At 39.0% G+C, this 288,358-nt stretch overlaps 1 protein-coding gene across 1 annotated transcript; it reads right to left on the bottom strand.

Moving 5' to 3' along the window:
- Positions 1–110,468: 110,468 nt before the first annotated feature.
- Positions 110,469–268,977, bottom strand: lingo2 (leucine rich repeat and Ig domain containing 2). Its single transcript, XM_041797875.1, has 2 exons — positions 268,889–268,977; positions 110,469–113,115 (listed from the first exon to the last, which is right to left on the bottom strand). Exon 2 carries the CDS (start codon positions 113,101–113,103, stop codon positions 111,265–111,267), a length of 1,839 nt encoding a protein of 612 aa, XP_041653809.1. The 5' UTR covers positions 113,104–113,115; positions 268,889–268,977; the 3' UTR covers positions 110,469–111,264.
- Between the last annotated feature and the right edge of the window lie 19,381 nt (positions 268,978–288,358).

The raw sequence follows: 288,358 nt of genomic DNA, 5'->3' as shown, positions 1-288,358 counted from the left end.
CGCTTTAATTACCGTACTGAAAAATACCAAACTATGACTTCAAAACCGAGGTACCAAACGGAAAACACTTTATACAGGGACTTTCAAGTTAAAGTGATGATACACAAATTGAAGTCATTAATCATGTAGAAAACATCCCACCCAGTAATATCTGTTGATTTAATCTACTGCCCTGCTTTAACTTGTTCTCAAAATAAGAATTAAAAAATTGAACAAGATGAAAAAACTGAAACAAGATAATTCAAGACTAATCTATATTGTGCTTTATGATAACTTTAAAACTATGAAAAGGTAAAAAAAAAAAAAAAAATACTCTGAACACAGCTGTGCAACCCCCCCCCCCCCAAAAAAAAACAAAAAACAAAAAACAAAAAAACAAAAAACAAAACTATTAACACATCTTAAATACAACTGTTGAATAGTTGTAAAATTTCCACTCAATTTATGTTTTCTCGCTTTTCATGAAGTAAAGTAATTTATGGCATCACTGTAGCAAATCTTCCTATAACTTTTCTGTTTATGCTCATGACTGGAAGTCCGCTCAGTCTCTCTTGTGCCATGGATGTGTTTATTTCGTGAAGTTGCTAAAAGCTCTGCTCTGCAGTTGCCACAGTCACAGGGAGAGGGATCTCATTTTCACTAAGGTATGTAAAGACCTCATATTTGCTTAAAAGCCAGTTCACCTCTGTCTACATTAGTGTCTCTGTATGTGAGTTTTTCTGCAAGAAGCTTGCACTGTTCCCCTCTTGCCGGTGCATCTAGCGGGCCAAAGTTATAAAGTACCCCAAAGTTAACTTTAATTTTCTCCTGTGACCAGAACCTAAATGCTGCAAGTCTACCACAACATTGAAAACAGACACTTCTAGTCCCTTCAGTGCATCATCTTGGGGCTCAGCCGTCGACTCCTAGGAAAACTGTTTTTGTGGTCGCAATCTCTTGTTCTTCAGCTCTGCTTCTGTGTCCATTTGCTCACATATCTCTTTTGCTGAGACCTATGCATCTTTGAAACCAGTTGTTTAAATGTTCTCTGCTTTTATGGATGAGGCCCACAGGAACATCAAGCTGCATGTTAGCTGATTGGAGGAGCGTATTTGTAGTGTGAATTTTGGTGAGGATGTTTCAGACCACACAACAAATTTGGAATCTAAATGACGACTGGGCCTCAACTTTCACTGTGGATGCAGAAGTGTTTGTTCTGACCTCTTAACAAAATGCTTCTAAGACTTTGCCTGATAGTGTAAAGGTCCAGAACTATTAACCTGGCTCTTTCTAGGTATTTCACTCCAGGATGTCAGTGTGTTGTTAACATATTTCCCTAAGAAGGTTCATCTTTGAGGAGAGAAAACCTCGCAATTTTACTCCACATTTGAAACCATTAGGTTTGAGGCATGGGCTCCACAGGGCACATAAAAGGCATGGATTTTGTGCCAACAGCCAAGATTGCATACCTTTATTTCTGCCCCACATATTTGCCCTCTTGTTGTATGATTGCCTCCTACTGTCCTGAAAAGGGATGTTCTGTTCTTCAAGCCTATTAGTTATTAGCTTGGACAAGTCTTCAGCAGTAGATTCAGGTGCCTCAAGGAACCCCAATAAATGCTCCTTTATTTCCTTTATTGGTGTTTTATCAAGACTGACAGTGCACACTACAGCAGTCATTTGTTCTTGGTGGCAAACATCTGGGGTGAAATCCAATATTATGGCATAATATTTAGAATCTTTGATTTCCTCTTAACCATTGTGTCAATTATTTTGCCGTTGTCACAGCTAATTAGCTCAATCTGGATTGTTTTCCCCAAGTATGTGGTATGCTGTGCGTCCCGTGTGATCTTTCAAGACAGGATCAAATTTGACAATCAGTTCAACTTCTTTTAGAAAATGTCCATTGTTGTCCTGATGTAAGGTATTAACAGATCCCAGAGTGCCATATTTCTTTCTACTAAGAACTAAATAATAATTAACAGTGTAAGAAAATCTGCCTTTGAAAGACGCAATGCTAAATCTTTCCATTTCACCATGTGGTTACAAAGATCGGGGCTGTTTTCTTGCTGCTGTGTGCACCTATTGACCCACTCATGCTGCCCTTCTGATACACCATTTGTGGACTTCTTGGAAAACAGAGAGCAGTGATGGGATTTTGCCCCTTTTTAGTGATCCGTATCATTTTGCTCAGCTCAGCAAGAATATAAATTCTTCTGGCTCCAAAACAGCTCTTCATTAAAACCATTTTGGCTTCATTTGACCTGCCATATATAGCAATGCTACAACATATGATTGTTAATTGTGCTTGTTTTTTTTACTAAAACTATGCTTATTTTTTGATTAATAAAAATGTCATAGCATTCTTATTATTTTTAATATACTGTCCTCACAAATTACCTTTATTGACAGGTGAGCTCTTCTCACTGGCTGGGCTGTCTGACCCCTGATATGAAACATTAGCATTTCACAACCAAGCATGAGTCCTTAAAGTGTGGTGTGCCTTTGGTTGAAGGATGCTGTGAAAAGATCATCCCTATTAATCAAATAACAAAATTTAAAAATAAAATAAATGGCTCTCAAACAGGATCCTCTTATTGTTCATATAAGGGAGTCAGCTCATCAAACCTGCTCGTTCATGATCACCACATCAATAGCAGAAACAGAAGATTGCATCTTTTCTTTACAAGTAAATAAGCAAGCTCCACTTGACTTTTTCCCCATTAATGAATTGTCTGTAGGCGTAGTGAAAGCTTTGACCATCATGCTTTTAGGTATTAAGAAGTTTTCCCTTACCTTCACTAGCCATCTACTCACCAGGTAAAGGGTCTCGTTTAAAAATGTTGTGTACGTACTAAACAAATGCTACAATACAAAGAGTGTGATTTATACAAAGCAGACCTGACAGTAAAATGTGCACACCTGTAAACTTAAACCAATGCATACGAACGTTTTGGAGGCAGAGGGAAATTGGTGACACGTTCAGTGAGGTGGTGAACCGACGCCAGATTGAATATGAATGCAAATAAAACTATTAATTTCCACAACCCACGACATCATAAGCAAACAGTTGTATTTTTACAAATGCCTAGAGAGCCAAATAATTTTTCAGAATATGAATAATCATTAATATATATTTTAAAACCTGCCATACATTTCATTATCAAAGTCTCACCTTCATTTGCCTTGATCATAGGTGACCAAACCTTAACTTCACTGTTTGATGTAGAAATCCAAACTTCAACTGTCAGTGTTATTTTTAGCTTGAATTAGTTTCACTGTGCTATGACGCACAGAGCAAATGGAAACACAGCATGTTTGCTCCATCTTTGACCTCTAGTCACTGAGCACACCTTTACACCTGCATGTATTCAATCATCTTATTGAGCAGAGCGTAAGTTAACTCTAGACAGCTCTCACACATCATAATAGATTATTATAATAAGTCATTGTTCAAACTGAGCTTGACAGAGGAAGTGAAAAAATGAATAAACGCCTTTGTACATTTTTTAAACTTTTCTTTAAAAATATTAGTGATCCATAAAAATTCTCTTTAATGATATCCTACAGTAGTAGACAGATATGACATTATCTGAATAAGTCAGCTTGGACCCTAACCTGACATGCCAACATGACTGTTTGGGAAAGGGCAGAGCCTTTGAAAAAAAAACTCGGAGGGTGATTGGATGAACGTTCTCTCTGTAAACTCCATAGAGAACTGCATAATGCGAACCATGACAACTGTAGACATGTCAGTACACGACTTTGTCATTTCTGAAAAGAAACCAACTCACAACTCTACTTTGCTCTTGCTTTTAATGATGAAATGTCGTCAAGTTCTGATAAAACAGACGCTATAGCAGCATCCATGCTAATCTCTTGCTAATGGCTTGTTACTTGCATTACTAAATCCTCCAACTACGTATAAAACGGGAGCAAGGAGAAAACAAATCAAGCACCCCTTATAATGCACGCTCACTCAACATTTACTGATTCAGGTGAGGAACACATTAGTGTGAGTCCATGAAGGAAAAGAAGAGGAAAATGGCAAAGTGGTCCAAATATGGACATCTTTAGACTATTTCTGTTAATTGATTTAAAAAATAGTTAATCACATCCCTATGCTGTGATTAATCATGACTAATCACAGCATTCCTTTAGTTTCAGTAATTTTTACATTTTTAAAGGTTCATAATATCATGTGTTTATTTTCTTTATTTTAACTTCATGTACAGCCCTTATGAAAGCACTTTTACTAAAAAATGTATTTTTTAATTGTTATTATTATAATTATTATTATTTATAAATTAACATTTAAAATACTATCATTTACTTGCATTTTTCTGTGAGATTAATTAGTACATGCATGGTGTTTAAATGAAGAAATATTAAACAAACTAGTGTTTTTAAACATATTTGTGTTTTTTAAATCAGAGTGTCTTAATTCACTGAGCAATAATATTTATAAACTGCAAATGAGCCCAAAGCCAAACACATCAGGTACGAAATAACTTCTGCTGTAAAGTAGCTTGGGCCAGTTGCTCCACTGTAGTTGCCTTTTTAGCTGTCACACAGTTCATTGATTCTTGTGACAGTAGTTCTCGTTGGTGTTCTGTGGTACAGGTCATCCGAGGCGACCTGGATGATATCTTGAAGCCCCTTGTCGTCAACAATGTCGGTGGTCTGCAGTCTCTAGCGACCCATTAGCGATCCCACTAGTCAGCTTAGATGTTGACATTTTGGGGACAAATCCAGGTCTGCTTGCCTGCGCCGGTGTAGCCGGTGTAGTCCTTCTGGATATATACATTAAAAGCAACACAATTTCCTGGTCTAAATGGGGAACTGGACTTCTCTCCTTTTTTGTTGCTCTCTTATTGTATCTCTTCTAGTTCTCAGTTAATTTAATAACTGCTTAGAAAGAACATTTCTGTGTCAATCCAGTATAAAGTGATACAGATTCTTAATTAAGATGTGTTTAATGTACTTAGACATCATTTAACTGATGCTTTACATCTTTTAACTGTGTAACCTTTGACTCTATCATGTGACTACTAGTAATCATGTTACCTGTTGAGAACCTTTAAAGGAAGCAGCTTGGCAGCCATTTTGTAACTGCCCTGATGAAGGCCTGTTAGGCTGAAACATGTTGGCATGTTTTGATGATTCTGTAGCCCTCATGGAATAAAGGCTTTTCATCAACAGTCCCTCTGAGTGCCTCAGATCTCCTCAAAACTTTAAGTTGGATCCCCACACTGAAGGTCACCAGAGAGACACTACATTTTTCACGCATTTTTAAACTTTTAAAATCCATGCAGCACTCCATGCAACTGTTTTTGACTGAGTACAAAATAAAGTATGTTACCAACCTCATTTTGTAATAAGTGGTCTTATTAGTTACTCTTGAAGTGAATTCTTTTTACTTTTACTTCAGAGCATATTTATTAAAGTTTGCTTCTACATAAATCAAATGCACATGCTCATATTGTTTATAATTTTATCTTTAGTATGCCAGAAAGCTGCTTAATGAGAAGTTGAGCATAATACATGAAGAAGACAGAGAATTCAAGAGCAATGCTGTCCATGTGAAAAGACCTGCAATAAAAGTAGAGAAGGGAAATTTAAAAACCCTTAAGAAAAAAAAAATCTCTGTTTAGGATGCAGATGGACAGGCATAATCACACGAGAAGCAGAGTGGCTGGTGGGTCGCCGGTCACAAGAAGTTCTCCCTTAGCTAATTATTTCTGTGGCTGATATTTTCCATCGAGTCCGCCTGGGGCTCAACGATGATGGAATCCACAATGATGTGAAATGCCTGGCACAGCAAATGGCTCGGCTGCACTGGTCTCCCCGTGTACAGACGCCTGCCAGGTCTCTTCACTGTAGCGATAGGACCTCTCCAATGAAAGCCTATCCCTCAATTACACTGGCAATAAAGAAGGAGCAGGGCCAAACATAAAAATTTCCACTCTCACACCATGAAAAGACAGAAAGACATCACAGAGGTACAAACTGGTGGGATGTATGGTTTGAGTTATTTAATTCATGGCAGATTTGTTCTTTTGTGATTTTAATCGTGTTGAACTTTATTGCACATAAAGCATCAATATCGTGAGTGTATTTTATAGTCGGCCTGGTGCAGCTTTTACCCACACTTCAGTAAAATGAAATAAAGCGAAGCAAAAAAGTGTCTTATCGAGGAGAAGGAGCTTTTCAGATGTCTAAAACTACAGTTTTTACTTCTGCATTCATTCATCTTCCAGAGAGTCACCTCTATAGAGGGGCTACACCACAATCAAAACATTGTGACTAAGATTAGGTGGTGAGAACACCTTGGAAGAACATGGCAGAAACCAGTGTGAATGTGGATATAGAGGAAAATGATCTTAATACTGAGTCAGATATTCAAGGCTCCATGTTGAGCCTGAATGCCATTGTTAGTTTTGTCAACTAAAATATTAATAAAAATGATCATTGACAACCTTTTACTCATGACAAAGACATGATGATGACAGGTTAAAAACAGACCTTGGATAATAAGAAAAGGCAAAAATGTGAATTAATTTCAGTGGTATAGGACCCATAACTGCAACATTACTGCAGAGGGTGAGGCAACACCAGCTGGTGAGGAGAGAAGGGGAAGCTCCAATCTGAGGTGGAGACAGCTGGTGATGCGACTGTGGTAACTGTGCATCTACTGTATGTAGTTTAAACATAGTTGTTATCCAAGCACTTTATCATTGTCTGACAAGGCCACATGTGGAAATCTGCTTTGTATTTACATTTAATCGCCCATAAGATGCACTGGTCATTACTGTCTAAGAGGGAGAAGCCAAAGCATGGCTTTGGACGACAACAAGCCCAGTGCATTCTGGTAGTATTTGTATCCTTTGGGTTGAAGGGAATTACACAGCCCCTTTTCTGCATTGTGAAATAGAACAAGTTAAAAGTCCTCAAAATATTTGATGAAACTGATTTTTTCATAGTATTTAATTCCTGGAAAGGATTTTTTTGAGAATGAATCAACTTTAAATATATAATTTACACTGTAATCCCCAATTAGTTGATACAACTCAAAATATTAAAAGCAACTGGTTACGTGCAAATTTTACTAAACTGGGTTTCGTCCAGGATTTTTAGAAACTGTGGGGGAGGGCCAGCGTTAGTTCGTTCATGCTTGTCGTCAGACTGACCCCCCACTCATAGACGGATACACAAACTATCTCTCCTCTCTGTCACACAGACACACACACACACCGCCAACTGCTCCTCTCGCCCTGTGACTGCAGCTCACCCTTTTCCTTCCACTCTCCTGTTTTAGTGAGGCAAATATCATGGATTAGATAAACGCCTGACAGTCCATCGCTATTGTTTTTATTCAGTCTTGTATGATAACAGAAACAGAACTAAAGTTCCGCCAGAGTTTTTACGACAACAAGCTATTTTTAGATTGCTAGTGTCTCATCTCAAACAACGCTGATTGAGTACTGTTTACTCAAAACTAAATAATGTGTTCTATCAACTCAGCTATTTTGGATTTTTAAGTTATGACTCAGTTTTTCTTTTCGGTCTTTCACTGACAGGTGCACTTTAAACCAGAAACTGCACTTGGATGGAGTTTGGTTCATTTTACTTTATGTGTTAAAGTTGCTTCCTGTGTGAGAAACTTCACTCATGTTACAGAAGTGTCTAATCCCCAAATGCATTCATGGAACACTGCAGATAAAGGGATGATTGTCAAAAATTTTAAGTATAATGACAAAAAACAATACTTAGAATTATTTTACAACCTTCACCTGTTCAGTCTTGCAGTGTAGAATATCTCAAGCTATGTATTCATGAAGAGCTTTTGGGATGCACTATCAGGCATGAGAAGATCACAGGACTGTAAAACAAGAATTCTATCATTTTGAATTTCAAAATACTATTATAATGCCTTTTGGTGGTTTAAATGTTAACTTAAGTATCTCATAAAAGTCTAAATTCCTAAACAACATAGCTATCTGAACTGGCGCTGAAGCCATTAAAACATGTGGGTACTGGAGGGAAAATTCACCGACATTTATCCATGCACCAAAGGAACACCAGCTGGACAAAGACCAGCTTTCCTGGACTGTTTCCTTTGGGCGACTCTATTTATTACAGGGAGAAGAGTCTGACAGCACATGTCCTGACCTTCAGCCTGAAAGTGCTACCATCACGAGATGCTTCCTTCCCTTTACAATTAGCCTCAGCTGTGCTCCCATTTCCCCCACTAAATCCAACACCTTTAAAAGTAATTATCACCCTCATCCCTGCATCTGCTGCCTGAGGACGCAGACCTCTGTGTAACTTTCTGAACTGAAGATTATATTTGTACTGCCACTAAGGACTCTGACTGCATGCTATGAAGCAAATTAGTATCAAAAGAATGTAAAAGTGTGTCCATAATGTGTAGGTAAGGAGTCTTTTGAAAATTTAATTTATATAACAGAATGATAGAAAAAATCTTTTGCAATGATTTTTCATCAGCACTTTATGTTCAGAGGCAGCAGAATAACACCGGGAGATATAAAAATATTAAAGAACAAAGCATATCAAGATTGAGGATGGATGCAGCAAGAACAATGCAGAACATTTTGTACCAGGATCTGGACCAATTTAAACAAACATACATAATGGAGGATTATAATGATATACTGTGGGTCTAAATCTAATCTAATGTGCTGTAAAAGAAAAGTGGAAAACTAAAGGATGGAAATGCAGCATGTCAGACTTGCTGAAGCCCTTTAGATCACTGGTTCCCAAAGTGGGGGTCGGGACCCATGGAGGAGTCGCAACACACTATGGAGGGGTTGTGGGATACTTTGAATTTGTATACCTGTACGCAAGAGGTGGCCGAAAAAACCTTAACCGAATTTTAAAATGAAAAATGAAAAATCTATCGTCATCTTCTTAAAGTGTGTGGAGTGCAATAAGAAGGTCATAACTCACCAACAACCAAACTCTCCACTCATAAAACTCTGAATCTAGCTGTCAAACTTGACTTTAGAGTGAATAAAACTTATATGTGTAGCTGTTAGCTACCTGCTACATCCAGTGTGGTAGCAAATCCAGTTCAGCTCCTGTATTTTTCAGTTCAAATCCAGTGTAGAAATCCACGGTGGAATTGACAAACTTGAAGTTAATTCGTGAACTTTAGAGCTGAAGATGGAAAATATGATCTGTCCAGGTACCCTCAGTAAATCAGACGACTGTATTCCATGTTATGATATGTTCAAATGTCACATAAAAATGGGAAAATTAAGTTTTTGATGAGAAACTTCAATAAATACAGTGTGAAAATGAGTTTATATTTGAGGAATATACAATAGATGTGACAGGCTGAATCATAGCTTTTTAACTCAGGCACTACTCAGCTAAGACCACCTCTACTTTCCACTACACTTGACTTACACTTACACCACACTTGACAATAACAACCTTTAAAAATCTAGAAACAAAATTATACTTAAGCTATTAAAAAAACTGTGATTAATCATGGTTAATCCAAGCATAGTGATATGATTAACTTGATTAATTTTTCTTATCGCGTAACAGCACTAATTTATATGTATACAGTTTATTAATATACCCTTATAGATAGACAGATAGATACAACTGCAAGAAAAAGTATGTGAACCCTTTGGGATTTCTTGGATTTCTCATAAATTGGTCATAAAATGTGTTCTGATCTATCTTCATCTAAGTCACAACAATAGACAAACACAGCCTGCTTAAACTAATACAAAAAAAGACAAAAAAAAAGACAAAAAAAAATATGTTTTCATGTTTTTATTGAACAAACATGTAAACATTCACAATGCAGGGTGGAAAAAGTATGTGAACCTTTGGATTTAATAACTGGTTGATCCTCCTTTGGCAGCAATAACCTCAACCAAACATTTCTCGTAGTTGCAGATCAGACCTGCACGGTCAGGAGGAATTTTGGACCATTCCTCTTTATAAAACTGTTTCAGTTCAGCAATATTCTTGGCATGTCTGGTGTGAATCGCTCTCTTGAGGTCATGCCACAGCATCTCAATCAGGTTGAGGTCAGGACTCTGACTGGGCCACTCCAGAAGGTGTATTTTCTTCTGTCGAAGCCATTCTGTTGTTGATTTACTTCTATGCTTTGGGTCGTTGTCCTGTTGCATCTGTTAAGCTTCAGTTGGCGGACAGACGGTCTTATGTTTTCCTGCAAAATGTCTTGATAAACTTGGGAATTCATTTTTCCATCAATGACAGCAATCCGTCCGTTCCCTGAGGCAGCAACCCAGCCCCAAACCATGATGGCCCCTCCACCATATTTCACAGTTGGAATGAGGTTTTGATGTCTGTGTGCTGTGCCTTTTTTTTTCTCCACACATAGCGTTGTGTGTTCCTTCCAAACAACTCAATTTTGGTTTCATCTGTCCACAGAATATTTTGCCAGTAGTGCTGTGGAACATCCAGATGCTCTTTTGCAAACTTCAAACATGCAGTAATGTATTTTTTGGACAACAGTGACTTCCTCCGTGGTGTCCTCCCATGAACTCCATTCTTGGTTAATGTTTTACTTATTGTAGATTTGTCAACACAAATATTGGCATGTGCCAGAGATTTCTGTAAGTCTTTAGCTGACACTCTAGGATTCTTCTTCACCTCATTGAGCATTCTGCGCTGTGCTCTTGCAGTCATCTTTACAGGACGACCACGCGAAGGGAGAGTAGCAACAGTGCTGAACTTTCTCCATTTGTAGACAGTTGTCTTACCGTGGACACATAAACATCAAGGCTTTTAGAGATACTTTTTTAACCCTTTCCAGCTTCATGCAAGTCAACAATTCTTGATCGTAGGTCTTCTGAGAGCTCTTCTGTGCAAGGCATGGTTCACATCAGGCAATGCTTCTTGAGAACAGCAAATTCAACACTGTTTTTTTATAGTGCAGGGCAGCTTTAACCAACACATCCAATCTCATCACATTGATTGGACTCCAGGTTGGCTGACTCCTGGCTCTAAATAGCTCTTAGAGAAATCATCAGCCTAGGGGTTCACATACTTTTTCCACCCTGCACTGTGAATGTTTACATGGTTTGTTTAATAAAAACATAAAAACATATCATTTTTTTGTGCAGTTTTAGTTTAAGCAGACTTTGTTTGTCTATTGTTGTGACTTAAATGAAGATCAGAACACATTTTATGACCAATTTATGAGAAATCCAAGAAATCCCAAAGGATTCACAATTTTTTTCTTGCAACTGTAGATAGATAGATAGATAGATAGATAGATAGATAGATAGATAGATAGATAGATAGATAGATTTTTTATATTTAACAGTCATCAGTCAACAGTCATCCCTTCATCAGCAGATTTTTCCCAGAATGCCTTTGGGTTCTAGACACTTTTGCACCAAAAGTTACTGTTACTTGTTACTTGTGAAGTTACTGACTCAGTTAGGGGAGTTCTGTGTGTGGATAACAAGCACAACACACAATGGATGGTATACTGAGCATGACAGAAGAGCATTTCCTGGGTCAGTGTGCACCCTTCAGTCACTGTCACTTGTAGTCAGATTTAGAACACAAAGTTCTATGGAGACTACCTAAACATGCTGGTTTGAGTTGGAACAGACAAAACTTTAAAGTGTAGGCAAGTTTCCACAGTGTAGTTAAACTAAATTAATCCAAGATATATGTACAAGTAATGATTACTGAAAAATGTATTTCCAAAATTAGAACTGAAAGTTAAGCTAATTCAGGAGATAAATTAACAGGTTAAGTTTAATTGCCAACTTGTAATTTTGCTGAAGTTTGTTGCCTCAAAATTTTTAATTCTCTCAACTTTTTTTTGTTTGTTTTTTTGTTGTGAGCGCCATATGTAGGCAATTTTATGTGGTGCTTCCCTAAATTTTGTAAACACACCTTGATTTCATCAGTTTTATTTTGCACTATCAACCTGAATGTGGAAAGAATAGCATATTTTTTCAGATGAGTGTCAAGTAAAAATTAGAACAGATCTGTTTCACTATTAAATATAGTAGAGCAAAAAAGTTGCAAAAAAATAAGGACTAAAGTACTGACATAACTATTTTTTCCTCAAATTTGTCTGCAATAATGCAGACAATGGCCTGTTTCTTCACTTTCACCACAGGAAGGGTTTTAAGAGCTATGCTGATGTGATCAGGCAGGTGCTGATCTGTGGGGGGCAGTTTAACATGTCAAACAATGATGATGGTGGTAATATGATAATAATGAGGAACCGCAGCACATTCCATTTAAATGTCTGCATTGTTGATTTGATAAATGATGCTCAGTGACATCAGAGGTGTACTGAATGTGTGTTTAGTAGCTGAGCACCCCTAAATTTTGATTCTAAAATCGTCCCTGGCTGTGCAAGATGGATTCACCTCATGACACTGACAAACAAATCTGTCCGATCATACTTTCTATGGTTAGATTAGTATCAGACTAATGTGATCATGTAAGCATACTCACAGGTTCCTTATATCCCTGTAAGAAAAAGTAACATATCCAAAGTGGTTTTAATGAACAAGAATATTTATTCTAATTCTCACAATGAAAGCTGAGGGGTCAGCAGTGTGTGTCTATTTGAGCAGATAGATACTTCTTATGCAAAGAAGAGATGTAATAATGTGAATATGCAGTGTGAATCCAGGCTTAGTGCAGTCTTTGTGTCCATGCTTGATGATTTCTTTTGATTTGTTGAGATACAATCCACTGACTCTGTTCATTGCTGACAAAGAATAGCTGCATTTTGTTCAGTGTATTCCGTTTCTTATTTTCACATCTAGCCTCTATGTGTGCTGTATTTGATTTTCTCATACAAGCACTTAATACAGTCTGCTGATGAGTATTTGAGTTTGATCTGAGAAGGACACCAGAGTGGAGTTACTTAATGAAGCAGAGAGAAACCTTATCACGACTCAGAGACCTACTGGTGTTGGCAGTTGCAATCGATTTCTGGTCCAAATTATCTCCATGTTTTCTCATTGGTCTGCGGTGAAATCCCTGCCAGACTGGCCAGATGTGTTTGTTTGCTTGAGTGCAGTCTGATGCTAACTTCCAGTTTTTCTTTTTTTCTGATGAGTTTACGCATGCCCACAGGGAAATTACAAGACAACAGGATCCTGAAACAGCAAACAGTTTAAAGGTCCTACAGACGCCTTTCTTTCTTTCTTTCTTTCTTTCTTTGATGCTGCTCTTTGTCTTTGTGTGCATGTTTTTGACAGGTAATTGTATTTTAATGTCCTTTTGAGATATTTTCTTCTCTTTGAAGTCATTTATGTTTAAGTGGTCATTTGACACCCTTTGAAGTTGCCCAGTGTCCTCCTTGGGTCATTTTGTGTCTTTTCTGTTGGGTTTACACCTTGTCAGGCTCACTTTAGGTCTCTGTAAGGTTGTCAGGAATCTCTTTGTGGTTGTTTTACTGAGCTTCAAAGTTGTTTGTGCACCTTTTTCTAGGATCTACTAGTTTTGGCTTCTCAGTCATTTTATGGTAATTTTCTACATTGTCTTTCTTGTCTTTCTTTGTAGTCTTAATTTATTTTGTAGTCATGTTTATTATTGTTTTTTTGTTTTTGTTTTGCCTTGCATCTTTTTGATATGACAGAACATATTGTCACTTGCTTTTAACTGCACATATGCTGTCATGTATCACGTAATTTTTTTCACAAACAAGAATAATTTAGGCAATGTAAGCCAATCTTCCAAAGTTTATCCATATGACTAAGCCTGACTTTGTTACCTTTACTCAGTTTCATTCTGTTTCAAATCTACAAAAAAACTACATTATCCATGAATAAATGCCCCATGTGATGCATTGTGGGTATTTCAGATGAGTGAAGAATGCTAACTGAAGACATGGTCATTATGGATGATAGATGAGACTGGTGGGAAACAAATCTGGGGATATGTAGGCAGAATTTTCCCATGATGCCCTGGGGCAAAGTGTTTATATGTGTTTAGATATGTTTAAATGTGATCAGAGTCCTGTACGATGAAGCTGGATTAACAAGCCCGGGATATCTCTCCACTAGCTGGATTAACTTATCAAGACATTCACAATCCAGATCAGCTGTATGACAAAGCTGGTTATCAACTTGGTAACTGCACCCAGGGTTTTCCAATCTGGATCAGTGCGCGCTCACATTAAAGGGGTGGTGTTTGCAGCATCTGACCAATCACAAACATGGAGAAACTCTGCAGAGCAGCGTATTTCTCAATGGAGGAACAGACCTTTTTTTTTTTTAAATATGAGGAGTTTAAAGCAATCATCCAGGCCAGAAGCAACACTGTTGCTGCAGCAAAAGCCAGGAAGGAATGCTGGCAGAAAATTGCGCACTTATTAATGCATAAATTCGTCAGATTATACAATATTAATTCATCGGACAATATAAACAGACAGCACTCTGATCACTCAGTTTCACTTTATTACGGCACAGATGTTTGGGCCAGAGCTTCCTCAGTGAATTTTGTGTTGTAATATCAATTCCTCACCGTGACGGCATGAGTAGTTGTGCATTCCATTCATCTATGTTTCTGCAGTTATGCCATGTGTGAACATTATTATTAACCCCATTATTTCAAATGCAACTCTAGTGGAGCAAAAAGGACTTGAGAACAAGTGAAGATCAAAGATTAAAAGGAATGGCCTTGATTAGTAACACAAAATACTGTTTATGAACACGATTAAAATATTAAATGTACAGTTGTCATACCGTGCTCAAGTTTCTGCGACAGTGCAGACTCCCTGAGGATCTGGGAGTGACATAATGATTATGATAAAAATTATGGAAATTGAGACAAGACATATTGATAATGAACTAACTGAATATGAAATGTTTGTGCATTGCAAATTTTTCTGCATTATGTGAACTACCTGAATGTTATTCACATAGTCCGCCTCATTTCCCCCCAGACTTCCACAGATGGGGATGTGGGTACAATCTATGGTGCTGATTACTCTAGGGAACCCTGTGAAAGGGGCGTGCTGCATTCAGCTCAGTAAGCCTACATCATAAGGTGTACATTATTTGTATTTTACATAGCCTATATTATCTTACCTGCTATCGCATTAAACCCCTCTTTGAATGAAAGTATGGGCAGGGGCCGGGGACAACCACAAATACATTAAGTAGCTCTGTCAGAGGCCTCACCACTTTGCGTATAGCAATGCAGCATGTGTCCTTGCTGAGGTTTTCAGCGTCGCCAACAGCGTGCATATAAGTACCTATGAATGAATGAATGAATGAATTTCATGTCTCCTCTTACGACCCATCCCACATGGGATTACAAGACACCATAGGCATATTTATAAGGAAAGTCTAAATGAGTACAACCACTTATGTTTTAAAATTTGCTTAATGAATTAAACTACCTGTGGCAAAAAGCTTCAGCGCAATGCACAAAGTCTGTTGTACGGTGAGCACCTGACTACGATGCCTTACATTTGTAACATATGGCTCCATCAGTTGACAAATGTAGCGCAGTCCATCTGATGATAATAATGGAAAGGACTGCATCTACCCCTAAATATTCTTTTTCTCTTAAGCGCTCTTCTCACGACCTGTGCACCAAGGTCTACAGGATCTTCTCAGAATGGGCAGGCCATTTTCCAAGAGAACAGATTGGTCAGGAGGTAGTGCTTTTATACTCGCTGATCTCATATCCAGAAGTTACTGCGGTGATTTATCCCAATAAGAAGTGAACCAGGGTCATCGTACAGAAAATCCAGGGTTAACCCTTTACTTACGGAGGGAGCGGGGATGATCTGTTTTATATGTCTGGAGTATTATTACCATAACTCTGTCAAAATTTATCTGATTTGAAAAATTCCAACGGTGTTGGAAAGCTGAGATATGTGGGCATGCGCACATATATGGTTCATTACGGCACTCACAACCATAAAACATGGGCATTCATAACAATACACCAGAAGTTTGGAGAGACAGCTACACGGATTCTCAACACCATAACTCCTCAAAAGTTTGCTCAATTAAAAAAATTCCAATGCTACCAGAGAGCTGAGAATCTGTGCTTTCCGGCAATATATGATATGTGGTATATATATTATAGTAATGTCGAACAGCACTGCGAAAAACGGCAGCTTTGACAGAAGATGAGTGAGAAGGGAGAGAGTAAAAGGAGAGCGAGCGAGAGTGGTGTTTTGTTTTCAAAAAATAGCGTTAGATAGCGGCATTTGTGCCTGTCTGTGTTTTATTACGCACATTTATAATGTCGGGGAAGACCGTCAAGAACGGTAAAACAGCCGCTACGGTTCATAGAGGAGGACAGGGATTTGGAGGATGCATCTTCTGAACTGAGGTATGTGAAGAACATATATAGTTCTCTTTTGTACACCCAAGAGTCCTAGACTCCAAAAATGACTGGTGATTGTTCTAAACATGTATAGGTTCACATCTCAAATGTCAAATCAAAACTTCATGACCAATAACAAAATTTCTTCCCATAAAAGCCATGAAAAACAAATCCATTTTTCTTGTTTTTCTTCTTTTAAACTGCTGATAATTCCATATAATAAGCAATAATCATTAACCAGATGTTGAAAAGTCAAGCTGAAGTACTCCTGGGAAAAGGGGCCAAAGCTCTCAGACTTAGGGCGTTTCCTGACTATTTTACAGCCATAACAACAAAATATGTCCAAATTGCCATTTTTAAACTCAGTAGGTAAAGGGTTAATCCTGAAATTATCTCATTAAGAGAAAATCCAGCTTTGTCGCACAGGCCTCAGGTGAGTTTAGATGTTGAATGTTGTACAGAGATCACTGCTGGGATTCCTTTGTTCATCTTTCTGATGGATTATTGTTGTTTTTGATGGTCAACCCTTTTGCACCATGAGTGAAAAGAGTACTTACTGAAAATAAGTTTGACTGCCTGACTTACATTTGTAGTTAAATATGTGCCCATTCTCTGTTTCTTTCAGTGATGAGGAAAAATCTAGAAGGTGTGGAAATAAAAGGCAGATACTTCGTTAGCAAGCATTGTTACAGGTATTTCTAATGAATACAGCCAATCAGAGGGAATCATAAAAAATATAAATTAATGTGTTAAACAGCATTGAAAGCATGAGTCATTTTTACAAACTGAGTTTAATTGAGATCACATGTAAAAGAGAAAATTAAGTTTAACAAAGTTTAGTCTTCTTGAATCTATTTGTCCACATGTGCCATGTTATCTCAGAGTGATCTGGTCATGGGTCACCATATGTTACGTCCTGTGACTTGTAAATGTGGAAAAAGTGTTTCCATTGCACTTTTGCAATATATTTCTATATGGAAATATCTGGAAAAACCTCCTCATTAGAGTGTAAAAACATTTTAGCGACATTTGAGAGGTTTTTCGAAATTCAGGTGTTTCCATAACCAGCTTTTTATTGCGCTGTCTAGATTTTATGTAATGGAAACACAGCTGTTGTTTTGCATGTAGCTGTGATCTTTTTCTGCCTTCTGTAAGTTTTTGGTCACAATACAACCATTTCAGTTTCATTGTGTTAATTTTACAAGTCATTATAGGCATTTTGCACATCTTTTTTGTTGTAGTTTTTTGTTTCTTTGCTCCATTACATTTTGTACAACTGTTAGAACACAGAGGCTACAGTGGAGCTGCTGGCCTCTCTGCTGCTGTGAGCTGTGGTGTTGCCAGTTTTATGCTGTGTTCAGGTATAAGCTGTACATTTCCCCGAAGTTAAATTACTTCTATTTCTTGCCAATTTTTTACAATGATCATGAACATTTGTATTCACTGAACAGTAAATAAAAGTGCGTTTTTGATTACCCATTTTGTGTTGTACTGCCACACCAGAGTTCATTCAGTACTTTATAAATAACATATCACATGTAGAATCAGTAGGATGTTTGCACACATATTTCATGACGTAGCAAATATCTTTACAAATGATGCCAAGGAGTTGGAAGTCCTCTCTCTTGGCAGACTGTTAGACTTTATCTCTCCCACATGCTGGGTGTCTTTTTGAGATCTTAATGGCCCAATTATCACAGCTCAGGTACAGGTCAATGGAGACCTGCCAGCCAGTGCTCCCTTCACAATGAGGGATGGGAAAGGTGTGACAAGATGCATGAAGAGCCTTTGAAGGAGGTGACAGATGCAGCCATTTCGCCAGAATTCTGCCTTTCTCCAAAAAGGTACAGCAGTGACAGGGAGCAGAATGTAAAATGGCAGCAGCGCTCTTTTATGTATGAGACACAATGGTTGTATACATGTACCGAGTCTCCTTTTGAATGGCAGTAAATAACTGTGTTTCCTTCTGTCAGTGAAGATACCCACAAGAGAGTTTATAATATCAAAACCCAGTGCCATGTGGATAAACTTGGTCTTTTTCCCTCTCTGTGTGGAATCAGATAAAAAGTTGTCACTTTGCTTGGTACAGAGGAGTTGCAGTGATTCACTCTGTCAAGGTCAGACAGAAAATACTGCAGTGATTTGTTGCCTTGTTCTTAAGAATACTGACATGATATTTTCACTGAAAAATCATTTTAAAACAAGAGAATGCTTTGGTGTGTCACACTATTTCAGTGCTCTCTGTGCTGGTATTTGTTTATGATTTTTCTTCTTCTGTATGCAGTGTGATGCGTATGTAATCCACATCATGACATGATCAAACAGCCAGGATAAAACTTGGTTGTATTGAACTCAACAATTTCTCATCAGTGCAGCTTCTCCTTGATCTAAATTGGAACAGACAGTCGTGTTTTAAGATGTAGCTCAGGGTCTTTGATCAACAGGATTTTTCTGTAGCACCACAAGGTTCACATCTGTGCTTTTAAATAAGATGTCTCAATTTCTGTTGGGTTTATTTCCATAAATGTGGTGCACACATTTAAGTCCTTCTCAGAGCAAATAAAGCATATTCCAAATTCCTAACAATTTACTGCCTCTGAGTAAATACTTTAATAGTTGTGCTCTGCCTTAAATGAAGACTGTAAATTTAAGCAGTCTGATCTGTTAAAATTATATTGTTTGATTTGACTAACTTCACAGCAGCATTTGGTTGTAAAAGAGTCTGTATAGAGAGAAAAAAGACAAGAAGAAGAGCAGGAGGAGCACTTCAATCCTGGAACCATACAATAGCCTTTATTTGTCTCCATAAAATAGGATCTGCATGCAAGTGTAGTTATTCATCTGCTCTTTGAAGTCCTTCATCTTCACTCTGTTTCTCACATCAATCATCAGACAGTAATCTTGCGATGTGCACTAATAGCCAATAAAAGCATTAAACATTGCCGCCCCTGCTAGTCCATTCAAAGAAGTATGAATATTTAAAATGTTGGCCCACATTGTAAGTCAGATTTTGTGCTCAAACTGTAACCCATTGTTCCACCACTTGTTCAGCTGAAGGCATAGACTGGCTGCAGCATAGCTTATGTGTCTTCTTCTGTGGCTCTTCTGCCTTGATGTAAATAAACAGAGCAGAGTATAGCTTCCAGTAGTAGCTAGTCGATATAATTTGGCTTCTTTTAAAAAATTGTTTACAACTTTAATGTCAAATTGAAAAGATTTCTAAAAAGTAATGCCAATTAAACAAAAATATGTAAAGTAAAATAAGTGACTACATAAATATTCACCCTTGTTAAAGTGAATGACCTAATTCAACAAAGGTCAAGGCAATTGGTGCTAATGTTCTCACAATTACTGAACTGGGATCACCTGACTACAGTGAATGTGTCTCAGGTGACTAGTATGAAGACACCTGCGTCTGTAAAGTCCAGTCACTGATTAATGAGTATTCTTGGCTACCATTACATCATAAAGACAAAAGAACACTCCAAACAACTCAGAGAAAAGGTTATTGAAAAGTATATATTGGGGATGGATAAAAACAACTTCCCAAGGCTCTTAACATACCATGGGTCTCAGTCAAATCCATTATCAGGAGATGGAAGGGATATGGCACATGTGCAAATCTGCCTAGATCAGGCCGTCCTTTACAAACTGAGTGACCGTGCAAGAAGGAGACTAGTGAGAGTTGCCACGAAGACATACCTATGACAACTCTGAAGGAGTTACAAGCTTCAGCAGCTGAGATGGGAGAGACTCTGCATACAACAACTGCTGGCTAGGTTCTTCACCAGTCAAAGCTTTATGGGAGAAAGCCACTGTTGAAGAAAACTCATATTAAAGCTCAACTTGAGGCACCAAAAAGGCATGTCTCCTATGCCTCCATGGGGTCATGTGGAAGAAAGTTATTTTGTCTGATGAGAACAAAATGGTATTTTTTGGCCATCAGTCAAGACGCTATGTTTGGCTGACACCGTACATTGCACATCACTACAAACACACCATCCCCACTGTGAAGCACAGTGGTGGCAGCATCATCCTGTAGGGATGCTTCCTGACAGCTGGCCCTAGAAAGCTTGTAAAGAGAGAGGTTAAAAGGCATGCAAATATATACAGGAAAATCTTGGAGGACAGTCTTATTCAGTCTACCAAAGAACTTAATCTGGGGAGAGCAAGACAATGACCCCAAGCATGCAGCGAAAGCTACGTGGAAGTGGTTTAAAGACAACAAGATGAATGTTCTGGAGTGGCTGAGTTAAAGCCCAGACTTCAATCCAGTAGAGAATTAGTGGCCCAACTTGTGAAGGGCTGTTCATGCCCAGTCCCTATGAAACCTGACAGAGCTTGAGGAGTTTTGCAAAGAAGAATGGAGTAAAATTGTAGTGTCCAGACGTGTAAGCCTGATTGAGACCTACCCATACACACTCAATGCTGTGATTGCAGCCAAAGGGGCATCTACTAAATACTGGCTTAAAGAGGGTGAGTATATGCAATCAATTATTCAACATTACATGTTTCAACTGACATTGCTATTAGATATTAGACATTACTTTGTAGAAATCTGTTTTCGCTTTGATATTAAAGATTTTCCTTTTTTGTCAAAACAAAATCCAAATTATATTGACCATGACTGATTTATAAAATGAATAAAGGGGTAAAACATAAAAGAAAATGAACACTTTTTTTGTAGGCACTGTATTATCAGCAGAGGTAGACCAATAGGTTCTGAGTTTGACCTCATACAAAGACATTTTCTTGTGAAAATATGTCAAATCCTTTTTCAGAGCATGTTGGTATGCTGAAGTCAGCATTTTGCTAAAAGTACAGGCTACACTCTATTGCAAATGTATGCTGTGTTGGTAACAACTTACTACGTACTGCTCAACCATTAGGTCTTTACACTCACTGATGATTGCATTAGGTACACCTGCTCAACTGCTCTCAAATATCTAATCAGCCAATCACATGGCAGCAGTCAATGTATTTAGGCTAGACATGCTGAAGAGGATCTGCTGAACTTCAAACTGAGCATTAGAGAGGTGATTAAGTTCACTTTGAACATGTTGGTGGTCTGGCAGGCTTTCATATTGTTTCATCTTGACTGTGTTTTTGAGCTTAAATGTGTTGGTTTTCAGCCATGTGATGCCCAGATTAAATATTCAACTTAATGAAGTGATCAGTGAATGTAAAGACTTTATAATTGAGCAGTAAGTAGAGGGTTGTTGAGCAGGTATACCTAATGAAGTGGACAGTAGGTGTAAGTCATTGCACATTGCATTCCCTGTGTTTCATGTATGATTAATGCACCTTTCGATTTTTAATGACTGAAAAGAAACAACTACCAAGCTCGAAAACGACATAAAAGCAGCCAAGTGTACACCTTCACTTCATTTCACCTTGAAGCTATTAGAGCAAACATGCAAACTACCCAGGCTTATCTTCCTGCTTTTTCTTCCTTTTCTTTTTCTGCTTTCATAAAGCTCTTTGTAAGCAGTACACTTCACAGTCATGCAGTTAGTACTAGCCTAAGGCCTTAGGTGTGCTCTGCACTTAGCACTGGGAAATCAATAATGTTCACTGTGAATCTTATACCTGAGAGCAGAGAGTCAGTCAGAAATGTGGATTGCCGCTTTACTGGAGCTTGGATCACACAGAGAAGACCTCTACCACAGCTTTCACCCACACTAAGATCCAGTCTTAAACACATCACTCTCATGATTGTACTGACCAGTATCATACATTTAAGTCGACTGATTAATATCATTGGAGTTGCTTAAATAAGTATTAAACTATAGTTTGATGCTACTCTCTCATAGTTTGTCTGGACGTGTGGTTTTCTCTCTCACAGAGTTTTGTTTTTCCAGAGGGATTATCCATCCCCATTAAAATGGAGCCCCTCTGCTCTTATTCCAAATTTAATGACCTGCTGACTAATGAAGGCTGTCATCACAGCTCGTCACCCATCATGACTCCCATCCACTACAGACCAACAAGTTTAACCCTTTCCTCTTCAGTTTTGCATGTTTAAATAGTGGGACAACAATGAGCAGACTCAAGGGTGTTTCTGAACCTTCAAAATGTGAAATAACAGCAATGCTCTGCTCACCTTTAAAAGAAACATCATGGGGAAAGAGTTCTCCAACAATTAAGCATTTCACTATAGAATAATCAGATTCATGATGAACACTTTTGTTAAAAAGTGTCAGAAACTGATGTGAGGAACTAGAGATACCACATTCAAAATAAATACATTTATCCCTCTTAAAACCTTTCAGGTAATAACACTTGATGTTTGATTGTTTGCTGATAAATTATGTTGAGGCTTGTAGCTGCTAGATCTGATAGGTATTCAAGATTTCTCTCATTATCAATAAACTTCTTTTTTTTTAAGCTTTAGTACGTAATCTTCCCATACAGCAAAGAAGGCCATTTATACACAGTAGGCCCACACTACAAAAGTCAAATTTCAAAACACAAACAAACAAACAAACAAATAAACTATATATATATGTGTATATAAATATATATATATACAGAGCTTAACAAATTTATTAGACCACCACCCAGAGTAAGGTTTATGCCACAGCTGCCCCAAATTAACAACATTGGTAATTACCAAAATCATTTTTATGTTTCTGCAAGGGTTAACACACCAATATGTAGAAGCTCTTTGACCAAAATTATATTTTTAATGCTAAAATATAATTCTTAGTGTTATCCATGAATTTTCAAATGTACTGATTTACAAAAAATGGAAAAATAGTAAAGCACATTATTATTTCTTGATTAATATGTCAAATGATAGTTATTTACTTGCATTCCTGAAGAGAAAAATTAGTTTTAGTGGTTGAATGTTATGCTTGATTAATTTCTGACTTCTCAGAGAAGCCCAGTGAGCTGGCTCAAATTTGGGTATAAAAATGTGAATTCAGTTTGAAATTCCTCTTTCCTGTTCAAAATGGTAAAATGTGGAGAACTCACTGAAAATGAAAGAGTCCGCATTAAAGCACTTCATGATGTTAGATGGTCTCCGAGACAATTAGGACAGGTGGTCTAATAAATTTGTTAAGCACTGTATATACCCATAACCAGGGGATCCACTAGACTTTTTTTGCCTCTGGCCAAAATGAACTGTTGTCCTAAAGAATTTTGGCCTTTAGAACAACTACCAGACATTTGCTTTAACATTGTTTTGCTTCATTTAACAGCAGCAGAACATGTAAATCAGAAACCCAGCTTCAAATCTGTGCTAAAGCTAAAGCTGTGGACACAATTTTCTTTTCAAACCTGAAACAGTAGAGACTAAGAAGACAGTAAACCTGACTAATTGCGACTGTTATTGCAGCCTGGTAGACCTGACCAGACTGCGGAATGACTGCAGAAAGACTTTTACTTATTCGTCTTATTATCCCTCCATATAATCCCTCCTATATAACCTCCAAGGAGGTTATGTGATCGGGTGGGTTTGTTTGTTTGTTTGTTAGCAACATAACTCAAAAAGTTCTGGACAGATTTTGATGAAATTTTCAGGAAATGTAAGAAATGGCATAAGGAAGAACTGATTAGATTTTGGGAGTGATCCGGGTCACAGTCTGGATCCAGGAATCTTTTTAAAGGATTCTTCACTATTAGGAGATAGGGCTGATGGTGGAGGTCTGTGATCTACTTTTCTGGTTTGTCTTTGTCTTTTACTTGCACACATACATTCAGCTATGTTTAACACATGACAGCTTCACATTTGCACTGTTGGCTTCAAGTTAGCCTATAACCACATTAGCTGCTACCATAACTTAGCAGCTGGCAACAGCCAATGAAAAACCTAACAAATATTCCCAACAAATAACTAACCAGTGCTCTGTTAACTAGACACCACCTTAAAAAGAAAAATAAGTCTTACCATCAGTTGTCCAATGTTAGTACATATGATGTAACCTCCACTCCGACACTGAATCCAACCACTGTGGTTTATTTGGAGTAGTCACAAATGAAGGTGAAGTGTCCACTCTTCTCACTGATGGCTCTTCCCACCAAGGTTGTTATAGTTAACTAAAACTAACTAAACAACAAAAACTTCAATTCAAAAATCATTTTAGTTTACTGAAACGAAATTTAAAAAAGCTTTACAAAAAAAAAAAAAAGAACTAACTGTGCTTATAAACTAACTAAAATAAAACAAAAATAGAGACAAAAAATACCCTTAGTTTTAGTCTTTGACACAAGCATACTGAAACGCACCTACACCCAAGTCTGGGGAGTGTAAAATGGCCTGAATTGATTGGTTAAGACTTAACACAGTGGTAGTTTTATGTCTGGAATTATATTCAAACATCACCTTTAGATAAATAAAATGATAGGTTAGAGTAGCAATAATAACTAAACTAAAACAAAGCATTTTTTCAAAAATTAAAACTAAACTACTAAACCAGCAGTAAAAATGAATTTAAACTAAACTGTAACTGAACACAGAAAGTGAAAAAAATTAAAAAATTAAAACAAATAAGAAATCCAAAGCTATTATAACCTTGCTTCCCATACTGCTGCTGCTACTTTGCCAGAACACCCCGCACATGAACACCCAGCCTTGGGGAAGTGAGACTGAGCCCTCGCCAAGTGGTCCATGCTTTTCTGCACAACGTGATTCTGTGTTGAATAAAGTTCAACTTTATCAGAGAACTGGTCAGAAGTAGATTTACACGATCATCAAAGTCAACTGTGCTGGGCATCGGCCTTTCCCCTCCCAGCTGCTGCACTGGTGCCTAAGCTGCTAGGCTATCTGCAGTTCCCTTTGCGTCAGCTACTTTATTACCTGCAGTGATGACTTATTCAAAATTCTTCCACAGTACTAATTTTATTTAACCTTAAAACCCTCAATGAAATTAAAGATATCTTACTCAAAATTCTCCTGCCCAAAATCTTTCTGCAGCTTTCAGAAGGTCTAAACTCCCCTGGAGAAAACCTTTGTTTGACATCATTCTTGTTGATCTCATGAATATTCACATTCCTAAATTAGCCACGTGCTTGCTGCCTGACTAGATAACAACCAGCACTGCACAAAAAGAAGGTCTTAGTAAAATTACTTTGGGTAAATATTGAAGGGGTTTCGCAACATATCGTCTAGCTAACACAATAAATAATATATATACCTATTCACTATTTTACTTACCTGGTATTTGGCACATTTTAACTGCTCATATTTTTATCTGCCAGAGTTTTGCACTTGAAACCAGCGAAACACCAGCAAATGTCTTTCAACAAAAACTCAGCCAAATATCAACTGGGAAGAGTTCTGGTTGTGCCAAACTTCTTCCATTTGAGAATTATGGAGGTCACTGTGCTCAAGGAAACTCCGTGCAACAGAATTTTATTTGCAGCTTTCTTTCCCCACATCTGTGCCTCACAACAATCCTGTCTCTGAGCTCTGCAGGCAGTTCTTTTGACCTCATTGCTTGGTTTATGCTCTGAAATGCATTATCAGCATTGAGGCCTTCTATAGAGGTGTGTGTCTTTCCAAATCATGTCCAATCAATTTAATTTACCACAGGTGGACTCCAATTAAGGTGTAGAAATATCTCAGCAAAGATCAAGAGAAATGGGAGGAACCTGAGCTAAATTTCAAGTGATTTTGCAAAGAATCTGAATACTTAAGTCAAAGATATATTTCACTTTTATTTTAATAAATTTTCAAAAATGTCTAAACTTTTGTTTTCACTTTGTCATGATGGGGCACTGAGTGTAATTTAGTGAGAAAAATGTCTTTTTTTTTTTTTTTTTTTTTTTTTTTTTTTTACTGTGGCATCAGGCTGCAAAATAACAGAATTGATGAAAGCTGAAAGGGGTCTGAATACTTTCTGAAAGTGCTGTATATCGGTGTGCCCCCTATTGCTCGGAATCATAAGACGACCAGTAGGTATTGAACAAATGTGCAGACTAGGGATGTGGATCGTTAATTTTTATTGATATTGATACCCTTATTGATACTTCTTATTGGTCCTGGTCCCTGTCAATACTTTTTTATAGTTTGCTGGAAAAACAAAATGGAGCCAAATATTTACATTCGAGTGGTCTTAGCTGAGTAGTGCTGGAGTTAAAAAGCTGTGATTCAGTCTGTCACATCTATTTTACATCCCTCAAATAAATAACCACATTCTTCATATTCACAACTGTATATATTAAGGTTCCTTGTCAAAAACTAAATCTTCCCATTTTATGTGACATTTGAACACTTCTAAACATATAGAATACAGTCATCTAATTTACCTGAGGTTACCTGAATGCATCAGCTTTTCAGTCTTTCAGCTTGGCTAGTTTACTAATTAACTTTAATTCTGTTGATTCCACCGGATTTCTACTCTGGATTAATATTTTTAACAAACAGGACTTGCTACAACGTTTTGGAACACTTTTTAGCATTTATCTGAGCAGCTGAAGAAGAAAACTGTTCTGAAGCTGCTGAAGAGAGGGATATAAGAGCCTGTTACTCCCAGCACAAGCGGATATGATTGCATGCAACTCAGAGGGAGAGGCTTTTTTCCTCAAGCCGACAGTTGAAGTTACCACATTCTGGTTTAATGTGATGCACAATATTAATGTTACTTTAGTTTATGTTCCCCTTGAAAGAACTGATGTATGTTTTTACACCAGTCTTATCTTAAAATGACGTTATGTCACAGAGCCTGTGAGACTGGATAGCAGTATCGCTTTGCTTAAATGTTAATTTTGGAGTATTCACAAAAACACAGAACCTCGTTTTGGTCCTCATCCCTAGTGCAGATTCATTGGTGTGTTAAGACATGCTAGATGGTATGAAAGCAAGTATAAACTTTATTGAAGGCACTGGATATCAAACACCTCATGAACCAAAATTTTTAGTTGAAAAGATGGAAGTATGTTCAATCACCTGTAAACAGAGTTTCTGAATTAAGTTCTGCCTCATAGTTTCTATAAAGCTTTGTCATAATTATAATTGTCTTTTCTTTGGGTTAGTTCAGTTCACTTTTAAAAGTAGCTATTCTTTATATGCAGTCAGACTTTCATCAGGTGTACTATGAGCAGGAATAATTATTCACACTGCACAAAAAGCAATGTTCCATAGTTGAAACCTTCACAGCCGTTTCATCCACTGCATCTTTAAGTGCCTCCAGAGCAACAATGAGCACACTGAAGCGAACAACCAGCTTTGCCCCCAAGCTGTGTCGGAGTCATTTCTCCCATAAGAAGGATGTTTCAGAGTCAAACATGAGCGAAATGTTTCCATTCTCTCAGCAAATACAGAATATTGCAGCTCTCTGGAGGCTCAAACACCAGTCTTAGATGGCTGATTATAACTACTCCAATTGGATTCTTAGTAAAGCATCAATCTGGTTTAGCTTTGCAATGATCTCATTCCCTTCAAACTACCACCAGAGACCCTCCAGGATTATAGCTTGAATCTGGAGATAACCACCTACTGTTTTCCTGGTTCTCCCTAAATGGAGGGATGTTGCAAATTAAAACATAATAAAAAACATTATTCATAATTATGTTCTGAACTTGGAGCATTTAGCAACACCCACAGTGACAGTTTGTGCTGCCTCACAGGCTTTGAAGGGGGTCAAGAGTGAGGATAGGAGAGCTAAATACGAATAAAGGCATTGCTAAATGTTGACTGTCCTCAATGCTAATATGGCCTCTGTGGCAGAAGAAAACAATGGGGTGAAAGTAATTTAACTGGCTGTCTTCAGCCAGAGGAGATGAGAAATAATGAGCAAATAGCAACAATAAAAGTGGAATAATACCGGGATTAGCAGTGGCCTCACAGGCTTCTGTCCAGCCTGGTTTGTTATTTACAAGTTGTGTGCTCTGAGGCCTGCAGCTGCAGATAATAATATTGTCTTCGGCAGCAAAAGCAATAAGGGTAAGCAGAAAACTTCAGGCACAGCCCACATCACTCTCCTTCTCCCTGGTGGAATATGTGCAGGAAAGAGCAGAGGATCATGGGTAGTCATTAGTGAGCTGGAGGTGATGCTTTTTATTGTTTATTGCTAATTCATCTCCTTTCTGTGGAAGCTGTATCCTGATGCGATCCTGTGGGGAGGAATTTAAGTGGAACTTCCCTGAACAGTTTGAAGGTAAAATAACTTTGTTATTTTCTGCACAACTGACGGAAATACGAAGTTCTTTTATTACCAACATTTAATTTCACTCCATAATGTTGTTTTGGAAAATATCCAAGCGAGACATGCCTCGAAAACTTTGTGTTGTTACTTCAAAAATGCACAATAATCCCTGTGAAGTTAGATAGCGCATGTTTGCTGCATCATCTATTGTTTTATACTTTACAGAACACTTTGGGCCCATCAATCAACCATCTGCTTTGTTCTTTGCAGTAATGCGCTCACAAATATTCCCCAGACAATGATCTGAATGTTTGAAAACCTTGAGATAGGCTGTTTTCTTCAAAAGCAGGACTGGATGAGTGAGTAGCATTGATTTCTGCTCCCTGAGATAGTTTTTGGCTCCATGTTGGAGTCTGGCACCTTCGCTCTCCAGAAGCCCATGAGTGTGGTGATTAGGAGCTGCTCTTCTTCTCCTTCTTCTTTGACTGAACTATTGTTCAAATCCCTTTGTGGTGGAGACTCTGCCTTCATGAGGAGTTCACTGGCTGGCCAGCCCTCGGGGGTCACGCGCACCTTGCCGGCTGCTGAGGGGATTGCTGCGGGGCAGAGGGATTGGGGAGAGATCACAGACAAAGTGGGACTTGCTGGTTGGCTTTCACAGCTCTGCGGTAAAATTAGCTTCATAGTGACCTCTTTCTTTCTGACTCCTTTAACTGTTAGGGGCCCTCAGAGTCTTCTTTGAAAGATAAAGAGATCAGAATAGAAACAGAACTTTATCATTACTATCAATATAATCATTATTATCATTGCATTAATGTACTGAATACTGATAGTGCACTTTAATCAACATCAATATAGTGTACAAATGATGGATTTAGTCCACCAGTTATTTCATCTCTAGTCCAAAGGCAAGTGATGGGAAAAAACATCAATAAATCTGAAAATCACATGCAAGTAAAGTGATCACTTATATGAACACTTCTTTGGTTTTGTTGCACAAAAAGACAAGAATGTGATGGTGAATTGCAAACTATGCAAAGGCAACGTCATGAAGCTAGTACGTTAAGACCCCAGAGCCAAGTTGAGGCTCATGATAACTGCATGAGGCTGGCAACTATTAAGCAACCAATCTGTAGTTTCAACAACAACAGGTGAGGTAAATAGTCTTGTGGCAGGCTGGAAGCAAATTGTGTATGGTGGAGGAAATGCTACTGCCAATGCTTGACTAATTTTTCAAAGAGGTGCTGTTGTGGTCTGATTTTTACAACTTTGCTTTCACCTTTTTTGTATTAAGGAGCAGAAATGAGAGATCTTGTATAAGCCCTCCTCATTAGCATAAGGATTGATTTATTTATTATTTTATTTAACCTTTATTTAACCAGGAGAAAACCTCACTGAGATTAAAAATCTCTTTTTCAAGACTGTCCTGTACATGTTATGTACGACTTTCTTTAGTTGACTTTATGAACATGACTTGACCGAATATCAGTGGCGATTGGTGCATTTTTCTTTGGGGGGGCTACAACAAATCCATATCAATTTGATATGTTATGTATTTAAGGTATAGTAAAAGATGTTACTACACAGTGAGTTATTGTTATATTAATATGCCTTTTATTTTACATCTGCATTTGTTTGGTTGGTGAACAAGTATGAAAATAAAATAGCTCTAATAAGGGCCATCAGCAGCCACAGGTAGCTAACTCTTATCATAGTCAACTTAAATTTTTAATTTATTACACATTTTCACAAATCGACTCAATACATGACAATATTGAGTAGTAGTAGTAGTAGTCACAGCTTCAACAATGACAGAATGTGTAAAAAATATATTTGCCCGACCTGAATGCAACAAAAAAATTAAAACACACAAAAACATTATTAATTGATTGATTTGCTTACTTATTATTAATAGTCTAATAAGCCATCGGTGTACTTTCTCCCTCTGTCACAGAGGGTTGCTTCATCCTGATATCAGGGAGGAAATGAGTGAACAGGAAGTAAAAGCAAAAGTATCGAATGCTTGTGATCCAATGACACATTTTAATCTCTTAATAAATCATATAAAGTGATGATAGAGTTTATCTATATTCATATAAATTTATTGATATTCAAAGCAAATGTTTAAAACATTTATCAAACTTCAAACCTGTCTCTCAACCTGTGCCCTAGCGCCCCTATTGACCAGCTGCCACCGCCGAACATGACAGTAACTTCTTGTGGAGCACATAAACACAAGTCCTGTCTTGTAACATGACTTCTTTGTTAACATCACCCACATATCCCTATGCCTTTTACTGCATGAAATAGTGCCATTACATTGTATTAAAAAAGTAACATAATTAGTAGTGTAACTAGTTACTTTAAGCCGTGAGTAATATTACTCATTACTCTTTTTAGAAAGTAACTAGTAATGTGTATGGATTATTTTTTGGAGTACCTCAGCACTGCTCAACACTTCAAACAGTGCATAATATATACACTTTGAGGGGAATGTCTTTAGGCTCCTACAGCACTTTTGCCAGAGAACAAGTCAACATATTAAATAATAAAGAGGTAAAACAGAGGAAAAATGCACCTTAAAGCTTCAGGGAACTAATCCTTGGCAATATTTCATTCATTAAGATGTAATAATAATAGCAATCATTATCAAATAGCCTATGACTTCCTTTTTATTGTAGTCACCTGGCAGCTGCTGGCATTCAGATTAAAATTACATGATTAGATTTTCTACCCATAGCTGATATTTTCAGTGTCTCTGACCAGGAGCAGGACTCTAGCAGGAGGCTAGTGCTAACATTGCTGATCCATGCTTGATTTATTAAATCAGGTCTAAGGAGGGCCATTGAATTAGGCCTATGAGGGGTCTGGTGAATTCTGTTTGCAGGTCTGAATATGCTTAAACAGCTACTTGGTCTTAAAAAAGTGGTATCAGTGCATCCCTACTTCAAGTAAGATAATAGGTCACAAATGTGTCACAATAAAAGCAACAAGCTAAGCTAATTATAGACAAAGAATCATCCTTGATTTTTGTTTTTCTTCTGTTGTCACGTTCTATCATGTGTCTGTGGAATCTATGAGATCATTTCTACAAACTGGAGATATGGTAGACTGGCTGAATCGTCTGGTGTGCATGTTCACAGGATTATAATATTATAATATCAAACTGTTCTACATACTAATGAGAATACAGTAATGAAAATCACAAGGTTTCCTGTTTAAGATTTGGTTTTTCAGGTTTCAGCTTGCTTGCTGTTGTGCCTTAATCCATAAGTTGAATGAATGAATTATTATTAGTAGTAGTTGTAGTGTGGGCGGTATTGAGTTGCTTTCCCAGCAGCTTAAAATCTATAATTTCAGCAGCAAAAGACTGGAGGTCAATACAAGTCAAGAGAGCAGAAACTGTGTTCAGTGAGTTTCCCTTAAGCCAGCATTACCCCGCCACCAACTAAAAGATGCAGAATTTTATGGTCTTTTCACTTTGTCATTAAAATCAGTATCTCTCAGCGTCACCATGTGCTGCAGACAGGTTCACACCAGAGAAAGCCTCCTGTGTCTCATGCAGACACTTAAGGGCAATTTTAGTGTCCATTTGAGACTCTGAGGCTGTGATAAAGAGTTTGTATTTGACAGCTTGGGAATGAAAATGGGCAGTTAATTCTTAAACTAAGGGGTTTAGCCAACATGCTTCAATAACAGTTTGGCTGCAGGTTTCCTCTGAATGTGTAATCAAAGCTTTCATATCACATGAATTACCTTTAATATTACATGTATAATTCTTCATGTTTTACAATGTTTTATCATTCTGTTTGATTACCACATGTGCAATGTTATTTTTAAACAATGGGCAATATTGTGCTCATTATTGTGTGCAGTATTATTTTCAATCATTGGGCTTTTTGCAATCTTTATCAGGTACAATGACACTTTCATACAGGAGAGACTGATATGGGTTTAACAATGATTTATTTTACAAGTTTGGAAATGTTTGACAATATTTTGGAATTGTGAAATATCTTTGGAGTATAAACTCCATCATGATTCTTTATGAATTTGAAGGGGTAGTGAGGCAGACAGCAGGATAGGATACCCCCTGGAGTCTAGACACTGGTGGTGGTGATGAGAGGAGTAAGATTAGATGAGTAAGAGACTTCTGAGGAGTAGATTTCAGAGGAGCTTGACTGAGACACTGATGAGATAATTGGAAGTGGCGTTGAAGGGATGCCGGATGCATGGAGGAGCTTGACCTGGACACCAGTGAGATGTAATGGAGGTGGCTGGGGAGGAGGAGGGTTGCAGCGATTGAATTGAAATGACAGACTGACCGTGAAGGAAAGAGAACAGATTTTGAAATATGACAGCTGCAGGATGACTGGATTGAGAGAGGTTGTGGCTGAAGGGATTGGCTCAAAGCTTAAGTTAGTAGATGATTGATGATTACTAGAGTAGGAATAGGTGTGGGAAAAGGGGAGACAGGTGAGTGTAGTGGTTACTAATCAATGAAAGGGTGAATTGAAATGAAACAGTCTTCCTACTTGAACTTATGTTAAGCTTCGTTTCAAAACATTGGGCTACTCCATGTTCATAATAATGTGCTTTATTTATCATCGGGATATACTATGTGTATCATGAGCAAACTTTCTTTTAAATGTTGGGCTATGTTATGTTTTTACCTTGTGCAATAATTAATTTCATTGTCAGGATATGTGCTGGTTTTATGATTTATCTGTTTTTTGCAGATAACCCCTTGTGTAATGTTTCACTGCATCTAAGCTATATCTCATGATAGCTTGCTTTTATCATACTTAAGCACTAAAAGTTTGCACTACTGCTTATGACCACTGCAAGTACATTTGTCAATAAGGCCATTCCTGCAAGAATGCTTCCAAAATTGAAGCCTCTCCTGAGAAATCCTGCATACAACTGACGTCCTAGACCTGATTTAACAGAGCACATTTAGTCACAGGCTGATTACACAGAGGTGAAGGACTGATTGTCACAGAGAGTCGTTTTTTCTTTGCTGCCATCAGACTGGATTGGGGTGGAGGGTGGATTTTTAAACATTCAATCCAGGGCTTTGAAAGAAGAAAACTTTGGCATTGTAGATATGCATATACATTTCTTAGATATCTGTTTTACAAACCATATTTCTGAAAAAGATGGGACATTGTGGAAATTTGTGAACAAAAACAGAATACAGTAGTCTGCAAGTCCTTTTCATCCTTTATTCATTTGAAAACAGCACAAAGACAAGATGTTAACTGTTTAAACTGATAAACTTTTTAAAAATATATATTTAAATTTGTAGATTTGTGATGCCAGAAACATGCTAAAAAAATGTTGGGACGGGGCAAGAACAGACTGGGAAAGCTCAAAAACACCTGGTACATTCCACTGGCAAGCAGTTGGATCAATAATAGGTGATAGTGCCATGAAAAAGGCTGAAAGGGTTAAATGGTTAACGGTCAATGATGGTGTAATGTTCATCACTTTTTGAAAGACTGTTGGTAAATTGTCAAACAGTTTATGAACAACATTCCCAAATGTGCAGTTGCACTGAAATGATAGATTTCACCATCACCAGTTCATAAAATAATAAAAAGATTCAGAGAATCTGGAGAAATCCCGGCACATGCATAAGGGACAGGGCTGAAAATCAACATTAAACGCCTGTGACCTTTGACCCCTCAGGTTGCACTGCATTACAAAAAAGCATGATTCTGTGTTGGATATGACAATGTAGACTCAGAAACATTTCCATCTGCAATTTACAACTCTTCTATACAAAGCTGATATCTATCAATAACATCCAGAAGTGTTGTCAACTTCTCTGGGCCCAAGCTCATCCGAAATTGACTGACCTAGAGTGGAAAAGTGTGCTGTGGTCCGATGAGTCCACATTTCAAACAGTTTTTGGAGATACTGGCCGTTTAGTCCTCTGGGCTAAAGAGGAAAAGGACCACCCAAACTTTCATCAATACAAAGTTTTACACAGCATCTGTAATAGTGCTGGGGTGTATTAGTGCCCATGGCATGGGTGACATGCACATCTGTGAAGGCACCATTAATGATGAGACGTACATACAGATTTTGGAGCAACATGCACCTGTCCAGATGATGTCTTATCCAGGGATGTCCCTGCTGATATCAGCAAGACAATGCCATTCTGCACAAGTTACAACAGCATGGCTTCACAGTAAAAGACTGCTAGCACTAGATTGACCTCTGTGCACATAAATGTATGGCACATTATGAAGCAAAAAATACTGCAACGAAAACCTCGCACTGTCAAGTGACTGAAAATGTACATCAAGAAAGAATGCTTCTAGTTGTAGTATTGTCAGAAGAATAGGTGATGTAACATGGTGATAAACATGTTCTTGCCTCAATTTTTCGGAACATATTGTAGGCATCAGATACTGAATGTGTGAGTTTCTCCAAAAATCAGCAAGTGAACACTGAATATCTTGTCTTTGTGCTGTGTTCAGGTGAATATAGAGTGAGAATTTGCAGATCACTGTATTCTGTTTTCATTCACATTTTTCATATTTTCCTAACTTTTTCAGAATTTGTGTTTTTATAAAACTTATAGAACATGTTAGTCTTTTTTTAACCTTACTTTGATGGTTTTGATTCTTGTTTTATGTGCCTTCATGTTTTAAACCCATTGTTTATGATTGAAATTAGGCTTTCAGTGTCTGTGATTACTGTCCTGTCTCTCACAACCGTCTTCTTTCTCAGTCATGGTGTGTTCCTCTTTACAATGGTGATCTATTGAGGGAAAGCAGACTGCTGCTATGCAGGCCCGGAATGGCTAATCTGGAGGCTCAGGAGAGTTCCTGGTGGGCTGGGCTGCTTTACAGCAGTGGCAAACAGGCTGCACTAGCTAGGATGGCCACAGACAGGAGCAATAATCGTTCGAGTTTTGTTTCCCCTTACAAAATACTCTCTCTCCATGTGGTTGGTCGAGTGGAGGGGACTGTCCATATCCATCTGACTAGAAATGCGTTACTGCCACCTTCTGCTCCGGAGTAAATCAACATGATGTAATTAAGCTCAACCTTAAAACAGGAATAAATGATGTAGAAACTACATGATATCATCTTGTAAATGTAGCAAACAGCTGGTTGTTTTCTTTCAGTGTAGCACTTAGATGAATGAACCTGTTACATCAATGTCAGAATTAGCTTCCTGTTTCTTTACCTCATCACCATGCCAAAAAATTACCACAGGACCATGAAAATAAGCGACACATTGGAGCTCAATACTTCACAGTTAGTATATGATGACTAAGATAAACAGCAGTATACATACTATATTATTATGAATTACTCTGGTGTACTTTCCACAAGGTCTTTTATTGTCTTGGGAATTGATATGATGTCATCTCTTTATCCTTCTTCCTTAAACAACTATGTAAAAAAGTTTTTTTTTATGTTTCATCTTATCCCAAATTTGATTCAGCATGTCTCAAAAGAACACACTGTTTTTTATCTCTCATCACAACTGACAGACAAAGTAAAACTGCATCGCACTGAAGCAATCCACTCTTGACTGGCTATGGCTCCCATGAGAGAACACACTCCCCACAACAATGAGCTACTTAGACTGCCAGAGGACACGATGCCTGTGCAAAGAAGACAGATAAAAAGACGAGTTAGATGTGGGGAGGAGAGAGGAGGGAGGAGAGAGGAGGTGAGTTATGGATTTAACAAAACAGATGCGAGGCATATTGTGCAGCAGAATGAATGAAGACATTGTCTGTAGCATCCAAATGTAGAATCAAAGTGCACTTGAAAGGAATTAAACCTCAATTAAAGAGATGAGCAGTTGTGTGCTACCTTATATAATGACACTAACATGGATCAGTGGGCCAATTTAAAGTGCAGGCAGGTAGACTGTGGAGATGTGATGACTCACTGTGGTGGTCATACAGAGGGAAAACAAAACGGTGCTAAGACCTGATGACAAAATTGCCAATTACAGTACATTAACAGATCCTTAAATGTTTTTGTGAAGTAAAGGAGCCGAGTACATTTACAGAAGGACTTGTCTTACTGAAAGGAGTTGTTATAATGAATACGCTGAGCTTATCTAACAAATAATCATAGATTTTAGAAGGTATGCTTCAAACTAAGAGCTAAAAATCATGGCTGGTGAGGTGTGGATGGCTAAAAATATCCTGGAAAAATTATAAACTCCAAACTGACCTATAAAAAGAACTGTGAGGCAGTTTCTAAAAAGGCACAGCAACATCTGTTCTATCTTTATAAAAGTCTTTTTTTTACATCATAAAACCCAGAGGTTTTTATAAAGCTCTTTTGAAAATCCATTCTCTGGTTTCATGATTTTGCAACTTATATCTTTTTAGAAGAAAAAGTGCTATCGACTAAAATGTGAAGTGAGTGAACAAGCCTATAGGTGATCATATCTTAACCTGTCCAATCTTTGTTCTATAGAGCTACAGCATAAAGAGAGCTCTAGTCATTATGACTGTTCTCATTCAGAAAATGTTCAATTTCAGCTTCTCTGCTCTGGCTATTAGTTTGTTGCTCCCAAACAGTGAAAAAATGCAACAGAAATAATTTTGTTCCTGCATTATGACTTCACAAAGTGAGCACAGAGAGCCAGCCCTAGGCCAGGGTTCATGAACTCCATTTTCATAAGGGCCTGCTTTTTCTAGACTGGCGCTGAGGGGGCTGGATATTAAAATAAACTGAAATAATAATGGATATTTTTACTAATTAAAATATTCTTGTGAAAACATGATTTCCCACCAAAATTAATGGCACTTTAAAGGGATATTTCTGGATTTTTGAAGTTGGGTCGTATGAGGTACTTGGCTAAAGTAGTGGCATTAGCCACAGTATACAGGTGAGCCAACATATTTTCTTGGCCCATTTTTACCTAAAACTTGATAAAGTACACTGGTAAAACGTTCCAATTTATAGCCACCATGCCCCGGATCTCTCTGAGCTCATAATAACCACAGGAGCTACTTTCACAGAAATCACTGGAGGCTAATGCCACTACTGTAGACAAGTACCTCATATGGCCCAACTTCAAAAATCCTGAAATATCCCTTTAAGTCTGTAACAGTGAGCTCAGTCCCTATCACCTTGACTGCAGCTGGTTCACAAGGGGATGATTGAGATATTTTTGCAACATATTTCTAGAACCCTACTGATGTCTGTCAGTGAGTTTGATGCTAATTTGCTGTGTTGTGATTGGCCAAAAATCACATGCAGGAAACAGATCTGTAAAGAATCTCAGAGGAGGGAGCTTGCTCTCAAAAAGCTGTATGTGGAAAACGAATGCAACTTTAATCAAGATAACAATAATAAGTAGGTGTTTACCATGCCAAGTTACAGAAATGCTAGTGTGCTTCTTGTCTGATAAGCTGCTAGGTTGAAGGTTTTCTTTAGACTTCAAGCATTAAAGTTAAACTATAGCATGCCATATTGTTGCCCTCTCACATGTCCTGAATTTAATAATCCTCTGGGGGCCAGATGGGAAGCTGTGGGAGGCCTGATGAGGCCCCCGGGCCTCCAGTTGATTATCACTACCCTAGGCTATTCAATTGGTGGCCTTTGGTCTGGGTCCACCTCTTCATATTATATCACAGGACAAAAATGAGCTTTTTCATGATATTCTATTTTTTTTTTTGAGATGCACCTGTACATGTGTACTTTAGTGGGAATTTAAAGAAGTGTGACTTGAATTATAATATTTTCTAAGTGCTGCGCCTGTACTTTTCCTTGGGAAGGATCTCAGGATATTTCTTTTACCTATAATCCAACTCTTTATATAAAAATACCCAGGAGTGAACTGAGTCATTTCAGGCAGAACGTAATGAGATCAGTGGTACGGAAATATCTGAATGAAACAGTAATCTTAAAGTAGAGCAAAGATGCAAAGTCAAACATTTTCCAGAGAGACATTAGACCTTTATCATTAAATATGATTCTCCACTGAGCCACACAGGGAGAGTGTCTCTGCTTGTCTGAACTGAAGATCTATAGTGACCTTGTGAAGGACTAAGCGAGCAGAGAGAATGAATACATCCACAGTGTTACACTTCAGGTGAGAGGTTGAATCAGCATTTTGTCACATTATATTGATGTAAATGTTTAATCCTCTTCAATGCCATATTTTCTCCCCACATCCCCAACCCGGACAACAATGGCAGCTCTAACCTCAGGCATGTCATGACGATTGAAAATATTTCATCATGTCCGTTAAAGAACTTCAATTACACCGTCATTTCAATGACCTTGACAGAGTGAGGCAAAAATCAATAGATGGCCCCTGTTTTCATTTTTCTCCTGATCCATACAGGTCCCTCTTCTCTCTTCTCCCTTAGCTTGAATTCTTTATTTAATAAAGGATTACTGAGCTTTATCATCTCACTGACAAAATAAAAAACACCAATAAAAGTAAAACAGATTTATTTATCTCTTCCTGGATAATTTGGCCCATACATCAACCTCTCTGTGCACCACAGCTTCATGTTACATGGACCTATTGACCAGAAGAAGGTTACTGTCAACTGTGCTTTCAGGCTGCAGAGAGGATCTTTGATTTTCTGTTGATCTTGGTGACTTCTTGGACAAAGTGATTTGTCGGCAAACAGAAGCGGATCTATTTGAAATGGTACCAGGCATTAAAAATGACTTTAAAGAAGAAGTCAGTTATAAAACTGACAGAGGTGGCTGGTCAGTAGAGGGTGCCTTAGGGACTGAGGGCAGATCCATTAAGATTTTTTACATTGGGCTAATAGCACCAAGTTTACTGATAGCTCACTGATAGCTCGTCTTTTGCACAGTATCCATTTAAAGGGTAATCCCATCTTTAACATTCGTTAAGACCCGACCATGACAAACTGGTCAGAGATATGGACACGACTGGCCTCCATTAGGATGAGAGGTTGTTGTGGAGTTGTGTGCAGATGATTAAGTCCTTCCGTGTTAAAATATTTGTAACATTTTCAAATGAAATGAAACAAAAGACACAGTTCTCTCTACATCTTTCTAGAAAAATCCTGCCATTTCGATCGGTTTCTCTCTTTAGTCTGCTGAGTATGCAGCTGCTCCCCGGTATTTGTCTGTGTGCTCTGCAGCACGTCCATTTAAAGTGTGCCTCATTCAAATCATTTATTGCACCTCTTATTAAGCTTCTACTTAACAGTGATTACCAATAGTTGAGAAAAGATGGGCAGAAATGTGTATTAGAGATATTTTCACTTGAAAATATTGCAAATCAGTACTTTCTTAAATTATCTAATGTTTTTGTCCCATTCCCGCTCTCCTTCATCTGCATTCATGCCGTGCTTTGGCCCAGCTCGTCCTTCTGTGCTGTGGCCAGGGAAACGTGCCACACCCAAGCACAGAAGAGCGCACTCACTCTGATAAACACAGGACCACCCACAGACTTGCCTAGGCCCCTGAAAAACCCAGTGAATGAGCCCTCCGCAGTTGTTTTCTGTTGACAATATCAATGCTTGTGTGCTGGATCAGTAAAAGTGTTGGAGCATCCTGGCTAATAATTGCCTCATTTTGGAGCTAAAAAGTGTCTCAAACTATCATTGAGTTCTGATGTTCAAATTAATCATTCATACCATTTATAACCCTTTTTTTTTGCCCGTTTTGTCACATTTGTTTCCATATAAAACCCATTTTTGCAACTTTTAGACGAGTTTTGACCTTCTAAATCTTTTCACAACTTGAGCCATCCATGTTGAACCTTTTTGCCACATTTAACTGGTTTTTGCCATTTTTAACTGCATTTCACAAATTTTACCACCAATTTTTACCACTTTCAAAACATTTTTTTGCAACTGTCAACCCATTTTAACCACTTTTCACTTTTTTTACCCCCAAGTTTTGCAACTTTTATTACATTTTCACCACTTTCAACCTATTTTTGCCCCTTTTTAAACACTGAGCAATTTTTTTTGCCATTTTTAATACATTTTTGCCACTTTCAATCCTTTCTAAACCCGTAGAAACCCGTAACCATGCTGCTTTATCCCTTTATAACCAATTTTTGCCACTTTTAAACATTTTTTTGCCACTTTTAGTCAAACTGGGGACACTTTAGGACATGTTTTGCCACTGTTAACCAATTCTTGCCTTTCTTTCGCAATTTTTTAAAGTCATTTTTTCCATTGAAGCTATCTCAAGCTGTCTTCTACTTAAATCTTTGGTATCTTGGCATTTGTGCACACTATGGTACATTACTCTCAAAATGGTTTAGTTCAGTGTGGCCATCCACATTGTCAACATTACCAAAAAAAAAAGTAAATCTGTTTTAAGAAAATAGGTTCGCATTTTGAAAAAGGCATATTTTTACTCAGCAGAACTTCTTTTTTTATGTTTGTTGCTTCGATAAGAGTGCTTATTATTCAGGTTAGCTATAACAGAAATTTATAATCCCCCCCCCCCCCCCCATTTAGCTGGGCCCCAGAAAGCTCTCCTCTTTATTCCTCCTTATGGACTGCCTTGGTCAAATGTACTGGGCTTTAGGCTCAAACTCACTCAGGCACAGTAGGAGTTGCCTAGTATGAGTGCCCTTAGACATGAGATATCCAGACCAAACTTACCAGGATATTAACATCTTCACTTCAGCAGTAAAAAAAAACCTGACATCTTTGAAAGGGTGTGTCTGTAACTTCCAAGGCTTTTGCAGGCAGCTTCAAGTGAACACTTGAGAAACTGGAGTTTCTTGCACTTCCGTATAAACTTATTTTCTTTAATACCAGAGGTTTTCGTTTGGTTAGCTTTGAGCTAATGAAGTAAGATGCACACCCTGGTCCATCTGTGATAAATTGCACATCTCCAGAGAATAATGCACCAGCTGCCACTGCAAGCTGATGCTCTTGTTTGCTTTGTAGGCCACAAAAAGAGCACCAGTATACAGTCCAGGAGAGTTTCATAAAATCTCCTCACAGGATATTTTAGCTGTTTCTCTGCTTATACCAACGCATGAAGCTCATTATTGTAGAAATATTTCCACCTACTATTTAATTTAGAAATAAACTCTTAATTCAAATTATCCCTCTCTAGGGGAAAGAAGTTTCAGAGTGAATTGATCCTGCTAAGTTTAAGTCAAGCAACCAGGATCCAACACCATGGAAACAAGCCTCATAAAGAGCACTCATCATCATCATCATCATCATCATCATCATCACAGCAGCAACAATCCAAAAGAATCTGTCTGCCAAACTAAACTGCTTTCATTAAAGAAATGCAAAATATGAGGCTTGGCCCCATTCAGCGGGACCAGTTTCTTCTCTCCGGTGAGCATGTGCCAATATTACGAGATTTGCATTTTCAGACTCATTATGGAAGTCATTACAGTGTCCCTAGGCAAACTAACAACACTGTGACAGAAAGTTACAGCTGCCAGAGCTCTGTCCAGTGTTGTTGATGGCTTCACCTCTGAGGAGTTATTACAGTTTTATGCCCATTATCTAGAAAATATCCGTCCACAGCAGAAAAACAGTGCTGGTTATTTGTAGAAATGCTAGAAAATGAGCTGTTTTCTGACAGATGACCCTGTGACCTCTTGTTATCATCCAAAAAATATCAGTCCTTGAATAGCAAAAGTTTCTGTGCATTTTGTAGAGGTGGACAGAAAAGGCTTATGGTTGTGAAACTTTTCCAGATTGTGTCCTTCATCCCACCAACAGCTGTGATATCTTTTCAAAAGGAATCAATCTTTTCTTGTCCTGTCACAACACAACACTGCAGCCTAAAATAACCTTCACCTGTTGGCTTTATTGCTGCTGTGAAACTTGAGTTAATTCCCATTTTTTATTCTGTCGTTAAGTTCATGAATCACAAAGAACAATCTTCTGTCTCTCAGAGCTTTTCAGTCTTTTTCATGGTAATTCATTCTGACATGATCTGACAGCTGTGTCTAGCAGAATAGCTCAAACAATCCCATTGTATTCTGTTTGGACTGTACTGAACTGCAGGCACTCATAATGAGCAACTGGCTGGTGACAAAAATAGTTTGGCTCCAAAATGTTTTAAACCTGGATTTTTATCGGTGCGCTTTGAGGTTGAAGCAAGGTAAGGAGTGTATGAGTCAACAGGTGTAACAAAATGAACAAATGAAAATTGTTGCACAGATCACATATGTGTAAGGAGATGACTGTTAAACCTTGAAATTGATTGTAAGGTAATTGTTTTGAGCCGGTTTAGAAACTTTTTTAGCCTGTTACTGGAATCTGGCTAGGAATCAGGGAATGGCCTCTGGTCTAGTTATTATATTCATACTTTACTGAAAAGTACTAAATCATTGGCTATCATTCCCACTCCAGACAGGGCGAATGTTTGCTTTGTGAGTGCTGCAGCACATGTCATCTCCAGCTTGTGGTGTCACGGCTTTTAATATCAGGTGTTTGTGTACTCCCTGCTGTCACAGTCCTGTCTTTCTTCATAAGTTTATCTCAGTCAATCAAGGGACTTGATTCATTGTACAGCAGAAGGGAGGTATGCTTCTTCACAGGAATGCTAAACTATGCTTTTACTTTGAAAAGCACAAACAGGAAGTGTAATCATGCTATGTTTATCTTGCCTGCTACCAATGTGGAAACAGAAAGATCCAGGGACACTTGTTGTTCAGAGAACAACTTTATTAGACTTTATGGCATTCATCAGAGTCACCCACGAACATACTACAATCATATTCAATTGATGTAGACACACATATTTGCTTAACCAAGGTACATATGGATCTCATTTTCCAGTCTATTTTGGCTAAGCAGCATGCACAGCTCACGTAAAAATAGGCCTGTCTTATCTTCTCTAGAATTTCCACACCTGAGACATGTGTTTCAGGTGCGTGGGATATGACACTGCAGTCTGAAAATCCCGAAATGTACGGCAAAAAGAAAGCCACGAAGCACCTGATGAGTAGACATACAGGAGAGCAATTATGAAAAAGTGAATTCAAAAAGTAAGTTTGATCTTGAAGTTGCAGATGTTCTAGTATGTCAGAAGGGCACTTTTTTTAGTATCATTCTTCAGTTAATTCACTGTGATTTAATTTCGATTTGAATGAATTTATCATCCCTTTACACAAAATTATAAGACATGGCCTCCAGATAAAAAGATAGAGTCCAAAGTAAACTAAAATTTTTCAGTTTGAAATCTGTTGATTGAATACAATCTTTGTTCCTCAAAGTTTCGTGTTCTATAGCAAACCACAGGACTGCATAATGGCGCAGGGGTTAGCGCTGTTGTCTCACAGTAAGAATGTTCTCCTGGTGCATGAGTAGGTTCTCTATGGGTCTGTCACTACATGTCAGCCCTGCAACTGACTCGAAACCAGTCTGCCTCTCACCCATTGACAGCTGGGATAGGCTTCAGCGACCTGTGACCCAAATGGGGTAAAGAAAAATGGGTGGGTGTTACTACATATACAAGTGGTAAAACGATGACTTTGAGCCAGGATGGCTGGAATGGTTTCTGGCTGTGAGCCAGGGTGGCTAGATGTCTTCCATAAACTCACAGTGGTCTCTAAGCGCTGTGTTGTGCCTGTATATTCATGTCTATATTAGTGACCATACAGTCAACATGCAACATTTAAATATCAGTGAGAACTTCTTTTTTCTGAGAGATAATAAAAGCAGAGATTCTGACTAGAGAAATCAGAACAACCTTTGGTCCTGCTCCAGCTTATTTGCTGTCTGATGATGAGCTGCATTGCGTCGAACTCTTTGAATAAAACCACAGAACAGACTCCCTGGGTCGTTGTCTCCGTTTAGAGTGTGGCCTCCACAGTTATGAAACAGACTCAAATCAATAATAATGCCTTTTATGAGCTACAAAAGCAAACCAGACTATCAGCAAGGCAAGTGATAATTTCTGTAGTTATTTTATATGCCTGTCAATGCTGCAGCTCAGTAGATGTCAGATGAGGTGGTTAACAATGCGCTGCAGAAACATTAAAACCTAAGATTCCTTTCCAGTAAGATTTTAGATGTTTATTGATGTTTATCTCTCTTATTCTCCTCTTTCTCCTCCATCCCCAGCTAATGCTGCTTTTCTCTCTCTTTCTGTTCATTATACAGTATCTGAATCAAAGGCATAAAAAAGTCCTGTATACTGATTTGTCTGCAAAATAGAGGATAGTGCTAACAATCAAGACACAAGTACATACTCTTAATAGTAGACATTTTTCAATAATTTTTCGGAGAGCTTATTTCAAGGATGGACTTGTGTGATTTGAGAAAAGCAGAAAAGATGAAGTAATGTGTCTTTGCGAGATAGCATGAACCCTCTGACATCTCTCCTGCTCTAAAACTGTCAAAAAGTGTTACTATAAAAACTTACAGAGTGCCTATTTGCACAGATCTGCACTGGTGCATGATGTGCTTTAACTGGAAAAAATAAGCACCTGTACTTCCCTTAATCACATGTTGTCAGCGTGTCACACAATCAGAACTATTCTGGACAAACAAAAAACTTATCTCACTGAATTTTTGAGCCGTACCGAAATACATAATAAATATGTGGATATTTTTATATCTACAAGGAAATAACAAACATACAGAGTCACTTTTAAGTCAAATCCAAATGGATCAAATGCCAAATGTCACACTGGCACTTTATATAACAGCCAGCTGAATGGTGTTGTTATGGAAACGGAAAATTACATTAGAAAAACTCTATGTTTGTGGGAGAAACATAAAACATGAAACAATAAAGCTCCTTTAATAAAATTAGAAAAATAAAATGCTATTTCCTGCGTTGAACTTAAAATTAGAAAACAAACAATTTTGTAGTCAATAAGTGTATAGTTTTTCCCTCCCCAACACAGTACAAAAAATCTATTGAATCAACTCAATAAATTTGAAGTAATAATTTACGCTCAGGTTAATTTAATAAATTGTAACCAATATTTGGTGTACATGGTACCTAAAAACAACAACTATCATATACTCAAATGAATTGGGTCCTTAAACTTCTGAACAGATTTTACAGTTTTTTTTTATAACTTAATAGAAATACTTACTGTTTTTTTTTGTTGTTTTGTTTTGTTTTTTTTTTACATGAGGGATCTTTCTTCTTTTTCTTACTCATTGGCTTTACACAATAATATTTTGTATGTCTTTTCCACTCAAATGAAGTGCAGCCATGATGTTGTGGTAGGTCTGAGTGGCCAGAACTCTGAAACAGGAAGTGCTCCTAAGTGGAGTCACTGAGTTGGTAATTTCACTCATGGTGCTAAAGTGTCCACCAAAAAAGTGACTCTAACACCATGAACATGTACAAAAAAATCTTCAGTGATCACTGCAAAACAGAAATCCAAACACATTTAAACAGTTTAGACCAAAGTGCAATATCCAAGGACATGCTGGAAAAAATCAGGTCTTTTTTTTTTTTTATCCAATGCAGTTCTTCTCATTGTAGTGACATCTACATTTGGGAAAACTGGTTGAATTAATTTCCATCTATTTTGATAAATCAACCACTTGTGTTATTTTTAAAGGGAGTTCAAGCATCCAGTGACAGGGAAGAGCTTCTGAAGTACTTTGAGTTATTCCCATTAACTGTACACATGCAGATGCAATGTCTTCAACATCACACAGAACTTCAGTCCTTCTATCTGCAGTCCACGACTAGAGATGAGGTGGCATCCCTTTACTCAACACAGATACTGTAGATACCAAGGACTACTTGGAAAATCTCCCTGAATTTTTGGTGTAAAACTCCTGAAAATATCCATGTATATTAAATGTACCCACTATAAAAAAGCTGTCATGCATTACACACATTAACAAGTTTGAAACAGTTTTGCAAGTAAATATCTCTTTAAGTTGCTGAATGCCAGTAGGGATGTCAGGATTACAGATTTTCTAGTTGCGATTATTGTCAGAGAAATAATTGCGATTTTACAATTATCATGATTATTTTTGCATTAATTTATTTCACACTACCATGAATAAGTAAAATCACATGAACACTTCTTATAGGTCTTGTATTTTAATTTATTTCCATCCTAGGATGCTCTCATAACTTAATAATATATCAACAATGTAAAGTAACCAATAATTACAAGGAAAATGATAATAATCCCATTTGGATGGACCACTCGAGTGGTCTTAGCTGAGTAGTGCTTGAGTTAAAAAGCTATAATTCAGTCACATCTATTTTATATGCCTCAAATATAAACACATTCTTTATATACACAACTGTATTTATTAAAGTTTCTCGTCAAAAATGAAATTTTCCCATTTTTATGTGGCATTTGAACACATCATAACATATATAATACAGTTGTCTAATTTACTGAGGTTACCTGAACGCATCAAATTTTCCATCTTCAGCTCTTGAAGTTCGCTAATTAACTTCAATTCTGCCGATTCCACCCCAGATTTCTACACTGGATTAATATTGTTGACAAACAGGACTGTCCTAAAGATTTGTTGTATTTACCAACATTTATCTGAGCAGCTGAAGAAGAAAATTGTCCTGAAGTAGCTGAAGTGAGGGATATGTTAGCCTGCCTGCCTCACATGCAGTGTCTTTTTTCCTCAAGCTGACAGTTTAAGGTACATTCTTATTAGATGTGATGCATGACACTTCTAGTTTATGTTCCCCTTGAAAGAACTGATGTATGTTTTTACACCAGTCTTATCTTAAAATGACGTTACATCACAGAGCCTATGAGACTTGATAGCAGTATCAATAAGCTAAAACGTTATTGATTCTGGGTATTTCAAAAACCATCTCCATCCCTAACATTGACATGACTTGACCCAGTTACTATTTACCTTTACTTTGGCGTACAACACCGGGTGGTTATCCTGCAGGTGCTGAAGTATTGCCTGATTTCACAGCAATTTTTTGTGGCATGTTTTACATTTAGGCTGGCCGTCTTCCACAATGACACCCTGGTCATTTTTTTTTTTTATCCCAAAAAATCTCACATGGCTGACTTCAACCGTTTATTCGGAGGAGGGAGACGGTGACATGTGGTTGTTGTGTAACTTTGTTTTCGTTCCAGGCGAGTTGCGCTGTCGTACCAATATGGTTCCCAGCATTATCTTTTCTGGAAATTGACGGTATTTAGGAAACTTTACGATTAACTAATCGTAAAGTTTAGTACCGCAATTAATTGTGAAAGTGGGTAATCGCGCCATCCCTAAATGCCAGGTGCTCGTTAGCTGGAAGCGCATTGCTGCCCTTGATACTATGGCCAATGATCTGCCCATTCATTTTGAATAACGTTATTGCTAATGAATGTTGTTATTGCTGACATCTTATTGGGCAGCAGTAACAGCAGGAACAGGTGCTGGTGGAGCCATACCACTCACATGGTACTGGACTGTCCAGGAGAGGTGTAGGCAAAGTTTTTACTTCACATTACCCTTAACACAGTGACTGGTGAGTTCACGTGAATTCGTATAAGACGAATGTCACACTGCACAAAGAAAAGTGCATCATGCACCACGGCAATGCATCTGCTTACATGCAATAATGAATCATAAAAGCTCTATGCTGAAGAGGGTAGGAGAGTATACACAACCAGGGTTCTTCCAAGAGCTGATGAAAGAAAAAAGTGACCAAGAACCCAACAGTCACTCTAATTGAGCTCCAGAGATCCTGTGTGCAGCCCTCCCCTGATCTGGGCTAAGCATGGATAGACAGAAGCCTCTACTCAGCAAAAACACATAAAATGCTACTTAAAGTTTGCAAAAACTTCATGTGAAAGCCAGATTAAGCACTTTCTCTGCACAGGGCAAAAGGGCAGGTGTTCAAACTTCTTTTTTGTCTGTTTACCTACCTGGCTGAGGTTTTCTTAGGTAGATAAAGGGTTGATTCTAGCGAGGGCTGGGTATCACAGACTTGAATATGCTAAATTCATGAAAAGTGATGAATAATTAGTATCTCTTCATTTTAATTATCATGTTAACTGAAGAGTCAAAGCCTTTTGCTTCTCTGCTGTGAAAAGTCATGATCAACAAGTGTTTTTTTTCTTTTCACTTACAAAATTAAAGCTCCATTTTCAGGTGATAATCCCAAAGTTTTCAACACATGACATTTGGTTATATAGATTTTGGGAAGTTCAGCTTTGATTTCCCTCTGCCTGCTCTAATTCAACAACGATGTACAGTAGTTTGTAGTTTTTGGTTTCTTGTTATCATTGTTTGTATGCTTTTGTAAACCATTACAGTTGTTCACATATAAACACTCCCTTTCAGAGTCTAAATTTCTTGGGACGCTTCTCTTGACTATTTAGTATTTCTGTGTCTGATGCTCCTTTCATTTGAATACTAGGTGGCAAGTGCAGTTCCCCTGTTCATGAATAACTCATGCTTTACTCAGGGGTTTTTGTCTAATCTTAGACATTTAAGGAGAACACAGAGATACAAATGGAATATGAGGGCTTTGTTGAATTTAAATGAGCAGACTTGTTGCTTTGTTTCAACAGTTTCAAGGGCAAATAACTATTAAAGTTTTTATCCACTAGCTTTCTTCCATGCAAAACCAGAACCAAGCACGGGCAACGTAGGATGTTTGTGTCCAACACAATAAGTCACCTCTCCTCTCCTCTCCCCTCTATTCTGCTTTTACACACTGTGCCCAAGCACACCTGCATTTGTACAGCCAATGCTATAGGTGGTATGCATGTAGCTGGTTGGCTAACACGTCAAGGAGAGTCATCACCTGGTTGATGTTTGTTTATGTTCCGTGCAGAGGAAAGAGTTAATCCTGCTACGATGGATGCTTTAATCATTTTCAAGAAATGACCGACAACCCTCTTCCTCCGTCCGCATCTTAGATGATCAAATGGGTCTATGCTGCGTGGATACAATGGCCTCATTTATCAGTATCTTCCTAAGGTTTTTCTTACATGTGTTCTTCAAGGTCACAAACTGTGCAAAATACACTTTTTTTAGGCTTTTCTAGCAAAAATATGTGACCTCGGCCTGTCCACAATCCCTGGAAGAATCAGAATCCTGATTCCTGAATCCTGAATCTCCCATATGTATACTGAACAAGAAAACTCCTTCAATAAACAACTCAAATTTACTCTGTCTACAAGTAAATTTCAGTTAATAAATCCACCTGGAGGCTGCCATATTTTGGTCCACACTGGTAGCAGGACGTCATTTGGCCACAGCATTCCTCAGTTGTGCCTAAACTATAACTGACCCTTTCAGACAGCATGTTGAAAGCATGCAGCATGTTTTGCTGCTTGTAGCTGCTGCAGATGTCTGCATCGGCATGCACTGTCACAGCTTTCATACCAGGCGCAAGTTTGCTGCGCGTTGGCATTGTCTTCGTGCCGTCAACTCTATGTGAACTCTGGTATGAGGCCCCCAACACTGTACGCTAAACTGGAGTCCACTGATGACCGACCTCTCAGATTATCAGGAATGCTTTTTCAGCATTTGGCTGATTATGTGTATCAGTGTTTATGTTACTGAATAATGAATGAAATAATTATTTTAAAAGAGTGCTACTTTGGCTCTACTGCAAGGCATGTCATTGTCACAACTGAACCAGGAAAAGGACCCACAAGCACGACAGAGTCACTAGAAACTGAATCAAAGTCCGTTTAATGAAGAGCAGAGGTCGGTACACAAGAGTTAGGATCAGGCAGAGGTATCCAAAAACGTTAGGCTGAGAACTAGATCTAATACGAAAAAACTGGTCAGAAACTAGGAAACACGAAGATAAGGGCTGGTACTCTTAACACAGGGTTGAAGACGAACTGGCACATGAGGAAGGGACTAGGGAGACTAAATACACTAGGGAGGGGGAAGGCAATGAGACGCAGGTGAAACACAATGGGTGATCACAGAGGCGGGAAACTCACACACGGGGGAAGGGCAGGAAACACACCTAAAACAGAGAGACAAAAGGTAAGTCACCAAAATAAAACAGGAAACAAGACCACACGAGGGAGTAAAATAAAACTACTATCCTGGAGCTGTGACAGTCATCTCCTCTGACTAAAAAATAAAAGATCGGTGCAGTCAATTTTGTGGTTTTAAACAGTTAGAACGGAGGGTACAGAAAAGATACCGAACATCCACATGTCCTCTGAACTATCTGCCATGTTGGACAACATGTCAGTGAGAAAAAAACGTTTCTGTAGCTGTATCTGCAACAGCTTTATTTCAGTAGCTTTAGCTACATTTCTACACCACACCAGACACAGGTTCAAGGAGCTCTTTATGTCTACAAACAGATAATTAAACATCAATGTGTGCATCCTTGACAGTAATCTCTTTAAAACAATAACTCTTCATAAAAAAATGTTCAAAATGAGGCACAGGGGAGGCCCTGAGGTTTGCCTGAGGCCATCAGACTGATAAATCCAGCTCTGATTTCAGCCAGATTACAAAAATACCAGAAGTTTCTTTTAAAAAAAACTCCAGGATTCTCAGTAGAAAGTGGTGTATACCTGCTTATTTGAGTAAGAATTTTTAGCAGGTGATCCATCAATGAGAGAATTTAGTCACTTAAAGCTCATTTGGTCACAGTTTATGTTTGATGAACATAAACTGTTTCTTTAACTTTGTATAGTAGCGCGTTTAAAAGGGATGTTCCTAGGGAGAGTTGGTACGTTTACACACAGAGCTATGGGTAAAGCTCACTTAGGGAATTTTAGTGGATATATAGTCCTGACTCAGAGTTCATTTACTAGCAAACTGATAGTATGATGAATGGTGGTAACATGGGCATGTTTACACCTCTGCTTATTTCCTAGGCAAGGCAAGTTTATTTGTATAGCACATTTCAGCAACAAGGCAATTCAAAGTGCTTCACACAGTTCATTAAAATACATTGACAAAGGAAAAAAGAAACACAGTGAAAACATTTTAAACGAAGCATGTAAAAGGTGATTAAAAACTGCAAATAAGACCCACACAAGATAGACACATCCCTAGTGTTATTTGTCTGAACTTTATATGTAAAACAGCAGATAAAATCCAAAAAAAGATAAAAACACACATAAAAAGTAAAAAAAAAGAACAATAAAGATAAAAACAGATAGTAAAGTAAAAGCTACAGTGCAGAGTTCAAGCAAAAATGGAAAATTTGAAAAGTAAAATGTTTTTTTTAGTCAAAGGCAGCAGTGAACAGGTGTGTCTTCAACCTTGATTTAAAAGAACTCAAACTCTCAGCAGACCTGATGTTTTCTGGGATTTTGTTCCAGATATATGGAGCATAGTAACTGAACGCTGATTCTCCATGTTTGGTTCTGACTTTAGGGACACAGAGCAGACCTGCACCAGATGACCTGAGCAGTCTGGCTGGTTCATACTGGACTAGAAGGTCTCTGATGTATTTTGGGCCTAAACCATACAGTGCTTTATAAGCTAACAGGAGGATCTTAAAGTCTATTCTCTGAGAAACAGGGAGCCAGTGTAGAGACCGCAGAACAGGAGTGATAAGGTCCACTCTCTTGGTCTTAGTGAGGACTCGAGCAGCAGCGTTCTGGATCAGCTGCAGCTGTCTGATGGACTTTTTAGGCAGACCAGTGAAGATACTGTTACAGTAGTCAACTCGACTGAAGATAAGTGCATGGACCAATTTTTCAAGGTCCTGCTGTGACATTAGTCCTTTAATCCTAGAAATATTCTTGAGGTGATAATATGCTGACTCTGTAATTATTTTTATTTGGTTTTTGAAATTTAGGTCTGAATCCATGACAATGCCCAGATTTCTGGCCTAGTCTGAGGTTTTTAACTGAAGTGACTGGAGCTGAATGCTGATTTTTAGAGATTCCTCCTTGGGTCCAAAAACAACTACCTCAGTTTTTTCTTTGTTTAACTGGAGAAAATTATGGCACATCCACTCAGTAATTTGTTCCATGCATTTACCCAGTGCTTGTAAGGGGCTATGGTCACCTGGGGACATTGAAATGTAGAGCTGTGTGTCATCTGCATAGTTATGGTAATTTATTTTGTTGTTTTCTATGATCTGAGCAAGTGGAAGCATGTAGATATTAAACAGAAGAGGCCCCAGGATGGAGCCTTGGGGGACTCCACATGTCATTTTGGTCTGCTCAGATTTAAAGTTACCTATTGACAAAAAATAATCCCTACCCTTTGAGTAGGATGCAAACCAATCAAGAACTGTTCCAGACAGTCCCACCGAATTTTCCAGTCGGTCAAGTAATATATTATGGTCGACTGTGTTTAAGCGAATGCAGCACTGAGGTCGAATAACACTAAGACTGAAGTTCTGCCATGATCTGTGTTTAAGCGAATGTCATTAAACACCTTGACCAGAGCAGTCTCAGTGCTGTGATGTGGTCTAAAACCTGACTGGAAGACATTAAAGCAGTTGTTCACTGTTAGAAAATAATGTAGCTGTTGAAACACGGCCTTTTCAATAATTTTACTTATAAAAGGAAGATTTGATATTGGCCTGTAGTTATTCATTAAGGTCTTCTCTAAATTGTTCTTTTTTAAGAGCGGCTTAATAACAGCTGTTTTCAGGGTCTGTGGGAAGACTCCTAAGATTAGAGACATGTTTACAGTCTGTAACAGATCTGATGTTATGACATGTGAAACCTTTTTGAAAAAATCTGTGGGTAAAACATCCAGACAGCAGTAGGAGGAGCTCAGTTGGTGTAAAATTTCCTCAAGAATTTTGTCATTGATTGTATTAAACTGTGTCATGTTGTTTAAGTTGTTTTTTTAGATGCATATAGCACAGATCCTGAACCTGGTGTGGATGGACTCACTGCCAGTCTGATATTCTGAACTTTCTCTCTAAAGAAAGAAGCAAAGTCATTGCAGGCCCTAGCTGAGTGAAGTTCAGGTGCTATTGACACAGGGGGGTTTGTTAATCTCTCAACACTAGAAAACAACACTCGAGTATTATTTTTGTTTCTGGTGATCATGTCTGACAAGAAAGACTGCCTTGCATTCCTCAGCTGCAGATTATAAGTGTGAAGTTTCTAAACTTTCCTATGTATTCTATGCAGTGTTGATAGCTTCTTCATGGTTTCCTCCCAGGTTTTCCCTCAGCATTCATGCTGTTAGTCTTCTGGATCAAAGTCCAACACAGGAATGTCCAGACCAGTATGGGTCTGACTGAGGTGAACACATCCAGTTGACCCACAGCTACATTATCTAGGTGTGTTAGTCTGATTTTATAAAATTTGATGAAGTCCAACTTTAGTTTGACTCACATGAAAATTTAAATTTTAAATTGCATTTAATCTCAGGATTTCTGTTTTCAGGTTTTGAAAATCCACTTTTTAGTATAAAACAGATTCTGTTTCATTTTGTATTTTTGTGAATTATCCTTTAGCTAAGGTTAATTGACCCTCTGTTTGGATGCAGACCTGCTTTTATTTTGAAAGGACATAAGGAACATCAGGTGGAATGAAGACAATTGCATGAACATATCGACAATGAATGGTGAAAAGCTTGATAACACTAGGGGCAGATGACTTCTAAACTGTCCACTGAGCTGTCTGTGACTTTGTATTAAAGTGAAATAAGACATTAAGGCACTTTGGTATTTTAAGTAGCTGTGGCTTAACCAAAGTGTACTGTGAGGAACAATAAAGCAAAGGATTAATGCTATTCAAACATTTATGCAATAATTACGGTCACTATTTACATAGTGATTAATGTGCTAATGCTGACAACCCTAGTTTACATGCATTTAATAATTCCAGTTCAAGCCAGTCGCCTTGTGGTGATGTCTGCGTGCTCATGTAAGGAGACTGCTGTCCTTGAAGCAGGTGGGTTCAGATCTTGTCTGTGGTTCCATTCCTGCATGTCATTATCACTCTCTTTCTCCCAGGTTCTCACATTAACCCCTGTCCTCCCTCTCCAATAAAGGCATAAAAACAGCCCAAAAATAAATCTTTTGAAAATGGCCAGCTTTGGTCGAACTTACACAAAATAATTGTATTCTACTTCTTAGAAATTTGCTGTGTTTTGTAGTAATTCAAACTAAAGAGACAAACAATCATTACTTTTTTTTCTTTTAAAAAATCTTTCTAAAATAATCAAGCATTGAAAAATTCTACAGGCAACTAATGGGCCCCTTTTTTGGAATAAGGAGACTAACTATGGTTGGTGGAGATTTGTTCAGTAACCCTTATTAGGTGAGTCTCAGAGCTGTGCAAGCCAAGGTTTATTTTGGCAGCTACATTCCCTGAAGTGCATGAAACTGCATATCAGTTTAAGGCACTTTAACCATTTTTACCCATAATAGTTTGGGTCTAGTTTAGTCGACCAAAATGCCATAAAACTGCATTTGATATCAATTTAATAAGATGTATTTTAAGGCTCTTTGCTTTTACTTTGGTAGGACAGCGGATGGAGTCATTTCCCCTAATTGTGATGTTTGGAGGCCATCAATTGCATAATGTTACCTTAACTTACCTCTTAAATTGGTTTAGATGCTACGGATGTCAACATGGATTTTAAAACTGAAAAGTTGCTGATTTTTCAACAGATAATTTGTTTATGAAACTTATCCTGATGAAACTGTTTTTCCTCTACTGGTCTTGACTTTTCTCAGTAAATATGAATATATTTTCAACTTCATTTGTTTTAGTTTCCTGCTGTGAGTCAATTTCTGACTGGAAGTTGAAAGAAAGCATGCATTATCACAAGAAAAGCTTTCTGCTTATCATGTGATAATGCAGGATACTTTCTATTTGTACAAGGGGAGCCAAAAACAAGCAGCACCAGCAGCATGATCCTGCCGGATGCTTCGTGACAGGATTTAGAAGTCACTGCACCTGAAAAGCACCAGGCTTGTTCTGTGCCCTTGGTGACTGTAAGGCTTACCTGTCGTCCCCGCAGCGGTCTCCTCTCTCTCTGCGACCATCTGTGCCTCTTCCTGCTTCGTCTCTCAGGTTAGGCAGGAGATATCCATGCATCAGAAGCTCCTCTGAGGCACCTCATGGCTGCGGCTGTGAGTCTTCCAAACGGGTGCAGCTGTCCTGGCAGGATGCCGGAGAGTTAAGCTCTGATCTGGCAACACAAGAGGCCTTCTCTCTCTGCAGTCGCTTCTTTAGGGTTCTGCTCACATGACACTGCACACTGCTGCTCACTGTCCGCGGGGAAATTCAGCCTGAGAAGATTCAAAAGATGTCAGAACAAGAAAGTGAATGTCATGCATATAATACTCTCAGATAAGCTGCACAGATGTGGCATTTGTGCATGTCTTGTATCATTTTATCTTAATTGTATATGTGAGCGTAAACAGCAAAAGACACAAAGTTTAATGAGTAGAGAGAGTTAGAAATAAATTTAGCAAAACCCTGCCTGTATAACAAGCTGCTTTCAAACTTGCACAAAACTCTTTAAAAACTGACAAAGTTTTAGGGCTGAGCTGGGATGAGAACAAACTTTGCCAGTTTTTTTCACTGCTGAGTTTCTACTGCCAGCCTCCTTCTATTTTTTTAAGTCCAAATATGCTGATTTAGAACGCAGCTGGATATCATCAGGAGAATCCACTGCAAAGAGTGAAAAGGGGGGTTGACTATTGTTCCCCGCCATCCGTGCACAACCGTAGACTATATATGTATATGTACATTAAAAAAATTTTGTTCTATAAGTATCTATAAATATCTTTGTCATTGCATTGTTTAGCAAGCTCTGCAGCTTCAGTTTCCATTGGGTCCCAAAGGTGTGCATGGAAATAAGGGGGGTGCAAAAAGTCTACAATGTACAGAAACACTAAGCAGACATACCACTACTTCTTTTTCTACATAGTTTTCCTGTAATGAGTAAATTTCTGTCATTTTCTCAAGATTTTACCTTATTTATCTCCTTTTCTTAGGATGACAAAGCTGGTTTTCCCGAGATAATGAGTCAATTCAGTTATCTTGGGGAAAAATGGAGTTAAAATAAAAGGTATGCACGTCATTCTGTAATCAAGCACTTTTCAAACATGTTTATTTTGACCTTCCAATTTGTAAAATCATCTTTTGTTCAATAAAGTCTCAACAATACAATTTTTAATTAAATAGATTTGTGTGGTTGAAATTTAGGTCACGATTTCTTAGAAGGAGGTGGGAAGGGGTCCTGATGCCTGACCAGTTGAGAACCAGTGCTTTAAAAGCATGCATATGGCACCATGAGGTGAAAAGCTGTTAAAGAGGCATCACCAGCCTTTCAGCTTGCAGCTAATTTGTGCCTGCATGGATACCTAGTCGTGGTAATGACCATTTCAGAGTGAGTGCGGGCTGGCTACCTATTGGCAGCATCATGGCTCAGTTTTCATTTTGCGGTGCATGTTAGCAAGTCAGACTGTCTGCACGAGCGCCACTTAAAAAAAGCTAGAGTATAGAGGGTTTGTCTGTTTTCAGACTGAGAAATTACTGCAAAAGGAAAATGATAATTAGAGAGCTATATTTACTTTGTTTTTGCAGATATGCACGTCCACATAGAAATGAGTTGGATTGCCCTGTTGAAGACCACAAGCTGAAAAATGACAGTCTAAACTTCAGCTGCTGCAGAAGCTTTCTGTTTGAACATCTCTGTTGGTACTAAGAGGCCCAAACTCTGCCAAAAAAAAAAAAGAAAAAAAAAAAAATCCCCCACACCATTACACCTCCACCACCACCAGCCTGAACTGTTGATACAAGGCAGGATGGATCCATGCTTTCATGTTGCTTACACCAAATTCTGACCCTACCTTTTGAATGTTGCAGCTGAAATCAAGACTTATCTGACCAGACAACGCTTTTCCAGTCTTCTATTGTCCAATTTGAATCCTGTTCTTAGCCAACAGGAGTGGCACCCGATGTGGTCTTCTGCTGCTGTAGCCCATCTGCTTTAAGGTCCAACTTGTGCGTTTCAGAGATGGTATTCTACATACCTTGGTTGTAATGAGTGGTTATTTGAGTTACTGTTGCCTTTCTATCACCTTGAACCAGTCATCACATTCTCCTCTGACCTCTGACATCAACAAGGCATTTTCATCCACACAGCTGTCGCTCACTGGATGTTTCCCCTTTTTTGGACCATTCTCTGTAAATCCTAGAGATGGTTGTGCGTGAAAATCCCAGTGGATCAGCCGTTTCTGAAACACTGAGACCAGTCCATGGCACCAACAACCATGCCACGTTCAAATTAACTTAAATCCCCATTTTTACCCATTCTGATGCTTGGCAGCAAGTTGTCTTGATCACGTCTACATGCCTAAATGCAAAGAGTTACTGCAATGTGATTGGCTAATTAGCTATTTGTGTTTACAAGCAGTTGAACAGGTGTACCTAATGAAGTGGCTGGTGAGTGTTTGGATGCCCAAAAGATAACTTTAATGCAAAATGTAAACAGGGTCTTCCACATTGTTCTTTTTACATCAAGGCCTTGTCCACATGGAGACAAAAATGATATATTTTCATTTCGTTTTAAAAAAGTTTTAAGACCACTGAAAACGACTGAAAACGCTGTAGTATATATTCCAAGCCTGTAAGTGGCGGTGTAACACTGCCACATAAATGCACCAAAAGAAGGAAGAAGACCACGGAAAACTGCCCAAAACCTTCTCCTGGTTGCCCTTCCAGTTGTTGGAAGGTTTTGTGGTGGATCTAAGAACATCTGTGTATACGGTTCTCCATGACCATTTGTTGTTTGCGGTGGTGGTAAAAGACCACCAAATTTTGCTGTAAAAGCCATAAGAAGCTCAGTAGCTTCTGCAGCTTGAACCCAACCATGTAATCCGCCATTGATGTTTTGGTTTGATCCACGCATGCAGCTAAAGTGGGCTATGCTGTGTATGATGTAATCATTTCAAGAAAGATGCTGTTGGCTGCCCACACGGAGGCAAAATGGTTAACGTTTACAGCACTGTTAATTTTGGCAGTTATTTTTAAGGTTTGTCTTAGTTTTAGTCTTTAAATGAGATGCAATTTAGTTTAGTCACATTTAAGACATTTCTGTCCTTTTTAGTTTTAGTCTAGTTTTAGTTGGCGAAAACTCAAAACATTTTAGACTAGTTTTAGTCAATAAAAGTTCTTGCATTTTAGTCTTTACTTTTAGTCCAAGCATTTATTTTCTTGCCTAAATCCTGTACCAAGTCATGGTAGTGTGTTCTCTGCACCCTGCCAAACCTGGGGTCCCTGCTCTCTGCAGCTGAGAGGCAGAATAGATACAGCTGCATTGTTTTTTGACAGATTTACCCACAGTGGAGAAATAAAACGGGTTTTGAATGTCCGACAAACAATACATCACATCACATTTTAGTATAGTTTTAGTCATCTTGACAAAAACTAAACTTAGTTATTGTCAGTTTAAGTCATTACAGATCTATTTTTGTCAGTTTTAGCCCAGTTTTTGTCATGGAAAAAAAAGGCTGTCGATGAACATTTTTAGTCATAGTTTTAGTCAACGGAATTAACACTGGTTTACAGATCTGATCACTATTTGACCCAGTTTCAAAAAAGTAGCGTTTACAGCCTCCCGACATGCCATTTCCATGTGGATGAAACGCCGACGTGACAAAAAACTTTCGTAAGCTGACACTACCTCCCATAGACACGATTTGGGAAAGGACAGAGCATTTGAAAAATAACTTGGAGGGTGACTGGATGATGGTTCTGTCTGTCACATCTTTACTGCCCCTCAACGCTGATTTGTCCTGTCACTTTCAAACCGGGCCCAAGCTGTTCAGATGAGAGCTTTGCAAGATGGATTTTCCAGTGAGAAACACGGAAACACATGGGCGAATCCATCTGCTTTGCAAGGTTAAAACTTTTGTGCATACTCTTGAATTTGTCTGCATGTGGACGGGGCGCCCAAGTCATGAGACCCCCGTTTAGAGTTCCACTGTGAGATGTGTATGGACTAGGAAGAAATTTAGCCCTGACACTTTTTAGCCCTTTACTACAGATTGAGCACAGCAAACCAATACAAGCACACTATTCATGGGTCCCATTTAATAGGTCGTTCCACCAAACCACAATGATGAAGGCCCTTCTGGGGAAAGGAGGACAGTCAACTGTCACTATACAGACAAAAAAAAACAACCAATAGGCTGCTGCCCTCTGCTTTGTGATAAACAGCAGAGAAAAATAATCAAACATAAATCAACCAGCCGTAAATTGTGTCATCCCACCAGGAAAAACTGCCGGATTACTAGTCCAGCCCTGGGATTGTGTAAGTGTAAACAGATATACCAAACTAAACAAGATTTAGCAATGACACCTTGGAGATGTGTAGCTTTGTGGACTCCTAAATTGGCTGTATTTGTCGGAGTCCTGGTTACATAGAGCAGCTTAAGAAGTCATATTTTCTCACTGGAACAATGTGTGCAAATATTTCCTCCTTTCTGTTATAAACAGAGTGACAGATAGTACTACCTCCACATGTGCAAGCCTGCTCCGGGATTTTAAAGCTTTCACAGTTTGAGGTAAAACAGCCATTTACTGTATTCTTCTCACAACCCGTATTCTTTTTTTCTCATTAAAGCAGTAGTGACATCCAAGGAAGAGTGCTCAGCTAAAACTCTGTTATAATTGCTTCACTTTTATTACACTAGGGGAAAAATGTGCATCTATGCTCTCTGCAGGCATTATTGAATGTGTAATGAGTGTAGAAGCAGATGTTGCATCAGAACATTTTAATCTCTGACATACCTGGATCTACTTTTCATCCTACGAATAAATCCAACAGCTGAACCCGTTTCATGTATTTGTTTGGCAGCCTTTTTTCCATTGCTTTCCTGAGTGCATGACTAATCCCAACATGAACAGGAGGATAGAAATCATTTAAATCTTCTTTTTACAGAAATTTGTCTTGTTAAGGAAACACATTTCTAACAAAACTATCAGGAGTTCTTCCTCTAATTCACACAGTGTGAACTCATTCAGTACAGATGACCTGCAGCGTCTCTGGCAGATAATAAAAAGGTGATAAATCTGCTTTTTGTTAGATTGTTATCATTACCTCCGAAAAGGTTTGACATTGAAAAACAGATCAAAGACAGAACTGACAAGGAAAAGATAAAACTGTTTGACATTTCAAGTATGTGAATAAACCTGACGATGACGCAGAAGAAAAGTTTTAGCTCACGAACTGACGATGGTGTAAAATCCTGCCTTGGATTGCACTTGAAACAGCAGTAAAACAAGCGCAGAAGTGACAGCTGTCAGATGATCTCTGGCACACAGATGGTTCAGTAAGGTAGAAAAGTACTCAAAGTCTCTTCAGACAGACGGGATGTGTCAAAATAAAGGTTTTTCTGGGAGATTTGGAAATGAATAAAGCATTGTTATTGAGAGCTGAGAACAAAAAAGTGCCATTACACAAACATTAAAATAGATGAAAGTATGTGCACATAGAATTTTGTATGAATCACTCAGTTTTCTTTCATAGAAAAGACTGAGTGTTTTGGCTACTCTTTCCAAGAGGAATTAAATTGAAAATGCTGAGATTCTGCATTTCCTGAACATCTAAAAAGATTAGAATATTGTGAAAAATGTCATGTTTTCCTGTGATTTTATTAAAAAGAATATTGTTGAAAAATCCAGTTTCTTGTACAGTATTTCTCTCATTCTGGTTAAGTACACACAACTACAATCATGAAGAAGACTGCTGACAGAGGACACCCCTAACCAGGAGGGTAAGCCACTAAAGGTCATTGGTGAAGGGCCAGGCTGTTTTCAGAGGCTGTATCAAAGAATATTCTTAGAAAGTCCACTGGAAGGGAATAGCATGGTAAGAAAAGGAGCACAAGCAACAGGGATGAGCTCAGCCCCCAGAGGATTGTCAAACAAAGCAGATTCAAGAACTTAAGGGAGCTTCAGAAGGAGTGGACTGAGGTTGGAGTAAGTGGATCAACCATCACACACATATGGGTCCAAGAAATGGACTAAATGTGTTGTGTTTCTGAGTGCTGAGTCTCAAACTGATCTCGTACCACAAACAATGATTTCAGCTTCTCACCTGAACTAAGGAGACAAAGAACTGGACAGTTGCTCAAGGGTTGAATTAAAGTTTTACTGTAAAAAATATAAAATTTGGTTCTAGTCTATTTGGGGTAAAATTCACTCTGCTTGCAGAGTGATGCTTTCAGAGTTGTTTTTACTCTAAAATGCTTATTTAACTCTTAATGAGGATTATGCACTTTATGGCGAACAAAATAAAAACAACTCTGTCAATTATACTAAATAGAGAGTAATGTAGAGCACAGTTTACTCATTATCAAGCTGTTTTTACTCATTACAGTGTTATATTGAGTCCTTTCAGAGCTGTTTATGTTCCTTATTGAAATGTTTCCTATTCATTATAGATCGATTTCTTCTCCACATAGAATTGGGTGACGCTTCTGTAGAGTTGTATCTTACTGTAAATAGAGTGATGTTCCTCTTTATATTAGGTATATTTTCCTCTAGATAATCCTGCTGCCTTTTTGTATAAATAGTATAAAAGTATAAATGGTGTAACAACAAAAGAGGATTTTTGTCTACATGTATAGGTATTTCAATCAGGACAGGCTTGTGCGAGTTTAACAATGATTCATTTTACAAGTCTGGCAATGTTTGGAATTGTGAAATGTCTTTGGTGTATATTCTCCATCGTGATCTCTTTATGAACTTGAAGAGGTAGGGAGCTGGACAGAAGAATAGGATACCCCCCCCCCCATAGACACTGGAGGTGGTGATGGAAGGAGTAAGATAAGATGAGAAGAGACTTCTGAGATGTAGATTTCAGAGGAGCTTGACCTGGACACCGATGAGATGCAATAGAGGTGGCTGGGGAGGAGGAGGGTTGCAGCGATCGCGTCGAAATGACTGTGAAGGAAAGAGAAGAGATTTTAAAATACAACAGCTACAGGATGACTGGATTGAGAGAGGTTGTGGCTGAAAGGGATTGGCTCAAAGCTTAAGTGAGTAGACGCCCATTGATGATTACTAGAGCAGGAACAGGTGTGGGAAAAGGGGCGACAGGTGAGTGAGTGGTTACTAATGAATGAAAGGGTGAACTGAAATGAAACAGTCTTTCTTCTTGAACTCACACTTAAGCATCATTAGACAAAGTGTTATAATATTACAGAAACAATTATGATGAACATATGACAAGAACCCAGGATCAGGGCGAGAGATGAGGTTGTAAGGTTTATCTGACAACAATCATGCAAATAATGATGCTCTAGAGTACTGGCTGGTTGGCAGAAGCATTGGCAGAGATGGAGATGCTGCAAAAATAGAGGGCCAAATGGAGTTAGACAAGGCAAAAAAAAAAAAAAAAAAAAGGTTACCTGAAGCTGTAGTACACTGGTGACTGAAGATTCATCAGCAGGTGAGGAGGTCTTGATGGGACACCTAACGAGTTGCAGCTGTGATGATGGCAGCAGAATTAAAACTTGAGTTAAAGTTTTACTCCAACAGAATTTCATATGTGTTTTTACTCCAACTCTGGTGATGGCTGGTAATAAATACACTCAAAAGAGTACATTTTACTATTTTGGAGGAAAATATTTTTAAACTCTGGAAAAATTACTCCCCTGATTTCCTGTGTATCAGGAGATTTTAGAGCACTTCATGCATCCATCTGTTGAGAAGCTTTATGGAGATGCTGATTTACTTTGGGACTTGGGACCTGTCCACAGAGAAGCCAACACTTTCAGAAACTGGTTTGCAGACCATGGTATCAGTGTGTTTGTGTTCATATCTTAACCCTGCGCCACTCTCTCATCATAGGCCTATCATATTGCGGCTCTCTTCTCCAAATATGGCTTTCTCCTTCACCAGTTCATTCATGACTTTGTTGCTTGTGACCTTTCAACTTCCTATCACTGCTACATCTTTGCAGTTTGATCCCTTTACTTTCCCACCAACCTCAGACAACATCAGCACCTCCACTGCCAGGAGGATAATTCAACCTAAAAAGATTCATTATTACATCTGTGTGAAATAAATATCTGTCTTTGATCAATTTACTCCTGATTGAATTGCATTTAAACAGCAAACTTCCCTGATTTTGGGGCGGTGGTAGATCAGTCTGCAAAAACTTGTGTTGGGAATCAGAGGGTTGCCTATAATGGACCAAGCCTGAAAATTGGTCTGTAAGCTGTGCAGGGTGCCAGTTTACTTCCTGAGTAATGCTGCAATGCCTTGTAGCAGGGCCACAATCCCTTAATTGCTCAGGCAGTGCTCCTATGTGGGCATCAGCCCCTCACCTTGGCTTCTCTCTGATGCATGTGCTTGTATTTCAGCCCGTGTGTGAAGAACGTTCAATAATAGAGTGTAAAAACTGATCTCCCTTTGAGGGATTAATAAATGATATCTTAATCTTAATTTTACAAAGGCTTTTTTACTCTTACATGATCTTTTTATCTCTTTGGAAATATAATGAGAAAAAGAAGGTTGAAGACAGCTAATTGGTGACTCATTGTTAAAGACATCGCCACCCTGGTTACATATTCGTCCAGTGCAAAGGTAATGAAAACATGGTGCTAAAGTCTGTGAGGGTTTTTTCTTAGCTGGTTATGAAACAGACATCAGGTTAAAATGGGACCTACTAGAGCAAAGGAGCATGAGCATCAAGACTGACACTTTTGTCATTTCTTCTAATGTCTGAAACCCCTGATGTACAATGACTCCTATGTTGTTGCCTTTTTAAAAGTCTACATCTTATCCACATTTGTCTGCACAGTGCTTCATCTGCACCACACTTGACAGAGCTAATTTTGGCCTCTCTAGTCAATCTTTTTGTTTCGTTCACTCTTCTTTGCTTAATAAGTGAACCAAGTCTATTTCTGACTGAGCCACAGCCAACACATGTCAACCTGAACAGAGCAGATCAACCAAAACAGGAAGTCAGACATGGGAACGGTCAGAGCATATGGTCAAGTAAAGCATAATGTAGAGACTGCTGATCATAGCAAACTAACATCCTTTTGTACGCTGTCCTCTTTATTCCTGCTAGGTTGGTTGGGTGAGGGTGTACAGTGTGTATGAAAAGTATTTGCCCCCTTGGATGTTTAATCCTTTTATCCATTTTATAAATCAATCATGGTCAATACAATTGTACTTTTTTTGACAAAAGAACATCCTTAATGTCAAAGTGAAAACTGATTTTTACAAAGTAATGTCAATAAAACAAAAATATGTAAGGAAAAATAAGTGATGCGTAAATATTCACCCCCTTCAAGTCAATATTTAGTAGATGCACCTCTGGCTGAAATCACAGCACTAAGTCTGTGTGGATAGGTCTCAATCAGGATTGCACATCTGGATACAGAATCTTCACTCCAGGGTCAGGTGTTAACACCACTTTTCAAGTCCAGCGACAAATTCATTCTTGGATTGAGGTCTTGGCTTTGACTCAGTCAATCCAGAACATTCACCGTCTTGTCTTGAAACCATTTCTCTGTAGCTTTGCTGGATACTTTGGGTTATTGTCATCAGATCATAACTTGACCATGGAGTCTCCCACATGTCTTTTGGTGAACTCTATGTTGTGTGGGTGTAATGGTAGGACTCAGGATGCGGAGACGATGGAGCAGATTTAACAGATTTATTGTGCAGGTAAGTGAAGAAGGGAGGGGGGATCTCAGGAGTCCAAGGGATAGTGAGAGTGTGCTGGAGCTGGCTGCGGTGATCAGGGTGGGAGGCACTGGAAAGAAGAGGGAGAGGCACGTTAACAACAGGAATCAAAACACAAGCACTGGAGATTACTCAGAAGGTTCTCAAAAAGAGCACTGGAAACTTCTCTGGGAGATCACGAGAGAAGGAGCCTGGAGCTGACGTTTACCGTGAGGTAAGGTTGGCGAGACTCAGGCGCTGAAGAGAGCTGCAGCAGGTCCTAAATAGTGATCCTTAATGAGTGATTCGCTGCAGGTGTGCACTCTCCACAGCACCGGGGGGGGGGGTGAATGCCTCAGGGAAAGCAAAGAAAGTTAACAGCCAGAAACAGCCTCCGGAACTGGAAGCTAACCAAAATAAGATAACACAGCGACAATAAACACCACAGTACCCCCCTCTCAACGGACGCCTCCTGGCGTCCTACCAGGCTTGTCCGGGTGGTCCCTGTAGAAATCTCGTAATAAGCTGTCGTCCAAAATCAGTCTCCTGGAGATCCAGGAACGTTCCTCCGGACCATACCCCTCCCAGTCCACCAGGAATTGGTAGCCCCGGCCTCGTGGTCGAACATCCAGGATCTTGGAGACATTCGGTCTGCAGGGGTAGGTCCTTAGATGAGAGCCAAACCTTCTGGCCCGGATGGTATTCGGGGGCAGACGTGCGGTGTACGTCAGCCAGTCTTCGGTTATGCTCCGTAGTGCGTGAGAGTGCCGCCTTGGCTGTCCGCCACACCTCTCTGACGCGTTGAAGATGCTGCTGCACTGATGGTAGGGACACGGAGACCTCTTGTTCAGGAAACAGGGGGGGCTGGTAACCTAGGCAACACATGAATGGAGACATGCCGGTAGCAGAGCAGGTGAGGGAGTTGTGAGCATATTCAATCCAGGGTAGGTGAGAGCTCCAGGAGGTGGGGTGATGAGCAGCAACACAACGAAGAGCAGCTTCAAGGCTCTGATTGGCTCTCTCCGACTGGCCGTTGCTCTGCGGGTGGTAACCAGACGAAAGACTGACCGTGGCACCCAGCTCACTGCAGAACTCCTTCCACACACGAGAAACAAACTGTGGTCCGCGGTCCGAAACAATGTCACAGGGAATGCCATGAAGTCTGAAGACATGAAGGACGAGAAGGTGAGCGGTCTCCAGGGCAGAAGGGAGCTTGGGGAGTGGGATGTAGTGTACGCCCTTGGAGAACCGATCCACAACAGTGAGGATGACAGTGTTCCCATCCGAGGGCGGTAGACCGGTGACGAAATCCAAGGCGATGTGGGACCAAGGACGACCAGGAGTGGAAAGGGGGCACAGCAAACCAGCTGGGGGTTGATGGGAAGATTTTCCTCGGGCACAGATGGAGCAAGCAGCCACGAACTCACGGGTGTCCTTCGTCATACCAGGCCACCAGAAGCTTTGCTGGAGGAAACTGAGGGTTCTCTGAAAACCTGGGTGGCATGTAAGTTTGGAGGTGTGGGCCCATTGGAGCACTGGAGAGCGAGCCGAGTCAGGAACGAAGAGGCGCTCTGGGGGTCCGGTACCGGGATCCGGCTGGAGTCTCTGGGCTTCCTTAACCGTCTGTATGATGTCCCAGGTGGCGGCTCCTACTATGCAGGACGGGGGAAGAATGAAGTCGTGCTCGATGTCCTCACGAGAGGGAGAGTCCACACGAGAAAGGGCATCCGGTTTCGTGTTCCGGGATCCTGGTCTGTAGGAGAGGGTGAAGTGGAAGCGGCTGAGGAAAAGGGCCCACCGAGCCTGACGAGGGTTCAGCCTGCACGCCGTGCGCAGGTAGGCGAGGTTCTTATGGTCCGTCCAAATGATGAACGGGTGTAGCGTGCCCTCCAGCCAGTGCCTCCACTCCTGAAGTGCCCACACCACAGCCAGCAACTCTCTATTTCCAACGTCATAGTTTCTCTCAGAAGGGGACAGTCGGCGAGAAAAGAAGGCACACGGGTGAAGTTTCTGGGTTTTAGGGTCTCTTTGAGAAAGCACCGCCCCAGCTCCGGTCTCAGAGGCGTCCACCTCAACCACAAACTGGAGGGATGAGTCAGGGTGTTTCAGGACGGGGGCTGAGGTGAACAGAGTCTTAAGGCGGGAGAAAGCCTCAGCAGCCTCAGGGGACCACCGATAGGGGGAGCTGGAGGAGGTGAGTCTAGTGAGGGGAGCAGCCACCCTACTATAATCCCTAATGAATCTCCTATAAAAATTAGCAAACCCTAGGAATCTCTGGAGTTCTTTGCGGTTGCTAGGGATGGGCCACTCAGTAACCGCTCTGATCTTAGCTGGGTCAGGCTGTAACTGTCCTTGGGTGATGATGAACCCTAGAAAGCTCACTGAAGGGGTGTGAAATTCACATTTCTCAGGCTTGACAAATAACTTATTCTCTAGTAGTCTCTGGAGTACTAGCCTGACATGTTGTTGGTGCTCCTGGAGAGAACGCGAGAAAATCAGGATATCGTCTAAATAGACAAACACGAACCGGTTTAACATGTCCCTGAGCACATCATTAATAAGAGCCTGAAAAACTGCGGGGGCGTTAGTGAGTCCAAAAGGCATGACAAGATACTCGAAGTGGCCGATGGGGGTCTTAAAGGCAGTTTTCCATTCGTCCCCCTCCTTAATCCTGATGAGGTGGTACGCGTTTCTCAGATCTAGTTTAGAGAACACTTGGGCGGAGCAGAGAGGCTCAAAGGAGGGGTCGATCAAAGGGAGAGAGTATTTATTTTTGACGGTGATGTCATTAAGGCCTCTGAAGTCAATACAAGGACGAAGAGTGGAGTCCTTCTTTTTAACAAAAAAGAATCCAGCCCTGAGTCGGGACGAGGAGGGGCGAATGAGACCTGTAGCCAGAGAATCATGAATATAAGTCTCCATGGCCGACTTCTCAGGGGCAGAGAGATTATAGAGGCGACTACTAGGCAGGGGTGCACCGGGGAGCAAATCGATCGCGCAGTCGTAAGGACGATGCGGAGGAAGAGAGACGGCTAACTCCTTGCTAAACACCTGCGCTAAGTCATGGTACTCAGGAGGAACATTGGACAGATCGGGGGGAACAGGAGCGACAGGGGGGCGACTAACTGAGGGGATAGCAGAACGGAGGCAGTGGGAGTGACAATGGACGCTCCAGTTGGTAATGGTAGTGGTTTTCCAATTGATTTGAGGGTTATGTAACTGAAGCCAGGGGAGACCTAAAACAATGGGAGCATGAGGAGAAGGGATAACAAAAAGTTGGATGTTTTCACGGTGATTACCGGAGATAATGAGGGTTATGGGGACAGGCCGGTGGGTAACTCTAGCAATGAGTCGGCCGTCTAAGGCGGTGACGTTCTTGGGAGCAGACAAGGGTTCTAAGGGGAGTTGGAGCTGTTGAACTAGGCTGTCCTGAATGAAATTATCATCTGCTCCTTAATCAACTAGTGCTTGTATGGGGACGGAATCGCGCCCCCAGAGGACACTGGAGGGAACAGCTATGCGCAGGGGAGGGCTAGAGGAAGAGGAGGTCTGGCTCACACGAGTGCCCTCGTTCACGGGTGAGCCCTCTCTTTTGGCGTCTGGGGACAACTGGCAAGAAAATGGCCCGCCTGACCACAATAAATGCATAACCTCAGACTAAAACGCCTTTGGCGTTCACTAGGGGTTAACCTGGCACGACCTAACTGCATGCACACTCTAGTTGAGAATGAATTTATTTTTTTTGCCACTCTCTCATAAAGCTTTGACTGGTGAAGAACCCAGGCAACAGTTGTACGCAGAGTCTCTCCCATCTCAGCTGCTGAAGCTTGTAACTCTTTCAGAGTTGTCATAGGTGTCTTGTTGGCCTTTCTCACTAGTCCCCTTCTTGTACAGAAACTCAGCTCGTGAGGATGGCCTGATCTAGGCTTTGAGGATGTTCAGTGTCTTGGAGTGTTCTTTTGTCTTCATGGTGTAATGGTAGCCAGAAACACTGATTAACCAGTGACTGGACCTTCCAGACAAGGTTGTCTTTATACTGTAATCACTTGAAAGACATTCACTTCACTCAGGTGGTCCCCATTTCACTGTTAGACCACTAGCACCAACTGGCTGGACCTCTGTTGAATATTTACGCAGTCACATATTTACTTTTCACGTTTTTGTTTGATTGGTATCGAAGATGGGCTTCATCAAAGAGGTTTTCTTGTCCATTTTTCTTGTGATTTTTCTTTTTGTTCAAAAAACACAAAATGAATCGCCCATTATTGATTAATAAAATCAATAAAAGAATAAAATATGCTAGGAGGTGAACTCTTTTTATTCCTGTGTAGTATAAAGCAAAGCAGTGGCGAGACTGAATGATGTGGACATAGACTTCAGTGAAACTGCAGGTAAAAGGTTTGATAAACTAGCAGAGGTTTAAATCTGCTGAATGGAGGGGAAATTGAGAGCAGCAGATACAAAGTAAATAGCAACAGATCTGATTTAAAAGCTAACAAACCTTTAGAGCTTATGTAAGTTGGTGGGTGTCACAGTACATCTTTTAAAGGGGGATTTACACAATACACCAAACATGAATTAATCATGAAATTACAGCAGAAAAGAACAGTGTAACATAAATAAAGCTTTCTGGACTAAGTTAGAGTAAATAAAAATGTTTGCATTTCCCTATAGTCAGAAAAAGAGGAAATATCTGACGCATTGTGTTTGCTAAAATGACATTTACATGTTACCAATGTGGATATAGTCCCTCTTTTCTCTTTGCATGGCTTTAACTGAGCTTGAATTCCTTCTTAAACAGATGCCCTGACACACAAACATAAAAGCGCACATTCACAGTGAGTTCAGTGAAAATCTCCTTGAGGTAGACACTAAGTGATTTGGATGTAGGTGCAGATTATGTAGAGCTTAGTTTAAATCTCTATACATCCCTGCAGACCTTCTGCTTCTTTAAAAAAAAAAAAAAAGTACATGTTGCCGTAAATTCTTGGGTCAAACCACTTCAATAAAAGTGTGGGGGAAACTCATTTGAAATGCATCTGATCTCATAATTCTTCCTCTTTAATGAATGAACTGTTGTGCTCTGATAAAAAGCCGGGGATAAGATCGGTTGGTTTTACAGCGCAGCGTGCGTAACTTGACATGGATGAATTTAACTGCTCCTCATAAATCAGGACAGAGTGCAGCAGTTATGCTGAATATTACAATGGAGAGCTCTGCCTGGGTGCTCAGCGCTTACAGATTGGGAGCAAACACAATAGTGCTGTTAAACATCAAGGCCTTTGAATTTAGTTAAGGAGGACGGTCATATAAATGTTTATCGTGGGACTATAAATTAAGCACTGCAAGCAGTTCCAAGAGGGATAGCTCACAGTGCATGTGCATGAGTGTTTGGGCTTTGCACAAATATGAGGAACTAAATGATGAGAATGTGGAATGTGGAGTTATGCTAGCTGGAATTTGTTGTTTATTCACAGCATTTTTGCACATTTAGAAGTCTTTAATCAAAAAGCTTGAAAGAAAGAAAAAAGTGAGTCTAGACCTTCAACACTGTGCAATAAAACACTGTCAGTGCTCCCTGGACAATTTATAACAGATTTGGCTTTGTATAAATGAAGTTGATCCACTCAGTTGGATATGAAAACGCCTTTGCAGAATAATTATTGACACAGCCAACACTGCATTCAGAATCATCTCATTCTGTTACATAATTAGAACTATTGTATAAAATTTCCCCCTAAACTCTGGGAAGCACAAAACACATCAAGTACTATGTAGCATGAAGGAAGTGGTTAGCACTGCTCCTGTTTGCATGTTCTCCCTTTGTGGATTCCCTATGGGTTTTTCCTTCTTCTGCCCGAAGACCAAAAACATGCTCATAAGGTTAACTGGTGACTTTAAATTGAATGTATAGGCAAAAGTAGGCAGCTGCCTGAGGCTTCTTGCTCCAGGTGGCCTCATAATTCTTGATTTGCATCAGATATAAGGTGTATGTTTAGAGTAGGGGGCCAAAAAGAAAAAAAGTAGATGTTTATTATCCAAAAAAGACCCTGGGGAAGACCACTGGTCCAAATAGCATGTCCAAACCCCAAATGTCTTCACAGCAAGCAAATTAGTTACAGTGATGCCTTAATGGTAGATGTCTACATATAGTTAATGGATTACAGTGTGGTAAAAGGAATAAAATAAATTTACAACATGCTTTGTAGAAGAACTGATTTTGCGCCAATAATTAGCATACATTTCCATTTTCATCAGATGGCCTAGAGACATGTTGAAATATTTAGACGAGGTAGGTTTGAGTTATGAAACTTGTCTCAGAACTCCAAGTACTGCTAAATGTTTAAGTATTTATATTTCAGAATGTGGTATCTTTTGTCATTCTCTTGCTTTGTAGACAGACACAAAGACACCACAAATATTTTATATAGGGGAGACTGGGGACAGTTGCAACAAGGGACGGCTGCAACAAGTCTTATTTCTCCAATCAGATGACACTCACACTGCACCACCAAGAAGGGAGAGGCCATATATTGAGCATCTGGTCCTGCTTGTATCAAGACAAAGTTGTTTTGGGGTGTGAAAGTAGCTTTTTTCACGAGCTGTATTTTTGTCATATTGTCCTGATCTTTTGTATGAATTAATCCAAACTTCCATCCAACCTAGTTTGAGTCATTGTTTTGTCAACTATTCAATGACATGGTTAGCATGTGTCAATGTCAGTGTGGCTAGCTAGCACATGATGTTTTGTCATGACTGATATCATGGGGATGGCTGCAACAGTCCCCATACTATTTAGGCTAGTCATATCAAAACAGACCACACAAACAGTATTTTTGAAGATTTTTGGTTCAAAATAGGCACAATTAATATATTTAATTACTCATGATGAACAGAACGGGCAATCATATTATAAGAGAATGAGAAACTTATGCTAATGATAAACAGAATAATTCCCAAAATAACTTGTTGAGCAAAAATGAGCAATTATTGTTGTATCTGTTGTGCTATGGGACAAACCAGCCACACAAATTTTCCTGTGAAAACAGGAGAAAAGTCAATATATTTGTTGTCATGTAGAGTTTTAAAATAATTTGAGTTTTGTTCACTAAAATTTGAATTTTGTTCACTAAAAACATAATTTTTTTTTGTATTGCAAGTTATTCCATTCTTTTTGTCCCACACTGAAATACTGAGTTTCTATAGCTTCAGTAACATCGGTATATTGACTCAAGGTAGGCCTATGTTTTACACACACACACAAAAAAAGGTTATTAAATAGGTTTGGGGCCAGTTGCAACATCTGAATTCCTCTAGTCAAATAAATATTGTGACTGATATGCCATATGTAGCTATCTTTAAATGGTATGGGTAATTAGCAGACACATGTAAGTTTAATATGTAAAGATTTGGTGTGCCTAGTCGAATAGTCTCTGAGTAACTGAGAGTAATGTAAAAAGTGTTGCAACTGTCCCCAGTCTCCCCTACTCTGTTTGATTACTTTTCGCTGAATGGAGAGGGGTCTCATATTGGTCTTTGCCTGGGGCCTCCAAACTGGCCCTGCCAGTAGCTGATAGTCCCGGGAATACCCCAAAGAGATGGGGTCAGCTCAAGACCCCCAAAGCCCTGGTTAGGATAAGTGGTCAAGATAATGGATGAAAGTAAGTGAAAACTTGCATTTTGTTCCCTTCAGCTTTCCTTCAACCCTGACCAGTCTCCCAGTTCCTGATGCTGAACAGCACCCCCACAGCATGATGCTGCCCTCACCATGCTTCACTGCTGGGGTGGTATTGTGAAGGTAAAGCAGTGCCTGGTTTCCTCCATACACAATGTGGCCACACGGTTCAATCTTGGTTTCATCAGACAGTCTGGGAGCCCTTCAGTTGTTTTTTTTTTTCTTTTTTTTTTTTTTTTTACAAACGTCAAGTGGGCTTTCATGGGTTTTGCAAAGATCAGATGCTTCCGTCTAGCTACTCTGTCATAAAGCCAAGATCAGCACAAGTTTTCTGAAAGGTGGGGGTGGGGTGTTCTGGTACTTAAGGACACTTCAGTGGACAGGCCAGGGGCACAAATTTTTGTTAGAAGAGCCTGAAAAAGTGATTTTTGCATAATATGTCCCCTTTAAAATAGGCCAAAATGGGTGGTTAGAACAGTGAGAAGTGGTTAAAAATTGCATAAACGAGGGAGAAAATGGTGAAAGTGGTTGAGAAATAGCAAATGTATCAAAAGTTGCAAAAATGGATGGTAAAAATGGTAAAAAGTGGTTAAAAAATCTCAAAACTGGGTTGAAAGTGGTAAAACTGTATTAAAGAATGGTGAAAAGTGGTTATAAGGTGATGAAAATCGTTAAAAGTAGCAAAAAGGTGAACATGGGCATCTGAAGTACCAGCAAACATTGGTTAAGAAAAGGAAATGTGACAAAAATGGGTAGTAAAAGATGAAAAGCAGTTAAATAGGGGCAAAAACGAGTTAAAAGTGGAAAAAAATGGCTTGGGGGGGGTGCTGACAAACCTTGAATTGGGCCATACAGCCCTGCTGAGTATAAGGGGGGCAAACCAGGCCCAGAATCAGGCCTAAAATCATTTAGCCAGGCTGACAGGTCTATGCCCTTGAGATGGTAAAAATGTTTTTTGTTCGTTTCTTTTTTGTTTTTTTCTCCCATTTTATGCAACCCAGCTGTCTACAAGTCTTGTACAATCTTAAGCACATATAATTGCTGAAACACAGATGACTGCCATTTACTTTTGTGCCTGTTTAAGGAGTAAGAAGCAGCAGCTTCCTTGCTAATGTCACTCTGAAGCTGTGTCCTCTGAGCAGACAAGCTGTCAGTTTTTAATGCTTGGGCATTTATCCAGATAAATGTGAACGACTATCATTGCTGGAGATTAACATTTCCATTTTACATTTCTGGTCATCCCTGCCTCTGTACAAGTTTTAAAAAGATAACTCCACTAAGACATGAAAAACAGTTTAGATGTCACAATAAATTAATCCCTGTAATGTCAGGGGCTTTTTAGTATCTCTGGTTGGAGATTACAAGAAAACACAAATCCTTTATTAAAGACTAGGGGCGTGTATTGATGAAACATTCTAATCTTAAGGTCAGGTTATTTGGCTGTTCTGAAGATATGGATCATATTATGTGAGCACAGAGAGTCTGATTTTTATAGTATAAGTGTTAGCGTTTACTGGACAGGGAAGGGCCAAACAATAAGAGGAAGACTGTCCTCCCAAGAAAAACAGACAGCATCAGTCATCCCAGAAAACGGCAAATAAAAACTTTATGTTCCAGGGACAAACAGCGCTTGTGGCTCTTTGAATTATGTCTCTTGTCTATGGGGAACAAAAGAGGAAATTGTGTGATGTTGTAAATAGAGACAGAAAGTCTTCAGAGAGAGGAGGGCTGAATGGATGGATGGCTGGATATAACACAGATATAAACACCCCCTAACATTCAAGTAAGAGGCCATTTTACCAAAACCATGATCTTCAAAGCCACACTACAGACACAGGATGTCTTGAGAAAGGCTGTGCTTGAGTTCTCAAATCTTCACACATGTCCATACTGATAAATCAGATCAGATTTTGCAAGACAATTGCTGTATAAAGCATTTTTAGTTCATTTGATTGGATGGAAAATTTGCTGTTTAATGCATTATGGTAGGGGCCAGGTTTCCCAGTTGTTTCATGCTGAAAAATCCACTTTGTTTGGTGCAGTTAAGGCTGACCTATGCAGGCATATGAGCCTATTATCTCCACCTTTTTGTGCACCAATTTTGATGGGGTTTTTTTTCTCAGGGTGATACTGATCCCTGGCTGCTTTGTTCCTTCAAACTCCATGCGATTGGTAAAGAGCAGTTCTAAGTAAAACAAAGTAAGGAAGATGGACCTTTTAAGTGTGTTTTAAAAAAAACTCAAATGCATCCACTGTGGATTTATCAGTGTCTGAACTCATTAATATAGATCATAGGTGTAAAGAAACAGCAGCAGCATGCTGTTAGATGTAGGTGCAGGGTTTCAACATACAACCTCAGGAAACATACATTAAATATTTGGCCCTTGGGAGACACATGGCTGAGAACATAAAACTCTTTGAAAGGTCTCCTTATTGCCTCATATTCAGAGGATCTGAAGCTAGGCAACAAAGGAACCTGGGAGGAGAGGGCCAAGGGAGCACAGATATATTCTTGTGAGTCTGTCAATTATTAAAGAAAAGAACTGAATTACTTAAATAGCGGTTTGTGTGATTTACTGGGTTGCTGCTGTGGTTTATACACCGCTTATTAAACTGTGAACACTGGCAACATAGAGTTTTATCTGACAGTGTTAATGACAGTAACACTCAGTAATGATGCTGATATTGGTGGTATCTGAGGTCAAACTTCATGAACTAGTCTTTATACATGTTATTATGAAAGCACAGGCCAGAACTTTAGTTTTTGCAAACATAAAAATGGTTGAAATCTTAAAAAGTAACTTCTTAAGTAATTTAGTGTGTTAAGACCATAAATATACAGTATAATTTCATAAATGTCATGATAAAATGTTAGCTAATACTGCATAAGTGAAGAGATGCATAACCTTAGCTCATGTCTATTGTTCAGTCACACTAAACACTTTTCCATAAAGCCAGGTCCACACTGGAAAAAATAGAAGAAATTTTAAAAAATGCTTGAAGTGGTAACACACAATTGAATGAAGTTTTCCCAATAACAAATAAGTTGTATTAACGCAGTTTTACTCACTCATTTCTGTTGGGCTACATTCATTTTTTAAAGTTAAACTTAAAAATTGTATTGGAATGTCAACTCAGAACAACTTGTACAGTTACTCTCCATTCAGCTACGTGGACTTCATCCACTGCAATTCTCCCTTATTTCTATCACATAAACGTAGGGATGTAACAGTATCAAAAGCTCACGGTATGGTATTTACCTCCGTGACAAGTCCATGGCACGCTATTTATTGTGGTTTATAAAAAAAAAACTCAGAACAACAGAATGACTTAGAAAAAAAAATGACATCGGCATTTGTCAAACAATAGTTGCACTTTAAGTATGACAATATGTGCAAAAAAGTGACGTGGGTGTCCATAGTCTTAAAAATGATTGAACATTTTAAAAGATCTATTAAAAAATAGAGGCTAAAGGAAATGGGGTGGAGTATGGGATATGGGAGACCAGTCCAGCTAGCAACAACGGATAAATATTTAAGCACGTCCACTTCATCAAGTAATGTTAGGCCCAAATCAGCTAAACTGAGAAAATATGATGACAGCTTTCTGAAGTTTGGTTTTATTGAGAACAGCAACAGAAGACCAAAATGTGATGTGTGTCTTCATGTGAAGCCATGAAACTGGCCAAGCTAAACCATCATCTGATAACAAAGCATGTAGATTTAAGGACAGACAAGATTTTTTTATGAGGAAAGGGTGAGGAACACATCTGCCAGAAAACACAAATAGTGAACCTGACCACAACCTCAGAAAAAGTGCAGAGGGCTTCTTATTTGGCTGCTCAGAGGATCACAGAAAGTAAAACGCCTCACAATTAGACAAGAGCTTGTATTAAGGTGGAAGAGTTTAAAATACAGCATCTTGGAGCACAAATGGCAGTTAACATATGTATTTAACACAACATAACATAATAGAGCGTGAGGGTAAAGTGGTGGTCTTGGAAATTTTTTTGCCCTGTAAGGGATCCCTAGCTCCCAAAACTTTGAGAACCCCTGCTCTAAAGTTTATAGTCAAAGAAAATAAAAACACCAGCCTATCATTGTTAAGACATCTGGTTAAATAATGAGCAAAGTTTTTGAACACATTCAACACACATTGTAAGAGACTCAGCATTAAATGTTGTCGGCTAATGTCCTATTAAATAATATTAATAAATGCCATCTTAAACAGATGAATGATGTTACATTACAGTCGGGAATCTTAAATTAATTCCTACTGCAGTGGTGCTACTGTAACTCTAAGAAACAACATTAGCTCTGGCACATTGTTACAAACCACAATGAGTTACATCAGGGGCTAAAGTTACCACCAAAACAAAGTCCACCATTTGGGGCATTTTCTGAGGTGTAACTGTGAAACTGGACAGGCTTGTCATTATGAAAACTGCATGGAGAATTGTGGTGTTTTTAGAACTTCAGTGTGGAGGATCGTAATGTTTTTAACTTCAGGAATAACCACTGTGTTTCTTTGTCAGAGTGACACAACGGAGACTCAGCTCTTCAGTCTGCTGTTATTCTGATTTGGACTGCTGTGTTGATTGGCTGAACTAATCAGCCTTAGCCAATCAGATACTGTTATGGGCGAACATGACTTGAGGTGGGAGGGAGAGCTTCCACTATTTTTTAATCATGAAAGGGTGTAAAAAAGGATTTTTCTATGACTGATGCAGGTGTTTAATATAAAACTTGTTTTAAATGTTTTCACATTTCTCCTTTTCCTCCTTGTTTTACTCAGGTAAATTAAGGACAATAACAAAAAACCCTACAGCCTGGCCTGATACCCCAGGAAAGGAAGTGCAGAATGGTGCTGAGACACAAAAGCATGTTATGACACTCATTCATGTGACAATATATAAAAATGAAAGGAATAACTAGATGAAAATGCTACACATTTAGCAGATAAAAAAACAGAAACACATTGACATAAAAAAGCAAAAGCATGATGACATTTTAAGGCTCCTATATGGCTGCACTGGATCTTCATGTTCTGCCAGTTCTGCTTCTTTTGCCTCCAGCTTCTACTATGGCGTCATCCTGACATTGGCCATGAAAGGGTTTATAAAATATCTATTTGATATTTTAATCATTGTCTGAACACTTATGCCGGTAGCACTCTGATTTAGTGGAAGCCTTTTATTTATGCTTAGAACTGTACTACTCAGATGGTTGGGAGTACGCCAGCTTGTTTGAATTGGTGCACAATGAGGCTGGGGATATGGTGGGCTGTGAAGGATACTCCAGATGTATCCTTTGTTGGCCGGTGAAAAGAGAATGCATTTGATGGCCACATTTGAGGGAGCCTTCAAAATAAGACAGCTTTCAATTCCCTACTTCATATACTCTGTCTTCAAATATGCCCTCTTAAGTATGCTGCCCCTGAAATAAGACAGCTTTCATGCAAACCTTTTGAAGGCTCCCCAGTACAGCACAGTAGCTCAAATACAAATGATCCTCATCTGAATAATGAGTCATGTCTCTGCCAGGTTACTGGAAAAAGAGAAAACATACCTGTGGGTGGGTTCAAGTCAGCTGGTGTCCAGGTCAATATCCTCCAGTCGTGCGATGAAGATGTTGGGAAAAATGGGTCTTATAAAAATCAATTACTACAATACTGCAGGTGAAGCTTAACTTTAATCCAGCTGTTCTTACCTGCTGAGAAACATTTTGTGAATATTTCTCCCTTGACGAGCTCATAATGAGTGGCACAGTTTGTTTTTAAACAGTTTTTCAGCCTTTCACGGTGTAATATTCAAACCAAGAAATCAAAGACAGCATGAGTACTGAATGAACTCGGCTTTGCTTTTCACACATTCGCCTCTTTGTAAAGTGTTTTTCATTCACTTTGAAAAGCACATTTCTACAGAGCGTTTACCTCAGATAACTCGGTATGCAAATGCTTTTCAGAATAAACTTTTAATGAAAAGCTCATATATTTCTTTCAACAACTTCTGCACTTATCATATGCACTCCCCTGTTTCTCTCTCCTTTGTTGCAGTTTTACCTTTCAACAAAGACATTTATATTAGCTGGCTATTTATCTCCTTTGGGATGCAACTGTCTTAAAACAATTTAACTTAAATGCTTGTTTACTTCTGATTTTACCATGCACTAAAACCTTTAGACCAGGCAGGAAGATTACACAGTATTTCTATTCTCCTCCTGTCCTGTTTCAAACCAAACCCTGCCCCAAATCTTCAGATTTATCTCATCTTTTGTCACACCGTACCTATTCTGAACAGCATTAAAATAGTTCTGTATTTGCAGCTTCATCAGATCAAACTTTGGCATACAAAATGTCTACACTCCCACAACTAAAGTCTTCAATTAGTCATTGTTTGAAAGTTTGCTCTAAAGGTTGAATAGCAGTGCTGAAATGTAAAACTCACATCTGAATAAATACTTCAGTGAGCTTGCAGCTCTTAATAGAAGATGTTTCTATTTTCAACATTAATAAAGTTGTCAGTGTGCAGCATTTTGTACTGTTCGGTTAGTCTTAATCAACATTATGTCTGAAATTTCTGTCAGTGTTCACAGGGATCATGCAAGCTAAAGTCTTGGAGAGAATTGGTTAACGTGGGGTCAAAAGGGGGTCCTAATTGACCCTACGCTAAGCACCGACCCCCTTGGTTACTGTTGCTAGGCCTGTCAAGCTGTCACATCTGTCATGCTGGATACCTAGTTTTCCACTGTGAAAGTATGGGGTATTCAGAAGGAAATACTATCAAATTTATACTTAAAAGTGTTCAAAAGAAGGATCAGAAAAGGAGACAGAACATTGTGTCTCCTCATTCAGTCCACCAGTGGGACTGTGGAGAGGGTTCAGCACTATGGCCTCACAAAAAGAAAGTTCTTGGTGTGAATCTATGTTGGGTAGGGCCTTTTGTTGGATCCTCTGGTTGCTTTAAAATAGCCTGTACATGTGAGTGTGCTTTGTTGTTTGTCTTTATATGATATATATATATATATACAGTATGATCTGTTCATGCCAATAAAGCAAATTGAAATTGAAATATATACCAGCCCTGTTACTGACAGGTAACCAGTTCACAGTGTACCCTTCCTCTTACCCAATGACAGCAGAGATCAACACCAGCCCCCCACAACCCAAAACGGGACTAGTAGTGTAACACTAGATGGATGAATAACTGCCCCCTTAGGAAAATTCTCATTAAATATCTAAGTGGAAATGGAAAAATCTGCTATTCCAGGGAAAGAAGAAAATCATACCTTTATCGTTACTTTATTGGATGCATGTGAGCCCTCACTTCAGCTGTGCTTCTCCTTCTTAAGAGAAAAATGTAGTTGTAACTGAAAAATGAATTATTTCTTTTGAATGTTGGCAAACATAAATGGGAAATCTTCATGAGTGCAAGACTTTGTTTTTTCTCTGGGGCAAAGACTGCTGCATGTAGGTTTATTTTTTGCAAATTTCAGTGTGGTAATGAGATATTTTGTGAAACCAGCACCATATTTTAAAATGCAAATAACTGCTGATGTGTGAACACACAGGAGAAATGTGTTCCAGCAGCAGCAGTGTGCAGGGTACAAATAGGATCAGGCAGCAGTTTGACACTGAAACAGCATAGGGATGAAGTGGGAGTGTGGAGGTAACAAAGGGCGGGCGGTGAGATACATTTACTTTTAACTACAGCCGCTCAGGTTAAATGTCAGTGTGAGGCGAGCACACGGTGGTTAGATCTGTCACCTCACAGCCGGCAGCTTGTTTCATGTTCCCTCCGTGTCTGTGTGGGTTTTCTCCCCCAGTCCAAAGACGAGCAGGTTAAGTGAAACGGAGCCTCGCAGATTGCCTTTAGGTGTGGTTGTGTTTGTGTCTGTGTGTGTTAAACCTGTGATGGAGCGGTGACACGTCCACGCTCAGACCTCACTCACATCATCAAACAGGAGGTTTAGAAAGCGGATAAATACATTTGGGTTTTGTTGCAGATCTGGCAAATTGCCTTAAGTGTTGTCACTGACCATAATGTCAGCAATCACTTTGAATTATGGGTAATGTAAGCAACAGGCTTTGACAATAAAGAAGACAGCTATAAAGAAAAATAACTTTAGTTCTGCTGCACCTATTTTGATCCTTGTTTACAGAGCTTACCATTAGGAACACCACCTTAGAGTGCTTACAAATACAATTGTGGGGTACCTGTACTATTAAAGTTCCTGTAGAGTGAAATCCAAACTTTGTGTCTTACAGTTTTTTTCCAATTGCTAAAACACAATTTTGCAAACTAGGCTGGATTTATCAAAATACTTAACACAACTCACAAAACCACACACCCAAACTGCAAAATACCTCATATATCCTGCAAAATGAAACACTACAACCAAAACTACATATAGCGTTATCAAAATCAAACTTTTGCACCAAATGGCACACACTTCATTCATATCACCAACTACACACTGCTGGGCATAATGAAAGCACTCTCATCTTTAGTATGCTTTGCCATAATACTAAGAAAATGTTCAAACTGTAGAAAAGTCTTCAGATTGTTCACATGCACAGAAATATTTGCAGACAAACACACATGCTGTTGAAACATTTACTTTTCTATTTTTCACCAAACAACTCCGTGCAACATATGCACAGCAGATATATTGACATTGAAGTGAACAAAAATATGCTCACAAAAAGCAGTAACTTGAAAAATAAATTGCAATAAAAATGTGCAGAAAAAATACATAGAAAAAAAAAGAGGCAAGAAAAATTGCACCCACATCAATTTCATCACATGCCTCTTCCATAGCCTGCACAAGCCAATTAAGGTTGCTCTGATTTCATTTGAAAGTTGTTGTCTTCTTTGGCCATGAACTCCTCTACCAGCTCTACCCCTACCTCTCACTCTTCCTCACCCTCCTTCCTCCTCTTCCTCTCCCTGCAACGTCTTCCATTGATGTAAAAAAAAAAAAAAAAAAAAAAAAAAGGTTCTCACCTGTGGTCTTTTTATAGTGCCCACTTCTCGATTGAAGTGCTAACAATTAACCATTTAGGTGTTCAGCCAGGTGACACATATATTGGCCAGTTAAGCTCGTGTAGTGTCATTTTCAATGGCAGTGTTTGGAAATGGCAAACATGTGACTTTATGTCAGATTGTTGTGTTCAGTGCATTTAAATATTGCCATTTTGAACACACATTTTGCAAAATGTGTGTAAAACAGAAAATGTGTTTAGCGTTTTGGAGACTTGAGGAGAGGTTTTGCTCTCTGTGTGCCAGTTTAAATAATTGTGCTATGCATGTCATTTTAGTGTATTAGCAATTGAAAAAAAATGTAACACACTAGAGAAGTTGGAATAAGGTTGCTGTAAACACGTGATAACCCTGAGGTCTATGTGTGACAGAATTTTTTATTTAGACATTTAGAAAGTTGATATTTACACCCCCCCAAAGCCCACGCATACTTATTTTCCTATGTGTATTTCACAACACAAATTGTGAGTCACTACTTTAATGTTTCTTAATTATTAGTTAGTATATTGAAATAAGACAGGCACATCCATAAGTGTGTGCTGGATCCACACCAAACAAGTGGGAGAACACAGCAGAATGTTGCATTTTCAAATAGTGCAAAACAAAAAGGAATAATAAAACGCTTGAAAATGTTTTGATATAGCCTATGCTAAGATTTGTAATGCTAGATTATAGTTATTGTAAAAAAAACAAACAAAAAAAAAACAAGAAAGAAACTATAATTGTATATTTAAATGAATACTAATTATTTTTATAAGTTGAAATCAGAATGCTAATATTATTCATATATTATTAGTATTGGTATTTACACAAATAGAAGGTGTGAAATTATACACTGACCCTCACAACCAGCAGTTATCAGTGTGTATGCATGATAATCTCAGACTTCTCTTTAAATCTATAACAGGATTTAATTAACAATGACGCATCAATTGTTATCAATGACTCTTAGTCAAACAAATATCTACTTCAAGACTTAACTACAACAAACTATTAACAAAGCTAAGCATGGCAAACGTGTGAGGGAGAGAAAATAGGATGGCCGTGGCTATAAAGATGGAACAAAATAGCTTGCAGCTACAAACTCAGTATGATCACTTCACCACACAGAAACCCAGTGGCCAGACTTTGATTCAATGGCAATCACACTAGTGTTTATGTGGGTGAAGGCACTGAACTGGACATAAATGAACACAGCAAAGTAAACAACAGAGACAACAAATGCACTTTTTACATGCATTGCTTTGTACAACTATTTCTATTTTCTTTTCTTTTTTCTTTTTTTTTCAAGATTTATTTTGGGTCTTTTCATGCCTTTATTAGATAGAGGAAGGACAGTGGATAGACCTGGAAACAGGGAAGGGAGTGGGGAGAGACATGCGACAGCTATTTCTACCCAAGCCACCTAAACCTCGAGGTACTCTGCGCTGTGCAGCACTTGCCCTTGGTAAAGACAAAACACTGCACAAGCGGACGGTGATGCAACCAGAGTATGTGGAAATTGCATGTTATCCTCCACATGGCTTGTGACCGGCCTTTCCAAACCAGCCATGTAGACTGATGGACAGCTGAAGCCTACATATCTCTGGGGTTATCAAGTGGGAACCTCTCTTTGTAGGTGTTTCATCAGATTGGCCATACAACACCTCAGGGAGGCCTGAAAAGCTATATACCATTACATAAATGAGAATGTAAATACAAGACTTTTCCTTAAAATGAAGTTAAATCCTGCACACCACTCTAACCATTCAAACTGAACCGCAGTATTTGCATATAAACTACTGAAGTATGCAGCATAGTGAGCTGCATGTTGATCTCTATGTGGTGTAAATACAATGTGTCCCAGTGTGAAGCTTTCCTTCTACGTTTATTATTTGCACATGTCGTTTTCTCTTTATAGTACTTGTCAATTAGAGCGGATTTTGATCCAGGATTGTTTGGGCACAAGTGGAGCATTTAAGCCAAGTTCAAAAAGCTCTTATACGCATATTATAGGTCTTCAGTTTAACTGCAAATCCTGTGCTGCAATACTGACCATGCAGAGACAATTCAGAGCAGCACAGGCCCAAGACACTAAAGGGCACCTTCATATAAAGCTTTAAGTTAACACTGAAAGTTTTACCTGCTGCTTTTTACGCATGGTCTACCTGAAAATAAAAAAAGGGACTCTTCCTGACAGGAGTGTTTTTGAGTGGCAGTCAGGAAAGTAACCATGACTTGGGAAGCTTGAGTACATAAGGGCCCATTGTTTTCACCGTTTGCTTGTTTTCACCAAAACAGGCAGCTTGAACCTCGCTTTCACAGATATTGTCTGTGCCCACATACAGGCGAGCTGCTCTGTGTTTCCAACTGCAAGAATAAAACTGATCACTGCAGATTACAGCAGGAAAGGGCTGGAAGGTTCACTGTTCACAAAATGCTTTTGTTGTTGGAACTTAAGGAGAAAAATGAGAAAAACTAAGCTGCTGATTATGCAAAACAAACTTTGAGGTAAAAGAACAATGGACGGTTAAACTGCTGTGCACAGTATATGTGCTCCTGATGAAAAATATTTTAAAATTCTGATTTATAATCACATTCTTTTTTAAAAAGGGAAACAGTTAAAATGATTACTAACTGCACAATACTGAGCAGCAAGTAGTTTTAAAATTCCTGACTACAATCCTCTAATGATTCATCTCTGTGCTATTTTTGAAAAAGGCCACATTACTTGACAAACTTTCTGGAAAGAGTTTATTCTTATTGGGTTTTGGCTGTTTGTTTACACAATAACAGCATTTCTGGAGCCTGAAGATAGGTTTATAAACGGGTTTCAGTGTGTAAACGCTGCAACTGTTTTTGTTGTAAACTGGCAGTAAAGAGTTCACTCCTAAAATGGAGACTTTGGCACATGCTGTCACAGTTGGTAGCTATGAGTGAGTAGGTGGACTGCAACACTAAAGCTGAACTCCTGAATTTCTATATGCTACTTACTCCCAGTCAACAAATTCTTGAAACTTACACTCGCTGTAGTGTAGGGTCACTTAGTATATCATCCCCACCTCATCATGCCTCCACACAAAGTCGGCATGTAGGCCATTTTTATATGTTTGTATATGTAAAGCACTTTTTAAACCCCTGCTTTTAAAGGGGCTAAACAAATAAAATAAAATTACTATTATTATGTTTGCACCTCATTGCTCTGTAGAATAAAGCCTATGCATGCATATGTTGTTTCATTATAAAGTTACACTGCCAACTACTGACCTGGCATGTATATTACAGTGTTTCTGCAGATCTGTGTATCAAGTGGTTGTGCACACAGATCTAAATGTCTAAAAGCAAAACTCTTTTGAAACAAATATTACAACAGTACACTGAAAAGATTACCTTTTAGTGGACAGGTGTCCGATAAAAGTGATGTAAATTCAGTTTCTGAGAATTTTTTCTCCCTTCATTTTATGTCTTTTTTTCTGCTTTTCTTACCCCATGTCCCAACAGCAGGCTACTTAATTCAAATGTTAAGCCCAGATCAGACCAAGCGGCAACCTCTGGTCCTGAAAAATGAAGCCAATGCGGAAGTGCAGAAAATTGCAATACAGCTGGTGTCCACTTAAGGCTGGCTTCAGGAACACCGGAAGTCACATTTAAACACCTGTTAAAAAGCATTTTTTGTACACTGGGAATAAACTGGTCCACAGCCTCATTCAAAAAAACAAATGTTTCTCATTGGCTAATGTCTTCATGTGCTCTCACTGTACAGGGGGTGATTTTTTTTGTGCAACAATCTTTCCAATTATATTTAGGAAAAACGGCACTGCGTACTGATTAGCACGTCTAATTTGATTGACAGCTTGACAGGCAGAAGCTATGTTTCTGTCCAGGATGCTAGCCAGCTAGCTGACAGGAAGTTGAGCTTAGTAGGTGGGCATTTAGGTTGATCCAAACTTTGGTTGTGATAGCAATTTCAATATGGAAGCTGTCGCAGATTGGCTTCAAAAGCAGTTTGAGTCCGCATATTGTAAGCAGACGGCTGACGTCACACAGACTTTGTCCAATTCTTTCTACAGTCTATGGTTCAGACCAAAGATTTACGATGAGGCAGGTTGAAACTTGCATCTACTTGTGACACTGCGACTTTCTGAAAGCTGACCAGTTCAGACCTCTGCGAATACATGAGACAATGCATCAATTCCAGAGCAACAACTGTCAATGGCACTCAATTTAAAGTGATCTAAGTGTTAAGTTATTGAAGAACAATACAATACTGTATATTAGGGACAATACTGTACATCAACTCTCATTTTCATATATTTTTGTTGTAACATTAAGCGTAACATTTATATCATATAAGGGTGCATGACAGAGATTCATTACTAAATACACCTTGACATCACTGTCATAGGGTGGCAGCACAATTTCCTGGTGCATATACAGTAAACACAAAAACGCGTTACTAGCTCAGTTTTTTAATAACAATGATACCTGCTGAGAATATGTAATTTTACACTCACAATTTAAGCTCCTTCAGCCTTTTATTTCTCATGTACAGTACCTATAAACAGATTTCTACAAAGTAATGTCAATTAAATAAAAATATGTAATGTTAAAAAAATGACTGCATAAGTCTTCACCCCCTTCAATTTAAAGGATGCACCTTTGGCTGCACATGCCATATTCTTTGCATGATGGATTTAACTGAACTCTGTGAGAAGTTCAGAGCCTTTACATTTTTGGAAATTGGAAATCTTTATGTATCCATCCCCTGACTTATACTTTTCTGTAACCTTTCTCTGAGTTTCTTGGAGTGTACTCATGTTCTTATGGTGTAATGGTAGCCAGGGACACGGATTAACCAGTGACTGAACGTTCCAGACAGGGTTGTCTTTATAGTACACTTGAGACACATTCACAGCACTCAGGAAATCTCCATTTCACCAATTGTGAGACTACTAGCACCAACTGGCTGGACCTCTGTTGAATTAAGGGAGTCACTTTAAAGGGTTGAATATTTATGCAGTCACTTATTTTATCTTGCATATCTTTATTTAATGTACATTAGCTTGCACAAATCCATTTTCACTGATATAAAATATATTTTTTGTCAAAAGCCAAATCAAATTGACCATGATTGGTTTATAAAAGCATTCACAGGGTGAAGACTTTTTTATAGGCCTTGTATTCGTTCCTTCAGTGATGCGCGTCCTGCTTACATGTGCTGCTGGATAAACAAGAGCCTTTTTCAAAAAGAGATTTCTCTTTCCCTTTTTCACATTTATCTGCTTGCAATATCCTGCAACTAGCTGTCAGAGACTTTATAGGCTTAATTGAAGGCAACATCAGACTGACTGATTTGAGCTGCAACAGCTCAATCAGACTGCTATGACTGTTGCAAGGGACGTTCTAAAACCGTCTCGGCGCTTCACAAATCTTTGGTCTGAACTTGGCTTAACAGACATGACAACCATAGTACCAAGGTTTTGTTGAATGGTGACCCATATTTCCCTTTGACATAAAGGACTTTTGTCTCCACAAGGATTAATTCTTTTATGATGTACAGTAATGTCGCAGACATACTAAAAAGGGGTGGAGATGATTGATATTTACAATCTGACTTTGAGGTTGTGATAGAAATGGCTCGTCACACATCATGTACCAACAGAAAAAAGAGCTGTAAAAAGAAATGCACAAGTACATGGCACTAATCCTCATTTTTTTTTTTTTTTCCTCTTCTTGCAGCGTGATGAATCCACGACTGAAAATAGGCAATGTTGTCAGGGACCTTGAGGACTGAGCCGCAGCCCTGGCGGTATGACGAGCCGTGAAGCAGGCCGTGTTGCTTGGTTTCAGCTCACAATGCTGCAACGACCAGCCCTGACGCATTAACAAATGAAGACGGATTGTGTATGATGACACGAGTCGAGTTTAATTCCCTCTTTGCCAGAAGGGGAGAAAGAGCTGAGGGAGAGAAATGCATCGAGAGCGTTGGAAGTTAACTCATCATGTAACAAAGCCCAGAGGTGTGGCTTTGATCTTCTGCCGCACACAGCTATGCCGTTCCCTTTCCTGAACTCAGGTGGCCTTTCACACAATACCCCTGGAAAATAACTATCTAACACACTAAATAAGCAACTCTATGAGTCCCTCTAGAATCTGGAAAAGGAGGAGGATGAAACAAGCAGATAAAACGGCATTAGTCCTCTCTGTTGTTCTCTTCGTTTTACATGAGAGAGGAGACGCGTGCTGCTGACTGAGGCCTGCGTGCATTGTAAATCTCTTATCTCTGCACAGCACAGGTGGGGTCAGCCCGTTTCCTCTGCAATCAATTCAGGATGTCAGCAGAAATTCTGCTTTATTTCCCTCAGTTGGAACATTCGGTCTCATTTATTTGTCAGTGGGCTGGATATATGTCGAGCTGGGATTCCTGTCGCCCTGCAAACCACACAAAAGCTTCCTCTTGCACAGCATGCTTCTGTCAACAAGCCTGAATTCTTCCTTTATATTGACCTCACTGAATGTTTCATAAGACCTATACCCCTCAGCAGCATAAACTGCAGTTATCTAAACATGTGGTGCATTTCCATCTGCTATTCTTCCCCCATCTGTATGCAACCCATGTCCTTCGGCTCTCTCGAGATGATAAATCTTCAAATGGTTTTGACACAATTTTTTTGCAGCCAGGAACACTCTCGTCATACATTTAACCATTTACAGCAGAATGGATATACAGTTGTACTTATCTGGCAGCGGTGTGGTGTTATGCAGCAGAGTCCAGTGAGAAGTACGTCATATTTAATGGACAATTGTCTTAGGAGAATGAGCTGTGATTGGCTGTGAGAGTCGGGAGATGATAATTGGAATCAGCTGGGCTTCAGCTGATTGAAGCTGAGTGTTTGACTTCCTACCGATAAGCTTCATTTTATATGAACTGATGGTATATTATACAATTCCCCGTTCCTCCAAAGTAGTTTTTACAGAGCATTCCAGAGTCAAATACGTTTTCTTGCATATTCTAGTTCAATTTTGTGTTTTCATACATGAGCTTGTGCATTGAAATATAGAGAAGAATTTACTATGGGTACAAGCACAGATTTGATCTAGATAAGAACAATGAAAACTGAACTTTATAGACTCAAAAGGAAAATCTGAAAAATAAATAAATATAAAGGTTCACAGCCCGCAATGCACCCTGCCTCTTTGCTCAACCCTGCAGGTGGAGGGCGGCTCCATGTAATTTCTTCATGCTAGGCCCAACCGGATCTCATGGAGATAAGCCTGGCCCCAGGTCTGGCTCCAGGGGGGTGCCCTAGTATCCCTCTTCTGGGCGAGGTGCCAACAATCCTTGAATGCTGCTCCATAAGGTTTTGTTGAATTGCTTTAAGTCTGATCCGTCCCCTGGACCAATATGACTTAGGAGAACTTACCAGGGGCTAGTGGACCCGACAACATAGCTCCTGGGTTCTCAGGGACACGCAAACCCTTCAACCACGCTAAGGTGGTGGTTCTCACACAGTTAGGGTAGAACGGACCGAAGATCGACTGGCAAATTGGTGCAGCATTGGCAGTATTGCAGTCGTACCATGCTGTACTGTTGTGGTGAAGAGGGAGCTGAGCTGGAAGGCAAAACTCAATTCACTGGTCGATCTTCATTCCAACCCTCATGAACTTTGGGTAATAACCGAAAGAATGAGATAGCAGGTTCAAGTGGTCGAAATGAAATCCCTCTGGAGGGGGGCTGGGCTCAGCCTTAGAGATAGGGTGAGGAGCTCAGACATCCAGAGGGAGCTCGACATAGAGCCGCTGCTCCTTGCTCTCGAATGGAGCGAGCTGAGATGCTTCAGGCATCTGATCAGGATGCCATCTGGTTGTCTGAAGAATTTGGATGGATGAATGTTCACAAATAGTTAAAATACATCAATGAGAAAACAAACAAACAACTGAGACAAACAAAACAGAAAAAAATCATGCTACTCAGTTGTAATAAAGACTTACCCCTTGTTCCCCCTATCTTACCCTTCAGCCCAACCCTTGGGCCACTTCTCACTCTTAATTATGTCACTAAATATTTCTGAAATACTAGTTTTCACAGTTGTGGGTTCTTAGAAGCAAGATAATATAAATTGTGGAAGTTTATCATTTAGAGTGTATCTTATCCTCTCAAAGTGGAGCATGTTAGTCAAATCATCCAGCCACATCATAGAGATAAAGGGTTATTACACTCCTCCATAGCATTTATATTAGCTTCTTTGCCATCATAAGGCAGTGAGAGAAAAGGCACTGCTGCACACTGCTTAATCTCTTAGAGGATTTAGATAAGTTAAGAATGATAAGCAGAGGTTCTAGCTTGAATTTACATCCTCAGATATAATGCAAAAAAACAAACAAAAAAAAAAATCAGACTAGAAACTGTGAAGAAGATTTGCTGTTGAGGTTTGACATTATTATATATAGCTTATGTGTGGCCTGTGTATAATTCTTAACTGGACAAAGCGGTGCCTTGCATTATTTGACCAGGCATGCATTTTGCCCTTCTTCCACAGGCTTACTGTTATTGTAATACCAAATTCTTCCTCCCACTTGGCCTTATAAGCATTAGAGGAAGGGGAACAAAGTATAGTTCTATTGATACAGGGTAATAACTTTCTTTCATCTGGAGGTGATATAAACATCATTCAAGTGTTTCTGTAATCCCTAAGTGGTACAGATCAGAAGAAACTATTGTTCCTTTATCTACATATCTCCAACAGAATGCATGCCTACATCACCTGAAGCAGAGACGATTCTATCCCAGTCAGAGGGGGTAAAAGTAGGGCTTCGTGCAATAGTGCTAAGGATGTAGAATTAAGATTAAAGCTTGATTAAATTTGCTTCCAGGTTGGTTGTGTATCATAGGGTTGTTGTTATATATTTGCTTATTAAACCCAGTTGGGGCAAGTAAGATTGCACCTATGGAGTCCAGGTGGCAATCCTCTTGCTTCATGTTAAGCCAGCTAGGCAGAGGTGATGAGGCCTTCAGCCAAAAAATGAAAGTTTTATTACAGAGAGACAGTAATAGAGCATGGTAGGCGGGGCTAACCCACCTTCATATTTTGACCTGTAAAGATATTTTTTACCTTTTCTATGTTTTTTTTTTTTTTTTTTTGTCTCAAAAGAAAGGGAACTATTAAAGAATCTTAGTGTTTAAAAATGACTTTTTAATCAAAATCAGGATATTTATAAACAAGTATAGCATCTGCAGAGAGGATATTATTTTTATAGCACTAATCCTTCCAATTAAAGAGATTTGAAGAGTCTCCAAGAATGATAATTTAGCTTGCAGTTTTTCTGTTAGAGGGGGAGAATTTGCTTAAAAAGAGAGATGAGTAGTTTTGTGACTGTTATTCCTAAATATGTGAATAATACAGGAGAAATTTTAAATGGAAATGTGTTAAGGTCCATTGAACTGTTTGTATGAATAGATGTAAAAATACTTTCTGTCCAATTAATTTGGTTCTCTGAAAAGGTGACGTAAATTTTACTTAAAAGAACAGAGATAATGGTTTGTGGCTGGGTTACACAGAAGGATATCTTCTGTGTATAAATAAATTCTGTTATTTGTTTCTTTGGTGCTGAAACATGGTACCTGAGGGTCTAGTCTGTACCTATTTTTGATATCTATCTATCTATCTATCTATCTATCTATCTATGTTTCATGAGATACTAGCTAGATATTTGAAGATTAAACAAATTTTAAATTTTGACACTTTTTTGGACAACAGATTGCACCATTTTGGTAGAATGTCCCACATACACCTTTATTCAAATACCTAGACAAAGCTGCACAAGGTGTTTTCTCCCTCGATCCCATTCATCGATCTTTCTGCTCTTGACAGTGAAATATGCTCTGGAAATGTCTGCCATATAGATAAAATTCAGTGTAGACTAATTTGTACCACATGTACCGCATTTGTACTTACTTTTATTTGTAAGCTGTTAGTATCTTCCTAAATCTGCCCAAGTTATATCCCCTTATATTTACACCAATAAAAAGTCCCAGTGTCCTCATGAGTACTTCCTGTTTAGTAGTACTGTAGCTTGTTACTGTTGATAAAACTCAAATTTTAATGCCAAATTAAACTACAAATGTTACCATGCATAAATACACACGTTTCAAACATAAAATCTGAAGATAACCTTGACCGTTTTTTTTTTGTAATGACTGGCTGTAGAGCACTTTGATTTGAATGGTGGCCATCTTGAATGGACAATGATAATTGTAATGTGCTTTTGTGATCACAAGATGGTAGATAAAGTGTCCACAAAAGAGGATTGCAGGTCTACGTTCAGCAAAATTAAAAGTAATAGTGCAGGAACCCAAAAAGTAATGTCCTTATATGAAGATGCTAGGAATAATCAAAAAGCGAAATTTGTCACCTAGATCAAATCTGCAGGGGACTTCAGACAAATAATACTACTCCATGTGGTTAAACGCCTTTTCAACATCAAGAGAGAATACCAGATCATTGTTAATTCCTCTCTCTGTGTAAGTAATATCAAAAAGTTGTCTAAGGTTGAATGTTGAACTCCTATTTGATATGAAACCTGCTTGATTGACATGGACTGTCTCATCCAGCTAGAGGGTAGCCCGTCGACCAGGATTTTGGCAAAAAGGTTTCTGTCAACTTTGAGAAGTGAGCTGGGACGGGAGGTAATTCTTGTGGGTCCTTCCCTCTTTTGTGCATTACTGTGATTATGGCCTCAATCAAGATGGGTGGTAGACTGCCACTCCTATGCGCATGTTCGTAACTCCAAGTCGATAAGGGAAAAGGTTGTGGGAAATTTTTTTATGCCAATGACCATAACTCCACAGGTATTCCATCAGGACCAGATATTTTGGTGTTTATCAAAGAAGCAATCTCTCTGGACCTCTGCAACACTAATTTCAGGGCTCAAAGTTTTCTTCCTGGTACTTCTGCTTGGTATGAAGAATGTAATTTTTTTTATATTCATATTCTACTGCTGCTATTTAACTGTGCAGAGTGGTTGGGTGGGTTTGGGGACTGAGCATTTCCTTTATCTAATAATTTAATTTGGTTTTCTTCTTATTTTAATTTTACCCTATTTTCTCTTCATCTCAAGGCTTCAAATTAAATATTTATACTGTACCATCAAGCATGAGTCCTTGGTGCATGCTTTGCCTGTGGTAGAGCAGCATGGAGATGAGATCATCCCTGTCCTGTCAATCAAATAACAACACTCGAAAACAGGATCCAGATTCAATGGTTCACATAAAACAAGTCACTCTTTGAACTGGCTCATTCCTAATGACACATTAGCATAGTGCTCCTTACTTATGATGGTTATTCTTTGCTGTTGGATGCATGTTCTATCACCCAAGCACTCCCCTAGTAATACGCCTGAACAGTCAAGCTTTACACAAAAGAGGCCTACAGTAGACCGCATCCTGGCACTTTGGTTCCTCACTGAGCGCTTTAGGGAATTTAATAGAGGGTTGCTTGCAGTCTATGTTAACTTCAGGAGGCGTTCGACTTGGTGAGAAGAGATGCCCTCTACAGGATTCTGGAGCTCCGTGGGATCCCACATCGAGCTGATGTCTGCCCTATACTTTGGGCAGTGTGAGTCTTTCCATACTTGGTCCTTCTGGTCTTACTGTACTCTTGTGAGGCCTTGACGTTGATTGATGGGCAGAGGGCTGAACTCCTTTGTGACAACTTCTCTTCGGTATCAACGGCAAGACTGTGTCTACTGCAGAGAGCAAAGATGAGAAAGGTCAGATGCCTGATATGGGAATGGCAGCTGCATTTTCTGCGCTGACACACTTCCCTTGGACAGATCCAGATCTCTGCACACTGGGTGCCAAAGACCCTGTGGGGTCCTGATGCCAGGGGCGACCACTAGAGGGGGCAGCTGAAAGGATGCCTGGAAAGATGGGGCATGACCCTGGCACATGCCTAGAGGAGGCCAGAGCAGTACAGGACCAAGGTGGACATGGGGAAGTGCTGAACCGGCATATGCTCCCATACCTGACCGGACACTCTTGGAGGAAAACTTTACTCTGTTTGGTGTATTTACTTAATACAAAAACCACCGTATTCATTTCATGGGTGAATTTTATGTATTGAGGGTGAAAAACTGTTAAAAGTGGCCTTCCTTGTTAACACTGCAAACTACTCACAAAGCAGTGCACACCAGGAAGGCGACTTACAACTACTTTTCTACCTCATTATGTGAAATTCATCCATGAAACCAAAGCAGCAGTTATACTTCCAGGAGTTCAGTTTTTTACTGGCCAGAGTTCCTAATTCACATCTTTGTGAGTTTTTTATTGTCTTGCTGCCTGTAAGTACAAAATGGAAGTTAGTCTCCTCTATGTAGCTGTGCACTCAAAACTCCTTTAGCCACTTACTTTAGCAGACTCTATGTGTGTTTGTGTTTAGATGTGAGTGTTAATGCATATGTGTGTGTTTTTGAGGCAGGGAGATGAACACTGGTTCTCTCGATGATGCTACCTGTTTTTGTGTGCACATTAAACAGCCTTAGGTTATTATCCATACTCCATAGTTACAACTGCTCGATCACAATGACTCCCACTTGATGGTGAGCTGTTTTTGTTATTTTCTCTTTTCTTTGTAAAGAAAATAATAAGATAGCACAGCATCCGTCCTGCTAGAACCATCAGTTGCAGGTTTTCAAATAACAAGCTGCTGTACAACTCAGAACAGTGCTTTCTTTCCACTCAAACTAACACCACTGAACGTTTTTTCTTTTAAATCAATGTCTTTGAAGAGCTTGTTCAATCTCATTCAATTTCAAATGCTGCAAAAACAATCAATATAATCATCCGTCACTGTGCATGACAAACACACAAATGTGTTTGTGAACATAGTACTTTTATCAGACTCCAATTTCTTTCAGTCCAGATAGCTCTCATTCACGTTGTACATTAGAAAAACACTTTTTTTGAACTACTTGCGAGCAAAGCTGCACTTTTCTACATAGAGTTGGAGTGTTGGATGTCAGGGGTTCAAGAAGGAACTTGAAAGAAAACAGAAAGACGTTCACAGTTTGAGATGAGGATATCTAGGCCCCTGACTGCCAACAGTACCCATTGATGGTCTTTGTACTGTCAGGGCTCATTCTAGATGTGTGGCCTCTTAGAACTATTTACAGGTCAAAATTTCAAAAAAAATGTTGTTTGCATACTCACCCAAAGATCACAAAACAGAATTTGTTGGATTACTAAAAAGTGTCAATTTTTAATATATGAAAAAGAACAGTCTCATGTTGCAAACAAACATACTTGTCAGTGAGGTGGGAACTCACTTGCTACAAACTTTGATTTTTGGGGACGACCAGTGAGGCTTTTGAGCCAATTGGGAGAATTTGCTTTATCTCAATTTGGGATACTGGTGGGGACAATTATTCCCTCTTAAGTCCAGTTGTGATATCTGCTAAAAACTATATTTTTTCATAGCTACTACAACTTTAATTTCTCATGTACTGCCTCACATACACCGTGTTCCACATTATTATGCAAATTATGTTTTTCTCTGATTTTCCTAAATATTAATGCAAATGGCAGTCAGAATATTTTTCAAGTCATCAGCCATTAAAGCATAATTCAAATGTTTTTGAACAAACTTCATAATGACAAAAAATATTAAAAAAAAAAAAAAAAAACCTCAAAATGAACTGTTCCACATTATTAAGCACAACAGCTTTTTGAAACATTTTATAGGTTGTAAAGAACTGAAAATGGTCATTTGTAGAAACTGCAGCATCAGGGGGTCATATTTACTGAAATCAAAGCTATTTCAATCAAAAACATCTTAACTTAATTTTTCCTGAAATATCGAATGTTTTCATTCCTTGTCCAAGGCATTACACTATTTGACATTTTTCAGCAGCAGAGAGATCCTTTTTCTTTCCCATATTGCTGAAACCTGTGGCCTGCTTAATAATATGGAACATGTGGAAAAGTGCATTTTGAGGTTTTTATTTTAAAAAAAAAAAATAGTTATCATTATGAAGTTTGTTCAAAAATGTTTGAATTATACTCTAACTGTTGATGACTTGAAAAATATTATGACTGTCATTTGCATTGATATTTAGAAAATCAGAGAAAAACGTCGTTTGCATAATAATGTGGAACGCGGTGTAGTGCTGCATGTCCTGCTTACATGCACAGCTGATTGAAGGGGGGAACAAGACAGCTGTAATTATTTCCAAAATTCACAATGTGACTTTATGTTACAAAACATTCTACTTTCAAGATTTATTTGTAGTCATGTATAGTCTTTCAAAACAAGATTTCCATTCACATTTTCTATTAACCAACTTGCAATGACCAGAAACCAAATCAACATCATCAGATGGCCTAATATGGGCTGAATAGATCCTACACCATTTCCATGGAGAGTCACAGTTCTCTCAGTTTTATGGCTGTAGTTCACACATCAGCTTTCAGCTAAAAGAAGCCAGCTGGCCCATCTTGATACTGTTTGACACAATAGCTGAGGCTCAGAGAAAGAAGAGGGCATTGACGGATGAGGCTGAGAAGAGAAAAGGAGAGTGACCACCGAATACCTGGACAATACAATAACATTAGGCTGCATCCTTATCCGTGTTATGTTGTCTTATGTTTAGCAGCTTTTCTGGGAGTTATGAAAGCATGCAAACCAATCTCAAATACCATATCAAAATTATCTTCTCCAATGTGACTATTTTTCATCCAGAGGGAGCTAAGAGTAGAGCATCGAAAGGAGCCAGTTGAGGTGGTTCAGGGATCTGATTAGAGCCCCTCCTTGGCAACTGCCTTTGGTGGTCTTCCGGGCATGTCCAGCTGGTAGGAGACCTCAGGGATGACCCAGAATTCACTGGAGGGATCATAAATTGTGTCTGGACTGATGATTCATGCATTTCAAACGATGGCTTTCTTTCCTATTGGTCTTCCTGCTATCTCTCTCTTTCTCAATCTGGGCCTATATAAAAAGTTGCTGAAGTACAATCAGCCGAGCTCTTATTTTTAGGAATGCTTGGAATAACAATTAAAAAATCTTTCTTTTTTTCATGCCAACAATGAGGAGCATCTATGTCTTCTAGGTGCAAAGCAATAAAGCTGCACAAGAAACAACTTAAAAAAGCAAAATGCATACAGGCTTTTGCAACACAAATGTGCTGGAGTTGTCAACAATATCATAGTCTACATGAGTCAACAGGAAGACCTGTTGCAACTGCATGTACTGATAATGCATAGATAAATGACAGCTATGCACAATAACTCTGATAACTTCATTTAAAATACAAACAGCAGCTCTGTACCCTAAGAGCATCTCTCAACTCCCAAACATGCCCGACTGCAGGATATAATTCTAATTTTATCACCTATTCACAGGTGAAATAAAGCCTACCTTTAGACGTTCACTCGGTGACCTCACAGAGCATCTTTTCAGTTTTCTGAGCCAGTTATTCCTCTGTACGGTTCATTGGAAGTCCGTTAAACCGCTTCTGTCCCATTAAACTGCTGAGATGGTGGTTTTTAAATCACTCTGAAAGATGAAAATGGCACTCTTTAGAAACTGTCATTATATTGCTGTGGCAGCCGTTTAGGGGTCAAAAATCGGGGTTTTCATGCAGTGTTTCATTTTGTGAGATCAACACTTGTTACTGGACTTGATGGTGCTTTCATGGAGAGGTTAGCTTCTGATCCAGTGATATTGCTTCTCATTGAGTTTAGGAGGAGAGTGATCTTCTGTTAGTCTGTGAACATGATGATGAGATAGACAGTGGCACCTGCCCGGTGGCTAGCTAGCACCTGCTGCCGCGTCTTGAACCATCAGGATTTCCATCTACATTCACTGTAAAATAAATCTCAATCACTTCAGAAGTCCTCCCTCCCTTATTGATGTCCTTTTTGTGCTCACAAGCAGCTAAATTTGGTCGTTTGGGCATGCTGCTGTATCAGCTAACATTGTAAACAAACTACCGGTGTCAGTAGGCCGGCTGTCATTGGCTCATGAGGGCTGAGGTGGGGATTTGATGAGGCCGTAAGTTCTGGTTGATTGGAAGATCTGCCACCTACTCATTGTGCTTAGACAGACTGTACCAAACAGGCAGTGCTGCAATTGGTTACTATGTATAATTTCACACGTCTATTATGCCCATGCAGTGGCCAAATGCGGGTGTGCCATCATTGCATACATCCCTTATCTTAAAGAATGTGAGGCCAGGATGGGGCCCTTGGACTGCGGGACCCCCCCCCCCCGCCCCGGCAACCCCTGTGGTGCAGAGGCATACTTTACGGCCCAGTGTATCTTGTCAGTCAACATGTTGCCAGCTTCATCATTCTTAATTTATCAACACTAGCACATTTTCCAAGAGACAGGGGTAACAGCACTATAAATGTGTGACAAAGACCTTTGGTGGACACCAAACCAATTTTCTCTATATTTGTTTTAATGAGTGTTCAACCTCTCCAACTTCTTCTGCACTAATTTTCATCTCTTCGCGCCACACTGTTGAAGTTTGTATCCAGTTCAAGACTGTGCTGCTGGCCCAGAGGGCTCTGAAGCCTGCTGCTCCTTCCCACAATCCCCTGGAGCCACAGTCAGACCCTCCACTCCGGCTCCTCCATCGTGCTCTTATGCCTCATCTGTTCTGGCCCCTCAGCGGTTTAATGAACTCCCAGATGAAGTCAGAACAGCAGAGTCACTGCCCATCTCTGGCTGCAGGCTGAACACTACCTTTTCAGAAACAACACCTACACACCATGCAGGCTCTCAGCATTATCTTATTTTCTTACAAACTGACACATTTTGGTCTTCTTTCCGTCGATGCAATCCATTGTGGACAAGAGTGTAATCGAAACAAATGGATTTTTAATGATAGATGGCAAAGTGAATTTGGATGTATGGTTAAATGTTAAACAGATCTTATATATACTATTAAATAGTGATCTGTAATAATTCTGTGTTGAAAAAAGTTGCTAAACAAGTTTGCTGACATTATATACTGGTGAGTTTTATCTTTAATGATCCTAGGGCTTTTACGAAGGCCTACTGATGGTTTCAAAACACCAGGATCCACTTTAGCAGATAAGGTGCAAAGCAGTAAGCAGCAATTTAAAGCAACCCAATGCATTTATTAGAAGTAAGCGTTGGAGAAAAGTGCTAAAGGGAGGGGGTAACCAAATTTCACTGCATCACGGAGGACTCAGTGTGTGTGGGAAGGGGACAGAGTGCAAAGAGAAGGTGTTGATGACTGTTTGGTAGGCAGAGTTCATTTGAGGATATCTGGAAATAAACACGACTTCTTGCAGGTCTGTTTGCTTTGTCTGTTTGTTTTGTTGCACATTGTTAGTGCAGTCTTCAAGGGCAGAGACAGTTTATGATCTCAGTCACATCTGCTCAGTGAGGATGAAGAAAATACCAGACAAGGGAAGCGGCACAGGGGAGAGTGGGGACTTGAATGGACAGAGAATGGCAGAGAATGAGTGAAAGGGTTTAGGGAGGAGAATAAAGACTGAGAGGAAAATATAGGCAGAGAAATGTGAGTTCAGATTGGGGCTTTGATTCAACCCCTGATGATTGTTGTATAGTTCAGACTGAGGTGTTTTCACACACATTTTCTGTGATGTGTTATGAGTGCATGACTTCTTTGCAGCGTGTTATTTCAGACCAGTGCTGCATATATACATGTCAAATGAAGCTGGCTAGCTGTGGAGTATATCATAAAGGATTTGGTTTCACAAAGCCTTAGCATAAAGTAGATTTCGCTCATTGTAAAATCACCAAATATGGGCGTGGTGTCATCTTTGAGCATCTCATGATTTGAGTACAAATCAGGGAGCCACATTTAGATTCAGAATCAACTTTAGAGTCAAATAAACACATTCCTATTTATAATGTTTTTATTTTAGGATCTGTTCTGCTCTGCTGCAAAGTAGAAAAGAAAGTAAAAAGTATTCAAGATAATGCAGCTTTTAGCCTGTATTTGTAGTCTTCACATCAGCTGACAACGCTATTATAAAAACAGAGGCTAAACCAACAAAAAGATAACATTTACCTGCACTTAAACTACAAACAATTCAGCAAATAATTAATACAAATACAATTTGTGAGCTTAAACCGGCTACCTAGATATGCAGGATAGCATAATTCTATAGGAAAAGGGGTTGGATTTTTCAGATTCTTGGGGGGGTTGTGGACAGGCCAGGGGTACATAGTTTTGCTAGAAAAACCTGAAAACGTGTATTTTGCATAATATGTGACCTTTAACAAACTTAACATACACATTAATTCAGGCTTTTCCTTATTCAGACTGTAGAATCAACACTGCATCTGCTATGGTATCAAAATTTCCCAGTGTTTGGTACCACCATTGGTGAAAATGGCTCTGCTTCAGTCAAAGTTGGTTTGAGGTGCCATGTCATCTGCTGCTGTTGGTCCACTTTGAGAAACTGGTTTGCTGACCATGGTGTTACTGTGTTGGATTGGTCAACCAACCACTATGACTTGAACCACATGAATCTCTGGGAAAATTTCAAGAGGAAGATGAGATACAGCAGACTCAACAATCCAGACCAGCTGAAGGCTGCCAATAAAGCAACCTGGGCTTTATAACACCCAGCAGTGCCACGGAATGATTGATTCCATGCCAAGTTGTATTGATGCAGAAATTAAATTGAAGGCAGCCCTGACCAAGCACAGAGTGCATAAATAAATTAATATTTTATGAATGTATACATTTTTGTATGATTAACCCCTCTTTGATTGGTGTGTTGTGGTATTCTAATAATCTAATTTAGTGGATTTATGATGTTCATGATCTGTAACCATAATCATCAAGAAAGTCTTGAAATATTTCACTTTGAATGTGATAAATATACGGATATTTTGAATTAAATCACAGGAAAAAATGAACTTTTACATGATATTTGTAAATTTTTGAGTTGCACCTATAGTATATGTAGCAAAATAGTGAGATGTCTAGGTTTGTATGTATTTGTGAAAATTCAACATTTTGTACCATAAATATCTTGATCTTAAAAAAGTTCTTTATTTAATTGATTTAATGAGATAGTTTTTTAGGTTAATTTCTACAGCTCAGTTTCCTAGATTCCCTCTTTTTTCCTTGTAGTTTTTTTTTTTTTTAGTTTTTCTTTTCCAGACCCAGCATCTCTGAGACCGCAGACTATCAGCTTATGTGATATCATGGAACGTGAACACATACTTTTTAAGGCCACTTTTTTAATTACTGTGTTCCACTGAGGATATCTAGCTGAATCCATATTCTAATTAAATCAACGTGCAGGTGTTGAAAGTGTGATACGCCTCTCAGCTGTAGCACACAGCTAAAGCCGCACCAATTATCTACAGTGTACCTTCATCTGGAAACCTCCGTGGAATAATACTTGTGTGACATTTCAGCATTTATGAAGGCCGAAGCCTCTGCAGGGTTCAAATCACACTTAAATTCAGGATATGAGGACGACATCTCTAACTATGATCTCATCTGCTCTGCTTCATATTGTTGAATAAATCACCTAAATTAACAGCTGCTAATAAAATACGCCATCTAGAATGCTTACTTAGGGAGGATGGTGCTGCTTCAAAAGGACAAATTATTTTTTTTCACAGAGAGGACATATAGCTTTCTCTCCGGGAGGGGGAGGAATGTTAAACTTTCAATCCCTTTGCTACAATTTATGGCTCCATTCGTCATTAAACAATTACATAGGCAAAGAATTCAATTTCCACCCACTCATTTCTTCTTTCAAGACCGCGTTTCCCAGAAAGGGCAAAAACATAATTACAGAATGCAGCAACACGCTAACAAAGAAATATCGACTGTTGGCTTAGAGGAGAACATTTAGTGTGAAATGTGAAGGGGTTTTTGTGGCTAATAATGTTTTCCCCTCCATTATTTTGGAGATGCTTTCCACGGCTGCCTCCCAGTGTGAGAGAGGTTATATTTAAAAAGAGGGAATAACTCTTTTTCAGTCTCATAAATCTACCTTTGTTTTGTTTGGAAAGACAAAAGAAGCCATCTTAACTTGCAGACAAACAATGAGGCAGTCTGCAGGAGGCAGTGTGTGGATACCATTTAAAATGTGCCAAAGAATTAGAGCATTGTCTTGTCTCTCTGCAGAAGCATGCGTTTGATTTTATGTTAATGAATGTCTCTGTGTGCAGAGGATGCACAACAGCACACGCATGTCTTCCTCTTCTACAGCCAGCCGCAATTTTCGGACGTCGGGTTGGAACCGGAGTCGGCTCACATGGGAGCTCATTTGGCAGAGCAGCCTGTCACCGGGGAGCGAATGAAAGCTAAACCTAATGAAAGCGCATGCGGCCAAAACCTGCCGGCTAACATCTGCCCCAGACTGCGGCTACAACCAGCACCAGTCTCTATTACAAAGCAAAACCACACAGCTCTCGTTTACCACGCTCTCTCTGTCTCACTCGAGGTTCAGGTCCACATCGTCTTTCATGTGTGGCGGGGCCGTGTGGCCTGTGGGGCTTGGAAATACATCAAAAAGGTGGTGTGTAATTTCAAAACTACAGGGATCCTTTTAGAAATTTTGGATTTTTTCATCTTTGTGAGTTGTTTTTCAGATGTGTTTTCATACAGATAAACAGAAGCTTTCCTCATCCATAGCTGACGTTTTTTAATGAGACAGTGTATTCATCCATTCACTATAGGCATTGATTTGTACTGGTGGGTGAGTGTGGAGGTTCTCTTTGTTGTGTAACCTTGCTGAGTCTTAATAGATTCTTTTGAGATACTGACGGAAGCTGCTCTGAGTGTTTCACAAGATGTATTCTTCTACACAAATGCTTCACCGTGGAGCTCTGGGCATAGCTCATCTTTTGTATTCCATCGTGTGTGTAGTTGAGAGTCAGATAAGTCAACAGGAATGAGATGGACAGGTCCAAAACTATGCACAGCTGTTTTAAACTGTAGATTTTAAAATTAAAGTTATTAAATACTGAATGGCTCAGGCCAAAACTGCAGTGCTTATTAAAAGTATTCACCCTCTCAGATGTTTTACCCTTTAATTGATTTTATAAATCAGTCCTGGTCAGCGTAATTTGGCTTTTTGACAAAATTCTAAAAAAAGAATTTAATGCAAAAGTGAAAACAATGAACCGCCTTTTTCAAGTCAGCCACAAATTCTCTACTGGCTTGAGGTCGGGACTTTGACTCTGCCAAAAACATTCCCTCTGTTGTCTTTAAACCAGTGTTTTCCTATATTTTGTCACATTCATTTTCCTTCTACTTTTACAAGCCTTCCAGGACTGGCCTCCGAGAAGCATCCCCACAGCATGATGCTGCCACTGCTGTGCTTCACAGTGGAGATGGTGTGTTTGTGATGATGTGCAGTGGTTGGTGTCCGCCCAAACATTGTCCTGTCTGTTGGGCAAAAAGCACCATTTTTGTCTCATCAGACCAAAAAACTTTCTTCCACTTAACCATGGAGTCTCCCACATACCTTCTGGTGATTTAATATGAGATTTCTTCAGCAGTGGCTTTCTCTTTGCCACTCTCCCAAAAAGCATTGACTGCAGAAGAACCAGGGCAACAGTTGTTGTATGCAGGGTCTCTTCCATCTCAGCTGCTGTAGCTTTTAACTCCTTCAGAGTAGTCATCGCTGTATTGGTGGCCTCTCTCTCTAGTCTCCTTGCATGGTCACTCAGTTTATGAGGACAGCCTGATCTGGGCAGATTTACACATGGGCCATATTCTTTCCATTTCTTGATGATGGTTTAACTGAACTCCTTGGGGAGGTTCAGTGCCTATTAAATTTATTCGATTCATCCCCCTGCTTATCCTTTTCAATAACCATTTCTCTGAGTTTCTTGGAGTGTTCTTTTGTCTCCATGGTGTAATGGTAGCCAGGAATACTGATTAACCAGTGACTGGACACAGGTGTCTTTATACTACAATTACTTGAAACACATTCAGTATACTCAGGTGTTCCAAGTTTCAGTAACTTTGAGACAACCAGCACCAATTGGCTGGATCGTTGTTCAATTAGGTCAGTCACTTTGGCATAAAAGAGGTTTTTTTTTAAATCTTTGTCGTCAGAAAGGCCAAAGCATATTGATTATGAATGATTAATTCAACTAATACAAGTGTAAAATATCCAAGGTCAGTGTTTTTTTTTATAGGAATTGTATATAATTATATATAATTATAGTCCATGTCTGTGTGAACCTGTGATGTGAAGTTGAAAAAGTGCTGCTGCTGTTAACACTCATGAGTGTAAAATTAACCTGAACATTTATATATATATTAATGAACTGATTTAATAATGATTTACACAGCACAAAGTATAATGTCATAAAGAATGACTTTTCTCCACTATGACTGACTGATGACGGACTTCCAAATTTTCTGTTGTCTGATAATCATGTGTTTTCTCTAAAACTGTTACAACAGCTGTGGCACCAGTGTTGGTCACTGTCTTCTTCTTTGTCATCCATTCTCTGAGTCACACATAATAATTTAACACAGGGGGTTCTAAACTGGTAGTTTGGGACCCAAAACTGGGTTGCGGAGCTGGATTTAAAAAAAAAAAGAAAAAAAAAGTCCATGAGTTATGGCAGCTTTAAGAGGACATGTATTGGGGTATTTTATTTTACTTGGTGTGATAATGAGTCATTCTTGGTCATTTTATTAAGAATTCAATGCTTGACTTGATGAGAACCACTGATCCAATGTGATGACACGTGTTCATGTCACTGCATGTCTGTGCACAAACTTTTAGTTCTTGGTTCACTGTCATTGCAGTGTCAGTGATCTAAATACATAGCCACCGATGTTCTATTTGGCTTTTGACACAACACACAGGCAAAAATCTGCTACCAAGCTTTGTTGCTGCGCCACCTAGACTATATTTTATATTGTTTGCTTGATATTCAGTAATATCAATTCAATATGAAATATGTCTGTAGTATGGTTTTTGATTACCTGTTTTGTTGTTTGATTTCATGTTTAGTTCTTGTATTTGTATAAAACAATCTGGACTGCAGGTCATAGTGTTCATCAAATACTTTGATCGAAAAGTGAAAAAAACCTTCATATATTTTCTACTGTATGTGAGCCAGCTGTAATATATAGGAAAAAAAAATCATTTTTTCCACCAGTGTCCTATACAAATCCATCTATGGGGTGCTGACTACACTTTACACAGCAAATAAAATCCTGGAACATTGTGACTCACTGCTCTGATGAGTTACCAGGAAACAGAAATCATAAAGAAGTCTGATACAAAAGTTATGAAATATCTGACCTTTAACAACATTTTTCTTCATTTTTGAACTTTAATCACTGAAGTACAAATGATCTGTTCGATTTCCTATAGAGTTTTAGAAGTGTCATGTCAGTCTTTAAACACTTTCTTGTCCAGTCTGTGCCAAGATCTGTTTTTTTTTTTTTGTTTGTTTGTTTGTTTGTTTTTTTTCAATAGAAATTGTATTAGTTATGTTTGCATGAGGTACTTTCATCTGTTTATCACATGATCCCCACAAATTAGCCCGAGAATTAGAGTGGTCAGATCAGTCGATTATGGTTAAGAGGCGGGCAAATGGCTACAAAGTGTTCAGATGCCATTTCAAAAGCATCAGTCTATTCAAAATGCAATCAATTATTTCAAAGAGGCTGCATAAAACAAAACACTTATCCTGAATCTCACCATGGAAACAGAACTCAAAAGTCTGACAGCTTTTCACACACCTCTGTGTCTAGTTTAATTTAAGTGAGTTGGATTGCTTTTCAACATGTAAGTGTTAATGTATGCCTGTGATGACTTTGTTACTGGAAATAGCTGTATCTGTTCTTAGCAAGAAGTGCATTTAAAGGGACACATTCAGAAACTTTTGGGCATAGAAAAACTAATTTGGCTTTTTAGACAAAGGAAAAAAAATACAAAATAAGCTCTTTAATGTCAAAGTGGAAACGGGTTTCTACAAAGTAGTGTCAATTAAATGAAAAAATATGTAATGCAAGATAAGTGACTGCATAAATATACACCCCTTCAACTCGGTGCTTAGTAGACTGCAGCAACTTTGACTGCAATCAAAGCTCTGAGTCTTTGTGGATAGGTCTCAATCCGGGTTGGACATCTGAACATTGCAATTTTACTCCATTCTTCTTTGCAAAACTGCTCAAGCTCAGGTTGCACAGGGATCAGGTGTGAACAGCCCTTTCCAAGTCCATCAACAAGTTCTCTTCTGGATAGAGGTCTGGGCTTTTACTTGAGCACTCCAGAACATTCACTTTGCATCCCCCACGGCATGATGCTGTCACCACCGTGCTTCACAGTGAGTATGGTGTGTTGGTGGTGATGTGCAGTGGTTAGTGTCCACCCATTTAGCGTCTTGTCTTATGGCCAAAAAGCACTATTTTGGTCTCATCAGGGGTGAATCATTTTTACCTTGCTGTATTCATTTTGTCATAAAGGCGCTATGACACAATATATCCTTACTATTTTGGTTGTCAGTTTGTTCACCATTTCTGTTGTCACAATCTAATAAAAAAGGTATGTCAATGAATTATCCTTGTCAAAATGTTTGTCTACAGAATTAAGACAGCAGTGTTGAAACCTTGAAGTACAATGCAATCATACCCAAGCTTCATGCTCTAATGCAGGACATTTTTAAATTTATTTTTATTATTGCAGCAGGCTGATTAAAGATGGACCACAGGCTGTAGTCGGTCCCTGGGTTGTAGTTTGGACGGCCCTGCTTTACAAAAAACAGTTTCTTTACATTGTGTTAAATGTTTATGTAGTCTTTGTGTTGCATGTACAGTAATGTACCCTATATACTGTTTATTAATACACAAGAGGAGAGAAGAGTTTGTGCTGTAGGGGCCTCATTTGTAAAGAAATGCATGGTTGGTCTGACTGGTGCAGCGAGGAAAACATTTTTCATGGTATTTGTTGACATGTGTGCTGTGGACATGGGCATTGCTGACCTACAAAGATAACCCTGTTTCTTTTGTATTTTTGGAGGAACTGTAGCATTTGGTGCTCTGATTTCTGATGCAGCTCAGGGGACTGCAGGCTCAGAAACAAGAGAAACGCTGTGGCTCTTAACAAGACTGCACAAATGAGGGGCAGCACAAGGGATACATGCTTCAGAAATAAGGGAAGAAGAAGTGAAAGAAAAGTCAATGTTTTCTGATATCTTGTACAAGCAGATTGTAGTGGAAATGTCTGCACAAAGTACTAAATGTTTTTTTTTTTTCACTGCACTGCAGTCTCTGTGCATCTGCTCTGTTTGTTTTAAACCACATATGTGAATCGTAACATGTTTACTGATACTTAAAGAAGGGCAGATTATAGGAGGTATGGCTATTAAAAAAAAGACTAATGTTATAATACAGTTTTTCTGAACATAAACATTTTCCAGTGTCTTTCTCCTTCAGTATACTCTCCTTCAACACCAACACACCGCTGCATTCAGGTCTTCCACAGATAAAAGCAGTGCAGTACGTCTTCTTCAGTAAGTTGTCTCAGAACCTCTGTCGTTCTTTTCTTAACGTCTGACACGGACTCAAAACCTTTGAGCACAGATTTGATCTTAGGAAAAAGTCACACAGTGCTGGATCAGGTGAATAGGGAGGGTGATTAAGCAATGAGATCTGCTTTTGGGCTGGAAACTGCTTTACCGAGAGCACAGTGTGCATCAACCCATTTTCCACAGTTGTGGTCTCTTTCTTTAGACTCTTCCCTCTCAGTTTTTCTAGAGCCTGTTTGTAATAGTGTTGATTCAACATTTACCCCTCTGGAATCCACTCCTCCAAAATGATACCCTTAGTGTCCAAGAAAACAATCAACATGGCCTTGAATTAGGACTTGTTTTGTTGTGCTGTTTTTGCTGTGACAGTGGTGTTTTCTAATGCACTGACTTGTGTTTTGTTTCAGGATCATATTGGAAGGTCCAAATTTCATCCCATGTAATTACTCCTTCTAAAAATATATGGCTTTCCTTCTATTTGTTCCAAAAATGTCTCCACATATTTGCTTGTGTTTTTGCTTTTGATCAGGAGCCAGAATTATTGGGACAACTTTGGCACACACTTTTTTCATGTTCAAATTTTCATGTAAAATTTGCCAAACTCTCTCTTTATCAATGGAGAACATTTCTGATGTGTTGAATTAGAAGTTTTTGATGTGCATTGGCACCCAGAACGTTCATCATCCTCAACATCTTCTCTGCCTTCAGAGAATCTTTTTTGCCATTCAAACACACATGCCCGTGACATTCAGTGTTCCACATATACCTCAGGTAATGGACAAGTTAATTTAGCTGCTGTTTCGTTCAATTTCACCCAAAATTTCAAGTTGTCCTCCTGCATATTTTCTATGTTCAGCAAAGACCACAATGTGTGGCATCTGTGCAGCAGTGAAGCACTTTAAGTAAATCTGTGTATCATTTGTTCATTTAATATTTGATTGATAATTGAATAACAAATAAATGAAAAATGGCTCATTGTTCACTTTTCTGTTTTAAAAACCAAATCAAATAGGAAATGATGGGTCTTTCTGACTTTTGCTATTTATGTTGGGATCAAAGAATGTAAAATGAAAGACAGCTGTAAGCAGTCAATTTGACTGCAGTATTGATTTGCGTAACCTGTTGCAGGTGTTGTGCTCAGAAAGGCATCCTGAGAATAACATGCCCATCACTGAGGAGTTCACGCTTCATGGAATAATATACAGGAACACAAACGCCAGCACCAAGTTAGGGCGCACTCAAACTCGGCAATCAGTACTGTGCCTTGGTATGTTTGAGCCTAAAAGTCCAGTACATTTGACCAGCATGAGTACACTCTTCCGTGCATGCTTTCCTGGCTCCAGCATGAAAGGACAAGGTGGACCAAAGCATGGCATGAATGCAAATGAAGGAGCACAAGTGTGGCAATGTGACTTAACTTGGTGCCAGTGGTTGTGTTCCGTACGTCATTCCAGGAAGCGTGAACTCCTCAGCGATGGGCATGTGATTCTCAAGATGCTTTTCTGCACAGCACAACACCTGCACCAGTAATGCAAATTAATATTAAAATCATACTAACTTCTTAGGCCCGTTTTTTCATGTTACATTCTCTGATCCCAACATTAATAGCAAAAGTCAAATAGACGCATCATTTCTTGATTATTTGATTTCATTTCAGAAATTAAAACAAAAAAAAGAAACATTTTTTCATATTTGTTATTCAATTGTCAGTCACATATGAACTGAATGAATGATACACGGATTTCAGTACCATTTTTTTCCACCTTAGAAGTTTGCATTCCTGCTAGCTAGTATGATAGATTCAGCCTTCAACCTACCACAGCGTTTGTGATGTACAGACCTACCTGTGGGCTACAACGCCCATCTCCGCTCATCACCAATTGTCTTGAACTGAGTCTTTTCAATCAACAAAGCACTCCACAAGGTTTATATAGTATAGGTATAGTATAGGTTTATACAGTATACCAAAGTTTCCTTTTACTGTAGGTGGGATAATGACTAAATGAGGCAGAAAAGCTGTTTAAGTTCCAGTTGCTTGCATTAGATATGTGTGATAGTGATGACTGCGCTTGTAGACAAAATGTCATGTGTCATGTGTCAGTGTTATTGTTTTATTGCAAGTATTATTACTAGCTGTATAGAATTTGACCACAGCCCATTTTTTATCATGAAAATAACTATCTATCTTTTGCATCTAATGCACTGAATTTGATTGTAATAAGGAATAACTTAGGGAAACTAATTCAAACCAATTTCATGTGAGACTTTCAGAGAAATGGTAAACGGAGCTGGGAATCAAAAACACAACCCTCCAATTACAAGACAACCAACTCTACAAACAAATAAAATTAGTTAAGATTCTGGTCTAATTAATGTTTTTTTTTTTTTTGTTAAATATAATGCGTAATATTTTCCATATTCTTTAAACTATTTTAGCCTTTAGTGAGATTAGTCCAGATTATAATCCTTACATATTCTGCAGCCAGCCACAAGGGGGTGAATGATATATTTAAGACCTATATTCTGGGGTTGTCATACTGTCCATATCTGGGTTTAAAATACTGTGTTGTGATTGGTGAAAAACACATACAGGAACCCAGTCTTTTGTTCGGATACTCAGGCAGGGAGAATTCAACTCTTAAAACATCCTGAAGCAGAAAGTTGATGCAGAAATTGCAGCTTTAGTTAAGAAAAGACTGATGAGTTGCTGTTTAGCATGCATCACACTGTATTTGCTTATTATTGGCTGAGAGGTGAACTTAAAAAAATGGATCCAATGTTAAAGTCATTCCTGATTAAACTGTTTAAATCTGATTTTTAGGGGTTGTTTAAAAAGCTGTAAAGATAAAAATAATAATAACAATAATAAATCAAATACACAACATGTGTTTTCCTCTGCATGTTTTCTGAATTTCATAATCTTCTGGGGACCGTGAAGCTGTGGGGGGCCTAATGTGGCCCCCGGGCTGCTAGTTGATGATCACTGCTGTAGATATGAAGTCGCTTTAGAGGCAGGTATTTAGTCAGACACGGTGGTACAAATACATATTCATTTATTTCACATACATTTTTTTTTTACTTTTACTTTGAAGTTTTCACAATCTAAATGATTCAACAACAAAATGAGGAACTACCACAACAAAGTCCAAATTTCCTACTGGGGAAAAAATATGCAAATGTCACTGTAATAAAATTGACACATGTAATTTGCCAACCAGCAAAGGTACAGTTAAAGTAATAAAAAAAGGACAAAAATAGGACAAAAAGATGGTTCATGTAGGTACTTGATCAATACTGGACCATCTTTATGATGATTCAGGTGTTATTTTAGATCCTGAACAGTGTTTGAGGACTGATTTTTGTATGCTCAACATGTTTTCATAAATAAAATCTTTTTTCTTTTATTTTCATCAATAAATAATATATATTTATTAATATCTAGGAGTCAATTTGGGGGAGCAGGGACAGATAATCAACCATAGAAGCCCTTCCTGGATCCATGAAAATGTTGAGAGTCTGAGAAATGTTCTTGCTGAACATATGGGGTGTATCAATTTTGGCTAATGCATCCCATGAATATTGCTATGAATAGTTTTTGAATGAATATGTACATACATGTACATAATGAAGCATTAGGTACACATATGCAAAGTACTGAACAAAGGAAAAAATGGACTGTTTCATTGATCTTTTTTCTTGGAATAAGCATGGCGCAAGACTAAACAAAGTAGGTTAATAGCTTAGATACAAATTTGTACTGTACATGGTTCAGCTGAGTCTGTAGATCCAACCCCAACTGAAATGTTCTTTTAGGGCATATAAATTTCAAAAAGCTGATAAATGACACCTATTCCCATCAGGTCCCAGTGGTGGCAAATTTTACTCCTTATCCACTTTGAAGAAGTTGCCCGCTGGCAATTATGTAAGAGAATGTCCCACCATGATTTCTGGTATTTGAAACACAGTATTCAAGCACTTGATCCACTCCCAGTGATTTTAGGTACTGCTCTTCTTATTATGATGCCCTGAAACTTCCCCTTCACTTCACTACTGCTCTCCCCAAAACAATGGAAAGTTCAGTAGTCCTATGTTCAAAAAATACATTGTACTTTGGGCATTTTCACAATCCAGAATTTTGGATTTAAAAATAAGTCACATCATTTTCATGTTAAAACGTCGGGGACCAGCTTGTCCCTCTGCCGAGTCAACATTAGTGCCATTAGACTTTGACCGAGGCACATATTCAACATCTATGTTGTTTTTATGTTTCCCCTTTCCTCTGCTCCAAACGAAAAGGAGCAGGAAACAAAACAAGACCACTCCCAGGAAGGTGAAACAACCCATAGCCGTCGACACTAAAATAGTCTTGAGGTCTAAACCGAGGGTCACACTGGTTGTTCCATTGGCAGTGGTATTACTGGGATCTGTGTAGTACTGGGTCCTGTTGGCATACAGCGATCCCAGACTTTTCACCGCCAATGACGTCATCAGGGTGTCATTCCCAGCAGTGTTGGAGGCAAGACAAAGGTACACCCCGCTATCTTGTACCTCTGCGGACTTGATCTCCAGTGTGCCGTTGTTGTGGACAGTAACACGGCCATGGCTCCTACTTGTCAGGACTCGTCGTCGTGGTGACAACCAGGACACAATGGGCCTCGGTGTCCCCTCAGCACTGCAACGCAACAACGCTTGGTGGCCCTCATCCACAGTGATGGTTTGGGTTTTATTCTCACGTATTTTTGGCTTTGTGCACGTGACATAATAAGACAGGAGGGCCTCTTTGAATTCCTTGAAAGGTCTGCCACGTATACCCTCAGGTGTGTTGCATTCCGGCTGTGAATCCCCAAAGATAGAATGCCTTTTCTGTAAGATCCACATGAGACGACAGTCACACACAAGGGGGTTGTTGTCAATCAGAAGAACCTCCAGTGCTTCAGGGGACTGAAACACACCTTTCTCAAGAGTATCCAGTCGGTTATGAGAGACATTTAGGACTCTGAGTCCCCGAAGGCCCTGGAAGGCATACGGTTCAATAGCAGTGAGTTGGGCTCCAATCAGATGGAGCTCTTGTAGCCGGACTAGTTCCATTAACATACCTCCTTCAATATGCTTGATGCGATTGTAGGATAGGTTGAGGTGTGTCAGGTAGGGCAGATGCTTGAGAGCTTGGTAAGGGAAGGACGACAAGTTAGTGTGGGTTATGGACAAGGTGGTCAGGTTGAGGCCATGCAGAGTATTGGCTGGCACATGGTCAAGGGAAGGCCAATTATCGATCTCTAAGTGCCGCAGCCGGAACAGCTTTTTGAACGAGTAGGGATGCAATGTGCTGATGCTGAGGTATCGTAGATGGAGGCTGACCAGGTTGTGCAAGTGGGAAAGGGCCTCAGTGGGTACAACTGTAAGGTTGCACCTCTCCAAAGTAAGTATCTCCAGGCTTAATAGTCCACTGAATGCACGGTGAGAAAGATAAACCAGATCATTGTCTCCCACCTCCAAAAACTTGAGATTGTGCAGGTCCTGAAACATGTAATCCAGGAGGATGACAATCTTGTTGTCACTTATATCCAGCCGAGTAAGATTTGTCAAGCCTGTGAAGACGCCCAGAGGAATGAGCTTGATGCGATTGCTCTTCAGACTGAGCGAGTGCATGTTGTACAAAGCATTGAAAGCTCCAGGCTCAACATAACTGATTATATTTCCACTGAGGTCAAGTTCCTCAAGCCCGGGAAAGTTAATAAAGTCATCAGGGTTGATCATTGTCAGCTTGTTCTTACTCAGGTCAAGGATCCTGGTTTCTGTTGGGATACCATCCGGGATGCTTGGCATGCGCTTGCGATGACAGACGACTGCCTTGGTTTGCGCCGAACACTCGCATCGGGAGGGACATCCCAGGGTAGAACCCACGAAGATGGCCACGAGAGCCAGTCCCAGGAATGGCTGCCAGCATGAGACGACCGTGTGCAGCATGACTTTGCTCATACAGTCGACCATTCTGTCACGGTTCTGAAAGACAGAGAAAGAGAAAATTACTCACTTACTTGTCTCAGATCAGCAACAACTGAATACAGTACAAAACCAAACAAACTAGAAGCATAATAATCTGCCTCAATTATAAGCATTGACAACAGATTAGGCAGATCTTTGTTAACACTTATGTGCCTCACCATCCAGCCCACTGCTGTCTACCAAGTCATTAGAATAGGCAAGTTTCACTCCTTATCTCCCACCTATTTTATTTATGACTGATTTTAGTAACTCTCACATTTTCTATCGACTGAAAAAATCAGTGGTCTTTGTTTTTCTGTCTCCAAAGTAAAAAAAAAATCAAGCTCCAAAAGTGCTGGTTAAAATGGTCACTGTTGAGAATTTTGCATCTAATTTGATTTCCTGCACATTAACTTTGGAATATAAATAAATAAATAGCTGCTTTTGTAGTCAATTGAATCACTTGCCTTTCTGCTTTTTCATTTTTAAAAAACAGGTTAGAATGACCTTGACCATGAAAAACAACAAGCAGGCTAGAACGGCAGAATGAAAAAAAAAAAAATCACCATGAAAAATAAACCTGCTCTGCAATAAGTGCAATTCATAAAGTGGCAAATGGATCAAGGGTATCGAGAAGATTTTGTTTTTAATTTCTTTCCAACAGTGCTGGGAAGTTTTAAATCAATATTCTGTAAATTATGTCATCTTCATTCACTTAAACAATATACCACAGTTATAAATCTACTGCATCAACTACGGACTGAATGACAGGTTGCAGAGATTTCTGAGCATTTCTGCCTCATTTCATATGTCATGGGCTTGGCTTCTTCTAAATTTAGAAAAGATCCTCAGGCTTTCTTCAAATTAACATATTATAATGCAAAAGTAGTATGGTGTCATTGCATACCAGTGTTAAACAGAACTGTATATTATGACACGTGTACTTTGCGAGATTAGTGTCTATGCATGCTTTACAGAGAAATGCATATTTCACACGCAGGTGTTCAATGCACTCTGGGAAGTGATGTCAAGTGGCTACATTTTTCTTCTCCCACATCTTTCCAAAATTACTCATCTTGATCTACATTACAGGAACTTCTTCTTTATTGTCCTCTTAACTAAAACTGCACTCAGGTTCAAACTAAAAGACTTTAGGGATGACACTCCAAAGGAAAAGATGTGGGAAGAAGAACAAAACACATTTGATCTCACTACACAGAGTGCTATGAAAAATAATAGCATCCTACTAATTCATTTTTATACTTTCTCAAAAGGGGTTCTTTTTACAACTGTTGGAAAAACTGTTTATTTTGCTTTTAAATTGTGCCACATTTGTAAGGAACATGCATTTGTGAGATGAGCAGCAGAGCTGAGTATGTGGGTCGCACCCATGAAAAAATGAAAAGTCTTCTTTGCCAATGCCAAACAGCTTATTCTGCTATTGACTCTTGTTTGGTGGATTGGATGATTGAAGAAACAAGAAATAATGGCAGTTCAACTATTTATTCATTTAACAAACAGGAGCCTCAGTGGTGTGTGGAAGAACCATACACAGCCACTTTGACTCTGGACTCATCGCTGAACATAACGGTCCTCAGATTCCAGTGCACATGTTGCAGACATTGGTGCAAACAGGCCTGACAGTGAAGAGCAACATGGCAGGCCTCCTGATGCCTGATTGTCTCCAACCAATTACTTAGTGCGTAAATGAGCATACGTTTCTAGAAGGGCAACAATTTTTGTATTATAAATTATTATTATTATTATTATTTTTTTGTGATTTTTATTTTCATGAACTGTAAGCCATAATTGTCAACACTTAAACCAAAAAGGTCTTGAAATATTTCACTTTGTAGAAAATATTTTTTGACTATATGGAAGTTTCGCTTCTTGCATTTATTCACATGAAAAATAAAACATTTTTCATGATATTCTAATTTTTGGAGATGCAACTGTATACTATAGTTCATTTGTTAATCAAACAATTGCTGACATTGTTTATTCTTACTTTTGTCTAGCTTTATTTTTACCTGCCCTTGTTTGCCATAGAGGTTTGTTATCGTTGGTAGGCACCATATGGCTGCCTCTCCATTGCTCTGGAAACACTTTCAAAGTGAAATTGTACTTAGTCAAAATCTAAGAAATATCGCTTTTAGTTTGTGAAAAACTGTAATGAAAATCCAGTTACAGAGACCACATCAACTTCATCATCGTATGATTGAACTCACTATACACACAACTGAGGACACAACAACACAGAGACCACATCAACTTCATCATCGTATGATTGAACTCACTATACACACAACTGAGGACACAACAACACAGAGACCACATCAACTTCATCACCGTATGATTAAATGGCTTACTAAGAGGGTGTCTAATCAGCATAATGAGTGGATATCTTTGTAACTGTGTGTAATCAGAGGAAGACCGAGTGTTTGATATGACCCTCTCACCTGGATACTTCTCTGTGCATCGACTGTCATACAAGTGCATTACCACCTGATGACGTGTCTCATGCTGCTAAGAATAAGAAACATGGCCAGGGGTAATGATTATTTGTAGGTTTTTTGTGCATTTCAAAAGTAAAGGTACAATATTGTGCATTCTGTGACCTGTGGTATTCAAATCATGATGGAATTAAGATGAAACAAGCTGCTTTTACCTCCTCTTTGAGCCTTGAAGGAGGAACTTAGAGGAGTGAGGTAGCGGGGCATGATTTTCAGATATTCTGATTGTCATTCATTGATAAAAATCTCAGTGTTAAACTGACTTCTTAAAATTGCAGTATTATTTATCAATGCCTGGTTGTAATGTGGTACTGTTTGAATGAATGAATGAATGCATGAATGAATGATTTTATTTACGTGTGTTCATTACATGACCCATCCCACATGGAGTAAACATTCTGGAATCTGGCCAGCATCAAAGAGTACAGTACAATATCAACAAATGAGTTTGGTCCATCTCCACTGTTCAAACACTCTGGGAAATAATGTTAAACAAATGTACAGACAAAAGCCCATAAACACGTGGCACAGTTTCAAACATGGCAAAATAAATCAACCTTATCACTTCTAAGAGGAGTACACCGATACATTTCATAATAAATAGTCTGATAAATTTAACTGTTGCAACTCTTCTTCTCCTTTCCCACACTTTAAAGAGATTCTCAGACAAAGCAAACATGTTATCAACATGCTTTATCATTAAAGATGTGGTGCTGAATGCAGGGTGTTGGGACTCCTCAGGGGGGCCATAAGCCTTCCAAAACATAAAGAATTTTTCAAAATTATTTCAAATAGTATATTTTACCAATTTTTATTATAACAATAGAAATATGTACACAGTTAGTTAAATGTAAAATAAAGTAAGAACATGTTTATTTGGTGAGATTTATGCTGAATTCAAGTAATGTTTAAAGAGTCCTTAAGATCTAAGTCTGTAAAACTATTCTTGAATGTCCATGGCTGTGCTCAACTATGCTTCAACCATCTTCAGGTACAGTGGGGGTTCTTGGTCTCTTGCCCCTTTATTTTGAGGGTTGTGAGCAGAAAAGTTTGAGAACCCTGCGTTTAAGAATCAAATCAAGACCATGATCCTTAACTTTTCTAAACAAGATCCAACCTCAGAACAAGGCCTTTTTTGAAATACAAGGCATCATCATCATTATTATTATAATTTTTCATATTACCTGTAATTATATACATTATTAAAAAAATACAGTTTCTCCCTTTAAAATTCTGATACTGCTAAACCCCCACTTAAATTATATTCTCACAGCTTTGCCACTCACTTATCTTTAAATAAATCCCTATTCCCCATCCCAGCAAACGATGATGCACACATGCTTGTGTGTGCATCATTGTGCATGTTTGTAGCCTTATTTAAAACAATTTTGATACGAATAGCTCATTTTTTATTGGCACAAACTGTACAAATGGAACATTTTTTTTAAACTTGTACATTTAACTATAAGAAGGTTACGACTTATTCATAATAAGGCACATGGCTGATCTGACTGATGTCCACTTGCATTATTATCTGCCATGGTAAGTGAACCAGAGCATGTACAATGCTTTTCTAGTCGTCTGACTACTCAAAGCACTTTTTCACTGCTTGTCACGTCTACTCATTCACAGTCTTTCACTCCATTCACTCCACATTCACACACTGATGGCAGGATCCCATTCATACACATTCAAACATAGTTATACACCACCAACGAAGTAACAAATTGGGTGTTAAGTGTCTTGCCCAAGGACACATCGACATGTGACTAGGAGCTGGGGATCGAACCCACGGCCTTCCAATTTCAGGACAACCAACCTACCGATCCACAGTCTCGAGGCCTGCCTGACCAAACGTTAGTCTCAGACAACATTTCTAATATGGTAGACACCAAGGTCAAAGGTCTGCTTATGTGATGTGAATGTGATTATGTCTTTACACATGTAAATGGAGGGGGGACAACTGAAGCATTACAGACCTAAGAGCTGAACTTTGCACTGTCATGTAAATGATCAACTATATTATTATTTTTTACTCACGATTGTAAAAAAATAGACTGTTTCTTAAATTAAATTACATGAATCCAACGGTAAATCTCTAAGTGTGTTAACAGCTATTTCTATTATGTGTTAGCATAAAGCTAACAAACTATTATGTTGATTCTGGTCAATCTTTGAGAGATTGAATTAAATTTTAATGTAGATGATTGCAAGCAACTTTCAAATGTTTTTTATATAACATTCCTCGTATTTATCAAATAAATTTGGATAACCGGCCAGTGGAGACGATATGACAACAAGTAATGAAGTTTAATAGAGAAAGTAATCTTTACCATGAAATGGGGAAGATTAATTTGAGCCAAAGTTTTCCATTTATGTTTCAAAATAACACTGGAAACCAAAATCTCTCAATAATACATGGCAATTATGATGAGAAATCCTGTATTTTAGTCAGATTAAGCCTGCAAGAGTTTGGGAAGTCTTGCAGAACTCTCTCCAAGAGCACAATGAAACAAAAACAGTGACACTATGGTAGCTTTAGGTAATTCATGTTTACTTCCCGCCTTTTTCCCCGATATTTCCATTTTATCTTTCTGTGGCATTCAGTCTTGTGACAGCTGAATTCCTGCCGTGCACTATGAGATAAGACTGAACTGTGAAGGTGCAGCTATAATGTGGCCCATGACCCACATTAGTGCAGGGTTGGATCCTGAGAGGCGGAGGATAACAGCTAATGGTGTCTGACTCAGCATAAATCAGTGAACTGCTATTTCGCAGGGGTGAGGTTGTTCGCACAAAGCCATCATCCTGAACCGTATGTACACAAGAGGCCTGATGTGAATCCTGAACTTACACAACGCTGCAGACAATTAAATTACAATTTACTCATCCAGTCAGACAAATATATGACAAACATAACTGCCTTTACTCATTTCTAATACGCAAACAGATTTCTCTTCCCGTCACAAACTCATTTCCATATGAATCGCTCCAAACACGCAGGGCTCCTCCATCCCATGATGCCGCTGTTTATTTCACAGCCCTGGGGCTAACTAGTAAGAGGATGAGTAGGGGTGACGTGTGTCAATAGCAGAGTGGAAAGAAAAAAAAAAAAAAAAAAAAAAACAGCCCTCAATGCACTGCTCTTCTGACTCCACAAACATGTCTTCCTCAATTATCTGAATGCTCTCTATGTCAAAGAAAGGGCTCATATTACTTTAATTAGGACCTTGATCTCATACATATTCACGCTCTATGTAATTACAGTCTTGAAGACTAATGCGACTTTGTTTAGCTGTGACCTCTGCACTCACTGTGACTCTATGTCGTGATGACTGAGTACAACAAGACGATTATCAGATAAAATCAAGAGGTGAAAGTGGAGCCACTGTAAACAGGAGATCGTAATCTCACTACAGGCAGGTGACCGATACATTACCAGGGTCATTGCTGTATTTATGTCTCAGTATCTTTCCTTCACACTGCTTCACTTTGATTCTCTTCATTTTGCCCTTTTTTTAGCTTCTTGTACTGTATGTTCACCTCTTCTCACTGATATATACTTTTTTTTGTCATATAAAAAGTATTATTCCCTTGGATGTTTACCATTTTATTGATTTCTTAAATCAATCATGATCAATATAATATGGCTTTTTACCAGAAAAAAACAGATTTCTATAAAGTAATGTACCACAAAAACATGTAAGGTAAAAGAAGTCATTGCATAAATGTTCATCCCCTTCAAAGTGACCGACCTAATTTAACAGATCAACAGTTGGCGCTAATAGTTTACTTTTACTGAAATGGAAATCACCTGAGTGCAGTGAATGTGTCTCAAGTGACTGTAGTAAAAAGACACCTGTGTCTGGAAGTCCAGTGACTGGTTAATCAGTACTCTAGGCTACCATTACATCATGAAGACAAAAGAACATGCCAAAAAACTTAGAGAGAAGGTGGGAAGGAATATGGCACATGTGTAACTTGCCTAGATCAGGCTGTCCTCACAAACTGAGTGACTGTGCGAAAATAATATTAGTGAGAGAGGCCATCAAAACAGCGATGACTACTCTGAAGGAGTTACAGGTTTCAGCAGCTGAGATAGGAGAGACTCTGCATACAACTGTTGCCCGGGTTCTTCACCAGTCGAAGCTTTATGGGAGAGTGGCAAAGAGAAAGACACTGTTGAGGAAAACTCACATTGAATCTGGACTGGAGTTCGCCAGAAGGCAAGTGGGAGACTCCATGGTCAAGTGGAAGAAAGTTCTTTGCTTTGATGAGCACCAAAATGGTGCTTTTTGGCCACCAGAAAAGACGGTATGTTTGGCAGACACCAACCACACCACATCACCACAAACACACCATCTCGACTGTGCGGCACGGTGGTGGTAGCATCATGCCGTGGGGATGCCTCTCGACAGCTGGCCATGGAAGGCTTGTAAAGGTAGAGGGTAAAAAAAAAAATGTAGCAAGATATAGTAAAGTCCTGGGGGACAATCTTAATTAGTCAGCAAGAGAACTAAGGCTTGGAAGCAAGATTTATTTTCCAGCAAAACAATGACCATGAGCATACAGGGAAACCAACACAAAAATTGTTTAAAGACGTTAGCGTGTCCAATCTTATTTTACATGGTGGAGAAGGCTCTGTTAAAAACATGCTCCCTGAGTTAGTCATGCTGCATGCTTTGACCTCTAGGAATGACTAGAAACCCCACATTATGACGCAGTGTGCTTAATACAGTAACATTAGTTCAAAGCAATTAATCCATATTAGCACAAATCTGAATGAGGATGCAACACGTTTTATGCTATAAAGGGGGAGGCTTGGGTGGAGGAGGTTAAAGTTTGCCAGTAGCAGCAGCAGCATGGTGCATCAGCATTGATGCAAGCAGAAATTAGTGAGAAGTATGTCATATTAAAATACATCACTGTGTTGAGAGAAAGAGCTGTGATTGGCTGCGAGAGCTGAGAGGTGATAATTGGAATCAGCTGACCGTCAGCTGATCGTGGCTGGGTGTATGACTTCCATGTCCGGCATGAACTAACGCTGAGCTTCACCAGCTGAAGGCCTATATTCAATGACAGATAAAGTGAAAATATAAAAATAAATTGTTGATATTTGCATGAACCAAACTTTGCACTGAAACTAGATAAAAGCATGAATAGTCAGAGTGATAATTGTGTCTGCTAGTCAATGATTTTTAATTGTAGTTTTGACATTCTGAGTCAATGTTGTGACAATGCAGTGCATAAATAAACTGCTAAAACTGCAGTCAGGATGTGAAAGTTGTTCAATCTATTTGAAGAGGTTAATTTCAAAAGGAAACAGATCATTTGCTATTCATGATTCTCTTTTATGGGAAAAATAATCAAGATCCTGTGGGATCCTTTTGCTTGGCAATAGAAAACATGAATTCCTCAAGAGGGAATGACATCAGTGCAGATGAATGTATACTTTTGTATACACTGGGGTGAGATGACGTATATTACCGTATATTACACGAGTCGAAATTGCAAGACTTAGTAGATTTTCAAACTTTTTTTTTTAAATATATATAAAACTGTGCTGTTGTGTAAAAACAGCCATGGCTGTGTCTGAAACCACACACTCATCCCTACTCCCTAACCACTGTATAGTGAGCAGCATATAGTGGACTATAGTGGACTCAACTGCAAAACAAAAATGATTTTGGACACTACTCCAGCCACGGGAAATTATGTCATCGCCGTCTCACAGTTAAAAGGTTTAGCCACAACAGCTGAGGATCGAAATTAACGGTAGAAATTCCCTGAAAAATGATACTAAACGTAACGTATTTTAACAAAAAATAAAATACCTATCAATAGATAAAACAATGTGTCTTTAGTAGTAAAATAGCATACATTTTTGCGTGTATTATCACTTACTTTTGCATAAAGATGACGGTCTCATGTCTTGTAATCCTCATAGGGGGAAAAGTTACTCCGTTTTGAATCCTTAACATTTTCTTACAGATTAAATACTTTGGTTAAAACCAACAAACAAAAAAAAAAGGCTTTAAAAAGTTTTGTTATGTGTTCCTGTGCTCCTGTTTTTCATCCGTCATGTTTGAGAGCAGAAACTGTCATCATTCCCCCACCATAGAGGTCTGCTGCTGAACGCCCCATCATAGACGTCTATTTGAGGTCTGCAGCTAGATGCCTCTCGAATACAAGCATAGTCTGACTTACAGTGGCCAAGATCTCCACAGAAACACGTCAGCTTATTTAGTTTTAATTGGAGCAAATTGAATCAGGCAATCACGGGTCAGTTTTCTCATCAACGTCTCTCCCCCTGATGGGAGGAGTGGACACCCACTATGCATGTTTGATTTCAAATTATTTAACAACTAATTAGCCCAACAGCTCCACTATGGAGTGGATTTAATTATGCAAAACGATAAATTAAACCCCTCAATAGTGGTCCTCTGTGTGCAGGAGGCTTCCCTCTTTGACAGCAACAAGATCTCGGCAGTGGAGGATTTACTTTGACATAATATGATCTGACTCAAACATATAGAGTGCATCTTGAAAAATAAATTTGTGCACTGTAGATACTTATGAAAAAATGGTGTGTTTTGAATCTATTTGAATGCAGCTTTAGAGGCATGAAACCTGTTCATGCGTTATAAGATTATATAAGCCGTCAGTTTGAGTGAAAACATGAAAATCAAAGTTGGCATAATGCGGTTTTCACGCACTAGCAATGACACTGTTTGTCACTGGCCGACTTTGTAACCTCTGCATTCTGTTTACACTTAGTTTCTTAAGCTGTAATCCTGGCAAACTATTGGTTGTAAACATTTTGCTTCGGCTTTCATCTGAGGGGTAAGTTTGCACACCCTGAATGCTCACAAGGCACTTCTTATTTTGCCCAAGTAGTTTGAGGATTTAGATAACAACTTGGCCTCTGTGCAATCAACCAATAAAAAGCCACTTGTGCAATTGGCCTGCCTCTATCTCCCCTGGAAAGGTTTTCAGACTGTGTTTGATGTGGCCCCCAGGCGCTGATCATTGCACATAATGTGATTCCTCTTCACACAGAAAAAGCCTCCCTGCGTTTATGGTGGATGGTAAGAGACAGTTGCTTGCTTTACCCGGCAATTATCAACACCCCTTAAAAAGCATAATCAAAGCGTCAAGTTTTTGATATTTTGACTCAGAAGATGGCTCTGCTGGAGGAAGAGACACTTTGAAAAGATGGAGAGAAGGAGCAAAAATTAACTCTCAGAGCTCAAGCAAAAAGCCACAGAGACATGGGGACTGTGTGAGGAATAAAGGCATAATGAAAGCAGCATTATATGTAATCATGCAGGAAGAGAGAGTGCTTTACCGGGTGCAGCAGCCAGCTCTCTTTTACATTAGCATCTGACATGGCTGCCCTTGCATCAATACCAAATTATTGAAATCTTACTGAATATAAGGATAATGAATAAGGGGATTATTTCAGAAAGCAGGGTTCAAAAATAAACCTGAAAATATATTTCTCCTCAACATATGAAGTAAGAGGTACAACCATTCAACACTTTGACAAATGCACAGCTTGATAGTGTTCGCACTATATAAATTACTGTTATTCCCACTGGGCAATTCAAGCTCCTGCGGTTAAAAGATGGTTAATTCTTCCTCTGGAAACAGCAGAGGTAATGCATAAGGACAGTGTTTGATGTCTTAATTTCCACGATAACTAGAAAATAGCACTACATCCTCACAAGGGTCATTGCAAGGCAAAGTTATTAAATCATCATTTTATTTTAATGAGGCTTATATCTTATAATGATGTTACCCTGAAGGAAAGATGTTATTAACTTACAGGTTAGTACGCAGTCAGAGTGTGCAATTAACCCCTTTTTTTTCAAGAGAGCATCAGCGAGTAATCAAATGGGATCATAATAAGAGGAAAGAGACTCTGATGCTCTTTGCCTTATCCATTATTGAAAGGTTCTTTGTAAAGGGCAGCCAGGCTTTAAGGTGAGCCTGCCAACATGCAAAATGACACTGCACTCCTTTAATAAACCACTGTCAATCTGACTTTTCATGCAACAGAATGCCTCCACAGGATCCGGATTAACAAACTCCCCCTGCATGCATGTTTCCAAAAACAAATAATAAACATGTGAATGCGGGGGGGGGGGGGGGGGGGTTGTAAATTTGCGTTTCATACAACTACCCAATAAGCAAAATATTCCAGGAGAAGCATCCCCCTGGATCGTCCATATAATCAGAAAAACATAAGAAAAACAGCAGCAAACATTGATTATCCCTCACACACAGATGGCACTAATGCTAATTGTCTCATTTTTACAACAGATTTCACAAATTGGATTCAGTGTTGCAAATGATATAATTCATGAACACACACTGTGCATGAGAAACATGATCAGTCATATGGCCGAGGGGCTTGGGACCTAGAGCCCTTAACAGTGAGGATCAGCCCAGGGGCAATAAAAGGCTTCCATGCACAAACTGCCCTTCTGCTTGGCTTGCAGAGCGAAGTCAAAAGCTCAATTAATCCGTGTTAATTAGAGATAAACTTGCTAGATTGAGTCAGTTGCTCTTTTAGGTGTCTGATAACCCTTTGGTTTGGAAAAAAGTCAAAACAGCTGCATCAAACAGACGGGTCTCGATTCCTCCCACAAGAAAACACTCCCGGAGAAAACAATTAATCTTCTTTTTAACAGAGCTGGAAAAAAATCTAACTTAAAACATGATAAGACAGTTAAATAAAAGGTCAAAAGGAACTTAAAATAAAATTAAATAGGTCCTTATAAAAAGTACAACACTGAAAGTATGACTTTAGTTATATCAGTACATTTATAGAGCAGGAAAAGAGAGTGTCATTTCATTAGAGAGTGATGTGTATTAAGACTTTTATTGCATTGTATTTAATTGAGCTGAAATGACACCCACTCCCTCCTCCATCTGATGTATACACTATAAGCACTAATGTACCTTTAGATTGATACTGAGGTGATGCAATTATACTTTATGCTACAACATTAGCAGGTCAGAATGATCTCCAGAGAGAAATCTGTTTTCTTTCTCCATGACTCAACAAGAAGGACAGATTCTTGATCTCACAGAGACACACGGATAGTCTGGATGTTAATGGCCTTAAGGAGGCAACACATTTTCACCCCTTTTTTTTGTCAGATGTGGCACATTAGAATGCTTATTTCCTTTGTTAAAGAGAATCTTTTCTTTTGTTTTTTGCCTTTCTTTCCTTCTTTCTGTTTTTTATTTGTGTTTTCTTAGACATAACTGCAAATTTCATTGGTATATGAGTGATTCAAGGATAAATCTCATTTATTTTATATTTCTCAAAACTGAAAACTGAAAATGCAGGCCATTAGATGTGTTTACGACTAAAGAAAAACTGAAAAAGCAGTTCAACAAAAGACTGTAAAGCCTTTAAAGTCAGTTTCCATTATCTTTTAGAATCAAGCTAACAAATTCACGTATTCATACATATTGAGCCCTGTGTGACATAGAATTTTCTTTGCATAATGACCAGTGGCTACCACCAGGGCACGTAAATAAAAGTAGCATAATGGAGGGATTTTGTAACCACAAACTCAGTATTGTATAAGTAGCTAGCTGGTAAATCGTTTCACTTTTCTTAAGTCCAAAATATTAAAGCAAGGCCTGAATTCCGGCATGAAATTGCTGGAATCAGGCATAAAATATTTAATTATTGCAGTTTTGACACTCTAACCTTGGAAAGCAAGTTTCTTTGTTTCTCACTGGTGAATCGATCGCAGCTACGCCATGTGTTTTGTTGCTCTGATTGGCCCGTAAAGATGTGACAGAATGTTAATCCAATCACACTCCAAGTTTTATTCAAATCCTCTGCCCTTTCCCAAACACTTAGTATTGAAGGTTTTCCAGATGGATGTGTGAAACAAATCCATCTGATGTTTCAGGTTGCTGACACTCATTATGTTAGAAAATGCAGCATGAATTTCCAGTGCTCCAAAAATGTCATGCAGCAAACGTTTGCACAGTTGAGTACAGGACAAAATGGTTGAAGAAATGGTTTAAATGAGGGACAACACTCAACACTGATTGGATAACTTTCTAATATGAGCTTAGAACAACAAACTCATCATGTTACCTCTCAGTAGAGGCTTAATTGCAGTTAAATCTGAATCTTTATGACCTGGCTGCAAGACTAAAACCAGCTTTAAAACCAATATGAAGACAGGGTGCATTTCCAGTATTTTAATAAATTGTTGGAGCGTTTCTATTTATTAAACAGTCCATAATTTGAATACAAAAATATTTGATCTTTATACTATCATCTCATTATGCTGCTTGTTGAAATGAAGTGGCTGGTAGACTTTTGAATCCACACACCAGATAGACTATTTCATATGATCTACTGCATGGATATAATTCACATTCATCTGGGAAAACTTCCATAGAAAGCATTTCTGAAGGGCAGAAGTTTTCAAAAAATTGTGGGGAGGTGATTGGAGGAACGCTCTGTCTGTTACATTCATGATGCTGTAGTTGTGAAAGGTAGAGCACCACAGTGAATAAAATTGAAGCCAAAGGCCGGAAAGGAGCATGTAAAGACATCTTCTCTGCCAAGACAAGCTTTCAGTGTGACTCTTAGTACGTTTTAAAAAAAGAAAATATGGTCCAGTTCTGATTAAACTGCCACTTTCCTACAGCTACATCCAGGCTAATGGCTACCACGGCAGCAGCCATTGGATACACTGGATAAACCCTACCCTTAATCGCCAACTCATGCCGAAGTTGACCCAGGGAAGAGTGAAAACATCTTTTCCATCATGAAAAGCTCTCAGTGCAGCTCTTTGCTCTTATTCTAATAAATAAAAGTTGTGCGTCTCTGACCTGACAAAAGCACTGCTGTGGCCACATCCAAGCTACTCACTCCACTAGGAATCATTGTATATACTCGCACAACTAACCATCACCCCAAAATATTGCTGTATTTTTCTTTTTTCCCTTAAATTCCTACAGATACTTAGGTTACTCCAAAAAAGCAAGATTGATACATTTTTTAATGATTAGCTAAATATTTGATGAGTTTGACAAAACCATTATTAGCCACTATACATGACAAACACATTCTCATAAGTCCATTTTTGATTGGAGCAGCAGATTTCTCCATGAATTAAACAATTCAGAGGGGTTGAGAGTACATTTTTTCACAGCTTGAGAATCAAAACAAAAGAGCTGTTTCTGTGTGAGTGTTTTTCACCAATCATGATGCAGCTTATTCACATAAAACTACATGGCAGTACCAGAAATATGTGGCTTAAGTATCTCAATCGCCCCCTTGTGGCTGGCTTCAGTATAGGTAATAGGGTAGGTTGTAGGTAATTCCTCTGAACTTTGAAATTAAAGAAAATCATCACACAAACTTCAGTTCTTAATAATGTGTCAAGAAAGTGTTATATTCTATCTAAAATGTTGCAGGTGATGCAATCATTTGTCACTGAATAGTAATGGTATGAACCCTAAAATATCCCTCCACATGCCAGACCCAAATTAACCTTGAGAGAACTATTATATGCTCAAAAGGATCACTCAAATGCAAGTGTAGTCCCTTGCTTGACATTGTTCCTGATATCCACCTCTATCATCTGTAACACAGAAAAGCAGCTGTTGTTTTAAATCCCCTGATCAGTTTAATATTTCACTCCAGTAATGACAGCAGAACAACACGCTCATTAATAATAACAGCAATATTCTTAGGTAATGGAAACAGATCCCTCATGGTGTGCACCCTTAACAGCACTTAGGCTGATAATGTATACTTCATGTACCATAGATGCTATAACACTACCACTAAATATAACATGTAGCTCACTGGGATACTCCATCTGCATGGAGTGAAAAATCAATGAACGACTCATAACCAGAGTCCTTGTCATCCAAACACTTGAGTAGAGTTATATACATGCATGAATGCAAGTGTATTATTGATTGATTTTGATGATAAATCACCAGTGAATAAGACTATAAGATATGTGCTGTACAGGTAACACAAAGCGTGTTTCTGGTTTGACATTTTTCATTTCACATTTGAGGCGTTGCAGCAGTGTGAGGCAGTGACGCCTAGAGGGATTTTCTTTTTCCACCTGCTGCCTCCACAGAGAGATTAGCCAAAAACAGCACCCCTGAAGCTGCACTAGAAGCTGTGTTTTGCTCATGGGTTTCGACCAGCAGCCTGTGTGTACACATGCCAACAGAGAGCCTTGAACCTGTGTGCTCCAGGTGTTAGAGAACTGCTCCCTGAATAATGCACGACTGCTGCCAGAAACAGGTAAAGTGAGGATAAGAGTCAGACATAAAGTGAAGAAAGAAGCTGCTTTTGCCTCCTTTTCCCTTAATCTTCTCTTTCATTTAATGACTTTGTCATAAACTTGCACAAGCAGCAAGACTGTCTCAAATTTTTGTCACTGATCTCTTATAGTTTCACTGACCTAGACAGTATTTTAAATCAGCTACACGTCTGAGGAGCATTTTTTAAAATGGGTAAGCAGATCCTGGAGTGAATTTCCTCCCTCTCTGGCTTTGAACTGAGGAGCCTCATGAGATAAATTGTGTGCACTGATTAAAATGCACATGTAGCATTCGTTAACACGTTGTGTGGGCTCCTGAGAGCTCTTGAGGTTTTACTTCATGCCCCCCAGTCCTCCCCGTGTGAGCAGCCTACACCAGGTCTGAGTCAGGTAGTGTTTCATCGGTGCTGTGACTCAACCACAGGGACGGTTAAAGGTGGTTGCAAACCCCTTTACCCCTCTTCCACACACCTCAATCAAGCCTATATTTGCACCTTTTTATAAAATCTAAGAATAAATGTATAAAATCAGACCCAAAGGTAGAGTGCTGTGTGGTAGAAAACAAGACAAAGCAGCCATAGCAACATTCAGCCATAATAAAGGAAGATGTGAACTGCTGACTCCATAAATGCCTGTAGCAAAAAAAGGAAAAACTGAAAACAACAAACAGTATTACTGCAGCATAATGAAAGTGTCACACGTCCTACTGCCAAAAGTGCATCAGCTTGGACCAGTAATCAGTTAGGAGGATGCTTTATGAGCATAAAAGAAGCTTCTGCAGAACATCTTGTAGTTGAAAACTATTCTCTTAGAGTTTTTCTAAAACATCTAGTTTTACGAATAAATCAAGAAGCAACATTGCCATGCATGCACTCACCAGCATTCTGCAAACACAGTCCTCAGCACCCCCATGAGGACACTGGGAAATTCCCAGTAAGGCACACACATGCAAAGATAAACATTTAAACATTTTTTTCTGCAAATGATAGAAATTCTTCATAGAATTAGCTTTAAGGAACAAACGCAGCTCCGACATACCCATGCATCTCCATGATGTCCCAACAGTGTTTCCACAAACTTGGCAGGAAATCTTGTGCAAATATCTGCAAGACATCGCTCCATCTCTTCCCTCTACATCAAAATGGATTCACAACTTCTTTTTTTACGTCTCATTCTCTCAAAACCTTTTCTTCTCTCTGCCTCTGTGATATTGGTTCCTGTCTGTCTCACCTCTTTGTCTCCCTCCACCCTCACCCTCCTTTTTGTTGCGTTCTCTCTCCTCTCACCCAATCACCAGATCTGGCCTCTGACCTCGCAGCTCAATGCCATTAAACTCCTTTCAATTCTGCAGCTTGTAGCACCTTAGAAAAGACAATGTAGCCATTCGCAGTCTTTAATAACAAACCTCACATGTATTTCCACTAAGAACACAGAGGCATTAAAGCAGTGGTTTTCACCTGGTGGCTTTGGACCCAAAAGCAGGCTTTGGAGCTGTTTTTATGTGCCTGCAGAAAAAGAAGTAAGAAACGATGCACAGATGCCCTAGATGCCCTAGATCAGTGGTTCTCAAGTAGTGGGCCGGGACCCAAAAGTGGGTCGCGAAGCTTTTTTCAGTGGGTCGCAGATGTGTGCCTGGGAAAAAAATTGCCAAGTTGTCTCTGAGACTCCATTAAAAATTCATGTTTTGTCCTGTTTCATTGTTTTGTTACACCTTTTGTATTGTCTTAGGCCCGAGCTCTATTATTTTTTACTAAACACATCTGATTTACCAAAAAAAAAAAAAAAAAATCTCCAAAATATGGGTCGCAATTCTACTTGAGGAGTCCTGTGACCCACCAGTTGAGAACCACTACCCTAGATGGACACATCATTTTGAAATAAAAATGCTGTTATGCTGTAATAACAGGGGGCTGTTTCCATGAGCTCTTTACTTCTTTATCTTGTTCTCCTGGGATAACAAAGCTGGTTTTTCCATGATAATGTGTTAGGTTCTTGAGACTTTTAGAAAACAGCTAAAAATGTCAATCATTAGGGGAAAAAGAGTAAAATTAAATCTAAGAGTGTTCGATCCCGTTTCTTGCTCCATCTCATCCAATAATCTGCAAACTTTGGGAAATGTGGGCTGCCATGTCTCAGTGAGGAGGTGGTGGGGAGTCCTCAGGCAAAGGCAGTTGAGAACCACCGCTCTAAAGAATGTCTGCATTTGTCTCCACTCTGCTATTTGAAACAGTGGGGAGAAAGGTAATGGTTTATTGATTGACTCCAGTAAGTTTATGGCTAGTTCACACATATAATTGACATCAGATTCTTAAACATCAGCAAAGGTTCAAAGGATGACAGATTTTTAATGATGGTAAAAATGTCGTTTCTAAAGCATTAGGTAAAGTTTCTTTATATTTCCAGATTTTATTTTTTCTTCTTCTATTATTGCCACAGCTTCTGCATACTATTTCATGTTTTGTTTGTCTTGTACAGTCAATCATTTATTTCTTGTATGATTGTATTTTCCCCATGCAAGATTTTGTTTTGCTTTTAAGCTTGTGGAGATGTGAGAATAAGAGGTGCTGTACTGCACGTTGTGCATGTGATTCTGACTTTGATTGAATTTACAATCATTTCAGAGCAGTTGTCAAAAACATCCCAGTAGTTCAAGAACAAAACATTTGCTTTATATTTTTCATTCTTGGTGTTATGATTTGCCAGTTGGTCTTTAATCAAAACTCCAGTGAGGAACTTTCATTTCATGTTGATTTTGGGAACCCCTGCGGACAAAGTAGTACCCCGGTAGGCAGCATCAAAATTACTTGTTGGTTAAACATATCAAATATGTTAATCTATATATTTATATGGGATGGCCATCAGTGTGAGTCAGATATTGTGTGCTAGGTGTCACCTGTCACCAGCAGAGGCTGTGTGACTGGGCCTGCACCCCATACTACCTGGATGCAAAGAAACTCCAGGAAGGAGAAGGAGGGCTGGTGGAGCTAGCACAGCTGATTTTAACCACACTTGGCAAACTGAGATTGAAACAAATACTGGGGCTATACAAATAAGAACTAATAAGACGACCTTAGGTCCTACAGAGATAGAATGCATTGAAGATCTGCCAAAGCTGAGAGATCAGAGAATCTCTTTCTAGTTGTACATATCCACATTCTCTAACCCCCTCCCCCTCTGCTTTGACAAAGCAGGGATTTATGGCTGAAAATGAAGCTGAAACTTTAGATTTGGTCCGCTAACCTGCCAGTGCTTCAGCGTTTTTCAAACCATTACGGTACACTTATTTTTCACAATCTGAACAAAGTTTGCAAACTTTCTTAAGATACAGCATCCTGGGAGTCAAACAGGTGACGGACCAGACACACTGGAGTCAGCAGTGCAGTCTTCATTACATGACTATGTATAGCAGAGACTGTGGCAGAGGCAGATCTAGTTTTAACTGTTACAGCCATTTTTATTCTGCACTTTCAGTTATTAACTAGCATGTACCTCTCCACACAAGGCTTAACCTGTGGAGATAATGGAAATACAAGTTAAATGTACTGGTCTTTTTCTCCAGAGTGAGGCAGTGATGTCTGTGAGGTACAGACTTCGATTGTTATTAGAAGTGTTTTAGATCAGTGGTTCTCAACTGGTTCAGCCAAAGGACCCACCATCACCTCTGTCATGTGAACTGCAACCCAGATTTCTCATATTTTTAAAATTAATATGATGAAAAACGTTGCAGTTTGGACCTTGGATGAAGCAAAACATGTGACTGAACATAGAGACAGGCCACAACTTTGGACTGACAATCATGTAAACATTTCCTTTCAGTCTGGTTTGCTTTTATGATTTAAATTATGTTGGATTTTTCTAAAGGTCTGAAGAAACTGAGAAATTATTAGAGGAAAAACCACTTTCTTGATGGATATGGACACATGTCAGTCCAGGACTTCAATTTTTTGCTATAATTTTTTTCCAGGAACCAGTTTGCTACCCACTGAGAACTGCCCGGCGACCCACTTTTGGGTCCCGACCCACCAGTTAAGAACCATTGTTTTAGATTGTACATTCATGTATGCCCATACGTTTTATTTGCCACTCAGAGTGATCTGAGTCTGCAGCTCTCTGTCTCTCATTCAGTGTGCAGCAGGCAGTGTGTGACACTGACTGCCCCCTTTAAGAATAAAAATTATGATTTTATGAAAATAATATAAGGCCACTTCTTCACTTCATGACCAGGTATCACATATTTGGGGTAATGTTTAAATGAGTTAATTTTGTTTTTCTTACTGGTCTATAATAAAAAGCTAATGTAACTCTATCATATACTCTTGCATATGAACAGTACAAAGCTACAGCTGTGTGAAGTCTGCTGTAGTCCAGGTTTTGAAATAATCATAACTGTGAAAAAATGTGCCTGATGAATATTAAACTGGATTTAAAAACACAAAACAGGACACAACAAAACTGTAATTTTGTTTTGGTAAATGCAGGAAGGCAAAACCTATTTGGGAGACCTCCAGATGCCTTTACCTGGTAGTGCCAACAATAAAATGGCAAGTATTTAACATTTCATGCAGAAGACTCGGTGGAAAAATTAATAAAAAAAATAAACAATCTAGAGCTTACTTTTAAACAGTATTTTTGGAAATAAGTTTTTGACTGTAATTAAAAAAATAGCCTAAAAAATCAGGGTGTGAAAAAAGAATTGCACTAAAATTGAAATTGTGATCCAGCTGTTATAAACTGTGATATCATTTTTTCCCAAACTCCTCGACTCTTAGGATTGATTAATAAAGACTGACTGAAACCACTGTTTACCTTCAGAAAATTTTCAATGCTGTGTCCTAGACTGGTGGATCAATCTGAATTTGAATTCATGAGTAATCAACTTGCCCAAAAACATCCCTAATTCTGCAGTTTATCACTTCATCTGACACCATCCCCATGATGGTGGTTACAGCATCACAGGTGATAACGAGGCATCAATATCTGTTCACAACCATGCAGCGACTCCTCACAGCAGCTTTTATTATGTACGTTGTTTTCCAGTATATGAAGCCAATTATCCACCTTTACAAGAGTCATCTAAAGAGGTTGAAAACTGTGGATGAAAAGGCACACAACACTATATATCTGCAGAAAGACGGCTGAGTTTCTAATGTTAATATGCAATAATAAATACTGGAAACTAAGAAGTAAACAGTCCACAGTCTGTTTCCATAAGACCTCTCTGCTCTGATGTTTCTGCTTAAGTACATAAATTCGTTTCAGGTCAAATAACAAGGCAGCTGTAAATTTGTTATGATAGGTTCTAGATGATACCACAGTATGAGCACTGCTAATGTTAATGTTATTGCTGCAGGAAACACGCCAGTGCATACCATAACTTTCAGAACAAATCTAGCTCACAGAATTAGTCAAGATAGAAAAATACAACACTGCTGATGATTCAAGTTAACAGTGCATCCACAGAGCATTGTCTTAAGACCTCACTGTATAATCACTACCCAGGAGGATTCACACTACATGGCTAATCTGCCTGTGTTGTGGCTGAAGATAGAGGGTTTACAAAGGGTTAATGAAGTGTCAGGGGACAGCTCAAAATAGACGTTTGAGTGATTTGGCCGTTTTTATAGCCTGCTGTTATCAGCCGTCCAGTATGCCTCTCCCATGGGGTTATGGTCCATACAAGGATCACAAAGCCTTATTGGATATTGATCAGGTCTCACGTGATTCTGCTGTTGTAGAACAACGGCAGCAAAATGAAATAAAGAATACAGCAGGTGGCTAAAGATAATGTCCAAAATGACCGCCCTGCTGATTCTTGTCTCAAATGGCTCAGTCAATATTGCATTTATGGCGCTTCATGCTGTTTGTGTTCCCTTCAAACACTGTGGGAAAGGAGTCCTAAAGCTTGCTTGATGTTCAGGATATCACTGGAGTCGTTTGTCATAACCTCCTCCTCCAGTCCTGGTTTCTCCTGAGCCCACAGACAGGACCAAAGCATCTTTTTTTAAATTGGACATTCTCTTTCAGATACTGACAGAGTTTTACTATAAAGTAAAGTGAAATGTATTCTAAATTACAGTTATTTTTGTACACATACATGGCCTGACACTATTGTAAGGATGCAGTTTGCTGTCATAACTCATTATCACTTTGACATGGATCAAAAGACTGAAAGAAAAACAAGCATGCTTTTGCCTCCCACACATACTGTATGTTATCTCTATGGTGACCAGTCACATGAAGTAAACAGATGGACTCATTTCTTTGTTCAATGGAAAGAATGGGGAACAATGTTTTCAAGCAATGGATCTTTTTCGAGAGAAGTTCTTTGTAAAAGTTGCACAAACATAACCTGAAACACCAGATAGACTGTTTCATATATCAATAGCATGCATATATTACACATCTATCAGGGAAACCTCCCATAGAAAGCGTTTGGGAAGGGGAGGACTTTCATCAAAATGATTGGACAAACGTTCTTTCTGCCACATTCAAGACGGGTGGATCGGATTGACAAGACAGGACTAAGCTGTATGCATGTTCAGCTGCATTATTAAAGTCAGCTTGACAAGCAAATTCTGCCGCAGCGCACAAACAATGGAGAATGATGTGGATAAAACTCAGGTCAGGTATGAGGGCATATGCCGGTTTGGCACTTTGCCACATTGACCGTGGTCCCATACTGCTCTGGCCTCCTGATGGCCATCATCCAGGCCTGGGCCTTGGCCCATGCCCCATTTCTCTACGTGGTTACCTCAGTCATCTGGCACAGCCCAGTGGGTCCTGGACGTCCAGTATGTGGTGAGCTGGATCAGGCCTGGGGAAGCATGCCAGGTGCCTGTAAAACGCGCAACTGCTGTTCCATATCCGGGAGCTGACGCTTCCCATCCCCACTCTCCTGAGTTTGTCAGCATTAGACATATGGTTTTGCTAATTATATCCAAAAATATGCTGGAGAAGTTGTCACAGAGCAGTCCAGTCATTCCTCTAGCCATCAGTCAACATCCAGGCCTCACAAGAGTATAGTAAGACCAGGGGGACCAAGGACAGAAAGATTCCGACTTTTTGCCTGCATGCTCAGATACTGGCATTACCTCACTGTCTTGCTTGGCAAACCCATCTCCCCATGCGTGAGTCCAAGTCTGCATTGTTGTCAGTGGATCTGTGGATTATGCTGCCAAGGTGAACTGCTCTACAACTTGCCAACCATGCATTCATCATTCACGGAGACAGATTCAATGGCAGGACTCAATGCATCCCCAAATGCCTGGATCTTTGTTTTGACCCCAGGACGTGCATTTCCAACATTTCCAGCTTCTCACTCAGCAAGTTAACAGCTCCTACAAGAACATCTACAGGCTCTGCAAGGATCACAGCATCATCAGCAAAGTCAAATGACACTCTACAGTTTGCAGCCCCTGTTACCCACCCAAGATACTAAACAGCAGAGGCTAAGACACACCCCTGCCTCACCCCAAAATCAACTGGGAAGAAGTCAGAGGTGTTTCAATGGAGAAATGTGGTCAAATTATGATAAAACTGCCACTGTAGCTACATCTGAGCTAATTGCTACAAACCAGCGACAGCCATTGCTATGAGCTTTCAATACAGCTAAATCCCACCTGTAGCTACTGCCTTGTTCTGAATTGCCAGATGATAGACCAACAAATCCATCTGCATAGCAAGGTTAAAACAAACATGTATGTATGCATGTATGAATCCACATGTATATATACATTTGTTTATATGAATATTTTTGTTTATATGTACTTTTATTAGTATTCCTTTTTTTTAAGTTTTGGTTTTTTTTTGTTTAATTCGCTTTCATTGCAGATCCAAGGACTGCTGGGGTGGGATGGGGAGGGTCTCCTTTCTTCACAGTAACTTTTTGTCATCATATACTTTATTACTGATACACTTAAATGTGTAAAACCCAATAAAATTGTCTGAGCAAAAGAAAAACCAACAAAACAAACAAACAAAAACTACCTAAAACCAAGGATGCACAGTATTTTTATTGGCACAATATGAGTATCAGCAGATTTTAGCTCAATCATCCACACAGGCAGATATGACAATTTTTGCTGGTATCTACAACTCATGGTGATAAGTGTTGGGTCTTTATAATAATACATCAAAGAGTGCGGTTTAGACCTGCCCTCTTTGGGAAGTGTCTTGAGATAGGTTCAGTTAATGATTGGCACTAAAGATTGGTTAATTGATTGATATATCAGCTGGTTTGTGGAGTTTTAAGCAGGACCAACAGATCTAAGCTTTGTTCATGCTTAACTTTAAAGTGTCTTTTAAGGACTTAAGTTTCTGAACTACATTTGAATATTTGAATCAATATTGATAAAATCAATTTGTTAATGTTGTTATATGATATTGGAAAAAATATCCAATATTGTGCTACCATAAAGCTGTTTAAAACAACTAACTACCAACTGCTCTTAGGTTATCCAAAGTAGCAGCATTTCATCACTGACAAAGAATCATATTACATAATTCGATGATGAAATTGACCTAATAGTAGAATCATTTAACCTGACATGCCTTCAATACCTTCAATACTAAGTGTTTGGGAAAGGGCAGAGGATTTGAAAAAACTTGGAATGTGATTGGATGAATGTACTATCACATCTCTACAGGCCAATCAGAGCAACAAAACTCGTGATGTAGCTGCTATCAAGGTGTGCGTGTGCAGCTACCAAGGAATAACACGAACCATGGCGGCTGTAGACATGTCAGTACATGACTTTTGTCATTTTTGAAAAGAAATCAACTCACTGCTGTTCGTTGTTCTTCTTTTATCGAAGAAATGTCGTCAAGTTCTGATAAAACTGGTGCTTAGCAGGATCCACGCTAAGCTCTTCCACCATAATTGCACTGGCCTCTTGTTGCTGCTTGTTTACATCACGACTCCGCCCCACCTGAGAGTACTGTACTTTCTAACTGGGCCAAAATGGTCCAGACGGGAGCTTTGCAAGATGGATTTGCCAGTGAAAAATAAAGAAACGGGCGTATCCATCTGCTTTGCAAGGTTAATAATTATTATTTTTATATCCTGCTATGCTGATGTGAAACTGTGCAGGTGGTTATCCAAGATTGACAGGCAATACAAGATCCAATGTTAAGCAGTCTTTTTAATCAAGCCATCATTCCGCAGGGTTGATTTACTTCACAGTACACCGCTGTGTTCTTAAAGCAGTTTTCTACAGTTTTCTAAATGCAGGATTATGATCTAATGAGGGAGAAAAGTTGTTATAAAGTGTTGCTGCCAGTCCAGTTTGCATCACCATGTACCCCCAGTGTGCTTTGAGCACTGAAGCGTCTGCTTCCAATGAATGGTTATGAATTTTCAATGGTTGCATGCAATGTGTGACTGTGGAGCTACCCTTGCAGTTATCATGGTTCATAACCAAGCATTTTAAACTGGAGTACTGGTCACACTGGAGTTTGACACAGCTATTTTTTTTCCAAAGATGATTAAATAGGGCAGCAAGAGGGAAAAAAAAATACAAGAAGCTGAAGGGAGAGAGAACATGCACCAAACACCAAACCTGCAGCCAGTGCATCACCGGTAACCTTTGCCCCTTGGGCTGTAAGAAGGCAGTTAAAAAAATGTGTTAACTTAAAGATACAAAAAAGCTATTTCAGTTAGATTTTTCTGAATTAATTGAACACATTTTTAGTTTTAAGGAAACAGGACTCATTTACTTTATATCATTTTACTCAAAATAATAGACAGTTATACCTTAATCTGTGGAGTTTTCCCAGAATGACGGGGCATTTGACATTTTTGCACCATGAGTGAAGTTATTGACTCAGTTGGTGAGGTCCTAACTGTGGAGACCATCCTTAAAGATAATAATGAAACCAATCAGTCTTTGACTATGAGACTGAATATTTACAATGAACTTCAATTTCAACAAAAATTTTGATCATGTTTAAATTGATTGTACAGGTACCAACTGAGGTAAGTCAGTGATACAAATTCAGAGCTGCATGTATACAAGAGATGTTGAGATAAACATTTTATAGCTCCAGAAGGGCAGATAAAGTACTTGCAGTATATTCCAATACCACTGATGTTGAAAAATATTGTCAGTAAAAAAAAACACTTTATTCAGCTCAGAGAAACTGCCATGGAAAATTTTCACTATTAAAAAAAAAGGGCAAAAATCAATGAATAAACACACTAATTAAATCAAGAAAGTAGCAAAACTCTAACTTAAACACATTTTGACGTTCTCTTGCTTTTAGATCATCCACACTGGATCAATTAATGTATTTCAGCTGGATCATAACTGTTGTCACGGTAACCTTTTTTTTTTTTCTCTATGTATTTGTTGTGTACATATTCACACTCACTCTTTGCTGTTGCAATGTAATGCTTTTAGAGAACAGAGCTGTATGAATCATTATAGCCCAGGGCAAATATTTCCCTTCAGGAAAATAAAGTTATATCTTATCTTAACCAGCTTTTGCAAATGATTATGTGCATCAAGACAAAGGATGCTATTACACTTAAATATTAAAGGGGGAAAATAAACTCCAGTTTAATATCAAAACATATCTGTCAAAAACTGGCAAAGTCTATCTTTGTAATTATTCATGAGATGCATCTCTACCATCTCTGATCTGCTTTACTATTAATACATGTTTATGTGCATCTCAACAAGCTGCTTTAAGACATAGCAGACATGCTGTAGGATGTATGTCATGTCTCAAAGTCTACTGAACACTCTCTACGGATCAGTAATGAGTGACACCGTTTATTTTTTCACAGCTCTGATGTAAGCTCCATGTATTGCCTCAAGAAAGAAGCTGTACTTGAACAACAAAACAAATCCTTCATCTATATTTAGTTGTATGATTAATTTTCCTACCATGATGCTTTCACATCTTACAGCCCTGAATAATTCAAAAGGAGAGGGCCTGGGTGGTCTCCATGTATCTTTCACACACCTCTCATTTGGCATCATATTTGAGAGCCAAGTAGTGGGAGTAAAATAAAATAAAAATAAAAATAAAAAAACTTAAAAAAGGGGAGTTTTGAATTTGAATACTCATCTGTCAGAGCCGCTTGTCAAAGGCAATAGCCACAGGCTGCGTTCAGTCAAACGTGAGGGAGCAGGATTGTGTTTGCATTGCTGGAGGGTTGCTCAGGTAATGTCACTGCTTCAACAATGTAGACTTGTGAGAACACAACATTACAAAACAATGTAGCCAGAATTTAATCAAATAAACATGTTCAACTTTAATTAAATTGCATTCTCTGTTGCAAATTGCCTCCAGTACAAACAGTGGAATAAGATTACCAGACACAGCTCAAGAAACTTTGGAAATACTTAAATTGGAGAAGTTTGAAAAAGTCAAATACAGTAGAGAAGAGAAAGAGATGTTCTGAATTTCTTTTGTTTCAAGTGTTTGAGCTCAGGTTGGATACAAATAATCTTTCTCAGGTGGCTGTCTTCGCTGTGGTAAACTGAAACACATTTCCTGCTCTGTTGGCTCCCTCGGGTGTTGGGTGAAAGAGGCGGGGAACACCCTTGGTACTAATCACTGAACCACACTCAGTCCCTCTGGGGTCTCAGAGTGTTATTGTGATTACAGCACCCAACCTGTTTGCTATTTCTGCAGTCTTCTTCAATGAAAATAACATCTTGTTTTCATATCAAATTAGAAAAAAAAGTTTCCTTAAGAATGAACTCTTATTTTGTTCTTTTCTGCTAAAATTCTGAGAACTAACATCATCATCATAAATCTGAGTCTCAAAAATCATTGAGGCTGCCTCAGGTACAACAATGCTGAGATACAAAATTGCACAATCACACCAAAAAAACAGCATGTGAAAAGAATTGCAAATTAAGGTGAGGTAATTCAAGATAATTGACTCAATTTACCCAACAGAAAGGACCCCTAATTCCGTCATAACCCCTAATTTTGACAAAGTTGGTCTGCACAGCTTTCAGTCTGGGCTATGCAATCTAGAGCAAATCCCTCCCTTTCTGGTCAGTCTCTTGGTTTCCACCTGATTTGCGAAGTAGATGTATTGGCCAGATTCAATTGCAGGTAAACATGCAGATTTACCTAGCAAAGCTTAAAGCTTAATGTTTGACTGGACCAAATCATTGCCATCTATGAATACCAAGGCAGCAGCTTAGTTATGCTGGTTGTCCTGCAAGCCTGCAAACACTGGCTGCCAGCCAAGACATGGGCATGTATGCAGCTATGTCAGCAGTTAAATCAGAACTGGACAACAATTCTTGTTTAAAAGAAAATAAAGAACCCTTGGTGAATGGTGTTGTTTACAAAATCTCAGGAACCACAAGCCACACCTCTAGGGGGTAAATTTTGATCACAAGCTAAACTTTTTTTTGCCAATCTTTGGATGGCTTCTTGTGCTTTTGTTCCTTCCAGGACATTTTTAATCCAGGCGCAAAGAGCAGTGTTTATTCAGAGCTTTGATACTACAAATCCATGTAGCTAAATCCATGATAATGTGACTATCTATAATGCTTTTTGTGATGAAAAAGGGCCAGCTAAAGATCAAAAAGAGACAAAGTAGTTATCTGCCAGTTAAAAAAGTAAAAGAAGTCATTTTATATGGCCCTTATGATTAAAAAGAGGACATATGAGCTCCTAAAATTGGATTAATGAGCATTTAATGCATTGGAATACCAAGTGCACACAAAATGTGAAGTGGTTAAATGGAGATAATGGTAGTTATAGTTTCTTTTGTGTTTGTAAGAAAGTTTTTCTTTTTGTCCTGATAGACAAGACTTGTTGGAGCTAAATGCATACCTGAAAATGCTTTTTTTTGTCGATCTGGGTGCAATTTGTATAAGATTAAATGTCCACTTCCTTCTTGTACTTGATCTTTCTGGCCTTATATCTTTTGAATCATGCATCTGACATCCTTGAAGCACACACAGTCTAGCAGTCCAGGTTGTCCTAACAACATAGATGTCTAAACTGGATTATTTAAAAGGGTTGATATTTTACAACCATTTTTTTGAAGAAAAACATAGGCAGACCAAGAATTGTAAAAACTGGCTTGAGGTTTCAAGGTTAAAGGAGAGAAAAAAGCAAACTGAAGGCTTTCCTAGGTTGAAAAGATGCTTTTGTTCTTCTCACAAGCCTGCTATGTCATGTTTGTTGCACTGATTAGCGCTTAATTAATCTGAAAGCTAGAAAGTTCATCCAATCACCCTCCAAGGTTGTGTAAAAGGTTCTGAACTTCCCAGATGATGGGTGTGAAATGTGTAACATCCTATCTGGTGTCTCAGGATAGATATGCGCAGCAGTGCTGTGATTTGTCACTGGCAGGTGCCAGAAGCACCACTCTGCTTTGCTCCATCTAAGATGAAAATAATTTTTTGTAGATCTGCTGCAAACTCACACTACTCTTCACAGAGCAGATCGACACAGACTTTAAGACACATGGGAACGCACGGAGAGTCCAGTCAACACCGAAATAAAACATCAGGTAGCCTACAGATTTTCAATCATTCGTCCATTACATCGAAACAAGAAGCAAATGAGCAGCAAATCAACCCCAAACAGGCAAAGAAAAATGCTGTTTTGAATGTTTTTCTGCATGAACTTGTGATCCTGTGATCCAGCAGCTCTGAGCTGAGCTGGGCTGCACTGTGCTCTGCTTTGGTAATGGATATAGTGGGCGAGGATACATGTCGTCAGTCAGAGCAAAACCATGCTGTGGACAGAGCTCTGCAGACATGGGCCCTGTGGAAATTGTGGGTGAGAGTCTGTTGTAAATAATTCCACATGTTTGGAGCAGAACAGCTACAGGCAAATGTTCCAAGTTTCCTCAAAACACACATGAAATGAAGCATTAGACAGAGAAGGTATGGTAGATTCAATCAGTCTAGTACAACACAAGTGCTACGAACGTCCAAATAGGGATTTAAAAATAGAAACAAGGGATTATCATCTTCAATTACCAAAGTAGTCCAACAAACTTTATAATGGATCTCTGGTTATGACTCTAAGAGCAGAGTGATAAACAACTTCTTGAGACTTAACTGTGGAGGCACATGGATGTTATATGTGGAAAATAAACACAAAAATAAACCTGCACTGTAAGGAGCTAGAGAAAACCATGGCATGTTAGTGATAACGAGCCTTATGTTGTCTCTCCATTCTCTTTACCACGTTGCTTTAGAGAAGAAACAGTCTGAAACAGCTGAGGGACAGGCAGGGAGTGCAATTATCTACAAATGCATTTAAATCCAGATGTAAAAGACTCATTATATACATAAACATCCACCAGGTAACATCAGCAAATGAGATGGAGCCTTTGGGACTGTGTACTTCACACTGAAAATTGGAAAGTATAATGCACTCTAATGCAATCCTTTCACTGAAGCAATTTTCACATATGCACTCCTGAAGATTTCTAGGAGGGGGTCCAAGGAGGATAGACACTCCTAAGCAGCTTAGACATGTTACTATACATTGCTATAATGAGAATATTTTTCTTTATATAAATGTTACTTTGAGTTCAACATATTTATGCTATTAACAAAAGAGCAGAGAACACACTGATGAAGAGGAAACAGAAGGACGTTTCGTAACGTGCACAGAGATCCAACTACTCATCAGTCCATGTACATCAACCCCTCCTGTTTGCTAGAACAGACATTTCTAGAATATATCCTGCTGCGTTCTCATATGCTCACCCCGACTTCACATGAAGATTTTACTGGGAGCTGGTGGGAACAAAATCTGGGTAGATATTGAGTGAAGGATATGTATTGAGATTAACCTTGAGATTTCAGTAAGCTTTCTCAAGTTTTGTGCATGTGTGGAAAGGGCAAGGTTAGGGTTAGCAATACACCACTGTAAAACTCAACAATATGTGAATATGGGTATTAAAAAAGCAAGACAAGCAATAAGGTATATAATCTTCTCACATGTTTTGAATATATCTAAACTTCTTGCCTTTCTAAACTTTTTAGTAGTCAAACCCCACACCAGTTACACAAGCTTTCTGCCGGGGTCACACAGAAGGAAGGCCAGTTTGTGTCAGAAGTGTGCAGTAACACATGGTGGCATTTTTGACAGAACAGTGTCTGAGTCTATTTTGCATAACGATCTTCAATCTGCATTGGAAGCAACAAACTTGGCATTTTATGTTTGGTTTGGTCTTTAGAACAAAGCACAAATGCATGCACCCTTTGCCATTTGCTTCAAACTTTTTGTAAAGGTAGTTGTTTTTATCTGTACAGGTACAAATGTCAACTTTGAAGAAGCTGAAGGACAAAAATGCCAAACTAGGAATGCAATTCCAAGTGTCATTACATTATTTGTCCAATAAGAAGCACTTACGATCCCATTCATCCAACTAAAAAAACATCTTAATTTGTTGAAGCCTTGGTCATGAATCTTGTTTAACTTTTTGTATTATTTGTTATTATTTTATCTATTATTTTATTACTTTTATCCCAACACAGATGCATAAGTTTTACATTATCCAATTTGTAAATACTTATAAAATAAAGTGAAGGGAAAAAGAAAAAAAAGAAAAGGAAAAAAGGAGAACTGTATATGTTTCACATCATGTTCCTTTTATTATGCATGGGTTCTTTTTAAAAGTTTATATTATTTATAAAGTTACAATATTTAAGTAAAAGACACATTCCGGGTCTTATGATTTTTTAATTCTCATAATTATTAATAACTGTAGTTAAGGTTCGGCAGGCTACATTCTTGATGTTTTTCAAACTTAAATGATTCACTGTAAGACTGAACAATTGACGGTTGTTAAAAAAACAAACAAAATGAATCCTTTTATTAACTTAAAATCCCCCCAAAAACCTATTTCAGCAATCAAGGTTAGCTTCCTAACAATTCCTAGGATGCTATTTAGTTTTAACCATTCCTTAATCTGCAATTTTGCAGAGCTTTCCCAGAATGCCTTTGGGCATACACTTTTGTTTGCATCATGAGTGAAGTTACTGACTTAGAGAAACAACAAGGAGCATGTTTTAGTTTCACATGCTCCTTCTTTTTTTCACTTTATTTCTTTTATTATTAGTGGATTATTTAAATAGTTTATATTATTATCATTCAGGTTGTTATATTAAGTAAAGGACACTTTCCTTCACTAAGATTTTAAAATTCTCATCATTTTTTCATAATTGTACTTAAGAGTCGGCAGGCTACATTCTTGACATTTTTCAAATTTAAATGATTTTAAAAACGTGGGCGACCACACACTTCCTCTGTAATCATTTCACTGTGATTCCAGGGACACAAGATCTTAGAGAACCTTGTGGGATCAAGCATGATTTCAGTAAAACAAATACACCATATTGCCAAAAGTATTCACTCACCCATCCAAATAATTGAAATCAGGTGTTCCAATCACTTCCATGGCCACAGGTGTATAAAATCAAGCACCTAGGCCTCTCCACTGCATTGTGCCAAGTGAAAAGTTTGGTGGAGGGGGGATTATGGTGTGGGGTTGTTTTTCAGGAGCTGGGCTTGGCCCCTTAGTTCCAGAGAAAGGAACTCTGAATGCTTCAGCATACCAAGAGATTTTGGACAATTCCATGCTCCAAACTTTGTGGGAACAGTTTGGGGATGGCCCTTCCTGTTCCAACATGACTGTGCACCAGTGCACAAAGCACGGTCCATAAAGACAAGGATGATAGAGTTTGGTGTGGATGAACTTGACTGGCCTGCACAGAGTCCTGACCTCAACTCGATAGAACACCTTTGGGATGAATTAGAGCGGAGACTGAGAGCCAGGTCTTCTCGTCCACAGTACAGTTGCGATCATGTTCATTCCCATGTTTGTGAGCTGTAAAAGGATGCAACATCTAGTTGGTGATGCTCTTTGCTCTGCTTGCTCTCATTGAACATTCCAGGTCTTCTGTCAGAGACAAATGGAGCTGGCAGCTTCTTCTTTTCCCAACTTAACAAAATTAATCTTCTCACTAACAAGGTCAAAAATCTATCATAGGTTGTTGGAGAGCATCTTAGCAACTAGCCTACTTATTTCCTGTTTAGAAAAACTAAAACTGTCCTTAAGGAAAAAAAATAAAACAATATTAGTGTTTCTATTTTTTGTTTGAGCTGTCACACCTCACCAGAATATCTGCTAAATTGAGGAAGACTGATTATCTTCCCAATTTTGCCGGACAAGATTGCAAGGCAAACAGTTTAACAAGCACTTATCTACAGAGTGATTCTTTGTGATTTCTTTTGACTTCCCACAACCACTCCTTCACATTAAAAGTTTGTTGCCACCTGGAGACCTGGGGTGGATTTCATCACAGGTCTGTTTGCTGAAGATAAGGCCCGGCTCAAGCTCGGCTGCAAACAGAACCTTTGCAAAGAAATTATTAACACGGCCATTTCTCATGGCACTCCAACAATTTCTCCCATCATTTTCAGCGTCCTGCACACTGTCAGTGTCTACTTAACTTAATGACTTTCCTGACTGCTTCCAGGTAAGTGATTGGGAAGTGTATAATCTTTTAAGAGGGTGGAAAGGTAACGCTGAGAGACGGGAACAGCTAATAATGTTTTATTATGAAAACAGATTAAATTAATCTTTGGATTAATCAGTTGCTTGGTGGACTTCCCCTCGAAAATCTTATTATCCTCCTCTCACAACACTGCAACATTACCAAGACTCCCTTTGAGTCCACAATCTTTAAATCCTGGTTATTTCTCTCTCTTTCACTTTTTAAATTTCAAGATTTGCATGTAATGCTTTCTGTTTTGGTTTAGGATCATTTATGCCAACTGATTGTGTGCATCAGAATTCAAAGGATGCTATTTTTGAGGCACAATGCAGCTCAGGAAGGATGAGGACCCAGAGTTCAGAGCTTATTGGCCATGGCAGCTGTTTTATAAAGGCTGCCACACCTCCCCACCTCCGTCTGGCCAACCCTTTCTACATCTCACACTCCACCTGCCCGCCACCGTCTGCTGACAATAAAAGTCTTCCCCCAACGCTCACGCTTTACACGCTTGTTTATTCCCATGGCATAAATAGAATCTGAAGTAAGAGAGACACACAGACGGATTCTCACTGGAGATATTCAGCTCATTTCTTACAACCTAGCAACATTTGGATTGCCAGAAACTTCAATCATTGACCTCTGCACAAATCCACAGAGCCTCCAAACGGCTCAGGAATATGTCAGCGACCCAACATAGTGATGAATTTGGCCTCTCTTTGCACTGTGATTTAAGGGCCAAGTGCTGAGGGCAAATGTTCCTGAGATGAAGAAAAGTACTCTCTCTCTCGCTGTGTGCCTGTTTCTCTCCCACAAGACAGTGCAGTCCTATTTTTTTGGCAACTTTTACTCTAAAATTCCCTTAAATCTGAAACCTAGGCCATTTAATTCACCTAAAAATATACCAAAACACTAAAAAATATACCTGGAAGAAATGCAACACTGTTATTCAGACAGTGTACTGGTAAAGGAAGAAAATAGTTAATTTAAAAAAGCTTGTGCAGGAAATTAAATACTGAAAGGAGCCCTTTTGCTAATGAGTCACTAGTCCAGTGAAAGCTTGGTCAACCTTTGTTTTTAAGCAACAATGTAGAGCAGTCTAGTGACCTTAATTAGCTCACCCAAGGGGACATTAAGGAGTTAAAAGGTCACCACTGGAACCAGGGATAATGATTTATTTTTGTAATTAGATTTTAAATAGCCTTCAAGATAACTGAAAACCAGTCAAGAAAACACAATTGGGGCAATGTGGGAAAATTAGTCAGTGGCTCAGCTGTCAAAGTCGGTTTAATTAAGGATTTGTCAGATGTCAAGGAGTTGTTTACTTTAACATCTGCTGGGTAAGATCTGTGACTGAAGTAGAGCCTGTGGGGTTGCAGACAACTGAACAGCAGAAAGGGACTGTAGTAAGATCCATTCAGGGAGGCTGTTTTCACATGACCACTGTTAGAATTAACAGAACATTTCAGGGGGAAGCCCCTGATTTACTTCAGAAAAATATATTTCTATACATCCTAGATTCATCTCAAACAACCAGCCCAGTTGTCATTCGATCAGCGTTGGATCTCAAACAAAGTGAAACATTTCAAGACTTCTTTTGTGTTAATCTTGATGATTACAGCTGTCTCACCTGTCTCAACCTATCTCACAGTGTGATGTAGGACCACCGATATAGAGCCAAAACCAAAGATATTGCCCCAACTGGTCTGGGATGGCCCAGAATCCCACACTGTATAGTAGACTTTAAAGGACCTTTACAAGGAATGGTCCGAGGCTGGAGTCAGTTGATCAAGAGCCACTACAGGAAATGGGCTACAAATGTAGTGTAGCTAGTATCAAGCCACTCCTGGTCCACAGACAATGTCATCAGCGTCTCAGCTTGGCTACGGTGAAAAAGAACTGGGCTGTTGCTCAGTGGTCCAAGGTCCATTTCTCAGATGAAAGTAAAGTTTGCATTACATTTGGATCCAGTGTTAAGAGTTTGGAGGAAGATCGCAGAGGCACAGAATCTAAGGTGTTTGAAGTCCAGTGTTCTCAGTTTCTACAGTCACTGATGCTTTAGGGTGCCATGTCATCAGTGGATGTTGTCCACTCTGCTTTATCAAGTCCAATGTCAACGCTGTCATCTACCAGGAGATTTTAGAGATCATTATGCTTCCATCTGCTGAGATGCTTTATGGAATTTCTGATTTCTGCCCACAGGGAAGCCAGAACTATCAGAAACTGGTTTGCTGACCATGGTATTACTGTTTTAGATTGGCCAGCCAACTGGTCTGACCTGAACCCATAGAGAATCTCTGGGGAAATGTCAAGAGGAAGATGAGAGACACCAGACTCAACAATATAGATGAGCTAAAGACTGATATCAGAGCAATCTGGGCTTCATAAAACCCTGTAGTGCCACAATCTGTCACATAGATGCAGTAATTCGTGCAAAAGGTGCTCCAACCAATTACTGAGTGCAAATGAGCATCATTTTCCAGCAGGTCAACATGTCTGTATGATGTTTTGTGATATTCTAATATTTTGAGATTGTGGATTTTTTATTTATTCATTTATTTTTTTGAGCTGTAAGCTGCATCATCAAGTCTTCAACAAAAAAAGTCTTGCAATATTTACTTTGTATGAGATAAATGTAGAATATATGGATGTTTCACTTCTTTACTTAAATCACAGGAGAAAAAAGGTTAAAAGGTTACCAATGCAGCTATTAAAACAATAAACATTCGATGAGGGCTATGTAGAATGAACTCTACTCCCCCTCCCTTCCTGTTCTTCTCCCTGTTTGAGCTCTCCTCTTCTCACATACCTCCTCGCGGATGTACATGTCCACTAAATCAAATACTGACGGTGGCAAAGCTCTCGTGAAGTGATTTTGCTCTGCTTTTCTACTGAAATCAATGGCTGGATTACAGGCAAGACAACACTTCATCTCAGCATTAAAAAATTCTTCATAGGACCACCGTAGCTCTGCCATTGTATTGAGCTGAGAGGCGGAAGCGCACCTACTACAACGGCCAATAGGAATGCACCCTCTGACCTGAGCCTTGATTGGCTGTGAGTGCTAGCCTCCTCATTGGCTGGAGCATTGTTCCTTACTGGTTTTCCTCAAGTGAGAGTGCAGCACGAGGAGGCGTTGCAGAAGTATGTTATTCTGTTAGATGGCTTTAATAACAAGACACTGACGGGTTGTGTTGTTTTTGTGGGCATACAATACTAAAAATATATCGCTTACTACAGCTTTAATATGATTTTCTATAGCCTTCGCGTTGGTTGGCAATTAAGAAAATCAAAATAGGACTATGTGGGAAAAAATGATTGCTGTCAGAATTAGTCTTATTAAGAAACCTCAGTTATTTGTTATTAGAAGGTGAAGATTTATACAGTATGCCTCTTTATAATCAGTAAACATACATTAAACACTTTTAGGATGCAGAATTGGTCTTGAGTGCCTTTTGGTTTCATTACTGAGCCATTTCCAACTGTCTTCATCCAACTCTCAGCGTGATTGGCAACAAAAACTCTTGCCAAAGACAGCACTTGTTCCAAGGTGCCCCTCATGGTTGCTTCTGAGGACACAGTGTCGGGACGGTGGAAAGGTTCAGGGGAAAAGGTTTTTGCTTCCAATCTGGCAGGGGGGGAAAGGAAGCATGATGACTCTAAGCTAGAGGGCACTACTGTGGCCTAATTATAGTCCAGATGGTCTGAATAGGTAGGACTTCCAACAATTAATTACTGCATGTCCATGTGCCACACATGGCCAGTATCTCTCCAAAACAAAAGCAAACTTCTTATTAGCTTAAATTCTTAAGACATTGTATTTGTGTATAAAAACTAACTTAGTAAAGGAGGCAGTGTTCATACACAGGACCTCTGTGTTTAGTGGATAAAACACAGATTCTGCTGTATTTGGGCTGTTTTCCCTGACTTTGTTTGACCTTGTTAATAAAAATGTAATGTCTACTTGATATAGAAACCTGTTCTCATAATCTCCTCTCTTGATCGTTACCTAAGTGTACCTCATTCAAAGAGCACATGGCTAAGTAATAGGATGCCAACGCTTGCTTTTCCAGCCAACAAAATTAAAGTGCCTTCAGGATACATTTCTAAGGACATGGATGTGATTTAAAAACCTGGGTCACTTTGAATTTCTGGCATCCTATTTACAAAAACAAGGTGGCACAGACGGGAAGAGAAAAAAGAGCTAATGCTTTTACCGACAGACGCCTGACTGGTCAGATGACTAGAAGGTTTATCCTTCACTTCAGACAGAGTTGGACATCTTCCTCTTCCAGCAATACGGGGATGATGTGTGGGTTTGTCTTGGCCACTGGCCACCACTTTATTCTGTGTGACAATTAATTTGATATATATCATGTATGACAAAGCCCATGGGCCCCATTAAAGTATCCAAGATATCCAATGGGTCTTGAGAAGACACTTCAAACCTATCTTCCACCGACAGCTACAGTACACTCTGTCCTGCTTTAATAAGAGAAAGGAGCTGCATGTGCTGTTTTATATGGTCCTCTATTCTATATTAAATAGGAGAGTATATGGGATCCGCTTCTAAATGGGTGAAGAGTTCAATGGAGGACAAAGGGAGGGGGGGCATTATGGAAATTAGTTGTAATTAAAGAGGAGAGAGTCAAAACAGCACAACAAGGCACAATCAAGGGTGTTTGTGTGATCACAGAGTCAGAGGTACGAGTGGGACAACAGTTTGTAGTCAACAAAGGGGAAACACAAAGGCTTTTTTCTGACAGCGGTGAGAGGAACTTGCTTTGATGTGGTGCATTTTGTTCACAGGGTGTGTTCGAGCTATGATAATGACTCTTTGGAGGTACAAAGAACTGTTAACGAACGTCTCCTGATGTTGTATACCAAAGTGAGGGGAGGATTTTTGGTCTGGTGCAGCTCCGATTATTTCATTTCCCCAACAAAGCTTCTTCAAAGGGATGCATAATCCGATTAGATTAATTAGATTTTTGCCGTTATCCAATGGTGATATGGTGATATTTACAAATTAATTTTAGCCGATACTGATAAGGATACTGAGATACAGTATAAATGTAGTTCAGACAAGTGTTGCATGGTATACCGGAATTATGGTACTTTTTAATTCAAAACAAGTGGACCCCAATTTTTTCATGCACGAATTATGAAATCTTATTTTTCCCATGTTTGCCGTTGTTCTTAAGGTATGAATAAACAGATTTTTTTTTTTTTCAATCCAATTTTTCTAAGGAAATTTTCACATATAGAATAAACATACATTTTTGTTATGAACTAAAGAGATACTGTATTAATATTACAGTGATGACATAATTTAAATGATATATAATTATGTGAAAACTGTAAAATGCATAGAACTTTTTTATATACCTTCAACAATTGCAAGCACAATCAACAAGTATTATTTCACTCTTGTTAATCTCTCTCTCTCTCTCTTTCTCTCTCTCGCTCTCTCTCTCTCTCTCTCTCTCTCTCTCTCTCTCTATATATATATATATATATATATACAGTGCTTAACAAATTTATTAGACCACCTGTCATATTTGTCTCAAAGACCATCCAGCATCATGAAGTTCTTGAATGTGGACTCTTTCATTTTTAATGAGCTCTCAGTGTTTTACCATTTTGAACAGGAATGAGGAATTTAAAACTGAATCCACCCAAATTTGAGCCGGCTCACTGGGCTTCTCTGAGAAGTCAGAAATGAATCAAGCATAACATTCAACCACTAAAACTAATTTTTTCTGTTCAGGAATGCAAGTAAATAACTATAATTTGACATATTAATCAAGAAATGATTATGTGCTTTACTATTTTTTCAGTTTTGTTGCAAATCAGTAAATTTGAAAATTCATGGATAACAGTATTAATTATATTTTAGCATTAAAAATATCATTTGGGTTAAAGAGCTTCTACATATTGGTTTATTAACCACTGCAGAAACAAAACAAATGATTTAGGTAATTACCAATGCTGTTAATTTAGTGCAGCTGTGGCATAAACCTTACTTTGGTTAGGGTTAGGGTGGTCTAATAAATTTGTTAAGCACTGTGTGTATATATATATATATATATATATATATATATATATATACTCGTCCAAAAAATAGTCATCACCTGGATATACCTAAGCAAATAGGTAAGAGCCTCCCATTGGATAATTATAATTACTATATGAATGATTATGTTTCAGCTGACAACAAGTTATTTAACCCTAACCCTCGGTCCCTACTATGTCCGTTTTGAAGACATTCATAATTTTTATTATCGTTTTTTTTTTTTAGTTAATAGTCACATTTTTATAGATTGAGGCATCAAATTTGGCCAAAGTTATTATTTTTCTTCATATCAAAAAAAAAAAAATGTAAAAAATGAAAACAGTGTCACCCACAGAATGCCCATGATGCGAAATAGCTACATCCAGCCTTGTTTGTCCGAAATCGGACACATGGACTTCCATTAAAAACACGTTTTTTGACTGTGTGTCTAGGGCACCAAAACAACTTTTAGCACCCATTTTTTTGCAGTCAGTCAATCACCAGGGATCTAAATTTCACCATTAAACAGTGATCCAGCGGATAGTGCAGCGCACCATTTTAACCCTTTCCTTCCATGCGCTCAGAGTGTTTGGAGCGCTATTTCACCCGCTAAACATCATCAGAATTAAATGAACCGATTCATGCCACTAGATATGGATGTCTGAGAGTGGGCTAGATCTGTAAGGAAAAGTTTGTGGGCTCCTACGTGTGTAATCAGGTGCGAATCTGTATGTGTTTACAAGCAGACATGCCATAAGTAAAGTGTTTACATTAGGATATGTTACCTGTGGATGCTGCAGCCTGAGACTAAGAAAGAGGGACATATGGACAATTTCAACTTTGCCCTCACTTCATAGCAAGTATATTTACAAGCATGAGGATGCACAGATCCTTTCGATCAATAGGTAAGAATATATCATAGCTCAAAGATGCAGTACACTTATATCTGTGCGTAATTGGCATATTTGTGGTCACATTTTAGTTAGAGGTGGAAATGTGTGTGTTTGTGGTTCATATCCTACATATATCCTCTGATTCTTTATGCCTGTACATAAAATAAACCTAACATGAACAAATGCATTCACTCGCATTAGATTTGGTAGAGGAGGAGGCTCGCGAAAAGGAGGGTAAAACTGGTGTGTTAGCATGGACGAATCCATGTCATAGGCATAGTGTACAATAAGTGGCATAAAAAGGGTGTACCACTGAATTTATTTTTTTTTTCAGTAGTCAGAGTTGAAGTTGTTGAAGAGATCTGAAGCAGTGAAAGTTTAAAAAAAAAAAGTTGAAACATGAGTATTTTATTAACACCTTTCTGCATGTCCGTTCGACAAACAAGGACAGATGTAGCTAAAATATGGCATTCGGCACTACAGAAAAAATTTCAATGCATCAAAATCAATTTTACTACTCATCATTGGCATGGCCCAGACTCTATTTATTGAAAAAAGGATTTTTTTTCTAGATCATTTTAAATGGGAATTATGGTGTTTTTGTGTTTTTTACCATAAAAAATAGCAGTGACGTAGTGTACAATAACTGGCATAAAACGGGTGTAACATTGAATTTTATTTATTTATTTATTATTTTGTGGTCAGGGTTGAAGTTGTTGAAGAGATTTGAAGCAGTGAAAGTAAAAAATGTTGAAAAATGATTATTTTATTAGCACCTTTCTGCCTGTCCGTTTTCAGGACAAACAAGGACAGATGTAGATAAAAATTAAAGGGACCGAGGGCTAACTGATAAGTGTTCATTTTGACTGCTACTTTTAATCTGTCTTAGTCTTAGTCTTCTGATTATATGTCTTTAGTCTCTGGTTTTAGTCACATTCTAGTCATTTCTATCCTTTTTAGTTTTAGTCTAGCTTTAGTCGATGAAAACTAAAAACATTTTAGTCTAGTTTCAGTCCATAAAAAGTCCCATTGTCTGATGTTGCTCTTCTAACTAAAAGTTGTGAGAGATGATAAGCATTGGAGGCTTTCATTGTGACAGACTTTACAGAAATGGAACATAGATACTTCACTAATCTTTAGAATCACAACACTAACAGGCATATTGATTGAACTGTGGCTGCTTTGTGAGATACAAAGCCACAGTCTGCTTCTTTTATTCATCCAGGACTAAAGACAAGTGAAATATGGATTTAAACACACCTTCACCAGTTAGATGTTTGTTCCTGCAGCAATTAGCCTGCCCCCTGTCCTTAAGGTGAACTCTGATCAGAGCACAGCTGCCTGGCTCTGTGGCAGAGCAGAGAGACAGAAGTTGGGGATTAAATTTACTCTGTTACGATACTTTTAATGACCTGTAGGCCACCATGGCTGATGGATTTAGGAAATTTACCTCAAATGAGAAAAAACACAGCATGTAGCAGGCTGTAAAATTTCAGTGAAGGCAGTGACATCAGTTCACAACAAACTGTACTGAGATGAACTGCTTGTGATTTTATATCGTTATAGCATCACAGGGGTGGGGTAATTACCCCTAGCAACCAGTATGTGGTGGTCTAAATCAAAAATTCAGTCACACATAGATCTCAGTGTTTTCCCATGTTTATAGCAACCTTATTCCATCACATCTAGCATGTTAAGACACAAATTTTGGATTTCACTTTACAGGGACTTTAAGTATAATTTAGTGGTCAACAAACACAACAGCATAGAGAAATGTGGGATTAACACTGAAGACTCAAAAATGTCTACTACTTGTTTCAGAAAGTGCAAAAATTCAAAGAGAAAGTCCACAAATTTTTGCACTATATGAAGATTATCCTTGTGTCAGTTTGTTTCAGTGTTTAGAAGAGGTTGCTTTATTATAAACTCTTCTTTTAGATGCAACATGTAATACTCTTAACAATTACTGTCTATGGTAGGAGTGTTTCAGGAGTACAACTATTTTAGAAACTCAAACCCCATGACATTATTGTAGGATCAAGCTCCTTTTTCTCTCTTAATGCATATGAAAGCAATAATTTAAATGAACAAACTTAAGGACCCCTGATGTCTAATGCATTCCAGTTTGCTCACACCCCACGGCCTTCACTTTTGTGTTTCCTCACTGATGCTGTGATAATTCACTTTCACCGTAAGAGCTCCTCTTTTCGCTCCGTCACTCAAACAAAAGGCTCGACTTGACTCATCAAATTCTCAAGGTGCAGCCGAAAGCAATTACAGAGCCTCTGGGTAGAAGAGCTACAGCCAAGGCCTTTTTCTTACCCTGCTCCTAATAAAGGCTCGCCTTACAAACAAGATGAATCATGCTCCTCTTTTCCTTAAGCCTCAGCACTTTACAGAAACCTCTCAGACGAGCACTGTGTGCTCATTACAGGTACACATCAATGCTGAAAACAATAATGGCTCAGATATCTGAACATTTTAGAAGGAATAAGATTAAGCCTAAAGTGCGGCTCTGGCAGAAGCAGCATGCGTAAGATGCCCCTTCAAGGCTCTGTGTCTCTTTTATTTTTTCCTTTTGTCCCATTGTTCCTTCAAGTTCAAAAGAAACAAGGCTGATTTTGACACATGAAAATAACACAAGATTGCAGGTTAAAAGGAATTTGTTCTTGGTTTAAGTGGGGATTCAGGTAGGGAAGAGGCATTCATTACCCACTGTTCCATGCTGCAATGTCCGATTACTCACAAGCTCACGTGGCGCAGATGAGTAATAGGACAATGGGCTGGGAAGTATACACAAAAGTTCTGCTCTAAGATGGATGCAGTTCAGCCAGGCAACTCAAGCTGTTCCAAATTTCCACAAAGGGCATCTGGCGTCACGATGTTTCTGTAAAGTTTGGTGGCACTGGCGCTGGTTTTATGGGATGACATGGATTTAGTCCCATCTGTGTGGGAGTCAAAAATAATCATTTGTCTGAAGACAGACGCAATCTCAGCAAGGCGCGCGATGATTATCTCAGGCAGCAAGGGGAACATTTCAAAATCCCACTAAGTATTACAGATTATGAAAGCTTTATTACATATCTTTGATGTCATAGAAAACATGGAGACGCTGGGAACTGTTCTTCATCAAGGTAAGTCTATAGGATGCTTCTGAAGGATGACAACACACTCTGATAATGAGAATAAGATAAATAAATAAAACTTAATTAATTCAGAAGGATTACACAAAAATGAGTGCAGCTATGACTCCATCTGTTTCCCCTTTCCCCCTCTCCAGTTGGATATAGTCAGTCCAAAAATTAATCCACTAAAGGTATTGTGCTTGTGTGAGTAATGCTGCAGCTTCGATTTCAAATTGAAAGACAGTGCTTATAGAAATTAACTCCAGTGACCCAGAAGGATGAGCGAGAGAGGAACATCTCATGTCAGAAGTACAGAGTTGAATGAAAAGTCATCTTACCGCACTCATTCAGACAGAAATACAGCTGTTCTGCAGCAAAAGCAAACCAAGCCAAGAACAGATCCATTAAAAGGCAGAGTCCGCATCGTCATCCTGTCTTTTTCTCATTCTTGGAGAAGTAATCTCTCCATTGTATCACAGCTGCAGGAATTTAAAGCACAACCAGCTGGACATTCTTCAAGCACAAACAAAACAGAGCTCTTCTTGTTATCTTAAATTTGCCAGACTAAAACTCTGTGAACACCGTCTAATCCGAGCAAAACACAGACAAAGAAGATTCAATGGGTCTGTTTGTCTGCTAATGCAATGTGCGGCTGTAGCTAGTTACCTAGTCTGGTTAATTAACCCCTGGAGGTTTTCAGGGAGTAGAGGCTGCTATCTGGATAGGCCTACTGGGCTCAATCAAGACCACAAACTGAACATTGTATATGGCATAAAAGTGTTGTAGTAAACATATTCTCTTCTCTCTGCAGAGCCCTGGGGAGCTCTTAATCAAACCACAGCACACACACAACAGTGCTTTCACACAGAATGAAGAGGAGAAAGGAGGGAAAAGACAGAAAAGTGAGTGAACTTGCAGGCCCCTGCCCTTTTATCTGATCCCCTCTGTGACATTTGAGCTCCCATGCTCTCTGCAGTGACTGTTTACCAAACAGTGGGAAGAAATCACAATAAACTGTTAGGAATTATTCTTTGTTTCAAATTGTGTGCTTCACCTTGCATGGGTTTGTGTCTCACTGAGAAGTGAGTTAGCATAATGCAATCAGGGTAATTTAACTGATCTATGTTTTGTCATTCTACACAGAATGTGATCATTAGCAATCTGTTGTAATGTACCGGCTCTCCCATTCACTCTAATGTTACAGACGTTATGAGACTAATCGGTCCAAACTCTGTTTTTCTTTTCCTATGATGAGCAGTAGTTGCTGGAAAAGTGCATGGCTTTTCCTGTTTATTTCGCAGTATCATCAATGGAAGATTCACTTTATTATTCACACATTGTTTTCAGGGAATACAGGAACACTTTATGACTGTCTACCAGTAATACCAGTACCAGTAATACTGATATGAAAGGAACAAATCTCATAATAATACCCTATATTTATTTGTTTTGGAGTGGCATGATTGTACTGCCTGCATGTGCAAGGAAAGGTTTAGAGCCATGCTATTGCCATTCATTAAATCATTTTAAAAACATGGGTTCAGCTTTCAGTCACATGACAAGCACAGAGACCTAAACACTGTGAAACCTAATTAGTGAGCCTTACCTAAAAAATCATGCAAACCCATTGCCTTAAAGAACTAAGTACAATAACTTTTTTTTACCATAGTAAAGTAAACTAGATATTGTGTGTTGCATTTACAAAAGTTTGAGTTGAGTTTAAGTAGCTTGAGATACTGTACTTTGTAAAATACTTGATGAATGAAGAACGATGTACAAATGACAATATGAGGAGAACAATAAATAGTCATTTCATACTGGTAGGCAATGTCAAGTAAAATAGTCCCTTATGTCCATCATTGACTTTATTTTTTAACATTTGTGCCACTCAAGGTTTGAGTGCCCCTTGGAGGAAGGTGCACAGTGAACCAGGAAGTCTTCCATTATACCCAGAATACCATCTACTGTGATTGCTCTCAACAAGTGGGACTTGTCTGACTGAGTCAGTAACTTCAGTCACGGTGCAAAAGTGTCCAATGCCGCAAGGCGTTCTGGGAAAACTGCAGATTAAGGGATGGTTGTCAAATAATTTGAGTGCAATTAAAAAATAACACTTAACACTTAAAATACACAGAAAATCAAGCTGAAATAGCTATTTTGGGTTTTTAGGCTCACACAACTCATTTTCTGAGAGCCTTCAAATGTTCAGTCTTGCAGTGCAGGACAGCTGTGTGGTTTCTTGAGTACACGTGAATGGAGGGTCGAAAAAGCTTAGGATGTGGCACCCAACACTGAACACTTTATAGTGCTGCAGCACCATACATTTTATTTTCCATCTCCTCAAAATGATACATGTTTATATGACCTGATAACCACAGAAAAACTGAGATATTATCTAATCTGTCACTCCATGTCAGTAAATCATTAAGATCAGAAACGTCAGAGCCAAAATGTTGCCCCAGTGATGTTTACATATCAGTGTATCTACAGAAGTAGAGATCCCTTCCCCTAAAGCTGTTACTAGGATAAAAGTCTACAAAAGTACAGAACATTTTATGCAACTCCTATATGTTTGTGTCAGTCACGCATAGTCAAGCACCATCGCACCCCCTCAATCCCCTCTTTTCATCAATAGGAACCAAGCACCGAACCCGAGGGGACAGAGCCTTCTCCACAGCTGCCCCCTCCCTCTGGAACTCACTCCCTAAACATTTCCAAGAATGTACGGACTCATCCACATTCAAATCACTGCTGAAAACTCACCTTTTTAAACTGGCTTTTAATGTTTGATTCTGTTGTTGTCTTGTCACTTTGATTGCTTTCTTGTTTGTGCTCTATGTTTGATTGTGATATTGTCCAGTTTTGGCCTTTTCTTTTTCGTTTAATGTACTAATTATTATTATTGTACAGAGTCTTTGAGTTTTTGAAAAGTGCTCTATAAATAAAATGTATTATTATCATTATTATCATTATTATTATTTTTAAATCTGTGTATGAATCTACAGTATCTGTGCGTCCATTCATCAGTCCATCCATCCATCCATCCATCCATCCAAATCCTTGACAGCAGCTTAAAGTTGGGGTACCTGGAACCTTACTGGTGAAAACTTGAAATGTTTGCCTAAACCTTAAGAGGCTAGCAGCTATTTTTACACTTCCGAGTTACTACATTGGTGAAATATAAATTCTCTCACTATTAAACAAGCAGACATGATAGAGCAAAAAAATATTTTTTTCAGTGTTGAAGTACAACTCTGGCTTCACAAGAGTCAGGAGGTAATAAAGAAAACCAAAATAAATTTTCTCTGGTAACTTGTCGTGAAGTTGAAAAGAACAGGCAGCTGAAGGAGGACAGTAAAAGTCCAATCATATCAGCGGAGCAGAACATTTATCACCCGTCCACGCCCTTCTTGTAAACCACCACAAGGTCTTGCCCTCAAATTAATCCGGACACAGCCAGAAAATAAATAATTAAAAGCCCTTTTTTTTTTGTTGTTGTGAGGTTCCTGAATGATAAATGATGAAGGCCGGGTGTGCAACACTGGGAGCAAAGTTCTCAAGACCTCCAACATTTATTGGAGGGAGGTGAGGGGACTGGGTGATGGTGGTGAGTACAGTAGAAAGGAAGCTGACTGAGGGTTAGACAGTCTCTACCCATACATGGAAATAATAGTAAATATTTGAGTAAATCTTTGTGATTTTTTATGAATGAATATTTTATATACATATATGCATTTAAAATCCAGCCACAAGGCAAAATAAATTCAAACTGCTTCTGAAATGAATACAAATGTCTGCTACCAATATGAAAACTTTTTGTGATGATGCCCATTTTTCATCAACATTTGGCGAGACTTAAATATGATAATGTCATAGGGTGAAGAGAACAACAAGATTAGTGTTGACAGTACAACTTCTTTAAAGCTGTAGTAAGTGATTTATTTTTAATGTCCTATGCCCACAGAAACAACACAACCCGTCAGGGTCTTGTTATTGAAGCCATCTAACAGAATAACACACTTCTGCACCGCTTCCTTGGGCTGCACTCTCACTTGAGGAAAACCAGCGAGGGACGATGCTCCAGCCAATGAAGGGGCTAGTACTCAGCCAATCAAGGCTCAGGTCAGAGGGAGCGTTCCTATTGGCCGGTGTAGTAGGTGTGCTTCTGTCTCTCGGCTTAGTGAGAAGGTGATACAATTGCAGAGTTACCAGCGGTGTTCGGTTCTATGTAGAATTTGTTCATGCTGAGATGAAGTGTTTTCTTGTCTGTGATTTCAGTGAAAAAGCAGAGCAAAATCACTCCACGAGAGCTTTGCCACTGTCAGTATTCGATTCAGCGGACATGCACATTTGCAAGGAGGTATGTAAGAAGAGGGGCGGAGCGAAGGAGCTCAAACAGGGAGAAGAACAGGAAGGGAGGGGGAGTAGAGTTGATTCTACATAGTTCTCATCGAATGTTACCTACTCAAGCTTTAAGTTACGGGAACTTTTGTAGTCTTACCCACAATTTCCACATAGGACAACTGCGCCATTCACTGAAGCGCCACGGGTTTGGTCTGACTGATGGCGAGCGACCTTGCTCACTGGAACAGGTCTAGAAAGCTGCGCCGTGGCACACAGCCCTGATCAGTGGGCAGAGATCACAGGAGAACTGCGAGTTTACGCAGGAATAGTATGTCAACAGCAGACTATTTTACCTTTTGGGGTTAATTTATCATCCTTTCCAGTTTAAGTCCATGATATTATTGCTTCTGCTATTAGGTGAGTACATCAGGAAGTTCAAAAGTTAATGTTTGCTTAAAGGACCTGTGGTTTTATGTAAATTTTTTTGGCTAAAAGGCCTCAAAAGTTAACTTTTTCTTGTCAATGGCGCTGTTGTACCTCTGTGACCCACTGACCTCTCAGAGACCCTTTGCTCTCGCTGCAGGATGAGACGTAATGTTGATGTAGTGAGGATTTGTTACCTAGAGTCCGTGCATTGTGGTGTATTTTAAAAGAACCAGATATTCTACACTTGTTACTTTTTTGGAGCTTTCTGGTTGACAGGTATTGACAGGGTTTGGGAGTGGCTGGTGCTGAAAATAGACCTGCAGCCTATCTCTGGTGAAGTGGCGCTCCAGGGACGAAAATTGCTTTGGAAATACTCTGATAGACTTAGAGAGGGAGCGCAGTAAAATTCGCCGGCAGATCGTGGTGCGGTCGCTGTATGTGGAAATTTGGAGGTTAGAGGAATTTCCTCTTAAATGTATTGGTGCTAGTTGTCTCACAAATAGTGAAATGGTGTTCACCTGAGTGCAGTGAATATAAAGACACCTGTGTCTGGATAGTTAAGGCACTGCTGAATCAGTATTCCTGGTTACCATGATATCATGAGGACAAAAGAACACTCAAGCAAGCAAGCAACCAAGCAACTCAGGATATTATTATTATTACAGGTTATTGAAAAGTATAAATCAAGCAATGGACACAAAAAGATTTCCAAGGCAGTGGACATCCTCCAGAGTTCAGTCAGATCCATTATCAACAAATGGAAAGAATATGTTGCATGTGTAAATATGCATAGATCAGACCATCCTCACAAACTGAGTGACAGTGCAAGAAGGAGACTAGTGAGAGAGGCCACCAAGACACCTATGACTACTCTGAAGGAGTTAACAGCTTCAGCAGCTGAGATGGGAGAGACTCTGCAGATAACAACTGTTGCCCAGGTTCTGCACCAGTCAAAGCTTTATGAGAGAGTGAAGAGAATGTCACTGTTGAGGAAAACTCAAATTAAATCTAGACTAGAGTTCACCAAAAGGCATGTGGAAGACTCTGTGGTTGAGTGGATAAAAGTTCCTTTGTCTGAGAGTGAGAATAAAACGGGGCATTTTTGGCATCAGACAAGATGCTATGTTTGGCGGGCACCAAACACTGCACATCACCATTAACACACCATCCCTACTGTGAAGCACAGTGGTGGCAGCATCATGCTGTTGGGATGCCTCTTAGCTGCCGGCTCCGAAAGGCTTGTAAAGGTAGAGGGTAAAAGGAATGCAGCAAAGTATAGGAAAATCCTGTAGGACAAACTAAGTCAGTCTGCAAGATAACTACGACTTGGGAGAAGATTTATTTTCAAGCAATTTCCAGCAAGAAAATGACCCGAAGCATCAGCGATGAAAGCTATACAAAAAGTTCTAAAGACAAAAAGGTGAATGTTCAGGAGTGGCCGAGTCAAAGCCCAGATCTCAATCCTGTAGAGAATTTGTGGCTGGACTTGAAAAGAGCTGTTCACGCCTGATCCCTGTGCAACCTGACAGAGCTTGAAGAGTATTTATAAAGAAAAATGGTGTCAGATTTCAGTGTCCAGATGTTCAAGCCTGAATGAGACTTATACAGACAGACTCAGTGCTGTGATTGTGGCCAAAGGTGCATCTTCTAAATACTAGTACTTACCCTAATAGGATGAATATTTATGCGGTCACTTATTTTACACTAATATTATTTATATAATCGACGCTACTTTGTAGAAATCTGTTTTCACTTGACATTAAAGAGGCTTTAGGATGTGGACCTATTGAAAAGAGTTGGTGGTGCTAGCAGCTGAAATTTATTTCACATTATAAACCCACTGTAGTCTCATGTTAAATAAATGGTGCTCAATTTAAGTTTTCTGTTTGTTTTCTTACTTTTGCAAATCATCTAAACCATCAAAAATTTGAAATTTGTGTCATTAGAACATCCCTAGTTTAATAGGAGTGTAAATAAACAACAATCAACACTGTTAATTGCTCACAAAAGCAAGATAGCACATTTAAATCATAGGGGATTTTGCAATATGTAAAGGAGAAACTATCCCAATTTGGAGGCTGGCTTTGGATCCCATATTTGTGCCTTACATGTTCCTTTTCTATGATATTTTCTGGATAATTTCCAAAACATTTTCATATATTCATGACATCTCCAAAGTAAATCAATAATGCACTCTTTTGTTGATATCACACTGTTACAAAATTTTTAAGACGTCTACTATTTTTATGGTTCCCTTGTTAGACATTAAGATTTAGACACAGAGAGATACACTAACAGGTACATTACCCAAACAGGCCACTATCTAAAATACAAATGCATTGTTGTCATATCTGTAAGCTTCAGCAGACTGTTTATCAGACATGTTTGATAGTCCTCACTGAAAATCACATCAGATAATAGATTAGTCATCTTTTTTTTTTGAGGGCAAAGGCAACTACGTCTGCTTTTTATCTCTCAAGTGCTGCCCAGGAAATTACTCGCCTATTTCACATCTGAAAAAAGATAAGGATTGAACTATCCAGAGTTCAGGTTGCTGGTTAGATCCTTGTGTGTACAAAGACTTGGTTAATCTGCAGACAAGATTTACAACAGCAACAATGTGAACCGTCTGCAGGCAGCAGAGATGATTGCGGAGGGTGTTTTTGCAAAATAATAATAAAAAAAAGCACAATCAATCTTATGTTAGAGAAAAACAACAACAATCCTACCTGCTGATGAGGAAATAACCTATGTGCAATTATATATTCCTGTTGAGTCCTTGCATGGTACCATTTTCAGCCATTATAGCTAATTACACCCACACTGACTGACAAAAACATAGTGCTAAAATAGAAAGCAGAAAATCATAAGGACAACAAAACAAGGAATGTAATTAAAACTGCTCCAGGTTACCTGGAATCCCTCATCCGGGGCCAACACTCCTCGCCCACGACGCTCAGCCAGTGAAAGGCGCCTGGTACTTCCATCACATCATGGCCCTAAGTCACTAGCTCGACTCTGACACTATGCACTCAGCTAGACTCTCCGCTGTTAACCCCCGTCGTAGAATGAGTCTGCCAAAATGCTGACTCACACTGTCCTGCTCTACGTCTGGGGTTTGCACCCAGCTCTTTGTGAGTGGCCCAGCTCTTGGTACTTTGTCATTATTTGTTGATGAAGAGAATGATGATGATGATGAGAGGTCTGGCCCTGCATGGCAACACCTTCATCTGATTGGACTTGAATCACTGTGTGACTCTTACCAATGTTGTTTTATCCTTTCTCTTTGCTTGTGTTGTTCTTACTCTAGGATCTACATTGCTTTGGACAAAAGCGTCTGCTAAGTGACATTGTAACACTGGTCCTCTGTGGCCCTTCAATGCCATCAAACAGGTCTCTAGCAGCTTTGGTGATCTTTCCACCCTCATCAAGCCCCAGGCTAAGAGTCTTGGAGTGACATTTGACTCTGCATTCACATTTGAAAGCCAAGTAAAGTCTGCAGTTAAAACCAGTTTCTTTCAGCTAAAAAACATTCACCAAATTAAAACAGTTGTCATTTTTTGACATGGAAATCATACTTTCACCTCATAATGGTTGGACTACAGTAATTCATTATATTCTGGAATAAGCCAAAAATACCTCTCCAGACTGCAGGTGGAAAAAATGTGACAACAAGGCTTCTCACTGGCTCTCATAAGAGTGATCATATCACCCCTGTGTTAACCTCTCTTCACTGTCTTCCCATATGCTTCAGGATTGATTTTAAGGTTGCTCTCTTTGTGTGTAACCTCCTGAGACCTGCACTTTTGTTTGGAATGCATTTTAAGTTCTTCCACTTATTTGGGATCAGTAGAACCTGATAAGTATAAAAGCCCAGACTTATCCTTGAACAGGCAGTAGTTTTCACCAAAACTGATGTCTGCATATGAGGATAACAGGCTTATCTTACTGGGCAACACACAATAAATATTGATTTTTTTCTTTGAATGTATACATTTTAAGTGTATCGGTCAGTTGGTAGGGGCCAATAAGTCAGTAGGAAATAGAGTCAGTCATTCAGAGATGTACACTGTAGTCCTGTACCTGATGGTGGACCAAAAGAATGTGATAAGGTCAGGTAGTATGAACTAACTTTCTACTACAAGTCCTGGAGATCCTGGAAAATTTCCTAGAAAAATCAGATATTCCCAAAACATAAAAATACACAGAAATCCCTTAAACTTTAAACACATTACCAAGCATTTCTGTGAAAATGCTTCAAATATCCCTCAAAGGTTTCAGTAAGCTTTTCTGAAAAAGCTTGATTTTACATAAAATTTTCACCAAAAATTCCATGAAAGAAAGAAAGAAATTTCTCAAAGAATCCATGGAAAAATATGGAAAATTTCCCACCCAAGTCAAAGTCAAGTCAAATCCCCCAAAATTACACAAAAAAATCCTTAAATTCCCATAAAAGCACCAAAAGAGTTTTTAAGCACACTACTACACACCACCCCCACCCACCCAAAACAAAGAAACTTAAAATCAAACTCTCAAAATTAAAACAAAAGCAAACAAAAAAATTCCCACTAATTTCCAAGAAAATTCCTGAAAATTTCAAAGGGAATTCAAAAGATAGTCCAAGCAAATTAGTGTCACTTTTTTGGAAATTCTGGACATCCATCCATCCATTTTCTATACCGCTTATCCCGTTGAGGGTCGTGAGGGGGGCTGAAGCCTAACCCAGCTGTTACTGGGTGAGAGGGTACACCCTGGACTGGTCGGCAGTCAATCGCAGGGCTGCCATATAGAGACTAACAACCAGCACATTCACACTCACACCTACAGCCAACTAACATATCTTTGGTGGTGGGAGGAACCCGGAGTACCCGGAGAGAATCCACACATGCACGGGGAAAACATGCAAACTCTGCACAGAAAGGCCCTGACCGGGACGTGAACCAGGGACCTTTTTGCTGTGAGGCAACAGCGCTAACCCCGGCACCGCTGTGCGGCCCAAAATTCTGGACAACTATTCTAAAATTCTAATAGCAGGATTGATTGTTATGTTGTAGGAAAGCCAAAATATAACACTGTCCTCATTTGTACATACAGGGTCTCAGGAGGTTAAAGCTGTAAATGGCCTGGCACCTACTTATCCAGCCTCCTCAGCCCCTACACTACCTCCAGGACACATCACAGTTTGACATAATCAGTCCCAGTGTAAAAGCAGCCTTAGTATTGAACATGGTTCCACTGACTTTTTTTTTATTGTTTTCATCACTGTTACTTGTCCTCACTGCCTTTTGTTTAATCTGAGTGTCACTCTTGACTTTTCTCTGAGGCTTTCTGTCCTGTACAGCACTTTGGGCAGTTGTTTCCGTTTCTTAATGTGCTTTATGAATAAATTTGATTTGATTTGATTTGAATGTTAAAGTTAATTAACAACATAAATGAGCATCAGAAAAAACATCTGAAAATTAAACCCTAAAAAGGTAAAACCTCTAAAACTGATCCAGGTACATTTTAAATTGTTTTCTCAGATCCTCTGAGAAGCATCGGTGTCTGGTCTGCATTTTGGCACCGCTTAAAGGCGACTCCCAGAAGACCTGTGGACTGGTGGTTTCAAAGAAATAATTTTTACCCCTTTTGAATTTCACCTTCAAATGAAGCTTTTTGTATTTCATCAGTGGATCTTCATCAACCAGCCAAAGAGTTTTTAGAATTTCAGAGGTTTGTCATACTTGTGCCAGTTGTAATTGAAAAGCCAAATATTAAAACAAATGTATTATTCAGTGTCCAATTCATGCTGCAAGAGTTCCCCATCCAGAGAAATTGCAGAGGAATAATTTTGATTATTTTAATAAGTGGCTGACAACACCTTCATTTTCCAAAGTCTGAAAGCTGTCTGCCTTCCTCAGCGGTATTATCTTAACAAAATCCAGAGATTTCTAGGATTTTGATGTTTATTTCAGAAACTTTATGTCTAGGTGGGATAAGCTATACTGAAGAACAGACCAACGTGGAGTAATAAAATCCTCCATTACAAAGCCTGCTAATGGAATTTGTACAAGGATTAGCAGCTCCCCAAAGCGGGGTGAGGCAGGGTTCACTGCAGATTTTATAGACCCCAGAAGTTATTGGAGAAAAATCATGTTTTCATCTCCATCATGGGCAACATTGACAACATAATAAAAGATGCCAAAATCGCCTTGATATACAGTACTGGAGGATGCTTGCACGCCCAGACAGCTTGGTTTATGAGATTTTAGGCAAACCATGCTTCAGGGTTCAGTTTTTAGCCTCCTCCCATTCTCTCTCTGCAGTGCTGTGGCTTAGTTATTATGTCTCACACAGGCAGGTCCAAAAACACATCTCTGCACGCCTGGCTGACATTTCCAAGTGGATGTTTCCCACAAGCTCGAGTCCAAAATGACTTTCTTCCTCCCCCTTGAAAGCCTACCTCCTATAAGATGAAGCTACAGCAACACTTCGTCTATCTGCAGAGACCCCTGTGTGATCTTTGACAGCCCACAGTCTTAAAAGACGGTGGAGAGAATTCAAGACATGAAATCTGTTCTCACCACCATGCATCGGATCACACCCAGCGTCAAAACGAAGCAGCTCCTCTCTGTTGCTGTTGTCATGCCCAGGCTAGACTGCTGTGGATCTTATAATTGGCCTTTATACGTTCACTTTCTGGCTATTGCAGAGCATCCCGAATGCTGCAGTTTATTCTGAAATCTTTCCCTTTTTTAGCATGCAAGAAAGTTCTCTTTCCAGTGCACTTAAGACAGAAATATCTTTACATTTGTCAAGGAGAAAGAAGAAATGTGAGCAATCACATCATCCAAGTTGGTTTAAATTTGGTTAAATCTTGAATGCCTTCATAACCTCAAAAATATTGCACTAAAGAGGCAACAAAAATGGATTTCAACACTCATAAACACTATAGTCGGCTTCATCAGGCATGCGTGGGTGCACCTTTATCATATTTGCCTGACTCAGATTCTGATTCAAGTACTGAGTGTGTAACATCACATTTTCAAACCAGTGATGAAAGCAACAACTCACCAAAGGCAGACATCTATTTTGAAATAAAAGATTTTAAAAAATCCCAATTACTTGCAAATTATTTCAGTGGAACACGTTTTATTTATCACTCATACAAATGTCTCCTTTTTTCATTTTTAAACCCTTAATTAGCCTTAAAGTTTAAGCCGACCACCACTCAAGGCATACAATTCTTTTCTTACTGACACCTTTGAGATCAGAACATATTTTAATGTAAATTAAAATAAAATGAATCTCAATTTTGGGAGCCCTGCAGTATGTGATCCCATCAGCTGTGGCACAGAACACTGAGCCAAATTCATTCCTAAGAGATGAGATTATGGCGCCACTGAAATATGTACTCATCAATGCACACCCTTTCTCAATATGTCACTGAGTCTGGAAAACAAGAGAGGAGTTTTCTGTTCCTGCATTGCAGGGAACTGCATAAAGACTTGGTAAAGTGGTTTCCATTGATTGAGAGAATGGTCGGCCTATACTTTTAAGCTTCTGCATGAATCGCCAAGAGCATTGTCTACTACTTAAAGTCAAACACCCATGTGCACAGACACGCTCCTTAACTAGATAATCAACTTTTAGATAGATTATCACTGCTGCAAGTACTTAAGGTGGAAGATAAATGCTTAAAATCTAGATGCCAGAGCTGAAGAGTAGCTATGGTTAAATAAATATTGAATAGTACTTAATCTCTCTGATCCGGCACAAAGTCAGAAAAATATTCAACTTGTGAAAACATTTTTCTATGGAATAAAGATATGAAGTGTGACAAATAAAGCAATAATTTCAGATGTGGTTCAGTTCCAATTATAGACATTTAGTACTGGTTAAAGGTCATGAGAACACACAGGAAACAGTCAAAATTGAGCGCTGCCTCTTTAAGATGGAGACAGTGGACAGAATGTAGCTGACGATAGCAGTGTTAGCACCACCTGCATTTGATTGTTCATACAGGTAAACATCCACATTCCTGTGCTGAATGTCCTCACTCTTTTACATGACACGTTACATGACAGCATAACACAGCTCACACACCTTTTTTATTTCTGTTTTCTAGACAAAACAGTGTGAAGATTTACTAATTCTCTTTGAAATCAGAACTCTGTTGTTTACATTTGTATTATAAAGCATTATAGCATCATGGCAGTAGCCATTGAGTGAAGCTACAGCAACAAGGCAAGTGATTGCATTACAGTTGAGGCAGTCTTTTTTAATGATTTTTTGGGGGCTTTTAGCCTTTATTGGGACAGACAGCTAAAGAGAAACAGGGAAACCTGGGCAGGGAAAGTGGGGGAAGACATGCACCAAACAGCACTGAGACCCACGATCAGGGCATTGAGGCAGCGTTGATTTCAGCAACTAAAACTATAACCAAAACTATTAGTTGACTATTTTTTCCATGAGGCGGGCTAGCTCAAATAAAAACATCCTTTGTGATAAAAACTCTATGAAGACTATAGTCAATTAATTTTTTTTTAATTCTAATCTGTCTACACTCGGTGCCCAAGCACGACAAAGTAAAATAGAACTTTAATTTTTTTTTGCAAATTTATTAAGAATAAAAAATGGGAATATCACAGTGACATAAGTATTCAGACCCTTTGCAACTACACTTGTAATGTATCTACCCACTTCTCTGGATCCTTTAATGAGATGTTTCCACACCTTAATTGGAAGCCTGCTTGGAGGTCTTGCAAATTCCAAGGGGGCTCTCATGCAGTTTGTGCTGAGGAGATTCTTCCAAATTTCTTTGATTTGAGAAATATGGTTGCCACTGTGTCCTTGGGAACCTTTGCTTCGATTTGTAACCTTTTCCTTATTTGTGTCTTGCAACAATCCTGTCTCCGAGTTCTGCAGGGAGTTCCTTAAACCTCATGGCCTGGTTTTTGCTCTGATATGCATTGTCAGCTGTAAGTCCTTCTACAGAGATTGGGTGCCTCTCAAAGTCATGCCCAATCAATTTAATTTACCATAGGTGGACTTCAGTCAAGGTGTAGAAACAATCTGAAGATCCAGGGAAGTGGGAGGCACCTAGGCTCAATACCGAGTGTATTTGCACAGAATACTTATGTTAATGTGATATATAAGTTTTTCTCCTGTATGCATTTTTTAATATTCTGTTTTTACTTTGTCATGATGGGGTACTGAGTGTAGATTAATCAGAATAAACATTTTTTTTTTTTACTGTAGCATTAGGCTGCAACAACCCCATACTGAAAAAAGAAGGGGGTCTGAGTTCTTTCTGAATGCACTGTTCAAGTGTCATTTGGCACCAGATTAGGGCAAAGAGAAAAATGTTTTGACTAATCACTTTTTATGGAGTAAAACAGGGCTAAAGTGTTTTTGAGTTTCTTTGACTTAAATTAGTCTTAAACTTTAAAGAGTAGAGAAGGCTGAAATGTCACTAAAATGAGAGTTGAATATCTCATCTTTAAAATTAAGACTAAAACCAAAAATATCTGCCAAAACTAACATGCATTGAGGACTACAGCCCCCCTTCTTCACCAAATGAGCTTAACTGGCACCTAAGGCAGAGTTTTTCACAAGGACTGTAGGTCTGAACTAATTAAGAATATGAGGTATAAGGTTGACTGCCTAGTAATTCCGGTACCTTCCACAGAAAGACCAGGCATTTAATCACTTAGCTGGCTAATCTCGGGCATACCTCGCTATGACTCTCAGTTTTCACGAGTTTCCTTTGCTCTTTTTGTTTCCATCATGCCTTTTAGGATCCTGCTTCTCCTCAATTAAAATTAAAGCTAGATGAAAAAATAAAAGCTAGAGTTAAACCTCTATAAGGCATCTGTTTGCCTGGATGGTGGCTGATTGCTGAGGATTATTTTGACTGGATCAGAATGTTGGACATTATATCCCCACTTCTGTCCAGTATAAAATGAATGGATATGGAGTTTGATTGTAAAGTATGGATTGTATGTAATAGTCCTCAAAATGCACATAACCTGTCTTAATATAAATAAGAAGTTACTTAGGCTTGAATGCTTTCAGCTGCATCTATAGTAGGTGTATTGTATTGCACATTGCTGCTGCTGTAAGGACAATAAACTGCCAAATAAATGAAATGTGTACTATTTTCAGCCCAGTTCCCAGTGGTAATAATGCAACATCCAAAATGAAAAGTTTAAGTGTTACACTTCTTATATTTGATATGTGCACAAGGGAGTCATCAGAAAGTTTTGCTCTAAAAGAAAAGACATTAAGCTAACTTAACGGCAATAGGCAGTCCATAGTCAACAGTATGGTATGATATTCTTACTGAAGAGTTTATATCACATAAGGTGTAGAAAAAGCCACTGATTGCTGATAATCAGGGAAAGGTATGAAAAATACTGGAAAAATACAGCCATCAGGGGTGAATTGAGTTATCCATAATATTGTGTATTTTCCTTTCTCATTAAAACAACAAGTCTGCTTGATTGCATGTTTTATGATTGATTGTGGAAGCAGAACAAAACAACAGAATGTAACCAGCTGAGATAACGAAATATTATAGAAACACCCTGTTCAGGTGCTGTTAGCGTTCACTGGCATTTATGTGATTAGTAGACGTTGAAATTATCAGCTCTGCCCGCTGCCTCAGAGCCGTGCCCTGCCTTAAAGATCTTTCCCGTTCAATTTAACGGCATGTTGCACCCGTCCTCTTTAACTGTTTGCCTGTGCCGTTCCAAGGCAGTGCATCGCTTCTGCTTTCTCATTGGACAGGACGCTCCACAATCCAAGCCGAAGATGGTCGACTGTTGCCTCCCACCCAACTCTGCCGCATCACTTAGCTCAGATTTAATTAAGTCCAACCAGCCTCACTCCAGGAGTGACGGCTGCAGTGGACTGCCCATTGGGGGTTTCTGATCATGTAGTGGACAGGAATACAAACGAGGACCTCAAGCTGAAGGAAAAGCGAATCACAAGCTGGTGATCGTGATGCTACGGCTGGTGAAATACATAGAAAACAGCAGGATTTTACTCGATGCTGTGGGCCAGGGCTTTTTTCATGCTCATTCCTTTATTCTGCCAGTATCCCTAAACTCCCTCCTCCTTGCTTCCTCTCTGATTTCTCACTCCTGTGCCTAATTAGGCCCTACAGTTAAACAATGCTCACAGCTTCCGAGGGTCTTACTTTACAAAGGGAAGACGGAGCGTACAGAGGGGGAGATTCATATTCAACTCACATAAAACTATTAAAAAACTCTGCTGACACGCCATAATTCACCCCTGGCTCTCTTGCTCCACTTGCACTAGAAACAAAAACACATTCGTGCACACACACAGCCTGATAACAGTATGTTCCATGTGCCTCAACATTGCAGGGGGGGTCCAATGCTCTATTTTCAGGCACGTGAGAGTGGCATCTCCATTTAAAATAACTCCCTCCGTCTGTTCTGGCCTACCTTCTTCCTGGATACCAAGTGATCCATGAGGACTCCTCCACAACAGTGTCAGCAGCCTGACAAATGTGCTACGCCTGCAAAAAGCTTGTACAAGCACAAAGATATCTGGACTATTTATCTTCCTGCTGGAAAAAAAATTATCAGAATATGAAAGCATATCAACTGCATCCATTCTGTTTGGAATCAAATCTGACAATAATGGAGTGACATTGGGCAGATGACTGATGGCGAAATGTAGAGGAAAACAGAAAATAGCAATTTCACACTGAAATTATTTCATGTTCAATATCCGGGTGGTTTCCTTCCAGCTATTCGCATTTCAGTTGTGAAGCAGCAATTCAAAAGTTTGATGTGCCTTGAAATAACTGTGGTCACAGATACATCACTGACTCAAAATCAGTAATAAAATGTTTTTCTAGACCTCAAATTTAACAGTTCGACCATTCAAGCACATGTACTTTTCTTATTCACTGACCTGTTAGAACAAATGATTTTTACCCGACCTTTATTTTACTTGCCCTCTGATAACACAGCAAGTGCTGGGAAATATGCATAGATTTAAAGGGTTTGCACCCACCTGGTCTGCTTTTACATTAATAACATTGTCCCATGCCCAAGCACAATTGTGTATATGTATACACAGTCCAATACAATAGGTGGTGGTAGGCATATAAACGTTGCAATAAAAATTAAGAAAACTTGTGTTTGGTAGGTTATTTCTTTGTTGTAATACTGCTTCTTGGCAATAAATCTTATACTGTAGGAAACCCTGTTTATTTTCCTTTTAAATGGTGCGACGTGCAAGTATGTGGGTTGCGCCCCTGAGAAATTTTCCAAATCTCTGCCAATGCCAAACAGCTTATTCTTAACCTTGCAAAGCAGATGGATACGCCTGTTTCCTTGTTTTTGACTGGTGAATCCATCTTGCAAAGCTCCAGTCAGTTGGGTCTGGTTAGACAGTGACAGGACCAATCAGCAAAGAGGGGCAGTACTTTCAGGTGCGGCAGAATCGTGACATAAGCAAGCAGCAGCAAGAGGCCGGTGCAATTATGGCGGAGGAGCTTAGCGTGTATGCTGCTAAAGCGCCAGTTTTATCAGAACTTGATGACATTTCTTTGTTAAAAGAAGAACAAAGAACAGCAGTGAGTTGTTTTCTTTTCAAAAATGACAAAAGTCAAGTACTTACATGTCTATAGTCGCCATGTTTTGCGTTATTCCTTGGTAGGTGTGCACGCGCAGCTCAATAGCTGCTACGTCACGTTTTGTTACTCTGATTGGCCCGTAGAGATGTGACAGACAGAACATTCATCCAATCACACTCCGAGTTTTTATCAATGCCTCTGCCCTTTCCCAAATGTTTCCTATTGAAGCTTGGATGTGTGAAACAAATCCATCTTGCGTGTCAGGTTAGCTTATTCTGCCATTGATGTTGTGGATTGGATAATTGGAGTCTGTGGAGGTGAGTGTTGTCTTCTTGGAGGACAGAGTTTTCGTCCCAGACAATGGAGCTATGGGATTGCCACTAATTGCAGAATCTCATCTTTATATCTCTCTCATTTTTTCAGTATGGCAGATGCCGCCCTACATCATCACACTGCCTCCACCAAAAGATGTTACTCTATCAGTGCTGCAATCAGCACAGCGTTCTCCGTGTCATCTCCACGATTTGACCCTACAATCCAACTGCCGTAGTCAGAATCTGGACTCATTGCTGAACATAACATTCCTCCACATGTTCAGGTTCAACTGCACATGCTGCCAACACCAGCGCAAATGGGCCTGATGGTGAAGGGCAGTCATGGCAGGCCTTCTGGCAGCCCTGTTAGAGCTTTCTGGATTGTCTGGGTAGAGAGTTGGCCATAAACCTTGACTTCAAATCTGTGGAAGACAGCCTACAGTTCCTCAGTCCTGACAGGGTGAGAAAATAGTCTACCTGGGCTGCCCACTTCATGGCCTCTCTCTGACATCCCCCATTATATGGAACTTGGCCTTCAGTTTGGATCCAGATCAGTAAAACGTGGCATGCCGAATCTTTGAGCAGAGACCTGTAGCAGGGCCCATGCTCACAGGTGCTGCCAATCGATTGCCCATCAGGCACCTGAATATCTGCACCTGGGGGTACCAGAAGATTATAGCAAGAGTCAGTAGCAACAGCGAAATAAGCTGTTTGGCATTGGCAGAGAAGATTTAGCAAATTTTTCATGGGTGCAACCCACACACTCAGCTCTGCTGCTCATCCTACAAATGCATGTTCCTTACAAATGTGGCACCATTTAAAAGGGAAATAAACAGGCTTTCCAGTGGAATAGGATTCATTGCCGAGGAGAATTGTTACTATAAAGAAATTATCTACCAGACAGCAGTTTCCTTATTTTTTTGTGCAAAGTTTAGGTGATTTGCAAATCTGTCAAGCAGAAGAAAGAAGAAGAAGCAACAATGGCTTCAGGCCCACAGTGACATCTGTTAAAGCAATGGAAACACAAACACAAACACAAACAACAACCCTCTTCCTACTTACATATCCACTAAGCACCTGGAGGATGAAATTGTCTCATGCTGTATGGATACAATTGTTTCTCGAAAGACCAGAGACTTTAAGAGTTGACTTTACATCTTTACTTGCTGATGAGTACCATGTATATGGGCAGAGTGGCATTCACATCTCATGCAAAATTTGCTCAAGCACACATTCTTAAAACAGCCTCTTCCAGCAGACCTGCTTGAGAATGGAGTGCCCGGTCTAGGTTAGGTCAAAGTACCTAATATGAAACCACCATAAGACCTTTGAGAGGTCAAACTGAGTATGGAGTAGTGGAAAAGTAAGTTAGAGCCTGGCATTTTAGACAGATTGTTCACAAAAGACCAAAATGGCCATAAACTGCCATCTGTTTCTTCTTTCATCTGTTCTTAATCAAAAATTAAGGCCTAATGATTGTCAAACTTATCTTCAAAAATGTTCTCTTTTTTATTTACTGCCACAGTTCTCAAGAGTATACAGATGGAGATATGATAACAGAAGAATTAAAAAAATATATATGCACAGAAATAATTCAGTTTTATGACAAAAACAGTTAGGGATTTAGTCATTCCTGTCAAATCAAAACATGTCAATATATTTCTGCTCAGCTAAACCAACATTTGTGTACTAAATGTTAGATTAAAGGCTGATTTATGAAATTTGCTGAAATACCAGTGGGAAAACTTGGCATAGGACTGGTCCTTTGTGAAAAGTTGAATTGATTTCCTGTATATAAGTCATATTTCCTTCAGGAAGAGGAGACAAATAACACAAAGTTGGCAAAAACAGGAGACACCGATCATGAGAGCAATTCGGTGATGACAAAGACATTGAGATTGTGGAGTTTCATACAACAGCTGCTGTGAACTTGACATGAACTGCACCATAAAATGACTAAACAACCCTTGTTTTACATGTGCAGTCTTTCTTCAATCTGATTAAAACACTCTGATTGGGTGCTCCTAATGCACTGCTTACATGGACACTTATTAAAGATCTGATTAAGATGTAAACATGCATACATCTATACATGCATCAAGCATGTAACCAGAATAAAAGCAAGTAGACATGCAGAGCTGTGCTGTCTGTTAAATCTTTCAAAAACAGCAGAAGAAGAAGCTGCTCCTTCTTAAGAAATAAATAGAGTTGTGCAGAAATTGCCCCTGTTTATTATGAGCTCATCAATGGTTATTATAAGTAAATAATACAGTGTGATATAAATAAAGTATGATTAAAGTTTGTGTTTCTGCTTATGTGTCAGCAGAGTTTTTCTCTGTGGTGAGATTCAGTTTGATCAGAGCTGGTGCCCTGTTGTGTATTTATATCTCCTTTATCATTTTCAGTCTAGTTTTTGGTAAGCATGTTAGAGCCACTGACTCTGCCTGTCTTGTAAACAAACACCCGCTGTACACACCTCCTCAGCTCCCCTTGCTGTGCGACATTCTCTTCTCTCCCATCCTTGAATTTAGATATCTGCAATTTTTTTCTCTATTTCAAAATAAACCGATGCCATGTACTGCAAGTGATTCTTTTCTGCAGTCTTCCCAAATTAAACTGCAGTATAGACTTCTGCAGCTGTCAATAAACATGGGGGCAACACAGGTCTGCTGGAGGACCTTAAATCAAAGTTGCAGAAGGGCAGGCATGTGCAGGAAGATTTGTTCAACACTGACCAGGAAGATGCCTTCAGAATAATATTAGCTTTGGTTTCAAACAGAAAAGAGGTGGTGGCATGATGTGCTTCAGCTCACATTAGTAACTTTGCACATGCACATGTGACTATTGCACATGTGAACATTGCATTCATGATTAGCAGCCCTACTTTGGAGTGATCTAAATTGTCTGTTTCCTTGTATATTCAACCTGACTGCTATATGTAACTTAGAAATTGAACATATTTATGTAAGTGTACTATCAATCTTTTATCATGTAAGCAAAAAAGGTACTCTCAAAAGTTTTGAGACATTCTTCAAGAGTTGACAGTAATTTGCTGTTTTTTGGGGGTTTGTGCTTTATAAATTTCTGTTCCATACTGTATTTTACATGCAATGGTTTGTCAGCCAGCATGACATAACATTGGAAATGAATGTGGGCCATTTTTGACCCACATCAAAGGGTTAAAATAAAATCAGATCAAACTCCAATGGCTTAAAATAGTCAGATTAAACTAATGTTTAAAATTAGGGTCAGGGTTAAGGTAATGGTTGGGATACTAAAAGTGAGACCCTATTTACATGACATAGTTTTCAAGTGAAAACTGAAAACTTTTGTTGCGTTTTGGCTGTTTGTCTTGATGATAATTGCCTTTTGGTTGCCTGAATACTGAAAATATAACTTTCTGAAAATGCACATGCGTTCAAGAGTTGCAGTCAACTGCCATGCAGTAGTAGGGTTTTTGAACATGCACAGGTGGGTAGACCATAACAGTAGGAAAGGGTTCTATGCATGTGTGTGATTTTGTTCATTTCAAATCACATCACAAACTACTGGCCCTGTATGTTTACTACGGTGCTTTTGGTGTTTCCTGTGGTCTTGTGTTAACAGAGATTGTTTTCATAACATTTCCACATTTATAATGTGGAACTATTTGAAAACTGAAATAGAATATGAGGCAGAAAGTTGCTGTGTAGGCAGGGATTTAAAAGTTAAAAACCTGACCTACAAAATGTGATTAAAAGATGTTAAACAAAACTGAGTAGCAGTTCTGCTTACAGGAAAAAGCTTGTCCTCCATTAATACATTCTAACACAGACAACATAGCTTATTTAGCTCCGGCAGCTGCCTGAGCTACGTAGATAACATAGCTATGTAAATAACATAGCTAAAGCAAAGTGGATACATAAGCTAACGTAGATATGTTCCCTACATAGCTATGTTAGCTTTAGTTCTGTTGCTAAACCTCCCACTGCTAAAGCTAACATAGCCACACTGGCTGATGTATGTACATCAATGGGCTCTATGCACGAACTGCTTCCGCATTTGGCATTAGACGGCTCCCACAAGAGAATGGCATTTGATGGCAAATTTGTTGTGGTTTACTCGCTGTTTGCATGAGTTGCCTGAGCTGACTGTCAATGAGAGTTAAATTTAGCTGAAGATGTACACTGCAGCACGTACCAACGATGTCCAGAAGTACTTTTAACCTGTTTTTGAAACGTCATTTTAGCATGTTTGGATGCCAAGCAATGATGGTAGAGTTGACACAAACAACAATCAAAACAAACAAAAAAACAACAACAATGAAACGGACAAATCAAGGCAGCACAGGACGGTTTAGACTCCGTTTTGGCTTAGTATGTATCATTGGGCGGAAGTTGTGAAGGGGCTTTATTTTCCATCGGAAATACGCCACCCCCTGGCATGCATAGAGTCCATTACGTAGCTAGTGTAGCTATGTCAGCTTAAGCTGAAGCTACTGAAGCTAAAGTGGGCCACTGTTGATGGAAGTACTTCTAAAATGAGTCTTATATGAGACTGCTGATCTTTTCTCTGTTTTATTTTTGAAACATTGCTCAGCCTGTTATGCTTGCAATGTGGTTATTTACAATAAAGTTGAATTAGAATTAAAATCTGATGTTACACTGGCAAATTACGCTCCTCCATTCTGAAAAAGACAGCGTCTTAGATGAACAGTTTATGAGGGTCTGTAGCCAGACTGTCTTAGAGACTTTGGGTATGTGACACATCAAACTGATCTGATTTCATGGACAAAAATGAAAGAAAATGTTAGCACTGATGGAGTCTTACACAGAAGAAGTAGGAAAGAAAAACATTGGTGACATTTGTACCCACAACTAAATTGCTTTTTTAAACTTAAGTAGCAGCATCAGCTCTGATTTTTGCAATTGGTGCATTTCTAGTCTTTTATAATGAAAGCCTGCCCAGAAGTTGCAAATTCCTCTGGATGCATACAGAACCCAATGTTAGAGAAATGTGACAAACTTTGTGAGTTAGTTCAGGCAGTAATGTTGAGCACTATGATTATCACCTGACATCCATCTAATCAAATCACATGTCACAAATCACTCCCTCTGTTCTCAATCGCCTGCTGCCCTGGTTTGGCACTGTGCTCTCGCTTCAACCCACCTCCACCCCAGCATCCCCCTGGTGGCTCCAGCTGGGGGGGTTTAAGATGTTATCTCATCACTCCTCAATTCTGCATGTAAGATAAATCGGCAAGGAGTGATTAAGTCAGAGCCTGACGCCAAACAATGCCATGCTATGCCACCATAATAAATGCTTGAAAAACTGCAAACATAAAATGACTGACTGAAATAGTTTAATGGTCAACATGACAGATGGAGATTGGACAGAGTTATAATTATGCCCTTTTGTGACCTAATATTTCACTTTGTCACTTTCAACACCTTCTATTCCCCTGACTTGAGTAGAATGAGCAGGTAGCAATTACTGGACTTGATTAATATGTTTCATTACTTCACAGTTCTGCACATTATATTTAATCTCACCTTGCCACACACTGGGGTTACCCCTTTGCCCTGGACACAGATCTCATTCCTGAATGACAAAGGAAACGGGATTCCTACCCAGGCTGCTTTAACATTCACCGTAACTGTATTAGTGTACTGTACAGAGTCACGGCACATTTTTCACTCTTCTGCTCTCGGTGAGCAGCTTGAAGCCTTGCTGAGCACATTAATCCTCTGGGATGGGGCCCTTTAGAATCATTTATTCACAGCTGGGGGTAAAGCGCGGAAGAGTCAAAGGTCAGATCTTGGCCATTCATATCACCATAACCCTGGGGCCATTCCATCAATGCACGTTCTCCATCTGGGTGTGAGAATACAAAGGTCAAGGCATGCGGTGTTAGGAGTAGCACTTTCTGCAATTTTCTGGTCACTGGTATCTCAAGCGGAGTGTCACAGCATATGCCATATGGTGCATATTTTCATCTAAATCTGCTTACAGTAATGTGGAATCACACCTTAGCATCAGTGGTCATTTAAGCAATTGAAAAGTTCCTTTATCAAATGTTAAGGGTTAAAAATTGAATAATCTGCTTTTATTATACACCAAACATGACTAAGATGGTGAAAACTAAAAATGGAAAGACCGAAACATACTTAGAGGAAGTGAATTAAATGATGGAAGGAAATCTACATGACTCAACAGCATATGCGTGACTCGTTATAGTAAACAGCAATAGCTGTAAGCCAAAGCCATATACCATAGGCATGCAATATAATTTCTTCTACAGGTCAAGCACTGAAGTACACAATAACTCTGAGGCTAAACACTCATTGGGTATTCATTGCCAGGAAGCTGCCTATTCATAAACAGGGAAGCAATAATGGTATGACACAGCAGCTGAATTTTTAAATAGCCTGAAGAACAACTCACATGATTTCACATAATTACTTCCCATGGATGTCTTTCCAATACAGAAGCAAGCAAAATAACTGCTGCTGGCAGAACATGAAAGGGAAATTAAAAGTTGAGTTTTCCTCTTTATATAGACTATATTTTTTGGCACAAGTGCTTTTGCACAATGGAGGCAATAACTACAATATGCATTTTCCCCACTTTTGTTTGCAAGTTTGTGATAATAGCGATGTGTTGTTAAGTATTTATAGGTGCCAATAACAAAGGTAGGTCATGCTGTTTATTCCTGCCAACTGCTGCAAACTGATCCAAAGTCTTCTCTTTGTAAAACTCCTTAAAGGTCCCAATGGAGAGATTGATGGTGAGGGAGAGAGACTGGCTCAATGCTTAGAGGAACTAGTTAGGCTCTCAGCCATTTTGCGGTCTCACATTTTAAAGTACTTTCAATGCGATTTGAGATTCACTCCGCAACACTCCTGTCAAAAGCAACAACATCAGCGAGGCTGCTTTTGGGAATTTCGTCCTCTTTTCAGCCACCTCTGTGGTGCATCTTGACATTGGCACTGCTGTCTCATTCCATGTTTTATCTTTGGCACTGATTGTGCTTTCATGAAAACAACTCGTTGTCATGTGCTCTTTGGAAATGATGGATGGCTATGGGACCGTAAAGCAGAAACAATGATGGAAAATTATGGGAATGGACTAATGATCATGGCTTGGATTCTGTTTTGGTCCAGAACATTGTGCACTACGGCATATACACTCACAAGCCACTTTATTAGGTATACCTTGCTAGTACCGGGTTGGGCCTCTTTTGCCTTCAGAGCTATCTCAATTCTTTGTGGCATGGTTCCAACAAGGTGTTGGAAACATTCCTCAGAGATTTTGATCCATATTGAAATAATAGTATCACACAGTTGCTGCAGATTTGTTAGTGCCACTGGAGTACAGTGAACTCACTGACATGTTCAGGCAACCAGTTTGAGATTATTTGAGCTTTGTGACATGGTGCATTATCCTGCTGGCAGTAAAAATCAGAAGATGTGTACACTGTGGTCAAAAAGGGATGGGCATGGTCAGCAACAATACTCAGGTAGACTGTGGCATTTAAACGATGCTCAGTTGGTACTAAAGACTCAAACAAAAATCAAGACTCATCAAACCAAGCAATGTTTTCCAATCTTCTATTGTCCAGTAATGCTGAGCCTGTGTGAATTGTAGTTTCAGTTTCCTGTTCTTAGCTGACAGGAGTGGCACCTGATGTGATCGTCTTCAATGTGTTGTGCATTCAGAGATGGTTTTTCTGCATACTTTGGTTGTAACAAGTGGCCATTTGAGTTACTGTTGTCTTTCTATTATTTCGAACCAATCTGCCCATTCTCCTTTGACCTCTGGCATCAACAAGGTGTGAAAATCCCAGTAGATCAGCAGTTCCTGAAACACTTAGACCAGCCCCTCTGGCATCAACAAACATTCCACATTCAAAGCCACTTAAATCCCCTTTCTTCCCTATTTTGATACTCAGTTTGAACTTAAGCAGGTTATCTTGACAATGTCTACACGCCTAAATGTAGTGAGTTGCTGCCATGTGATTGGCTGATTAGTAGGGGTGTGACGAGACACTTATCTCACGAGACAAGACGAGACGAGATTTGGGCTCACAAGACAGGAGATGAGATTTTACACTTTTTTTCAATTTTGGAAAAAAAATACATGGGTGGATAATATGTCCTTTATACAACTTAAAGTCATAATTGCAATGCATTCAGGTCTATTAAAAAATGTTTGAACTAAGTACTGAATAGGCTATCAATGCTTCCAGAGAGTATGTTTTGTCTAACTTTGACTCAAACTGTACAATTTAATGCTCTTCAAATCAAACCTTTCATTTTAACAGTCTACAAAATCTTTAATTTACTACACTATGCACTCATCCCTACAATTACAATAATTGTTTTTAATAATATTAAAAACAGTATAATATTATTACACTGAATTACAAATAATTAAAAAAAATTAAAAAAAAAGTCACAAACAGCGGCACTACGAGTGTGTCTGCGTGCATACATGAGCTAAATAAACGTTATATTATCCTCATGGAGAAGGCATAGGCTTTCACCCGCAGCATTTTATCAATTCACACAGTTATGATGAGTGGCTCAAGTAGCGCACATGCGAGGGGTGTGGGAGGTTGGATACCGGATCAGCTCCGTTTCTTCATTAGCTCTCTCACCAACAGTTTAAAGTGTCCAGGGCATCTTTGTGATCTTTTATAACTTCCAGTTTGGTATCGTCTTCTGTAAGGAGAGCTGCTGCTCCAAGTGTCTGCACAACATTGATCTCGCGAGATTGATTTTTCCGTGACGAGAAATCTCGTCGTGTTTTGATCTTGTCACACCCCTACTGATTAGCTATTTGTGTTAACAAGCAACTGGACGGGTGTACCTAATAAATTGGCCGGTGAGTAACAGGACATGTTTCATCCTTGAAAGCACTTCTAACTGAAGCTGTGATTTTCCAATCATCTCTCATATTAAATGCACATAACTTGTTTAATACATTGCTAACAGTTTATTTATGGTTTCTTTTTTTATTTCTTTTTTTCTTTAGAAGGGAGAGACATTTGACATGGGAGGATGAAGAATTAGACTGACAGCCTGAACCCATCTGAACAGCCAAGGCTTTATGTTTCTTCACAATATTGGCTATGCCATCCGAAGAGAAGTCAGCAGAAGCAGCAAGCTGTGGAATGAGGTCAGTCTTTATGTCACATATCCACAGGTACTTTGCCCACATACTTTACCCAGCTACTGGCTGGTGAAAAACAAGCTATGTGCCACTTTTGCTCTCAAGATCAGTGCTTTAACGGTAAGTCTTTTCTTTAGATATCAGAGGAGAAGAAGCATAGAAAACTATTTTTACCATCTGATTCAGCTGAGATTTTGCAGGAACAAAGGCAGAAAATATAGGGCAGTTGAAAGGTCCTTTCATCAACAAACCCAGTGCGATGTTACATAAAATGAAATGACACTATACCAGTGGTGAGGAAAAAAATGGTGCACTTATAGTACTTAAATCTGACTGTACAGTTTAAGTGGTTGAGGTTCTTAAGTGCCATGATGAGCCTTACATTTCCAACACCTGACCCTGTGATGCAACATAAAAAGGTCTCTCTGGAGGTGTAATGCACTTGAATTGCGCCCTCAACTTTAGAACTAATGCTTTATAAAACACTTCTTATGGGGGTCAAGACTCTGGTGAATGCAGACTTTCTCAGAAAAGTTTTTTTTTTTTTGGCACTTTTTTTTTCCAGGTGTAAATGCAGCCACATCCCTGCCATTGCATTAAACCTCAGGCAACTACCTTGCTCTCTAGCTCCACGTGAGTGCAGCGGAAAACCTAAGTGCCAGGGGAGTATTTGGAAAGCTTAAAAGCAGCAATGCTTGCCTTTGTCTCTGTGTCACTCACTTTCCCCGTTATACAACCATAGAACGTTTTTTCCTCTGCTGAAAGGAAAAAAAAAGTTTTAACTCACTCCAGAATGTCATCACAAATGTTCAGATGGGTATGACTTTTTCCTGTATTATGAAGAACAAAAGGTTGATATTTTACCATGTGCAACAAAAAGGGGGGCGTGTGGCAAAGAGGAATGTACTCAGTTTACCGCCCCACCGTTCAATCCTGTGGAAGTGTCCTCGCATGTGTAGCCACTCTTGAAGGGTACGCTTGTCTGAGTTCTGAGGCTATGCACCGAAGGAACCGGCAGTCAGTAGACAATCACAGAGGAGCTCAGTGCGTCCATTAAGGCTGTCAGTTAGCAACGGCCTTGATTAATTGCATGCTGCATAGTGGCAAATTAAGGCTGGTCTCAAGCCCCCCCTCCCTCAATAATTAGTTAAGAATAGATTGCCAGGGAAGAGGACTGTGGGTGCCTGGCGTCACTCAGGCGGTCGTACATGTAATAAAAGGTCTCACACTGTGTAAGCATGGGCAATAACAGTGTGTGTGGGTGAGGAGTGTATTTGCATGCATAACTGTGGCTGGTGTGAATGACTGAGGAAGTAATGATGTTGCTGATGGTGCATACATTTATATCTGCCCTCTGTGACTCTTGCTTGTACGCTGCATAGTGAAAGGTGTGTGCAGAGAATGAATACAATGTTCTGCTGTAGACTTTGATTGCTTCTGCACATGTATATTTTATACAGTGTGTTTGAAAAGAGCAATGCAAATACCGCAGTAAATCACAGGTGACAGTTTCCCACATTCATTCCTGCAACCAAAACTGCCTTATGCTGGATCTTAACCAACCTCTGCCTTTCTGTGTAACATCACTGCAGCCATGGTTACACGGGTCTTTTCAGTGTGAATGTCATCATCAAATCATGCCTGGGTGCATTATGTGAAAGGTCTAACTGCTACTGGAGAGTATTTGAAATCCAATGAGCCAAATCACATCCTGAATTCCACTAACAGCTAACTCTCAGGAGGGTTGAACACACTTTCAGAACAATCTAGACATATCTCTGGCAACAGTAATACCATAACCCTTTGGCCAGTCTTAACACATTGATACAATTCCACATAGGTGACTCGTTCCAAACAGCTATGAACTTAACTCAGACCCCCACTGTCCTCTGGAACAGCAATGTTCCTCTCAGCAATCCTCTGGTGGAGTTTAAATAATTTATTCCTAAATGGTTGCTCACCTCAACACTCTACATGTCACATGTCTGCTTCACACTTTTATTTCCTGCCCATCTAATGGAACTAATGTGCTTCTGTGTCAATCAAAGCTGTCTAAAGTGGGCTTTTAATGACTTATGCTTCACTTGCATCTATGGGATTCCAACACCAAATAATGAATGTGGGTTTCACAACACCATTGAAATTTATAGGCTGCAAGGAGGAAAAGGGAATCCTGCAAGTTTAGTTTTAATTTGAAACTATCAGATTTTTAGGTTTTTAAGTCAGGAGGTTTGACTTACAGAATATTGTATTAAGAGTTTTTCATAAATGCAGCATTGCTACCTTTCCTTGCAGGGATGAAAAAACAGCAACTTTATTCCCAAGGCTGAACTAAAATCAAGCCAAACTCTCAGCATGCCATATCCATATCCATGGAAAATAGAGACTTTAAAATACGGTACAATTTCATTAGTTTATACAGTACTGTGCAGAAGTTTTAGGCATGTTCAGACTGAAGTAAAGCGTGTGATGGCGAGTAAACCCACGTGAAGGCCCCATCAGGTGGGAAGGAGGATTGACACAACCCAGGTCATGCTCTGGATGTCTTTGTACATTACCAAGAGCATGGGAAAATAATCTGATGAAAACAAAACAAAAACCACAGCTGTAGGGCAGAGTTGTGGGTAGATGTGGCACTTAAACAAAGCCTAGGGTACTGTTAGGGCGGGTAGGAGGGTTGCCACCAGCACCTGAAAACTGTTGGTGGTTGCTGGGCATATTACCAGGGGTGCAAAGGCCTGGACAAAAGAAATGCTGTTAAGCCCAACCTTGGCTGCTGAGTGACACATGTACATGTCAAATGTGTCGACACTGACTCTGGCCACCCTCCCTCCTCTCTTCAGCCCAGGGTTGTGGAACATCAGGACCTGTGAAGAACCGTTAGTGCTCTACATGCCTAAAACTAGCGAGACTCAACAGATGAAAGGAGACTACTCTGGGATATAATGGGAAAATAAACGACAGTGTAAATGCCACACTATAACGGAGGGAGGTATGGAGGGAGGTACAGAATGACTGATAAATACACAGCCTTTCCAGAAGCATATACTGTATATCTGACAATGGTAACAATCAAGGATAATAGTAACCACATAGTAACCTATGTGTGCCTTTGAAACTGTAGATAAACATACAGCAGAATGAGAGGCATGATTTATTACCATTCAGATGTATACAGCACTCAACAGGCAATGCTTTGAGTAAGCAAGGACTGCTACAGTAAACAGACAGCAATGTTGGAACTACAGTATAAGGACTGGCCAGTGGAGCTTACAAATTATTTCACAGAGAAATGGCCAGAAAATGATTTACATGTGGTTCATGTGATGAGAAATTAAATATGAATATATAGGATTATCATCTTTGGAAAAAATGCCCTCTGTGGAGTACAGTAGAAAAACTTCTCCCATTTCTCTTTAAAACTACCCACTGTAACCAAAGGTTGAATTATCAATTTGCTCTAGCAATAAAAGAAGTGAAAATACAAAAAAATCCAACAACAACAAACAGCTTCATAAATGGAATGAGTGTAAATTGTTGTGAAAAACAATGGTCTGAAAGGGATGACGTGCTTTATAACCCCTATTTTGTTCCTGTGAATCTCAGAAGAGCAGCAGTAATCACAATGATCAAATAAACACCCTCAAGTTCTCATTTACTCGCCTTTCCTTTCTTCATAATTTTCTACCTGCCCACATGCCTTTAGTGACTTGTAATCTAAAGCAATCAAAGACAAAGTGGATCCATATTTCAACTCTAGTTCTTTCTTTGGTTTATTTAACCTCTGTAGTTGTTCAACTCCACGGTTAAGTCATTTGACACTAACCAGGTTCTTCTAGTATAAGGAAATTGGAACATACAGTGAAAGTTTCAGAAGATGAATGGTGAACGGTAAAGTGCAATAAATATTCGGCAAAAATCGAGCCTTTAGCTTTAGTTCAGGCAGACCAAAAAGTTGAGCGCTGCCTTATATTTGGATCTCACACAAGCCCTAATCAGCTGAGGCCAGCTGATTGGCTTTAAGCATGCTAACTGCTGCCATATTTAGACTGCTCTTGCCAGGATTTGCTTTGCTGCTTTTGCAACCCTCCTCCACCCCAGCTCCTCCTCTATGCTCCTCCTCTGACTTAATAAATGTCATTATGGTGTCACGCCTGCCTGCTCTTCTGCTCTTTTTTGCTCATGCCTACTCTGTTCTGGGTTTATTGCTGCTTCTCTCCCTGCCTCAGGCTTTCCTTGTAGGCACAAGAAGAGTAGGAACATGTGCTGTTCCTGCTTGATGCTTTCCACATAGGCTTGTGGAAAGGCAGGAAGATCTCAGAACAGCCACACCGCCAAATATATAACAGCAATGTTAACAAATCTGCAAATCATGTGTGTTTCTTCATAAAGTGGTGCTGACTGAACTGTAATGTTATGGCAACATGGAGACAGAAGACTAGCACAGAGAGAAGCTGATTTCTCATCAAGCACCTGGTTTGTGATCAGTGCTTGTAAAGTACAAAGCTACAGATGTGAGGGGCAGATTTTGGACCAGCCATCTCCACCAATCTCACTGTCATCCTCCATGAGAAATTCTAATGGGAAAAATGCTTTGTAAACACCCTGCCCTGACATGGCTAAGAGGTGACGAGGCCTGTGTCAAAGCCTGACAGTCCAGGGACAAAGGCGCACAGAGCTCTAATAGTTGTCTGTTTGGATGAAGGGCTGTAGATGAGTGGATGGGGTCAGTGCTACTCTGTTATAAGAGTAACTTACTGAAGTACTGAGGAGCTCATTCTGATTTGTCCCAAGGCTTATTTCTAGTGTAAAAGATGCTATGAGGATGAGTGAAGCAATGCTTCATTAAATGAAAGAGGCTATTGATTTCTCAAAGCTCAAAGACATAGTTGAAAGGTCCAGTGTTTAAATGAGGGAATGATAGTCACTGCAAGGTTTTAATTAGTGCAGAAATGCCTGAAAATAAGAACTATTTCACTTTAAACTCTTTACACTTGGCTCTCTATATCCAAGGAGTGAATAAATCTTTACTGGAGAGGCTGCCATTGCAACCCCATTTTCTACTGTAGCCAACAATAGACGCAACAAGCACTGGCTCTAAAGGGGGCTTTTCAGGTTCCTAAAATCTTCTGAAAGGGAGGATGACAATCTTAAACCTCACCTTGACTTAATGCCTCTAATTCCTACAAAGTTCTCTAAAGTATTTATATCATTATCTTTCCAGCAAAGCGCTTAGACTGTCAGAATTTTAAAAAAGCACAGATCCCAACATTTTACTTCAATGGTGTAAAGCATGTTGTATGCACTAGCATGTAAAGATGTACATATTCTTCACTTGGCTGTAGCCAATGGACATTAAAGGATGTTTACATTGATGTTTCTTTCATGTTTGTATTCTTCATCATTTTAAATATGCATTCCTGCGATTTAGGATCAATCTGCCCTGAAATGCTTGTCATGATTTTTAAGATATGCACAAATGTTAGTAGTTAAAATTGATTAAATCTGTCTGACTTCAAAAGACAGAGACCTGAATAATTAAGACCCGCAGTAAAATTTGTCCTTGAATCATATCTGTGATATGATATTTGGTATTCATATCTAGGGATTAGGACTGAAAACCAGTTCTGTAAGAACACAGCTCTGCATTTATCCATGACATTTAAGCATGACTTTTCCAGCCTAAAATAGTAGTTTCAAAGTCGATTTGATGGCAAAATGACTTACAAAAAGCAGAATGACATCCTTCCTTTACCACGAGGTGCCCTGTTCCCTGCTTTCTGCACTATATCATTTTGTCATGAGAAGTGCAAAAAACTTTATTTACTGTAACAGCCTTTAACTTCAGCAGTTTAATACAACGGCTGAGGCTAAGAGACAGATGAATATGGTTTCACTATTATCTTTGGTCACAGCTAGTCTGACAGCAGAATGTATACCCCTGCAGATCTTATTCATTAAAGACAACAGCATAAAGTGAGGCTGCATCATTCTTAGTGTCATGGTTGTTCTATGAGTGCAGATAGTCATCTAACTCATATGTCTCAGGTCAAGTGGAAGAATGTTCTTTTGCCTGATGAGGCTATAATGGTGCTTTTGACCATCTTACAAGATGACACCAAACAATGCACATCACCAAAAACACACCATCCTCATAGTGGAGCACGGTGGTTGTAACATCATGCTGTGGGGATGCTTCTCAGCAACTGACCCAGGGGGGCTTGTAAAGGTAGAGGGTAAGGTGAATGCAGCAAAATATAGGACAATCCTGGAGGAAAATCTTATCAGTCTGCAAGAGAACCACACTTTGGGAGAAGATTTATTTTCCAGCAAGACAATGACCCAAAGCATAGAGTGAAAGCTACACAGAAATGGTTTAAAGACAAAAAAGAGAATTGTCTGAGGTGAGTAAGTTGAAGCCCAGACCAGAGTTCAGATGTGCAAGCCAGATTGAGACCTATCCATACAGACTCAATTTCTGTGATTGCAGCCAAAGGGGCATATACTAAATACTGACTTGAAGGGGGTGAATATTTATTCTATTATTTTACATGACATATTTTTGCTTAATTGACATTATTTTGTAGAAATCTGTTTTCACTTTGGCATCAAAGATGTTTTTTTGATAGATTTTTTTTTGTCCAAGAAGTCAGATTATATTGGCCATGACTGATTTATAAAGTCAATAAAAGGGTAAAACATTCAAGGGGGTGAATACATTTCAGAGGCCCTGTACACCTGCTCCACACATGAACGGTTTTCTAACAACAGGCTGGAGATGCTAGCAAGGACATATTTGCACAAAATCTTTAAATTTATGGTTCTTTTATTTCTCCAAATGTCCTTGAGGGCTCCACCACCCTCCTTTTGTTGGTTATGTGGGGTGGGCTGTAGGAATTTCGTAAGTGTGGTTGCACTCATTTTTTTTGCTGCAGTCGAGCTATGTTATTTTAATCAAACCACTGGCAAACAAATACTCATCAGTTGTAATATTAAACCTTCCAATAAAATTGTACTACCAGCAAACACACACATCAGGATTGTGAATCAAATTAATCAACATGAAAATCCTCTTCTCAAAGCAGCCGTGGCAAGTGCACCCAAACTTTGAAGCAAGTCCCGTTAAAGATGGTAATCAGATGTTGAAATCCTTGTTGAATTTAACAGGATAAAAGCTAAATAGTTTACTAAATCAGCTTGGATTAGATCAAAAGTATCATCACAGTGTGTTCTGAATTAACATCAAGATAATGAATATTTAGAGTTTGGAGAGAAACTTGAATGAATATTTGTTTGGAGGAGATATTTGATTTTAGTATTAAATAGTTCTGTTAAAATGCATCTCTTGTCTGTTCACCAGTAATGGTAAAGTATCAATATAAAATATCCCTCAATGCACATTAGATACATTGAAACCTTTAAAAAGAGAGGATTTCCCTGCAGCTGCATGGAAGAATGTGTACTACACAGCTGTGGAGCATCTTTTACAGTAGCCATCTGGCTTTGTATCAGATATTCAGTACAGTGACAACCTCTAAGAACCCTACTGATAAGAATCAGATCTGCAGCATGGTATGGGTTATTGAATTGGGACTGCCTGCGTCACTCTCCCATGTCTTTTTCACTTTCTCATAAAACAACAAGCTATTTGCCACGCAGCCGGAGCGTAAATATCATTGTCAACACATCTCCGCATGTGTCTTTCAAATACTGATCAAATGGCTTTCGAGATGTGGATTCCCCAGGAAGTATTCATTGTTTTTTTGTTATCCAATTTAAGCAGTGGGTATAATACACCTCAGTGCAAAATTTGAATTATCATTGTGAAAAAAAGGACCTCATATTGTGCTGTATAGTGTTTAGAGGGGAGTAGGCTGAAAGTGATGTAGTGTGACAAAACAAATACAGAAGATATGCCACAAGGGAGCACTATATTAAAGGAACAGTGGAGGAGAGGGGGAGAATGTGGTTAGGTTGAATGTACTACAGTGAGGCGGCTGTGTTTATGTGTGAACGTGATTTTGTGCTTGCTTGGTTGAGCTGTGTGTGTGTGTTGTGAAGATGCAGTCTGAATTCTTGTTGCTTGATCAAAGTCCCAGGAGTAATCTCTCATAAGAACAGAGCACGGACAGGCCACAGGATGCCCATTTCATTCTAGAGTGTATTAAATCCCTGCAGTCACAAACCAGTACACTCCCAGTGTGACTATGTAATTCTAAAAGGGGATGTGGGCACAACAAGCAGAGAAAAAGGGGAAAATAAGAAAGTTTTCATGAGGCAGGAGCTGACGTTAAAGCAAGATTGGAATAAAGAATAAAGGATGGCAACACGCCTCAGTGATTGGCCAGTCGAGGAACTCCCCTGTGTCCAAGCAGATATGTCTTTCCTTCTCATCATGGCGGGGCAATTTTGTCCCGGTTATGGCTCCTCTATCTTCTTCCGAGACACTCCGTATTTCAGTATTTCAATTTCCTCCCTGGTGCAAGCGTTGAGTGCTAACCTACTTCAGATTTTCTCTCAGACGAAAAGGAAACAGAAAAATCAAGAAAGAGAGAGAGAGAGAGAGGGGAATGGAGAAGGGAAACTGCTGAGCTGCTCTGTGCAGTCCTGCTTCTAGATTTCCCACAGTGGGAGGATGCAGATTCAAAGGGAAAAATATGCCCGAAGATGATGCTGAGGGTTAGACCCCTGCCTCATGAACCACATGTAAACTATTTTGGTTAAGGACCACATACTGAGACAACTTGCCCTCCTGTGACTTCCAACACCATTTTAAGGCATTTCCAGCTAAATTTCACCCTAATAAAGCAGTAGCATGAGAGGCTGGGCACTACCATGTTTAATCAAAATTTCTATTATATATCTCTTGAACTCTTGCCAAGGGGGATCTTGCATAATGGCACCCATGTGTCATCCATGGTGATATCAATTTATGTTTGAGAAGAACTGCAGTCTCTCTAATTATTAGACCATGCATCAGTTGCACCTCTCCAAAAAGATAAAGCTCTCCAAACTCCCTTTGCAGATCATTAACTCAATTAAAACCAATTGGCTGTCAGCATAATTGAGCTTGTTGACATCTGCAATATTCTTCTACTGCCGTCTGCAACTGTGCTGTCCTTACATCACATAACAGAACCACAGAGGAAATATCCTTGACGTAGATACAGTGCAGCACAAGGAAACTTTTCTTTTCCCCCAGTCTTTATACCCCTAAGTGTTAGTGTGCACATTAGTCATTCTTCTTTTCATTCATCTCCCTTTGCACAATATGCTTGTCATTGTTGCTATAATCCCTGCCTTTCCACCTTTTTTTGGTTTCATCTTTCATAGTTCCCTTTTCAATACACCCCCCCCCCCCCCCGCACACACTGCCTCTGCGTCATTCTCCATTTCCATTTCTCCCTGACTGTTTGCAATGCATCATATCTTCTCTCACCTCATCTCCTTCACCCGCCCAGTGCCTTCTCTTCCACTTCGACACCCAGGAAAATCTTTTTCCCTGTCGTGTGACAGCAATGAAACATTTATCCACTTTTGAGACATCTTCCTCTACTGAGGTACCCCTGAAATTGTTCTTCAAAAGAGTCCAGCACAAGTGCTCTGTGTGGCCTTACGTGTCTCCTAAATGACAACAAGTTACTTAACAGACAGAGGAGAAGAAAGAGAAAGACACGATCTAAATCTGATTAGTGGAGGGAATGGTGGCAGTGAAGACCAAACCCTTTGCTATTGATGCTTTTATTCACATTTAAAATCAAGGTGAAAATCCAAATTTTTACAGCTGATATGGTCTAACTTTAATTTCAAGGGCAAAGAAGAACAGAGCTATTTGTCTTTAGGTTTTCAGAACATTAACTGCCTATAAAAAGTAGTCAGCCCCTTGGATTTATTACATTGTTATTTATATTATAAATCAATCATGGTCAGTAAAATTTGACTTCACTGGCAAACACCCTTTAATATGACGGTGGAAATAGAATTCTACAAAGTAATGTCACATGTGGACACTGCAATGTTACTCAATACTCCTCTGCAAAGCTGCTAAAGCTCTGTCAGGTTGCACGGGGATCCAGCATGAACAGCCCGTTTCAAGTCCAGCCACAAATTCTCTATTGGATTGCCTTTTGCTGTATGTTTCAGGTTCATCTTGCTGGAAAATAAATCTTCTCCCAAGGTGCAGTTTCTTGCAGAAAAAAACAAGATTATCCTACCATATTTATTTTGCCCTCTACCTTTACAAGCTTTCCAGGGCTGTCTGCCAAGAAGCTTCCCCACAGCATGATGCTGCCACCACTGTGCTTCACAGTGGGGATGGTGTGTTTGTGGTGATGTGCAGTATTTGGTGTCTGCCAAACATAATATCTTGTCTTATTGAGAAAAAGCACCATTCTGGTCTCATCAGACCCAAGAACATTCTCCTGCTTGACTAGGGAGTCTCCCACAAGCCTTTTGGCGAACTCTAGTCAAGATTAATATGAGCTTTTATTTAACAGCAACGTTTTCTTTGCCACTCTGCCCTAAAGCATTGAAGAACCAGGGCAACAGTTGTTGTATGCAGGGTCTCTCCCATCTCAGCTGCTGAAGCTTGTAACGCCTTCAGAGTAGTCATAGGTGTCTTGGTGGCCTCTCTCACTAGTCTTCTTTCATGGTCACTCAGTTTATAAGGACAGCCTGATCCAGGCAGACTGACACATGTGCCATATTCCTTCCCGGTATAAGTGATGGATTTAACTGAACTCCAGGGGATGTTCAATGCCCTGACAATTTTTTTGTATCCCCTGACTTATACTTTTCAATAACCTTTTCTCTGAGTTGGTTGGAGTATTCTTTTGTTTCATGGTGTAATGGTAGCCAGGAAGACTGATCAACCATTAACTAGACCTTCCATACACAGGTGTCTATATACTACAATCGCTTGAGACACAGTCACTGCACTCAGGTAATCCTCATTTCACTAACTATGAGACAACCAGCACCAAGTGGCTTAACCTCAAATGAATTAGCTCAGTCACTTTAAATGGGGGAATATTCATACAATAACTCATTTTACATTATTTATTTTAAAAAATCGACATCACTTTGTGGAGTTCAGTTTTCACTTTGACATTTAACAGGTTTTTTTTTTTTTTTTTTTTTGGATTTTGGTTAGTTTAAAAAAGTCTTTATTTTGACCATGATTGATTTATAAAATCAATAAAAGGGTAAAACACACACACACACACACAAAAAAAACAAATCCAGTGAATTATTGTGCTCACCAAACTGCTTGAGAATATGCAATGACAGGTGTTTGTTTCTGTAAATTAAACCTTTCTTCTCTTGAGGAATTTGGACAAATTGAGCAACCATTCAACAGTTAAAATTAGAACAACATTCATTACTGAAAGATCAACCCCCTTTACTGTTTAATTCAAAATATATGCAAATCATGATCTAAGCCACACACACTCAGTCATTAAGTATAAAGATCAACATGTTTGTGCATGCACTCTACCTTGTTTTGGTGCATTACTGCAACAGTAACACAATGCAGAGTGTGTTCCAACACCTTGCATAGTGGACTGAATTCCCACTGGACCCAACCCCTGCCCTCCATCACTTCAGAAGTGTGATGCATGAGACAGGAGGAAGTAAGATGGAGGCCACTTCTCCGCATTCACAAAACCATTTGGGACCGTCAATGTCCCCATACCTGCTGTCAGAGCCTCCAAGTGGTGCCCGGAAAGGATGTGAAGGTACTCTCCCCCTTTTCTGAAAGTGGGACATTGCTTTTCCCCAGAGAGTTTAAGCTCCCAGCAAGTGGCTGCTTCTTTTTCCTGAGCAGTAGTGCCTCTCAAAGTCTGCCCGACATTTAAAGGATTTGGGCCTTCAACAATCAAAGGGTGGCATTGCTGGGACTGTGGGAGAGCCGTAGCTTCAGTCCTAAGTTTGATCTAGCCTGGGGCAGTACGGGTCAGCCTCCCAGATTAGGTCTGCTTTGGGAAGACATTGCTACTGATAAACCCTGAGAAACTCAGGTGTACCAAATAAGTCCTTCTAGCAGTTTCTCGGCCTAGATAGACAGCGTAAGGGCAAGGGTCTGAATTCATTACTGGTGAACAGATGCTTTCTCCTTGTGCTGTGGGTGTAAGCACTGATTCCAAAACTTTAAACTGGATCTCCATCATTCATTTGTCTTGAATACAATCTGTAACTAAAAGCCATCCCTGCTTACTATAAGTAATCTTAGCTGTTTCTCTCAAATTGCAGATAACAGCAGTCTTTTGATGAAGAAGATTGAATTACTGAAAATCTTGGCTGTAGAAAATACTCTTGTGTCGCCTTCTTGGTAAATCCTAACATACTGAATATGAGAGAAAACTAAAGCTGAAAAAAATGAATGGGATGGGAGGAAAGGCATGCTTATCTATACTTGAAAAGCCTGGTCTCAACCTTGGCTTACAGAACAACACAAGAACAACTCCAACATCCACCTTCCTCCCTAGAACAGAGTGGAACACGCTCCCAGGGCAAACTGCTCAGAATCCTAATGACCTCTCTGAGCCGTACTAGTCTAAATCCTGCTGAAACTACACTACAGCACTCATCTAAGTTACAACTGAGTAAACCTGCTCCTTAAACTCTGATCTCCTCACTATCCTCATCTTTGAGGAGAACAGTATCTTTACACCCCATCAAACAGATTCATAGAAGTTTAAAGGAAGTGCATGTGTCTCTGTGTGGATTGTGTATCCACTCTGACACTAATGAAGGATTTTCACTTCAATGGACACGAGCATGCCAAAGGAATAAAATCACTATTTATGCCAACAGTAATCACAATCACATGAGACTAGACCCATGCCTACTGTTAACCCTCCCACCCCTTTGAATTATTAAGTTGTTAATTAACCTACTCTTCGAGAAAACAGCAGTGCATCAGAGTTGTTGTTGAAATTTAAACACTGACGGCTGCTGCACTTGGAACAAATACAACAGTCTCCATGGCAACAGAGGACCAAGTTGTTTCTTCCTTGACTGCCAAACAGCAGTGAGCCCTGGAAGAAGCATGGAGGATAAAGTTCTTTCATTAAGGTTTAACTCAGATGTTATTGACGTCTAATGCACATAATCACATAATAAAAACCAACGGCAGTAAGACAAACATGCAGAAATGTAAGGATAAAGAGATCTGTTGTTCATCTGTGCACATGCACAAGAAACTTGTTGATTTGTAAGGCAGGAAATTAATGATTCTGAAAAGACTTTCTGTGTAAAAAGATGCAAATGAGAGGAGACCTGCAGGCCTAACTGTACAAAAGACAGGTATGTATCAGCTATAATACATCTCAATGCAAAGTCATAAAGTCCTGACATTTTAGGATTATTGACCTGTGCATCAAGTCACCAAAGTCCAAAAATGACATTAATACAACCTCCATAATCATGCTCCTACAGAATACCAGGAAGATATTTTTCTTTTGCAAACATAGCCATTCATTTTCCAAAGCTGGCCTAAAGTAACCTCGCAAAGCAGATGGTTTTGTCAGACTCCATCTCTGTCATCAGGCAAATCCATCCTGAAAAGCTCTAATCCACAACGTCTGAGCTGAACCGAACACTGTCTGGACCAATCAGCATCGTTAGAGGAGACAGAGGTGGTAGCTACGGAGCTATGGAGTGGTGATTAGCTTGGATGTAACTATAGGATAGTGTCAGTTTTACCAGAACTGAACCATGTTTCTGTATGAAATATAAAGTAAAAAAACAACACTAAAAGCTTTTCATGATAGGAAAATATGTTTTTGCTCTTCTGCCAACCTGCTTCGGTTTGTGAGAGTTACAGGGGGAAGGGTTTAGATGTAGTGTGAGTGGGTATATACAATGGCTGCTGGTGGAGTGATTAGCTCAGATGTAGCCACACTTGCAGTTTTGTCAGAACTGGACATTTCCTTCTTAAAACGAGAGCAAAGAGTCACACTGAAAGCTCTTTATGAAGGAAAAGACATTTTCGCTCTTCACCCAGTCTGCTTCAGCATGAGTTTGCAATCATTACAGGTGGGGTTTGCAGTAGTATTCACTGGCTTCTGTCATGGTAGCTATTAGCTTGAATGTAGCGAAAGGAATATGGCAGTTTAATACGAACTGGTCCACATTTATTTTTAAAAACTAAAGCAAAGAGCCACACCAAAAGCTTTTCTTGGCAAGAAGATATTTTTGCCTGTCTCTATGTCACTATTCACAAACTATTACTACCTGTAGCCTGTCTGCTCAGGAGAAGAGTGTGTGTACAACATCATTTTGTCCAGTCGTTCTGTTTGGCCCGTCATGAATGCAACAGACAGAAAGTTCTTTCAATCGTCTTCAGAATATTTTTTAGACATCTTGCCCTTTACAAACACTATGTGAGCTTTACCAGATGAATGTGAGATACTATATCTATGCAGTGGATATTTGAAACGGCCTGTCTGGTGTGTCAGGTTAGGCCTAAGTTAGGATTTTTAATGTGAAAATAAAATGTCTATCTCACAATGGGTTATATTCCTAAATATTATTAATCCTGACTTGGTTGATAGTTACTTAATTGTTCCTATTTCACTCATTGCTTTTTTCTCTTGATAAGAGCATCAGTTCTGTTTTATCAGCATTAGGTACCAGACAAACATCAGAAATATATCTTGTAGATTGCTCAAAGACTGTTTTAACTAGTTACAGTGTCAGCAAGACAAAAGAGCACAGTGTCATCAGTATAAATATGTACATGACAGTTAAGCTAAAACATGAAAATCATGTTAAAATAAATAGCAAATTAAGCTGGCCTTCTACTTGAAATTCTGTGGAACACCTTTTGTTAAATAAAATAAATTAAATAAGTAGCTTTTCATTTTAATACCCTTGTAGACACGTGATGTTTCAAACTGTGTATTTTTATTGGAGCAGAGCAAAGGGAAGTGGGAAGTGCAGTTACAATCACGCTTTGCCTGCCCATAATCCTTTGTGCTCCACTTGCTGCCTTGATCTAACAGTGCAAAAATGATGGATACTACAAGTGTGAGGGAGAACCAGGTGACCAAGTTTCTGAGATCGTGGAGGCTCCAGTGACAGGTGGAAGCATTTTAGTTTCCCAGTGTCAAGACATGAGAAAGGAGGAAAGGTGACAGACAAACATAAACAGTATGCAGACACTGCTGAATTACAGTGACACACTTGATGGGGAATATTAGTAACATGAGGAGCCACTCGGCAAAATATCACCTCAGAAAAGGTTTGCAAAAATGGGAGCAGCAGAATCTAGTCAAGCCAAAAGACTCTTAAGGAAGCGTTCACAGAAAGCATTCTTTTTTGCAAATACTGCAATATTTTAAGTGCAATTTTCTTTCTTTTTTTTTTTTTTTTTTTTTTTTGCAAATAAATGCCAGGTCTTCAATTGTTGCAATAGATACAGTACTGTGGACTTGTTACTGAGGTATTACCGTATCGTGAGATGTCAATACTGTTACTACTGTCTTCTTATAAACAGCTTGAAGAACAAAGGATGGACACTAAGCTGTTTTGGTTAGCTGAAGTTGTAGTACTATATCACAACCAACATGCACTGGACTCACAAAGAGTTAAAAATTCTACACACACACACACACACAAACTATACTACACATAACTCCCCATAAAACAACTCATGGAAAAAAATATTTTCCAACTCTTACATAAAAGAGCTATATGAATAAATGTATAAAAAGCACTCGCTTTGTCTTTGTTTAAAAGTCCTTACTATAATGATGCTTATTTTTTTCCTTTGTTCTCTGAGTTAAATAGGACCTTGACCAAAAACTGCTTCTCTGAAAAGTTTTCCATTAAAAGTTATCTGAAGCACTGAAGTTGTCCAAGTTTCTCAGTATAATTTTGAAGGTATGCTTCTTCTTTGAAGAAAGTGATGTAGGTGAAATGGTATAAAGTACTTAAGTATAAGTAACAGGGAAAAAATCCACTTACCTACAAAAAGGGCAGCAGAAAGAAAGAAAAGAGAGAAAATGATGTTAGTAACTCCAGGGGAAATATCAAAAACATAACTAGGATATATTTACCTTTAGTCAGTGTTATTCTCACTTTCTAATTTAAGCTATAGCACCAGAGGGAACATGAACAACAGCATTTTGGCAACACTAAATACACACAAAATGGGAGTGAGAGCTCCCAGTATAACTGTGAGATAACACCTCATGGAACAGTACAAATAGACATCAATATGACACACATCGTTATATGAGCACATTGCACCTCAATTTTGTAGTTTAAATAGCAAAGCTTTGCACACTTCCTCACAAACACCTTGCACATTTCTGTAAATATGTGATAGATTCTCTTATACAAAGGCATGCTTTAATTTCATATCACATAACTGCACACTTATATTCTAACTCAGGTTTCTTATGAATGCAGGACTGTTGTTTCACTGCAGTTAGGGCTTTCTGTTTATTATGTAAGACACCATTACAGCTGAGGCAGTGTCTTTTTTGTGTATAACTATTTGGGAATAAACTGATTCATAAAACAGTAAGAGTGTGTTAATAGTAAGTTTTAAGAGGTGGAAAAAGTACAAGATTGTTGCACTCAAGTAAAAGTGCAGTTACTTTGGTTACGAATTACTGCTTCATAAATCTACTCAAGGAAAAGTAGTACTAAGTACTAGGTAGCTACTGGGGTGGCTAAAATATGGTCTTTCCTGTTCAGGTAAAGTCATACCTCTATAACAAATGAAAATACACAGCTAAACGGAAACCGTTAATTTGTGTCATACAAAGTTATGTTTAGCACTTTAAATGCACATATATTAGTCCACATTACCAATACACTACTAGCCAACCTCAAAGCAAGGCAACGCATACTTCAATGGAATACTCTGTTACTTTTAGGAAAACCTGAAGTCAAACTGTAACTCAGCATAACTTTACTCATGGTGTAAATGTGTCTCAAATCAGAAACGACAAAAATCCACATGAGCAAAAGAACCCCAGTAGGGATCACTGTAAAACAGGAAACATCCAAACACAACTAAACATATAAAGAACACATCTAAACTCTGCCCAAGAGCATGGTGGGTAATTACACCCACACATCCCCCCAGACTTGAAATCACAGTGGGCAGAGCTTTGATAAATGGCTCTTTACAGAGTGATGGATCAGTACTGTTAAATAACTTCAAAAATGAAGACTATTTCACTCAAAATGGAGTTAGAATTGCACTTTGGGAGTTAAAACCAAACTGAATATATCAACACTCCAGCTGTTGTTGTGTACAACAGCTGGAGTGTTAGATGTCTCTCTATGTGCTACTGTGGGGTCAGCAGAGGTGAATAAAGGACAAGAGTAGTACCAAAAAAAAAAGAAAAAAAAAAAAAAAAAAACTACTCAGTTGAAGTAATTTGAACAAATGTTATTAGTTACTTTCCTACCCCTGGAAATGTCCTAAAAATTATGGGAGAACAACTCACTTTTATTTAGTGAGCCAAACAAACAAGTTAGCTGGGAATTATCATGCAACTTATATAGAAAAACTTTCATCTGATTTCTAATAAATTACTTTATAAAATGCCATCCAATTAACAGAGAATTGCCACAATACTTGAGTAATTACGTTTTTTGTAATACATTATCACTAGGTAAAAACTTAATTGATATTACCATATTTCCTGCTTATTACTTGGTAACATTCAAAGTTATTACTAGGCAATTACCATCTTTTTTTTTTTTTTTTGAGAAATCACTAGATGATTATACTTATTTCTTTTAAACTACTACTTGGTAATTAGGACCCTCTAAAATAAAGTGTTGCCAAAATATCTTAAGAGACACATTTAAGCTCATATCTAGAGAACAAAAACTACAACTTCACACCATTGTTTAAAGTTTAGGCCCTCAAAGAAGTTAACTATGGATTTTTAAGGCGCCCTACTGTGTGACAGCAGTGGATCAGTATAGTGCTCTTCTTAAAAGGCTCTGTCCAGCAGGGGACAAACACATCATGAGGATTTACGCCCTCCCATTAAAAATATAGACGCTGGAGATCACATTTTACAGCTTGATAGGATTCACTGGTCAGCTCAGCCCCAGCTAGACAACGTGAACGGATAGTGTGAAAAATGACATCGGCATACCCATTCACTCCCATACATCATTCAGAGGGCAGTATTTCGATGGAGTGTGAAAAGAAGGAATGGAGACATTGAAGGAAGGAGGTGTGAAGGTGTGAGGTGGTGGATCGGTGAGGTTCGGCACAGAGCCGTATGAGCCCTATGCTGATATTCATTCTTCCTGGATGGGACTTGATTACCATTCATTATTGGCGGTGCTGAATTTTCTTAGCTGCTTTTCCCTAGAAGTGGGAGCCAGGCAGCACAGAACATTATATTAAAAGGTCATAATGATAAGCTTGAGTAATTATTTTGTGGGTTTATGGGTGATAAGCACCTTGCATGTGACTCAAGAACCAAATTCAATCAAAGCAATCATTGACAATAATATAACAATTAATCAAAAGATTAATTTGTACGAGTATGTGCCAGCAAACACTAATTGTGTGCAGGTCTTGCATCTTAATTAGGCCCAACAGTACTGAGGCTAATTGAATAAACAGCAACATAACAAACAAATAATAGGAATGGTTTAGTGAAAATCAGCAGCCCCTTGGAGCCACCACTTATCACCGCTTTTATCTAGGCGCTTCACCTTACAATGCCCTGGGATATTTGCACCCATTTTCATTTAAATAAAAATAGTTCTTTGGATCAACATCACACCCCTGAGACTTCAGCCTGTGATCATTTCTTAAAATAAATTCCCACTCTAAAAGAGTAAATTCTTTTATTTCAAGCTGAAATCAAATCAATTCTCCCTGATGTGGTTGACTTTACAGGTACTCTCCATTAAGAAAGCAATAAAAGACAGCATGATACTCTGAGAGGGAATACACAATTCATTATTGCACTTTGAGGCGAACAACAAAAATGAAAGCAAGTGATTCACCTTCCTTTACGAGTCTTGAAAAAGCTTTTCCAGGGAGCAAAATACAGCACCTGTTAAACCATTGAGAGTCAAAACAAAATGATTAAGTTTGATCTGGCTGTGATAGGAGGATAAGAGTGAGATGAAGTGTTTTCCATCTGTACAACATGAGCTCAACGAGGAATTGACTTCCATGAAAAGCCTCCAGTGCTCTGAGAAGGAGCACGACAGAGCGTTAATTACCCGGGCAACCCTGGAGAACAAGGTAAAAGGCGTGTTAATGAAATACTAATAAGGTTCCAATCTGAGTCAGTCGGCTTCGCCATCCTCTAAAGTGATCTCAAGGACTTCAGTTTCTGTCCGTAGCCGGTCTCTGTTATTCCTAATTACTATCGCTCACATGACAGAAGGCGGCTGAGAAACCATTATTACAAGGGAATGAATCCTTTGTGTGTTGTCCTTTGATGGAGGACACCCAGGCCGGTTTACTGGATGTCGAAATTGAAGGGGCAGGGGAGAATGCTAAACCCTCTAAAACTCCTAGAAAGAATGAGTTTATTGTCTGCCAGACTTTTCGCTTCCTCCTTTCTGTCATTTTAAAGTTTGGGAACAACCTAGTTTGGGTTCTCAAGAGGGATTATATTTATGTTCGCCTTAAGAGCGTTCTAATTTAGCTACTTTGGACAGCTATGGCATTTAGTTCAGTCAAGCAACTGCGTCTAGTTTTCCAGAGTGGAGTTAGTGAGCTTTTCAGAGTTCTCCTTTTTCTCTAAATCTGAGGTTAGGATCTACAAGAGAAGTAATGGAATTTCCACTATGGGCATCCTGCAGGACCAAACAGTCATTTCACAAGGCTGTGCACCGCACTGAAGCACAAACTGATAACATAAGTCTAAAGGAAACTCTTCCAAGTAGTGGTGAGCGGCAAGTCGAGGAAAAAGTAAAGCAGGGGTGCGAGATATTCTCAAAGACATGTGAAGATACAGCAATTTCTAAAAGGCAATCATTTGATGCTCTCATTGCTTGATGGCTGAGTGTCACCACTTTTGCGCTCCCATCACTCAAGTGCATCCAGCACTCCAAGAAATTGATTGTTGGAGGATAGGGCTGGAACAGAGCACACATACAAAAGAACACATCCAGTCTGGAATAAAGCAGCTTTTATGACACTCAAAGGCGTCCACAAAAGGGGGTCCTAAAGCTGGTTTAAGCATTAGCTCAGCACTGAAAATACTGTCAGTCAGTCACTTGAAATCACTTATTGGTCAAATTTGAAAACGTCAGAAACTGAAAGGGAATTTTTAGACAAATGATGAGCATCTTCGAATTTGAAGAGCACATGTTCATGATTCTTTGTGCTGATGTTTTTGTATTTCTTTGTTCTACTAAATTACGACATTGAAACCGGAAACATATATTCTTCTGTTAGACAGATTCATAGATTGAGATATTGATTTTTATGTGTACACTCTACAGCCCAGCAGACCTTGTCATAGTATGTGCTCATATTACACAGAGGCTCAGGGGACCTCTGGGTGAGTACAATTCTCTCCTATCAGGTACAGAAACGGATTAGTTCGGAAGATTATTTCACCTCCTCCGAGCAAGTCCCCTGCACTCATTGCCGGCTCCACAGCATTTTTTCTGATCTCACATAAGACAGTTGAAGCATCACTCTGTATTGAAATGACTGGAGGTCAGTGGAGGGTTAGTTTTAATGAACATTTTTCAATGGTTTCTATAGTGCTATCGTAAAATAGCTGGAAATAGATTAATTCCTCTAAAGGATTACATGAAAAGACTTCAGAATTAAGACTCGTACAGTAAAGCCAGAACTGGAACAAGCACTTACAATTGCTGAATGTCACGATCAATGCTTGTAAGTCACAATATTGGAATATTCCACTGATTTTCTGTCAAAAACAACGGCTCAACCATGAGCCTTTGTAGGGCTTTTGTTCCACACAGTAATGCTGTGAGATAGCACATAAGAGTTTTCACACTGCTTGTGTTTCTACTCCCACAAATTGCAAGCACAGTGTCTCCATATGATTGCATCCCCAGTGATAGGCAGGTGTTTCGTTCTCTCTCCATGCTACTTTTAGAAATAATGCGAAATCTTTTCATTGTACTCTTTTGTCTTGGAGTTATGATGAGATATTTGATGATTCAGAGGGCTCTAAGAGGCTTTCAGTAAAAACCCCAGCTAACTTATTCCTCTGTCTCCCTTTTCTTTCCCTCCATTACATCTGGCTCAGAGTACAACTCTTAGGGAGTCACTGAGACTGTGTTTGCACTGCTTGCACAGCAGTGGTCGATAATAACTGTGATGATAATGGGATTCCGGCCAGTATCACATTACCCACAGCTGATGGCATAAAATGTGATTATCATTTGCCATTTTTTTGTGCATGGCAAATGCTCCCACTGCCAGTACAGCTGTCTGTGTTATCATTAGTAATGTAGAGCATTAAGCGTCGTGTTGGATGGCTTTATCATCCTTCTGTGTTTCTGAAAGTTACAAAAAAAACCTGGCACATTTAGTTTGTAAGACTGGTGGTATTTGGGGAGAAATGTTTAATCCCAGACAGTTTGTGCTAGATAGAACATAACACCTTCCAAATGGCTCCACTGAGTCAAGCCAAGTTTAATACAATTGATGTTGGTTGTTAAAAAATTATACTGCATTTCACCTAGATTTGGGGGCAGCTTCTCCGTCTGTAGGGATTCATGTTGGGGACCAGAAAATTGCCAGTTCAAGTCTTGGTAAGCAAAAGGGCATAGAACTAGGCCTGACTGCTAAAAAAAGTCCTTCATATATGCGTTTCAGGTCTACACAGGTAAAAAGCACGTCTCACCATGAATAAGTGTGAACCAAAATTTCCCCTCAGAGATGAATAGTGTTTTCCACATGTATACAATACTAGACAGGACATCCAGGTATGTGGATGTCAGCACAAGTGGCATTGGCAAACTTTTTTCTTGTTTTAAATTTTCATTATGAGAGAGAGAAAATCAACCATCTTAAACCAAATTATTCACAAAAAAAAAAAAAAAAAAGTAAGTCATTGGCAAGAATCAACTGGAAAACAAAACAAACTGGAATGCTTCTTGTCTCTTAATATTGAATATGCAGTTGCAGATGGCCTTAAAGGTCACATATTATGCAAAATACACTTGTTCAGGCTTTTCTAGCAAAAATATGTGCCCCTGGCTTGTCCACCATCCCCCCAAGAATCAGAAAAATCCATTCCCCCCATCTTTCTCCACCTTTCAGAAGATGTGTGCTGAAACAAGCTGTTCTCAGATTTTACACTCATAATGTCATGTGAGGAGTTAGCACCACCCCCAGGTTTGATCGGCCCCTTCCGCTTGGAAGCAAGTTCTGCCCTCCTCTCCTGATCCTCCTCTCAGCTGGCAGCTGAGAAGAGGATCAGGAGAGTCACATGTATTAAGCCACATCTATTTCCTGAGAGGGGTGTAGTCAGGGGCGGAGTCGGACAGCTCAGTAACATTTAAAGCCACAGACACAGAAACAGCTCATTCTGAGCAGGGCTGAAAAAGAGTGTTTTAGACATACAAAAATCCAAAACTGGAGTGGTTTTTCAGCAACAAACTTCACAGGCATGTTTTGGGGACCTCTAAGACCAATATAAACTTGTCTTAAAGGGGTAAAATATGTTACCTTTAAGCACTGTGGCTAATCCATGGCTGAGGAAATGTCTGACCATGTACAGACACAGTGACCACAACCTTGGAATTGAGAGAGCACACCACAGACAACGCTGGGTCCCAAAAGAGGAAAAACTGTGCACCCACTGCAGCCAGCAGGAGGTAGAAAGAGAGCTGCACTTTCCAACCACCTGTCCTTTATAACAGGGTATACAAGGGCATACAAGAGACAATTTCCTTCCACTTTTCACCAGTAAACAAAAATAACTTCCATACCTGCAGGGTGAAGTGCAACAGTGTGTGAATGTTACATGGGCAGATGTGACAAAAAGAGCCTCAAACACCAAACCAACACCAAGAACAGGACTGTCTACACATATAAAAAACAAAATTATGTTTTGTATTTTTTTTCTAAATTTTAGAGTTTTTATATTTATTATGAATGTAAATTATTTAACTGTAATTTCAGCTACTAGTCTGTAAATACTAAAAGAAAACCTTAAATTTCAAGCCTGGGTTGGAAATTAAACTTTTTGCCTACCTTCCACGATGGCTGGTGGATAAAAGAATAAATCAGACAATCATGTTTTATGGAAACTGCTCTATTCAAAGCTGCAGTAAAGTGTAGTGACCTATGACATTATATTCAAGACTGAAAGTGTTCAAGTCAGAGGCTATCTAATAAATATTGAAACTACAAAAGAAAATAATACTCCTAGAATTGCTTATATAAAAACATTATTATTATTATTATTTTTTAGATTCTTTATTTGAGGATGTTTGGCATCTCCATTGCAGCTGTATCCTCAAAGTTTGATTTATCTAAACCTGGACCAAGACTCACCTCTAAGTATCTAAACTTATATGAGGAGAATCATGGCTATGTTATTAAACGAAAAAAGATGAGTAAAATACTGCTATTTTAATTACATTGCTTTCTGTAACTCTACGTCTATTTAGCTGCTACTGTGGCCGATAGTTTGAGTAAATTCACCCACCACTGCACAAAGACACCAGCCTTTGGATGGTGGCAGGTGAAATTTCAAACCCTAGTAAAAGCATGCATCTGTGTGTAAAAAAAAAAAAATGAAAAGGTTTCTCCAATTCTGTGAAAAACACTGAAGTATTAAAAGTTAAATCAAAATAAAAATGGAAAAAGAAAACCATCCAACTTCTTAATGGCTTTTTTCAAGGTGTTGCCTGTTAAATTAGTCCGACTACAGACTAACAAACTGAAAAGGCACTAAAATTCAAGTTTTTTTCTGTAATTTAGGAAATGTAATCAATCATTTACAGAAGAAATTTGATGTGCAAGAGTTAAAAAAATGATTCATAAAGCAAATAAAGAAGAAACGAAATCAAAAGAAAACATTTTTTGAACAATAGTAAGATATACGGCACAGTGTCAAGTGTGTTGAAGAATGAAGCAAATGCAGAAATGGGAGAACTGCAGTTCTTGCTTCTGCTTCATTGATGATGTGTTAATGGGTATGGATGTGTTTGAACTGGATAAGCTAATACTGATGGCCAGATCTCCATAACAACCTGTGTGTCAGTCTGTGAGCGGTGGGAAAGGATATGAATTGGTAGGTGTGACCCGTGGTTTAAAAGTGCTTTGAGTTGTCAGATGACTAAAGAAGTGCTATACAAGCTTAAGTCCATTTACCATTAAATTCGAGGCAACATTTCCAATATGGTGGCGGACACTGCTGGGCTTTAAAAATCACTTATAGGAACCAGTGGGTGACACCACTGAGACTACATCTGTTTATATACAGCCAAAGTTTCTATCTCAGAGCATCGATTTATGTTGCATCTATGATACAGTGAGGTGAAAAAAGTGGGGCAACTCTTTCTAAAAAGGCATCTTGAGGCTATGATAATCTTAAAGTATACATTTTCTCAAACTTACAATGCTCTCTGTGAAGCTTTAAAAGTATTTTAAATCATAGAACATTATCATGTCCTTACTGTTCCTTCTGTGCATTTAGTCAAACATCTAAGCACAGCCTGTGCATAACAGTGGTGTTGTGATGAATAAGGATGTGTTGATCCTGAGAGAGGTGTATGATAGTTGCAGTACATGTAAAGGACATCATATCTGAATAATTGTTTAAGCTGAGAAATTCTATCTCCATACATCTGCTCTCATTAAATGTAATGTGAAAATGAAAGAGCTAACAAGGAGATAACACTTCAATATGATTTGAAATTGCAGCCTTTATGTCTCGAACATCCTCTACAACTGCAATTTCACATTTAGAGTTTTTTCTGCCCCAGTAGATCCCTGACCACAGTGGGTGTTATAAAACTCACAAGACAAAGTCCCATAAAGCACCTCTCTGTCCTGAACAGCTTACACAAGGCCTTTTAGTTTACTGACACACCATCTTTATTGTGCTCCCTTTCTCTTCTTAAATCATTGCTGAGCCATTGGACATTTAAGACAAGCCTCTGTTTTTGTTTTGAGGGATGGCAATAAGCGGGGACAGCATTTTGGATTATTGAAGCTGCCTAAATTGTTTGTCAAGCCAGAGGGTGTTTTGTTGCTTTGCTCTCTAAAGCATTTCTCTTGTGCTCTCCCAGCAGGATATCACCACAACACTGAGCTGCGTGGCATTGGACTTAGTGGATTTAAAACATCTGCAAAATCGCCTTCAGGCGTGAGGGTGGAACAGTCGCCTGTATATTTAGGCTGTCCACTTCTGAACAAAGCCAGTGATTTTCAGCTTAGGGACAAGCTCTTAGTATACATTAAGTGTTAAACGTATAAATTAAAAAAAAATATAAACTGACTTATTTTGAATTTTGAGTCATAATGTTCAGGGTAAAAATACTAGCATTGAAACAGCCCCCAAAGGAGAAACAGTTATGTTGCTATTTGCCAGCTATTACTATAAGATCCCAGACCATATTTGCGCTATAGGGCGCATCTTTATCGCTGCACTCCTATCTTCCAAAACTCATTTAACTCCGCTGGAAGAGCTCTTTGGAAAATGTATAAGAACTGCTGCTGCATCCTAAATGGAGCATCTATGGGTTTTTTTTTTCTTTCCTGGAGGATGGGAAGGAGGAGATGGGCATCCGCTTCGTTTGCATTCTGCACATGCACGACAATTCAGGGCCTGTCAGGCAACAGCTCTCTTCATCTGAGGTGCCTTTGAGAGCTTGGGAGAAAAGAGATGCATGTGAGGAGTTCTGAGGGAGGGTGAACTTCACACTTGCCTAATCTCTACTCGGGATCTGTCTGTCGTTCAGCGGAAGCAGCAGCTAGCGGACCTGGCACTAATTCAATCACGGATTCTTGATTGGCAGGGGAGTATGCTGTCGCCCTGGGGAAGGGAAAAAAGTCCCTTTTGTCCTTTAAGGAAGATAGAGGGGAGAAAAGCTGTCTCTCTCTAGACTGAACCAGACCAAGGAGTGCCATCTGTGGGAACCAGAACTCCAAAGATCAAACACGGCAGAGGAAAGAGCGAGACTGCGATACTCTCCAAAGAACAGGGCGTGTAAAAGAACTGACACCACAGCAGCAGTTATGCCCTCCAACTCTAACACCACACCTGTAGTCTTTACACTTCCTTGTTCCACCTTCGGTAAATAAGACACAGCTTTGCTCTTTGTCCAGCTCTATTTGAATATGGATTTGCAGGCTGGAGAGGGGTCTGTTTCAGACAGGTGCAATGTTACTGTATCACATGGAGTTGTAGGAACATGTTTGGGTGTATGAGAGGAGTGTGAAACACAAAACTCTGACTGTGGAGTCTGGTGCTCAAGTGCTCCAAGCAGATTTTGTACTGTAGCCAAAAGAAAGGTTGTTATTAAAAGTTTTACAGATATAACTAAGGAAGTTTGAATTGGGGCGGCAGTAGTTCCAGAGGGACTTGGGTGTGAAACTGCAGGGTTCCAACTTCATGTCATGGTATGGACCAAAGAACAGAGAGTACTTTACAAGTCCGAACACATAGAACTCCCACATGCTTGGGCACTTCTTTGTGTGCACTTCACTTCTTCTAACATCTCTCCATTACTGTATGTCCACAGGATCCTGTGTCTGTATTCCTGGCCTTTATACAAGGGGTGTATTGTATTTGGAATCACAGTTTGGTACATGTAGTTACACGACAAATACATCTGAGAGGAAACAACTTAATCACACATGGCAGTATCTACACTCCAAGCCAGGTTGTTCTTCTGTACCGCTATTAAACAACAAACAAGAAAGGAGGCACAACAAAATACATGAAGAAGTAGTACCTGGTGGAGCTAGTAGATCAACAAGCCTCTTGAGTACAGTTTTACAGGGAGAATTTGGATTCACAGTGTGTTTTTATTCTATAGGAACATGCTAAACATGGTACTGCTTTATAGACAGAATCACTAGTGCCAATCAATTCCATCTGTTTTCAGGATGATTGAAGATGCTGTTTTACAGTTTACATTGGAAAAATGCCCCAAGTTGAGGATTCTGCTAGGGGGTCTGCTTTCATCATGGGATTATGTACGTGCAAGTTGTACAACAAAATATCAAACATGCCAGTAATCCACCCAACCAGTCAGGAGTAGCTAGCCACATCATGCTCAGCCGTCGTATCCCTAACAAAGCCACATAATCTCACTGATGGTCCACGTGATTTCCAAGTGAGTTGTGCAACTCAAAATTTTCATTTGAATCAGGTTAAATTTGCACACTGTACACCATGCTTATACATAACACTCCTAGTATTAGTATTAGTATTAAAAAAAAAAAAAAAAGAGTGCAAAAACTCAATGTCCCCTCCAAGATTAATAATAATAATAATAATAATAATAATAATAATAATAATAATAATAAATAACTATTTGGGTAAAGGTGCAACCCTGTTTTAACACATCTGCTGTTTCACATTGTAGTACATTAGAACCTGAAGGTTTAAAACATGGTTTTTAAAAAGGAAATGTGTCATGTATTGTGTGGGGACCACATAGAAGATTGCATAAATCATACAAGACTGATGCTCAACAATTGAACACTGACTTGTTCCATCAGATGAGTAAAAATAGAGCACAAGTTCATGTTGAGAAAATAAAAAATCTCATGTCTACTTTAAAGTTACTCTTGAAGCAGAAAGCTTTCTGCTTTTTATTCTGATTCTGTTTCTTCAGAACCTTTTATGCTAACGAACTTTCCAGTACTGTAAGGAACAATGACAATACCACAGGCATGAAACATGTCCTGCATTAATTTTTAAACACATACAGTACAATCCCACTCATTTAAACATAAGAAAATGTACTTGCTTCAAACCAAAAACAATTAATTTCTCCTGATATTTGCTGTTTTTCATCATTATAAGAAAATGCACAAAATTAAAGGGAGACAAATGACAAACTGCTGGCTATAAAATAAAACCTGATCCTCTAAATACGTACAGGCGCTGAATAAAGCCAAATGATTATCTCTTGCGCTGCTATTAAAGTTGAATGACTCTTCTCCAGAGAGTGACAATATTATGAGAGGAATAATTTCATCCGTATGAATAATTAAAAATTGAAGTTATCAAACTTTTCTCTCTCTCGCTCTCTTTAATCTCACAAATTCTGAATTATAAATCAGAGACTGTCACACTGCTCATATGCATATCTGGCTGTTTTTAGCAGTAGTGTGAACTTCTTCATTATGCCACTTGTTTGAAACTGCTGTTTGTTCATTCGCAAGTGTAAAAGGTGGGGATGACAATTATGTTAGGTGAAACAGAAGACATCGAATCCATCAGTGTGAGGTTAAAATGATGCAGTTATTGTGAACTTTGGAGGTTGTAAGTGCATCATTCTTACATCAGTACCACATAAATATCAATCACTTGCTTACTGTACCTTAAAACTCAGTGTTTCTTTTATTGCAAAAAAAAGAGATTTTTAATCTCAATGAGGTTTTTCTCCTGGTTAAATAAAGGTTAAAAAAATCATAATAATAATATACATTACTTTTTAGCTTTATATCCCCTTCTCTGCCTGTGTAGATATTGTAAGCATTTGTTTTGAAGCTTGTCACAAAATAAGTAAAAAAAAAACAAAAAACAAAAAAAAAAAACAGTATCTGTAGATGTATAGAGATGAATTAAGTGTCTATTTATGGCTCTGTAACATGAATAACTGCAACAAGAGGAAACAGAAACAGAGTAAACTTTGTTCTAGTGCCATTCATCCAGCTCTTTTAGCCCACAGCGTATCTCCTATCTCCCAATAGTGAAGAATCCTTTGAAATTCGTGAGTCCAGATGGTGATCCGGATCACTCCCAAAATCTAGTTACTTCTTCCTTATGCCATTTCTGACATTTCCTGAAATTTTCATCAAAATCCATCAAGAACTTTTTGTATTATGTTGCTAACAACCTAACAAACCCTGCTGATCACATAACCTCCTTGGCAGAGGTAATAGAGCTACCCACAAAGGCACATAGGAATCTTATATTGAAAGTGATGTCTATGAATTGGAAAGAGCTAAGCCTGGAAAAAAAATAACATGGATAAAATGAACATATTTCCAACTTGTCCAATGAGGAAGAGGGCAGATTCAACATCAGGATCCAACCAAGGTTGACTGGTGTAATCCCCCATGCTATCACTGTCCATTTCTGCAGTCAATAATCTGCTTTCTATCTCTGCTATCTCTATCCTGCCTTGTACATACGTGTGCAGCACTCCTTGAGGAAAAAATCACCTTCAACTTTTTTACTGGCTGACAAACTTACTGCCAAACTCCAGAAGTAAAAGCAATCAAAGATTTTCTGCCTTGCAACCGAGATCTCTTCATGGGTATTAAGACAAACAAGCGATGGGGGGACTAAGCATAAGATAGCATATCTTCTTTTTAATGGCCTGGTTTATCTTAAAAGGCCATGCAGAAGCATCAGTATTCAGTCGGGCTGTTTCATCATCAGTTAAAAATTTACTTCAACACTGGAAGTGTAGCGGTTCACAGAGGTCATGGTGCAGTTCATAGCTCGGTTTTGGGGTCATGTTTCTGCATGAGTTTGGTTCAACAGCTTAAAAGCAACATCAAGCCCCAGCTTCTCCCTTCTGTGTTTCTCTAGTTCACTTTGAAACAACCAGAGAGCAAGTTACAGTCTTTTCCATAGTTGGTACATCCTGTAGTGTACTAAACATCCAACAAAAATAAGAGGAAAACTGAATATCTGATGCAGAACAAAAAGCAACAAAGAGGAGGAGGAGGAGCTTCTGTTTTTAGGTCAAAGGCAGGTACAGGGGTTTTTAGCACTCATCAGCGCCCCTGCAACCCCCAATGGGATGAGCGGTATAGAAAATGGATGGATAGATGGATTACAGTGTCTTTGCCCCTGTAGGCAGAGCCGGGGACAACAGCAAGAGAGATAGCTGTACAACATGACAGACGGATACAGTCTCTCCATGTAATTTTGCAATTTTTTTGGGAAGAATTCAGTGAAAAAATAACATTGGCTCAAATGTACGCTGTGTAAAACTATTTTGAAACCTTTTATCCATCACCCACAAAGTCTCTGTGCTTGGGACTATTTTGTGATGCACCCTTGGCTACTAGGCATGCCCCAACATTGGATTTTTTTAAGCTATTCAATATGCACAATAGCCATTACAGTACTTAAATGTATTTCAGACCTAAAACTTCAGCCTGAAAACACACGATTTAAAGTCTGATCTGAACAAATTAACACATTTCAGTCCTTAAAACAGACTTTAAGGTGTAAGGAATGATGATGAGTAAAGGAAAGAACCTCAGCTGATGTGGATCTGTCGGTCCAGCCTAAACCTTCACTAACTTAGTTTGTATGGCCAATATTCACAGCTGATATGAACAGCTTTTACAGCCATGATATTGGCTGGAAATATCAGCAGAAATATTCATAGCTGCTGTACAACAATTCATTTTTAAACTAATATCTGTAAATACTGATATCATGCATCCCTATCAGCTATGTGTTCTTCTAACTCAGTTGCTATCTCCTGATCAAGGATCTGCATGCCTTGACAGGGACAACAACAGCAAATGAAAGTAAAATAAAGCTAAAAAAAAGCCATTTCAATTTGAGTGATGATGACATGCTGTTTACTGTGGATAAAAGGAGACTTTGTTAGGACCTGGAGTTCACTCCACTCTTCTGCAGATAGAGACTCAGCGGGCCATAAGGGGAGAAACTTCAGAGGAAAATGGTGAAGAGGAGAGAACCTCAGTTACTTGGTGGTGTAGATGTGTTAATTGTAAGCCAACTTACCCAGAGAGCTACTGCTGTCAGGAGTGGGACTTCACAACACTTCTTCAGTTCTTCAAGTTTCTGTTCGAGGGATAGTGGCTCACATATGCCTGCAGTTTGCATCACTCTCTATCCAGAGTTCCCTGCCTTACTGAACGCTGATGTTTATGGACTGTCTTTAACTTTCTGAAGGTTAACTGGAAAAACTGGAACCTCGCAAAGCAGATGGATTTGCCAGACTGTATGTCTGTCATCAGGCAAATCCATCTTGGAAAACTCCATTGAACAACATTAGTGCTGAGCCCAACACTGTTTGGACAAACCAGTGTCATATGAAGGGGTAGCTAAGGGTGGGTTTAGTCATCAGCTGATGACCAGCTGATTTTCTCTAAGCACACTATTGGCCAATTGCTGTCATGCTGCTTTATTTCGACTGCTCTTGCCTGGTTACACTCTGCCACTCTCTCTGGAAGCTGCTTTTGCAACCCTCCTCCACCCCAGCTCCTCCTTCATACTGCTTCTGACTTCTTATTGGCATAGGAAGAGCAGGAACATGTGCTGTTCCTTCATGATACTTTCATGTAGGCTCATGGAAGGGCAGGGGGATCTCAGAACAGCCACCATGTCATTTTCATTGTGTTTGACTCCACTTCATTTCTTATTTAACAGTGGTTGGCAAACAGTCATAAAATAAACAGCCCCTGCCCTGTATGGCTGCTTTTTTCTCCAGTCAGACATTTTCATCACGCAACTTCATTCACTAAACCATGGTAGTTAGTGATGAATACAAATACCATTACACTCCTACTCAGCAACCATGTATGCCAGGCATAAAATTGAAATGTAAATGAAAAAGTAGAGGGTAGAGATGAGGTGAAACTGTGGAAACTTCTGCGCAAAGCTGTTATGTCTCATCACAACCTAAAATGATGACAAGAGGTATACTGCTTAAAGTTGAGGAGTATGATATATCAAAATATTGCAAAAAGAGCTTATGCAATGGATATCAATTCTCAACATGTTTTCCCTTCTTCACAAACAAACCCAAGACTCCACATGACATGTAGCCAAAGACATGAGCTTACAATAAACTCAGATGCTTATTTTAAACTACTTGCAGTACCTGATCCTGTTGCTGAGTACTGCGTGACACTTTGACTGTCATGTCTTATCCTGCACCACACATCCATATCGAGCAGAGCTGCGTTATAAATACAGAGTATGTCGAATGAGTTTAACATCAGAAGATATAACCTATTTTGCAGAAGTCAAACCAGTTATGCAACTTTTTATTTCACTTGTTTCATTGTGAGCTGATGGATATTTAATGAAGAACTACTTTTCTGGGGTCTTGTATATTATAGCTCCCAAGACAACGATACTTCCTGGGAACAGAACAGTCTGTGGTGGTGCCTTCAAACACATTATCTGTGCTTGTGATGCAGCAGCGACTGCAATAAGCTTGACATGCTGCGTTCAGCAATTGGGGGGAATAAAACGGTTGATAGTGAAATAAACAAATTATGTTCTGTACAAAGCCTGCGCTGCTCCATCAAGTAAATGACAAAAAAATAAACAGAAAAAGAGCGCATGCTTTTTTTTGCTAAGAGTAGATGGTTGACTGAATGGGAGCAAGAGAGAGAGAGAGAGATGGTGTAGCGCCTCACTAAAAAATAGCAAAAAGACAGGGTCAGATAGAAAGTGAATGGAGCTGCTTGTGTCAATAAACTTCTTGTGCTTTCAGTGAGGAGCGAACAGCCGGTCGAAACAGTTCAAAAGTTACCCTATTAGTGATTCAGAGTGTCACCTCTTGCAGGGGACACAGAGAAGCAGCCTCCTGGCCCATAATGGGCTCCAGGAGTGGTGATAAAACAGGCATCAATACCCTGGGACTCTTTAATGACCGAGGCCTTTGATTGGAAAGAGAGCAGGACTGATGAAGATTCATGTGGATGGAAGCAGGCCATCTTAGGGTTTTGTCATTAACACTGGTTGCAATTAAATCATTTTTATGGCTGCTCTGATAGAGTCAAAGACAGAGTGATTTATTGTTTGGCTCTTCCTTGTATTTTCATTCCAAAGCCATTTTTTATTGTGCTGCAATTAATCGAGCTTCTTAAAGTACTTAACCCAAGGCTGTGATTTATAGAGAGGCATCGACTTTGGAGTGCTACATGTATTTTTATGAGACAGCAGCTTCAGGAAAGTAAATTAAAAATAAAATGTTGGACATAAACATTTTGTTTGAGGAATGCTGTTTTCCAGAAAATGACCAAATTTATATCTGTCCTGTTGAACTGCAGAGCGTTCTTGTATCCAACTAATGCTGTGAACACTAATCTCTAAGCACTATGTCCAATCCTAATCCAGCAGTCACTAGCTATTACAGCCAACATCACCCACTTCTTGTTCACAAGCCACAATAGGGATAATGTTAACACTGTGGCAGCTGCATTTAACAGTGATGGCACCTCGGGTTATTGCTTAAAAAAGCCTGTCCTCTGAGCACTTTCACTCCTGTGACGAGAGAGGTACTACTCACTACTCATGTGACTCACTGGCACTGACACCACAGTACAACCTGAGATTTCTCCAATGAGGTCTCTTTGCTGAAATGGCACGCTATCTTTCACTTAAATGGACAGGGAAAGCTAAGCTTAAGACACCAGGTGGACACTGAAACCAAACCTCACTGTGCTCTCTGGTATCTTAGGTCTCATGTCCTCTTACAAAATAAGAATGGGCTTGGTGCAAAACCCTGTAAAAAATATAAAAATAAATCCCCCTGTGCTACATACAGAGATTAAAAGTTGTCTGGGAATATTTACTGCTGTAATTTTGAGCACAAGTTCACTTCAGTAAGGATCCATGCAGAAACAGCCTGTTATTTCTGTTTGGAAGCAGATACCAAGAAAAAAAAAATGGAATCCATAAAATGTTAGATTCTCAAATGTGAGTTGGAATTATGCAGAACGCTCTGCAAGTGTTGCATAATGCATTGCACTTGTCTAGTTTAAGGCATGCAAATCACCCCAAGTTGAGGAAATCCACTCAAGTTGATGGAAACCTTCCACGGTCATAGATATGAAATATTTGTGATTCTCCAAATGCTATTGATGCTGGGAATGGAAAAGATGGTTGATGATAGATGAAAGTAGAGGGAAAGAAAGACAAGGAGGGAGATAAAAGGAAAGGGAAATAAAAGAGAGAAACGACTAAAGTGTTTGCTTTGTGGAATGTAACACCAGCTGTTACTGGCTTTCTCTCCCACTGCCATTTAACAAGGGCTAAAAGCTGTTATGCACCAACATGTGTACACTTTTAAGCTCAAAGTAACTGTTCTGCAGGTAATATTCCATTCATGCACAGTCATTTAGATGCTTTTTAGAAGAATGCAACACATGTCCAATGTGGGAAAAATCCTCTTTGGTTGGCTTTTAAAGCCTCCTGCTGATTTTCATGCTTGCTGGAATAATGTAAAACCTGTTGCTGCGCACTGCACAAGGAGTCATTTGAGAGCTAGTAAAAAGAATGGAAGTTAGAGTTATAAAAGTATTACACCCCAGCTAAAATGGTGCACCATGTTTTTGATGACAAAATACAACATTTTGTACCAGCCATTCCAGGTAGAATTCAATAAAAGCAAAAGAACACAAGGACACAGATGCTTTTTGGTCAATCAAAAGTAGCTTTTTAATCTCTATGTCTTTTTGATGTGGATATGCCATACGGGCCTGACTACACAAGATTTTTTCCCCCTCCTGAATAAAGTGGAGATGTGCACCCTGTTGTGTTGGTGCTTTTCAAATTTCATGAGGGACTCTGGGGCTTTGATTCCCACTGTGCTTCATTCAGTATATCATATCGCCATGAAGTCAAATTTTCTTGAACTTCAATTCCCAGTCTTCCTCTTCTCTCCTCTAGTTGGGTTTGTAAATAGTGTAAATGCTGCCATTGAAACACTAGCAAGCAACCTAAAAGAATGAACAGAAAATACATCCACACTGTGGACTGATAAAGTATTTGGCAAATTCCTTCACTATTTTAAACCTTAAAGCAGAAAAAACTTGGGATGTTTCAAGCCTTTTTAAGGATCTGCAGGAGCCTCAGTAAAGGTTCACAACACCAGGCCGGTGTGTACTGTCCCATCCAGCACTGGATGAAGCAGAACAATTGAAATTTCCCTCAAATTCTGAGGTGGTGGGAGCATATAGCTAACTGGCGCACTGAAAGGTAAGCGCTAAAATCAAGTTGCCCCTTTGTTTATATTGAGACAAAGCAGGATCAGATCAGGACACCAAGAATCGAGATCAGGTCAAAAAAGAACATAACAAATTTTAGAATGATTTTATATATCTATTGTACACAGTGCCTGTGAAAATTATTCACCCACTTGGATGTTATACCCTTTAAGTGATTTTATGAATCAATCATGGTCAATATAATTTGGCTTTTATGACAAACAATATACAAAAAAATACTCTTTATTGTCAAGTGAAAACAGATATCTGCATAGTAATGTCAGTTAAATATGTCAAGTCAGTCTTTAGCAAATGCACCTTTGGCTGTAATCACAGCACCGAATCTGAACACTGCAATTTCACTTCGTTCTTCTTTGCAAAACCTCTCAAGCTCTTTCAGGTTGGATGGGGATCTTGCTTGAACAGCCCTTCTCAATTCTAGCCACAAATTCCCTATTGGATTGAGGTCTGGGTTTTGGCTCAGCTACTCTAGAACATTCACCTTGTCGTCTTTAAGTCATTACTATGTATCTTGTGCTTATGCTTCAGGTTATTGTCTTACTGGAAATGAAATCTTATCCCAAGAGTTTTCTTGGAGATTGAATGAGATTGTCCTCCGGGATTTTCCTATATGTTGCAACATTCATTTTAACGTCTATCTTTACGAGCCTTCCCTGGCCAGCTCCTGAGAAGCATCCCCACAGCGTGATGTTGCCTCCACCACTGTGCTTCACAGTGGAGATGGTGTAACCCCAATGCTATTTTGTTCTCATCAGACCAAACAAACTTTCTTCCACTTGACCATGGTGTCTCTCACATGCCTTTGGGCAAACTCTAGTTGAGATTCAATGAGTTTTCTTTAACATGCTACTCTCTGTAAAGCCTTGACTGGTGAAGAACCAGGGCAGCAGTTGTTGTATGCAGAATCTCTTCTATCTCAGCTGCTGAAGCTTGTAACTCCAGAGTAGTCAGAGGTGTCTTGGTGGCCTCTCTAGTCTCCTTCTTGCATGGTCACTGAGTTTCTGAGGATGGCCTCATCTAGTCAGGTTTACGCTCTTGCCATATTGCTTCCTTTTATGGATGATGGATTTAACTGAACTCCGGCGGAGTATTTCTCTGGGTACCTTGAGGTGTTCTTTTGTCTCCATGGTAAAATGGTAGCCAGGGATACTGATTAACCAGTGACTGGAATTTTTCAGACACAGGTGTCTTTATACTTCTGTTGAATTAGGTCAGTCACTTTAAAGGGGGTAAATATTTATGCAATCACTTATTTTACATTTCATATTCTCATTTAATTAAAGGAGACATATTATACCCTTTTAAGACAAGCTTAAATCGGTCTCATAGGTCCCCAAAACATGCCTGTGCAGTTTGTTGCTGAAAAAAACACTCCAATATAGGATTTTTGTATATTTAAAACCCCCTCTATTTCAACCCTTCTCAGAATGAGCTGTTTCTGTCTGTGGCTTTAAATGGTAATCAGCTGTCTGACTCCGCTCCTTTCAGGAAATGGATGCAGTACTCCTGGTACTACAGACACTTTTATCCAAAGTACAGAACTGGACTGGGATTCAAACTATCAACCTCCCAGACTGTAGTTGGCGGGTTAACCCGTTGAGCTATCCAGCATCTCTGCTGCTGGAGAGGATCAGTAGAGCAGGGCAGAACTTTCCTCCAAGTAGGGGAGGGCCAACCAAACCTGGGGCGAGTGCTTACGCTCCTGGTGAGGTCACCAGGAGCTAAATCCAAGAACAGCTTGTTTCAGCACACATTTTCTGAAAGGTGGAGAAAGAGAGGGGGAGAGGGAATGGATTTTTCTGGTATTTGAGGGGATTGTGGACAGGCCAGGGGCACATATTTGTGTTAGAAAAGCCTGAAAAAGTGATTTTTGCATAATATGTCTCCTTTAATAGAAGTGATAATGATAATAGAAATCTTTTTTCTCTTTGACATTAAAGAACTTTTTTTGTAGTGTTGGTCAAAAAGCCAAATTATATTGAAAATCATAACACAGTAAAACATCCAAGAAGGTGAATACTTTTTCTAGTCACTACACATAAAAGAGACACTGCCTTCTAATCTTCTCTTTGGTATGTTAGAAAAGATCTGGCATCTTAATCAATCAGGGGCCATAATCCATTATAGCCCATTTGGCGTTGTGCACTTTCTGCAGGGAGTGCAGCAGCTCGGTTGTTATCTTAGTCAATAACTTTTATAACAGGTAGCGAGCTATGAACCTATTGTGGAGAGAAAACATTACACAGTACATTGTTTAGGAGTCAATAGCTTTAAATTTTTATCCCCAGCCAGATACCTCACATTAGACCCATATGACCCTTAGTGTTGGCAATAACTGAGCTCATATTGGGACGCTGTTATTGTCATAAACAAACATATACCTAGAAAGGCAGTGCTGAAATATAATGAAGAAATATAAGAAGATAAACTGTATTTCTACCCCAAAAGAGTGCTTGATATGATGAGTTGACAGCAGTCTGACACTTAAGTGAGAATCCCCAGGATGTTTCACTTTTCAATTTTCCACTAAATGGACAATTGGAGAAGGATGACAGGATGCGACAGACATCACTTTGAATAAAGACCGGGTGACAGTTCCTTCCTTTGAACCTCAGCCTCCGCTCCTCCTAGACTCTTAACCTCCCAGAGAAAAAAAAGGTTCAAACAACCGAATCGATAGCAATTTAGGACAACACTCCTGTCACTTCCTCCTCTTCCTTCTTCTTCTTCTTCATCTCCCACCACCCAGACTGCACCCTTGGAGACAATTTGCTGTGCGACATTGCTCTGATAGGACAACAAAGAAAGCCCAGGACAAATGGCTCTTTGGAGAGAATTGATGGGACTCAGATGAGACGGATGGGCTGATAAACATGCTCCCTGCTCGCCATGTTTTTGTTCTGTATTCACATGCACTAGTCGCAAAAGTGACAGTAACAAATACTCAAGATTTTCTTCTACCTGTAAGAAGGAGATAAGTCCACAATGGTAAAAAAAATCATGCTTAAATCCAAATCAACAAACCCACAGCTATAATAAATTGGCAAGCATAGACCCGGAAAGCATGCAAGTCTCCAAGCAGATGTTTAAATTTTTATATAGGGGAATTACTCACTCTCCATATTCTCACATCATTAAAGACTAATAAGATTTATTTTAGCTGTCAGACCATATGCGCGAAATAGTGATTTTAAATTCAGAATATGTAAAGCAATAATGAGAGAAAAACTTGCAGCAGATGGATGGATTGTTTCCATTTTGGGTGAAGTTAAGGGCTTTCTATAACATCTTATGACTCCAAAACAACCAGTCCTAATGTAATTAGCATTTATTCGAATAGAATAAAGCAAGAAACATCTTTTTACTGATGGATTCCAGAAGGATTATGTATTGGTGGAGTTCATTTTTCCTCTTTTTTAAAAGTTAAAGAAATCAGTTTTTAGTGGGACATTTCCCCCCATCTGTAGTATTTTCCATCATCATTATTATCATCTCTGAATCCACCATGTTGGACTGATACTGCATTCTTCTGGTCAACTGACTAGTGGGTGCTGATATTTAAATCATATAATGGAACCTGCCCTTTCATACTGGCTTTCAGACATACAGTACAGGATGTAATTATTAGCCCCCTGTGAAGATTTCACTTTTTAAAAAGTATTTCCTAAGTGGTGTTTACATAGAAAGGAACTGTTGATACAGCATTTGAAACATCCTAGTTTTATTTTGGATGCTTACATTATTTTACTTTGCACGTAGAAACAAAATAATTTCCCAATAAACAATCTCTCAAGGTCCTCCTGATTTGATGGTCTTCCGGCATGGACCTTGGTTTTCAGTTTGCCCCATAGACTTTCAATAAGATTTAAGTCAGGGCTTTGTGCAGGCCAGTCAATAACATTCACTTTGGTCTTCTGAAGGCAGTTTTTCACCAGGAATGACATATGTTATGGGTCATTGTCATGTTGGAAGACGAAGCAACGACCCAGATCCAGTTTTGCTGCTGACCGCTTCAGGTTTTCTTTCAACATCTTCACATATCCTTCTTTCGTCATGATTCCGTCCCCTTTACAAATCCCCAGTTCCAGACACACTGAAGCATCCCCACAACATAATATTCCCAGTCATCTCTATAGTGCAACTGTGTTCCCCCCTCCTGCCCATCTCCAAACATAAGCAGTCTCTATGGCCAAAGACCTCTTATTGGTCTCCTCTGACCAAAGGACATGCTTCCAGTATGCAAACTCTTTCTCCAGGTTGTCCTCAGCATATTTCAGTCTGGCTTGAAGGTTTCTCCAGAAGTGTAGGGCTCTGGTGATTGTCTTTTTTGAGACTACAATTCCTGACTTGGCTAAGTCATTCACTAGTGTCTTGGCAGTTATTCTGGGGTCTTCAGACACATCTCCTGTTTTCTTTCCAGAGTCCCTGAAATCTTTCTCTTCCTCTCTGCCAGGCTTTTTCTGGACTTGGAAATACAAAACTGGAAAACTTTGTATGTCTTTCTCCTGCTCTATAAGCATCAACTTTTTTTTTTTTTTTTTTTTTTTAGTTTAGTTTAAATGGATTTCTTTGTTTTTTGCAATGATGCTTTCTCAGTCACATCTCAAACCCTTACTGAAGCTTTTGTACTGTGTGTAAATTGGAAGATAACATTCAGTTTTGACTTGATTTTACAAGCTTTGAGCGTTACAAAGTTAAAGCACATCATTGCACAACAGTGATTTGTACTATGGCTCAACAAATAGATCAATTCTAAAGGGGGCTAATAATTTTGACCATGGTAGTTTTTTTTTTGTGTGTGTGTGTGTGTGTGTGAAATAATTTTCTTTCTGTTTGCAAAGTTGTGTAAAATTGTATGTAAGCATCCAAAATAAAGCAAGGACATTTGACAAAGCTGTATTGAAAATCCTTTGCCCGTTTTACAGCATATTCAAGAATATTGGAAGGGCAGCATGTCTGAAACTATCTAGAAATGTTTCTTAGTTCACATGTGAAAAAGGCTTAACGGTGCAAATACTGTATGGCCCACCTCCTCATCCATCACCACCCTTATCTTCAGAGTGTCCTGTGAGAATTACCTGAGGAGGAAGTCTCATCATTCATCTGCTGTCCATCCAACATCGCTACAATCAAATCTCAAGGGACGGTTGATCCTTTACAGACACTTCTATTGCCATTTTATGGCGACTGTGAATCCCGAGGTGGCAAATATTGCACTTTCTAAATTACAGGTTCATATTAAATATCTTTATCCTGCTCTATTTACTCTCATGCTTATTCAAGTTTCAAGAGTTGAAAAGCCTGACAAGTGTCACAGATGATCAAAAAATCAGCTGGTTACAGGACAGACAAGCCACACCTTAATGGCTTAAGAACTGCATTTTCTGTTAGACACAGTCTGCATAGTGTGCCCATGACTAAATGACATCTAGAAAGCAGCAATATAGAAAGCTTTAAAGGCTAACTTATGTCATAGCTCTTTGAAAGATAATTCCCTGTGACAGCGATGCCTCTTGAAATGGCACACCATGTAACCATTCTTGGCAGGTGGGGATTAAAACATGGGCCTAAGAACATATTATTACCATTAGCCCATACTTTTTCATTAATTAATCATCTGACATGCATGGATTGATTTATCATAAGGTATCCAGGGTTATCACAATGGACAATGTAGATGCTTTCTTTGTATGTGCAGTGTATTAACACTTTTCAAAGAAACAACAATTAAAATTCCTTTCTGTTTAAAATTGCAGAGATAAGAATCTGATTTGATCTGTGGCGATTGAGCTCCTCACAGCAGGCTGCAGAAACCTGTGGCTTCAGTTTATCATGGACTGCACATTGAATCAAAGGCCCTATTTGGGGGTAATGGGTGTGAGCAGTCTTTTATTTGCATAAACTCTCCAGCTGTGAGCCACCATGTTGGGAAAGAGGGACAACCACACCAACAAAAGGACACTGAATCTTGAGGCACAACTGAAGGACAATGGACAGACGATAAAAATACAACCCCTCCTCCACAAAAGTTATGGCGCTGCGTAAAATGTAAATAAAAACAGAATGCAATTAAATGCAAATCTTATACACCATAGTTTAATTTACAATGGAACATGACTCACTTCCCAGACATTTACAGACTGTTGTTAAAAGAAGATGGGATGCTATACAGTGGTACACATGGCCCTGTCCCTTCTTTTTGTAGATGTGTTGCTGCCATTAAATTCAAATAAGGTAAAATTTTTCATAAAATGTTAAAATGTCTCAGTTTCGAAATCTGATATGTTTATGTTCTATTGTGAATAAAATGTGGGTTTATGAGATTTGCAAAACATTGCATTCTTTTATTTAAATTTTAAACAGCGCCCCAACTTTTTTTAGAAGTGGGTTATATGTCAAAGAACAAAGAAACACATCATTTTGGTCGGCATATCTAACTGGAGATCAGTCAAATAAATGGCTGTCCTCAGGTTGAACACTGGAGGAACTGTGAAGATTTTTTGTAATTTTTTATCCTTTTTTTTTTTAATTTTATTTTTTGCATAGTTGTCAAGATAAGAGAGCAGCCTGATGCTATGCTCTGACTCAGTGTTCTAGGATTCATATGTATGCACAGCAAATGACACCTGACTTGTAATAATTTAATAAGCTGCAAACTTTTACAGTCACAATTTCATTTGTGCTCGCAAGAGTCATTTAATAATCCAGGTGTTTTATTACCTCAGATCACAAGATGGGCTTTACAAGGGAAGTATGATCCATTTAATTGTGACCTTGAAGATTTGTTTATGGTCCAGATGTGATGCTATCACTCAGTATGTTCTTTTTCTATCTACAGTTAAAAGACATTAAAGGATGAAACAGTCCCTGTAGCCTGAGTGTCTCTGCTCATTTATAGAACTTCTCTTAAAGCAGCAAAGGTCGGTTATCATGAGGAAGTCTGCTGAGAGGACATTAGCCAAGACCTGAGTACTGAACTTTTACTTTTGTATCTTTAATGTGAGCAAGCCTTGTGTAAAACATTTACGCAACACCCTCAAATAATGTGAGTAATATGGTTATAAAATATACACTAGCTCATACATTTTGTAGCATGTTTCTTTTGTTGTAATTACAGTAAATGAATCACCAGCTTCCAGAGGTAGCACTAACTACTGTAATAACACAGTGTAACATAAATTGCACATCAGCACTTTTTATCTCAAACAGAGTAGAAAAAATACAGACAAGGCTTAACATGAGATCTCTATGAGTTGTTTTTGAACTACAAATATGGGGATTCATTCTAAAGTGCACTAAAAGAAGAGGAAGCCGAAGAAGAAAAAGGCAATCAAATATTTAAGACTCTCTTGGGCTCTGGCACGCAACAGCCCTGTTAACCTGACCCAACTCCTCGGCTGTCATCAAATGCAGCTCCACTGCACTGAAATATTAACCGCCTGCAATCTGTGACACACACGGGCACAGAGGAGCCATGCTGGGGCTTCACCACTGATCCGCATGAGAAGGAAATGTATACATCTAAACATGTGGGCTTTTTTTAAGCTGGGCACATACATTAAGGTCATATAATTTCAAATGTGATATAAAACATACATGAAAAACTGTATGTGGATGCTGTGTATCATATAAACCACATCAAATCTTAAAAGTATTATGTTTTTCTTCCATTAATATGTCAGAATACTTTATTAACATAAGTGATTTTATACCAATAAGTGCATTTAGGCACAAGTAGCTTGCAAAGTGAATCTATTAGCTGCAGTCTTAGCTGTAGACTTATAAAGAGCTCTGAAGATGAACTGAACATATCCAAAACTGGAATCTGGCTAAGTGAAAACACAATTTTAGAATTTCTTACATCAGAGCAAAAACCAAGCCATGAGGTCAAAATGTAAAACACCTGAAAGCCCACTTAACTTTCATATTGAGTGTTCTGCAAACTCCAAGCAGATTTAAATGTTTTACACAAAGATGAAGCTTCCATCTAGCCACTCTGCCATAAAGCAGAGGAGGGCTGCAGTGATGGTTGTCCTTCTAGAACACTGTCCCATCTCCAAGCAGGATCTCTGAAGCTCAGTCAGAGTGACCATCGGCTTCTTTGTCACTTCTCTAACAAAGGCTTCTCTCTCCCCTGATTGCTAAGTTTGGTTCTTCAACCAGCTCTTGGAAGTGCAAATTTCTTCCATGTGAGAATTATGGAGGCCACTGTGCTCTTGGGAACCTTCAGTGCTGCAGAATTTTGTAGCTTTCCCCAATCTTGTCTCTGATTCTTTGACTTCATGGCTTGCCTCTTTAAAACATCATTTAGAGCCAAAACCATTTCATTATGAACTGTAATTGATCTTAAAGTGTCCTCATCATTCTGAAACCATTATACTTGTTAAATATCAATAAACTACACATCTGCTTCCAGAAACCTATGGTTTGTTCCCTTACGTTCCATAACATATACGCATATACGTGAAAGTAAAAAGCAAGGTATATGGTTTCAGATGTATTTGTAATTCAGACATTTATGTATTTAGCACAATGTCAAACATTATTTTACACTGCAGTGAGAATATGAAGGCTTAGGACTAAAATGTGGTTTGATTTGGTCAGTTTGGCTCCAAGAACCAAATTTGTATTGTAAGGGTCCACTTATTCATTATCATCTAGGACTTTTTGCATGAACCCATCAAAATGCTCACTGCAACATACATTTAAACAACCAACTTGATTCTGGGCTTTTGGGGGACATTAAATCTACATGACAAACTTCATTATGTCTATCAGGACAAAAAACAGTGATGCAAAATTATCATTCCTACTTACCAAACACATGCTACAGCTTAAAAACAAAACAATCACTGAAAATTGAGATCTTAAATTTTGCTTCTTGAATGTATGTCTTATGTATTGTCAAAATAAAATGTGGTATTATTTAATGTTTATATGACAGGGTACCAAAAGACAGCCAGAATGACTGAAACTGTCCCATTTTTTATGTACTTTATGAATAAGCTGATGATCTGGATGTGTGATTTTTTTTAAAGGCATATCAAAGGTACACTGACGATGACTAAAAGCCTGGCTGGATATGGAAGAAGCAGTAAATGTCATAAAAAGGCTATAAAATAGCGTAAAGAATGATATTTAGACTGAAGAATGGACCCCTGTGGTTCTCTATTATTGACGGTGAAAGGATGGATTTAATACCTGTAAGGCTAGCATAATACCAATTTAATGATACAGCCTTTCAGCCTGCAGACTGCCATTTTCACAGGAAGAATTATGATTCATGGTGAAATGCGTTCTATGAAGCTCAAATGACAACTGTAAGAGGTTATCATGAGATATTGAGTTTCCTTAAACACGAACACAGAACATGGTTTCCCTGAATAAATACATTTTTTCTGAAGTTCTTATTGCTTTTAATACCTCTGTGAATTAAACAAACAAAAAAGATAAGCCACACATCCTTTCCTTATTGGCAAACAGGGATAATGCAAAAAAAAAAAAAAAAAGAAAAAGAAATAATGCTTTGAAATTTTTCTCTTGCTTTTCATTTGGTCTCAGTGCTGACAACGGTACTCGAAAGAGGTGTTAACAGTTACAGCTGAAACATCATTGTTTGGACATCATATGATACACTGATCCAGTTAGCACCTAGAAATAAAATGCATTCAGAAAGTAGTTGGACCTCTTTTACTGTTTTCAGTTTTCTTATATTTTAGCCTGATGCTACAGTCAAAAAGTACATTTTTATTCTCATTAATGTGGCTTTCACAATAATCAGTGGAGAGCTGCAGTGATGGTTGTCCTTCTGGAATTTTATCCCATCTCCACACAGGATCTCTAGAGCTCAGTCAGCGTGACTATCAGTTTCTGTCACCTCCCTTACTAAGGCTCGGCTCCCCTGGTTGCTCAATCTGGCCAGTTTTTGGAAGAGTCCTAGTTTTGCCGGACTTCTTCCACTTGCGGTTTACGGAGGACAATTTGCTCTTTGGAACATTCAGTGCAACAGGACTTTTTTTCTAGCCTTCTCCAGATCTGTGCTTTGCAACGATCCTTTGACTTCATGGCTTGGTTTTTGCTCTGATATGCATTTTCAGCTGTGACGCCTTTAATCGAAAGGAGTGTGCGTTTCCAAATTTTGTCCAACCAATTTATCTTGCCACAGGTGGACTTCAATCAGGCCTGGAGTGACTAATCTCAAAAACAGGGGGAATTTCAGGTGGGCTGGACTGCTTACAGGGCCACCAGAGCTAGCATGCAGTGATAATATGGTTTGCATTTAGGCCTTCCCTCTCCCCCTCTTCATTTCTGCATCTCTTGACATCTCTCCGACTGACAGCCAATCAGTTTGCTTCATCGGTAGGTCTGGCCGTGTCTATCTGATTGTAAAAAAAAAAAAAAAAAAAGGTGTAATATTGTTTTCTTAAAAGCGGTTAATCTATTCACCTCCAATAAAGTCAGGAGGTTAAAATAAAAGAAAGGATGGAGAGTGAAAAGAGCAAAAGTGCCGCTGAAAAGGTCAGAGTAAAAACTGTAAAGTTGTAGAAGCTGACAAGGCCAAAGATGCCAAACTTGTTTTATACTTTTTTCAATTATAACAAGCTTGCAGCTCGATAGAAGCATGCCAGGAGCAGAAGACTCAGGTAGGCTAACAGTACCAGATGTTGGACATAAAATACAACATACAACACACACACTAAGTTTATGAATTAATTCAGTGAGTAATGTGGTGTTATACATAAGTCAATGACATGCAGTCTTTTTTTGTTTCTAATAAATTTGCAAAAATTCCAAAGTTCTGTATTCACTTTTTTGTGATGGGGCACTGAGTGTAGATTAATGAGAGTACTTTTTTTTTCCAAGTCTAGCATCAGGCTGCAACATAAGAAAGACAATAAAGTGAATGGGGTCTGGGTCTTCATTTTGTTTATTCATGTGGCACGTAACCCATACCAAACTATGAGCCCAACACTGAGGGATGACCTCTGTGAAACACTAAACCCCTGCAAGTAACTGATTTGCAGGTCAGTTAAAGGGATACTTCAACATTTTGGAAAATTAGCCCATTGCCGTAATCCCCATAGTCTTAGGAGTAGTTTCATTACCTTTAGTTGTCGGTTATGTAGACATATGGTATTTCCGGCTTTCCCTCATCAAACTCATCAAAAACACAATCCAAAAACTCCACAACACCCTTGTGGACAAGTTGTGACCTGCACATTCACCAATAATAATGTATAATTATGTAACATTATGACACATGAAGCAAATACTCGGAACTACTTTCTTGTATAAACCACTGGGCGGAGTAATACAGTGCGCACCTCAGGCAGTGCCATAATTACTTGGTTCCACCTGGAGTATCATCGGCTGGACGTAGCAGAAACTTTGGAAAAGATTGATTCTGTAGGCATAGGTTGGCAAGCCCCACATTCACACCACCAGTCCATGCCGGCTCTGAGTCTCTCCTCAGCACCTGGCTGTTCAGCAGCATTGGCCTCTCTTCTTGCTCTCTCTTGCAAGAGAGAGTCCTGTTTTTTGGAGTTATGGCTTGTCTTTCGTTGGGACTTGCTCCTCTCAGTGAATCTGTTGTCACCAATATGTTTGTATGCTGCTGTTGACAATGTTTGTCTGTTTGAATTTCCCTTTTGGGATACATTTTTTAACCATGAGTCTACAGATATGCATTTATTTATTTGACACCTCAGATGTAAATATTTTGGTATGGTATCTAGATTGTTCTAAGCTGCATTAAAGGTAATATTTTTTGTTGTTAGTGTCTCAACTCTGCAGTGCTGTCATTTAGGCTTGATGAAGCAGTCCTTAACCCTGTTCATGCTTCAGTAACAGCGAAGGCTCTGGGCTAAACAGATGATAAAGCTGTTGTCGTCATCTGATCATCACATGCTTTCAGGGGGGGAAGTAAACCTCATTTTTTCTCATTTAAGCCCTTATTCTATTACAGCCATTTTAATCATTTCTCACATGGAGTCCTAGTTAGTGAATGCAAACCTATGTGAGTTTTAAGAACTGCTGTGTAAAGCAGTATATGTGCTGAAATAATTCATCTGATCTAATGGAATAAAGCAAATCTAATTTGTACCTCAGGTGATAGTTCAGTTAACACTGATGTTTTTTTTTTTTTCTTTGTCTTGGGACTGGAAATTACTTCAGAGCCTCTAGTTGATTTAATGGAGAGGAAATTGTCAAGATGAGGATATGGAGAAGACTTCCTGTGCAGCTTTTTTTTTTTTTTTCAGCTTGCCCTGAGCGAGTCTGACAAGATGAAACCAGACTGGACTCGGAACAACAAGGGCTCCTGTAAGGGGACTGCTCTCTGACTCATCCTCTGCAGCTTTAACAAGCTGTCTGCAAGAGGCCATGTCTTTGTTCAAAGCAAGGCAGCATTCACAGTCTTTATTTCTCTCAGTTCTGGCTGTATCTTTGAGCCATGTTCACTCACATGTTTAAATCACACATAAAGAAAACAAGAACGCAAGAACACAGTAGTGAATGAGGTCTGGTCATGTTGTCAGTCTGCTGCTCTTACTGTAGACCTAATGTACAGCATTTTTTTGTTCTTTTTCAGCCTACTTAGCAGTAAGGTTGTCAAAATTATTATTACTTTTCAGTGCTTTATATTGCTAAATTATTTTTTAGTTTAGATTTATGGATCTTTAGTCATCATTAAAGTAAAACCTGCCATCAGCAAAAGAGAGAGTACTGTCTGGAATTCAAAAATATGTTGGCATCTTTCTGAAACATTTTCAAGCACTTTAGACAACATGCAGTCTTTGGCAGGTAAAACAAGGCACAAAATATTTTGTGCTTGGAACTTCCTTTTTGTTTTCATGGCATCAAAAATTGTATGCATCAAAATAATCCAATTGTATTTTGCTAAGCTCTGTCTCGCTCCTCATTTACACTTGTGCACCTTTTGCAGAAGCATGTGGGATTAATAGTAGTCTTGTGGTAGTTTTAATTATGAGTTGTTCAAGGGCAGATAGGAGGTGGAGGTGGAACATCAACCTAGTGTGGCAGGGGTGAGTGCTAGCCCCACTCAGGGCAGCTCACCCTACCTCTGCCTCCTTCACCTTTAGTAAAAATTCTGTTTCCCTCTTCATTTTCTCTTGTACCTGTTGCAGTTTCATGTGTCATGTCGGTGACAGAAGTGGTCTTGCAGTTGTTAAAATTATGAGTCATGCTCTGGTGGGTAGATAAAGGAGGAAAAAGCAGCAGTCTAGTCCAGCAGGGGTGAGTGCTAATCCCAGGAAAGGCACCTGTTTCCCACACCCTCTTGCAAGGCCTGGATCTGGAGGTGCCCATGAAAGACAATGTGACTTGGGGTGTCTCTGGAGATCACTCTGGTGACCACTGAACACACACATAGTTACTCTGACTATCACTCAACTGTCACAGAGTTACTCTGATGATTGCTAAACACTCACAGAGTTACTCTGATGACCACTCAACAGTAACTGAGTTACTCTGATGATCGCTCAAGAGTCAGAGTCACTCTGACTATCACTCAACAGTCACAGAGTTACTCTGATAACCGCTCAACAGTCACAGAGTTACTCTGACTATAATTCAACAGTCACAGAGTTACTCTGATGATTGCTCAAACGTCAAAGAGTTACTCTGATGACCGCTCAACAGTCACAGAGTTACTCTGATGATTGCTCAACAGTCACAGAGTCACTTTGATGACTGCTCAACAGTCACAGAGTTACTCTGATGATTGCTCAACAGTCACAGAGTCACTCTGATGACTGCTCAACAGTCAGAGTCACTCTGATGACTGCTCAACAGTCACAGAGTTACTCTGATTATTGCTCAACAGTCACAGACTTACTCTGATGACCGCTCAACAGTCACAGAGTTACTCTGATGATTGCTCAACAGTCACAGAGTTATTCTGATGACCTCTCAACAATCACAGAGTTACTCTGATGATTGCTCAACAGTCACAGAGTTACTCTGATGATTGCTCAACAGTCACAGAGTTACTCTGATGACCGCTCAACAGTCACAGAGTTACTCTGATGATTGCTCAACAGTCACAGAGTTACTCTGGTGACCTCTCAACAATCACAGAGTTACTCTGATGATTGCTCAACAGTCACAGAGTTACTCTGATGATTGCTCAACAGTCACAGAGTTACTCTGATGACCGCTCAACAGTCACAGAGTTACTCTGATGATTGCTCAACAGTCACAGAGTTACTCTGGTGACCTCTCAACAATCACAGAGTTACTCTGATGATTGCTCAACAGTCACAGAGTTACTCTGATGATTGCTCAAGAGTCACAGAGTTACTCTGATGACCGCTCAACAGTCACAGAGTTACTCTGATGATTGCTCAACAGTCATAGAGTTACTCTGGTGATTGCTCAACAGTCACGGAGTCACTCTGATGACTGCTCAACAGTCACAGAGTTACTCTGATGATTGCTCAACATTCACAGAGTTACTCTGATGATTGCTCAACAGTCACAGAGTTATTCTGATGACCTCTCAACAATCACAGAGTTACTCTGATGATTGCTTAACAGTCACAGAGTCACTCTGATGACTGCTCAACAGTCAGAATCACTCTGATGACTGCTCAACAGTCACAGAGTTACTCTGATGATTGCTCAACAGTCACAGAGTTACTCTGATGACCGCTCAACAGTCACAGAGTTACTCTGATGATTGCTCACCAGTCACAGAGTCACTCTGATGACTGCTCAACAGTCACAGAGTTACTCTGATGATTGCTCAACAGTCACAGAGTCACTCTGATGACTGCTCAACAGTCACAGAGTTACTCTGATGATTGCTCAACAGTCACAGAGTTACTCTGATGACAGCTCATCAGTCTCAGAGTTACTCTGATGATACCTAAACAGTCACAGAGTTTGCAGCCAATTCTGCAGCAGTACTTAAACTAAAAAAAAGATTTTTGCTTTGCACATTATGTATAATTAAAGACAAGACATATTCCACATGATATGTGTTAAGTAAGAATTTCAAAGTTCACATATATTTATTGCAACTATGAGATGCATCACAGATTTTAAAATTACACACTTAATGGTGGGATAGCTTAATCTTCTTCCCTGTTAGCTTGGTGTCCCTCGGTGTCTCAGTGACTGGTAATCTGTCAAGGTTTAACACTTCCGTTTCAGCTGGACAGGAACATTATCACAGTTTGCATTCATAGCCAGTCCACATGGATGCTCGATAATCCTGTAAACAGCGCACTTAATTCTGCCAAATACACCAAGATAACCCACAAGCGGTCACAGTAACACACCATGAGTTCAAGTCAGGCATCTTTCCCTGTTTCTATTTGCTTTTTTTCTCCCTTAAATACAGTTAAGAGACACTGAGACGTGCAGCCAAAGGCCCTCATTTTCAGAGTCAGGGTTTTACTCAGCAGTGCCAGAAGCTTCTCCAGCAGAACTCATTATCTTGTCCTCTTTGTCATGAAGAGCAAAAAGCCACATCAGTGAGTTTTGTTTAATCTCTTTCTCGAGGTCATGTTGTACTAACAGGTCAGTCCTACAAGAGGAAACAAGGCTTCTTTGCATCAATGCAAACAGCACAGAGTAATTATTGGCTGTGCAAGCTGCTGACTGACGGAGAGAGATTGAGGAGTAACTGGTGAGCATTGATTATTTTTGAATAAGTCACTGTTTAATGACAGAGCGATGAGGGTCACTATTTAATCAAGTGCACTGCATAGCAAACAAACAGCATCCAGGATGAATGGATGTTTCCTTCAAAACAACTGAGCATACTAATTTATCTCAGGCTGTTTGGTATCTGCTTTTAAAAAATGTTCTCATTTCATCAGCAGCACACACACATTGAAGCTGACATTGAAAAACGGACTTCAATTGCTCATTACCGCTTGCTTTTCAGGTCCAATAAGAATCTTTCCCTCCTTTCAAAAACAAATACCAACAACAAATCACGTTAAGCATGGACAGTGCTGAAGATATTTGTGCAGAAAAACTCTCACTCACCTCCAGTGAAATTGAACCAATCCACTTTGATTTGGATCGCTCTTTACTGAATTATTTCATGCACTGGAAATCTTGTTTGGCTACGTGCTTTCTGCAACTCTAAAAACCAGCTTTAGAATGAATAATTATTCATGAATCAATACGCCAGGACATGAAACATGTTTGTCCTTTATCCCTTCTTTTCCCTAACCTCCACAGTGATGGGATTTGTCTTTACAATGAATGGAAATGTCTGGCTTGGAACATTCCTGTACATTTTACAACCCGTTTGCCCGCATATCAATGTACGCCATGGCTCGGCCTGTCACAGGGGTAATGAATAGCAGCAATGAATAGCAGCAGAAGTTAGATAAATAAAGTAAAATATTGCTCTGGAATGGGCTCTGTTCAAACTGCTTTAACTGGCACACACGTCTCCCTGCTGTCAGCACAATATCTGAGCACGGGGAGCAGGTAGGCCGCATTATCAAGATATTTATCATCAGCTTGGACGTCAGAGCAATTTCCATTCGGCACAGTCGGCCTTTAAGAATTCCTCTGACACTTTTCGGCTTATCTTAAAAACACATTTTCTATTTGTTTTATTATTACTTTTCACCCAATGTAATTGCTTGTCAGCCGTTCCTGTATTCAATTATATCCAATCCCAGCATAAGCACACTGCCATATCATCAACATTATCTTTATTATGTCCAAGTGCTATAAAATACGCCTCAGCAGCTTGAGTGTTTCATCCAGTGCTTGTGTGAAATAAAAGTGTCTCAGTCACAGATTTCATGTTGCACCATTGCTTTTTAATGAGTCTTATTAGTTAAAAAAACAAAACAAAACAAAAAAAGCCAGACCTGCTATAATGAAACAAATACTGTAATACTGTAACTTGCAGGAAGCAGCCTAACTTAAGTGGGTTTGGACCTGGAAAACCATTGAAGATGACACATTTTTACCGAGGTTTAACTCAGGCCAAAATCCCTCCAGGGGCTTTTCTCATAAACCCTAAATCACAGATAAATTTGCAAAGTAAGCCTCCTTAAATCTGAGACAGACTGAAGTTAAAGGAGCTATCCTGAGTTCATGTCAGTTCAGTTTTTCCAGCTAACGCAGCATGATTTCCTTTGCAGCCCTACACCTGAAGAGCTGCTCTGAGGTGCTTTGTTCTTTGTTTAAAAGTCGAGTTGATCTGCATTATAATGAATCCATTTCACATCAACCACTTACAGTTGCGAAGACATCATGTGGCACTGTGTCTTTGTGGTTAGAAGAGTTGTCACACAAAAAGGATGTCCTAGGTGTGAACCAGTGTAGTGCCTTCCGAAATTAGATGTAAAACTGCATGTTCTACTTCTGTTGGAAGGTTAGGGGGGACGATTCAAACAGGAATCTTCTTTGATTCTGAATCAAATCATCAGAAAAACTTTATAACTTTATAATGAAGCTCTGGCACTATAGTATGCAGCATCTGTAGAAGAAATAATTTAGTTAATCTTCTAAACAAGAATTTTAGGCACATTTTTGCTTGTTAAACAAAGAGAAAGATTAAACAATTCTTGATGCTGAACAAATTCAAAGCCTGACAAATGCAGAAAGCTGTCTGACACAAACTTCAGAACTCCATACTTGTGCATGCATAATGCTGCAATGAACAATACATTTCCCTGGTGTGAGCAAAGCACTGCAGCCTGTTATCCTATCCTGTAGACATAAGGTTCATTTTTTCTTTCACTTTCCCTGAAATTTCACTCCAGATCATACAAATCTTGTCTACAAATTCTTTCAATTTATTATTTTCATACAAAAGAGATCAATAACTTTAAAAAAGAAGCATACTCTCACCTTTATGTTAGTGAGACAATGGCCCTTATCAGGTCCAATTAGCTTTCCTGTCAGTTATGGTTCATGTGCAGCTCAGTCAGCAAAGGACATGAGTCAGTGGTTAGGAACACTGTGCACTGAGGTAAGAGCCCAAATCAAGTGACTCCCTTTGTTTAGATTGAGTCAAATCAGGATCAGATCAGGACACAGAGAATCTGGATCAGGTCAAATAAGAACATTACAAATCTGGATTGTATTTATATATTTATACTGAACCTATAGAAATGATTCACCCCCTTGGATGTTTCCTGATGTTGATGTTTTATTGATTTTATAAATCAGTTGTTGTCTATGAAAAATAAAAATAAAACTGTTTTTAGTAGATGGACCTTAGACTGCACAGCACTGAGTCAGTGTGGATAGGTCTCAATCAGGCTTGCACATCTGGACCCTACTCCATTCTTCTTTGCAAAACTGCTCAAGCTAGATCAGGTTGCACAGGGATCAGGCATGAACAGCCTTTTCAGGACCAGCCACAAATTCTCTATTGGATTGAAATTCTGTGTTTGACACATTCACCTTGTTGTCTTTAAACCATTTCTGTGTAGCATTCTCTTGGTGTTATGCTTCAGGTCATTGTCTTGCTGGAAGTAAAACCTTGCCCCGAGCCAGTTCTCTTGCAGATTAAATAAGATTGTCCTCCAGGATTTTCCTATATTTTATGACATTCATTTTACCCTCCACCTTAACAAGCCACCCAGGTCCGGTTTTTGAGCAGCTTCCCCACAACATGATGCTGCCACCACTGTGCTTCACAGTGGGGATGGTGTGTGTGGTGATTTGGTTTTGTCCACAAAACATAGTATCTTGTCTGATAGTCAAAAAGCACCAATTTGGTCCCATCAGACCAAAGAACTTTCTTCCACTTGACCATGGAGTCTCCCACATGCCTTTTGGTGAGCTCTAGTTGAGATTTGATCTGAGTTTACTTCAACAGTGGCTTTCTTGTTGTCCCTCTTCCATAAAGCTTTGACTAGTGAAGAACCTGGCCAACAGTTGTTGTATGCAGAGTCTCTCCATTTCAGCTGCTGAAGCTTCTAACTCCTTCAGAGTAGTCATATGTGTCTTGGTGGCCTCTCTCAGTAGAATCCTTTTTACACGATCACTTAGGTCGTGAGGACGGCTTGATCTAGGCAGATTCACACATGTGCCATATTCCTCCCATTTCTTGATGATGGATTTAACTGGAGTGTTCTTTTTCTTCATGGTGTAATGGTTGCCAGGAATACTGATGAACCAGTGATTGGACCTTCCACCTCCAATTTCATTTGTCAAAAAAGCACAGTTATATTGACCATGAATGATTTATACAACAATAAAAGGTAGAATATCCAAAAGGGTTGAAAGCTTTTTACAGGTGTTGTATGTAACAGATCTCCATCATACAGAAAGCTTACAGCTGAATGGAACCGACGAAAAGACAGTAAATCAGACTGCAAGTTAAAAGTCTCTTATCTTCCCACTAAAGTGATAAATCAGAAGCTGAAAACTGAAAGCTAACTTCTTCATGAACATAATGAAGAATTACTTTATTGCTGCTTCTCAAATTGTAGCTGTCAATGATAATGTGGTGAAACTACAACCAAACTTTCAGATCATAATGCTCAGAGTTCTTCCAGTGGTACCTTGGGATTACTTCATGAAAACAATCTTTATGATGCAGCTTTAGATGCTGAATCTCAATTCACAACCTAAATAGCAGCCAAACAACAAATAACCCTGATTGTGACATTATCTTTCATGACAGGCACCTTTTTGCTCACAGTAATGTGTCATGTTTGATTTCTTGGAGTTCAAACTTTCCAAAGCATGCTTATTATCCATTGTTCTCATGCTTAATCTCATTAAGATCTCTCCTGATGAAGGAGACAAAAAATAGAATTGTTGAGGAGAATACTTTAGTCCATTAGGTGCAAGGACAAAGCTAAAAGGTCAGTGATATTCTTCAGATGAAATATCTGGGGGAAAATAAGAGACTGCATTTGTTAAAGTCAAACAAGGGTAAACCTGCTGCTTCATAAACATATTTTAGTGACTGAGTCACCTTAAAACATTGCCAATGCCAACAAGTTTGCATGATATTTGACCTGAGCACAGTTTGAGCTAGCTAAGCACCCCAACAGAGAAACAGGGAAGACTTGGCAGCCTTTAAGGAAAGGAGAAAAAAAAGAAAGTACTGCACACAATGGTTGGTGCACCAGCCTGAGTCTGCAGCTCCTCCCAGGGGTTCAGGAAACTTTTAATCTAATTAAAACAAGAACAGGAAAGACAAGTTGAAAGATAAGGGTGCCACAGAGAGTCGGCTGCCCAGCACAGCACCAGCACTATTCATCCTTCTCAGCAGCAGCTAGAGCGAGATTTTAAGACCTCAAGGGCATCGAGGGTACAGTCGGGAAGAGTCCAAGAAGTGACAGTGCTAAATAGAAGCTCAGTTTGACAGCTGCAGTCTTCACAAGACTGACAAAACCATCACAAGAGTTAGGCTGACAAAAATGAGCAGGGACAATTTATCTTTTCAAGTTTCACTGTTGTGTGACGGAATGGAGTGGACAACAGCATAACACAGACAGTACAGATGCCACCTGTCCTCTTAGGCCCAGAGATACACTTGGTGTTAACTATCCATATGAGCACGCATGTTGGCTGTTATGCTCTCATATGTGCATTTAGTGGGCTGACTACACATCTTCAAAAAAAAACATGACACAGCTCATAGACTCAACACAGTAGCAGGGACAACAGTGGAAGAAAGTGGTGAAGACAGACTTATAAACCACCATAATCTACATCAGTACAATGTGTTATTGACACTGCACAGGGACAAGTACCTATCTGGCAACAGATAATTTCTGTTTAACAAAGTTGACGCTTGAGCCTTTAAAACTAATGTAAAATAGATTGGTGTTTTGGTTCAAGGATTGACCCTGTAAACTGGAGACTTTTAGTTAAGTGGCTGCATTAGTATTGGTTTCATTGTGCCTCCACACTTGTGATATCTGAGACCAGAGACATTATGTTCTTTGGTTGTTTGTCCAAGTGACTGCATAAATTTCCACCCCTTTTAAAGTGACTCAGCTTATTCAACAGAAGTCGAGTTGGTTTTAGTAGTTAGAGAAATGGGGATCACTTAAGTTACAAGTGATTGTTGTATAAAGACACCTGTGTCTGGAAGGTCCACTCACTGGTTCATCTGTCTTCCTGTCTACAATTACACCATGAAGACAAAAGAACACTCCAAGCTACTCAGAGAAAAAAGGTTAGTGAAAAGTATGAGTCAGGGGATGGATACAAAAACAAATTCCAAGGCACCAAACATCCCCCGGAGTTCAGTTAAATCCATCATCAAGATATGAAAGCAATATGGCACATGTGTGAATCTGCCTGGATCAGACCATCCTCACGACCTGAGTGACCATGCATAAGCAGTCTGGTGAGAGAGGACACCAAGACACCTTTGACCACTCTGAATGAGTTACAAGCTTCAGCAGCTGATGTAGGAGAGACTGCATACAGCAACTGTTGGCCAGGCTCTACACCAGTTAAAAATTTATGGGCAAGTGGCAAAGAAAAAACTCATATCAAACCTCAACTAGAGTTCACCAAGAGTCATGTGGGAGGCTCAGTGGTCAAGTAGCAGAAAGTTCTTTTGTCTGTGACCAAAATGGTGCTTTTTGACCATCAGGATAGACAATATATTTGCCAGACACTGAAGACTGAACAACATTGCAAACACACTATCCCCACTGTGAAACACAATGGAGGCAGCATCATGCTGTGGGAATGCTTCTCGGCAGCCAGCCCTGGAAGGCTTCTAAACGTAGAGGGTAAAATGAATTTGGAAAAATATCTGAAAATCCTGGAGGACAATCTTATTCAGTCTGCGAAAGAACTATGGCTTGGGATAAGATTTAATTTTCAGCAAGACAATGGCCCTAAGCATACAGAAAAAGATACAAAATAATGGTTTAAATACAACAATGTAAGTATCCTGGGATGGCCAGGCCAAAGCCCAGACCTTTAAACAGTAGAGAATTTGTGGCTGGACTTGAAAAAAGCTGTTCAGTCCTGTGCAACCTGATCTAGCTTGAGCAGTTTTGCACAGAAGTATGGAGTGAAATTATAGTGTCCACAAGTCCAAGCCTGATTGAGACCTATCCACACAGACTGAGTGCTGTGACTGCAGCTAAAGGTGCATCTAACAAAAACTGACTTGAGGGGAGTGAATTTGTTTTGACTTAGATATAAACAAAGTTGCTTTTAATTTTTAGTTTTTTGGCAGAGAAGTTAGATTTTATTAAACATGACTGATTTTTAAAATTAATAAAAAAAGATAATAATTTATTTCTACTGTATAATATTTCAATGAATCTTTCTATGAGCCTCTTCCATTTTCACCACCTGCTGTAACAATGACCTGCATACTGGCTGAAAGCCACCAAACAACAGAGTTACTCATCAAACTAAAACACTAGGACTGTTAGTTAGCATTTTGTTGAAAAATGTGATTAGTAACCAGAGCTGATCAGATGTTCGCTTTAATTTTTTGATGTTTAATATGCCAGTTCTGATCCCAGAATTAACACAATATTGACCTCATTGAGTGTTTTCATGTTCTTAGTTTACATCCCACTTATCAGGTAGATGCATACAACCAGGGCTTTCTGGTACACCTACAGAGGTGTTCCCCAGTACCATAAACTGTGTATAGGCAAATATATATATACAAGAACAGTCATGAGCAGCCACAGACAAACACAAGTGCATGGTTAAATAGTAATGATATTTCTAGCTGTAAAGGATTATTGTTTCTTGCTAAATAATAGTAGAAAAAAAAAAACTTTTACAGAAAACTGAACAGAAATGAATGAATCCCATTTTACCCAGCATGTTTTTTTTGTTTTTTTTTCTGGTGGGAACTGAGCTTTGAACTAATGTAGTACTAACAAAGAACTGTTCCTTAATAGTTAGAAAACGTAATCTGTGCCTGTTATGAATTGTAGCAAGACCTTCCCCTCTTTCTTCTAGTGTCGTCTGAGTCCACTTGAATATATATTGCATGGAGTAGACAGAAAAAGTGGGGGCACTTTTTAACTATATGGTCTTTTATTCCCTCCTGAACCCATATCTGTAAAAAAGCCCTGTCGTCATCACTTTTTTTCCTTGTGGCTCTGAGTTCTCTTTTTATTTGAGTTATTTATGCCTTATGAGTCAGCCAGGTCCAACATGAATCCCAAAAGTTTGTGATGGACTCCTTTTTATATGCAGGATATAAAAAATGTTTTCCCGCTAGTGGAAGGATTTATGTGTAATATGACATTGTTAAAAATCCCCATGATTCAAGCCCTTATAGTGCCTACATGACTAAACAAAGGACAAAAAGTGCTGTACAGAGCAATATGCGGAGTGGGTGGGTGCTGTTATTAAAAGTAGGTGAGGACGCTAAGAGTTAATCACCGTATGTGGATTTAAAATTAATATAAGACGGTAAAGCAGTGTAATCAGTTATGGTCTGTCAAGCGCTCTGTTTCTGGTCGGCACCACAGCTACAAGGTCAGGTAGTGTCTTGCTGACACACGGCGTATAGGCATGACTTAATTAAGGCAGCATTGCTTGGATGAATGCATGAAGACAACCGTGATTGCAAGACTGTGTGGCTATAAAATGTAAATGATGTCAGTTAGTTGTTCGTCACTGTTCTTATGAATTGTTCTTTAGGCTGATTTTATTCATTTAAGGGTGCTTCAATCCTGCAGCCCATGTTCTTTGATCCGATCAAGATGATCAAAAATATTGAAGCATCACTAATTTAAGAAAAAAACATGCACGCTTTGTCGAACAAACATCACTTTGCAGAATTCTCAAATCTAACTGATCCCAATCATATTCTCTGCAGGTTCTTCAAAATAGGATTTCAATATTTGGGAATATCAGCAAATATTTATGCTGTGAACATGCTTTGGATACGTCCATACTGACTAATATTTGTCATCATTTTGCATACAATGAAAGTCGTTGGTCCACCCCTCCTGTCATAGCCCTTATTGTTCAGTAAATTAGTTTTTGTGTCAAAATCTGATTGATTTTATTGGTATATTTAAAAAAAGTGCTTCTTAGTAATCAATCTGCTCATGCATTTGTTAATCCCAAAACACCTCCTGCCAAGCATACATCAAGGCAGAACATTTGTGTCTAAATGGAGATCTGGAGCAATAACCTAGAATGGAGTGAATATGCTTGGTCAGCATTATCATTTGCTGACTACACAGTGAGTGATTTACATTTAGATGTGATGTTGATTGAAACTACATGACCAGGTTTTAACAGCACAGAGTTTTGACTGTGTATGTAAAGAAGACTGTGCAGGTGAATACCCTACATCTGGCAGGGGTGCTGATGGGTAAATGGCCAATGGCTCAAGCACAATGAAACAAACAAGCCTATGTCATGCTGGAAAATTAGACCGAGAGGAGCAATTCTGCAGCTAACAAGCTTACAGCCCTTTGAATACAGTGATTGAGAGAGAGGCAGGAGCACCGGACCATTGGCCTTCAGTCTCACATATCCAATAGCCCCTGTCCAAGAATTGCACCCCCACACATTTACAAACAACAATGTGAGAGACGACACTTAAGGGCCCTGCTTCACCTGAGCTGCTCTGTATCCAACCAGAGGTCTGTGGTTCTACTGCATACTAAATGACTTTGATGATTCTGCATGTTGCTAGGTTTTTCAACTTGAGAATTTTTCAAAAGGAGCCTTAAGAAATACAAGTAGGTACTTTTGCATTCTATCACCAACGCCACCAACACATCCTCCAAGTCGATTCCTTTCATGCATTTTATAAGACGATCAGAGGAAGTCAACAAGAAGTAATTCCTCTTGCTCACCCACAACATAATTATAACACACATAGAGCAGTGAAGGTTGAAGATTATTTTGATTTGAAACATGTTTGCTTAATTGATAGTTGCCTCATCCTGCAACACTTGGCCTTGACAGTTCCTTGTTTATCCTTCTTCTCCTTATTCCTCAGTTTCAGCTTTAAGAGTTCCCTCTTAAAAAGTGCTACATGCCGTAAACACATCTAAATGTTTGGGCATTTAATATGATTACTAAAGGGAAAGGAAAAGCAAATGAGTTGGAATAAATAATGTTGATCATTTTTTCTTTGACTTATCAAAACCAATGCCAACAGACACTCCACAGATTAATAATTAATGAAAAATAATGTCATCTAGGCTAAAACTTTTCCTCCCTGTGATGCCATGGATACCACAAGTTTACTTTCTACCAGCTACTGTTGTGGTTGTTGGAGCATGAGTTCAGATAACAGCTGAACTAACCAGCATTATGTGCATGAAGAGTTCTCGAGTCCACAAATAGGCTATGAGTTTCTCTCCAGGCAGTAAGACCCAGACAAAGACAGGCCAGCCAGTCACCTGAGGGTGGCTGGTTGGATTCCTATTAGTGACAGAGGGCTGCATAATTCTGCTTGCAGCTGGAGGGGGAGTGTATCTATCATACCACTATCTATGAACCCATGAGCAAGTGACTGTACCCCCGCAACTGCTGCAAGTGCTCTGCACTCTACCTGACCCTGTGATCTGACCCTTCTGATGAAATGCACATCCATTTGTATATAGCCCAAGAAGGTTATGCAAATAGATTGATCCCTGAACTATCACAAAGACAGAATTGATGAATAAATTGTGGAGAAATAAGCCTACACACACTTGGACTGTGCAAGCAGAACTCTAGCACGCGAACATGAGTAAATAAGAATATAGTGGCACACTGTACCTTCATACAACACCTCTTTCCTTCTTCACCCTCTTAAACATCACGGATCCTCCTCCTTTTTAAATGCACTTTGTCCTCAGTAATTTACAGGGAAATATACGACTCAGGTAGCTCATAAGACTACATTTTATGTGTTCAATCGGGAGTCGGAATAGGCTTGAGTGATGGGCTCGGTGAGGGAGTGGACTTCATTTTTACGCCTGACTGAAGGTGAACCTGACCTCTCTTGTGAACTGAAAGGACAGTAAAACTCCAAGCGGTGTAGCATAAGCATACACAGCAAGTTCAGATGCTCTGAGGGGTCATTACCCCAAGGATATGAGCTAGAAACAGTGCCAGGCAGAGGCCATTATCAGTTTGTTGGTGTAGGTGATTATAGTTTACTCTTCCATAAAAATAATAAAGTGCACTAAGCCCAAACTATTTTTAGTCTGTTCGCTGTATTTACAGATATTATGTTCATGAGTTACCTTTGATTCACATTCTCCCAAATCACAAAATCCTGTATTCTCTCCCTTTGAAAGGGATCCTCAGTGAGGGTGTTGTTTTATTTAAAGGATGCATGGACAGACCAACATTATGTTGTTTTTTTTTGGCAGTGATGGGTAATGAAATCCATATCAACAGGGCTGTTGAGCCAGTAGCCTTGATGAAAAAGAAAAATGAAACAGAAGCAGCCTCTTTGGGAATAAACAGGAACAAATGTGGCATTTAGAAACTAGGCAATAAATAAGAGAAGGCAAAGCATGCTGGGATGCAGAGGGGTGTGAAGAAATTGGCCATTTGTCAGCTTGGATAAGGTCACTATGTAACTTGCAAACAACACGGTAATTGACTGCAGTTGGGATGCTTATAGCTAATGGTGGCTCAAATGAAAAGCCATGGAACTTTTAATGATGTTCCATGCTTATTATCTCGTTTCCAAATAAATGAATGTCATCACGAGTGCTATCATCATAATTAAGACACTGTGGCCTGCAAACAGCGGGAGAGAAGTCAAAGGGCAAATTTACTCTCCCAGACACAGCTTTGAGGATTGCTCCATGTCTATGCTGTTAAGATCTGAGTGTGAAGGAGATTAAGAGTTAATCACTATGCATGGTTTTAAAAATCAACATGAGAGAGTAATACAAGAACAGTTTATGGGATGATGGGCACTGTGTTTGCGGTTCAAGCCACAGCTAAAAGGTTAAACTCATGGCATCTTACTGGCATGTGGCATACACACAGCCATAGGAAGCCTTCTTAATTAAGTTTGCAATGCTTGACTAAATTGATGCATTTCAGATAGAACCTAATTACTATTGTACTCGCAAATTTCATTCATTTGAAAAGAAATGTATAAGGCTGTTATGAAGAAAGGGACTTTATTAAATTAGTAATGCATGTCACATTAACATTAAAGATATTTCATAGTGACCATTGAGCTCATTTATATTCATGCATGCTGTGTTTGCATGCTGCAGCGTATGAGCTCTTGTCAACGCTGTTTTCACAAACATGTAGGAGGACTGTAATGAGATGTGTCACAAAGCAGGAGGATTCTTTTTTGTGATGGGACAGCAAACATCCTCACAGCTGCAGGATGGAGATTACCAATTAATACCACATACTGTAAAGGAATTATTACCTGCTGTGCTTGACCCTTCCGGCAAGCAAAAACATGAAAGCCGCTTTCACAGCTTGCAACTATCTCAGTGTCTGGCGGAATGAAACGAGTGATGAGGCTTTGTTTGAATTAGTACTGGCAACAATTGTTACACATTTGAAGTGTTGTCTTTGAGCCATACCTTAGGAAAATATCCAAATTGCATTCTTTTTGAAGGGACGCCTGTTTTTTTTTTTTTTTTTTTTTTTTTTTTTTTAAATTATTTACTTAAATATTACTGGAGAAGAAAAGTCGTGAATATTTTTCTCACACCAGGCAGGAAACTTTGGAAGCTTTTAAACCTAGATTTTTGTGAGAACATCATCCAAAATAAGGTGCCTTTCCTTTCTCGATCCAGATCATTGAGACATACATTATGGGAAATGTTACTTTCACTCTGATATGAGCCAAGATCACCTCTAAGAGGTGGTTTAGACTCACTTTAAACCCTAGAACTGTGTTCACTGAGAATACAATTGGCCTGGTAACCTGGACCAAAAACTGGCAGACTCAGTAGAATGAGCTGTTAGCAGTAGTACTGTTACAGTCTCCTGAATAAAAAAACGGAACCAACTGGATAAAAAAGGAGACTAAAAACATACAAAATGAGGGAAGTCACTCTGGATCAAAAGGCTAAAAATCCATCAACTTAATTTCCCAAAATTTGCCAGTTTAAAGAATAATGAAAAAAATCAAGGGACAAAAATGGCACCTCTGCCAACAGAACAAAAGATGAACAGGTAAAGAGCCAACTAGGTAATGGTTTGCTGCCCCAACACCAGGGACTGCAGGCGATCTGCATCCCAAACAGATACAACAAAGCCCAGCCATCTCAACATGCATGGCGAACAAAGCATAATAACAAAAGGAAAAGAGGAAAGTCAAAAGGGAAACCACAAAAACTCCTCATCACAAACTGCCCAGAGAGTATGAGTGCCAACCCACGCTCCTCTCCCTGCTCTTCTCAATCACCTCCTCCTCCTGGAGTGTAGGTTGCACTCGGGTGTGCAGCAGGCAGAGGGAGAGTGAGACCAGAGAGACAGAAGGAGATCTGGGCCGCCTGTAATAAGTAGCAGTAGTAGTTGTAGGCTGGTAGTGGGTGCTGCAATTCGGTTACTAGGCACTTTCGACTACAGCTGTTAATCAGCATAAAAATAGTGACAGGCTAACATTACTCACTGTCTCCATCCAATTCAACGTCAGCAGAAGGGCTGATGCTATAGTAGCATCATAGGACTCAACAACACTTACTGGTTCAACAACTGGTTTGGTTCTTCCAGTTTTATATAAGACATGTAACAAGGGGATGATGTTCTTCTCATCACATGCGCTTCACATTTACCAAACTGTCCTTATGCCTTTGCAGTCAGAGTTCAGATGTTGATGAGATTTGACCATCTTGTTGCTAAAAGTCTTCCAACAAGTCTTTTTTCATGGTGGGATAGCCAGCTAACATGACAACAGGTGTCATTTAATGATACGCATGCTGCATGCAATCAGGACCTCAATTCCAGAGCGCTTCTCACCAGAGCTTAATTTTGCTACGTAACAAAAAAATGAATCCAGCTTTCCTCGGTAGAATCTGTAATGTTGTTCTTAAATAGTCCTTCATATTTCTTTATTTTCAGGAAATATCACACAGAAGACATGCAGACAATGTAAAGGAATGCCTGACACAGGCAGCAGCTGCAGAGCTGAAAACTACCTTTGAAAAAGGATGAAGAAAGATGAGTCAGATCATTTTCTCTTTCATTATTGTCAGAAGTCCCGCCCCTTCTTGATTTTGATTGGCAAGTGAAGGAGAAGGGGCATTGATGAGCACTTAAAACTTAAAGACAGCACAGTTGACAAGTAGAAAGTCATCTGAACCATGTTATCAAACATTTACATTTAGACTTTCCACTTATGTCCTTCCAGAGACCCTGCATGCACACACACATGTGGACATGACATTTTGGCTACCCCACAACACAGTGATCAGTTCTGCAATTAGAATTTTTCAGATAGTTGTCCGTAATGTCCAAAGATGTTCAAGCAATTTGCTAGAAATATTGGGATAATTTGCCGTTGGGATATTTTGGGGAATATTCTTGAAAATTTTCAAGAGTTTTTATGGTTGATTATGTTGAAGAGTTTCATTGGAAGATTTAGGGAAATTCATTTTTTTTCCATTTATAAGGGAATTTGGGAAATGCATTTGTAAATTTTGGGGAAGTGGATTGGGGGATTGGAGGTGGGGGTTGTCCTTTGAAATTTTTAGGAATGTTGATGAAAGTTTTTGGAAAGTTATTCCAATGTTTTTGTTATTTTCAAGAAATTTTGTAGAATATATTGAGAAATTGCGTAATATTGTGTTATAAGATATTTTAAAGAATTTAGAAATTTTAGGGGGAATTATTTTTTGGTATAAATGGAATTTGCTTGCAGTTTTCCAGTAAGGGGAATTTGGGATAAATTTATATGGAAGTTTTTAGGCTTCATGATACATTTTCAGTGAAAAGATTTGAGGACTATTTAAAGAAATGTTAGGTTAGTTTTTATGGGACACTTAAAAAAATGTGTAAGAATTTTCATATAAGTTTTAGGCAATTTCTTTGAAATCGTAGTGATTTTTTTTAAAGGGAAATTTTCCAAGAAATTCCTTTTCAAACATAAGGCTGTTTTATTTTATCAGACGCTACTGATCCAAAATAAGCCAGAAAAACTAAAAATGCCTTCCAAACAAAAGCTCAGGTCTCAGGAGGGTGCACTCACACTAGGCCATCCGTACCATGCCGTATTCTAACCGTGCTGAAGCCCATTTGACCCCCTCCCCCGTCCCCCTTTGGCCCGCACTCACACTGCTCAACGCATCCAGGCCTGGGCCCGGATACGTCATGTGCCAACGTCATCACACGAAGTATCCACCGTTGATGACTTTATAGGCATTGATGACTCAGTATATATAGGTGTTGTTTTTTTAGGCAGTAAAATAGCAACAGATTTATACGATATCTGATCTGACAGCTGCGTTATTTCAGCTGACACCTGACATCAGCAGCTACGTTAACTATACAGAGCCCAGTGAGGAGAGAGAGAAAAAGCAGTTCATAGCGGAGAATTATCGCTCACACCACATAATCTGGAGCCTGATCAGAGTAACAAGCACTTCTGATGAATGAAACCCGGACTTTTTAACTCGTATGAGCCCCTACAGCCGCTCCTCTGCATGTCAATATACTATCTGAATCCCTGTGGAATTCTTTTACTTGCCCTGAACTGAGCCTTTTCTCTGTGTTTGGATGCCGATCAGTGCTGCACCAAACAAGCTCTCATGTCACAGGACAGCCTGTGTCAAGAGCAGGATTAAATGTTCAGATTAAAAGATGTTTTTAATGGTGATGAGAGCAATTTTAACCATCTGATGAGAGCTGGAGGTGAATGCGCCTCAGGATTAATAAACGATGTTCCATCCAAACGTCAGCGAACAAGATCGCAATTTCACTGCTTGGTAACATGATATAGAATTAGAGGTAAGTTAATTCAGTGGATGATAGTTTGAAGCATAGTTCTGCATTATGTTTTTTTTAATAAGAGAAGTTAAATCAGCCATGAGATCACCCAGCACACACTTGTCCACGTAATTGGCACTCTCCTTTACGCACGGAGGATGATAGGTGTTTGTTATCCTGTGAGCTGCTGTTTGTGACTAAAACAAGGGAAGAAGTTTTATTTCACAAACCAAAAAAACCTCTTACAGTCATTGAAGCCTGACTTTGTTTGAAACTGGTCAGAAATGTGCACTGGCCTGTGATCCATTAGAACGAGATCGTAGAGCTGTGTGAATTTAAATTCTTCAGCTCTTATAAAATCTTTGTAACTTTTTGAAATACAATGAGACAAAAAATATATTCCTCTCTCTCTCTCGAAATATCACACAATCCTAAGAAAACTGTCTGCTTTTGCTTAACATCGATTATTTCTTGTAGTTCTGCTGTTCCTCTGCTGTTGCTAAAATCCTGCTGTCTCTTGTGTGCAGCTGCTACCTCTGCTCTGGGGCTGGTCCTTTTGTTGTTACTTCACGCTACGTCACATTCCCGTGCTTGAGCTCCTTCATTTGCATCCGTGCCATGCGTAGGCCCACCTCATCCATCCGTGCCGGGGCAGCGAAGCGTGCAGCGCCGAAGCACAGAACAATTGCACTCACACTGGCCAAACGTACCAGACTTTAGGCTGAAACGGGCCTAGGCACGGTACGGATGGTCTAGTGTGAGTACACCCCAAGATCCATAACAAGTTCCTTTTTTCCATGGTTAAGCTCATGTAAAATCTTGGATCTACTTTTTAAAGCAGGTCTGTATCCAAACAGGAAGTCAGTTACCCTTACTTTAAGACAGTAGAAAAATCCAAAATGTCACAAAAACAGTTCTAAATGCAAAATAGTGAAATTTGAAAATGCAGTAAAAACAGTCTGATTAATGGGGAATAACTACAGAAATCCCAAAATTAATAATGATTAAAAATGTAATCTTTTGACAGCCCTAGTACATATTCTATCTTTAATGCTGTGAGGATTAAAGTAGATGTTAACTGATTTTCACTTGTATTATTTCTAAGTTTGAGACTGTCATTACCTTGGATTTTCTAGTTTACACTTCTCAGCTCTGTCTGCTGCACATGCAGAATATAATTACAGCTAAGCAGATGTTGGTGAATGATTAAGACGGTCAAAGACATTTTACAGCAGTCTAAAATTGTGGGTTATTTGTTTGTGAAAGCATCTAACTTGACACCTTTGGGTATCTTGGGTATCAAGCAGATTCATTTAGTTTAAATACACTTTTAAAAGTAACCCCAAATCTGTTTTTATTTTAAGGTAAAAAAACTCCCTCAGTTCCTGCATCCTTCCCTTACTTACTATTGATCTCTATCCCCTCTCCGTTTTAACTGTGTTGTGGAAGAATGTTCCATGAAATATTTATTTTCCCTGCATTTCACTTCCTTTAAATCCAGGCTATCCTTTGCAGTCACACCTGCTGATCCAAGCCATTTTTTAAGGCGTGGATTTAGCCCTCAGTTGGCTCTGCCTGGTGTATAATATTCAGTGGGTTAGAGCTGCATCACTGCACATTAAAGGCTAAAGTGGAGGGAACATAAACACGACCCTCTTGGCCTTTGTAGGCAGTAGTGTCATGGGTGTTATTACCCCGTCCACCTCTCCAGCCCCATCATCATCTGCTGCTGTGGATATAGTCTGCTGCGATGGGGTCTTACAGGGAAAAAAGAGAAAGTGAGTGTGTGTATTTCTGTGTATGTGTGTAGACAACACCTTTTCAAGACATTTTTTTTTGTTCACAAAGCTGATTTGGGACGGCTTTCTAAATGGGTTTAAAATTGGTTTCCTCATTTAGTATTCTCTGTTTGCCTTCAAAACAAAACATTGTTTCTGTGTTAAATTAGGTTACGTATGTGAGGTTATATTTCAATTTTGAATAATCCTCCTGAGAGTAAACATAACAACAAATACCCTGCTGCTGTAGGTTAAGTGTGTGCATGTGTTTGTATACTGTGCATGTACTGAGTGTATTTCTGTAATGTGAAGTGGATGTATAATTTAGTGAGAGAAGAAGGAGAAGGAGACAGGGAAACATATAACTCCCAGACAGAGCACATTTATATTGACCTTACTATATTCCATGCCAGTTACACATTTAAATCTTTGTACATTTCATATTTCTTCTTCCTGTCTTTGTTCCAAACTCCAAACATCACACAGAGCCAAAGTTTGCATAAAGCCCCATATACACACAGATCACGGCATCCATAAATAATACAGCACACATAAATTAAACATCGAAGTAGAGTTTGCGATAGCCGCTCACAGTTGGCCGCCAAAGACGGCTCATTCTCCCCCCTCCAAGACTTAATTAGAAGCCTTGCATTTCCTGTATGGAAAACAACAGGGAAAAAAAAAACACAAACAAACACTGAGGGAAGTAAGCCACAGGGAGTGCAGCCTTTGATTTCCCGCAATGCACTCTGTTATTACAGTTTGCAATAATTGTGGGCTATGTGTGAGGACAAAGCCATGAATAAGAACATCTAATAAACACCTGGTTTCAGCCCCCTTTATTCACCTCTGATATCTTCAAAGGTTACTTCTTCCAACAGTCTCCTTACACGCCTCCTGTTACATCATGCATATCAGTTTGCATTAAGACAAGCTGTGCAGACGCAGCAGAAATGGCCTGGTAACCTTGCACGGAACCAACATGGGGGCCTGGTGGATGGTTTGTTGCATGCAGAAACTGTCCAAATGCTTTAACAAGCAGGAATGAAACCAAAATATACTAGAATGATAGCTTTGGTAAGGGTCTAATCAGTTTATTAGTCATTGTGTGTTTTTTTTAAAGCCAGGTGACTCACAATAAAATCAGAGATCTGGTTTTTAGGGAGACCTGACAGAAAAAAAAAAAAAAAAAAAGCATTAAACCTCATAGAAAACAGGCAAACAGTATTTAGCAGCAGGAGGTCATACATAACCCTACAACAAAAAGAAAATAAAAACATCTTTTTAACATCCTTTTGTTCATTTTTTATGCTCCTACATCCAAACTAGTTTAGAAAATATACTTGAGTGTTTATTTTGGAAAAAAAAAAAAGAGTTGTTAAAAAATGCATTAGTTGTTCTGGTTTGTTAATTTACATAACCCCTCAACTTAGGTTATGCAGATTCTTTAGTTAATAAGTTTATCATAATTCCTGAAACATGAATCAGAATTAGCATAAATAATATTGCAGGCACTTGGGAACCATTAGTAATGCACATTTTAAAATAATAAGAGTTGAGTTAGTCCTGTTTTTGCAAAGCATCCCAAGGGAAAAAACATGATTCGGAGGCAAATGCATAATAGATAAAAAAAGATATTAAATGATTAAGAATAAAGAAAAGTACTACAGATAATTTATGTTAGAAAATTAAAGGTGCAATGTGTAGAATTTCAAGTTCGTTGAAAAAGAATCCATGGTTACAGTATAGAATCCTTCATTCAAAATGGGAAGAATGTAATGGAATCGGTTACAGTGAGCAGTGCATCTCAGCATTTCAGCTTATATTATTGGTTTTATTGAGAGCCCCCTTGTGGCAGAATGTATACACTGTGTGTTTAATGTGATTAAGCTGCAGTTTCACACAGAAAGAATCTATTGGTTCATACACACACAGTGCCATCAAAACATATTCACCCCCTTGGATGTTTTAGCATTTTATTTATTTATTTATTTATTTACTGACAAAAACAAAACAAAAAACCAAAGACACCTCTTTAGAGCTGCAGTAAGCGATTTATTTTTAGTATCGTATGCCCACAAAAACATCACAACCTGTCAGGGTCTTGTGATTGAAGCCATCTAACAGAATATCACACTTCTGCAACGCCTCCAGGCGCTGCACTTTCACTTGAGGAAAACCAGTAAGGGGCGATGCTCCAGCCAATGAGGAGGCTAGCACTCGCAGCCAACCATGGCTCAGGTCAGAAGGAGCGTTCTATTGGCTGCTGCTTCTGCCTCTCAGCTCAGTGAGAAGTTGATACAATTGCGGAGTTACCAGCTGTGTTCAGTCCTATGTCGAATTTGTTCATGCTGAGATGAAGTGTTTTCTAACCTGTAATTCAGCCATTGGTTTCAGTGGAAAAGCAGTGCAAAATCACTCCGCAAGAGCTTTGCCATCATCAGTATTTGATTCAGTGGACATGCACATTTGCTGGGAGGTATGGGAGAAGAGGGGCGGAGCTACAGAGCCCAAACACAGAGAAGAACAGGAAGGGAAGGGAAGTAGAGTTGATTTTACATGGTTCTCAATGAATGTTACATACTCGAGCTTTAACGTCAAAGTGCAACTGATTTCTACAAACCCATGACAAATATATGAAAATATGTGATGTAAAACGAGTGAATGCATAAATATTCACCCTCTTTAAAGTGACTGACCTTATTCAACAGGGGGTATACTCTTTTTAGAAGTGGGTACTCCACATAGACCATAGAATAGGTTGGTGCATAGTATACGTACTGTTTATACCATGCAATACACCACTGGTCTCAAGTGATTGTAGTATAAACACCAATGTCTGGAAGGTCCAGTCAATGGTTACTTAGTGTTCCTGGCTACCGTTAGACCATGAAGACAAAAGAATACTCCGAGCAACTCAGAGAAAAGGTTATTGAAAAGTATAATTCAGGGGATCGATTTTAAAACATTTCCAAGGCACTGAACATTCCCCAGAGTTCAGTTAAATGTAATATCAAGAAATGGGAGGAATATAGCACATGTTTAAATCTGCCTACATCAGATCATCCTCACAAACTGAGTGAAAGTGAAAAAGGTTGACCAGTGAGACAGGCCACCAAGACACCCATGACTACTCTGAAGGAGTTTCAAGCTGAGATGGGAGAGACTCTGCATGCAATTGTCTCCCCGGTTCTTCACCTGTTAAAGCTTTATGGGAGAGTTGCAAAGAGAAAGACACTTTTGAAGAAAACTTGTTCTTGACTAGAGTTCGCCAAAAGTCATGTGGGAGACTCCATTGTCAATTGGAAGAAAGTTCTTTGGTCTGATGAGACCAAAATGGTGCTTTCTGGCCATCAGACAAAACGCTATGTTTGGTGGACACCAAATACTGCACATCCCCACAAACACACCATCCCAATGGTGAAGCATGGTGGTGACAGCATCATGTTGTGGGTATGCTTCTTGGCAGCCAGCCCTGGAAGGCTTGTAGGGGGAAAATGAGTGCAGCAAAATATATGAAGATTCTGGAGGACAGTCTTAATCAGTCTGTAAGACAACTATGGCTAGGGAGAAGACAAATCATACAGCAAAGGCAAGTGGTTTAAAGACAACAAGATGAAGGTTCTGGAGTGGCTGAGTCAAAACCAACCACAATCCAATAGAGTATTTGTGGCTGGACTTAAAAAGGGCTGTTCACACCCAGTCCCTGTGCAACCTGACAGAACTTGAGCAGTTTTGCAAAGAATAATGGAGTAAAACTGCAGTGTCCAAGCCTGATTAAGACATACCCATACAGTCTCAGTGCTGCCAAAGGCGCACCTACCAAAGACTAAAAAGTTTTTTTTCATGTCATTTGTCAAAAAGCCTAATTATATTGACCATGATTCATTTGTAAAATCAATAGAAAGAAAAAACATCCAAGGAGGTGAATACTTTTTATAGGCTCTGTACAATGTTCAGTCTAAAAGCCTTCATGTCAACTGCAAGAACAGTGACAGTGTGACTATGCTCGACTGAAACCACCAATCTGTCATACTGCATAGCCTCGAGAGAGGTTTGGTAATTCAACCTGTGATCTTCCTGATACGAGACAATCTATCGAGTCATGACACAAAGTACATGTCCTTCTGCTCCTTACTCTTAATTATGACTTTGGTGATATTGAGAATGACATTTAAGATCCCTTCACGGCTGTGTTTTTGTGAAAGACCTGAATGAGGCCCATCTGGTCAAAGTAGGGCACTGGGGATGACAGCACAGCAGCATGTTAATATGTTCTCACGGAGAAGAAGGGGGGCGAGGTGTTATAGAGAAGATGATGATGGCGCTCCCAGTCACGTTCACTCACTTAGCAAAGCTTGTCTCCTCTTGATCATTCTTGACAGCAACAAAAGGGCTGAATATTCTTTAATCAAGGGCAAAAATTCTGATCACTGCTGTCATCTCCCTAATCAGCCCATAATAGCATTTTGAGGACCGTGTCAGAGGATAATGGAAGGTTAGCCTTACTGAACAATAAGAGATGACGAGTTTCTTTCAAAAGGCATCAAACCAACTCTTTAAAAGATGTGGCACATGGTCTAAAAATACTAGTGAGTCAGAATTAATAGAAATCTGGGTACATGGTGATCATACCACATGAGACTGGGACAATAGCTTCAGGTTAGCCTTGATGCGTCAAACATGTAACACCTGATGAGACAATCAACACTGGCTTTACATTATAATCCTCTGGTTAACATAAAAACCTCCTTCCACTTTCATACTTTTGTAAGAATAGAGTTGTGCTTATTCTTTTTCAAGAAGGGCTATGTACATTTTACTCACTTTCTCATTTACTATTAATGAATAAAAGATTTTGTCTGCCGTATGAGTTTGTGTCTCTGCTATAAAGAGATTTAAGAGATACAATACCTTAATGCTAACAAAGCATTTGACCTTACAAGTCCTAAGCTAAGATGCTGTTGTCACCCTCTAACTGCTTTTCTAAGAGCAGCATACAATAGACAGCGTACTGAGTGTATACATTATTTAAAGGGATATAAGTTGTAACATAGAAACTGTTTCAGATCTGCAGAGTTCAGGAGAAGTTCAGCCTTTTCGTAGGAAGATGGTAAATCTGCCTACACAGAAATCTGCACCGTGGATTGTGTTTGAAGCAGTATTCACTTCACTTTCTGCTGAAAAAAAAAAATCATAATCACAAAATGTGAGGTGCATTTTAGCATGATGCAGATCTGCACAGCAACAGCACAGCCTCATTTGGCATCATTTGCATTGCATCTGCCAGACTTCAAATGATAGGTTTGGAAGGAAGGGCTGAGAAATTAATGAGGAATCAATAGACTTGGTGGAGATATGACTCTATTACCAAGAATAATGAGGCATGTGGGCAGCACAGAAATTATAACAGACAAGATGAATGCTGTGTGTTTTCCATTCCTATGAATGTCTGACTAGATCTGGAAAAAAGGGTCCATGTACTCAGCCGACAGTATTTTCATTTACAAAGAAAGTTACTCAATAGACAAACTTCTTAGCTTTTATAGGCATCAGTGTGAAATATAAAGCTTTCAAATTCAATGACAGCACTTATGCATTCGTTTTCTGTTTTCTATATATTATCTCCCCTGCATCCTTCACTGAATTATAGTTGTCTTAGAATCCAGAGGGAGTTTTTGCCTTAGAGCTACAAGAAGGAGCAGCATGAAAAAAAGGTCATATCCATAATAAATCAGAACTAGGTACAGTGCAATGAATTTAGACTCCTGGCTGCTTTATCCCCGTCGTTTCTTTTCTGCAGCGAGCAGGTTCCTCCCTCCAAAACCAGTCTTCTTACTGCGTTCTCCCTTTGAAACAGCAGCCAGCCTTTCCATTACGCCTCACTGTGCTGTCAGAGCCTACCTCTTTCACAGATTATTTTTCCCTTTCATATCTAAAAGTGTGAAGCCAGATCTAATAATACCATATCCAATTGATGTTGTGGAAAAAGTAGCACTTCATTGGGGAAAAAAAACACAGACAACAACAACAAAATAGAAATAAATATCACGTCCGGTGTGCAGAAATGTCACTAACAAAATCTCTAATCCCTCTGGATAAACTCTCATATTTTTCTGCCTTAAGTATAATTAAAAGCTCCGTCACAGTTTTCTTTGTCGCTTTTCAGGGAATGGAGTGTGTCAGGTGAGAATTTGCAGGCTTACCCTCGAGGCATCTCGAAATGCAGCATGCCTGGTCTGCTGCTTACTTTGTCTCCCTACTGAGAAGATGGGAAGGTGGTGCACGAGTATGGGTCGTTTCCTGCTGATAGAGGATGTGGAAGAAGCACAGCTCATTGAGATAAGAGCCAGGCAGTGCCTTTACTTCTGGACACTACTATTTCTGGGAAAGAGACTATTCGCCAGAAATGACAAATGGGTAAATGCAACTGAGGAAGTAGAGAAGTAAAATCTATTATGTTTGTATGGAATAAAGCTAATGGAGGGATGGATGGGCTACTCAGGAGCAGACTTATCAGTACCACATGACTAAATGTCATTCTACTTTATTTTTTCAATTACTGAGCGACGTGCACTGCCTTCAAAGTGAATACAAAGGGTATCACTCTCTTTTCCAGGGCAGTTTACAGTCAATGCCCTTACCTGTTAAAGTCCCAGTAAAGTGAAACAAAGATCTGTATTTCAGGTTTGCTGTATGACAGGCCACTGTGTTATGAACCACTGGGCCAAATTTCAGTCATGAAAAACATCTCTAAGTTTAAAAAGATATGTTTGAAAATCGTTAAAAATAAGCCAGATATATCTGCTTCGGGATGGCTGAAGCCGAGCCCACTCAGGAGAAATACAATCCTCTCAGTTTATTAAAAAAAAATGCTACAACCGGAATGAACAGAAGAATCATCTGTCTGCTGTCTGTCAGCCACTGGAGAAACAGTCACATTTATGGCATGATGGTATTTTCTTCAAAATAAAAGTCTTCAATGCTGATTAAAATGGAAATCTTTTTGTGACAGACTTGGCAGGAATAGACTGTGTCTATCATCGGATAATTTACTAAACTTCAGCACTGCTATGCTAACAGACAGGAGTGGTTTAACTGTTTCTGCTTTGAGAGAGACAAAGCCACAACCCGCTTCTTTTAATCATCAGAGACAAAAGACAAACACTCATGCCATTAGCCTACCCCCTGACTTTACAGTGAACTATGGCCAGAGTGCCGCTACCTGGCTTTACACCAGAGCAATAATAGAAGTCGGGGATTAGCTTTACTGTTTTCTGGCACAAATCTCTCTGTTATGATGCTTTTAATGACCCCTAGGCCACTGTGGCTGATAGATTTGGGAAATTTAGCTTACAGTGAATAAAAACACATCATTCAGCTGGCAGTTAATTTTCCATGAAGGCAGTGATACTGGCTAACATCAGACTGAATTTAGATAAGCTGCTCTGTAATATTACATGGTTAGGGGATGAGATCCTTCAGATAGTGCACAGTGACGTCATGGTGGGCTATATTTGCCCTGCCAAAATTAAACTCAGCTACAATAGTGAAGAAAAACTGTCAAATGGTCAAAAAGTCCAAAATTCAGTCCCACATAGATTATATAACCTTATTCCAACACATCTGTTGTGTTTTGACACAAATTTTGGATTTCACTTTACAGGGACTTTAACTAAACTCAGCTCACATGGAACCACGTCTGCAAACTAGTCCGGGCAGACAACTTGATCTGTGCTGATTTCACACTTGCCATGTGTCATTATCCAATTACCTGACAAACATCTTCCCAACTGACGGTGTGCAAGATATCCGGTCTCTCCCCCTGCCCTGCTATTGCCAGCTCTGCCCTGGATAAGCTCTGTGCTCCTGCTTTCAACCCTGGCACCTCCCAAGCATCCACCTGCAGATACTATCTCATGATTCCTCAAATTCTGCATGTAATATAAGTCTGCACGGAGTGATGAGGTCGTAGCCAAGACACCAAACAAAAACTATGTTGTAATAAATGTTTAAACCATTACAAACATGAGCTGCCTTACTGAGAGATGCCAACCTGCTTCACAACGACAGGACCTAGCAGAAATGAATTAAAAAAAACAAAAAAACTTGACAATATAATGAAATGAAATAAGAGACAAGCTGACAAATTAGAAATGAAAACCAGTTCTAAAACATTGTAAAACATTAAGTCAGGCTATAAAATTACCCCATATCAAAGGTAATGTAAAGCTTTTTAAAAATCAAAAGATGTTATTTTCAATAAGACATAGAGATTCTGTTATTTTAATGTCCAAAGGCAGTGAATTCCATTAAAGCTAAAAAACTAAATAAATTAACTAAAATCCAAGGATCATTATAAGTTGATATTTTATGGAGTTTAAATTAACCACTGCTAATGAGTCCTCAAATGTTTGGCATGCACAATAATGCATTAAGGTTTCATCCCTACATTATTAGAAAACACAGCTCTATATCAAGAGGGCCTCAGTGACACATCTAATTATAAGGCAAATAGGCTGATCTAGGAGAAACTGTGCTGTGCAAAAGTTTCCTCAGGATGCTGACATGCAATCCTTTTTAACCCTTAGATGCACAAGTGACTGGACCCTACACTCTTCCGTAAGTGGGTCTAAAATGACCCATGTCAGAATCAATGCGTTTTTATGCCACTGTTGTTATTTTTGGTTAAGAATAATCATTTGTAATATATATTATGTGTTCTATTTTGGTCATGGTCATGAAAGTCATGAATTTGTCTTTCGTTTGTTGTTTCTCTCTTGTCCCTCTTTCTGCATCCCCCTCGTCTCTTTTCCTGCCCCCCTCTCCTTCCTCCTCTTTTCAACCCTAGTGTGGCTTTGGCAGATGGCAGTCAGCATGAGTCTGGTTCTGCTTTAAGTTCTTGCCCGTTAAAGGGGAGGACTTTCTTGCCACTGTAACGAGGCTAATACTGCTAGTGCTGAGCTCATTGGTGAGATTCTTGGCTCTTTATAATAATACACCAAAGAGTACGGTCTGGACCTGCCCTCTTTGTGAACTGCCTAGAGATAACTTTGGTTTCTAGCAAACAATTGGCTGATTGATTTATAATAATGATTGGTAATAATGGTTCTTAATTAATTGAGTCGAGAAATTAGCCTTTTAAGTTGTCGTGGAACCAGAATTTCTTTAACTTGTTCATTATTTCAGTAAAAATAAAAAATACTGATACCAGATGCCTGTGCATGCAGGTAGCAGATACAGAATACTGTTATCTGGCTTTACTAACCCTGACAAAACGGCTTGTGCTGAACAGTCACACGAAGAGTTTCTTTGAGGGTGTTCACAAAAAAGTGGTGGAACCAGCAGCATATGACCAGTCAGACACATGGACCAGACTGCTGTCAGCAGATTTCCATATTTTACAAACTGGGAGCATATTGGATAAATGATGTAAGAAAAACATTTAGAAGTTTACCAAATGCTCAAGACAACATTAACACAGCTGCAGGGACTGATGTGAAAAGAATATGCACAAAAAAAAAAAAAAAATTGCCAAGTGTAAATGCACAAATTAAGGCTGATAATATCACTTCATCATCATTAGTGCATATCTAGTTTGAATTTAATACCTCTGATTTCTTCCCTCAAATCAGTTATTTTCTCACTGGGGCAATTTCAACAGTTTAATATTTCAGCTGCAGCTCCATCTGTATACTCACAAAATGAAAATGAAAATGAAAACGTAACTAAAAACAGTAAGATTCTTTTTGTTTCCTGTAAAGGCTATAGGCTTCAGTGCTTGACGAGTCCATGCTGTAAATTTACGGCAGAATCTTAACAGCATGAACCCATTATTTAGGAATACAGCACTTAACTGTTATCATAAAAGCTAGTCTATTAAATTACACTCTTTTGGCCTCTTTAAACACAACTATAATGTTTTTACCCCCTTAAATACCGCTCTTTCCTGCCAACCATGTATTTTGGGAGGGGAAACTTCACGTGAGCTGCACATATGGAGTTCAGTCTGTTCTTGTCTTTGCCCTCCATCTATATGTATGCAGTAAAACCTGGAGTCATGTAACCTCAGTGTTAAACATGTCAGAGTTGATTCTAATCCACAAAGCATCATTTTAACTCAATTCTGACAACTGGCTGTCAATGTTGGAGTGACTGGACAATGTAAGTAAGTGTTAGTCCAACTCTGTAGAGAGTCACTGATAGTCAAATGATCTAAGCTACACCCACTGTCATTTCCAATCCAGGGATGGAGTTTTCCCATCATGCCCCTGTGCAAAATGTGTGTTTTAGATGTGTTGATATGTGTTGATATGTGTTTAGATGTGTTGTTGCCTGTTATTACCGTTGTTGGATGTTAAACACTTCTGCACCTTGAGTGAAGTTATCCAATAAGTCAGTCATTGCCTGACTGTGGTGGGGTATTGTCTACAAGAAATTACAAAGTACAGACATCTAATTCAGAATACATTCTACTTCCTCTTTGCTCCATGGTTGCCATAAGAAACATTACTTTGCCGCAGTAGTTCATGGTGAATTAGATTTTTTTTTCTTTTTATTTATGAATTAAAAAATAATACATTGCTGCTTTTTCATGCATGTGAAATATAGAATTATCAAATTTATAAAAGGCAAATAAAACAAGAACTAACATACAAAGTAGCATTTGAGACAAATTAGTTAAGTGTAAGATGTTGCAAAGGGAAAACCAACTATATAATGTATTTTTAAGCAAATCAGTTAATAGTAAAACACTGTAAAATAATTTTAAAAGCCTTACTGTTTTTTCATTATAGAACAATACTGTACAATTTAATGACAGTAAAAACCTGTTAATTTCATGGTAACATAATTGCAACCCTACTACCAGCTAGTTACTGTAATTCTACAACAAAAATGTTAACAGTGTGGAAAGTATCATAATATAATTTCATGATCAGAAATTTAACATAAAATATCATACAGGAAAGACAAATTGTTAGTCCCTCTCACTTCTTCCCTCTCATATTCAGCTAACATAATTCCCTATAAAGACATCAGAAGACAACCTTATTTCTAAGCGTGTCTGTATTGTTATTTAACGTATAGGTGCTTAGAGAAAAATGCTCATAAAAAGGTTTGTATACTGTACACTAATGCTCAAAATTTAGTACAGTTCTTATAGCAGTCATTGACCAAATTGCTCATTTTCAGTAGAACACGTCAGGCTCTGATGATAAAACAAGAACCAAAGTTTACTTCATCCTTAATAGAGTGAAGTGTAGACAACAATCCCAACGTTAACATGGTCTAACTGTCAATTAGTGAGTGTTAGAAGAATAAAGGGAAATTGTATAATCAGTGTAAACGCAACATCAGCTTTAAGCTGGCGTATTGACTGCTGCAGAGATTCAGCTGCTATGATGTAACCGCCTGAAACTCCCACAGAGTGGTTGATATCTTAACTACACTCGCTTGGGAGTTTTGTTTTTTTTCCTCCTTTTAATTGATCAGAGATGTTACAGTTTAAGAGGCAATTGAGCTTAACAAGACTTTAGTGCTAACAACAGCAGCTGGATGATCAGCCGGTGCATCCAGAGACATATGTGAAGTTTAGAACAGACCCATCAAGCTTGGTCTCGATGCAGCTCTCTCTGAAGGAATACGACAACTCCATTTGGATGCAAAACACAATCCCATGCTCGGCTGGCTCCTCCCACGAGAGGCTGGGAGATTAAGATTTAATGGTGATACTGAAGGAATGACACTATCTGTCTGCATCCTCCCGTCTCTTCACACAACATCACCTCCGCTGCTTTTCTATCTCTGTCTCTCCCAAAAGCACAGATGCAGACGACACACTTGCCTACACAGCCATGCGTGCAGTCAAGTTTGGGTAAACAAACACAAATATGTGTGAGATACATGCATGCAGTTTACAAACGCACATTCAATCTAAAATCTGACAAAAGCTCAGCTTCTGGCGAGTGAAGTCAACTGGAGTTTGACTTGTAAATTAAAACTCTTGTCAAGATGATCTTTTTGTTTAGTGAATGCAGGAATTGGCTTCAGAAATGATGGATCTGCTCTCAACAGGCCCGGCAAAACAAACATGCCTGAGGGGGGTGCACTGATCTGTGCTGTGTTACAGCGTGATATACTGTTCAGATGTCATCAAGACATCCACACATTAGATTATATCTGACATATAAGAATGAGAACCGGAGCCCTTCATACATTTACCAGAATCTGTATCTTCAGCCAGGATTTTCTGTCAGACTAAATTACTGAATAAAGACATCAAATCTAATAAACCAGACCATGCTTAGGGTTTGCTGCTTTTAGGAATGATCCCATTGCTCTTCAAGTCTGCAAGAAAAAAATAGTACTAGAGTGGTATCTATATAATAGAAAAGTGGCACAATCATCTCACCTACAGACTAAATCAAATCCAACCTCAATATTCCAATAAAAGACCTCTTTGGAAAATTCACTTGCAACCACCATGGCAGGAGTGATGTGGAATAATATCAAGGTTTAAAAGTATCTGTAATGTTTTTTTCAGACAAAATTCCCTAACCTTGCATATTTGAAGCGATATTAAGAAATGAAATCAAGAAATGGATCAGCTTTCACTGAACTTCTAAGCTTATGTTATTTGAATAAAGGAACACATTATCTTGTGTTTAATACACAAGCATATATATGCAGTGAACAACAAGAATACCCAAGTTCCCAGGTTATCTAAAACTACCAGGAATGCTCTTTGGCAACTTCTTTCAAATCCTGTTAAATGCTCCTTTTAATTGTGTATGACCGAATTGTCCCAGGTTAAGAAAATGCTAGCACAAGTGAAAGGATATTGAATTGGTTTGCTGAGTGTCACTAAAGTCAGCAGTGCTAGCACCTCCTGGCTTCAGTACCCTTGTCTAATAACTTGCTGAATGTGGTTATTCATTGCTCTGGTTGAGTGGTTCTACTCAACTGTCCCAACCATTAAAGTTAACTAAAACTAACTAAATAACTAAACCTAAATTCAAAAATCATTTTCAGTTAACTGGAACTAAAATAAAAAACTAAGCTGTACCAAACAACAAACATTAACTAAACTGTACAGTGCACTTATAAAATAAAATAAAATAAAAATCCTAGTTTTAGTCTTTGACAAAATAATCTAATTGTGATTTTTTTCCCCTAATATTGGGATTGCAATTTGAAATGTGATTATTTCTTAAGTTCCTCATCATATGCATTTTCCAACAAACACAATATTAGACTAAATCAGGGCTTGAGTATTTTGGAAAAATATGGAATCATGATGATTTTGACTGGTATTGCTAATTGGACGTGAATTGTTGCATTGAATGGAGTGATCTTTTTTTGTGATTCTGATAAATAATTTAACAAAATATACAAAAATTAAGCATGATATGTAATGCACAATATCTCTGATGCAAATAAGTTGTAAACAGGTATTTTGACACAAATTTCAGGTAAAAAAAAAAAAAAATGCACCTTCTGTGATTTGAAAATTGCAACAGGCCAAATTGCAATTTAATGTAATTTTGATTAATTGCCCAGCCCTAGTCTGGGGAGTGTAAAATAGCCTGATTTGATTGGTTAAGACTTCACACAGTGGTAGTTTCATGTCTAGAGTTGTATTCAAACATAATCTTTAAATAAATAAAATGATAATTGAAGAGTAGCCTGAATATGTTTTTAAAAAATGTATGACTTTTACTGTATCAGAAAAAACTAAAACTAACACTTAAACTAATAAAAACTTAACTAAAACAAAGCATTTTTGCAAAATAAACTCAACAATACTAACAAACCAGCAGTAAATACTAATTAAACTGAAATTGGACATAGAAAGTTAAAATGAAATAGAAACTAAAACTCATGAAAAATCCAAAACTAATATAACCTTGGTCCCAACACAGCCTGCATACTAAACCAGTTAAAAGATCAAAACACTACCAAACACTCTATGCCAAAAAAATGCTATCTGTGCTATCAATAAAATTATTCACTGTGCTTGTTTACATCCTGGTCATAGATCCAATTAAATCTAAATATAGAAAGTTATTACCTCCTGTAGCATGGCAAGAGCCATCAACCAGGGCTGAAGGGATTACTACTGGCAGGAAAATATATTTTACAAATATGATCACAAATATTATATACAAAATATGAATAAAAATGTCATAGTAATACCATTTCATAACAATGACAAGAAAAATGTCAAAATCAATAATGTGACTCACAGAAATAAATAACTTAAAAATCCACAGCCCCTCAGAATGACCTACTATTATTCTGAGATAGCAGCATATGGAGAGAGAGATACAGCACCTCCTGTACTTTGCAATCCATAATCTTGAATTATTTATGAATCAAGGATGCTTCTTTTAGAAGCTGTGAAGAGTTCATGGACTCATTGGAAATTTAAAGATGCTCCTGGTGTTACTGAAAGAAACAGGGTGACAATATGAACCCTAGCCTTAGATAGCACACATCCTGCTGTTATAACTTGTTTGTCCCTCCTGCATTGATGAGGGATCAAGTCCTTTTTTTGTGATGATTTTTTTTTATGTCAGGCAGAGAGGGAGCAACAGGGGACACTGACTCTACAGTGCAGCTCGGTGACAGGGGTTGCATAAATCCAATGTAGCTGAAAGACTTGAACAGGCCTGGTTTTACACAGCCAAAAGTGCGTCAGAGAAGCCATTTACTTCTGTCAGCTCATGACATAATAGTATATGAGTTCAAACTAGGGAGAAAGCATCCTTGAATAAAGTGCTTGAGTCAATAATGAAACAATGAGTGTCCTAGTTTGCACCCAGAGTAGCATAGTGCAGTGCTCACAAGGCGAAGTGTCATTTCTAGTTTTTCACAGATGCACTTGTCATTTCTCCTCACGTTGCCTATCTTGTGTAAGAAGCGATGTACCTTCTGTGTGGGAGTGTTGGTCTGAATACATGACGTGCTTAGGTCAGAAATATATTTGCTGTTTAGCCTTTATTTGCATATGAACCTGGCTGATTTGTGGGCTTTCTTTTAAAAATGATTGCCTTTGTGCAACTCAAATTACCGGAGGACACCTCCAGAGGGCACACCAGAGATTTCAAGTCATATGCAATAATCTGACCTATGTGGGATGTATACTAAAGACATTGAAACACTTGAAGAGGTGACTTTTATGTTAACTCTGGGCATATGGACTTAATCAAAAAAATAAACAAATACAATTGTATTCATAGCTATCACTTGGATAACCGGTAAACCAGTCTTTATTCCATAAGTTTTACAGGTTTCAACATAAACTGCTAATGTAAAATGTATCTTTTGCCAGCTAGTTTGACAGACATGATTGTCAGGTACAGATGGAGATGATTGTTGGCTTGGTTTATCACTTTGTCTCTTCCATTGTTGCCCCTGATGCTGTGTTGACTGTCACATCCCCTGTTTCAGTACACTGCCTGCATAGTGAACAGCAGGTACTACCTTTAGAATCATCCTAGGCAGGAGAGAGCGCCTTCTCTATAATTATCATGAACTTCATTTGCTCAGTTATTCACTCACTTTACTGCTTATTAGTGCCCTACTGTGTGGAGGTATAGGGAAACATGTATAGCTGGCTACAGCCACGTTGAACACTACAAAAACAGCAAAGAAAACAGTTTATATTGTTGGTTTTCAGATACACACTCATCAGTTATTCTTGAAATCTAAAACTTTAAATTGTTAAACCTTGTGGAATTCAAAACTTCTAAAATAATGTACAAAGCAAAGAATTATCTGCTGCCAGGAAATATTCAGAAAATGTTCTGTGGAGGAGAGGGAGGCTATAATTTAAGGGGGAAGTTGAATTTCAAAATCAATAATGTCTGTACAACAATACAAGTTTCTGCATTACTATTTGTGGAGTGAAATTATGGAACAGACTGGTGATAAAACACATTTAAAACATAAATCAGTTTGAAAAAAGGCAAAAAAGAAAAGATTCTCCCAAGGCACTGTGATGAAAAATTAACGTTTGTTATGCAGATCATGACGTACACTAAGCATGTATGTTTGAATGTACATTACTGTTATTGTTGTTATTATTGCTGCTAATTTTGGTTATAGTGTATTTAAGTATTCTTCGCACCTTTTTAAAAATCTTTTTATTATAGTATATTGTATTAACCTGACACGCCACCAACACATCCATCTGGGAAAGCTTCAATAGGAAACATTTGAGAAAAGGCAGAGGCTTTGAAAAAAACTCGGAGATTGATTGGATGAACATTCTGTCTGTCACATCTCTACGGGCCAATCAGAGAAACAAAACACAGGACATGGCAGCTATTGAGCTGGAATAACGCGAAACATGGTGACTATAGACATGTCAGTACTCGACTTTTGTCATTTTTGAAAAGAAAACAACTCACTGCTGTTCTTTGTTCTTCTTTTAATGAAGAAATGTCAAGTTCTGATAAAACTTGTGCTTTAGCAGCATACACGCGAAGCTCTTCTGCCATAACTGCACCAGCCTCTCGCTGCTGCTTGTTTACATCACGACTCTGCCATGCCTGAAAGTACTGCCCCTAGTCGCTGATTGGTCCTGTCACTTTCTAACCGGGCCCAAGCGGTTTAGATGGGAGCCTAACAAGATGGATTTGCCAGTGAAAAACAAGGAAATGGGCGTATCCATCTGCTTTGCAAGGTTAACATAGTATATACTTTTGTTAAATATTGCTCATTTCTGTCTCTTTTTTGTTAAGCTGTTGGGATAATCAAATTTCCCTCGATGGTGGGAGTGCTTGTTACAATCCATAATCACTGTATGCCTACGTCTGTTCATTAGGATCTATTCAGCCACTTTTATTTGTTATGTAGTCCTTGGTATGGCTTTACTTTATTTAGGAAACTCATTCACATATTTGCTGGAATTTCCTTTTACAGTATAAATGAAAAGAAATCAATGTGTTTGCCAAAAAAAAAAAAAAAAAAAGTTTAAATTTTTTTCTGAAAACCTTAAACTATGACTTAGGCAATTATGCTATGAGGCCAACGATATGTTTCTACTTTTTCCTACTCTTATTTTGTAGTTTAATGTCAGATTTTTCTCTTTTTGATTCTTTTTTTTTATCTATTTTAAATGTAAATATCATATTTTCCCCAGTGTCATATCTTTTTATGATACTGGTGCTGTAAATGCTTTGTTTTTACTTTGTAACCTCAACTATTGCTTTTGAGTATAAGTGGTGTGTCATTAAAACTTCTGAGACTGATGTTGTTGTGTACTACATGAAGAGACACAGGTTATTTGAAGTAAAAAAAAATACATTTTTGAATCATAAATTGTAGCCGCATACTTTCTGTCCCTCTTACAGCTTGCTGTTGTGCCTTTCTAATGACGCTATTCATGAGGCTTTTCTAGCAAGCCTGGAACTTGGATGACTTTCAAGGTTATTTAAAAATGAAATCCATACCAGTTACTCTGATAATGAACATATTTGTGTCCATTTTAATCCATTTTCAATCATTTCCACAGGTATTTCTATCCACATCGTTATGTTATGGCTGTGATAATCAATGGCAGGCTGTTCTGTTGTCATGTCATGCTTTGCTAACCTGCACGTCTTTACTCTCAGATCATGCAGTAGGCGGCCTGGATAGCTTATAATAGAAAGAGAAAGAGAGACAGAGATCCTGTGATGTGTCCCTCTGTGTCTCTAAAGACAGGAACTGCTTTGAATAATGGCACAAATTCAGCCATTGCAAAGACAGATTGTGGGGATGTTTTTTTGTTTTGTTTTTTGTAAATATACAAATATTTATAAGACATTTATCATAAAATTATTACTTTCTCAATTTTTTTGGTCCCCAAGAGAGAAAGTCTCAAGTCATTTTTGTTTACTCTGCATCACACTTACAAATCTTTGAGGTTTAATTTCTGTTTAGCTTTTTATTTGTCTTTATCGTTCCAGAACTTTAAAAAAAATCAAGTGACTGTAGCACCAATTTTTTAAAGCCCAGTTTGTCCTCGAAAAAAAAGATGTTTAAAGCTTGACTGTGCACCACAAGGTTGACCTTTTACAAGCCATACAAGACAAAAAGTCCAGGTAAAATGAAATGAAATAGCATAGGTCTATGATAATACACTTGCTCTGATTTTCTTAGTGACCAGCAATAACCTTGTTAATGATGCAGTATTCTCCTACTATTTAGTGAGTCAGACAGTAAGATGCAACTGCGTAACATTACACTTAAATTTGTTTGGCACAAAAGGAATAAACTATCCAAAAAATGTGTAACATTGATTGCATTGTGCTAGATGCAGTTTATTTGACTTTACAAGAAAAAGGGAGAAAAGGAGTGTTTTAAATAGCACTAGAATTGTTGGGGCTTACTCGTTCTTCAAACACACATGAGTTTAGAGGTAAAAACACCCATTTGTGCGTCACTCTTTGCCAAAATGATGCCCTGTTTAACCAGGGGGTTAGATGCTCCCTTATTTCACATGCACTATGCATTTCACACCTCTAGTTCCACCTCTTCACACCTCCTTCACAATCTGCAAATGCCACAAATACAAAAAGACATTTGAAATATTCAGACAAGACCAAAAAAACTAAAGTTTGAAATGGCTGCAGGTTGTGATCCACATATCCCCTTGGCCAAACAGAGGGGGCTTTTCTTCTTGAGCAATATGTCCACTTTTCTCAAACATAAGGGCGCCAGGACTGAAGCCAAAGTAATGAAATTGTCCAAATGGACACACAACTCTCAGGAACAAAACAGCGAGGAAACAGTAAGTGTCTGCTGCTTACCACTTTGAGAAGCAATCATCCTCTCAGCCATGGCCTATTCTTCACTCTTTTCTTTTGTTGTGGTGCTCCCTATTTTCAGTATTTTATCTGTAAGGAGAAGAGTGGGAAGTGGTAAAAAAGAAACGAAAAATTACGGGTAAAGCTTGAAAAGACACAATGAGAATCAATAGAAAGGATAACAATTTCAAACATGTTGAAAACAGTGCTTGGGAAAAAAGATGAACATAGAAGAAACAAGAAATCAATAGTAGAAACGGAGATGCATGTCTGCAAAGCTTGCTGTGTGAAGTGTTTTCACAACACATAACATGCTATATATCCTACTTTATGTCACAGCTTACAGCGTCAGCACTGTGCCCAGTCAGTGGAGGGATTTTTTGGTTGGTTTAATTTTACCAGAATCTCCTGAACTTTTTTTTTGAGTCCTGAGCAAACAGTATGACCTACGCAAAGCACACTGCTCCCTCGCCATCTCCCCTCTCTTCTATAATGAGTCCCCTTATCCCGGCTGCAGGAGGAAACACAGAGGATGGTGATTATGCAAAAGGCGTGCCTGAGTTGGTAATGCGTTGATGAGAGCAAGAGTGGGAGAGAAAGAGGAGACAGTTATCTCCTCGAAGTCAAAGGCAACAGAGTGAGATGAAAAAAACTTTGACTCAGGACACTCTTGTTAAAATTACTCTTGACACCCTGCGCTATTAGTACGGCATTAATAGTTCAAGGACAATAGCTGTCCTGTTTTTTGATCATTTATCTGTTGGATCTCCTCGTTAAGACTGAATCCACTTCCTCACAATGACCGCAGAATATTGATGGGCTGTGAAAGGGACATTTTGCTGAATTTATAATATTGCCCTTTCTGCCTGCCCTTGATATTACAGAGGAGCAGAACATCTCTGACATTCCAGATTGAAAAACTTCATTTCTATGTATGAAAGTACATTGCCTATAAAAAGTATTCAACCCCTTGGATGATTTACCCTTGAACTGATTTTATAAATCAATCAAGGGCAATAGAATTTGGCTGTTTTTGAAAAAAAATATATATATATGATGGCATAAATATTTATCACCTTTAGAGTGACTGACTTTATTGAACAGAGGTCCATGTGATTGGTGCAAGTACACTCAAAATTAGTGACATCACCTAAGTGCTATGAATGTGTCTCAAGTGATTGTAGTATAAAAACACCTGTGTCTGGAAGGCTCAGTCACTGAATAACCAGTATTCCTGGCTACATTACACAATGAAGGCAAAAGAACACTCCAAGCAATTGAGAGAAAAGGTTATTGCAAAGTATAAGTTGGGGGACAGATAGAAAAAAAATCCAAGGCACAGAACATCAACTGATTTCAGTTAAATACACTATCAAGAAACAAAATAAACTTCTGAAGTGAAGCTCTGTTGAGGACTTTGCTGGTTACGGAGACTGAAAAAGATTGCAAAGGTTGTAAATTCCCAAACTCTGTTTGTTTTTTATGTCTTTGTTTTTCTAAGGTTGTCTACTCATGTAACCTTGCAAAGCAGATGGATTGGCCAGCATCCATGTCATTCATCAGGCAAATCCATTTGAAAAGCTCCAGTCCACAACTGTGGTCCAAACTGTTGTCATTTGGGGAGAATGAGGCGGTAGCTACAGCGGGGTTTAGTGGTACTGCAAGCCGATAATAATAGCCACCTTTTATTGTAGCAGTTTGCTCAGATGTTTATATTTTATAGACCCCCCCCCCCCCCCCCCACCGCCAAAACTGTTATTGTCACACTTACTTAATTGCAATAACTCTGTTCAAAAAAGCTACGCTCCATGAGGTATATTTGCTAAAACAGCAAACCAACTTTTTGGTTTCTCTGATGAATTTCACATAATAAGGGAGAAAACTGTTAAAAGTGGAGTTCTTGGATGCTGTCACTAATCCCAGAATGCTTTGCAAGTAGCTTGCTGCATTAATCAGGAAGGCTGCAATAAACATATTTTCTCCTCGTGTGAAATCCATTCATGGAATGAAAAAATGGTTTACTGTTAAGTATACACCAGATGGAGTGTGTTTTTATTGATCAGAGTCCTTAATTCAAAACAAGAAGAAAACAGCAAAGGAGCTAAGTAACGAGTCCCTTCTGTCGTTGTGGGATCGTTTTGTAAGGGCAGGGTATACATAGTTAGGGTTCAACGACAGCAGATATTTTTTTTCTATTAAGATGTTCATTTGGCCCAGAAGTCCTGTTTTCTAAGCCCGGCCTCAGTCTTGTTACCGTTCTATTCTCACTACAACTATTCCCTAGCAGTGTGTGATGTCACACGCATGAAGCAGCAGTCACATGGATTAACACTTTTAAATGTCCTATTTCTCCATGCCTGCTCAGAAAATGGCTGCATACATGCTGTGCTTCAAAAAATAATAAAAAAAAGAATACCATTGCTTCTATGTTTAAATTAGCTATCATTGAAGATTTGTCACATACTCCCACTTTAGAATTATTTTTACCATTCCCTTGCCAGCCATAAGCTTGGCTTGATTCATAAAGACGCATTAGCACACCATTTGCCACCTGGAATCAAGATGCACACCAATCAAGACAATAGTGTCCCTGCCTAATTATGTGACCATAAAGGCTTTTAATATGCAGGAGCACCTGGATGCTGTTAAAGTCATCAGAGCTTCATCAGCATTCATTCCATCTACCACAGCCCAAACTCTGATAATTGGTGCTTATTTTTAGTACAGAGAATAGCTAGGATTTAACTTAGATTTTCAAATATGTCCAACCAATTTAATTAATAATCTGATACAGAGAAAAGATTTAAGGCTGTATTCACTCTTAAAACTGAAAAAAAGCTCCATGATGACGATTTAAAAAAAAAAAAAAATCACCACATTGTTTATTTATGGTCATTTATACTTAAAAAGATGTTTCACCAGGAAATACAGTATTTTCATGCCTCCATCTTTTTATGGGGGCATTCACATGCAGAGTAGTTTAAAAAAAAAACAGTTAAGCTTATCACATCTACTATTATTTCATGCATTAAAGAAGGCAAAGAAGCATCTTTTGACCCTTTATTGGAAACAAGTGCATCCCATCACTACAACAGCAGAAAAAGTCCATTCCCATGCAATGTTGTGATTTTTCCTGCCTTCAATAAGTTGTTTTCATTCTAATGTTTATCTAAGGAATTTAACTAGACCCTAAAATAACTCATCCAACTGATCCAAATGTCTTTCCTTTCAGCTGAAGATACGCAGCTAATAAAGCAGAACCAATTACTCCACACAGCTGGGCCTCTTTTATATGTTCCTTTAAGATGGCGAGCATTTGATTGCTTGTAAATACACGCCTGATTTATACTTCTTTACAGTGCAAAACTCAGCGGGCCCAATGACAAGAAAGCAATTAATCACATTATTATGCCAATTAAGAAGTTGGTCTGCTTCAGTGAAGGTGGAAAATAAGTGAGGGAGTTGAAGATGTGAGAGTGAGGCCCCACCAGGAAGTTAATGCCAACCGTTAAATTACATCAATCTCTTCCATTCCCCAACATACGCTAAGTTTCACTTGTTGACACTGAAGTGAAGTGTGCATGTGGAGGTTTGAATTCACTGGCCTCCAGTTACTATTATTTTGTTTATTTGCATTCTGCATTTAAGAAGTTTCATACCAGTTAGTGCACTGAAAAATGTTTGGGAATCTGCTTGCAAGAAAAGGGATGAAGATAAAGATGCATTTTATGTTTATTCCAAACAACAGGAACAAAGAACAAGACTAGGTTAAAACCTAGTATAAGCCTGACCACAGTAATCTGGGATGCCTGTTGAAATGCCAGACAGAACTGTGTCCTCTGGAAGAGTGATTATATTTTACAATCATCTGGGAATGCTCCCATCGGAAGGGTTTGGGAAGGGCAGGACTTTTCACAAAATCTTCAGAAGGCGATTGGAGGAGCGTTCCATCTGTCACATTCGAAACGGACTATCAGAGGAACAAATTACATAGTTTGCATGCACTACTCTTGTGCCGGCCAACACTGTCTTAGATTGTTAATGGCAGAGCTTCATGTAAAATTGATGCCAAGGCCGCACGGGAGATGTGCAAAAGCAGCTTCTGTGCCAAGACAAGCTTTTGGTGTGAATATTTACGCTTGTTTTAAAGGGAAATCTAGTACAGTTCCAGTTAAATTGCCGTTTTCCTACAGCTACATTTAAACAAATGGCTACAACGGCAGCAGCCCCTGGATACATAAAAAAAAAAAAAAAAAGGATAAAACATAACGATCACAAACCCATGCCAAAACAGAGCAGGTGAAGAGCAAAAACATCTTATCTATCACAGAATGCTTTCAGTATTGCTTTGCCCTTGTTTTAATAAAGACATGTTGCCCAGTTCTGACCAAATTCCGAGCTAATCACTCCACTAGCAGGCATTGTATAGACGCATTCACACAAGAAGTTATCCTTTACCCTGTAACTATAAATAGTCAGGCCAAAGAAGGTTGGCAGAAGAGCAAAAACACCTTTCACAACATGAAAACCTTCTAGGGTTGTTTTAATTATTTATTTCATACAGAAACATGGTCCAGTTCTACTAAAACCAGCACAGTGCTAAAGCTTTGTCCCAGGTAATCACCACAGCGGAGGCATTCAGTACTATGAATCCCCACCCATAATACAACTCTGTATGTATGGCTCTGAAAGTAGAGTCACTCGGTCAGTCAGTCACATACAGACCCTTGTGTAGGGCTGGCCTCAGAGGTCAGCCACAAGGAAATTTGACAGTCAAGGTAAAAAAGGTGAATTATACTGATATGTCTTAAACATGTCAGGATAGGAGAGCTTTAATCATGACATTTTATTTTTACACAGCCAGAGATTGCTAGAAGCTTGCAAGGAGCTATATCATTGCCTATATGAAATAAAACACCCTCTGGACAAACAATGTCATGAGGGGATCTCATCATTAAAACTTGCTAGCCTTTATAATGTCTTGTGAGATCAATATTCCGTACATGTTTGAGTTATACCCGATCGCAGCTGACACTGGGAGTGAAGCAGAGTTCAGCATGGTCAGCAGCGAGAGTGTACACCAACCCTAGTGTCTTTGAAGTCTAGAAGGAAGCTGAATGAAACCCAGGCGAGCATACAGGGAACATGCAAACACCTCACAGAAACACACAAGCCTGTCAGCAGGTTCAAATCAAGGACACTGTCAAAGCCTGCTCCATATACAAGCAATCTGTTAGTGATAGACCGTAGCCTGGAGTTTCTGCTGCTTCTAAAACAGTCAGAACATGTTTGATTTACTCCAACTAAAATGCCACTTTTTGAATATATGTTAACATGTTAGTCTGTCTGAAATTGTACACCTCAAAAACTAGCCTGGGAGATGAGCACATGCTCCATTGTTCCAACGCTGGTATTGCCCCAGAAGTCAAATTGCATAAATAGGAAGAGGAAAGCAGAAAGATCATGTGTTGCCTGGTGGTGTACGTCACTTTCAGGGGTTGGCTTTCCTAGCTTTTACGGGTTGGCTTACTAAACTTTGTGGGCAGGCTTTATTTTGTCATGGAATAAGTTAACATTTGTAGCCAGTTCAGCCAGACAGCTGAGAACAATCCACTGCCATCCACTGAGAGCCATGAGACAGACAATAGGAGTATTTTAAGTTAGTATAGAGATGTTAAACAGTATATTTTATGAGGTATTGTTAGAATATGTTTGTGTAGTTCATAGTTTTGTTTCATGCATGTGAGATGCAGTTCTGTAAATTTTTATATCTATATTTACAGTTTTCATCTTTATGGTAATGTGGACCAAGTTTCAGTAAATGAGAGAAAGCTTACTACAACTCCGTCTTCATTGACATTGGTTAAACTTAGAGTTTAGTCAAGAGTTTCTAAGCACTGGATGAGAACACTATAAAAGGTATGAACATTGCACATAGTGAGAACCACAGTTCAAGTTGTGTTAAGTGAAGGACTACTATGACTTAAATAAAACACATATGAAGGTTGCAAAAAGAAACAGGCTCATCCTGAAAGTCAGCTAAAGTAATAAAGCACCAAAACACAAAAATTGAAATAATAATAATTAAAAAAAACAATAATGAGAGGGGTTTTCTTACTATATCATTACCATCCTTTCTCTTAACACTAATATTGCATTGTTCTGTTTTCTATCAATCACGGTTGTAGTTCCTAATAATTCTCATCTTACTACCATCACTTTTGGTTTTATAGCCTTATCCCACAAAATGGAAGATACAGTTATTGCCATGACAGCCATAGATTTGTCTACAATTTGTTGTTCTGTTGTTTCTCTTGTCCATCTTTCTGTATCCCCCTCTTCTCTCTGCCTGGTTCTCCCCAACACCTCCACCCCGCTACCATTTCTGACCCCATCGCGGCTTTGGCAAATGGCTGTCCAACATGAGTCTGGTTCTGCTCAAGGTTCCTGCCTGTTAAAGGCAGGGTTTTCTTTGCCAGTGTAACGATGCTAAACACAGTTAGTGCTGAGCTAATAGGTGATTACCATTGGGTCTTTATAAAATTGCATCAAAGAGTATGGTTTAGACCTGCCCTCTTTGTAAAATGGTAAAATAACTTTGGTCATGATTTGGCACCATACAAACATACACTGATGACTGACTGATTTTAAGAAGATGACATTACATCATGGGAAGTGAAAACCAAATAACAGAACGGATGTAGTAATGAAAATGATTAATGAAAGATTGATAATCAACATTGCTTGAATATACTTAAGAATATAAGATCTTAACCTTGGACAGAGACTCTGGCAGAACCAGTGGGGCCGAATAACTACTTGCCTTGTAATTTTAGAGGAATTGCAGTTTTTTTTAAGTACTAAATATAAGTATCTAGTTATTTTGAATAAGCTTGTAATTACATAGTAATAACTTTGAATGTTACAAGTAATAACTTGGATATCCAGTAATATAAGGGAAGTATTAACCTTGTAATAATGTATAATTCCTCATAACGTTGTAGCAATTCTTTGGTGATTAGGTGGTATTTTACCCTAAGCCTCTAGGCCCAACCCTAACCCCCATATATTGTGGCAATTTTCTGATGTGTCATTTTACCAAGTAGTTTCTACTACCTAGTAGGCCCTAGTGGGCCAAAATAAAGAAATAACCAAAAAATGACTTACGAATAATGAAGGAAGTTATTAAAAAATTATGATTTAAGGGATTCAGAAACTACCACAAATTTAATTGTGATCAATTCAGGAAGAACATACTAGTGGGCCAAAATAAAGAAATTACCTGGGAATTATCAAGCAACCTATGTAGAGAATTATCATCAGAATTGCCACAATATTATGGGTAAATACTTTCTTAGTATTTCCATATTTCCAGGTTATTACTTGGTAATCACACCATATTTTTGAGAAATTACTTGATGATTATACTTATTACTCTGAAATGACTAACTACTATAAAATGACTTGGTGATTAGGTAATCAGGGCCTACTAAAATAAAGTGTGACTGAAACTCCTCACAGCTTTGCCTAAGCCATCCTAATGAAATCATAGTCCATCTTTATCTGTCAGGTATTTTTGTACTTGCCATCCATCATCATTTATTGTGTGTACTGCAGTTTCCTACTCTGCTCTTATACATTTCTTCCCACTCTGTATACTACCAACAAAAATCCTTAGACTGAGATCAAACTCCCAAAGCAATGGCATCATATTGTTTCACGAACAGCCCACTCAGGCCTGCCTACATTCAATTTTCCATTTATGCTTTGGCTGAAAGTATACATATGTTTTCACCAACATGGACTGAACTGCTCCAGAACTCTGACAAAGCTTTCAAGTCCCATCAGATGTGGAGTAAAAACAAACTGCCCTCTGGGTAAACCTCCTCATATTAATCTTTGATGGGTAGTTTCAAGGATTTGTGGGATATTTGCAGGCCTGTTATCTACAACCTGTTTGTGTTGACACAGACAGCAGTTCATATCTACACCATCAGATAGATATGCCCTTCATGATCGACTCTGCTAACAGAAAAGAAAAAAATATTACAGCTTGCATAGCAAAAATAATCTTAAGAAAATGAAGGAATAATTAAGTCTGCAGGAACTTTTATCTATGACCGTGACTGGCAGATGTTAAACATTTTCAGGGATGTGTAAAAAACATGACAAAATGGCTTATATAACAACTTTCCAGATAATTGTTCAATTAAATCCCTTTGAAGATGTGAATTTTAAGGTATGCTTTGTACTGAGAGGAGTGCTCATCACTTGGAGGATGAACTATTAAAGCAGCCCCTTAGTATGTATGAGAACATGTACAGAAACTCAACAGTGATGTTAATAATGAATGTGCAACACAATAAAGAAATTAAATCAGTTAATAATTAAATACGAAAAATAAGAATAACAGGGGCATAATTCCAGTGGCATAACTGTTTTGGCTTTTGCTCTCACTTATTGAACTGATCGATGCTGACGAGATCTGTTTGCATGCACATATGATTGTGCAAGCACCCAGCTACTGGCATTCAAATTTGTCATCTGACTCTTCTGCCTGTTTATTTCTCTTCATACATTTCAATTTGCTGCAATAACAGCCCCATATCTTGGCAAATTTATATATATTCTCTTTCTTGATGTGTTATGCTCCATTTACAAACACATAGATTGCATGGTGTGCCATGTGTTCATTTTGACAGCAGGTTCCTGAGGGCCTTTGCATCAAGTGGAACCATTTTGACGGGCCTTGGCTCCAGGGGCCTCAGCATGAGTCCTGAAAGGAAGAGAAAAAAGGCAAGCGGCTGCGTTTGTGGTGGAGGAAACTACACCACCACATGCTCCCTATCTGTTTCCCTTAGCCGGCTCAGTGGCCCATACCTCCACTTAATGAGATGCGGCAACACACATAGACACATGTAGCACGTCTACTTTAATTACACTGGAAAGCTCTGCCGTCTCCTGCACCCCCTGGTGGCATTGTGCTATTCACTCCAAAGGGCTGTTTTGAAAAAGGGTAACAAAAGAGAAAGAACTACACAAAGTCTGTCATGTACAATGACAGTCAGAGCAGAACAGAACTAACAGACTCAGAGCAATACAATGATAACTATTTCTATACATAATGATCTCTGCTTCTTGTCTGAACTGTATATCATTCTTTGGGAGATAGGTTTTTCTGTCTGCGTCTACAACTAAAGCCATATTTGCACAGAATTAGCTCTACCTGGGGACTAGAGATGGGCCGATCCACTTTATTTCAGTCTCGATCCATTCCGATATCTAATACATATGTATATATGTATTATACCTGATACTAATTCAGATTTTTTTTCTTAATTCATAATTAATAATCTTCTTGTTTTTAGTGATATTAGGTGTAAGGATACACAAAGCAGTAGTACAATTGAAACAGGATTTCTTATGCAAATACCCAAAAACATTTTTTAAAAATGCATAAAAGTTAACATTATTACCAATAAATGTGTCTAAAGCATGTGCTGGATTAACAGAGAAAAAGACGGTAGCAAAAAATGTCATATTTTTGAAATAAAAAATCAAATGAAACTGCAGTGCACTGTAAAAACAGCTGCAACAATTGTGCACAATCAACAGTATCACAAGGCCACAGCAGCAACATTTACATTCTAAAATAAATTAGGTTAAAATAAGCGTGTAACACTGTATAAAAAGTAAAATATCGCTTGTGTCAGGCCAAAGCCTTGTATCCGTTATGTATATATACTGTATATATATATAAATACATATATATACATATTAGGCCTGTTAATAGTAATGCGTTAACGCTCGTGATTAATCTGGAAAGTTTAACGCATTAATAAAATAATAACGCAATTTAATCATATGACTAAGTTTGACTACAACTTCCTCCTGTAGTCCTCCTGTGTGGATGTTTATGTCCCTGGGGTGAAAAGGTTACACTGGTACATACTGCGGCGATAACTGTTTTTACACCGAACCACAACGAGTCTGAAGTACCACCTCCGGGCAAAATGCATCTTTGCTAATGCCAAGCTACACCGGCACAGTCCAGCAGACCTGGATTTGTCCCCAAAATGACAACATCTAAGCTAACTAATGCGATTGCTAATGGGTCACCGGAGACTGCAGACCATTGACATCATTGATGACAAGGGGCATCATCATCCGGTTCGCCTCAGATGACCCGTACCACAGAACACCTACGAGAACTACTGTCACGAGAATCCATGAACTGTATGACAGCTAAAAGGCAACTAAAGTAGAGTAGCTGGCCCGAGCTACATTTATTACCACAATGAGAGATCACTGGACATCAGTCTGCAACTTCAGCTACCTCAAGGTAACAGCACACCTGATCATTCATTTTACAGCATACAGTATTTAGTACCTGATGTGTTTGTCTTCTGGGCTTGGTTGCAGTTTATGAATATTATTGCTCAGTGAATTAAGGCATTCTGATTTACAAAACACAAACAAGTTTAAAAACTATAGTTTGTTTAACATTTCTTCATTTAAACACCATACTCGTACTAATTTATCGCAACCAAAAATACAAGTAAATGGTAGTATTTTAAATGTTCTGACAAAAAAAAAGAAAAATAATAATAATAATAATAATGATACATTTTTTAGTAAAAAGTGCTTTCAAAATGCTCTACATAAAGTTAAAATAATGAAAATATATTTTTTTTTCTTTAACGTGCTGGCAGTTAATAATGATGGTCCCTTCAGGGGTATGTTACAGATTCTTTCTTTTATAAATAGAAATGTGAGTGTGGAAGGATATTAAGGCCTCAGTGTTTTTGTGATTTTGCCTTCACTGTCTTTGCCAAGTATGCCTCTAGATATGCTTGGAATAGTAATAATCTGAATAGGTAAGCATGTGTCTTCTGCAGGGCATTTTGTGCCAGATTAATTACTTTAGATGGATAATTGTTAAATTATTTCTGATTAAATTATGGATGCCTGAAATAATTGATACAGCAATTAAAGATGTTTAGAGATGACTTATCTGGTTAAACAATTAATGAAATGTTAATTATATTTGCAATTAATTTTCCATATCATTTTCTTACCTCTGTAGAGAACAAATGTCAGAATTTCTATGGAATTATTCAAAAGTTGTTTCAATTATCTTGCTTTATATCTTTTTTTGCCATTGAATGACTTTTTCTTGCATCATGCACATTATACCCACTCTATGTCTTCTTCAATACCAATTAAGTTTGCATGGCCCAAATGACTCTGCTGTCTATTTGAGCCGGAATGAAACCTAAAAATGTATGTTAATTAAGCCACTATACTGCTGCTTCTGCAGTGTTGCATTTCAATAAGCAACTACATGTTTCCTGCTTTGTTCTCTTTCAGTGGGCTTATTATGTTGCATAATGCGCTATGAATTTCATGATACTGTGTTGCAGTATTTTGTTACATGACTGGTTGCTCATTAGCAACATCTTGATGTACTTGTTTGCTGCGAGCCCTCTGAGGCACTATTTAGATGTGAAGCTTTACAGAAAGCTAGTCCTAAGTATGTTAAACTACATTACAGGACATGGATTGCATGTGATAAAGGGTGATGCAAAATACATTCTGATGTCTTTAAGAAACTACATGGTATGTAACCCTCAAGAAGTGGTCAGCAGCAAAGTGAAGTGCATACTACATGCAATAAAATGGATAGCAGTTTTGCAAATAAAGGTATTTTTTGCTTAAGTTTCAGTCAAAGCAGTAACAACTCTGGCAAGTGATCAGTCATCTTCTCAAAAGGCAGAAATGATCCAAATAACAAGAACACTTGGTTGCAAACAAAAGCATTCAGTGCCATTTTAAAAGTACTTCAAAAGCAAGCTATAAATAGAGTGCCAGGTACACAGCAGCCCAGTCACCTTCGCCCCCCTCGGGGAGGCTCTCTACATTTGTTCCACCCTCTAGCTACTCTACACGATTTCTACAATCTTCTACTGCTGAGCAATTGTCATCATGTGGGCTTTCTTTTCCTCTCAGGATCACTGCTGATGTGAAATGAAGCATGTCTTTTCAATGTCTCTTCCTTCCCCTTTCTCACGGATGTACATTTCAGTGATAAAATGTTGTAGGGCATGAATTAGTGTGGGATAAATATGGGCTTTTATGAAGCACACATCATCCTCTGACACAAGCCAACTGACAGGTTGGCAGGTGCAGCCAGAGCTCTCGCTGCCTCCCCTTGAGCTATCCATAGTGGTGACTATGAAATATGGACAGCAGCAAATTGAGATTCATCAGGCACGCCTGCCTTGCTCACCGAAATCTATATTCAATCTTGGAGCATCTGTCATGGCAGTGGCAGGCTGAGGCATGCTGGGATTGAGAATCACTTAAGTGTTCTAAATTGTACATAAAGGGGAAAAAGCTCTTGGTCTTTCTCTCTGTGCATCTGCCACTCTAAATTTCTTCCTTTCTATCCCTCAGTGCAGGTATACTCACATGAAAAAGATCATTTTCAAGCACAGTATTAATTCCTGTTAAGATTTACAGTACATACCATAACTATTCACACAGTCATTCTCACCTGCAGATTCACTGCTAATAACAAATTAGACTGAACCATCCATCATTATATCACATAATTAGTGATGTTTCATGTGTTAGGCTGTTTTAAATGTTTGCTAATGCTGAGAATATTTAAACTACATCTTATTATCACCCCTTGAATAAGTTATACAGGGTAAAAGAGCATAAAACTACTGTGACATGATGGAGGGGAAATGTTGGCTCAGAAAGCTAATGTGCAGCAGGTGTAATGACAACTTCTATTCCCATCAGACTGAAGAGTGCTACATGACTATATTTGTGTTTTATACATGTAAAATTATGAAGCACTCTCTTCAGGCACATCTGAAAACACTTAGAAGGAACCAAAGAATGATAAGAACTGTATGGTGTCTGTGGATTTAAGTTCAAAACTGATCACAAGATAATTCAAACTATGATTAAAACAACTTTTAAAAGGCACAACTTACATTTTTGGCCTAAAACAGTATTTCCGGTTATTATGACTTCAGAATATAGACTATTAAAATTTGCTATGATATTCTAAGTTATCTCTGCAAACCATGCCACTTGTTTACTTTAAAGACTTCACTGAGTTATTATAACATATCCTTATGTTACAATTAAATACAAGGAGTATGAGTTTTGTGAACTAACTAACTAAGGCAAGACAACATTTTGTGTTGGGATTTGTCACATTGATGGTCCCAGTCTGGCAGTGTTGCCTCTGTTTCTCCCCAAGGTTGACCCCACAGAGTCAGGTATTGGTGTACTTTTAATCTTACAAAGTTAAAATTATAATTAAATTTTATCCAGATTAACTGCCATGACCTCCTGATGGCAAAGGCTTTTTTGCCTTTGTCATCAGGAGGTCATGACAGTGTGAATACCTGGTAGAAAATGACATTAAATCCACATTTTTGCACAGATTTTGGCTTTTGAAGGCTGTGGTCTTAAACTTTTTATCAGCTTATGAACACGCTATTTCAGTTTAATTGTTGTTTTCAATAAATTGCTTACTCATTTTTTTTTTTTTTTGTCTCACTCTTATTTCTTCTTTTTGGCATTTTGAAGCTCGAATTAGAACCTTCATAAGATCGGACAGTGCAAAAGGTAAATTCTTGCAGTTTTTCAAATAGTCTGAACATTTTGATCAGGAGTGTATAACTGAGTTCAGGTAAGGCACATCAGGGTTTCCTGGGTGTTTTCTTAATCTGCAGAGATTTCCCAGAAAGCCTTTGGGCATGAGACACTTTTGCACCATGAGTGAAGTTATTGACTCAATTAGAGGGGACCTGCATGTGGAGAGCAACCACAATACCCAATGGGTGGTTACCTGAACATGATGAAAGAGATGTCCTTTTTCCAGTGTACACCTTCCAGTTCTTATTGCACAGTAAAAAAGTGGTTATATTTCAAAAAAGTCGGGACAACCAAAAACTAATGACAAGAAGTGATTACACAGAAAATGTATTTCACAACTTCAGAACTTTGACGTAATCAGTTTCAACAAATCTGTTTTGACTTGCTCGGATTTACAGTGGCAGTAATAGAGTGAAGGATTTTAAGTTATTGAACATTCAAAGTAAAAGTTAGAGCTTTGCCTTTTTTTGCAATTCAGTTGAATTTGAGCACTATATTTTGAATTGTGTTTTAAATGGGTAACCAATGTCATTTGGTTCACCAAGTTTGACTTGTGTTAGCAGTGCTAGCACCACTAGCTTTCAGTCCTCTTTGCAGGTTAGCCTAGTCATACCTGTACTAAATGTTACAAATATCATCAATCAATATGCCAGTTTAAGTTGATAGAATCTCCTTTTAACTTACTATCTTTTTGATCAATTTACAGTCAGATGCACTGTTTCTATGAGGTGTTATCTATTGAATATACTCATTTATATCTAGGCAGAAGAGCTAGAGGAGAAGGCTTGCTATTCAGGGCTACTAGCCAGTTCATGGTGGGCAGCTGCATGACAAACTGGAGCTGATATTTGGCTGGAGTTGGGAGCCACAAGAAAATGTAATTTTCAGTTATGTATCAAATCAAACAGTACTGCTTGTAAGCTGAGGTACTGAGGGTGATGAGGTTGAATTGTTAGTTGGTACAAGGAAGAAAATGACACGGGATACAATACTGTTGGAAAGCTGTGCAGACTATTACTCAAACTTATATCTGGAACTTGAAGAATAAATCATTGACCATAGATATTGTAAAGGTCTAGAATATGCTGCTAAACCTTCAACCAAAAAAATGCATCATGAACAAGATGCCAGATAAGAAGAGAGCACGAAATCTTAGATTCTACGGCAACAGCAGGACTTAATTTTTCTCTTTATGATTGAAAGAAAAAAGTTGAAGAAGTAATTAGTGCAGGAAAAGGAAGCAGAAAGGTCAAGGTTTTACCTGAAGGCTTTCTTTCTGCTCTCTCTGTAGCAGGTCATAGTGATGAAAAAATTCTCATTACAGAACACTGAACGTAAATAGAGAATCAGTTGTGGGCGTACCGAGCATGTCCGGTCTCCTCCAAGGACACTGACATATGGTTGATATCCGTGGCTCCTCAGCCAGAGACCTGCGCTCATCATACCCAGACTCCCTTATATCCACAAACGCCTTGTTTTGATGATTCAGTAAACAGTCCAAAAAGCGGTGGAAGATGCTGCTCTCGTCTGCTGACCTTCTGTGCTTGATTCAACACATCAAAACCCTCGGCTCACATCCACTACGAAACTGCTGTTTGCTCTGTTATGACCCTGATGTTTTTGTGAATTCTTAAGGGGTTTAGAAGAGAAATTTCTGCTGAAATAAGGTATATAGGTGTTTACAGAAGGTCATGGCTCTAAAGAGGACACCTCTGTACAGTGGAATAAAACTTATAAACAGAAATCCACAAAAATTAATATTGGTTAATAATCGTTGATATGCGGTATTAAATGTGGCATTAATTTAAAGGTCAGATGATGCACTGATCCCAAGCCACCCTTTAAAACAGTCTAACAGGGAACTATTGTTTAAGAGAGAAACAAGAAAACAGATTTAATGTCATCATGTGATGATAGTGAAAATCAGTTCTGTGCTGCACGTCTGTGAAGCTAGTAAAATGTTAGCAGCTAGTGTCTCATCCAAGGTTCACATTTTTTTAAATTTAGTTTGAGGATTTTATGCTTTTATTTGATAGGACAGCTGATAGAGGGAGTCAGCTGCAGGCCGGACTTGGCCTACATCTAAGTACAGATGCCATTGTCTTGGAAAACTGTAGCCTCTGAACATGGGAAATGCAGCAAAACCTAACTCTTAGGCCGATGAGACCCCAGGTATTTTTCAAGGGCTGACAATTGATATTTGGAACTGATATTTGGAACTGATGCGCATTTATCATGACAAAAAATGTTCTAAATGTGGTATTGTGAAATTGCATGATCAAAAATAAAATGAAGGAAAAATTTCAAAAAATTTCAGCCCTATCTCTGTCAGCATGAGAAACGGCACAGAGCAACACAATAGCAGTAGGAAAACAGAAAGAGATATCATACGCTCACTGAGTCAGTAGCACTCAGGCTTGAGTGTTGATTGGCCAGTACTCTAGTGACATCTTGACAATCAAAATTTGTTGTATACAAGACATTTGGTGGAACTGTGTAGAGTGGAAATAAAGCACTCTGCATTGGAACCAAAGTTGCACTTTTTTTTTTTTATCAATTAATTGTATCAGTTATCTGTAAAATAAAATGCCAATACTAATAATAGGCTTAATGCCAAATAACAGCATCGATAATCGGCCGGTACGGTTGTAATTTTGATACTTCTGGTTTAAATTCAGGTATTATTTCAACCCTAGTCGTGTAACATATTCATTAAGGCTGCATTCATTTTTAATTTTAAGTTTTTATTTTCAGATTAGGTAAAAACAGAAGCAGAAAATGGTGCCATGGTGTACACTCTACCTCACAAAATATTGCACAGTACTCATTGGTCTCACTACAGCACACTCAAAAAATAAACTGCCAACTTTAGTCAGTTTTACATGTTTCAGTTACTTAGCACATTTCTATCTGAGTTAAGTAATTCTAACTCAAAACAACAAAAAACTCCTATGTAATGATATCGAATGAAAAGTGAGATGAATGGACTGAGCTCAAGTCCATTTATCATAGAACTTACACAATTAACTTAAATAGGGTTTATGTAATGTGGTAAAAAGACTTGAGCTTGTATAGCGCTTTTCTAGTTATGGTATTGCACCAGAGGTCACACCTATCCATTCACATGGAGTAATGGACATTAGTATTAGCTAACCCCGTTCATCCTGTTCATATGCATCTGTACACATTTCCTGAGTATTTCTTCCAAGGACACATCAACATGTGACTGTGTCAGCTGGGGTTTGAATTCAGGGCTTTCTGATTACAATATGCTGACATTACCTGCTGAGCCTCAGTCACCATTGCTCAGTGGTAGTGGATATCACTGCTGTCACTGGTTAAATTTCTGCCTCAGAATGGATTTTTGCAGCACTGTCATCACCAGTTGAAGTGCATACATTGTATTATAGCGCATACAGGAGACATAAGCCATGCCACCATTAAGGCTGTTTGAGACTAGATGCATGAGACACACTCTGGCCAGAACACAGCTTGACTTTCAGTTTGTTTCCATGTGAACAAGTCAGGGCTTTCAGACTGCCTGCATGTGCACTTCATCTCACACGCCTGATACACAGCTCTCAGGTGTGGAGAATTTAGAGGATCGAGGTCTTGCCTATTTTTTCGTGTTCCATGCGCAATAATAGACCAAAATAGACAAGAAAATGATAAATGCAGAGCTGGTTTTACCTTGTTGTTGCACATATGCACGTCCACATCTATGTTTACAATGTGTTTCTTAATGACCCTGATGAAGGCCACAAGCCAAGATGTGCCTAATTAATGAAGTTGTTCTCTAAACTTCTACTTTTATTGAAGCTTTCTCTTTCCACATTGGTACAATATGTCACAGGAAAGATGAACGCAACATGAGTGCACTTCTGGTTTGTGTTTTTCAAAGTAAAAGCCAGGTTCAGCATTTCTTTGGAGAAACTCCCTTTGCTTGTACAGAATGCTTTTATTTTGAACAGGTCCCAATACATGTCCACTATATGCTGACTGAAGTCACTTGTTAGGAGTTTTTTTTGTGGTACAAATTATGAAGGATGACAGGGCTTTGACAGCAGGGAGAAGCAGCCAACAAGCAGCACACCTAGTGTGAAAGCCACATATGCAGCACACGTGTGCAAAACACAGCCAGACTGAAAATGGCTTTATGTGACGAACAGCAGCTCAGTCTGAGTCCAGTCATCAGTATATTTGAATCGAGCATTAGCAGCAGCTGAGTTATTAACCAGCTTTTGTCTGCTCATGTTGATCTGATTAACCAGAGTGAACAGGTAAAATGTGTGTGACCCCTTTCCTTGAGTCCATGATTAGTGAAAAAAAACAAGACCATGGCAGTGCAGAAGTGCAATATTTTTAATACATTGTAATAATAATATTGCAATATTATTATGGCAGGATCTGAACCCCCAATCTCCTGCACCAAATGCAGAAATTTAAACCATTTAATTACCAAGATGCACAAGTTCCACTATCATCTACTGGCTGAACGTTATGAAACCCAACCATATTTGTTTTGAGTTTCATCTGAATTCACTCTAACTAGAATAAATCACATTGATTTTATTTATTTCTCATGAATAAATATTGACAATATTTGTTATTGTGTAAAACCAAGTAAATGTGTTCTCATAATACTTCTGACAGTCAAAAAGTATTTTGAGTGTATAAAAATCTGTGATGTAAGCCTGTTAGTCTTATAAATGACATCACTCATGCATAATGGCATCCAGGCTATTGCAATGATAAAAAATGCAGTGCTATATCTGCTGAGGCAATTCAGTCAGTAAGGCCCTCCATCTGTTATTGTTTAAATGTGAAATGACTTTCATCTTTAAGGCTTGTCGTTGGTCTGTCACTAGCCACAGAGAATGCATAATGGCACCAGTAAAGCTCTTTATTAGTCCACTGTGAACAATGAGCCGTGTCAGCTGATAGAGGGAGACTCTCCTTCCCCTTCCTCAACAGTGGGATCTAAAGAAGTGACAATCAATAGAATAGAAATGCTTCATTTGCTTTATATGTGCTGCTGAACACACCGCAGCAGAAATAGATTTTTTCGCTCCCATAGTGTGCTTACACCTACCCGCCTACAGAAGTGCCACTCATCGCCTCAAAAGGCTTGTTTTTTTAGAGCACGACCAAACTATTAGACAGACCAAATATGCATTCATTTGCATATTTAATCTTATGCATACCATAATTCAACATTACCTTTCTTCATATAATTAGAAGATGGATTATCAGGACAGGAGTCAAAAGATAAGCATATGCATACATTTCAGCCTGCAGGGTTTTCAGAACCTTAACGGCAGTGTGTCTGTCAAAGACATGCATGGAGATGACTGATGTTACTCTGATGTTTGTTTCTCTCTCAATAGCTTATTTCGAAAAAATGGCACAAACCGCAAAGTAGGCTTCTTATCAGAGCCAGGCAATGTCATGCCCAGTCCAATCTCACAAAACACCTTGCACTGTGTGTCACTCATCTCTCTGACAGTATACATCTGCTGTTTGAAGAGCTTGAACTGTTGACCAGAGAAAACAGAACCATGGTCTTAGTGAATGCAGGAGGAAGTCAAGGAATCTGTTCAGGAAAGCAATTCTAACATGGGACAGAAAAAATGTGGGAATAATATAAATAAATAATATCTATGTCCATCACAAGTAAGCAGCGTTGTGGTTCTGAGCCTAGAAAAAAAAATAACAGAAAGAATCCAAGATCTTCAGCTGAGAACAAGAGTCCTTCTAGTTAAGTAAAATGTATTTATAAAGCACTTTTAAAAA

Source organism: Cheilinus undulatus, linkage group 10 (assembly GCF_018320785.1).
Source record: "Cheilinus undulatus linkage group 10, ASM1832078v1, whole genome shotgun sequence".
NCBI classification, from domain to species: Eukaryota; Metazoa; Chordata; class Actinopteri; order Labriformes; family Labridae; genus Cheilinus; species Cheilinus undulatus.
This window is presented reverse-complemented; position numbering and strand designations above follow the sequence as displayed.

Coding starts and splice junctions, on each gene's coding strand:
- lingo2 (XM_041797875.1), bottom strand. CDS start 113,103: ATGGTCGACTGTATGAGCAAAGTCATGCTGCACACGGTCGTCTCATGC.